The 288,358-nt window shown below is 40.2% G+C and overlaps 4 protein-coding genes and 2 pseudogenes across 7 annotated transcripts; 2 read left to right on the forward strand and 4 right to left on the reverse strand.

Moving 5' to 3' along the window:
- Positions 1–11,051: 11,051 nt before the first annotated feature.
- NIPAL1 (NIPA like domain containing 1) lies at positions 11,052–31,464 on the forward strand (the record flags this gene model as incomplete). The annotated part of the gene is made up of 6 exons (XM_079699844.1): positions 11,052–11,097; positions 19,683–19,949; positions 24,665–24,721; positions 28,494–28,584; positions 30,151–30,311; positions 30,845–31,464. The coding sequence occupies 6 exons, from the start codon at positions 11,052–11,054 to the stop codon at positions 31,462–31,464; spliced, it is 1,242 nt and encodes a 413-aa protein (XP_079555970.1).
- An 18,533-nt stretch (positions 31,465–49,997) lies between these two features.
- Positions 49,998–114,040, reverse strand: TXK (TXK tyrosine kinase; the record flags this gene model as incomplete). The annotated part of the gene is made up of 15 exons (XM_079718135.1): positions 49,998–50,066; positions 52,951–53,108; positions 54,808–54,926; positions 57,197–57,261; positions 59,926–60,142; positions 70,489–70,660; positions 73,383–73,457; positions 78,034–78,161; positions 79,096–79,175; positions 88,387–88,441; positions 93,109–93,174; positions 96,894–97,099; positions 97,806–97,908; positions 99,313–99,361; positions 113,953–114,040. 15 exons carry the CDS (start codon positions 114,038–114,040, stop codon positions 49,998–50,000), a joined length of 1,650 nt encoding a protein of 549 aa, XP_079574261.1.
- A 3,493-nt stretch (positions 114,041–117,533) lies between these two features.
- On the reverse strand, positions 117,534–223,523 carry TEC (tec protein tyrosine kinase; the record flags this gene model as incomplete). 2 transcript variants are annotated; one of them, XM_079703392.1, is made up of 17 exons in its annotated part: positions 117,534–117,617; positions 119,035–119,192; positions 119,276–119,394; positions 122,024–122,088; positions 133,062–133,278; positions 133,401–133,572; positions 134,327–134,401; positions 137,677–137,810; positions 138,974–139,053; positions 143,226–143,280; positions 148,092–148,157; positions 152,068–152,243; positions 153,425–153,471; positions 155,298–155,426; positions 156,088–156,169; positions 159,305–159,409; positions 223,371–223,523. In XM_079703392.1, 17 exons carry the CDS (start codon positions 223,506–223,508, stop codon positions 117,534–117,536), a joined length of 1,902 nt encoding a protein of 633 aa, XP_079559518.1. The 2 variants fall into 2 exon arrangements, with proteins under 2 accessions (XP_079559518.1, XP_079559519.1); XM_079703393.1 differs by lacking the exon at positions 148,092–148,157 and having other exon boundaries at positions 223,371–223,508.
- Positions 213,283–213,969, reverse strand: LOC307060282 (E3 ubiquitin-protein ligase RNF114-like; the record flags this gene model as incomplete). The annotated part of the gene is made up of 1 exon (XM_079714747.1): positions 213,283–213,969. One exon carries the CDS (start codon positions 213,967–213,969, stop codon positions 213,283–213,285), a length of 687 nt encoding a protein of 228 aa, XP_079570873.1.
- Positions 216,164–220,601, forward strand: LOC307068598 (small ribosomal subunit protein eS8-like; annotated as a pseudogene). Its single transcript has 3 exons — positions 216,164–216,167; positions 219,189–219,655; positions 220,464–220,601. The product of its transcript is annotated as a small ribosomal subunit protein eS8-like (transcript).
- A 37,038-nt stretch (positions 223,524–260,561) lies between the features above and the next one.
- On the reverse strand, positions 260,562–261,155 carry LOC307062594 (large ribosomal subunit protein uL6-like; annotated as a pseudogene). The gene has a single exon. The product of its transcript is annotated as a large ribosomal subunit protein uL6-like (transcript).
- Positions 261,156–288,358: the final 27,203 nt, after the last annotated feature.

Genomic DNA, 288,358 nt, shown 5'->3' on the forward strand with positions numbered 1-288,358 from the left:
CACTTGCTCTGAGTAATATTGCTGGACCTTAAACCCATCTCTGTGAAATTACTTGTAAATATTTCAAAAAGCACAAAATGGTGATAAATGTTAAAATCACAGGTGTAAAGGAAAATAAGTGATGAATAGACAGACAAAGAGAAATTCTCAAGGCAGGAAGGAATTTTTCTCAATGCTAAATAAATGATTTAAATCCCTAAACTGTGATACAGTATCTATTTCATTTTATAGAGGAGGAAGTGAAGGGTGGGAGATGAAGTCATTTACTGAAGGTCACAATGGCTAGTATAGCGTCAGTTAGCTGTGATCCACACCCAGATAGAGTTGCCAGATTTAGCAAATAAAAATACAATATAAGTGCGTCCCAAATATTGCACAAGACAAGCTTATACTAAAAAATTACTTGACGTTCGTTTGAAATTCAAATCTAACTGGGTGTTCTGGTTTTTTATCAGGCAACCCTAAACCAAGGCCTATCTAACCCCAGAGCACCACACTGCCTTAGTGATCTGGAAGCTAAGAACATGAAAAATCAGGTCAAGTCACCCATTTTAGCAACATGTCTCTAACAGCAACAGCAAAGAGCACTATACATGAGAAACACCGTTGTTTCTCACCAACTGATTCAATTTCTCATCTATAAGTTGGTCACACCTGTAAACCCTTTAGCACATTACTTGCACATAAATGCTCAAAACTGATAGTTTTTATTATTACCTTTCATATTATGTCCTTCACATGTAAGAACTTTTCTCCTTGAAATATTTTAAACGCTCCTTAATCACCTAATTGGCATCTATCATTCATGAAAGTACTCACACCCTCTGCGGACCTCCTTAATATACTTAGATATTACTTCCTGGAAGTAAGGGTTTTCAGAATATTATACTTGTTGTCTAAAGTGAAAGACCCTTTTCTTTTTTTTTATTTTTATTTTTTCTGCGGTACGCGGGCCTCTCACTGTTGTGGCCTCTCCCGTTGCGGAGCACAGGCTCCGGACGCGCAGGCTCAGCGGCCAAGGCTCAGAGGCCCAGCCGCTCCATGGCATGTGGGATCTTCCCGGACCGGGGCACGAACACATGTCCCCTACATCGGCAGGCGGACTCTCAACCACTGCGTCACCAGGGAAGCCCAACTCTTTTGTTCTTAAACTCATTGTTCACTTTACCTCTGCCTCTCTTACACCAACTATGGCCACCTACCTTTCGGTGGCGTGGTTTCTGTGACACCATGCTAGGTTTATATGAGGAGGTTTTGGAGTCACAGGCCAGGTTTGAACCTCAGCCCCATCGTTCACTAGCTCTGGGACTTGGAGCATAGTAGTGAACCTCCTGGGCCTCACTTTCAGTCGCCATGGAATGGACATGATAATATCTTGCAGATCTGTTCTGAGGATTAAAATGAGATATAGTAATATGAAGAATTTATTACACTTCCTAAAGCATGGTAAACACTTGATAAGTGACTATTACCATAATTTTTAAAAGACAAATAGCAGTTAAGCTTTATTTTACAATAATTAGTTTACTGTCATAAATTTGCATGTTTTCTTTTAAAAGTTGAAAATACAATTTTTTGGAAATTCCCTGGTGGTCCAGTGGTGAAGACTCTGTGCTTTCACTGACGAGGGCCCAAGTGCGATCCCTAGTTGGGGAACTAAGATCCCACAAGCCACGTGGTGCAGCCAAAAAAAAAAAGAAAGAAAGAAAGAAAATACATTTTATGGTTAGGAAGTATACTAGCGTTATTTAGAGCAATCTTTTTCTACATACACGAAAGATGTAACTAAAACAAATATACCTAAAGATAAAACAAGATGACAAGATTAGGAACTTGCTCCCACATACAGCCATGGGATATTCATTTCATCATGGATTGCTTGTTATTTGAAACTCTCTTAAATGATTCAATGAATTAAATAAAAGAGTTGAAGCAATAATTCTAATAACCTTTCTTCCTCCTGCCAACTTAACTCCTGATGACCTCATAAAACTTCATAGAACTGGCCATTATAAAATAGTTCTTCCCCCAATGAATCACACACAACACAAACACTCAGGAAATTCTTCACCTCTTTGGAATGACTCATTTGTTTTATCTCGAATGCACCTTCTCTTACTAGCTCTCACACTTCCTTCATGCACTTTTCCCATTCCAAAACTGTAATTAAGGATGAACTGAATATTTTTGATTGTCGGGATGACACTTATTAGTTGTGTAGTCTTGGAAAAATGATTTAACCTTCCTTAGCCTCAATTTCCTTATCTGTAAAATGGAAATATAAAACCTCCCTCAGTAGGTTTTTGTGAGGCAAAATGGAGCAAAATTACAGCATATGATACAAGAGGACACAATAACGTGCTCTCTCATCCTTTCACTTTCCTCTAAACTGGAGCTTTTCAGCATATTGCTTAGGCCTTACCTGTATTCAACATGTTGCAACGGAACTTTTGATAGCCAGGTACATGTGGCTATTAAATAACTAACAGGTAAAGATACAGAGCCATTATTTATACCTTGTTTCTAAATAATTTATTATATAATTCTAGCAGAGTGACCAAGTGAGATAATTCATTTCTGTTTTTTTTTTTTTTTAACGTAAGTCTGTGTTTTCTGTGTAGAGTACTTAACAATGTGAAATAATAATCCTTCAGAAAGGCATAGAACTCAGTCAACATATAATTCCCAAGCACCACACTGTGCTGGGTGCTGTTCTAAGGTCTGTGAGCACATGCAAGCCCTTTCCTTAAAAATTATACACAGGAGGGAGACAGGCAAAGGAAGAGAAGCTTACAACACAGCGTGATTAAGAGTTGAGGAAGCACATACAAGGAGCCCTAAGATTTGGGGAGGAAAGGAGCTGGGTGAGAAAACTTTCGGGGGAAAATTATCTCTTTGCTGAAATTGAAGGTAAGTAGAAATGTTGTTTTATATATACAATACACATACTAGGATATTTTTCTGATTTACCCAAGTTTAAGAGGGTAAGAGTATGTTTAATTTTGTTTTGTTTTCCCCTTCCAAGTATGATTAGCTTGACCCAGTCTATCTATCAATGGATTTCTTTTCCTGGGACCTGCAGTAACCTTGACTGATAGAAAGAACATAGCCACACTGGATTATCTGGTTAGTAGGCTACTTTTAGTCTGGTTCCCGGCCTTGCTTTGTCAGCTCCCTCTAAATCTTTATAATCCTATTTAACCTGCCTCTAACTATAGATGGCTCATTTGCATGATATTGATTCTTTTGTATTTTCATTTCAAAAATTGTGTGATTCAAGGATTCTGGCTCTTGGTCCTAAATTATTAAATATTTGATAGTCCGTCTTCCAGCACACCAAGACCTGCAGTCAGAGTGGTCAATGATGTCTCCTCAGCACTTATAACCATAATAATTAAATCTCATGTAAGTCATTGTTTAATGTCTGTCTCCCCTATAAGAACTGTAAACTCCATGAGGGCAGGGACTGTGTCTGTGTTGTTCATGACTGTATCTCCAGTGTCTAGCTCAATGCCATGCATAGTCATTCATTCAACAGATATTCACTGCCAGGCTCCTATCTAAGCACTGAGAAGTCAATCGTAGATGTAACTAAGTTCCTGCCCTCGTGAAGTATACATTCTACTGGGGTAGGAAAGACAATAAACAAAGCAGTAAACACAGAAGAAGCCAGACGGTGAGTAGCAATATGATAAAGCAAGGCAGGGTGATAGAGAATGGTGTGGGGATGGGGCAGGACTGTTTTAGATGGGGTATTCAGGGAAGATCTCATCTAGCAGAGACCTCAAGGTAGGCACAGAGCTGGTCATGCCCAGTCCTGGGGGGAAGATCCTGCCTGGTAAGAAAACATGTGCCAAGCCCAAAGACAGGACTGTGCTTCCAGTATTTAAAGAACATCAAGGAGGCCAGGTGGCTAAGTTAGAGGAAGCAAGGGTAGGAGGGGTAGGAGTTAAGGTCTTAGAGGACAGATCACGTGGAGAACAGTTAGGAGGCTATCAGAGCAATTCAGAGAGAGATGGCAGGGGTGCAGACCAGGATGGCAGAAGTGGAGGTGATTAGAAGGGGATATATTTTTAAGATAGAGGCAATAAGATTTGCCGATTGATTGGATGTGGGCTGTGAGTGAAGTCAAGGTTGACTTTAGATGTTTTTAGACCTAAGCAACTAAAGAAGAGGTTGCAATTTAATGAGATAGGAAGGACACCAAGAAGAACATGATGGGGATAGAGGGACATGGGGGGTTCTGTTTGGAAAATAAGGCATTAGTGCATGTCAGTGCCTCAGTAACACTGAAATGGATGGATGAAAAACTTATGTATTTTCTTGTACCTGTACTTACTTTATTAATCGGGATTCCAGCAAGAGGAAGTGGAGGCTGTATAGTTCTGAAAGCAGCAATATTGATAAAGAGATAAACAGTAGAACTGCCTTCCACTGCCCTTTGAATGCAAAGGTTCTCAAACAAATTCCATTGGCAGAATTTGGGGGTCCAGGACCCCATGATACTGTAACATGATTTGGTATATACAGGAAAATGTGTTCTTTTCTGAGATGATCCATGATTTCCATCAATTTGCCTCCCCCAAATAGCTAATATGTATCAATATACTAATTTAATATACATTTATTAAGTACCTGTTAACTTTTCTTTATTTAGTAAACTCAGAGTCCAAAATATGTAAAATGTGCAAGATTGAGAAAACGCTATTGTTCTTATTCAGTTAAGAAAAAAATAATGTGTAGTGTTACATGCCAGGCAGGGGGGTCGGGAGTGTCCATAAGATCACTCACTATGAGAGGCAGTCTAGCTTAACAGTCAGGAATATCAGCTTAGGATGTTAGACACACTTTGGTTCAAATTCCAGCTCTTCCACTTGCTAGCTGTGTTACCTATATGGCAAGTTATAAAACTCCTCTATTTCTTATCATGTGATATCACTTACGTGTGGGATTTGAAAACGTGATACAAATGAATTTATTTACAAAACAGAAATAGAAAATAAACTTCTGGTTACTAGAGGGGAAGCGGGGGAGGGATTAACTAGGAATTTAGGATTAACAGACACACACTACTATGTACAAAAGAGCTAAACAACAAGAACCTACTGTATAACACAAGGAATTATATTCAATATATTATAATAACCTATAATGGAAAAGCATCTGAAAAAGAAGATATATACACATATATATATAAAACAATCGCTTTGCTGTACGCCTGAAACATTGTAAATCAATTATACTTCAATTTTCAAAAATGAAAAAAAAAAGAACAAAAAACTCTATTTCTTAGTTAAAAGATCTATCTAAAAACAAGGTCCTACTCTATAGTGCAGGGAACTATATTCAATATCCTGTGATAAACCATAATGGAAGAGAATATTAAAAACAAGAATGTCTATATGCGTATAACTGAGTCACTTTGCTATATAGCAGAGATTGGAGCAACATTGTAAATCAAGTATACTTCAATAAAAAATAAACAAAAGCTTTGAAACACACAAATATATACATATATATATACATATATACATATATATATATATGTATATATATATATATATATATAGAGAGAGAGAGAGAGAGAGAGAGAGAGAGAGAGAGTAAACTGTCTTCCACAAATGAGGTGCTCAATGTATGGCTAGATTTCTGCTAATGAGCAAACTAACTCTTTAATTATAATTTAGCTTCTCAGGTAAATTTGTTTACAGCGAGAAAACACACTAATTACAGATTATAAGCATCCAATCTGTAAAACCAGACCCACTGAATGAATAAATAAAATAGAATTTTAGAACCTACATAGCCACAGTCCTACCCCTAAGAATTGCACATACCAAGTTATCATCTTGCTATTGTAACTGAAATTACAAGACTCTTCATAAATTATTATGCAATTTAAAATAAATATGTATTATTATGTCTGAATTTAACTGACCTTAAAAACTGACTGAATTTTGATTAATTCTCTTATATGTCTAGAAGAAGCTGAGTAATGGAATCTTAGCACCTGACGTTAACAGCTGCTTGGAATATTGAAAAGTTAATAGACTTTGGAGTTAAGCTAATGTAGACTTGCACCCTGGCTCTGCCAATTAGCAACAGTACTGAGGTCTTGGGCCTCTGTTTTTTTTCATGGGTATAATGGTAGGGATCCTTTTTATCAGTTTATGGAAATAGAGATAATCTACATAAAACTCTTCCCGGAGGTCTAGCACAAATCAGGACCTCAACTATGATAACTATTAAGATATTATTTACTGAGAGATAGTTCCTGGAGTTCATTATTAATTAATTAATAATTCACTGTTAGAGTATCAAATTTCTAGTTAAGCAACATAATTAAATACAGACGGGCTCAGAAGGATTCAGAGTAGGGTAGGAATCTATCACAGAGAGGGGGTTGTGCTCTATTGACAGTAGTGCCAAGTTAGATAACACTTCTTAAGTCATCATAGATTTTTTTATTAATTTCTATGTGGAGAAACTTTGTACTGTTTGTTTGTCAATACAACTCACAAAATGATGCTTAGGTTCAGAAATAAATCATGAGTTTTAAATATCATGTTCAAACATTGCATTAGGCTCCCACAAATCACCTGAACTGTGGACTTAGCTTTTGCTCATGAAAAAGTAGCTTGACTCCAAAATGAGCAAAATATATGAAACAACTGTCTTCAAAATATTGGGCAACAGGCAGCACAGGAGTGTGATACTTGAGAGAGGGTGAAAAAATGAGTTGAACCCTGCTCAGAGGCAATGTATGAACTGTGGCGTAAGAAACCAAGCAGAGCCCTACAGTCTTGCTCAGTTGAGGAGTCAGAAACATGATCTTGGAGACCAAAGTAGCTAGAATTTGCAGAGCAGAGTACTAGAGAGGAGGAAGCTGTGTAGAGAAAGAGCTCCAAAAGTCTGCGGAGGGGTCTTTTCAAGTCTTTGGTGGAATACTGCACATGCCTAGGCTGGAACCCCACAGCCTGGGCAGTGAAAAACTACCAGGGAACTAAATGTTAAATAATTCCCAGAGTTCACACAGACCATGGATATAGTCAAGTTTCTACCTGTCAGCATGGAGAGATCTCACTGAACACCCAAGCATTAATAGAGTACACAGGAAAGCCACACTTTAGTAGTAGCGCTAAACTAGATCTAGTGTAAAGGATATTTTCACCTACCATAACAAATCTTCAAACAAACTTGTAAAGGATCCAGCTAATCTCCAAGTAACTCATCTCCCTTTCTCTCTTTTAGGGAGGCAATAAAAATCCAAAAACTTCACAATGTAACTTCATAATGTTTGGCACTCAGTCAGAAATTACTAGACACAGAAAGAAACAGAAAAATGTGATTTATAAGCAGGAGAAAAGTCATTCAGTAGTTGCAGATCTAGAAATGACAGAGACGATGGAATTAGCAAACAAGGACCTTAAAATATGTATCATAAATATGCTCAGGAATTTAAAATAAAATGTACATAATGAATAAACAAATATGAAAGACATGAAAAATAACAAAGGGAACTTTCAGAAGTTAAAATTAGACTATCTGAAATGAAAAATTCATCAGATGTCTATTCAGTGGAATAAAGAATACAGAAGATAGGCTCAGTAAACTTGAAGACATAGCAATAAAAGCTGACCAAACTGAAGCAAGAGATAAAACATCAGAGACTATATTAAATGGCTCAACATAACTGGTGCCCTAGAAGGAAGGTGGTAAAAACAAACATTTGAAGAACTAATGGCCAACAGTTTTCCAAATTTGATGAAAAGTATAAACCTACATATTCAAGAATCTCAAAGAACCCACACAGAATAAATACAAAGAAAATCACACCAAGTCAAATAAAAGCCCAATTACTGAAAATAAGTGGTAAAAAAAATATTTTTAACAGCCAGAGGGGAAAAATAGGTACATTACATACAGTGGGGACAAAAAAAAACAAATGAATAGTCACAGCCTTCTAATAGAAACAATGTAAGATAGAATACAATGGAACAATATCTTTGAAGTGCTGTAAGAAAAGAAATACTATCAACTTATACTTCTGTACTAAGGAAAAAGAGCTTTCAAAAACAAAGACAAAATAAAGACTTTTTTTTCCCAGACAAACAAAAATGGAGAGAAACTACTGCAAGCAAATCTATACTATAAGAAATGTTAAAGGAACTTTTTGAGTCTTTAATCCAACCACATCAATAATTACAAAATATGTAATCAGACCATAAAGGCTAATTAAGAGCAAAGATTGTCAGGTTGGTTAGAAAACTAAAATGTAACTATATTTCATTTAAAAGAAATAAGTTTTAAATACAAAGATAAGTTAAAAGTAAAGGGGCAGAAAAAGGTATAACATAAATTCTAATAATAAAACAGTTGGTTTTAGCTAAATTAATATCAAAGTAAATTCAAATCAAAAAGTATTACTAAAAAATAAACAGGGACATTTAATAATGATAAAAATGTAAATTCATTAAGAAGACACAATAATCCTACTTGTATATGCACCTAATGACAAAGCTCCAAAAATTCATGAAGCAAAAACTGACAGCACTAAATTTATAGTCAAAATCAAATTACAGGTGATCTTAATACTTCTTTCTCAGCAACTGATGGAACAAATTTAAAAATGGTAATAAACTGGATTTTGAGCTACCAGTTTAACCTAATTGACATTTATAAAACATTATACCCAACAACTACAGAATACACATTCTTTTCAATTTCACTTGGAACATTCACCAAGATAGATAATATGCTGGGCCATGAACCAAATCACAATAAATTTCAAAGGACTGTTATTATACAGAATATATTCTGTGTGAAAACCAGAATTAAATTATAAATCAATAACAGAAGGATATCTGGAAAATCACCAAATATTTGGAAATCAAGTAACACATTCCTAAATAACCCATGCACTGAAGAAAAAAATCACAAGGAAAATTTTAAAATATTTTTAACTAAATGATAATAACAACACATCAAAATTTGAACACCCAAAGTCATCTAGGAATAGGCAGTGAAAGAAAATACATTATAAAGTTTTCAAGGCAACATTTAAAATGGGAGGACAATGATCTTAAATAGGCTTAAATACTTTTTCTGAGTGTTTTTATTTGCAGAACTAAAAAAGAACTACACAAAAGTTCCTCCTACCTAAGACAGACCTTAATAAGAAACTAGAATTCGATTTTTATTAAAAAAAAAAACCTCAAAGGTACATTTTTAGTTTTTTTTTAAATATCCAATTAGCAAATGGGTTAAGAGCACAGACTCTGAAGCCTTAGTTAACATCCCAGCTCCACAACTTACTAGCAATGTGTCCATAGGCAAGTTACTGAATCCCTATGTGCCTCCCTTTCCTCATCTGTAAAGTGGGGATTAACGATAATATCTATCAGTACGATAATTTTAAAAGCAAATATTTATAAAGTGTTTAGAATAATGTTTGCCCATATAAATGTTATATATGTGCCAGTTAAATAAATAAGTAATAAATAAATACTTTGGATCACTGTCTACAATCATCACCAATCTTTTTTTTTTTTGCGGTACGCGGGCCTCTCACTGCTGTGGCCTCTCCTGTTGCGGAGCACAGGCTCCGGACGCGCAGGCTCAGCGGCCATGGCTCATGGGCCCAGCCGCCCCGCGGCATGCGGGACCCTCCCGGACCGGGGCACAAACCCGCGTCCCCTGCATCGGCAGGCGGACTCTCAACTACTGCGCCACCAGGGAAGCCCCATCATCAATCTTTGATGAAGGTAAAATTTTCAAGTCTGATGTCTAAACCAAAGGTTTAAACAGAAATCTAAGCTTTAAGGTTTGTTATCCCAATTGGGCATAAATCTCCCTCCCTTCCAACTTTCACCTATTCCCCTTCCCATGCTATTCCTTCTCCACCAAGCCAATCACCTGTGAAAGTGTGTGCCTTGTATTGTTTTGTTCACTGATCTTAACTCTTCACTCAGCCTAAGAACAAGAAAAGCAAGATTGAGGCCTCTGCTATGAAACTCCTAGGTAACAAAGTTCATAGCACTGCTCATGATTATCTAGAGCAAAGGCAAGATAAGCAGACAAGAGTATTTCCTTCAGTGCTGAAGCCCAGAGCAGAGAGGCACCCCATTCCTGTGGTGAGGGTTTTAGCAGGAATTATACCGTGTTGCATAATAACCGGCTACCAAGTCTTCCACTGAATAGTTGGTTAAATTATTTAATCTCACGCTTTTCCTTTGATCTTTCATCTGTAAACTAGGGGTTAATAGACTATGTTGTGAGATATAATGAGTTAATACATATAAAGTGCCTACATATGCACGGTAAAGCAAGAATATCATAAACATTAGCTATTATTTGGTAGGAATTAGTCGTTTCAGTTTCAGCATTGCCTTTCCTTTAGGGTTTATTGCAACAACTATATGACTTAGGAAAGGGGTGTATGGAAGGCGGGAGTTTGGAACCGAGGGACCGCAGGAGAAGCTGATACTAGCACAAAACGGCAAAGTCTATTGTCAAGCCCTGAGAATGGGCTTGGTAATCAGAGCAGAATCCCAGTGGCTACAACTTCCCTACAAAGCCGCAAACACACAAAGCAGGGCGCTCAGAATCCAAAGGCAGGAGACCGACCCGGAGAAGCCAGAAGGCGGCCTCAGCACAGACTTTTACGCCGCTAAATTCCCAAGGAGTTGGCTCGGTGGCCTCCACGCTCCGAGAGACGCCTTTACCCTGTAAAGTGTGTCTGTGCTTCTGTACCACTTGGCTCCCGCAGTGGTCCCGCGTGGCGGTCGGCGCTCCCACCAGCCACACCACTACCCCTGGACCGCAGCTGCAGCCAGCGCGGCGAGAAAGAGCACCGAAGCCTCGGACCTCGGAGGTGGGGCTTGCGCGGAGGCCCCACCCCGCCGTCCCCATTGGCTGAGGCTGCCCGGGGCCGGAGTCAGCGCGCACCAGTCCGAGACCCCGCAGCTCCGCCCCAACGCTGATCCATGCGGAGGACAAGCACAGGTGGGTGAGGAGCGACCTTCTGTGCCCGGGAAGCCTCGTCGGGGGCCATGGGGGGACAGGTGAGGCTGCCACCCGGAGAGCCCTGCCGAGAAGGTGAGTGAGTGTCTGCCCAGAGCCGGAGGATCTGGCGTTCAGGTGGCGATGAGAACGGCGGGCGGTCCCGGGTACTTGTGGAGACCAGAAAGGGATACGCCGACTCTTCACGCGCTCATTCATGCATTTATTCATTCAGTCATTCCGCCAGTCAGCCGGTTAACAAGTATTTATCGGTGCCTACAATATGCCAGACTCTGTGGGGATGCCTGAGTCGAACAAGACATACGTGGCTCCCACCCTAGTCCGGAAGACAGATCCATGTAAATTACGGAGAGCTGAGTGTCGTGACTGGGTAATCAGGGTGCTGTAGGAAGACTCTCAAGTCTCATCTGAAAAAGACGCTTCTACTGACTCGGACTCACTTCCAGAGTCCGTGGTCGACGTCACCCAGTGGGCAGAGGGCATGCCCGCGGACCGGACGGGAGTCCAGTCTTGCGTCCAGCGCTGGCTTGGCGAGGGTCAAACACGGTGCAGGGTCAGGAGCCCTGGACCACCCCCCGGGGGAGGGCTCTGGACAAACCTGGGCTGCCCACCTCTCTCCTCTTCCTTTTTGATGAAAACGCCTCCAACCCCAGTAGCCTCGCGTCTGACTCGCTGTGAAGTCACTTCTTGGCTGCTTAAGGCGAGAGCAGGACAGAGGAAGAGACCGGGAACTGGGTGCACTCATTTGTAGGTTTCTCACTGCTTTCTAGTCTGCGGTTTAAGCCGCCACCTGCGTCCTGTAAACTCTTAGGGCGCCACCCCTTGCCCTGTGCCAGGTGTTTACAACACTCGCAGGCTTTCTACAGTCTCAATACCAAAGGCGCGCGTGAGTCCGGGTAAAAGTAGGGGCACGGCTGAGGCGGCGGAGAGTGGGCGCGGGTGGGCAGTGTGTATCATATGAAATGACAGCTTTCAATTTTTACAGAGTCCAGAGAAAAGCAGATTTCTATTTTACCCGGTAAGGATGTAAAGAGGGAGCGGGCAGAGAGAGGCGTGGCAAGAACTATCTTTCCAAAATTGGCAACTTCCCCGGTTTTCTCTTCTCTTGGCTCTCCCAGCTTATTCCTTGATGCAGAGAGTTGTTGTTGTTTTAAGGTGGGAAAAGGCAGTGAACCAGTCAAAACTGTGCCACCAAGAGAAAGAAGGGACACAAAGAAAGAGAAAAATGCCTGAACAATTCACAAACTATTCAGAAGTTGAGGTTTTGGAAGCGGTTACTAAGGCAGCTGGATCTAGAATTATTTCCTAGACAGTCAGTCATTCTTTGTCTAAAGAATTCCTAGGGCTTCCCTGGTGGCGCAGTGGTTGAGAGTCCGCCTGCCGATGCAGGGGACACGGGTTCGTGCCCTGGTCTGGGAAGATCCCACATGCCGCGGAGCGGCTGGGCCCGTGAGCCATGGCCGCTGAGCCTGCGCGTCCGGAGCCTGTGCTCCGCAATGGGAGAGGCCACAGCAGTGAGAGGCCCGCGTACCGCAAAAAAAAAAAAAAGAATTCCTAAACTAGTAAGTCAGACTGTTACTAACACGTCCACCCTTGTTTACCCAAGGATCTGTAAGTAAGGAGGATGTGTGAATTACATCCGCTTGTTTGAATTTAGGGATGATTTTCCTGCTTTGCTCATGCATTAAGTTCCAACAAGAAATATTCAAGCTCCATGCTTAATACCTGGGGTTAATTAACTGTGGTAATTAATTAGGTGGGATGCTATTGGGAAAGACTTGAGGGAAATCAGAATCCTTCTTATCAGTAGTGGGAAGAGATTAGGCTTTGGCACCAGACACTCTTATCAGCTATGACAGCCTCCTTAAGTCTTTCTTCAGCTGTAAATTGGGAATAATTCCTACAGTTTAGAGTTTGAGGAATAGATGCAGATGGGATTACACATGAAGCACACACTTCAGAGCCCGACATGGAGTAAAGGCTCCATTTTTCATCTGTTCATTTATTCAAATGACAAGAGTCCCATGTGCCAGACATTGGCCTAAGTTCTAGAATAGAGGGATTTGCAAGACAATCTGGTCCTAGACAGTCTGGGTCTAGAGGCCCAGATAATTGGTTTTCATAATTAGCAATCCAACCAAGCACAAAATTATTTGAGCCTTTGTTTTTTTCTGTAGGTGTCCATCCCCATTCTCTGGCCTCTTGGATGCAGTGGTATACATTAATGATTCTGAGATTTTACTCTTTAAAAAAAAAATCCATATTATAAACATTTCTCAAAATTCCACCAAATGAACATTAACTTTTATCAGCAGGACAAGCTGCATTTTCTATGTAAAATATAGCTTCTTTTATGTTACACTAAAAAAGATTTTCTCCAGATTTTTACAAGAAGATTTAAAGCAGAAGTTGTTTTTTCAGCCTTCTGTAGATTTCCTAAGTGCTGAAATTCAAGTGCTTTAAGGTATTAAAAATTCTTCACTAAAGGTTGTTCAGAAAGCAATATGTTATTACTTGCAGCAGTTTATGTAGGAAATCTGATGGTCAACAGTCCTCATAGAGTATTTGACCTCCAAACACACTGATAGTGGGACAATCTTGTTTAGAGATACAAATTTTTAACTTTTAGAAAAATCAACAGTATCTGCTCAAATTTATTTGGGTTACTTGAAATAATGTGCTTCCTGCCCAGCCCTATCAGAGTTCATATGTAGATATATCTGCTTGATTTCCAAATTTACTCAAACTTATTTCTCATTCTTATCTGCTCCAAATTTGCTCTAAATTATTTCTCATTCCTATTCTACTCCCCTTATTCCTGTTTTTCTGTTCGTTTTCTCACTAAAATTGTCAGTTTCCATGAGAACAGAGACCTGCTTACCTGTCTTGTTGATCACTGTCTCACCAGTTCTTAGAACAAGACCCTGACACACAGGAAGTGCTCAATAAGAATTTGTTAAGTGTTGCATGAATGTATACCTAACATGGTGCCTTGCATGGTAGGTGTTCAACAACTGATTTGTTGGATGAATAAATAAAATCGATATATGGATATACGATGTTGTTACAAAGCCATAATTAAGCTGTAAGAGGAAGTCTGTTTGGTTGGCAGTATTAAATTGTATGATGGAAAGTGAGAAATTCCTTTAGATTGGAAAGGCAGAGAAGGCCTTTCTAAGGAAGTGAGAGCTCAGTGAAGAGAAGGAGTTAGGCATGCCAGCCACTACTAGCACTACCTAACAAGTAAAGGCTACTTAAAAGCTTTAAGGTGAGAAGGAATTTAGCCTATGAAAGGAAGAGGGGAAAAAATTAGGGAATGAGGTTACAGAGAACGCTGGAGGCCAGGATTCTGTAGGCCCTTGTAGACTGTGGTGGGGATTTGGGATTTTTTCTGAATGAAAAGGGAAGCCATTACAGAATTTTGCAAGGAGAAATGACAAGATTGGACCTACTTATCTAAAAGCTCATTTCACCTGAGCTTGTCCCCTGCTACTCTGACCTCATCTCATACCATCTCCCTTCTCTCACCAGCCAGCCTGGCTGGTGCAGTTCCTCCCACCCCCTCAAGCAAATTCCCAAGTCTGTGTTTGCATTTACCCTTAGCAGAGAGGTTTTTCCATTCAATGCTGTTTAAAAAAAAAAAAAAAAAAAAAAAAACTCCTTTATGCTGCTTTTACTGCTTTCCATGGCACTCAACATATTCTGTAGTTATTAGTTCACTTGTTTATTTCCCCCCATTAGAATGAATGTAATAGAGCAGGAATTTGATTTTACTCACTGTTGTAACCCCAGCTTCTAGAAAATGCCTGACAGATAATAGATACTCAATAAATATATATTGAATCAAAGAATGAAAAGATGACCAGTGTTTTTTCAGAGAATGAGAAAGAGAGAAAGAGTAATGCAATGTAATGTCAGAGGTGAGCAAGCTTTAGAGCATGTAAAGCTTTTTTAAAGTCTGGGATTAGGAATTTAGACTGTTATAACTGCCATGAAAAATCATGGGAAATTAAGCAGGGGAGTGATGTAACTGATTCACACTGGCTGATATTTGGAGAACAAATTGTAGGAGACATGAGAGATGTCATTCACTCTTTCCTTTGCTAATATAAATAGGCAGGTGTATCAGTCACCTATTGCTGTATAACACACAACACAAAACCCAAAGGCTGAAAGCAACAATCATATATTCTTGCTTATGTGTCTGTAGGCCAACTGATGGTTGACTAATCTAGACCGGGTACACCTGGGTGTCTCTGCATCAGGCTACATACCCACCTGGGTTTGGCTCCTTTATGTGGGATGAGCTTAGGTCTGCTCCATATGTTTTCATTCTGGGATCAAGCTGAAGGGGCAGCAGCTGCTCAGGGAAGCTCTATTCCTGAAAAGTACAGAGGTGCAAGAGAGTAAAGCCAACCATAATACAAGGTGGTAGACCCAACCACGTTAAGTACATTTGAACCCTCTCCTTATATCACCTCTGCTGATGTCCCATTGGCCACCAATTCACTCCCAGTTGACATCAAGGGAAGATACTCTGCCCTCGTCGGGAGGGTTAAGGAAGTGACTAATTGCTGAATAATAATCCAAACTAACCCAGTAGAATGGATGGTGAGACAATGATTTTCTCAAATTGGAAATAATCTTGCAATGATTAAAAATGTAGTTTTATGCAGTCACTGATTTCTCAGAAACCAAGATACCCTATTCCATGTAATAATTGGACAATATATATTATTATTCTCTATAGTCAAACAGGACTTGAAAAAAATTAAAGCATTTCATCTTTGTATAAACAATAATAAATTTTAACTGACTTTATTTGTACTTTATGTTTTTACTTTTCTGAAATAGAAAGAATAGTAGCCTGGGAATTGCATTACCTGGCCTTGTTTGGGCAGTTACATGACTTTGGCAAGTCACTTAATATCTTGGCATCAGTTTCTTTAAAATGTCTTCCAGCTACAAGTGCCTATGAATTTAGAGCTGGTCCATCAGCAGTATTTATGAGCTACCAGGATTATAAGTAAATTACTCTGGGAACCAAGATAGCTTATGATGAAACCACAAAATTAAGGAAGGGGTCTTTAGAATCATCAAGTCCAACTCCTTCATTTTAGAGATGAAGAAACTGAAACCAAGAGTGATGACTCAACTTGCCCAAGATTATAGATAATTTGCAATGGAGCTAAAGGTGGGAAAAGGCATATAATCCTATAGAAAATTTAACTTTGTTTTAAAATTTTTAAGTTGTGTGTGTCTGTAAGGAAACATTCACACCTGTACATAGAAGATACATATTAAGTTGAATCATATGAAACTGCTATTTATGTAGGGTCAAAAATTGTCAAATATCATCAATTTCATTTGGTTTAACATAATTGAGAAAATTAGCATCACTGTTTGTAAAAGCAAAAACACTGCAAATTATCCAATGTCCACCAACTATAAAATAGAAAAATTAATGGTGAGATAGTCAGGCAGTAGAATTCTATAGAACTGTGGGGAAAAAACCAAACCTTACAGCCAGAACATCAAGATTGATAAATCTCAAAAACAAGCAAGTCACCAAAAAATACATACTATATGATTACATTTTTAGAAGGTGCAAAAAGAGGCAAACGAAACACTTTATTATTTAAAGATATAATTTTATAGGGGAAATCATTTTTTTAAAGAAAAGGAATATTAGACAGAAAATCAAGATAGTTGAAACCACACGGCTTGTGGAATCTTAGTTCCACCATCAGTGAAAGCGCTGAGCCCTAACCACGGGACCACAAGGGAATTCCCAAGTTGTTTTTTTAAATTGGGTGGTTGATACATTGGTGTGTATTGAATTATTTTTTTCTTTATAACTGACATATATTTCCTAAATCTTAATTATTCAATATTTAGAACAATATATAATAACATCAAAGAAGTTACAACATCATGCTGTTTGCTGACAGGAGTGTAAATTGGTACAGACACTTGAGAGGGCTATTGACAGTGTCTATTAAAATGAAAAATAAAGGGGAATTCCCTGGTGGTCTAGTGATTAGGACTCCGGGCTTTCAGTGACGAGGGCTCGGGTTCAATCCCTGGTCAGGGAACTAAGATCCCACAAGCCCGGGCAATGTGGCCAAAAAAAAAATAATAATCATAAAATGAAAAATGAGTAATGTAATAAATTTTCTGTGTTGAATAAGGTTTGGATTAAACTCTGGAGAATTACTTTGCTTACTAGAATCATAAGAAGCCACCTCTGATTTTGAGATATCTCTAATTCCTCTGAAACCTTCCAAAGTCCCTGCCCACACATTCTACTTCACCCATCTCTCCCCTCCTGCCCAGCACCACTCCACACCCACCAACCCGCCAGTCACTCCCTCCTTCAGTCATACCTGCTGTGGGCTCCCTCCTTAATATGCTCCCCAAACATAAAACAATTTAAGGTCTAAGGTCAGTAACTAGACAAGATTTTTATTACTTTTTCCTGCCATAAAACTTGCAGCATTGGGACTTCCCTGGGGGTTCAGTGGTTAAGAATCCACCTGCCAATGCAGGGGACACAGGTTCGATCCCTGGTCCAGGAAGATCCCACATGCCGTGGAGCAACTAAGCCCATGTACCACAACTACTGAGCCTGAGCTCTAGAGCCCACGAGCCACAACTTCTGAGCCTGAGCACCACAACTACTGAAGTCTGTGCGCCTAGAGCCCGTGCTCCACAACAAATGAAGCCACCGCAATGAGAAGCCCGCGCACCACAATTAAGAGTAGCCCCCGCTCGCCGCAACTAGAGAAAGCCTGTGTGCAGCTACAAAGACCCAACGCAGCCAAAAAAAATAATTAAAAAAATTTTTAAGTTAAAAAAAATTTTAAGTTTAAAAAATTTTTAAACTTTTTAAAAGTTAAAAAAAAAAAACCTTGCAACATTAATGTCCGCTTACAATGAGAACTTACAAAAGGCACTCCCTTATCACCTTCTGCCTCCACACCCCCTAAAATGCTGGAAACATTTTGCTGTGTCAACAGCTCAGAAAGAATATTGTTTGATTGGAATGAGGTCCACCCACACTGTTTCCAGAGATAAAGTTTTGGAATGGTTATGTTAACTACATAGTAAGTGACACTAATGCAGCCATGGAATTTACTGGACAGTCAAGTCAGATGTCTTCCCAAGAATTCATGTAATCGAAATTCTTACTACCAAAAATTACTTTGCACTCTTAGAGGTTGGATGAGATGAACAGTGCCTGGGACAGATTGCTAGATGCTAGCTTATGTGACAATTTGCAGCAATTCTTACTAAAACAACCAGCCTGAACAACTCCTCAGTTACCATAGAATATCCCTGAAGTAATATAATTCTCTTTGGAATATTTAGAAGTTTTGTCCCAGAATTTATGTTGTATCACAGGATCAAAGTTGGTTCATTTTCAAATTACAGAGATAAATGAAATAATAATCACGAAAAGATTGAATTCAATTATTTTACCTTTTGCTAGACCTGAACTTTACGGTTGTTTCTCAACTGTGTATGTGGTAAAATTCACATAACTTCATAATGCTTTGCCCAGGAGGCATAGATCCTGTTTTTAAAGTTTTGTTTCTAAGACATCATTTAGTTGTTCATGTGCCCTCTTAAGATTTTTGAGATGTAAAACTGATTTTCTTTTTTCACTTAATTCTAAAATTGTAGTTGATTAATTTTTCTTTGCCCATTTTTGTTTAAGGTAAGTCATGTTAGGGAAACATGCCTTTTAAATGGAAAAAAAAAGTTGAGAAGATGTTCAGAAAACCTAGTCACGGTGTCACCTTGTTTGCAGCTTTTTGAGTGGAGAATAGATTATTAAAAGTTCTTAGTGTAAAATGTTTTCATTCTGTGTTTTAGTATTTAGCCTCAAAAAAAAAAAAAAAAAGAAAGGCACTTATAATAATGGGTCTGGTTCAGTGGATTTACATGCTTATTTGAATCCTATTCAGGAAAAAAAAACCCTCCTCATATTTAATTCATTTGTCTATTAGATTCTGTTTTTTTTTAAGGAGGAAGTGAGTTAGTAGACCTACAAAATTATTCTTTTTAGGAAAGTGGTCCAGAAAACTAAACCCGCTTTTAAACATGTTTTCTGAAATGCACAATTCGTTCCTCACCAAGTGGGATAGCTCAGTTTCCTGTAACATGGTGATTTCTAGACCCACAGGGTTGCTCTGCCCTTTCCCATCTTCAGTCGCCACATATGCTGCTGCTTTCCCGGAGACACACTGATGGCGTGAAGGAGAGAAGTGGATGTTGTAGGGCTGTGATGAACCGCTGAGCCCAAGCTGGGTCTGAACAGCTCCATGCTGCTCCAGCAGGCTGCTGCTGGCTGGAGCAGAGAACCGAGTACTGCTAGATCTTCCATTTTATGAGAGGAATACAGACTTTCATGTGAAGTCTCGCATGTTTGCATGATAACAACTCAACAACTTTGCAGACATTTTGAAGAACCTGTGTGAGCCCAGCTGAACCTGTCTGTGAGCCCGTGGACCATGTGCTGGAGACCGCCCATCGGGCAGTAAAAAAAAACAGTGTGTCAGTACCGCCCACTCAAGTTTCTCTTTCTTGGAGAAAGAAAGCAAAGATTAGTGTGTCTCCCTTTCGTCGGTTGACATTTCCCTCTTTCCCTTTTCCAGGCTACGTGCTGTCTCTGATCTGTCCGAATGCCTCCCAGGCTTGGTGTGAGATCACACGTGTGTCAGAGCTGCTGGCTTCTCCTGTCCTCTACAGGGACCTGAATTCCAGCATAACCAACTGGAGCATTTCTGCAAATGCAGAGAACAAATACAGTCTTTATGTAGGCCTGGTACTGGCAATAAGTTCCAGTGTTTTTATTGGCTCCAGTTTCATCTTGAAAAAAAAGGGCCTCTTACAACTGGCCAACAAGGGTGTTACTAGAGCTGGTAAGAAATGGACGCAACTAACGAATTCAAGTTTCTAACTGCAGAAATCATCCTACTGTAAGACCACGGTGCTACAGGAATAACATTTCACTGTCTCTGTCTTGGCCCCTATTCCTGTTCTTAGCAACTGTTCTCAGCAGTTTCCAGGATTGAGCCAGTTGTGTCTCCTTTAGGGTGAGACTAAAATGCAAGAGGTTTGGGGTGTGGGATGAGATCTTCTTTCATAGCCTTAGTCTGAGATTCCAGGATTTAGTCAGATCAGGCGACTCCCCTGATTAAAACACATCAGTGGCTTTTCTTTGCACTCAGAGTAAAATCCAAACATCCTCGCACAGTCTCTTACCTCACCTGCTGCCTAAAATGGCCTGTGCTACCTCTCCAGCTTCATCTTCAGCCTCCTTCACTATCGTGTGCTTTTCTCTGGCTTCTGGAATGTACCGAGTTCTCTCCCACCTTGAGGTCTTTTCTTTTGTCTGCAGCTCTCTTCTGCCTGTCATTTGGCTGACTCATCCTTCAGACTTCAGCTAAACTATCACCCCTGCAGAAAGGCCTTCCTCGACCATCCTCTCTGGGGAGGTTTCACTCACCTCTACCCCTGCTATTCTCTATCACTGCACCAAGGGTTTCCTTCATTGTACTTGGAATAATATGTCATTGTACATTAATTGTTTATTTGTTGTCAACAGGCTTGTTTATTGATAGTAGATTCACAAGAGCAGTAATGTACCCTAGCATAACGGTTGGCACCCAATAAGTATTGTCAAATCAGTAAACGGATTACAGTAGAGTTAGGTTACTATTTGTAGTGACATTTCAGAAGCTGTGTAGCTCCGCTTGGCTATCCTTCATTAACCATGAATTTTCTATTCATTCTTATCAAGAATAATGTCCTAAAAGAGTTAAATATCTTTCTAAGGTTCATAGGGGAAAATAAACGGCTATGAATTGTGCAAACAAGTTTATAAAAGAGTACTATTGAGGGGACATTGATTAAAACAGTTTGGCATTAACAAAGATAGACAAAATAATAAAAGATAATTGAAAACTTATATAAGTACATACAGCAATTTAATATACAATTTTTAAAAGTGGCATTTCAATCCACTGGAGAAAGGATTAATTATTCAATCAAAAGTACTGAGACAACTGGCAAAAACTAGAGGAGAAAAATGTGAGAGCTTTACTTTATACCATTTGGTAGAATAGATTCCTCATAGTTTAGAGTTAAATTTAAAATGAAATAATTTTTTTAAAACAACCTAAAAGAAAGTCTTCCTAAGCGTAAAGATAAAGGAAGACACAATTCTATATAAAGGAAAAGACTATCTGGATTGACCCTCCCCCCAAAAAAAATCCTACATGGAAACACCTTTAACTGAAACTAAAAAGGAAATGACATGTGGGGAAAATTTTCAAACTATATGACAAAGGGTAGTTAAGTCACAATATACAAAGAGTGACTATAGTTGATAAGAAAAAGATAGGTACCTAACAGAAAAAAGGCAAAACACATAAACAAGGAACTCACAGAATAAGAATTGTAAGTGGCCAATAAGCATACCTAAGTAAATGTTACTTCACTAGTACCCAAAGATATACCAACTATATAACATTGAACTCCTGGGTTTTACCTACTATTTTAACAATATTTGGTTTTTCTTTAAAAAATAATGCCCTATGTTGGTAAGGGAATTTGGGAAATAAATAGCCCTCTCAAACATTGGTGGAAGCAATATAAATGGGTACAAACTTTCCTGAGAGCAATTTGGGAAAGCTTAAAAATGTTAGTATCTTAAAATCTAATAATTCTACCTCTAGGAATTTGTTTTAAGAAGTGAACGAAGCTACAGTACTATAATCAAAACAGTGTTGTATTGGCACAAAAACAGACATATAGATCAGTGGAACAGAACAGAGAGTCCAGAAGTAAACCCACACACCTACGGTCAATTAATCTACAACAGAGGAAGCAAGAATATACAATGGAGAAAGGACAGTTTCCTCAACAAGTGGCATTGGGAAAGCTGGACAGCTACACATAAATCAATGAAATTAGAATATTTCCTCACACCATATACAAAAATAAACTCAAAATGGTTGAAAGAGCTAAATATAAGATGTGACACCATAAAACTCCTAGAAGAGAACATAGACAAAACATGCTTGGACATAAATTGTGGCAATATTTTTAGATCAGTCTCCCAAAGCAAAAGAAATAAAAGCAAAAATAAACAAACAGGACCTAATCAAACTGAAAGCTTTTGCACAGCAAAGGAAACCACCAAAAAACTAAAAATACAACCTATGTAATGGGAGAAAATATTTGCAAACGATGTAACCAATGAGGGGTTAATATCCAAAATATACAAATAGCTAGTACAACTCAATATCAAAAAACCCAATCAAAAAATGGACAGAAGATCTAAATAGACATTTCTTAAAAGAAGACATACAGATGGCCAATATGCACATGAAAAGATGCTCAGCATTGCTAATTATCAGAGAAATGCAAAGCAAAACTACAATGAGGTATCATCTCACACTGGTCAGAATGGCTATCATCAAAAAAAGTCTACAAATAATAAATGCTGGAGAGGGTGTGGAGAAAAGGGAAACCTCCTCCACTGCTGGTGGGAATGTAAATTGGTACAGCCACTGTGGAAAACAGTATAGAGTTTCCTTAAATAAAAACAGAGCTACTATATGATCCAGCAATCCCACTCCTGGGCATATTTTCAAAAAAGATGAAAACTCTAATTTGAAAAGATACATGCACCCCAATGTTCAAAGCAGTGCTATTGACAATAGCCAAGACACGAAAACAACCCAAGTGCCCATCAACAGATGATTGGCTTAAAAAGATGGGGTATATAAATACAATGGAATATTACTCAGCCATAAAAATAAATGAAATCTGGGCTTCCCTGGTGGCGCAGTGGTTGAGAGTCTGCCTGCCGATGCAGGGGACACGGGTTCGTGCCCCGGTCTGGGAAGATCCCACATGCCGCAGAGCGGCTGGGCCCGTGAGCCACGGCCTCTGAGCCTGCGCGTCCGGAGCCTGTGCTCTACAACGGGAGAGGCCACAACAGTGAGAGGCCCGCATACCACAAAAATAAATAAATAAATAAATAAATGAAATCTTACCATTTACAGCAACATGGATGAACCTAGAGAATATTACACTAAGTGAAGTAAGTCAGACAAAGACAAATATATGAAATCACTTAGATGTGGAATCTACAAAATAATACAAATGAATATATATACAAAAGAGAAACAGACTCACAGACATAGAACAAACACATATATATACATACATATATATATTTATATATATATATGGTCTCATACAGGTTAAATTAATCATAATAATATATAATAGACCAGATTTTAGACTATTCAATCATTAAGGGCTGAGAAAGTATTTGTGATATTAAGTTTTTTAAAAACAGCATATGAAGTCATATTTTAATTTTCCAATTTGGTTATTTGCAAATTTTGTAAGGAGAAAATCATAAATTAACATGGTTAACTGCTTTGCAACATAATCCTCACAGCTAATATATCCTTTTTAGTTTAACTATAACAAAATCAGATAGGTCAAGTTCACAACATTAAGTATATTAAAATTGGTGAGAAAATTGCAATTTCTAAAACAATCATAACAATGACTTAAGCTCACAAATTACAGAGTGGGAAGATAACTCTCTAAATATCTTAGGAAAGGTTTTTGTCCTTTTCAGTAGACTAGACAAATTCAATTTCATGTGCCAAGGTAGAGAATAAGTAGAATCCAGCTGGCTAATGCTGGCTATTCTCTCATTGACTACCCAAAATCTCAAAAGCTCTTATGTCAACCATCTTCATCCCTTTAAGGTCTGCCTTAGGTACCAAGCTAATTTATGATTTATGGTTTTCTGTCTTTAATTTTTTAACTGTGGCTGAAACAAGGTATTTAGGGCTTATAATACTCTACGTCCACATCTGAATGGCATAAATACAGTGTGGACAAAGAATATAACCTGCCATATCAGTAAACAAAGGGTGTTGCCAGCATCAAGCCATTAGCCACTGCAGCCACCAGCAGACAGTGCACCCTGAGGGCATTCAGGATGGAGAAAACAGGATACTGGCCCTAGATAGTTAAGGTGCATATCAAAGGAATGATTTCAATGAGCCCAGACTCTTGCATCTTCCCATACAGAGAAAAGTGCTAAATTCATTTTCTTTAATTAATGGTAATCTTTCGATGTTCCAACTACCTGTTTTGTTTGTTTGTTGTTTTTGCAAAAACTCCTATATATCCTGGCTCCTCCCTTACTTATTCAGGGCAGTCACTCAGAGCTGTCTGAGAGGCTGCCTCCTGGGCTTAAGTCCTCAGCAAGTCCACCGAATAAAGCATAATTCTCAACTTTCAGGTTGTGCATTTCTTTTCAGTAGACAGTAGTAAACCTGATGACTAAATAAAATTTTCCTGCAAATGAAAAAACTGACTTTGTGTAGAAATCAAAGGCAATATAAAGAAAGCTTTAGAAGATTTCTAAATGGAAGATTTACTGGAAATGACCAAGTAAATAAGCTAAAGATGAGATATAATGACTAGGCCTTAAGCCTTGTGTTTTCCAACCATACTCCGGTACGTTTTGTAGAAGTTAATTCCTCAAACCCTCTTCCTCCACTTTAGAACTTAATTTCTGTTTGTATCATTTTCCTAGGACAAGGTGGATATTCTTACCTTAAGGAATGGCTCTGGTGGGCAGGATTACTCTCAAGTAAGTCCTTAATGCCGAGAATAGTGTTTGCTTGTAAAATGATAAAGTATGTGCAATTGTTCAAATTGATTAATTTATCTAAGTGGTAAGGATGTCACTTAAGTCTAGAAATTTTTGTGTGGGCATAATGTCTTACATATAAAATAAATCACATGTATTTAGAGTTAAGTTTTACTCTTTCTTCCTCCCACCTCCACATTCTCAATACTGTTTTGGAATGCAAGTAAAAAAGTTATTGTCTGAAATCTTATATTTTATCACAAACTTCTCCTTCTCTTGTATTTTATTCCCCATAACAATTGAGGAAAATGCTTCCCTCCCACATTTTCCCAGATCCTAATTCAATATGCGACTGTTCTCGCTGCATAGAGTAGGTACACTTTCCTGGCCAGGACCAAAATATGGATAAATAAAAATCCCATTGGACTGCTTAGCTCTGAACAAATGGAGAGAAGATGAAGGTTGCCAGCACTCTCCTTCCGCCTAGACTTGGCCTGAGGATTAAATGAGACCCTTTATGAGGTGAAAACACTTTCTAAACGCTAATATGATGTCCAGTAAGAAGACAGTGTGTCACCCTCAGGCACTTTTGCAGATTTATATCTCCCTCCTAACTCCTCTGAACTTTCTCAAATCCCAAGCCTAAAACTTCCAGGGAAAGGACCTCATAAATTGTAGTTTCACACTACTTCCAGCCATCTCTGCAGCCAAAAGCCTTAAAACTTCCATTGATTTTCTTGTACTAAGTAAGACATTTCAGTATTTTTGAGATCTTGTTACAAGAAAGAATTGGATAACTTTTCTTTAATAAATGGTGGTATCTAAAAGTCTTGTTACCTGAAAACTGGGTTCATCTCTTGATGGGTGTCAAAAGACACAACCAAGTCAGAGATTGGGAGAAGGAAGGATTTATTACTTGCAGCAAGTAAGGGGAACACTGGGGATCTTTCCCAAAGCAGTGTCTTCCCAAACAGCAAAATTAGGAAAGTTTTAAGCTAAAAGTACATGCATATTCATGAAGGGGCTTGAGCAGAGGAGAATTCAGCATAGAATTGGGGCAGAGGTTGACAAAATCCAAGCATTAACTGATGGAAGTCACAAGGGTCAGAAAAGGTCAACATCGGGACCTCCCTGGTGGTGCAGTGGTTAAGAATCCGCCGGCCAATGCAGGGGACATGGGTTCGAGCCCTGGTCCAGGAAGAACCCACATGCCACGGAGTAACTAAGCTCATGCGCCACAACTACTGAACCTGCACTCTAGAGCCTGCAAGCCACAACTACTGAAGCCCGCGTGCCCTAGAGCCCACACACCGCCAACTACTGAGCCCACACGCTGCATCTACTGAAGCCTGTGTGCTCTAGGGCCCGCGTGCCACAACTACTGAGCCCACGTGCTGCAACTACTGAAGCCTGCGCACCAAGAGCCCATGCTCCGCAACAAGAGAAGCCACCAAGAAGCCCGTGCACTGCAACGAAGAGTAGCACCCGCTCACCGCAATTAGAGAAAGCCCACACACGGCAACGACGACCCCACACAGCCAAAAATAAATTTTAAAAAATTCAATAATAATTATAATACCTTAAAAAAACAACTTCTAAAAAATAAGTGTTATATATGCTGGGGAAGCACCATGGTTCAATTAAGAAAAAAAGAAAAGGTCAACATCATCATCCCTTGGGTTCAAGTTGATCTGGTGGTTGAGGGGACTTAAATTCTGCAAAATAGCTCAAGGAAGTACTTCAGGCTAATCTTTACCATTGAAACAGAACTGGGAGTCTTTACAACTGATTTATCATCTTTGCTGTTGTTACTTCTCTTGCCTGATAACAGTTTGTTCTTTTGTTCCCTTAAGATCATTAATTACTGAGACCTGTTCGAGGGCAAGCATTGTGGCCAGGCTTAGATCAAAAAAAGGCTTAGTCCTAAAATGGCTTCTCTTATGTCAAAAAGCTATATCTGGTTCTTTTCTCCGGGGATCCCATACCCTATCTGCTTAGAGGATGGTGAATAAAAATAATTTAAATTTGCATAGCTTTTTCAGCTTTTAAGGTGTTTTCACATCTGTTTTCTTACTTCATTTGAGTAAATGTTGTCAGAGACTGTGCGGGGAAGATTCCAAATAAATATTTGGATGATTCTTTCTCCTTTTCTCTCTCTCTCTGTCTGTCGTATCTCTCCACCCTCTACCCACAAAATAGAATGAAAGTAGAAGGAGAATACTATATGGCTATGTTTGTAATTTTAGTCTCACCATGCACAAAGTTTCTGCCAGTATTAAAGAGTGAAAAGCACAAGTCTTCAACATCAGAGATTTTATCTAGTGACAAACATACAGTACTTTAATTATGAAATCAGTATTTTCCTGGAAAGCTGTCTATAATGATAAAAATATAAATAATGAAGTATTCAAGAAAACATGTCGATGAAAAAAAATAATCAGTCGATCTAAGAAAAAAATGGAAAATTTTATTCACACCGAACTGAGGATTATAACCCGGGAACAGCCTCTCAGAAACAGAACTGCTCTGCCTGTTAGAGATCAAAGCACAGTTATAAGTTCTTGAGACAGGGGGCATTAAATGCCATCTAATGGACAGTTTACACAATCCAGAGCTGCACTTACAAAGAGAGTAGTGGGCCCTTATGAGATTAAGAAGGAAGGTTATCTCCTAAGGAGGTCTGGTTAATGCAGACGCACAACACACACTAAAGGGGAGGGAGGAGGCCCAAATGGGCCAAAAAAAAAATTATTAATAAATTTTTCTCATCTTGCCATAAAATATGAATTTTATTTCATTACTTACTATTTGGAGAAAACTACCACTGTTGCTCTTAAGAGAGCAGTCTCCTACCATTCTGTACATTTCTATTTGTTTTATGATATTTTAAAGCTGATTATTCCTGTAGATTTGGCTGGGGCTGGGGTCGGGCTTGGGGGGTGGAGTGGATAGCAGCCAGAGGGAAAAAGAAAATGGGTGCTGGTGTCTTTTATCTGTTCCAGGATCTCTCTCTACAATGTGTCTGCTTGGCACAGTTTACAGCGTGAAATACTGCATTCTGTGGGCAAGCATTCAGTTGTGACCCATGAGAATAATTTGGCCCCAATTCAAGGGCCCAACTCTTAGAAAGATTTTCCCTCACTCTAGAAGTTAATTGCATCACACTATCTTATGGAAGCCTGGAGTTCCTCAGATAAGGATTCCAGGAGCATGTTGTTAGGACTTTCAAAGAGCTGCTTGGATATCCTTGAGCTACTGAGATACTGTTACTTACTTGTAGATCATCTGCAATCCAGAGGTGCCTGACTACACAGGCCCGTGGTAGGCATCTCTGCCTATCCCCTGCCTAGACTGTACATCTCTAGAAAGCATTCTAATTTTACAAACTGCTTTATTGTTAATTTGCATAGCAGTAGGTATTCTTGAGCAAACAATCATTCTTACTTATTTACTCCAAAGCTACCTCTTGTAGATTTCATCAGAGTGACCAAATATGTTTCTGGTTCTAAAGTAACTAAAAGGTTTATTGAAGGTCATTTAAAATAGATATTCCTCTGTCGCCACTTTTTGCATTAATTGAGTTTGTATCACCAGGTAATTGCAGTTTATCCTTTTAATACCAAACCTTCCCTAAAAGAAGTTAAATTATTCCTTTTCATTAGATATATGAGTGTCTTTGGGGTAAAAGACTACTGCTTTGCATGTGTCAGTTGTTTTTCTCATAGGATAAATAAGCCTATCTTTTGTATTAATACTGCTGCTTGCTTTCCAGTGGGAGCAGGCGAGGCTGCGAATTTTGCAGCTTATGCTTTTGCACCTGCCACCTTGGTCACCCCACTGGGCGCTCTGAGTGTTCTCATAAGGTACGTGAACAGTAAGGAACTTGGCTTCTGAGGGATTTTAATACCATGATAAACTTAACCCACAAGAAACAGATTACTAAGCATACCTCAAAACATAATTTTGAAAGTCACAAAAATAATGTGAGAAGACTATACAATAAATAGAAGGAGAAATAGGAAATAGATGGTCTTCCCGCAAAACACAAAGTAAATGTGTGTTTTATTTGTGACGATTCAGTGGAGCCAAGCAGATTTTTTTCCCCTCTCACCTGAACAAATTGCCGCAGCCCTTTTAATGCTTTCTTTTGTCATAGTGGCTAATGAGTGTAGTTGTCAGAGGACTTTAAAAAGCATAGTGTTCGGGTTAAATTTCAACTTTCACTAAAACTCTTGCATTGTCTGCTGGATACTTCTGTTTGGATATATCTTAGTTTCTTTTAGTACTGGAAACAGGAATCATTTTCCTGTCAATGAAAAGTGGGTCTAATATTTCTGAGTTGGTCTTTATTATGATTCCAAATGAATGTGTTCCATGAGCCCATGAACTCTTTTATTTTGTAACTAAGCAACTGTTTTGTTTGTTGTCTTTTTCTTTTCCTTTTATCTCCATTCATTACCAACCTCTAGAAGAAAGCTTATGACTAAGCCTACCCACTTCTTTTCACCTTCTTTGTAGGATTGTTGTGAGAAGTAAGTGAGTCCATACAGAAAGCACTAGAACACTGGCTACTAGTGAATGGTAGATATCGGTAGTAGCACTTTTTGCTGAGGCTGCAGTCCTCATCAGTGGCCACATGAGGGTGACTCTGAGAAAGCACCTGGTAATTGACCATAGTCTTGGGTGCAAATGGATACTGATAATGCCCTGGTGGGAGTGCCAGGGCATCAGGAGAAGGGGCCACAGTGGACCTACTGGTTGAGCAGCAGGATGGCGTAATCTGTGTCCATGGTGGTGCCAACCTAGAACTTCCTGAGGCCATGGCAACAAGGTAGTGGGAGCAGTGAATAGGTGAAAGTATCAGAGCAATAGCAGCCGGTAAGGAAATATTTTAATATTTTGACAACCCATATGGTTGTACTTGTGTGTACCAGGTAAATATTGGCCCTGAGCAGAGTAATCCTTCTTTAGGTATATATCTTTCTTTGAAGCTTTCATGAGCACACGTTTTAAATGTGTCATGCCAGTAAGATGTAAAAGTTCTTCCATTTTGTTTGGCTTTACAGGAGAAAATGGGGAAATTCAAAATGAATTGAGTGGGACCTCTTAGAAGGTCATGGGAAGATTACAGGTGTATAGAATGCCTATTATAACTTTTTAACTATAAAAGCAATTAAGCAGACTTGATTAATTACTTGTATTTTTCTAGATACAAATTTAGTAATATGTAACAAACTTCACACACAGAAAGGAAGGGAGGGAGGGAGGGAGGGAAGGAAGCCAGCCAACCAGGGTTTTCAGTGTCACATAGCATATTCCAATCAGTTGATTGGGATACAGACTGGTGCGCACCACAGTGCGACATCTGAGCTGCCATGGAATCCAAAGGTAACTGAACAAGAGTGATTTTTTTTTTCTTCTTCCAACAGTGCACTGTTGTCTTCCTATTTTTTAAATGAGCACTTGAACATTCATGGGAAAATAGGCTGCATATTAAGTATATTGGGGTCAACTGTGATGGTTATCCATGCCCCACAAGAAGAGGAAGTAGCTTCTCTGCATGAAATGGAAATGAAATTGAGAGACCCAGGTCTGTGATTCAACCAAAAGAAACACTTACTCAAATTCTGCTCCACTTTCTCTTCTCATCAAATGAATTGGTAATAATATTGTAATAGGCTTCCTAGAAGCCTAGTTGTGGGTTGAGGTACAGTACAGTTTGACCGAGTAATACAAGTCTTCTGAAAAGGTGACACAACTTATTTTTGTGTCCATGCTTCCCCTCCACAAAATGAAAGGAAGAGATGGGGATAGAAAAGGGAAAAGACTTATACTCCAACCCAAACTTTCACATCTTTCTCCCTCTGAAAATAAAAAGTCAATCAGACAATACCTGCTGTACCTCATAGTGTTGTCTGTGAGGTTCAAATGATATGTCTGTGAAAGTCCATTGTGAAATATTGAGAGCCATGCAGTAAATGTTGTTGTTGTTCCTGTTTTTTTATTTAGTCTCACGTCTCTTTCTAAAACACCTAGGCTCCTAAACTCATGACTAACAAGATTTCACAAAGATTTGATCCTATTAACATTTTCTGAAGTCTAATTCTTTTCTTCTCCTAACAGGATTTATCTCCTTTGCTGTGATCATAACTGTGATCTCCTTGGTGCTGATTTTGATTGTAGCTCCCAAGAAAGGACAGACCAATATATTGGTCTACATTTCAATCTGTTCGTTGATTGGAGCATTTTCAGTTTCTTCTGTCAAGGGCCTGGGAATTGCCATTAAGGAACTACTGGAATGGAAGCCTATTTATAAGCATCCCCTGGTCTTTGTTTTGCTGGCTGTACTCGTGCTTTCAGTGACAACACAGATTAACTATCTCAACAAGGCACTGGACACCTTTAATACATCTCTTGTGACTCCCATTTATTATGTGTTCTTCACTTCCATGGTAGTAACTTGCTCCGCCATCTTATTCCAAGAATGGTATGGCATGAATGCTGGAGATATCATTGGGACTTTGAGTGGGTTCTTCACCATTATCAGTGGCATCTTCCTTCTACATGCTTTTAAAAACACTGACATTACCTGGAGTGATCTGACATCCACTACTCAGAAAGAAGTCCTCTCTCTGAATGGCAATGAAGACAAATACGTCTTACTAGAGAATGTAGAATGTTCAGCCCCAGGATTTGATGATGACATTACCTTGTTTAGCAGGACTGATGATCAAAGTCCCTAGAAACCCTGAACTTTAACCACTGAGACACTTGGAGAGGAGAAGGAATACCTGATTCTTGGAACAACTATTAGGAAAGCTGGCATTTTTAAAGTTCTAACTAATAATTTAGACATGAGGCCAAATAAAAATGCCTTTATTTTTGGCCATCAAATTTGAAAATCAAAGTTTTGATCCTCCTCCAGAAGGCTTCTGCTGTTTTTCATTTCTGCAAACTTGAAATATTCCCTAAGCATGAAAGAAGTCAAAGAGTTAGATAACTCTCAGAATAATCTTTCTTCTGGTCACAATATGTTTGGTTCTGCCAGGTGGCTCTTCATTTCTTTGGCTACTATTCTTAGTGTCTCAGTAATTCATAGGTAAACACAACTGTGTGCTGATAAGCAGAATATCAGTCACCATTCTCTAATGAGTCATAGTTTCAAATTATTAAAACTGAGAAGCGAGATCACTGATGCCTCCCACCTTCTACAACTTCCTTCTTTCTAAACTAGGTAGCTAAAGGGTAGAGTGTTAAAGAAAAAAATAGACATGTTGGAAATCTGCTGCTTGGTGGGCTAGAATGTGTAAGACACACATGCCAATGAAGGGCTTATAAATTGTAACTTATTGAGGAGTTTGAGAATAGGAAGGCGAGTTAACGTCTTAGAAAACTCAGGGAATATTACAGGAAAATACCTTTTCATATTAAAGCCTACATAAAATTTTCCTATCTCACTCCAGGTGCATGGCAGGAGTAAGATTTTTGGTGGTCTCTACCATTTATGGATAGATTAATCCATTAATCTTTTCTCATTGATTTAATGAGAAAAGAAATTAGCTATCTTATTTCTAGACTAACTTATTTCTCTCAAAAAAAAATCCTAACCAAAAAATTATGACATTAAAAACAAACAAAAACTCTTCAGGTTGACTGGATTATTCTCGTCTAATGTCAAATGTTATTAGTTTTGTTTGCTTGTTTGTAATCTACCTCAAGTCTATTCTGGGTAATAATAGTAGATTATTTTCTTCAGAATTCAATTAAAGTGACTTTAGCATTTCCCCAGTTCGGTTGAACTGTGATTGATTTTCACGGTGATGACCTGAGATGTTGCATTGATTTTCACGGTGATGACTTGAGATGTTGCAAAGCCCTAAAGTGCTGGCATAGTCTCTTCGGCATAGTTTAGTGTTGAGTGCAATTCAGTGCATTCTTTTTTTTTTTTTTTTTTTTTTGCGGTATGCGGGCCTCTCACTGTTGTGGCCTCTCCCATTGCGGAGCACAGGCTCCGGACGTGCAGGCGCAGCAGCCATGGCTCACAGGCCCAGCCGCTCCGCGGCATGTGGGATCTTCCCGGACCAGGGCACGAACCCATGTCCCCTGCTTTGGCAGGCAGACTCTCAACCACTGCGCCATCAGTGCATTCTAAACTTTTGAAAATTGATAATCCGTGGAAGATTCATGGGTTGATACCTCAGGTCAAATATATGTTTACTGTCTTGATTGCTGTTTCACCTTAATTGTATATCAGATATATAAGCTATGAACACAAGTTTGTAGAAAAAGTATTCTCTCAAAAAGTAGTGTCTGAAAGTTGTAGAAATTCTTTTAAGTTTCTCTTTTTCTGTTGAAAACTCTGTTGATTTCTCCTTCTTGGTGAGGAAATTAATAGCATCCAACCTGAGGTTGGCGTAGTCCTCCACTCGACTGTATCTTAGCGTGAGATATTTCTTCAACGTCACCTGTGACAAAGCTTTGTCCTTGGTATATTGTGCCCAGGTTAAAGGTTCTTGTAACACAAGAACCCATGTGTACCCTGGGTTGGAAAATGAACTGGTGTTGACACATACTCCCAGGAGAAAGTCTGAGAAAGATCTAATGAGCTGAAATATGTTGAGAAACAATGAAACATTTGAAAAACTCTAAAAATCTCTGGTGGGCATATGCATTGAAAAACTAAAATGTTGCAAATCTGAAACCCAGAGTACTTTTTCCCAAATAGGAAGATGTTGTCTTAGGAGGAATAAAATGCTGGATCCCTGTATTGAGACTAACTGTGTTAGTCTTAACTGGTAGTCTCATATGTATATATTTTAATATGTATACTTTATCTCACATAGATACCTTAAGATTTATTATGTGAATATCTGTACATGTCATTAAGGATCACAAAGCTGTCCTCACACAGCCAAATGGAAAGCTTTTCCTAATTCTATAAACATAATAGTTTCATTTTATTTTCCAACTTACAATTTTATTCTTAGGTCAGTGGTTAATGACTTTATTTTTAGTTCAGATTTCAGAATGTTCATAAAACCCTCAATTTGGCAACATGCAATTAAATTAACATTTTTGTTTTAAGAGTACGAAATCAAATACATATATGTGGAAAGCACCCGCATCATGCCTGATACTGAGGCATTTAATACAATTTAGTTCTCTTTGAATCAACATTTTAATTCTCATAGTCTCAGTACTATATAGGTAAGGACAATTAGTTGCCAGTTTTCATATATTCTTTTTCTTTTTTCAGTTTGTGTTACCTTAGCTCATTTTTAATAATCCAAGTGAAAATGAATTCCATTAGTATACTATCTCAACAACAATACAAAATGATTCTGACAAAAATATTTTATTTTTCCTAATAAAACCAAACTAAATGCAATCTTCACATTCCAACAAAACTTTGTGGACAAGTACTTTATATGAATATATATGAAATATTTTCAAATGTTTCAAAAAACTATGATCATGAAATTTTCTATTTTTCAAATGTTTAGAAATACTGTTCATTTTAGAAAGTTTACAACTTTTAAATTAATGTTTCTGTATGTTTTTCATTTGCAATCAAATAATGTGGTTTAATTATGCTTGCTGGAGTTCAGTTTTGAGTTTCTTGAAGTTAAGTTTATGTAAAGGCAAAAATACCCCTTGAAATTAAAAAGAAAATTCTGAGGTTTAAAAAAAATCTGCACTTTGTTTAATGCTTTGTCATTTTCCTTGAAATTAAAATCTGTGTATTAGAAAAAGGCTCTCCACAAAGCCATCTCCTGAACAAAAGGTAGGAGACACTATTTTATCTTTTGATAATTTTATTGAACAGTCAGTGTAATGAAATCTCCCCTCAGTTCAGAAATTTAAAAGAAAAAGGAGGAGGAGGAGAAAAAAGCATTATAACAATATTTGGTAGCATTGCATTACATCAAAATTTATATTTGCATGGGGTTCCCTGGTGGCGCAGTGGTTGAGAGTCCGCCTGCCGATGCAGGGGACGCGGGTTCATGCCCCGGTCCGGGAGGATCCCACATGCTGCGGAGCGGCTGGGCCCGTGAGCCACGGCCGCTGAGCCTGCGCGTCCGGAGCCTGTGCTCCGCAACGGGAGAGGCCACAACAGTGAGAGGCCCGCGAACCACCAAAAAAAAAAAAAAAAAAAAAAAAAAAAATTTATATTTGCAAACACTCAGCAAATTTCCTTCTAGCCCCATTAGAACTTCAGTATTGAGCACATCACCATGACTTTATCAATTTTCCCTGTTCTGATTTGAATTCATGTTTGAGAATAACTCCCTCAGTTGTTTCTATGGAAATGAATTGTCTAGGGTACAGAAGGCCTTTTTCTTATCTGCTTCTGTTTTATAGATGAACAGAAATAATTTGCAATTCCCTAAATTGCATAGTTACTTAGGATCAGAATGAGGACCAAAATCCAAGTCCCTCAAACCTCCCAGACTACCCACTCCATGGAATGTAGGCACGTCTAAGGAGGCCTTGGTGGAGCACATCTCAGCAGAGTTAGAATGAACTACAGCTTCCCCCAGCAAGCTGTGTTAGTGTATACCAAACATTTCAGTACACTAGCTGTGGTGTATAGGAAGCCTCCAAGAGGTAAGCTTAGGTTACAAAGAGTCTTAACTTTTATCTATAACAATGAACAATATATGTTTCCCAATGAAAGCTTTGCTTGCAAAAAACAAAGTTTTTTGAGAGAGCCGACTACCTGAGATACCTTTTCCTACTTCGGTCACAAATCACAAAAAAACCTTTCTTCCTGAGGGAAAACTGAATCTCCATTAATGCCATTAGTATGGGAGAAAGCCTTTGAGTTAGAAGCCACTTTCATTTTTATATGTAGAACTTCCCCTGTGGCTGGGGACAGAGGGAGCAGAATCTCTGCAGGCCAAGCCCTACCAGCCTCAAGCTTGTCCAGCCCTCAGGAGACAAGGCCTCACACCAGTTTTCTGCACTGGGACCCTCATAAGACCACATGGCCCTCACTCGCACCCAGCCACATGTAGGCCCCAGCAACTACTTGACTGGGGGGAAGCACATGGAGGGGGTTGGTAGTGGAGATAAGAGCCATGTTCTGAGCACCATGTTCCCAGAATCCCTTCCCACCCCCTGCCTTCTGTGAACCAGCCAGTAACTCCTGACTGCCAGCATGCAACTCAATCTGGCCCCAAAGCTTGTGGCACTATTTACAATAGCCAAGACATGGAAGCAACCTAAATATCCATCAGCAGATGAATGGATAAAGGAGATGTGGTACATATATACAATGGAATATTACTCAGCCATAAAAAAAAGAATGGAATAACGCCATTTGCAGCAACATGGATGGACCCAGAGATTATCATACTGTCAGAGAAAGATAGACATCATATGATATCACTTATACAAGAAATCTAAAAAAAAAAATAATAATACAAATGAACTTATTTACAAAAAAGAACTAGACTCAGACATAGAAACTTATAATTACCAAAGGGGATAGCGGCAGTGGGGGGGGAGAGAGAGAAATTAGGAGTTTGGGATTAACATACATACACAACTATATATAAAATAGATAACTAACAAGGACCTACTGTACAGCACAGGGAACTATACTCAATATCTTATAATAACCTATAATGGAAAAGAATCTAAAAAAGGAATAGATTTTATATATATATATGTATATATATATAAAATCACTGAATCACTTTACTATACACCTGAAACTAACACAACATTGTAAATCAACTATATTTCAATAAAAAAATTTTTTTAAACTAGGTACAATAAAAGCATTAAAAAAAAAAAAACTTGTGAACTGCATTGTGAATGACTTCTATAGGGACTCACCAACCACAGAAACCAAATACAGGGCCCTGATTGTTTAGCATCTATGGATAAAGTCTCTAGATCTTGCCTGGAATGGATCTGGGTAAAGGTATATGGCCCCTCCTTGAGTTAATTGTGCCTAACAAACTTTCAGAAAATAAACTCAAGAAGATCCCATAGCCTAAGTACAATAAAACAAGATTGTTTCACAGACCAGGAATGGACAAACTAGCTCTCCGGCTCAGAAGGTCTCCTTGTCTCTCAATTAGCTTTTGCCTTTGTTTTCACTATGAACATTTCATCATATTACTAGAAGAGATTTAGATAAAGTATATTTGAATAAAAGAGATCGCTCTTCTTAACCCATGGAACGGTAGGGCTGAGTTATAATAGGCAAGCCTTGCAAGAAACAGAAAATAAATTCTTATGGATAGAATGGGGTTTTATTTACCCTTGTTACCTTATTTGCACTTAATTCCTTCTGAGTAATCTTGCATGCACAGAAAAAAGGGCAAGGCTTTGAAAGTAGGGATCATAGGAGCACAGGGTGTAAACTTAAGGAAGGCAGTGATTCAGCCTTTTCAGCAAGTACTGAGACAGACAGACAGTCAGCAAAGGGAGGCTGCTGGATTGAGTCCACATGGGCAAAAAGGAGGATCAACATCAGCGGCATCACAATGTGGTTTCACTGTGAGAACCAAACTGGTTTAGAATCAGGCAGACCTAAGGAATTCAGTGCAATTCAGGTTACACGCAGCAGTTCCACTTCTTATGGGGAAGTCCCTGCTGATGGGAGATTAGCCCGCAGCCAGAGGAAAAATAAAAAGCGTGGAGGAACTGGTCAAACAAGATCAAGCGTTATATTACTTGTTTTGCTGCACAGTGTGGAGTAGCTGGGGCTGGATGAAGCAGGTCCCCACGACATGAGCACGTGATGTACCTTTACAACATCAGGATAATTTACAGTCCAACAGATTGAAAATTATACACTTCTACCAAACACATTTGTGTGTCCAGTGTCTCTGAAAGTCCATGACTTCAGGATCGTCAATGAGACATAAAGGCTGAGATCTAAAACATGCAGCTGAACAGAAACACGTCCAATTTGGTTCCCAAGAAAACGAGGCTTACTTTCAGAGTCAGAAGTCAATTCACCTGACTTTCATTTCCCCCAATCAACCAGCAGATTTCACAAAATAACAAACCCCCTTCCTAAAATATTTGAACTTTTGGCTCTTTCCTGAGGTTTCACGGAATTCTGCATGTAGTGTATGCCGCTACCCACCTCCCCACCTCGCGCCCCCACGAGATATACAGAGTAGAATCCTCTACCAGGTTCTTGGCTCCTTTAATATCTTCTCCAGAGACCTGGTAGGAGTGCTATCAAGTGGGGAGAAGCTGCAGACTTCCTGCCTCTGGATTTCTGGCTCCTTGTAAAAAGCCATTGTATTCCCTCTGCTCTCCTTGGCTTTGACTCCCTGCCCATGCTGGTGTCTTAAGGCAGGCTGGCTAAAGCATCCAATGCTTTCCTGTTGAACAGCTGTTAGTCACCAGGCATCGATGAGACATCTTTCTCCCTTAGTTCAACCTTTTAAAAAACTTCACAAGAAGCCTTGACCCAGAGTAAACACATCTATGCATACATAAAGTATTTTATCTCATGCAATGATGTTTGGCCCTAACTGCACATTACTTCCACCTGAGAAGGCTTTTGTACATTCCAATGCCTGTGCCACACCCTGGACCAATTACAGAGATCATTTGAGGGTGGGGTACAGCAACGTATTTGTTAGAAGCGCTCCAGATGATTTTTCATATGCAGCCAGGGTTGAGAACAACAGATCTAATCTAAGACCCCACCTACACAAGTCACATCCCAATTGCAAAGTTGTTTTTTTTAAAGTGCTGAAATATAATATATGCACATTCTGTGGTTGTGGTTATTTTCAATTTCTTAGACAGGTTTCAACAATCTTTGAAGTGAGGTACATAATCTGTACCTGCGTAGAAGCGTATAGTAGCTTCCAACAGAAGAGCTCTAGATAACTGCCAACAGAAGAGTCAGTAGAGATGTATCATTTAGGAACAGGTTTGGCTTCAGGTAATTCAACGTCTGACTAATATGCTGCCGTAAAGAAATAGGGATTCATTTGTCTCATAAACAAGAAGTCTGGAAGTAGGCAGTTCAGGGTTGGCGCAATGGTTCCACAACGACAGGAGAGACTCATGCCCTTTGTATCTTTCTGCTCTATAGATAAGGCTCCCAGATTTAACAACAACAAACACCACCCAGCTGAATTTGAATTTCAGACACACGACACATCAATTCAGCATAAGTATGTCCATACAATCTTTGGAACACACTTACTGTAACAAAGAGTCTGACTCCATTTTTGATGTTTGACTAATGAATGACAGTTTTCAAGCCCCATCGATGTCTCCTTCTCTTCTGCCCACGCCTGAGTGAGCTGGTAAGAACGGCTGCTCCCTCCTTCGGTACCAGCTAGAAGGTCAAACAACGCAAGCTCAGCCCCTTCCCCTCAGCTCCAGCCCTCCTCACCACAAAACCCCAAGGCGGCTGCCCCTCCCTGCACTCTCAAGTCATTTTTGGGTCTGCTGGGGAACCTGTCTCCTGATGTCCCCAGAAACCCTCATTATGTGAGTCGGAAATCTTTCCTACTCTCTTGGTATGTGTATGACGTCAACAGTCGCAACATTGGAATCAAATTTGGGATAGGGGTTCATCCATTTCTGGTGGTGACCACAACAGGAGAAAAGGCTACAACACTTTCACTAAAAAATTGTTTGTTGGGACTTCCCTGGCAGTCCAGTGGTTAGGACCCGGTGCTTTCACTGCTGAGGGCACAGGTACGATCCCTGGTTGGGCTGCATGGCGGCCAAAAAAAAAAGATTGTTGATTATCTGAAATTCAAATATAACTGGGCTGCCTATATTTTATCTGGCAACTCCATCAATGGGCCTTCATCTTCATGCTTATTTCCTCAGAGTCACAGATAGACATTATACCTTCAGGTCTCAAAGCCATGTTCCAAGCAGGAAGAAGCAACAGTTTTCCTTTTGGTGAGACTTGTTTTTTCCTTCAGGAAGGGAAGCTCTCATCAGGTGCTTCTGGCTGCATCTCATTACGTGGAACTTTCTCATGTGGGTATGCTTGCCACAAGAGAGCCTAGAAAATTGAGTATTTCAACCTTTCATAACAGGAAGAATAAAGGGTTATACCTGACTTTTGGAAGATAAACCCCCAACTCCTACAAGGACGTATGGAACAGGTATACTGTCTTTGAAATACCTTCACTTACCCAATACCTTCTCCTGACCAATTCAGGAGAGGCCAACCTATACCAGCCACCAACATGGTCTGCAAATGCCAGCAGGGCAAGCAGCAACCAGGCTGATAAGAAATGTTGCTGAGACGAGAGGTGCCAGGGGACACTGCTCCAATCCAAGCAGCCCTCCCATTCACGTCACCACCTCGAGGTCACCTTGCCAGGGCGGATAGTCACCATCTGCATCGGAGGGGCTGGACAGATTATTGGCATCAGCATCCATTCTGATTGGTCTGTACCTGTACCAAATCAGTTGGTAAATATTTTGAATATCACCCCCGGATAAAGCCACCCCTCTCTCTTCTATGCCCAGATGCTACCTTGGCAGAAACAGAGGGAAAGGCAAAATCTGAGAGACAACCCACTTCACCCACAGAGAATATTTTTGTTTTTGCCCTGGACTAAAGTTACAAGATTGAGCTAACTTGAGTTTTCCCAGCAAGTAGGGGCACCCGAGGAATATAGGAAAATTATAGACAAAATAAAGTATCTGCAGGTTGCTTATACATCTGGCAGTAGTGTGAGGAAATTTCCATCCTTGCTGCAGACATAAGGATTATCCACTTCCTCTATTAAATATTGATGTGTCTATATGGATTTATATTTCTCTGTAGATTTATTCAGGTATCTTTTTTTTCTTTTAATCTGATATCAATCCCTAACATAATGTATTTTTCTCTACATAAATAGGGAAGGGGAGATATAGAAAATTTACATGTAAGTCAAATTGTTCTGGAAAAAGTAAAATTTCTACCAAAAAGAAGAATGGATGACCACCTGAGGTTATACACTACAACCAGAAGGAAAAATGATCCACCATTGTGTGGAAAAGCAATGGACTGGCCCAGAATCCCAAGAGGAGAGCTGCTTACAAGACTGGTCCCCCACCTCTGGAAGACGAAGCCTCTGGGTGATTCCGTTGCTTTTATTTCATTGGGTTATTCCATGAGTATTTATTTAGCTTAACTCTGTGTCAGGCCCTATTTGAGGACCTGGGGATACAGCAGTGAACAAAACAGACAAAAATACCTGAACTCACACATGTTACAGTTTCAAGGGTAGGGAGACAGAAAATAGACAGAATAAATAAGAATAAATGTATTATTTTTTTATATAGTGTTAAGAGCTATAGAGAAAATTATACAGAAAAGGGAGACAGGGAAAGTCCATGGTGGGGTTATCATTTTAAATAGGGTGATTCAAGAAAGCCTCACAGAGAGGGTGACATCTGAGCAAGAACCTTGAGGAAATGAGGAAGCAAGCCATGTAGATATCCAGGAGAAGCACTCCTGGTAAAGGGAATGGCAGGTGCAAAGGCCCTGAGATGAGGAGGTGCCTGGGATGTGCGGGGGGCGGCATGGCGAACAGGCGAGTAGCAGGAGATGTGGTCAGTGAGTGCATGGGCACAAGTGACAAGAGGAAACAGTACACTGCTTCAATCCAAGCCGATCCTGCACCTGCACTTTCAGCTTTCCCAGACAGCTTATCATACAGGAAGTCACCAAACCTGCCACTACTGTCACTAAAGGAAGGCACCTCATAGGACTTTCAGCTTTTTCTTAAGATCCTCATATATTGCTAAGGCTCTCTCTTTAATTGTGAGAAAGTTTACCCCAGATCACTTCAAAATATTAAAGTGCTGGAGAAAACTGAACCTGGCCCAACTGGTACTTAATACTGACAAACCCCCAATTTACCAATTATGTTTGAGCTAATCTGCATTAAGGAAATAGGGATCATAGCCGAACAGCACCAAGTTATTACTAGTGAAGATGGTGGACCGCATGTTAAATGGCCAGAAAGCAAGAGAGTAATTGGGAAGAGAAGAATGGTGGACATTTGTTGATTATCATTCCCGAGTCTATTACTCACTGCCCCCCCTGCCCTCCCCAGAGCTCTCAGTTTCTATCTCCAAGTGGTTGCAGGTAAATGGATTCCATCTCTGGCTCTTTGGGGAACATGTGACCAAGACTAAGCCAATCAAAGCATTCCATGCCCAAGCTGAAGAGAGGTGTTCAGGGAGGCTTGTAGATCTGATCCAGTCAGAGAGAATATAAGAATATCAGGACTCTGGTGGAGATGCTGGGACAAAGGTGTTTCCTCCCTGTGGATAATATGGTGTGTCAAGGTGAAGTATGTAAAAAATTAATAAACAGAAATCTCAATGAAATAGAGCTGGGAGACCAGAAGAGGGAGCTCTTACGCCCTGACATGACAGCAGAGCCCCACAGGAAGAAGAAAGACTCTTCTTTCCTGGCAAGGACTCAGCCAATGAAAAGCCATAGACTCTGTTTACTAGAGCCCTCCCAACTTCGTTTTCCCCTCTATGAAAACGTTCTCCTTCCCTTGCTATGCGGGAACTTGTACGTGGCTCATCATGCTTGCAGAACCTGAATTGCAATTCTCTGCTGATCCCAAATAAACCCATCTGTGCTGGAGAAATATCTGGCAGTCTATTTATTTCAGGTCAACAGGTATGTGACTATAGCAGCCGCTTTTCATCTGGGGGTGGAGAGGGGAAGAAAGGGAGGCAGCCTGAGGACCAAGAAATGGAGCTGGAACTATGATATCAGGGTGCATTTCTGCACCCCTGGACTTCACAGTCACATGGTCCAATAATACGCTATTCGACCTTGGCACTATTGACATTGTGGGCTGGACAGTTCTTTGCTGTGAGGGATGTACTGTGCATTGCAGGATGTTTAGCAGCATCACTGGTCTCTGCCCACTAGATGCCAATAGCATCCCCTACAGCAGTGACAGTCAAAAATGCTAGTCTGAATTGGGTTTGGGGGGGGGGAGTGGTTCCTTCTTGTTTTGGAAGTGAAATGGAGCCTACAGAGAGATTTGATTCATCTACTTTTTCTCTCTCCAACTGGCCAGATGTGGGAGCTCTGGGGGAGAAGAGAGGCTGAAATGCTCATCTGGAGTAGGACTCCACGCAGGTTCGAGGAGCCGGTTGGTATCCAGCCCCTCTCTGCTGCCAAACATGGGAGCAGTTGAGACGCTGCTCATCACACCTTGGTCCCCCAACAGGGGCAAAAGGCAGGTGAAAGGAGGACACCCAAAGCAGAACTGAGGAGCAGCCCTGACAACGTATGGAAAGTGGGCAGGGAGATGGCTCTGAGGACAGATGTGCACACTGGCGAAACAGCCTACAGGACTGGCCCAAATGAAATCCTCATGGGGCTTCCTTTAAGGCAATGATAAGCATATGATGGGTGTGGCCTAGCACATACAGACCTTTCCAAATTCAGAAACTCTGTTCAAAACAGGAGTTCTGGGCTTCCCTGGTGGCGCAGTGGTTGAGAGTCCGCCTGCCGATGCAGGGGACACGGGTTCATGCCCCGGTCCGGGAGGATCCCACATGCCGCGGAGCGGCTGGGCCCGTGAGCCATGGCCGCTGAGCCTGCGTGTGTGGAGCCTGTGCTCCGCAATGGGAGAGGCCACAGCAGTGAGAGGCCCGCGTACAGCAAAAAAAAAAAAAAAAAAAAAAACAGGAGTTCTTCACATATATATGGAATCTAAGAAAACAAAACAAAACAAAAAAGTCATGAAGTACCTAGGGGTAAGACGGGAAAAAAGACACAGACCTACTAGAGAATGGACTTGAGGATATGGGGAGGAGGAAGGGTAAGCTGTGACAAAGTGAGAGAGTGGCATGGACATATAGACACTACCAAACGTAAAATAGATAGCTAGTGGGAAGCAGCCACATAGTACAGGGATATCAGCTCGGTGCTTTGTGACCACCTAGAGGGGTGGGATAGGGAGGGTGGGAGGGAGGGAGACGCAAGAGGGAAGAGATATGGGAACATATGTATATGTATAACTGATTCACTTTGTTATAAAGCAGAAACTAACACACCATTGTAAAACAATTATACTCCAATAAAGATGTTAAAAAAGAACAAAAAAAAAAACAGGGGTTCTTAATTTTTTTAATGGTACGAATCACTTTGGAAGTCCAGTGAAACCTTTATACCCCTTCTTGGCATAATGTTTTTAAATGAATAAAATAAAAATACACACAACTAATAAGGTAACCAATTATACTGAAAGAAAGTTATCAAAATATTTTAAAAACATGTGTGCCTTAGTAACATGTCTTGTTTACTGAGTTAAGTGACAAGATCTAGTGGCAGTCCTAAAAGCTGAGACTTTGAAGTAGTGATGAATGCAAATTCTTTCTCAAGAAAGCTGAAACAACTCCCACATGATATGAAAATAACAGTTCTTTGCATTAAGACAAAGTCACAGACATTGCTAATATAAGGTACTGGGGTTTTGGGAGGGCAGGGGGTTGGTTGTTTTGGGGTTTTGTTTTGTTTTGTTTGCCTACATTTAGAATGACAGGAAATGCTAAATTTTAGTTAAAGGCTAGTAAAAACAAAGATGTGATTTTTTTTTTTCCTTTCAAGTTCATGGATCTCTTTTAATCTCAGGTCAAGATCCTTTTGTAACTAGATCAGTGGTTCCTGAGCAAGGGTGACTTTACCCCCCAGGGAACATTTGGCAATGTTCTAGAGACATTTTTGGTTGTCACCACTAGGGGGAGTGGGGTGTGTTATTGGCATCTAGTTACTAGAGGCCAGGGATGCTGCTAAATATCCTACAATGCACAGCACATCCTTCCACAGCAAAGAATTATCCAGCCCGAAATGTCAATAAGCACGGAGACTGAGAAGCCCTGAACTAGAGGAAGATTTTCTAAAGGGAGTTGGGAAGTCGGCCCCTGGCCCAAACCACATACCCAGTCCTTAGGAAGCCCCAAAAGAATATAACCCTCCACCCGCACTCTAAGTGCTGCTGTGTTTGGAAGATGCTTCCAGGGGAACACAATTTGGGGCAGATACAAGGAAAGAGCAGAGGACAATACAGGCAAGGGAATAGGGTGAGTTATTAAAAGAACAGCAACCAACTGGTAAAAAGGCATTTGGGCTTTGTTTGGCACTATTTACAAAAAATGAACATAAACATATGTTTTGGCTCTGAATTCCACCCCTAGGCATATACTTAACAGAAATACATACATATTTTCACCAAAAGACATGTAGAACAATGTTCATAGCAGCATTCATCTTAATAGTCAAAAATTGGAAACAACCCAAATATCCATCAAGAGTAAAACAGATAAATAATTTGTGATATAAATAAACAGTAGAAGACTATATGCAAATGAGAATAAATGAATACAACCATATGCAACACGGACGGATCAAACAAACGTACTAAGTAAAAGAAGCCAGGTGCATAGAGTACATACCATAGGATTCCATTTATAGAAAGTTCAAAAATACCTCATACTAATTCATGGTGTTAGAAATCAGGATACTGATTATGATTAGTTTAATGACTTAAGTAGAAATGAGAATGGATTCTGAAATTATAGAATGTAACCATTTCTTGATATGAGTGCTAGTTACACAGACATATTCACTTTGTGAAAATTAAGCCATATACATATGGTTTGTGTACTTTTGTTTATGTGTATGTGAGCAAAGGGTTAACAGCAGGCCTGTGCTCTTTTTCTCCCAGACCTAGACCTTCCTGGGAGGATTTTAGGTTTGTCTTCTCCCAGCATCCGTCCCCTAGATATATCCCCAAGTTAAGACAGATTTGGAATGTTGGGTACCAAGGCCAGACATGTATTTTACACACTGTGAAATCTCTGATCTGTGAGACAGCACATGGGCTGGGAGACCCATCAACTGTAGGCCTACATGACAGGTGATAAACCCAGGGAGAAGCTTCTTTGTATGAAGATGAACCCCACACCCCATGGCCTCATCACCAGCAACTATATACAAGTCTCTAGGCAAGAGAGGAGGGGCCCAAGCATCTATGCACAAGGAGAATTGTTGGCTTCCACCGAGACTGAAGGGCTGTACATGCTCTTTCCTGTCCTGAATCCTTCTAAAAAGCTAAGCAAACTAAGTGCTGGATCAAGTTCTACTGTGTCTTATGAGTTTGATTGCCAGTCAAACCTGTTACCAATGCAATAGTGGGACAGTGTATTGTACTTCAATAAAAAGTTTACTAAAGAAAAAAATTCCTTTGGCTATTCTTGCCAACCTATTATTCACACTGATCACATCTTCTTGGCCTCCAAATTCCTTCCATTTTTCTGAGCTTCTCCTCTCTCCTCTGACCTCCTGTCTTCTCCTTTAAGGTCTCTCACCCACAACCAACCCTTAAACTTCCTGTTCATTTCTAATGCAGAGCTAATTAAGTATTGCACTATCTCACCCCAAACTAGTTAAGCTACCCACAGAGGGCGCATATCAATAACTAATATTGAGATTAATTGCAAAACATAGTTCTTTTCCAGGAGAAGTCATGTGACTACTTCTTAAAGAATATTTTTCTTTCGCTAGACAGAAAATGCTGAATCTCTGTCCATAGACATTCCAAATTCACACATTATCTGGAGTCTCAGTTACCTATGTGACAATCCAGTTGTTCCTTTCCTAATTTGGTGTCTCAAACTTTCCTGACTTGTTAAAATGAATAGAATTTGCTTGCCAACACCAATATATGCTCTTAGAAGTGCTGGCTGCTGCCATATGATCCCCAGGCATAAGTCTACTCTGTATTGTCTCCCTGCATTGCATCTGTAGGGATGACAGATGCTCTATGTTTTCAGTGTTTGGGTTTGGATTGTTTTTTTTTTGGAGGGGGGAGTGGGGACTTCTAAGCTTAGCAAAACCTGAGAAAGACATCTTCCTGTATATACTGATACTTCTTTATTTCCTATGTCATAATATTAACCTCACCTCCCTTGGCTTTTGCTGTTAAATAGTCTTATGTCTTCTGGAGCTAGGCTTTCACATATCTCACTTGAACTAAGGTATCAGTAGTAGGAGCCCTCTGTCTCACCTCCCCATAGTAGGAATCATTAGGAGAAGGGAGATGATAGTTTCAGAAACAGCACAGTATCTCAAAGATTTCTGAAACCACCACTTGCATGATCAAGACTGATAATTCTTGTGTCTGATGCTCACTATTTCAATGCACATTGATTGAGTACCACTGATAGTCAAAGATGTCATTCCTGACAAGCAGCTCATGCAGCTCAATAACAAAAAAACAAACAACCGAATCCAAAAATGGGCAGAAGACCTAAATAGACATTTCTCCAAAGAAGATATACAGACTGCCAACAAACACATGAAAGAATGCTCAACATCATTAATCATTAGAGAAATGCAAATCAAAATTACAATGAGATATCATCTCACACCACTCAGAATGGCCATCATCAAAAAATCTAGAAACAATGAATGCTGGAGAGGGTGTGGAGAAAAGGAACACTCTTGCACTGCTGGTGGGAATGTGAATTGGTACAGCCACTATGGAGAACAGTATGGAGGCTCCTTAAAAAACTAAAAATAGAACTACCATATGACCGAGCAATCCCACTACTGGGCATAGACCCTGAGAAAACCATAATTCAAAAAGAGTCATGTACCAAAATGTTCATTGCAGCTCTATTTACAATAGCCAGGAGATGGAAACAACCTAAATGTCCATCATTGGATGAATGGATAAAGAAGATGTGGAACATATATACAATGGAATATTACTGAGCCATAAGAAGAAACGAAATTGAGCTATTTGTAATGAGGTGGATGGACCTAGAGTCTGTCATACAGAGTGAAATAAGTCAGAAAGAGAAAGACAAATACTGTATGCTAACACATATATATGGAATTTAAGAAAAAAAATGTCATGAAGAACATAGGGGTAAGATGGGAATAAAGACACAGACCTACTAGAGAATGGACTTGAGGATATGGGGAGGAGGAAGGGTAAGCTGTGACAAAGTGAAAGAGCGGCATGGACATATAGACACTACCAAACGTAAAATAGATAGCTAGTGGGAAGCAGCCGCATAGCACAGAGAGATCAGCTTGGTCCTTTGTGACCACCTAGGGGGGTGGGATAGGGAGGGTGGGAGGGAGGGAGATGCAAGAGGGAAGAGATACGGGAACATATGTATATGTATAACTGATTCACTTTGTTATAAAGCAGAAACTAACACACCATTGTAAAGCAATTATACTCTAATAAAGATGTAAAAAAAAAAAGATGTCATTCCTGGAGTGGGGAAATATGATTTAAAAGTCACAACTACTGACAGCCAGCATCTTAGAATCTCATGAGAATCATAAAACACGTTCCCCCAGAACCATGATGCAGGGTGGGACAATCCACAAATAATAGGCTCCCATTGTTAAACCTAATGGTAATGACTCCACCTTTCTTTTTTTGTTGTTGTTGTTGTTTTTTTTTTTTTGCGGTACACGGGCCTCTCACTGCTGTGGCCTCTCCCGTTGCGGAGCACAGGCTCCGGATGCGCAGGCTCAGCGGCCATGGCTCACGGGCCCAGCCGCTCCGCGGCATATGGGATCCTCCCGGACTGGGGCACGAACCCGTATCCCCTGCATCGGCAGGCAGACTCTCAACCACTGCGCCACCAGGGAGGCCCGACTCTACCTTTCTGCAGCACCCTTTTCCCTATGTACTTCCAAAGCACTCAGGATGACAAAGATCAGTTTCCAATCATTCCTACAAATGGTACATGAAAAATTAAGATTCAATTGTGATTCCTGGTTCTTTCATCTTGAATCCAATACCCTGGACTTCAGAAATAATGGAACTTGGTGTAATATTTGAATACCTTGTTTTTGCCTCCTCTTGTTCTTTTATTTTTTTTAATTTTATTTATTTTTAATTTTTGACTGCGTTGGGTGTTTGTTGCTGCGCACGGGCTTTCTCTAGTTGCAGTGAGCAGCGGCTACTCTTCGTTGTGGTGCACGGGCTTCTCATTTTGGTAGCTTCTCTTGTTGCGGAGCACGGGCTCTAGGTGTGTGGGCTTCAGTAGTTGTGGCTTGTAGGCTCTAGAGCGCAGGCTCAGTAGTTGTGGCACACAGGCTTAGTTGCTCTGCGGCATGTGGGATCTTCCTGGACCAGGGCTCGAACCCGTGTCCCCTGCATTGGCAGGTGGATTCTTTTTTTTTTTTTTTTGCGGTATGCGGGCCTCTCACTGCTGTGGCCTCTCCCACCGCGGAGCACAGGCTCCAGATGCGCAGGCCCAGCGGCCATGGCCCACGGGCCCAGCCGATCCACGGCATGTGGGATCTTCCTGGACCGGGGCACGAACCCGTGTCCCCTGCATCGGCAGGCGGACTCTCAACCACTGTGCCAACAGGGAAGCCCTTGGCAGGTGGATTCTTAACCACTGTGCCACCAGGGAAGCCCTCCTGTTGTTCTTGTGGAAAAAGAAAGTCCTCTTCTAGAAAAGGTACTGGAGGTACTTCCTATGACAAAATGAGGCTTCTTCAATCGTCCAAGTTCACAAGTACAAAGTGTGAAATCTCAGAATTGAGATTCAGGTTCTGAATTGTCCTGGACAATGTATCTCACTAGAAATAGAATCATCACCAGGACCTGTTCAAAGAAGAACTTTCTCCTATTACAGTATTCAATACTGGAACACAGGAAACTGTCTCCAAAATAATCAGATCTGTGCAAAAATAATTTGTTAAATAACATAGGGAAGATTATGAAAGACAGTTCCAGAATGCCCACATTCATGTGGTTTGTAAAGGTGCGTTTTTCATAAAAATCTGTACAGTTCAAAAGCATGAGATTCTGCAGGGGTGGCTCCTTTATTCCAGGAGCGGGCAGAATTTATTTTCATCTTCCATGCATGGGCCACCACAATAAAGAATGTTCCTCCTCTTCAGTCTTTTCCTCAGTAAAGAATCAGGTTTTCAGGTATGCTCAGAGGCTCTCTGGGCTCTTCTTGTGAAGAGCAGCCACCATAACGACCACTATGGAGCATTTTTCCCTTCTTCACATATGGGACATGAAGAATATTAGAGAAAAATCAGAGTTTAGAAGTCACTCTCAAACACACATAGAAAAATTATTGTCAGAATATTCTTAAGCTTTAAAAAGTTGGAAAAGCCTGTGATCTTTGAACTGTTTCCAGGAGTCAGTGACTCTAAAGGAAGATATTCACCATCAGTGACTCCACCCAGGGTTTCCTTTTGTGACAATCTTGCACCATGATCCTCTGGGTTGGCGTTCTCTTCAGGTCACCAGGTTTCTGCAATCTCTGTGAGAACCTGCAGCAGCTCAGCAAACGTCGGGCGGCCTTTAGGTTTCTGGAAAAGGGAAGTAGAGGTGGTCAGCTCAGCTTAAGACTCACTCAGACACCAGCTCTAGAACTTGCTGGCAGGACCTGGATCCAGGCTGGTTCACCACAAATGGAAGAGAAAGATATCTTGGCTGATACGCAGGACATGAATGGCAGTTGAGCGAGGCACAAGTGTGAAAATATAAGGGTAGAAGTAAAATAGCTACAGCTGCAAACACTAGCCACATGTGGCTATTTAAATTTAAATTACTTAAAAGAGGATACATTTTAATATTCAGTTCTCAGTCACACTAGCCACTTCTCAATTCTTCAATAGCCAGGTGTGGCTACCATATTGGATAGTACAGACATAGCACATTTCCATCATCACAGAAAGTTCCATTGGACAGTACTGCCCTAGAGGTCTATTTGGATGACTTGATACACAGGGTAAAGGAAGAGCTGGGAGAGAGGGGCCTCTAGAGCCCCAAGCCCTCAAGCTCAGCCCCAATTATTCACTACACGTGACCCCCTGTAGAAAGATGGATTTTAGTCAAAAAGCAAAAGGCACGTTTTCATGACAGACTTCGCAGGACTTGGAGCAAAGACTGTGCTGTCTTAAGGCTCAGTCAACAAAATCTCCAGCCGTGAAAGCAAGGATTGGAGCCTTTTTCCTACTTCACAGTGGGATGCGGTTTGACTTTGGCTCCAAGAGGAAGCTCCATGGCATCTTTGAAATCCATGGAAAATAGAACTACTCATGGTAGCCACATTCTCACAGAGGTCCCTGGCAGCAGGGTTAGTGGGGAGACACCACCTTTTGTGGCTTGTAAACAGAAGGCATCAATAAAAGGAGAGAGCAAGAAACAACCTAAATGTCCATCGACAGACGAATGGATAAAGAAGATGTGGTATATATATACAATGGAATACTACTCAGCCATAACAAAGAATGAAATAATGTCATTTGCAGCAACATGGATGGAACTAGAGATTAGCATACTAAGTGAAGTAAGTCAGAAAAAGAAAGACAAATATACGATATCACTTATATGTGGAATCTAAAATATGACACAAATGAGCTTATTTATGAAACAGGAACAGACTCACAGGCATAGAGAACAGACTTGTGGTTGCCAAGGGGGAAGCAGGTGGCAGAGGATGGAGTGGGAGTTTGGCAGATGCAAACTATTATATATAGAATGGATAAACAACAAGGTCCTACTGTATAGCACAGGGAATTATATTCAATATCCTGTGATAAGCCATAATGGAAAAGAACATGAAAAAGAATGTATATATATGTATAACGGAATCACTTTGCTGTACAGCAGAAATTAACACAACATTGTAAATCAACTATACTTCAATAAAATACATTTTTAAAAAATAAAATTTAAAAATTAAAGGACGGAGCAGAAGGATATGTGAGCACACATGAGAGTCCTCCTTGAGATTTCAAGAATAAATAGTGGAGCTTTTTGCTGGTGCTGAGGTTGTGCAGGTAGTAAAGCCTATGAAACAAGTGTTATCACTGCTAACATAATCACATTTGAATCTAGAGGTGCATAAGCTCCTCGTTTACTTCATCCTCTTGTCAGCAACTTATTTACTCCTTTCTCTGTCTCCTCTCCACAGATATGTAAAATCTCAAAAAGTATTATATTGTATGTGCATGTACAAGTATATTGCTTAATATACAATATATATTCCTAAGCTATTTACATTGTTATTGCAAAGATGCTCTTTTTTTTTTTTTTGTGATACGCGGGCCTCTCACCATTGTGGCCTCTCCCATTGCGGAGCAGCAGGCTCCAGATGCGCAGGCTCAGCGGCCATGGCTCACGGGCCCAGCTGCTCCGCGGCATGTGGGATCTTCCCAGACCGGGGCACGAACCCGTGTCCCCCACATCGGCAGGCAGACTCTCAACAACTGCGCCACCAGGGAAGCCCCAAAGATGCTCTTAAGACATCTGTTTGCTACTAACAGCTCACTTAATATTTTTTATGTCTTTCAAGATTCCTTGCAGAACAGTTAATCATATGCAAAGTATTTTCATACACTGGGGATCTTTATAAAATTAATACTTCTCTGGAATGGAAACAACCATGTCGCTCTTGAAATATTGAATTTTTTTAGTGTTTGTGAATTGGGAGTCAAGTGATTTCTTTTTCAGCCAGGAGGAAATCCTCATCCAGCTATAGTTTTTTTCTGGGCTGAAACAGTCAGCTGGAAAGACAGAACTGTCAGAATCACAGAGGAGTCTGATGAAGGGGAGTGGTGTGTTGAGTCAGCGCCCAGAAAAGACAGAGGTGGAATATAAACCCTCGGGCTTTATTTTCAAGCTTGGCATTTCAAGTAAAAGAGAAACTGGCCTCCCAGGAGATAATTTTCCGAGTAGAAGTTCCTGGCACACTTTCTGCCTTCATTCCTATTCTCGTTTAATCTCTCTATCAGGAGTCTTGAGTGCCATAGGAGAGATGAAACCCATTACTTTTAGCCTTGGAAAGCATGACAAATTAGAGTGCAGTAAATAAAAACACCATCCTTCTCTTTCAATGTGGAAATTGAACAAGCCTGATTCTACCCTTAGTTTCCACCCAGCAGTTCTTAAAAGGAGTAAAACGTCTCATCACTGAGGCTTTAGTAACAACGAGAGTTTCTGCAGGAACCAACTTCAGCAAGATAAGACTTGGAAAATGCACTGAATTCCTCAGATGAAAGGCCATTGTTAAAAACAAAATGGATTCATGATTTTGTAGTGGAAGTACTTCTGGCTCTCAGGGGTCATTACCGAGAAATAGACACCTTTTCCTGCCATGAGGAAGTCCTGGAGTAATGTGGGTGATAAACAGATCTACTCTCAGATGCTGGAACTGCCAACCTTTGCAGGAAAGTAAGGGACACTCACCTCATGCCAGCAGCTGTACATGACTTCATATATGGAAATCGGTGCCAGGTGAGGTCGGTACAGCCTGAAGCCTTTAGAAATCGCTTCCACAACTTGCAAATTTGACTTATTTTCAAAAGGCATTTTTCCTTCTGTAAAAACTTCCCACATCAAAACTCCTGCAAATAAAATGCATGAAAATAAGAGGTTAGAGAAATGGTTACTTGGAACTGAAACAGCTGTTTCAAGTTACAACCCATTATTTTCCTCCTGCAGTCATTGAGTTACAATCATCCAGAATGACAGCAGTTCTATCTAGGAAGTAGACCCTGTGCATCTTACTTTTTGAAGAGGCCTATGAACTGAATATATTCCAAGTGAAAACAATGCCTTTCCTTTTCCATTGGTCATGACTGCCTCCTTATTGGAAGAAAAATGCTGGCAGCATCTTCATTTCAAAGTACTGCTCATGTCTCCACACCCTGAAATCAATGAAACTTTGCCATTCCATAGAAAATGACAGAATTGTGTGATCCCCTGCTGCCTGCTAAAGCCAAGAGTTTACCATCCAGTAGATGGCATGCGTTCCCATCTTCCCACTGAAAACTGCTGGGTAGAGTCCCAGAAAATCTGGCAGGGGCTCTGTTTATAAGTAGGTGTCCAAAAATCATTGATTGATTGATGAAACTCCTTCAAGGCTCCCAATTTGAGTTCATTTAATTATTCACTTATTCTACAAATATGTATTAGGTATTGATCAGAGGCCAGGCCTATGCTAGAGTCAGAGGATTCTTAAGACTGAAACCAGTCTATGTGCTCAAGAAGCTCACTGTACACTGAGGAAGAAAGACAAGTGGTCAAGTAAAACTCAAGGAGTTCTAAATGTTGTACAACCACCTGATGAGATCCTTGTGTTGCTATCCACTGGTCTCACAACTTAACTGCTCTCCAGTAGAGCTTATAATGTCACCTGCCAAGACTACCACATATCATTGGAGAGCTAATGAGATCAATACAAGCTTAACCTTATTGTGGGCAATAATATTCACACCCTTTGAGGGTGCAGATGTCTCTCCAAAGCCAAGAAGCCACCCAGAAAGGTACAGGTGAAAGAGAATAGATAGATTATTATACATTTGTTGCCATTTTTTGAAAGTCAACTCAAAGAACAAACTCCATGGGACAGAGGTCCACAGTATCTCTTTTTCAATGAAGAACATTACCCAATATAAACAGCAATTGATAGATCCCAAGGAAGCCTATGTCTAATTTCACAAAATAGGAAGGTGATAAAGTAAATGAGATGGCATCGCTCAAAGTCAGACAATGAAGTTTATTAATTACACTCAAGATTTAATGATGCCGTAAGATCAGTTTTTCTTGCAAGTCTCTGTGGTGTGGGAAAGTTGGCTGAGTTTGTTTTCTAGATCAGTAGACTCTTTTATGGTTTTACAGCAAGTGCTCAGTGGGAAAGGAAAAGATCCAAAAGGCAAACTTAATGTAAGAAGGTGTATGACACCAGTTGCCAAAGACAGCCTGATGTGTTTAGAACACCTAAGACAGAAACACAGTTATAAGAAGACCTTTAGCTAGATCATATTAAGAAATCAAAGTTAAAAGAGCAATCTCTATTTTATGAGAACCTACTATAGCACAGGGAACTCTACTCAGTGCTCTCTGGTGACCTAAATGAGAAGGAAATCCAAAAAAGAGGGGATATATGTATACATATAGCTGATTCACTTTGCTGTACAGTATAAACTAACACAATATGGTAAAGCAAATATACTCCAATAAAAAATAAATATTTTTTTTAAAAAAGAGCAATCTCTATTTTATTAAATCAAGCTCCAACAAATGAACATCGAATTCACTCACCAAATGACCAGACATCAGATTTGCTGCTATACTTATTGAAATGGAAAACTTCAGGAGGGGACCACTTGACTGGGAACTTGGCTCCAGAAGAACTGATATATTCATCATCCAAAACATACCTAGGGCCATCAGATTTCAGAGCACATTGTGTTAATTACCTCTAAGTTCAGTTTACTTCAAATCCTTTTAGTTAACTCTGACTTCTAAAATACAAAGTATTTTCCACAGAAAGGTTCAGTATACCTTCTCTTCTTGCTATCAAAATGAGAAAGTAGCCCTTATAGAGTTTCCTCCTTAAACCAAGCCTCAATTGCATTTATTGTATTTGGATCTCAGAAAATCATAGCAATTCTTCAGTCTAAAACATGCCCCACTGATTAGCTATGATAAATTCTTAATTCTGCAAAGAAGCATGCTGAATGCGCTAACAACCAAGGTTATTTTTTTAAAAAGATAAATATATGTGAAAGAATAAATTTGAAGTTTGATGCCTTATTTTCTTTCTATATACATATAATTTTTGCAGGACAGAGAAGGGGGAAAGTAAAAGTATTTGAACGTAATACATTTGGTGTGTAAAATCTCTAATGCCTTTATTCAAATGGAAATAAATCAGGAACAACTATCATCTCCTTTAAAAAAAATAACAACAACAACAAAATTAAACCCTCTCTCTTTTTTGAAAATCATACACAGTAACATCCAAGTGTGGGAATCTGGAGAAAAGAGAGGAGAGCTAACATGTGCTATGTAGCTCCTTGAGTATGCAATATAGTATTTTTGAAATACTATATATATATATAGAGTATACTATATATACTATATATATTAAATATAAAATTAATATATTTATTAATGCTTCCCCACACACCCACTTGTTTCCCACATACCTTACCTCACCGCACCTTTAAGTCCTTTATTGAGCCAGAGGCCATTCTACTAGAGGAAAGAATGAATAACAGAAAACAAAAGGAAAAGAGCCATTTTTTAATAGCTTTTGAGTTTCAAAAGTCTAGACTTTCCAGAGAAGGAGAAGGACTGAGTTATGAACAAAATACCTGGGAGAATGGCTCATGAATACGAATGATATCTCACTACCACCACCATCCAATCTGCTACAAAAATATCCCTTGTGCTGGGGGTGTGGGAGAGATTCAAAAGGAAAGGGAAGGAGTATTAGACACTAGGGGGTGGCTGAGGTAGGGTCCTATACCCTGCACCCCATGAGGGCTGCCCTAGTCACATTGCAGCGAAAGAAGACCTCACTGCCCTACAGTCGGTTGGTGGGCTTCAAGAGCAAAACAGAACCTGTGTCCTCTTTCTCGGGTCAAGCCCTGGGAAACACAGAAAGATTCCAGAGGACAAATGGCTATGGGTGTGCCAAGGCAGATGGGGCCTTAGCCACATGGAGAGCTCTAGTCATGGCGAATGTCAGACATGAAGGAATCTTACAGGCAGAAATTCAAGATGAGTCAGCGGCCACCTGTGTGGATGGCCAGCCAAAGACAAAAGAGGAGGATGGTGGCTGTAAGGAAGCCAGTGTCAATGTGTGAAGGAATCTTACTGACAGAAATTCAAGATGAGTCAGCGACCACCTGTGTGGATGGCCAGCCAAAGACAAAAGAGGAGGATGGTGGCTGTAAGGAAGCCAGTGTCAATGTGTGAAGGAATCTTACAGACAGAAATTCAAGATGAGTCAGCGGCCACCTGTCTGGATGGCCAGCCAAAGACAAAAGAGGAGGATGGTGGCTGTAAGGAAGCCAGTGTCAATGGATAACAACAGGAACCAGACAGGCCATCTCCAGTATGTGGCCCCATGAGACACACAGAATTTGGATTGTGACCCTGAAGAGTGTCAGGGAGAAACCCTGAAATCACTGGGATGAAATTTCTAGCAACCTGAGGGAAAGGAGATGCAAAATGTAAACTGCACTGAGTTGCTGAAAATAAGGTCAGATGATTCACACTCTTGTGCTGTAGGCTTAGAGTCAGCTACTACACTTGATAAGAGAAATGCATGATGATGACAGAAAAATCAGAGCTGAGAAAATAAATTTATTCTTTCTCTATTTCAGAAATATACATACATAAGGAAAGCTTTTTTTCTTAACCTTATATATATGACAAGTAGACTGAGAAATTCTTTTGAATTTTAAGATATGATATAGTTTTATTAATAACCACCTGAAAGAAGATCAGAAGAATAGCCCACAGCCTCTGTTTCCCTCACAGCTAACACTGGTGCATGTCCTAAAGTTCAAAGTGGGTCAGCAGGCCATACAACCACATCAGAGAAAAAAAAACAAAGCCAAAAACATCTTCGATTTGTCTGTAGACTAATGTAAGATTCCCTCCTGTGAGTAAAGAAACAAAAAAGAATATCATGTACCTTGTCATTCCAAAGTCCGATATTTTTACTATACTTGTAGAACTGACCAAACAATTCCTCGCGGCCTATAGGGAGAAGAAAAGAACCCACGTGTGAATACAAAGTTTCTCTTTCCAGAGTTTCTACTCTCCTTTTCCTTAGTTTCTTTGGGCCCCAGCACTACCTCTCTGTGTGAACAGCCATGTTATTTCATGGTGATACCTATCGATGCTACATATGATTTAATGTATCTGCCCTCGTGTGATGGATTTTAATGACTTTTCGAAGAAATGACAAAAAATGAAAAGAAATTTTAACACTTTTCCTTTTTAAAATGTGTAATCTTTCTCAAGAAGTATCCTTGATAAGTGCATCTTGGTATAAAAAATAGTGTGTATTTAAAATTTTATCTTCATAAATAAAAAGAGGAAAGTCCAATATGCATGAAAAATAACAGATCGTCACTATATTTCTTTGGGATAGTCATTATATATAATTGCTAATAAAAACAAAGAAATTGTATTTTAAAACTTACATTTCATTGAACATAACTCTTTACAATATTTTCGTATTTATTAAATTACCACAGTGAACTAAATATAGCACTATATAACTCAGAAACAATCTATTTGATGCCAAAACAATCCATTTTCAGTCAGCTTAGTCATGAAAATCATTGACTTGGTTATTTAGCCTCATGTAGGCCAGTGGTTTGATAGAATTTTTCTCTTTTGAGCTAATTTGTGGTTCAGTTAGTTCAAAAACAAAAGCAAAAACTTGAAATGGAGAGCCAGAAGGAGCCAGTTTGGAAGATGTTGACAAGTGCCAGCAAATGATCTCAAAGCTAAACCACAAGGCAAACCCTCGACAGAGAAAAGACTCATAGTTGGCTAATATATTTTAAGTGGCATGTAGGTGGAGAAAACAGAACTCAAAGGAAAGCAATCAAGGATGGAACCAAGACTAGGAGGGTCTGCAGAAGCCACCTGGAGCAAATAGAATGACCAGAACTGTCACCTGACTGAATTTTGAATTCTAATCCTTATCAGGAAGGACAAACTGCAGAGACCAGGAAAGTGAGTTAGGTGGAATTGATACCAGATCCATACATTCAAAAATGTGCTCAATGGCTACTATGGGCTGGACCCTGGGGAATGTGCCATGAGGCACGCAAAATAATGGTCGAGCATTGCTGAGCTTTTCTATGTGCCAGACACTGTTTTAAGTGCTTACGCATATTAATTCATGTAATCCTCCCAACGAGTCCATATGTGGGAGGTGTTATAATTAACACCACTTTACTAGTTAACTAGCTTACTCAAGGTCACATGGCTAGTAAGAAACAAAAGCAAGGTTTCAACTAGCTCTTGAGCAGGGTTCTCAATCTTGACTGCACAGTGGACTCACCAGGGAAATTTTCCAAAAATGCTGATGACTAGATTCTACCCGCAGAGATTCTGATTTCATTGGTCAGGGGTGTGGGCTGGGTACTGTGATGTTTTTAAACCTCCCAGGTGATTCTAATACACAGCTAAGTTTGAGAGCCATTGCTTGGTAACTTGTATTCTCATAATGCTGAACTGCAGCTCAGAAGTCTACGCCTTGATGTCAAGGAGTTTAGAGTCTAATATTTGTGTAAACAACTATTATAGGAAGTAGTAAATAATAAATGCTCTGACAGTTCTAAGTCATGTGTAGGGCAAGCAATGGTGTGCTAGGGCCAATGAAATTATGCCTCCTTTCTCTCCCCAAAATATTCCAGCCTGAATGATAAATAATATGGTCACTCTGGTGATGGCTGATGGAAGTTCAGGACTACCTCTAGATGACAGTATCAGGGACTTCTCAGAAATTCTCAAATTCTCATTGGATTTAATTTGGAAACTGAGAAATGAGACATGGAAGGACACAGAAGGAATAGTATGAATATCATGAATAAATATGGAGCAGATAGAAAATGTTTTTCAAGGGGAGGTAGCAAGGCAGGGAAGCAGAGCTATTTGCTTTTGGGGCAAGTCAAGCTTCAATCTTCTTTGTTTGTTCGGAGAGCTGTTCTAAGCATTAGGCAACAGAATGGTTTAGCATTTTGACTCCTTCCCAATAAGGCCAGTAGTGTTGCTGTGATACTGCAAGAACCTAACCACCTCCACCTGAGGCAGTTTCACCCCTGAGTGAGACCCACTGGGGTTCTTCAGCATTGTACCCAGCACCTGGCAGAGTGCGTGGCATATATAGGCACTCAATACATATTTGATTATTTGTTGAAAGAAAGATAGAAGGAAGAGAAGGAAGAAGAGAGGGGGAAGAGGAAAGAAAAGTAAATTAGTTTTAGTTAGTTGATTAGTGTGGTGATTAATTACTTCAAGGCTTATTTAGAGTAACACCTTACTTGGCTCCAGCATCAATGAGCAATTAAAAATAAAGCTACAGGGCTTCCCTGGTGGCGCAGTGGTGGAGAGTCCACCTGCCGATGCAGGGGACACGGGTTCATGCCCCGGTCCGGGAAGATCCCACATGCTGTGGAGCGGCTGGGCCCGTGAGCCATGGCTGCTGGGCCTGCGCGTCCGGAGCCTGTGCTCCGCGGTGGGAGAGGCCACAGCAGTGAGAGGCCCGTGTACCAAAAAAAAAAAAAAAAAAAAAAAATTAAGTCAAAGAATGCATTATTCAAAATATTGAAAGTCCTAACTTATCATGTCCTTCTGAGTACAAGTATAATATATACATAATCAGCAAATTTGCACCGTACTTACTAAATCCCTGTGGATAAAGCAGTTTCTCTCCAGATACTCCATTCCTTCACAGATATCTTGACATGCACTCAGTAGCATCTCCTTCCTAAGCTTTCCTTTCCTCTCTCTGAGATAGTTAAGCAGGCAGCCATTTTCCATAAACTCCGTCACAATATAAAGGGGCTTCTGCTGTATACACACTCCATAAAGCTGAACGAGCCTTGAATGAGATAACTTCCTGTTGAAAAAAACACAGACCAGAATCGTTTTTGCATTCTGAAGTGTTTGAAATCAACTGGTGATATTTACCAGCTCCATATAATGTTCATCATCAAGCTATGATTAAAATTAACCCAACCACAGAGAAAGTAGAACAGTTTCCTTTCTACTTTGTGTGCTGAGAAAGTGGGGTTGAGAGTTTATGCAGTACTTCCTAAGTCACTGTACATACAGAATAGTACATGCCCCATGTTCTGCTTTTCTCTTTCCCATTTTGTAAGCCTTCTGCTTCCTCAGTACTGCTGCTCCTTGCCCAGTTCCTGTTCCCTGAGTTTCAACCTCCCCAACTGCAGCTGCTTAGACAAAAAATTCTGGACAGACAGGAGGGAGGAAAGAGTGATTGATGCGCATTAAAAAGAATATTAAATTCTAAAGAATAATGGCATTTAAAGGAAATTTTTAGATTAAGTTGAAGACTGAAAAACATTTACCAACGTGAAACCCTTCTCTGTATTTAGTAATCACATACACAGACACACACACACACACACACAAGTCCTCAAATACTGCCTGTTAAAGTACACACACTAAAATAATCTTTTTTTTTTTAATTTATTTTTGGCTGTGTTGGGTCTTCGTTGCTGCATGCAGGCTTTCTCTAGTTGTGGCGAGCAGGGGCTACTCTCCGTTGTGGTGCATGGGCTTCTCATTGCAGTGGCTTCTCTTGTTGCAGAGCACGGGCTCTAGGCGCCCTAGCTTCTGTAGTTGTGGCTTGTGGGCTCTAGAGCGCAGGCTCAGTAGTTGTGGCGCATGGGCTTAGATGCTCTGCGGCATGTGGGATTTTCCCGGCCAGGGCTCAAACCCGTGTCCCCTGCATTGGCAGGCAGATTCTTAACCGCTGTGCCACCAGGGAAGCCCCCTGAAATAATCTTTTTAGTCATTTATACTTCAAAAGTTTATTGTTTCTTCTCAACTATAGTATTCAGTTTTTAGAGAAATTAGAATTACTTATATATTTTACTATTATAAATGTAATTAGTTCACATATTTTCCTATATGCACTGCTACTAATAAGCTACATCCAGAGACACAAATCTGTAGTTGATCAACTAAAATAAAGGATCCTTTAAAAGCAATGCAGTGTTATAATAATTTAAAGAAAATGTCATGCTCCTAAACAAAAGAGCTGAATTCAAGTTGCTTTATCTCCTATTGATGCATGACCAGGAGCAACTTATTTAAAATTTCTAAGCCTCAGTTTTTTCACATGTAAAATAAGGATAATAAAACCTGTCCATCTTTCTTCCAGTGAATATTAAATGAGATAACGTATGTGAATGTATTATAAAAAGTATAAACCATGGTAAAAATATAAAGATAAAATTTTTAATTTTAGTAGAAATTTATGGGCTGAAAAAAAGACTGGTTTTCTTTCATTTTTCTAAATAATCTTTTAGCAGGTACTCTGGAAACACCATGAGTACAGGCTCCCAATTTACGCTATATTCCAAAATATGGTAATTAAGAACACAGTAGAGATTTGAAGTTACTCTGCTACTGCACTGGAAAAACTACACAGGATGACAACAATTTTGGTTAACAATTATGGCCCCTACTATAAGATCTGGCATATAGTAGTTGCCCAATAAATATTTGTTGATTATTATGTTAGCTAAGACTATGGACTTTGTACCCAGACAGTTCACAGTTTTGATTACAATTAGACACTACCAATGTTTTGTTGAGTAACTGTGGGCAAATTACATAAGTTTTCAAAATTTCCTTTTTATCATGTATAAAATTGGGGTCTTTTATTTTCTTTTTCTAAAATTTATTTATTTTTTTATACAGCAGGTTCTTATTAGTCATCCATTTTATACATATTAGTGTATATATGTCAATCCCAGTCTCCCAATTCATCATACACCCCCGCCCCCACCCACCACTTTCCCCCCTTGGTGTCCATACATTTGTTCTCTACATCTGTGTCTCTACTTCTGCCCTGCAAACTGGTCATCTGTACCATTTTTCTAGGTTCCACATACATGTGTTAATATACAATGTTTGTTTTTCTCTTGCTTACTTACTTCACTCTCTTTGACAGTCTCTAGATTCATCCACATCTCTACAAATGACCCAATTTCATTCCTTTCTATGGCTGAGTAATATTCCATTGTATATATGTACCACATCTTCTTTACCATTCATCAGTCAAAGGGCATTTAGGTTGCTTCCATGACCTGGCTATTGTAAATAGTGCTGCAATGAACATTGGGGTGCATGTGTCTTTTTGAATTATGGTTTTCTCGGGGTATATGCCCAGTAGTGGGATCGCTCGGTCATATGGTAATTCTATTTTTAGTTTTTAGCAACCTCCATACTGTTCTCCATAGTGCCTGTATCAATTCACATTCCCACCAACAGTGCAAGAGTGTTCCCTTTTCTCCACAACCTCTCTAGCATTTGTTGTTTGTAGATTTTCTGATGATGCCTGTGAGGTGATACCTCAATGTAGTTTTGATTTGCATTTCTCTAATAATTAGTAATGTTGAGCAGTATTTCATGTGCTTCTTGGCCATCTGTATGTCTTCTTTGGAGAAATGTCTATTTAGTTCTTCTGCCCATTTTTGGATTGGATTGTTTGTTTTTTTAATATTGAGCTTCAAGAGCTCTTTATATATTTTAGAGATTAATCCTTTGTCTGTTGATTCATTTGCAAATATTTTCTCCCATTTTAAGGGTTGTCTTTTCATCTTGCTTGTAGTTTCCTTTGTTGTGCAAAAGCTTTGACGTTTCATTAGGTCGCATTTGTTTATTTTTGTTTTTATTTCCATTACTCTAGGAGGTGGATCAAAAAAGATCTTGCTGTGCTTTATGTCAAAGAGTGTTCTTCCTATGTTTTCCTCGAAGAGTTTTATAGTGTCCGGTCCTAAAATTAGGTCTCTATCCATTTTGAGTTTATTTTTGTGTATGGTGTTAGGGAGTGTTCTAATTTCATTCTTTTACATGGAGCTGTCCAGTTTTCCGAGCATCACTTATTGAAAGGACTGTCTTTTCTCCATTGTATATCCTTGCCTCCTTTGTCATAGATTAGTTGACCCTAGGTGCGTGGGTCTATCTGTGGGCTTTCTATCCTGTTCCATTGATCTATGTTTCTGTTTTTGTGCCAGTACCATATTGTCTTGATTACTGTAGCTTTGTAGTATAATCTGAAGCCAGGGAGTCTGACTCCTCCAGCTCCGTTTTTTTCCCTCAAGACTGCTTTGGCTATTCGGGGTCTTTTGTGTCTCTGTACAAATTTTAAGATTTTTTGTTCTAGTTCTGTAAAAAATGCCATTGGTAATTTGATAGGGATTGCATTGACTCTGTAGATTGCTATGGGTAGTATAGTCATTTTCACAATATTGATTCTTCCAATCCAAGAACATGGTATACCTCTCCATCTGTTGGTAACAACTTTAATTTCTTTCACCAGTGTCTTATAGTTTTCTGCATACAGATCTTTTGTATCCCTAGGTAGGTTTATTCCTAGGTATTTTCTTCTTTTTATTGCAGTGGTAAATGGGAGTGTTTCCTTAATTTCTCTTTCAGATTTTTCATCATTAGTGTATAGGAATGCCAGAGATTTCTGTGCATTAATTTTGCATCCTGCAACTTTACCAAATTCATTGATTAGCTCTAATAGTTTTCTGGCAGCATCTTTAGGATTCTCTGTGTATAGTATCATGTCATATGCAAACAGTGACAGTTTTACTTCTTCTTTTCCAATTTGTATTCCTTTTATTTCTTTTTCTTCTCTGATTGCCATGGCTAGGACTTCCAAAACTATGTTGAATAATAGTGGCAAGAGTGGACATCCTTGTCTTGTTCCTGATCTTAGAGGAAATGCTTTCAGCTTTTCACAATTAAGAATGATGTTTGCTGTGGGTTTGTCATATATGGCCTTTATTATGTTGAGGTAGGTTCCCTCTATGCCCACTTTCTGGAGACTTTTTATCATAAATCAGTGTTGAATTTTGTCAAAAGCTTTTTCTGCATCTATTGAGATGATCATATGGTTTTCTTCTTCAATTTGTTAATATGGTGTATCACACTGATTGATTTGCGTATACTGAAGAATCCTTGCATCCCTGGGATAAATCCCACTTGATCATGGTTTATGATCCTTTTAATGTGTTGCTGGATTCTGTTTGCTAGTATCTTGTTGAGGATTTTTGCATCTATATTCATCAGTGATATTGGTCTGTAATTTTCTTTTTTTGTAGTATCTTTGTCTGGTTTTGGTATCAGGGTGATGGTGGCCTCTTAGATTGAGTTTTGGAGTATTCCTTCCTGTGCAATTTTTTGGAAGAGTTTAGAAGGATGGGTGTTAGCTCTTCTCTAAATGTTTGATAGAATTCACCTGTGAAGCCATCTGGTCCTGGACTTCTGTTTCTTGGAAGATTTTCAATCACAGTTTCAATTTCATTACTTGTGATTGGTCTGTTCATATTTTCTATTTCTTCCTGCTTCAGTCTTGGAAGGTTAAACCTTTCTAAGAATTTGTCTGTTTCTTCCAGGTTGTCCATTTTATTGGCATAGAGTTGCTTGTAGTAGTCTCTTAGGATGCTTTATATTTCTGCAGTGTCTGTTGTACCTTATCTTTTTTCATTTCTAATTTTATTGATTTGAGTCCTCTCCCTCTTTTTCTTGATGAGTCTGGCTAATGGTTTATCAATTTGTTTATCTTCTCAAAGAACCAGCTTTTAGCTTTATTGATCTTTGCTGTTGTTTTCTTTGTTTCTATTTTATTTATTTCTGCTCTGATCCTTATGATTTCTTTCCTTCTACTAACTTTGGGTTTTCTTTGTTCTTCTTCCTCTAGTTCCTTTAGGTGTAAGGTTAGATTGTTTGAGATTTTTCTTCTTTCTTGAGATAGGCTTGTATTGCTATAAACTTCCCTCTTAGAAATGCTTTTGCTGTATCCCATACATTTTGGATCGTCGTGTTGTCGTTGTCATTTGTCTCTGGGTATTTTTATTTTTTATTTTATTTTATTTTTGCGGTATGCGGACTTCTCACTGTTGTGGCCTCTCCCCTTGCGGAGCACAGGTTCCGGACGCACAGGCTCAGCGGCCATGGCTCACGGGCCCAGCCGCTCCACGGCATGTGGGATCTTCCTGGACCGGGGCACGAACCCGTGTCCCCTGCGTCGGCAGGTGGACTCTCAACCACTGCGCCACAAGGGAAGCCCTGTCTCTAGGTATTTTTTATTCCCTCTTTGATTTCTTCAGTGTTTTCTTGGTTATTTAGTAAAGAATTGTTTAGCCTCCATGTGTTTTGTGTTTTTTACATTTTTTTCCCCATAATTGATTTCTAATCTCACAGCATTGTGGTCACAAGAGATGCTTGATATGATTTCAATTTTCTTAAATTTACTGAGGCTTGATTTGTGACCCAAGATGTGATCTATCCTGGAGAATGTTCCGTGTGCACTTGAGAAGAAACTGTAATCTGCTGTTTTTGGATGGAATGTCATATAAATATCAATTAAGTCTATCTGGTCTATAGTGTCATCTAAAGCTTGTGTTTCCTTATTAATTTTCTGTTTGGATGATGTGTCCATTGGTGAAAGTGAGGTGTCAAAGTCCCCCACTATTATTGTGTTACTGTTGATTTTCTCTTTTATAGCTGTTAGCAGTTGCCTTATGTATTGAGGTGCTCCTATGTTGGGTGCATATATATTTATAATTGTTATATCTTCTTCTTGGATTGATCCCTTGATCATTATGTAGTGTCCTTCCTTGTCTCTTGTAACATTCTTTATTTTAAAGTCTATTTTATCTAATACAAGGATTGCCACTCCAGCTTTCTTTTGATTTCCATTTGCATGGAATATCTTTTTCCACCCTCTCACTTTCAGTCTGTATGTGTCCCTAGGTCTGAAGTGGGTCTCTTGTAGACAGCATATAGATGGGTCTTGTTTTTGTATCCATTCAGCGAGCCTGTGTCTTTTGGTTGGAGCATTTAATCCATTCACGTTTAAGGTAATTATCAGTATGTATGTTCCTATAACAATTTTCTTAATTGTTTTGGGTTTGTTTCTGTAGGTCCTTTTCTTCTCTTGTGTTTCCCACTTAGAGAAGTTCCTTTAGCATTTGTTTTAGAGCTGGTTTGGTGGTGCTGAATTCTCTTAGCTTTTGTTTGTCTGTAAAGCTTTTGATTTCTCTGTCGAATCTGAATGAGATCCTTGCCAGGTAGAGTAATCTTGGTTGTAGGTTCTTCTCTTTCATCACTTTAAGTATATCATGCCACTCCCTCTGGCTTGTAGAGTTTCTGCTGAGAAATCAGCTGTTAGCCTTATGGGAGTTCCCTTGTATGTTGTCATTTTTCCCTCATTGCTTTCAATAATTTTTCTTGCTTTCTTAATTTTTGCCAATTTGATTACTATGTGTCTCAGCATGTTTCTCCTTGGGTTTATCCTGCCTGGGACTCTCTGCACTTCCTGGACTTGGGTGGCTATTTCCTTTCCCATGTTAGGAAAGTTATCGACTATAATCTCTTCAAATATTTTCTCGGGTCCTTTCTCTCTCTCTTCTCCTTCTGGGACCCCTATAATGCAAATGTTGTTGCATTTAATGTTGTCCCAGGGGTCTCTTAGGCTGTCTTCATTTCTTTTCATTCTTTTTTCTTTATTCTGTTCTGTGGCAGTGAATTCCACCATTCTGTCTTCTGGGTCACTTATCCGTTCTTCTGCCTCAGTTATTCTGCTATTGATTCCTTTTAGTGTATTTTTCATTTCAGTTATTGTATTGTTCATCTCTGTTTGTTTGTTAATTCTTCTAGGTGTTAGTTCTTTAATTCTTCTAGGTCTTTGTTAAACATTTCTTGCATCTTCTCGATCTCTGCCTCCATTCTTTTTCCGAGGTCCTGGATCATCTTCACTATCATTATTCTGAATCCTTTTTCTAGAAGGTTTCCTATCTCCACTTCATTTAGTTGTTTTTCTGAGGTTTTATCTTGTTCCTTCATATGGTGCATAGCCCTCTGCCTTTTCATCTTGTCTATCTTTCTGTAAATGTGGTTTTTGTTCCACAGGCTGCAGGATTGTAGTTCTTCTTGCTTCTGCTGTCTGCCCTCTGGTGGATGAGGCTATCTAAGAGGCTTGTGCAAGTTTCCTGATGGGAGGGACTGGTGGTGGGTAGAGCTGGGTGTTGCTCTGATGGGCAGCGCTCAGTAAAACTTTAATCTGCTTGTCTGCTGATGGGTGGGGCTGGGCTCCCTCCCTGTTGGTTGTCTGGCCTGAGGCGACCCAACATTGCAGCCTACCCAGCTCTTTTGTGGGGCTAATGGCAGACTCTGGGAAGGCTCACGCCAAGGAGTACTTCCCAGAACTTCTGCTGCCAGTGTCCTTGTCCTCATGGTGAGACACAGCCATCCCCCACCTCTGCAGGAGACCCTCCAACACTAGCAGGTAGGTCTGGTTCAGTCTCCTATGGGGTCACTGCTCCTTCCCCTGGGTTCCGATGCACACACTACTTTGTGTGTGCCCTCCAAGAGTGGAGTCTCTGTTTCCCCCAGTCCTGTCAAAGTCCTGCAATCAAATTCCTTCAAAATCTGATTCTCTAGGAATTCCTCCTCCCGTTGCCAGACCCCCAGGTTGGAAGCCTGACTTGGGGCTCAGAACCTTCTCTCCAGTGGGTGAACTTCTGTGGTATAAGTGTTCTCCAGTTTGTGAGTCACCCACCCAGCAGTTATGGGATTTGATTTTATTGTGATTGTGCCCTCCTACTGTCTTATTGTGGTTTCTCCTTTGTCTTTGGATGTGTGGTATCTTTTTTGGTGAGTTCCAGTGTCTTCCTGTAGACGACTGTTCAGCAGTCAGCAGTGATTCTGAGGCTCTCACAAGAGGGAGTGAGCACATGTCCTTCTACTCTGCCATCTGGAACCAATCTCTAAAATTGGGGTCTTAATAGAACCTACCTCATAGAAATGTGGTGAGGATTCATTAACTCATTCAATAATCCACAAATATTTGTTGAACACCAACTACGTGCTAGCCATTATTTTAAGCACTCACCCGGTTGTAGAAGAGAGATAAATAAGGTCCCATTATCATGGAGTTTACGTTCTACTGGGGGAGAAACAAAACAAATACATGTGAAGCTTGGGAGTAGTGACAAATGCTTTGATGGAACTAATACAAGGTGATACAACAGAAAGCATTTGAGGGTGGGACTGCCAATTAAACAGGGTAGACAGGGGAGGTCTCCTGGTAGAGATGACACTTAAGCTGTATGCTTACAAAAAGGCAGGTAATATGCCAAGCTGTATATTCCTGGCAGATAGAGTCCAATGTATGTCAGCTATTTAACTTTTTAAAGATGAATGTATTTGCAAAAGGACATTAGAATGGGACTTTTCCTGCCTCGCTATCAAAAAATCAGGAAAAGGGCTTCCCTGGTGGCACAGTGGTTGAGAGTCCGCTTGCCGATGCAGGGGACACGGGTTCGTGCCCCGGTCCGGGAAGATCCCACATGCCACGGAGTGGCTGGGCCCATGAGCCATGGCCACTGAGCCTGCGCATCCGGAGCCTGTGCTCCACAACGGGAGAGGCCACAACAGTGAGAGGCCCGTGTACCGTAAAAAAAAAAAAAAAAAAAAAAAAAAAAAGTCAGGAAAAAAAATCAACTGTGTTCAAACCCAAGAACACATTATGTCCATCTGAAGTGACTTAAAAATAAGCCTGTAGCCTCATTCCTGCCTCCATAAACTGCCAGGAACTATTTCTCTTCTCCACACTCCATGCATCTTCCATTGTCCTCAAAATATCTTCCTCAGAGATCCTGGGCCCAGGCTTGAGCCTTTCTAGACTTCTCACATTGTGATAGATATTAGACATCTCATTTTAGCAGGTTCTTTTGGGGAGCAGTCATTTCTCAGACACTCAAGTAACCAGAGAGCAACAACCCAAACATTCAAATAAAAAGAACTGTAGTTTATCAAAAGGGATCCTAACAATGTATTATATTTGAAGTAAAAGTGATACCTTTTCCCCAAAAGTTTAAATTGCCTTTATGGGATGCATATATTTATTTATTTATTTATTTTAATTTTTGGCCACGGCATGCGGCATGCGGGATCTTAGTTCCCCGACCAGCGATCAAACCCATGCTCCCTGTATTGGGAGTGTGGAATCTTAACCACTGGACTGCCAGGGAAATCCCTAGATGCATATATTTAAACATCTCAGAGGGGGATTTAAATTCTTTCTTTTTGATAGGGATTCTAGTACGACTTCAACTTTCCCTGAATCATATGTCTCCCTTTCATTCTTTTCTTATTGTACCTATTTAATCCAACACACAGGAATATAATTTTTGTCTGTCCATTAGATGTAGGAAAAACATGGTCTGATGCAGGTAGTATCAGGGAGCAAAGGCCAGTAGGGTAACCAAGGGACACAAAAACATCTTTGAGAAACCGATACCACTGGAAAGTTGTGTTTATCATTAACTTCTCTCAGAATTCATTTTATTCTAAGTGGATGGAAAGAACATTATGATAGTACTTGGAGTATGGGTTGAGAGGCCCAAGAGACACATTGCTCTGCCTTCAAACAATGGATCAAGTTAATCACCACTGGTTTTGGGGGATTTGCTTTTGTTTTTGTCAACTGGGGTCTGCAAATTTGGAACAGAACTAAATCGCTTTGGATAATAAAACAGAATCTAGGTAATGACACCTGCGGTCTTCCTTCTTTACCACATTGCTCTTCCTCTAAGTAAATGTTCAACAAGTACTTAAAGAATATTGATTTGAATTGTGCCAGATTATTGGCCTATCCTGGTCCAGCCCAGGTTACTGACATAAACCACAGCCACAGGTTCGACTGAGGCAAAAGGCTGAATCTGGGAAATCCCAGAAGCTAAGAGCAGCGTCCAATCATCTGCAAAGAGCCACTTCTGTTAGACTTCATGATTCTTGAATTCTCTGAAAGCAAATAGTATATCCCTATATTACTATTTAGACAAAATCAAGATTTTTGCTTCTGGGAAAAGGAAAAAAATATAGTCATTAAGCACCTATTATTGAGCTGAAAAGAACACACCTACTTGTCACTTTCATAGATTATCTCATTCAATTCACACGCTGATCCAGTGAGTGAGGTATTGTTATCCCCATTTTACAGGTGAGGAAATTGAGGCTTAGAAAAGTGAAATAACTCACCCAGGTCACACACAGATCAAATAATTTGCCCAGGTCCCACAACTAGCTTGGGCAGAGTTGTGACACAAATCCAGATGTGACTGACTCCAAAATCTGTGTTCTTTCCATGACACCAGGATGTTGTACAATACTTATCTGGGTATTGTATGTACTTACATCATCACTTTAGCCTCTTCAATGAAATCCTCTTCAGACATGGAGCCTTCATTGATGGCCTTGATAGCTACCTGGACATGTGCTCGCCATTGGCCTAAATAGACCACCCCAAACTGGCCGCTTCCAATCTCCTTTACAAAAGCCAACTCAGATGGATCTATCTCCCACTTTTCTGGAAAAGTAAAATATCCACGTTACAAATAAGGAAAAACATGTTAAATTTTTAGAGCTAGGAAAGATTTAGGAATTTTCTCAACCTATTCTCTTCTTTTTCAGAGAGGTTTAAAAAATTTATAAATGAGTGGAAAGGACCTGTAACTATTTTTAATACTCTTATTGTGACTTAAAAGTATAATTCCAGAATTCAAGTATAAAAATACAAACCTCACTTACGTGGAGAGGAATTATGGATATCAAAACATGCTTTCTCTTTCCAGAGAGACCCAGGATGAAACAGTTCTGTGCCTTTTTAAACTAAACCTGCCGAAACCAGACCTGGAGCCTAAATATGTATGTCCCCAGTCTGTTTTTAGCCTGGTGAGTAAACTTGTGAGATTAGATAAAATTTGGGGTCCCCCATCTCAGTTTCTTTTATTGTTCCTTTGCCCACTCCCACCCCTAAAGGGCTTTCCTGCCCTTTCTCCTTTGCGAAAAGTCTAATCAATTCATCTGATAAATATTTTCAATATTAAGATTCTAACCCATATCTAAGTGTATGTTTGAAATGATGCTTGCATTACTGAATATTTCTCACTCTACAGAAGTAAATCAAGAAAAAAAGAACTGTTTTTAAAATAACCCTTTGGAAAACTCTGAGAATTAAATCTTAACTTTTTTTTTTTTTTTTTTTTTTTTGTGGTACGTGGGCCTCTCACTGTTGCGGCCTCTCCCGTTGCGGAGCACAGGCTCCGGACGCGCAGGCCCAGCGGCCATGGCCCACGGGCCCAGCCGCTCCGCGGCACGCGGGATCCTCCCAGACCGGGGCACGGACCCACGTTCTCTGCATTGGCAGGCGGACTCTCAACCACTGCGCCACCAGGGAAGCCCTAAATCTTAACTTTTTAGTAACCACTTTTATATAGCAACACCACCATCTGCTGGAACTTTAAAATAATGCATTTAAAAGAATTGTAATGGTCAGTGACCCCTTGTACCAGGCTTTGCAAGGTACTCCCCTTCCCAAAAGTAGGTGTGTTTTTAAAATAACATGGGAGAATATATTCATGACCTTGGGACTGACATAGATTTATTCAACAGAATATAACTATAAAGGAGAATACTGATAGATTAAATTTCATAAAAATCCTATTTATCAAATACACCCCATTAAGAAAATGAAAAGGTAAGCCACAAACAGGGAGAACATATTTCTTAAAACATATAACCAACAAAGAATTCCTATTCAAAATAAGAATAAATCGATTAGGAAAAGGCAGATAATCCTATTCTTTAAGGGTTAAAAAAAAACTTGAATAGTGTATTCTCTCACAAAAGAGAATATCCAAATGGTCACTGAACCTATGAGAAGTTGATCAACACAATTAGTCATCAGGGAAATGCATACTTAAACCAAAATGAGATACCACTACACATGCACCAGATTGGCTAAAATGAAAACAAAAACCAAACCAAACCAAACCAAAACCACAAGAATACCAAATATTGGCAAGGGCAAAGATGTGGAACAGCTGAAACATCCATACACTCTTGATTAAAGTATAATCTGGTATAAACTCTTTAGAAAACTGACTAAATCTGAGTATGTTCATACTCTACGACCCAGCAATTCTACTTTTAAGTATATATCCATCATGGTCAGGGCATATGTGTGTGTTAAACGTTATCAAAAGGCATACAAGAATGTTCATACTAATATTATTTAGAAGAGCCAAAAATTGGTTACAACCCAAAAGGCTATCTGAAGAAGGATGGGCAAATCCATTGCGGTATAGTCATGCAACGTAGCAGTTTACCACAATGCAGGTGGACCAACCACACCCAGCATGGTGGGTGAATTCACATGTGGAAGGATGGAAGAAAGAAGCCAGACATGGATGCCCGGTGTCCAATTTCATTTATATAAGGTAGTCAAAACCAGACAAAATTACTCAGGCTCTAGACTTATGAACTGTGCACTCTTCTGGATATTGAAAAATTGAAAAGTTTATTTTTTAATTAAAAACGACCATGTTTAACTTAGATAAATGGCTAATGATAGAATTTTTTAAACATATAGCATTTATGGGGCAGAGGAAAAATCTAGGCACCCATAACACCCTGAAATCACTTTTCCATCCCAATTCACAGTGACCCTGAGTCCTGCTTATCTGTTACACAATAATTGTGTTATCTTTTTTTTTCAGTATATTCTGACTCCCCCTAATGAGATAAATTTAAGGAAATAAAGTATCACCAAATTAGAAAGCAGGATTCTTTGGCTCTTATTCATTCTCATGGATTTGCAACTATCACATTCACTAGAAAATAGTTCAAATCAAACTTGGTCCAAGTTCTATTCGAAAAAGGTGACAAGGACACTTTTAGCAACTCATTTTAGCAGGTTCTCTTGGGGAGAAGTCATTTCCCAGCCACCCACATAACCAGAGAGCAACAACCCAAACGTTCAAATAAAAAGAACTGGAATTTATCAAAAGGGTTCCAAATAATGTATAAAGAAATTTGAAGTAAAAGTGAAACATTTTCCCCCAAAGTTTAAATGCCCTTAGGAGCTGCATATATTTAAACATCTCAGAAGGGAGATTTAAACTTTGAGGAGAAATGTAGCTAGACAGACTCTACGTCAAAAGAGCTGAGAATTTAAAGAACATAGAGGGAACTTGAGGTAGGTTCTTCACTGGATTTGATTTTTACTTGAGCACATGTGCATACTTTACCATAGCTAAAACCAGCTGTGGCCGGCAAACAACTGCCCATCAGCCCAACTGGGTGGCGGAGACGGGACATGAGCCCTGGGGAGAAAAAAAGTCAGCATTTCAATCCTAGTTACTAGTACAAAAGAAAAAGCCAAATATACTAGAATATAGTGCTATTCCTTAAATAGGTCAGGCAAAAAAGCATTCTACAGTTAGTCTGTTTGTTTATTTTTCCCATTAGAAAAACACTTTTCACAAAATAATATATGCTCATTGAACAGAAACTAAAGAATCCAAGAAAATACAAAGATGAAATAAAGGTCCCTTACAAAATCTTGGTATCCAGAGATACACTGTTATCACTTTGGTGAACATCTTCGCAAAAATTTCCTCATGCGTGTTTGAAACATCTGATATGTTTCACAGAAATGTAAATGTTTTGCGCCAAGATTTTTACACTCAAAGTGTAATTGACATGTGTCAATGACTATAAATAGATCTTAAAATTATTTCCAAGATTTCACTATTGTAAAATATGCTGTATATTTTTGAACATATATCTGTATGCACCTCTCAAATTATTGCCTCAGGCATAAATTCCTTAAAATGTGACTTCCTGATCAAAGAGTGTCTAGAAAGTTTGTACTAATTCATTCAACCACCAACAGTGTCTAAGTGTACCCATTTCCCCATCCTCCTCTTGAGAGTAGTTTATTATTATTTTTTTATAGCATGGTAGAGTAATGAGACTTCTTTTGATTGGGTCCACATGTAGTATTCCATATAGTCAATTTCAGTTTTTGTTCAACAAACATTTATTATTTATTTCTTCAACTAACATTTCTTGAAAGACTGCTTTGTGCCAAGCATTTTCTAGATGGTGGGAGACAGCAGTGAGTAAGACAGCGATGGTCCCTACTCTCATGAAGCTTACATTCCAGTGGGAAGAGAGAAAATAAACAAGTACATGCACACACAAGAAAAAGCAGATGATGAGTAGATGAAGCAGATGAAGTAGAGTAGATGAAATAGAGCTTCTTTAGAATGAGTGCCCACAGAAGGCCTTTCTGACAAGATGACAGCTATGCTGACATTGATGGATGAGTAGCCATCTTACAAGGATCAGGAGGAACAGCATTCCAGGCAGATGGAACAGCATGTGCAAAGGCTGGAAGACAGGAACAAACTTGTCCAACATAAGAACAGAAAGCAGCATTATTAAGTGCCCATTGTGTGCAAGACACTTCTCTAAGTAGATCCCAAAGATTCCAGAGGGCCAAAGATGAGGAAAATGAGGACTCTGCACACAGGGGCTCCATCTCAGTGAGGGAAGACAGGCAGAGAGAGGCAATTTCAATGTAAAAGGAGTAAGTTCTGTGATGAAGATACGCAAGGTGCTCTGGGACACAGAGGAAGAGCACCTCGCACACTGTTGGATTCAAAGAAGTCTTCTGTCAGGAGATGATACCTGAGATGGATCTGACAAAAGAAGTCCACATTGTAGGCAGAGGTAGCGGCATGAGATGATATTGATACTTAGAGGTATGATGCAGGAAGAGCTATTTGAGCGCAGAGTGAGAGGTAGAAGGGGCAAGAAATTATACATGAGAGGTAGGTTATATTCTGGTTGTGGTCAAGGCCTTGTATGCTTTGCAAAGGAGCATTACATCTTCCTGCAGGTGGGAGGGAGCCATTGAAAGATCCTAAGTAAGGGACTGGTGTAGTCAGATTTACATTTTGGATTTACATTACATCTGGCATCAGTATAGAGGATGGATGAGGGGAAGTCAACCTTGAAGGCAACAAGACCAGTGAAGAGGCCACTGTAATTATCTAAGTGAACAATGATTAGGGCAGTACTAGTAGACAGGGAGAGGCAGGGACCTACATGAGACACATATAGGGTATGAAATTAATTGCACTTGATAATTAGTCAGAAGTGCAAGGAGAATGGATGTATCTATTCTGACTTCCATGTTTCCAGCCCCTGTAGTTGGCAAGATGATGATATGATTATCTGATGATGATACACCAGGAAGAGTAAATTTGGAAGGAAAGTAGTAGTATAAGATGAAGAACTCCATTTCCTCATTGAAGTTCAGGGCATGTGGGATTGCAGGTATCTGTGTCTACCAGGCAGGAGAATCATGCAACTGAAGTATAGTTGATGTACAATATTATGTAAGTTACAGGTGTACAGTGTAGTGTTTCACAATTTTTAAAGATTGTACTCCATTCATAGTTATTATAAAATATTGGCTATATTCTCTGTGTTGTACAATATATCCTTGTAACTTATTTTATACATAATAGTTTGTACCCCTTAGACTTCAATTTTTTTAATGAAGTAGATGGTTAGGCAATTTACTCATGGGCAGTGGATAATACTAGAAAGGGGGTCTTGAGGAGAATGGTAAAAGTTTGAACAGAAAACAGGAAAGGATGCTTACCAGTGACTCTGAAGACCTAGTTGGGGTTAGAGCCCTCATGAAGTTGGGACTCTATAACACATGATCAAAATAAAGAACATAATAGGAATTTCCTTAAGACTCTAACACCTTCCTCTAACTTCAAAGTTTTTGTTTGCCAAATATTTTTATTCTGTGAATTACTACCAGTGGTTTAGTGATGGTTTGTCTCTCTGATAGAAAAAAAAAAAGTCTGTCACTCTCTTTGCATTTTGTCCTTACTTCTGGTAAAGAGATGGATTGTCATGAGCTAAACTGATCAGAGGTCAAAAAGTAGACGGGATAGTCATGGGTTTCAATTCACAGCCTCATCTAAACTGGATCCTCCAATGATCTAAGCTGCCTCTTTCTGGAGGAGATGACAGTCATTAAACACAGGCTCTGGAGCCAGTAGGTTCTACGGCTCCAATGGTTTCAAAGATTTCTGTGAATTCAAATCTCAGTGCAAATACTTATTAACGGTGTGCCTTGAGCACAACTCATGCCTCAGTTTCCTCTTCTGTATGATAGAGACATCAACAGCATCTACCTCACTGGATTTCTCTGAAGATTAAATAAATAAATATACATAAAATAGGGTCTGGTCCAAAGTAAGTCTTCAGTAAATATCAACTATTTCTGAGTCCCATGCCTTTCCTCTTATCATCCTTCTTTCTCTTTGTCTTATCTCTTTTCTACTTTCTTTTCTCCCTAATACACAGCCACCATAGTTAGAAGTTCTCAACCCATTTTTTCTTTTTTTTTATTGTTTGATCTAGCTTTAATTTTAAAAGTTATCTGTGTGGTATTTTTTTACATTATAAGAATAATTTATATACATTATAATTTTTTAAAACCCTAGCACAATCCACAAAGCAGAAAATAAGTTTCCCTTACCCCCAGTCTCATTCCCCAGAGGTAAACATTAATAGTTTGTAGTCTGTTATAATCTTATTAGTTTAAAAATTATTACCTAAACTGTAACAGGATTTTTCTATGTATACACGTATGTGTGAATGTGTATATTTACTTTTTAAAAGTAAGACTATAAATATACTGTTTTGCACCTTTTTTTTTTTTTTTTACTAAGCAACTTATCACTAACATCTTTTCAGGTCAGCACATCCTGATCTGCCTCGGTATTTTTTTTTAACGTCACCACCACCACTCTGTTTCTTAAATTTTTTCTTTGAAGAAAGGGGAAAGAAGAGTGTGAAGAAGAAAACTCCTGATTCTAAGGGTTTCTATCTCTAGCCACAAATATGTCCTCACTGGCCCCACTCAGACATGTTGCCACTTCCTCTCTAACCAAACACCCAGTGACCATCAGGAATATCCAGGTGGACTCATTCCATAAGTGAATAAAAACTTCCTTGGATTTATTCCTGATATTTAGAACCAGTGTAATGGAAAAGTGGCCGCTTTCCAAAAGGGATTTGTTTGGGCATCACAACTTTTCATGAGAAAAATCTTAAAAAAGTACTGCATGTAAAGAAGTCAAAAGAATATGAAAGTTACAGTGGGTTCCAAATTCTATAACACTGAGGTAAGGAGATTCCCCCAGTGGGCTCAGAGTAGTCCAGTACAGGTTGGATGAGGGCTGAAGACCAGAGCTGTGATTGTAATCGTGGTGGAACTTTCTGGAATTCTATATCTTTCCATAGATGATAAGTTTGCAAAAATAGCCATTATTGCAAATTACAGCTGGGAAAGGGGGTTAAATATGCCTCTGGTATATTCAAGTCAAATTGTAACTGTGTAAGGCTGTGTCCTGTGTAAAACATTTTCTGTTTTCCATACAAGAAAGAACAGAGAATGAGATATTTAAGGGTAATTTTCTATTGCAACTTTCTAAAGTTAAGAGCAAATTTATAGGGGCAAAGAGAAAGAAGAATGAGTCTTTAGGACATTTGAAATTTTATTACATTTAGCTCCATGTAAATTTCAAGAACAAATGCATAATGACTAAATGGCCTTTTGCTTCTTTGTCATCTATAATTTTTCTAACCTGACAGAAATGTAAAAAAATCAACCTACCTCTTGCCACCTGACTAGAAAAACAAAAACGCATCAATGAGGAGGAGAATTGCACAGAAGACAGGTTGTATTTCGACTCTTAAACATTTCTACAGGGATATTTGCTCCTGTTAAGTGTCTGACCAAAGATGCATTGCCTCTCTGGGGCCTGGCTCCCCAACTCTCCCAGCTTGAAGTTTCTGACTTACCAGCTGCATTGTGCTGGTGATACCAGATCAACTCGGGGATTGATTGAAAGAGGTGTCTTTCAGCCACATACCACTGTCCTGAGTCATTCCTTTTAATCTGATAATGTTTGATGGTAGCCTCCATACTTCTACAATCAGTAAAATGTGAGTTCATAAACAAGCAAAAGACCACTTTGGAACCAAGTCAATCATTAAGCAACAGGACGCCACCTCTAAAACTCATATCCTAGTAACACTACACACTGAAGAGTAGATAGGATTAAATTAAACAGGTGCGTCCCCATCCCAGGAAAATTCCTCAGCTATGGTATTGGGGTCTTAGATTCAAACATAACTTCAGCGAAAGTTGTCTAGGTGACAAGTCTAGTGTCCAAAAACGTACAGCTCGTAATGGACACTTATGAGCATTTATTGAATCAAGTATCAGTTCAATGAATGAATAAATGCACTGTGAGATATGTGAGACAAAGAAGGGAGGAAAACCGTATCGGGTGTACTGATGAGCAGGTTTGCTATGGGCCGCTGGGGCTTAATCCCTCTAGGAAGCGATGAGAGTCTGTGGAACATACCTCAGAGTCTTCCCACTAAAGTGCAAAGGAGCTGAAGGGCTTATCCTCCACTCCTCATGGATGGAGGGTCACTCCTAGGAAGCCAACCCTCAGGTACTTCCAGTCCACCCCTGGGGACCACAAGAACCCACAGCCAGAGAACATCCTCAGGCAGAAAGAAACAAGAAGCTTTCTGAGTACAAGAGAGCTCTCTGCAGGGTAACCCTGGGGTGAACCAAGGTGAGGAGAGAATCTCACCAGCAGTGTCTGCTACAACTAATCAAATCTCCTTATTTGATGCTTGAGAAAAGGAGATGAGAGAGTTTATGTAACTTATCCAATGTCACACACAGAGCTTGTTAGGGGATAAAATTTGAACCAATTAGTTGTCCCAAGTTCCAGGCCAGCAATTTTCTATGTTAGGCTCTCACATTCTCTATGTGATGGTGTCTCCATAACAATGACTGTCCCAGGGATTACTATTTCTAGAGAGACCAAAATCACAACTGCTTACCTCCCAGCTCTTATAAACACAGAAATGGTGTAGGATCCCAAATGTCTTGAATCTCTGACAATAAATGCACCTTCTTTAGACTGCAAAACAATTCATTTATTGCACAAGTTTATTCCTTATTAGGAAGAAAGACAAACATCTCAATAAAGAAAACCAAAGCTATATTGACTTACTATAAAAGGATGATACTGTTTTTACAAGTACACACAATCTTATCTCTTAAACCCTTTATAGACTTAAATGTCATAACTATAAAATAAAATATAATTGGGACAAGAATTTGCAATGCATGAGTATTTTCAAACTTTGCTCCTGATTTTTCTAAGAATTCTGCATTTGACAGCCTTGTGCCCCACCATTTAGTTATTTTTGTTCTACTGATCAAGATAATAGATAAAAATAGCTGATGAATAAGAAGAACTCCGAGACAGACTGATAGGATTGTTCTTTAGAGGAAAAGAAACAACATGGTAAGTGGGGGTGAAGGAGGCAGAGAGGAATACATCTGGGAAGATGAGGAATGGGAAGAGAGACCAGAGTTCATGATATGGATGGAAAGAGAATAGACTTGGTAGAGTCTGGAGAGAAGAGTGAGGACAGCCATTCTGCTTGCCCTAGGGATACAGGAGAGGCAGAAAGAGAAATGGCAGGAGGGAAGAATATTATAAGTTTGATGGTACATTATCAATTGGATCCCCACTGACATTCTTTGGGAAACTCCACTAAAGCTGAAAATTGCTTTCAAATAAGCTTAAAGTTTGGACTGTTTGGTTTAGTTTGATACCGTAAAAAAGTTTTCCCCTTATTAAGTGTGCTTAAACTCATGAAGAGGAAAATATCTCAGAATCTTGGCAGACCTGTGAAAGTTTACGCTTATCAAGGGCTGGTGGGTTGCTTGAGAACTGCACAATCCAAACAGCATGATATGACTCCTCAAGATGAACATAATACATCTTCTCCTTCTCTTTCCAGATGCTTACCAAGAAACAACCCTCATTTTCTGGTCAAATTTTTTAACCAATAGAAAAGAATAGAGAGTCCAGAAATAAACCCACACTTATATGGTCAAATAATCTTCGACAAAAAAAGACAAGAATATACAATGGGAAAAAGACAGCCTTTTCAATAAATTGCAATGGGAAAACTGGACAGCTACATGCAAAAGAATCAAGCTGGGCTACTTTCTCACACCATATACCAGAATAAACTCAAAATGGATTAAAGACTTAAATGTAAGACCTGAAACCATAAAAGTCCTGGAAGAAAACACAGGCAGTATGCTCTTTGACATCGGTCTTAACAACATTTTTTTGGATTTGTCTCCTCAGGCAAGGGGAACAAAAGCAAAAATAAACAAATAGGGCTACATTAAACTAAAAAGCTTCTGCACAGTGAAGGAAATTATCAACAAAATGAAAAGGCAGCCTACTGAATGGGAGTAGATGTTTACAAAAGATATATCTGAAGAGGGGTTAGTGTCTAAAATACACAAAGAACTCATACAACTCAACATCAAAAAACAAACAATTCTATTTAAAAATGGGCAGAGGACCTGAATAGACATTTTTCCAAAGAAGATATACAACAGACCCATGAAAAGATGCTCAACATCACTAATCATTAGAGAAATGCAAATCAAAACCACAATGAGATATCACCTCACACCTGTCAGAATGGCTGTCATCAAAAATACAACAAATATCAAGTGTTGGCAAGGATGTGGAGAAAAGAGAACACTTGTGTACTATTGATGGAATTATAAATTGGTGCAACCACTATGGAAAATAGTATGTAGATTCCTCAAAAAATTTAAAATAGAACTACCATATGATTCAGCAATTCTACTTCTGGATATTTACCTAAAGAAAAAGAAAGCACTGTGAAAAGATATATGCACACCAATGTTCATAGCAGCACTATTTGCAATAGCCAAGATATGGAAGCAACCTAAGTGTCCATCAACAGATGAATGGATAAAGAAGATGTGGTACATATATATACAATGGAATATTACTTAGCCATAAAAAAAGAATGAAATCTTGCGATTTGTGACATGGGTGGACCTAGAGGGTGTTATGCTAAGTGAAATAAGCCAGACAGAGAAGGACAAATAGCATATGATATCACCTATATGTGAAATCTAAAAAACAAAGCAAACAAGCCAACAAAAGAAAAACAGACTCATAGATACAGAGAACGAATGGGTGGTTGCCAGATGGGAGGGGGTTGGGAGGGGGCATGAAATAGGTGAAGGGGACTGCATTACAAGCCTCCAGTTATAAAATAAATAAGCCACAGGGATGTAATATATAACATAAGAAATAGTCAATAATATTGTAATAACTTTGTAAAGGACAGATGGTGACTTAACAGTGATCATTTCATAATGTATGCAAACATCAAATCACTATGCAGTACACCTGAAACTAATACAATATTGTACGTCAACCATATTTCAATTAAGAAAGGAAATTCAAATAAAAATGAAAAAATCTAGAAATTAATAAGGAAACACTACATATCAGGACCTCTGTTATATAGGTCAGGCAATACTCAGAAATAAATTCACAGTCTCATTATTTATATCAATAAATGAAAGGAATACAAAATAAACACATCCAACTCAAGAAGTTAGGTTAAGAATTATAAAATAAACCCAAGTAAAGTAGAAGAAAAGATCTAGAGACTGTCATACAGAATGAAGTAAGTCAGAAAGAGAAAAACAAATATCGTATATTAACGCATGTATGTGGAACCTAGAAAAATGGTACAGATGAACCGGTTTGCAAGGCAGAAGTTGAGACACAGATGTAGAGAACAAACGTATGGACACCAAGGGGGGAAAACCGCAGTGGGGTGGGAGTGGTGGTGTGCTGAATTGGGCAACTGGGATTGACATGTAGACACTGCTGTGTATAAAATTGATGACTGATAAGAACCTGCAGTACAAAAAAAAAAAACACAAACAACTAATATTAAACTTTCTTTGGGTTACTTGTATGGAAATATGTTAATATAAATGTTTCAGACATTACATGAAATTTCTAAAAATCTTATATGTTCTGGTATAACAATATAAGTCATAATTCTAGTTATTACTTTAAAATGTATATCTCAGAGATAACTAAATTTCCTTAACAATTGCATTATTAGAAAAAAAATAAACATAAAAGCAGAAAATAATAAATTATAAAAACAAAAATATAATACAGTAAGTAATTAAATTCAAAGTCTGGTTGTCTAGGGAAAATCAATAAAATAGATAAACTGCTACTTAACCTAATAAATAAATAATGGGGGTAATCTATTAAAAAATAAGTCACAAGCATCCAGAAAAAAATTAAAGAATCTTCTTGACTCTATAAAGTACATTTGAAAACTTGAATAAAATGGGTAATTAGCTACCAAAACATAAAATTTATCAAAATTGATTCCAGAAAAGCTAGAAATCTTACTGAACCAATTGAATTGAAACATGGATAAGGTTTTAAAAGAGCTACAACATTAAAAAGCACCATAGTTACACATTGTGATGTTACTAAATCTTAAAGAAATGATAGATCAATTAAATAATTCCAGAGTATATGAAAGAAGAAAAACTTCTAAATCATACAAAGTGGTTTAACATCCATACCAACAACACGGCAAAGACTGTGTACAAAAGGGAAAACAACTAACCAGTCTTCACTTATATCAATGCAAAAATCCTAACTAGGGGCTTCCCTGGTGGCGCAGCGGTTGAGAGTCCGCCTGCCGATGCAGGGGACACGGGTTCGTGCCCCGGTCTGGGAAGATGCCACATGCCACGGAGTGGCTGGGCCCGTGAGCCATGGCCACTGAGCCTGCGCGTCAGGAGCCTGTGCTCTGCAACGGGAGAGGCCACAACAAGTAAGAGGCCTGTGTACCACAAAAAAAAAAAAAATCCTAACTAAATGTTAACAAACTGAATCCAGTAGCACAATAAAAGAATAATACACCATGACCAAGAGGGATTACATACAAGAATGCACAAGTAATTTAACATTAGGGATTTTATTAATATGATTCATCATTTAATAGCTCTGAGGAGAAAAATCTCATGAACAACTCCATAGATGTTGAAGAAGCATTTGACAATTTCAACTTATATTATCAGGATTTTCTTATTTTTTATAAAATGGGAATATATGTGTACTTCTTTAACACAATAGCTCTATTTACTTTAGTCCCAAGTCCAGCATCATGTTTTATGTAGAAATCATTCTAACTAAAACCAGGAAAAAAGAAATACCCACTGTCAGCCCTGGTATTTAATTCTGTTCTGAGATACTAGCCAGTGCAATTAAATGAGGCAGAAATTAGCAGCACTGATTTAAAATTGTAAAAGAGGGTTGAAATAATCACTGTTTGTTGTTGATAAGATTACATACCTGAAACCCAAGAGAATTACCTGAAAAAATACTACAAAAATTTTTTGAATTCATCTAAGTCATCAGTTACAAACTAATTCACAGAAATCAAGAGGTTTCAAAAGTAAAATTAACAAGATAAGCCCATTTATAATAGTAACAAAAAGATAAAATACCTTAAAATAAACTTAAAAATCCATGTGCAAGGGCTAAATGAAGAAAACCTTAAAATGCTCCTGAAAAATACAAAAGTATTTGCTTTTTCTTATTAGGTCTTAAATCCATCTAAGATCTGTTTTTGCTTGATGTAGGGATCTAATTTTAATTTTTTCTATATGAGTAATTAATATATGGGTCCTGGAACAAATTGGGCCCTAAACCCCACTGATCTGTAATGCATGAACAGTTTTCTCTAAATTAATCTGTAAATTTAATGCAACCAACAGGAAAGTTTTTTAAATGAGGCAAAGTAATCCTGAAGTTCATATGGACAAAATATGTATCTCCAGAATGTTTCTAAAAAAGAAGAAAGGAGGCTAGCCACACCAGAGAAAGCTTCAGTGTTTAAAACATTATAATGGCAGAACATGAACAGACAGGCTGATCAATGAAACCATGTAGTAAGTCCAGACATAGTTTTTTGTGTTTATGATGAAAGTGGCATCTCAAATCGATGCAGACAAGAAGGACACTTGGTAAAGAAAAAAATTAACTTGGATCCAAACCTCATGATAACAGGAAAAATTACAAATGGATCAAACATGTATATATAAAAAATAAAGCCACTAAAGTAGTCAAGAAACATGGGAATTTTTTTTTTATAACCTTTGAGTGGACAAGGCAATTCTAACCTGACACAAACCCTGAAGTCTTATAAAAATGTGTCTTAAAAATTCAAATACTATTCACGGCAAAAAAAAAAAAAAGACAAAGCAAAAATTGGAGAAAGTATTGCCACGTATCACAAAGAGTTAATTTCCTCAATATAGCTACCTAAGTACTACAAATTGTGAGGGAAGCATCAAAAAAACCCACAGAAAATTTTGCAAAGGATATGGACAACTACAGAAAAGGAATACAAATGTATAGACTTTAATATAGAAAAAACTGCTTAACATTCCTAGAATAAGAGAAAAGCAAATTAAATCCACACTGAGATGAGATGTAAGAAAGCAAAGTTCCAAATGTTTCATTAAAACGCTTGCTGAAGAGGTTGTGGGAAAATAAGCACTCTCTTACATGTCTAAATGTAAGACAGATATATAAATTGATACAACTCTTATAGAGGGCATTGTGATATCTAACAAAATTGGAAATGTGCATTCTCTTTGACCCAGAATTTCCACCTTTGGTGATTTATTCTACAAATATTCTCACATAAATGGAAAGAAGACAAATGTGTTGGTTACCTATGGCAGGACTGTTTTAATAGTAAAGAAGTATATACTACTTAAATTTCTATGATGAAGGATAGGTTAAATAAAGTGTGACAGGGACTTCCCTGATGGCGCAGTGGTTAAGAATCCACCTGCCAATGCCCTGGTCTGGGAAGATCCCACATGCCGCGGAGTAACTAAGCCCGAGTGTCACTACTGCTGAGCGTAGGTTCTAGAGTCTGAAAGCCACAACTGTTGAAGCCCACACACCTAGAGCCCGTGCTCTCCAACAAGAGAAGCCACTGCAATGAGAAGCCCGCACACCGCAACGAAGACCCAATGCAGCCAAAAATTAATTAATTAATTAATTAATTAAAAAAAATAAATTGTGACACATTCATGCTAAGAAATACTATGCAGGTGTAAAATGAATGAGAACACTTTACGTACTGATGTGGAAAGATTCCTAAAATATACTATTAAGTGAAAAAAAGTAATGTACAGAAAAGTATAAAAATTATGTTACCGTTTGCGTAAAAATAACACAAGAAAATATTGATATATTGTACTTGCTTGTATATGTAGTAAATATCTGTGAAAGGACACAAAACAAGGTAATAATAGTAGTTTGTCTATGGGGAGGGAAATTGATGGGTTGGAGACAAGGATGAAAGAAAATTCAAAGTCCTTCCTTTTGATTTTTGAAGTATAAAAATTTATTGAAATATGAAATTAATAAAATTATAAGATACTTCTATAAATAATTTATGCAATAAATTTGAAAATAAATATAAAATAGGAAATTCCTTAGGTAAATATAAATTAAATCCCCCCCAAAACGCAAACAGGAACGGAAATTAAATTGTAATCAAATATCTATCTGTTTGAAAATGCAGTTTGCTAGACTATTTTACAAAAGATATATCTAACCTTCAAGAAACAAATAACTTCTATCTAATATAACAATTCCAGAGATTGGAAAAAGAGATAAAAACCCCACATCCCAACTCATTTTATGATGCTAGTATAACTTTTATACTAAAACCAGACAAAGAGAACAGAAAATTAGAAGCCAGGCTAACTTTGAACTTAATAGGACAAATGCTAAATAAAATATTAGGAAACCCAAACCAGCAATATATATTTTAAATGCCTCATAACTAAATAGGATTTAAACCAGGCATATTTTTAAAAATAAAAATTAGAAAATATGTAAATTACAAAAATATTTTAAGATACAGAGGAAAAATATGTGTATATTTAAAATATCACACACACTCTTCAGACAGATTAAAGATCTAAATGTGAAAAGCACATCTTTAAAACATTTAAAGAAAAATACAAAATTCCTTTATTACTTTGGGAGAGAGAGGACTCTCTTACAGTAAATAAAACAAAAAGCAGAGATCATAAAGGAAAATATTGAGAAATTTGACATTAACATTTAAAAAATTCTGTATATTAAAACAGACTAAAGTTTTATAAAAAGCCAGAAACCAAAAAAAATATAGTTGTAACACATAACTGCCAGAAGATTGGTATTCAGAATATATTTTTAAAATACATATTGATCAGTGTAAGAAATGCAAACACACTACAGAAAAATGAACAAAGGATATTAACAGGCATGTAACAGCAGAGACAGCACAACTGGCCAAAAGACACATGAAAAGTTACTCAGTCGAACTGTTTACCAAGGAAATGCACATTTTTACAAATATATAAAATTTCTCATTCAATGAATTAGAAAAAAAGAAGTGTAAAACTACCAGCTGTTGGCAAGAATGTAGGGAACCAGTTTTTCTCATTCCCTGTAAGAGTATAAATTAGTACAAGTACTTTGAATCATGATTTGAATACACACTATCTAGTAATGTTAAATCTGCACATACCCTCTGACCAGATGGTTTTATTTTGGGGTGTAACTGAAAGAACCCCTTGCCCTTGTGTACAAAATGACATAGACAAGGAAGTTCTTTGCAGTACTGTTTGTAATATTAAAAAATAAGAAATGATTTGGATGTTTATCTATAGTGAAATGGATACATTTTTATATACTCATATCATGAAATATTATACAGCAGTTAAAGGAATGTGATCCATGTGTACCCATATGAATTAAATTGAAAATATAATGTTTAATTTAAAAATCAACACACGTATGATCCCCTTAATGTCAAATGTTAAAACACATAAAATAACACTATAGGTTGTCTATGCACACACATATGATAAAAATTAAACACATGGACAAAATGGGAACACACCCTTCTACTGTGGTTGCCTCTGCCGAGTGAGTGAGGACCAGAAAGAAGAGGGAGGGGGTGGGCTTTAATTGTATCTGTAATGTCTTATTTTGTTAAAGAATGTTATGACCAGATGTTACTATTGATATTTACAATATCTGGGTTGTGGGTATGGGAAGGTTTGCTACAAAATTCCCCATTCTAGCCTTTGTAGGGAGGTCAGACACTTGCCCTGTTCTGGTTTCCTCTCAGATGTAGAACCTCACGTAGAACCTGCCCAGCCCAGAGATTCAGGCCATATTACCTGTGACCAGCTTGCTTACTGTGGACCTACTTTTCGACTTTCCTTCTCCACTTCTGCCTGCCTGTCATCACATCTTCTTTGCCCATTCTGCACCCACTAATGTATAATGTCACCATACCAGGCAGATATTGCACTTGCTGCCATGCTCCATTTCCTTGCAGCCAGTGAGGCCAGGCCAGACCTCCAGCCTCTGCCCCACCACCACCTGAGGCTGGTCTGTGTCCCTCGTGCTCAGCCTATCCCCCAGCTACTAACTGGACCACCCCTGTGTCCTGAGCCATTACTGGCACTGCGTTTTGAGATACAGAACGGATTCTTTCTCACTCATATTTCTAGATTTCCTCAACATCCGACATCAGGTCATAATGACACATATACTTCTCACTTACTTTCTAGTTCTGACTGTACATTTACCCACAGTTGATATTTACCGTCAGCTGGAAATTTAAACTATACACAGTTTTGTTTTGTTTTGACCTAGATGAGCAGTTTTGATCTGAGTTTGATATTTTGGCTACTCCACTCTTCCTTTTGTTCCCAAAGAACGAAAGTGCAGCCCTGTGTATTTTTCTATATCTGTGTTTTTCAAGAGCCTAAGCTAAGCTCAGAAGGGCAGACTATATATTGGATTGTCACTCATGCAAAGGTATACAGGCAATTCAAACAGAGACCCTTCTGGCAGAATGCACTTCAGAGTGAATGAAGGAGTTTTAGTATGTTAGAGTTGAAATCATTTCAGGAGAAAGACATTTCTGAAATTATGGTGAAAATCAATGAAAAACATGATTTGATACAAAGATATCTAGTTTACGACTTAGAAAATGTGTAGTAGAGATGAAGTTGTAACAATATTTTAGAACTAAAAAAACAAAACCAGCAAGTAATACAACTTTTTAGTTGGGTAAAGTCTTTATAATGTGACTCTCTCAGAAATTTTGAAAATATTCACAAATTTATTCACAAATAAATTGAATTACCTCTTGTCTCAAAAGACGTTCTGCCTGATTTCTGGTGATATTTCTATGGTACCACCTGTAAAATTAATAAAAATAATTTTTAAATGTTATGTTCCATTTCTTTCCAGGAAAAAAACAAACAAACAAACCTAAGCTGCTCCATTTCCTTCATTTTTAAAAACCTTCTCCAGAACTGATTTTAGAAAACGGAGTGATTTTTAATTCAGATAAACAATAACGTACTGTAATGTGTCAGTTAGTTTAATACAGTTTTACTGATTGCAAGCCAAGATCTCACTTATTCTATCACATCTCAATTCAACTTTCTGACACACACTTAGTATATACTTTTGAATGATTTAATCTCCTGAAAATTTCCATAAAAGGTATGTGGTTAGGAAGTCATCTTCAATAAACACCTTACGGAGCTTTGGTTAAACAAACTAAAAACTAGCCATTTCTTTCCCCTCAGGAACATCTTGTTTACATGCTTATATATGTGTTATGTTATCTTTCTGAACTTAAAACTCACACCAACTTATCTGACTCTCCTAAGTTTGTTACCCTGTGGTAAAGTCAGTGGTTTGATAGCGTAAACAGAACCAATATACAAATCACCCTGCCCCAATCCCTCACGGGCCTCATGGTGGTCCTCCTTCTCCCCTCGCTTACTAAGCTTGGGCCACACACTGGGAATCTTTCCTGGCTCAAACTCACCAAGCCCTTTTCCGCCTCCGACCTTGCTGTTATCTCTGCATGAACCCATCATTAAATGACTTTAAAATACCAGAGCTACACACAGTAATCATAATTAAGTAACACTGTAATTTAAACATATGGTGTGGTGTAACAACACAATCAGTAGGCAAATGTGGTACAGGAAAGAGAGAGGAAACGGTAGAACAAAGGAAAGAGACAGAAAAATGGAAAAGCTTTCATTTCGAAACAAGATTTTAAAAAGGAGTTAATCTAATTTTACCAGAAATAATATTTTTGTGGACAGTGGAAGGAAGAGTGCATATATAACCATGCATTAAGTCAAGTGGGGGGAGCCCAAAGGTGGCTGATTGAAACTCATACCTGCCTTGGAGGATGGAACCTATCTCATCATGTGGACTTCCCCTAACCTTCAATAGTAGAAAGTCGCCACTAAATTAGAATGGTCAGGTTCTTTAAATACTAATGCCCTCGAATTGAAAACAGTCTTTTAAAAAGATGAACCACAGAGAATAGGGGATGATTACAGATGATTCTAATCAAAGTAATATGACTATATGACTACTTACTGCTAGTGGAAACAAGAGTAACTGTGATGTTAAACTGTGCATATCATTCAGTACTTTTTAATGACTATTCATATTGTGGAAGGGAATTTCAAGATGAGTCTGAGACCTCTTGCTGTAGAAAGAAGAAATTCTTTCAGAATAAATGAGGCAGAGTTAAAGACACAGGGAACCAATTTAATGGGGCCCCCCACTGGCTAAGTTCTGAAATGTGGATGCTAAAAGGAGAATGATGATTATAGCTCACTGAAATAACTGAAGCTGTAAAAAGCCAAGACTGCATAATGATACTCGAAAGGGGAGAGATTAACATAAATTGATTTTTTTCTAAATAATGTTTTTTACCTGCTATTGTGTTGGTGTTAATTTTGTTGCTTTGTACTTATTTATTATAGTGATAAATAAAATAAATATATTAATTTTGACTAAATATAAATTAAAAATCCATCCATGTGGAAGTCATGCTTAGAATGACTTCAAAGCAGTAACAAAAGAGCCAGATAGACGTATATGATGAATTTAAGACCCTTTAAAATAATGCAGAATTCCATCTACATTATTATAATGATATATGTAAGGCAGGAAAGGATAGGATGAATGCAATTTAGAGGAGGTGGGAGCATGGTATTTCAGAATTTCATCTCTTTAAATCAGTTGGTAAAAGTTAGAAGAGTTTTTGTTCTCTTTTGCTTTTTTCAAATAGGTAAGGCTGTAACTCCTTTACTGAGACAACACTGATTATAAAACTAATATTGAGGGACTTCCCTGGTGGTGCAGTGGTTAAGAATCCACCTGCCAATGCAGGGGACACGGGTTCGAGCCCTGGTCTGGGAAGATTCCACATGCTGTGGAGCAACTAAGTCCCTGTGCCACAACTACTGAGCCTGTGCTCTACAGCCTGTGAGCCACAACTGCTGAAGCCCGTGCACCTAGAGCCCATGGTCCGCAACAAGAGAAACCAACGCAATGAGAAGCCTGTGCACCGCAACGAAGAGCAGCGCCCGCTTGCTGCAACTAGAGAAAGCCCGCGCACAGCAACAAAGACCCAACGCAGCCAAAAATAAATAAATAAATAGTAAATAAATTTTTTAAAAATTAAAAAAAAAACTAACATTGAATGATTTCAATAGAAGCCCCAATACACAGGCTTGTGGTGGGCCTTCTACTGACATATTAAAAAAAATCCTGGCTCAAACTCACCAGGATTGGACTCAGTACGTCCAACTGTGGTTGAGTACAACCATCTTATATATATGTAAGCCTCCCATGTGCCATTGATTTCTGATCAATAAGTAACAGTATTGTGGTCTTGAGTTTCAGCCCTAGAAACCCTATTAGGTCTGAGAATGTTAATCTGCTTCTCTGAGTGACTTTCTAACCCTGAGAAAGTTAAGCACTCAGTGTAGAGACAATTAGATAAATCAGACTCATATTTCCATAGCTCAGGATAATCAATGTTTGCTATTTAAAATATCTATAATTTTAAGAGAATCTGGCATATCCGGTTTTTGTCTTTGATTTAAAATTTATAATTAATCTTAAACTTGTTATTTGAAGTTTGAGGGAATTTAACCAATTTTTAAAATGACATCATATGGATAAGAGAACTCGATTTACCACATATATCTGTTTAACTTATTACACTTCCAGGATCATGTAAGGACTTACAAAGGGCTATTACAGTTGCAAATTTGCCCTGTCAGGCATGTGAAGTACAATACTTAAAAAGAAAACTGAATTTATTCAGTTTATCAATGCAAGTTAGATGTTTCCAGAAATTTAATTAACTGAGCTTATAAATAGGATGGATTGTTTAAAGACATTTCGTATGTTGAGTATGAATTAAGGTGACTGTTCTTAATTTTTTAGATTTATGAGTAGTATATCAAGACTTACAAGTTAAATCTGAAGGCTTACTGAAAACCAGGGTTTTATGCTGTAATGTTGATAATTTGGATATTAATTTCAAACCAAAGTAGTCATAAATATTTCTCTGAATAAAGGCTCCCCCGAAATGTCAGAAGCCCATGTGGACACAGCATTCCTTCCCCCCTCAGCCCCTAACTCCCTCCTGTCCCCTTTAGGCCTCAAGTCACTTCCTCAGAAAGGTCTTCCCCACCCAACATGCTCATTTAAATTATATCCCCTTCCCTCTCCCTGTGTCCCATACTGTTCCTTCATAATACCACAATTTAAAATGATATATTTATTTGTGAATTCGGGGTTGTTTAATGTCTATTTTCCCATGAAGCCGTAAGTTGCATGAAGGCAGGGACTGCTTCTGTGTATTCTGTATTGTGTTTCCAAGGCCTGGAACAGCTAACATCTGGTACATCCTAAGTGCATGATAAAAAAGACTGACCAAATAAATTGACTGGAGGACTGAAGTATCTATGAATGTAGTACACCTGTAATACTAGGCAAGGTGGACCAAACTGTAAATGCCTTTCCTGTTCATTTCACAGTTCAAGATGGGTCTGAGCCCTGGTCCAGGAAGATCCCACATGCTACGGAGCAACTGGGCCCCTGCGCCACAGCTAGTAAGCCTGCTCTCTAGAGCCCGCGAGCCACAACTACTGAAGCCTGCGCGCCTAGAGCCCGTGCTCCACAACAAGAGAAGCCACCACAGTGAGAAGCCCGTGCACTGCAACGAAGAGTAGCCCACGCTTGCCGCTACTAGAGAAAGCCCGCGCGCAGCAACGAAGACCCAATGTAGCCAAAAATAAATAAAAATAAATAAATTTAATATCTCAACCTTAGTTTCTGATCTGCAGAATGAGGGGCAGAATGATCTGCAGAATGACTGCTAAGATTTCCGTCTTCTAAATCTATAAGGGTAGCAAGAATGTATTTCTAAGCAGAACTCTAGTAACATACCAAAGTTCTTCCAAACTACAACATTAGCCTACTTCTCAACTTCTTTGATTTCTAAAACATTTCAAAACATGAGCCAAATACAGTAATGTGTCTATATATTAAGTCTAATTTCATTTATGCACAATTAATGCCATTTTAAATTTTTTTAAATGTTTTGGCCACACTGCACGGCATGAGGGATCTTAGTACCCTGACCAGGAATCAAACCCATGACCCTTGCAGTGTAGGTGCAGAGTCTTAACCACTGGACCACCAGGGAAGTCCCCATTTTTTAAATAATAACTTTTCCATTTAGGACATGCATTAAAATAAGTACAAGATGAGTGTTTGGTTTCACATTGTCACTGTCAAAATTTTTTTTAATTGGCTGTACAAAACAAAAGTGATTTTAAGAAAAAGAAGTTTCTGAATTAACCATTATAAGGATCAAAGATCTCTTAGTCTAAAGCTGCCAACCATGTTACCTTCTTTTCCTTACTTTGGTCTTACAGACCAAAAACGCTATGTATATATACTTATAAGCTGCCCAAATGTACATAATTTTCATAGATTAACCGTAGGACATATTTTGGAGGACACTTACTCATATATTTCTAAGTTGGTTGGTTTGTTTTCAGTCACATAGTTGCTTGGAATTAAGCCTTCATTCCTACAAAGACAAAGCAAAAATCAAAATGCATGGCACATTTGTGGCATTATTGTGGCAAAAATCCTTTTAAAAACCTCAAGGATGCGGGGGAAAATCAAATTCATTTGACTAATTAAATTGTTGAAAGAAGAAAGAAAAGTTTTTTCATTTCAACCAAAATCTCTGCATGATAAATACTAAGTTTCTGACTTATAATGTGAATAGTTTAAGATGTTTTCTCACAAAAATCTTTGCAAGGAGGAAAAGGTGTACTTACGTGATCACTGGGACATCACAGTGACTAGATTAAAAGCATACCAATTACAAAGATATTGACTTCTTTTTTTTTTTTTATCCTGCATTTTTTTTTATTTTGCTTTATAACAAATTTAATCAGTTATACATATACATATGTTCCCATATCCCCTCCCTTTTGCGTCTCCCTCCCACCCTCCCTATCCCACCCCTCCAGGCGGTCACAAAGCACCGAGCTGATCTCCCTGTGCTATGCGGCTGCTTCCCACTATCTATCTACCTTACGTTTGGTAGTGTATATATGTCCATGCCGCTCTTTCACTTTGTCACAGCTTACCCTTCCCCCTCCCCATATCCTCAAGTCCATCCTCAAGTAGGTCTGTGTCTTTATTCCCGTCTTACCCCTATGTTCTTCATGACATTTTTTTCCTTAAATTCCATATATATGTGTCAGCATACAGTATTTGTCTTTCTCTTTCTGACTTACTTCACTCTGTATGACAGACTCTAGGTCCATCCACCTCATTACAAATAGCTCAATTTCATTTCTTTTTATGGCTGAGTAATATTCCATTGTATATATGTGCCACATCTTCTTTACCCATTCATCCGATGATGGACACTTAGGTTGTTTCCATCTCTGGGCTATTGTAAATAGGGCTGCTATGAACATTTTGGTACATGTCTCTTTTTGAATTATGGTTTTCTCAGGGTATATGCCCAGTAGTGGGATTGCTGGGTCATATGGTAGTTCTATTTTTAGTTTTTTAAGGAACCTCCATACCGTTCTCCATAGTGGCTGTACCAATTCACATTCCCACCAGCAGTGCAAGAGTGTTCCCTTTTTTCCACACCCTCTCCAGCATTTATTGTTTCTAGATTTTTTGATGATGGCCATTCTGACTGGTGTGAGATGATATCTCATTGTAGTTTTGATTTGCATTTCTCTAATGAGTAAAGATGTTGAGCATCCTTTCATGTGTTTGTTGGCAGTCTGTATATCTTCTGTGGAGAAATGTCTATTTAGGTCTTCTGCCCATTTTTGGATTGGGTTGTTTGTTTTTTTGTTATTGAGCTGCATGAGCTGCTTATAAATTTTGGAGATTAATCCTTTGTCAGTTGCTTCATTTGCAAATATTTTCTCCCATTCTGAGGGTTGTCTTTTGGTCTTGTTTATGGTTTCCTTTGCTGTGCAAAAGCTTTTAAGTTTCATTAGGTCCCATGTGTTTATTTTGACTTAATTCTTTTTAATTGCCACAGAGTATTCCACAGAATAGATATTCTAGTTTAGCCACGCCCCTATTATAGCAAAGCTGGAAAGAAATACTGGAATATGCCTTCTTGTGTACAAGTAAAAGTATTTCTCTAAGACAGATACCAAGCAGGGAAACTGCTGGGTCACAGAGTATGTACATCTTTCAGTAGATACAGTAAATTGCTGTTGAAGGGAAATGTACCAATTTATACACTCATCAGCAGGGGAGGGGTTTCTCTTTTCCTATACCTTCGTCAATGAAATCTGAAATTTAAAATTATGAAAAGATCTCCAAGACATGTTATTGAGGAATACAAGCAAGTTGCAGAGCAATGCATAAGGTATGGTCAGATTTAGGTAAATTATATCTGCAAACAATACCATATGTTTCAATGAATGCACTGAGAATGATCTGGACAAGTACTCACTAAATGAATAATGGTGCTTCCTTTTGGGAAAGAGACTGGGTTTGGAGGTGTGGCAAAGCAGAGTTTGGGTACTATTTATCATGTTTAAACACTAAAAAAAAAACTATATTCAGTTATTAACTTTGAAGTTAAAAATTGTTGTTGTTTCTCTTTAAGTCTGAGTCATGCCAATAGGCCACCTGAAGCAGTAGCTAATTACACAGCCCTGAACCTACTAACTTAGTGTGATCACTGGGACATCATACCTCTTTTCCCACTGAAAAGTCTCCATCACATGTTGAGACTCAATCAAGAACTGGTTAACACAGCCAAATCATCAGGAAAATATAAATAAAGAGGTAAGTATGTACTTCTGATGCTTAGACACTTTTAATCTCCAAATCTTGACAAGGATCAGAAATCAATGCCAGCATTCTTTCCCAGAAAGCTCACATACTCCTCAGAATTCTTCTCTACCCAGGACTCCAGTCTGGCATTAGAAATCTATTGCAACTGACACAAAGAAGTCTTATTGCATCCCAGGGTCTTTTTTCTTTCCAATTTAATTCAGAAACTATTGCAATGTTTACTTCCAAAACTAGTCATTGTAGAAATATGAAAATGAATAAGATACTGTTTCTGTTTCTATCTCAGAACTTAACAGGAAAAAAATTCAAATTGCCAAAGAAAGCACAAATTAGAATAAGAACTTGTATGGTAGGAACTATCATTCCCATTTTACAAATAAAGAAACAAAAATTCATTAAAAGTAGAACTACCATATGATCCAGCAATTCTGCTTCTAGGTATTTATCTGAAGAAAATGAAAACACTAAAAGATATACGCACCCCCATGTTCATTGCAGCACTATTTACAATAGCCAAGATGTGGAAACAACCTAAGTATCCACTGATGCATCGATGAGTGGATAAAGAAAATGTGGTATATATCTCTACAATGGAATGTTCAGCCATAAAAAGAAGAAAATCTTGTCATTTACAACAACATAGATGGACCTGGAGAGCACTATGCTAAGTGAAGTAAGTCAGACAAAGACAAATACTGTATGGTCTCACTTACATGTGAAATCTTTTAAAAAATGAAAAATTGAAGAAACAAACAAACAAGCTCATAGATAGAAAGAACAGATTGGCAGTTGCCAGAAGCAGGGGTGGGTGGGGGTGAACTGGGTGAAGTGGATCAGAAGGTATAAAACTCCCGCTACAGAATAAATATGTCTTGGGGATATAATGTATAGAATGGTGACTGTAGTTAATAGTACCGTATTGCATGTTTGAAAGTTGCTAAGAGAATAAATAAAAGTTCATAAAAGTTCCCATCACAAGAAAAAAAAGTTGTAACTATGTATGGTGATGAATGTTAACTAGACTTGTAGTGAGTATTTCACAATATATATAAATATTGAATCATTATGTTGTATACTTAAAACTAATATAATGTTATATGTCAATTATAACTGAGGAGAAAGAGAGAAAGGAAGGAAAGGAGAGAAGGAGGGAGGGAGGGAGGGAGGGAGGGAAACAGAGAAGGTAAGTGACTTGCCCAAGGACACACAACAGTACGCGGCAGCATCAGGATATAAAGCCACATGTACCTAGTTTGGAGAGTCTGCCTGAAATCACGGTGCTATAATGCTCTTTCATACAGATGGGGAGGTGTGGGAACAGCTTCTGTTTCATTTACAAGGCAGAGTTATAAACCTGGATTAAATGAGCCACTAAACGGAGTCTATGTCATGCTTCAGAAGTCTTCAGAGAATGAAAGATGAGAGATTTGGTAAAGACTAAGCCATCAGTCTTACCCCAAGCGGTCTCTTGCCTTCCACCAGTGAGGATTACACTTCTCCAAGATCAGGTATTCCTCTGCTCTCTTTAAGGCTAAATCACAGGGCTCTCTGGGCAGGAAATCATACAGTGCCTTGACTTGGATCTTCTCTTCAGCAAACTCAGAGGGTGGGAGGGGAGGCAGCGGCTTGTGTTTTGATGGCTGCACTCGGCCCCTGTTGGACTGTAAAAACTAAAGAGTGAGTCGTTGTGCTATTGTTTTAGTGATCTGTACTAAAAAAGAATCGAGATAGAGCATATTTGCCTGCCCCCTCACTTCTCCCAGCCAGCTGCACCAAAGCAGAAGCCCAGGTGGGATAAAGGCAGGAAATGACTAACTATAGAACAACTTCCAGATCCAGCAACACACTCATCATTTCGTAAATTCTCAAGACCACCAATTCTCTTGCCAGCATTGTACTGAATTTTTTTCATGTCACAATTCTTAAATTTTATTTCCTCCTTAATAGTTTCACTTCGAGGATTTTTCTCTCTTGGAAAAAGAAAAACAGCTCTTCCCTTTCGTGTGCTGTAAGCTTGTGTTTGGGTTTAACACACTTCCCAAGAAAACTGATTCTCCGCCACTGAACTGAAAATTAATCCTGGCCTCAAAATGGCAGTAGCCAGAATACATTTTTTCCCAATTTCAAGTTCTGCCAAAACATAGCAGAGTAGTCTATTTTAACTGTTTTTGTTTGTTGGTTGGTTGGTTGGTTTTTGTCTTTCACTTTCTTCTAGGATGTCGATTCACTAAATGTTTACTGAGAACTCATTATGTGCCAACCACGATACTAGGTTCTGGGCATGGCAGCAAACGGTACCTCATGAGGCACAGACCCTAAAAATGCCACCGTCCTCAACCCCTTCACCCCCACCAAAACGATACTCACTTGCTTCTTACTTGGCAATTCACTGAACCATGGTCTGCGATGCTGCGTGTATTTTTCTGAAAGTTCTTCATCTTTGCTAAGGCTTATTTGTGTCCTCACTTGTCTGACATTGAAAAATAATCATGTTACAAATGATTACTTGTACTCAAGTTATCTATGAATCTACTAGATTATCACAAACTAGTAGAAAAATCTCCTTCCTATTGTTTTTTTTTTTAGAAGACTTCCAAACTCCATTTCCTTGAACAAGGTACTACCTCTCAGAACTTCATTTTTTTAAATCTGGGAACTAGAGATGCTAAGGGCATATAGAGTTGTTATGAAATAAAATTGAGAAAACATATCATGTGCCCAATACAGTGTCTGGTGCATATTAAGGGCGTACAATTATAATCATGATAATGAAGATCTTACTCTGTGTCAGGCACAGTGTTTATCATTTTACATGCATCACCTCATTCGATGGTATCTATTGTTATAAGTAGATATGGTGTAGCGATAAGAACATGAGTTTAGATCCCAGATCTACCATTTTCATAGTGTGGCCTTGGGTAAGCAATGTAACCTCTCTAAGCCTCAATTTCCTCATCTGTATAATGGGGATTGTAAAAAAAAAAAAAAGGGTGGTTTTGAGAGTTACTTGAGCTAAAATATGCAAACTTCTTAGCACAGTCTGACATATAGAACACTCCCATTAAATGTTGGCTCTTAGGGGCTTCCCTGGTGGTGCAGTGGTTGAGAGTCTGCCTGCTAATGCAGGGGACACGGGTTCGAGCCCTGGTCTGGGAGGATCCCACATGCCACGGAGCGGCTGAGCCCATGAGCCACAACTGCTGAGTCTGCGCGTCTGGAGCCTGTGCTCCTCAACAGGAGAGGTTGCGATAGTGAGAGGCCCACGCACCGCGATGAAGAGTGGCCCCCGCTTGCCACAACTGGAGAAAGCCCTAGCACAGAAACGAAGACCCAACACAGCAAAAATAAATAAATAACTTAATAAACTCCTACCCCCAACATCTTCAAAAAAAAAAAAAAAAAGAGTAATACTTAAAAAAAAGAAAATGTTGGCTCTTATTATTATCATGATGCGCTGGATTTTATCCTTATACAACGTTTGCTGGGCACCAAAGTGTAAAACACACTGATAGTTTGGGGGAGATACTCAAATAAGCAAGACAGGATTCTTACCCGTAAAAGGTAAAAACTTCAGAGTGAAACACAGACATATAAATAGCATACATGAAATAAGTATTAAATAAAGAACCAAGCCGTGTGCTCTGGGAACACAATGGAAGGAGCAATTAAATCCAAGAGGATCAAGGAAGCATCACAGACCTGACATTTGACCTATAGCTAGCTTTAAATGAATGGCCATTCAACAGGAAGAAAATGGGAGTAGGGTTTCCCAGGCAGAGGCAACAGCAGATACAAAGAGATGTGGAGACTCGACAGACAATAAAGAAAAGGAATGAATTAATTTCCAAGAAGTTGCCCTTGGAAGAAGACTTACCGCTTCTGCACGGAACAGCAACAGCAGAAAATCGACTGGATGGTATTATCTGAAAAGCAGATCATTCTCAACTGTTAGAAAGCCGTGAGTTCGTGATATTGGATAGAGGAGGCTGCTGGTGCTAGTCCAAAGGAGGAAATCCCTGAAGGTACGGGTGACAGAAAGTATTGCAAAGGATATGCAAAGTCTTGACCGTGCCCTTCTTCACTAGTAGAAGATGAAAAACTGTCACTAACACAAAAAGAAGTTACTGGCACCCCGGCCACTGTGGTTTCCCTTCTCAGGCTCTTGTTCCTGGGTCTGGTTTCATGCATTTCCTCAGTCTGTGAATGATAAATGACCACTGTATTCCTCTTTACCTTGATCAGGGCTAATGTCAGTTGACAAGTATACAAAAGAATATGATTCCAGAAACAATGTTCTCCTAGGAAATCTGTTAGCAGGGATTTTGAATTAGGTCCATAGCATTTCTTCAAAAATATTTTAATATATATTTTATATATTTACATAAAGTAATATAAATATATTTAATATATTATATAATTTAACATATTTATTTTATTTTATATATTATGTATCAAAATACATTTATACCTTTTTGGCTCTCAAATTTTCTATGGATTAGGTCCAAACATAAACTGAATATTTAAAGAAAGCACTAGCTATCTAGTAAATCTGGGTCATGCTTACACTTCTACTGTCGAGTTTAATCTTTATTTAAGTTAGACCATTTGCCTTTTTCAAACCATAAGTTTTGAATTTATCAAAAGCTGTTTATGTTCATAGAATCTGCATTTCACAGCGGCACTTTCTCATATTGACCCCTGAAAATGAAGCATTGTTAAGGAAGCAGAGTACATTAGACATGAGCATTAGCTTTGAGGTTAGAAAGATCTAAGGATGAATTCTAGCTGGGGGGTAGGGGGGAGGGCGCTGACTATATCTGGGATAAGTCCCTTTACTTCTCTATCTCTTTGTTTTCCTATCTGTGAAAACAAGATAATCATACCTACCCCCTTTGAGAAGCCTTAAGGGGCAGAGGTTAATCTCCAACTTTGTGGGTTTGGGCAAGTTACTTAACTGTTCTGTGCTTAAGTTTCCTCATCTGTAAAATGGGAATAATAGGATACTAGGCACGTAAGGCTACTATGAGGATTAACCAAATGAATTCATATAAAGCACGCAGAACAATACCAGGTATATATCAATAGTAAGAGGGTAATCAAGAAGACCTATTATCATTATAGGGTTGTTGAGAAGATTAAATTAGATATTTTCTCTAAAGTCCTGGAACATGGAAGAGGGGTACAAGCAGAAGACACCTGGTACAATCTACCCCTCAGCATCCACTCTATGCCTCCAGAACAAGGGATGAAATAGAGCTACCATATTATCACCAGGTGATGTCAATTGGATCATATTCCCACCTGAAACCTAGTACATTAACCACCGTTTGGATTCTTAAGTCAGGTAAAGAAGGAAACGAGGAGAAAAGAAGAGTAACATAGGACATAGCTGCTGCTACAATTCCCACCTCTTCAGCTGTCCTGAGTCTTAAGCTGATCACAGATACCTTCTGTCACCATTCATTCCTTGTGCCCCCTTGCCTCTGCCGACAGTTTGGCCGAAGGAGGTACTTTATCTAATGGAATTGCCCAAATGTTCATTCCTGTGGGATTTGGGTCCTTAGTTGGTATTGTCTTAATGGGGTTGTTACAGTTTTCTACTGACCAGGACTATTATTTTAATTTTAAGAAATGAAGCTAGTGAATTCCCTGAGTTTCAAAGTCCTCATAGTCCTCATTGTGAAGAATGAACCCAATTCCTGGTAATCAGGATACTCATCCCAGCTACACTGACCCTTTCCTGTGCCTATCAATTCGCTGATACAAGGAATCCCAAAATGGTTAGAGGGCAATCTCAACTTCCAATGTTCCCTAACAAAAGGATTCTTCTCTCGGGCACTAGAATCTCCAAACTCACCAAACCCAAAGTCACAGGGAAAGAGAATAACAATATCCAGTGGGTTATTAGGTGGTGATAGGGGCCACTCCAATCTCTACTCCTTAGTTCCCAGACTCAGACATCCTGGCTATAGGGAAACAACACCATATTTGCTGTTGGCTTAAGGCATTTATTGTATACGATAGGACACCACTCCAACTTTGCAAGATGTTGTCTCCCGGGTGTCATAGCAATTGAGCCTTTAGCAGGCCATTCCTCTGTCCTATTAAGCCAGATGCTTCTGAATTACGGGACACATGGTAAGAGTATTCAGAGAACCATTGTACCAGCACCAATGAAACTAAGAAAAGGCTGACTCCACAAAATGTATCATCTTGTAGACCTTTGGTTACATCTTCTCATTTTGTCCCCATTCCAAGAGTTTCAAACACATTCCTCCTCAGATCTTTCACCAACCTCCCAATCTTGTTCTTTCCACATTCCTGAACTAGCAGGCCAACTTTTTTGCCGTTGCATATGAGTCAATGTAGATCGATGCCTCAGACTAACTGTCCCTAATGAAGTGAATAAACTGATGTACTTGTTGAAGTTCAAGGAGAATGTTATTTCAACACCATCTTTCAGGCTACCTCTGAATAGGGCTGTAGCATGATGGCTGTTCATTTCCTGCTCATGTGGGTTTGGGATGCAGATCTATCTGTAAGTCAGGCCCAATGGGAAATTCCTCTTGAGGTCTTGGGTGTGAGTTGAAGGAGAAGCAGAAAGAACAGGTATTATGTGAATGTCACCTGCTCATGAAGTTTTCTTGAGCCTTCTGGATCTATGGGGGCCCACTTTCACATATACCATCTCCATATTATTATGGATTACTCCTACACATGCCCAATTTTTTGGTTCAGTGAATCAGATAACACTCAGCTCATGACAGGCTCACTCAGTTTGGATTGCATAAGCATTTCATGGCATGGTTGGAGCATTCAGTCTTCACCAGTAGGAAGCCAGGAGCTACTTTTCAAATCAAAAATAGTGGGGACTTCCCTGGCGGTCCAGTGGTTAAGTCTCCACACTTCCACTGCAGGGGGCACAGGTTTGATCCCTGGTTGGGGGACTAAGATCCCGCGTGTCGTGCAGTGCAGCCAAAAAAAAAAAAAAAGATAAAAAATAGTTATCAGCACAGGGTCAAGTCATTACTCCAAATTTCTGAGGGTTTGTGCTGTGATTCTCACAATGGGACTTTCAGAGGCTCCATATAGCCAACATTTTGCCCTTCATCCCAGGCTACCACCAATGATGACTGGAGTAATGGAAAATTGAGTTATTTCTCCCAGCAATAAGGCTATCCCTGGACCTCTAACTATATGACCAAATAAATCCCAGATCCAATTTTGACTCTGTTTCTTAGAGCCACTTATGATACCAATTATGGTATCAATCAGGCCTATAATGTAAAACAAGACATACTTAAATTAGAATACTTTTAGAAGGGTTTATTTACAAAGAGACCAATTACAAAGGTGTAGAAGGGGGTAAAGTAACGATAAAGAACGTGCAGACACCTGGGTCCAGCAATAGCGAAACTGTCACCATCCCCATATCCAAAAGGCCCAGGAAAGTGAGAGAGTGAAGTAGAGCAGAGACCATTTTACAGGAGCAATGATCTGCTGTAGAGGGAGACAGCCGGTTCAAGGTAACCTCACCACAGCTTCCTTCTAGGGCTCCCCATGGGTGTAGTGTAACCAGAAACCAGAGGGCTCAGAAGCATGCTGAACCAAGCCCTACAGATTACTTTTCCAGGATAGAGTGCAAGGTGGAGAAGAATGTATACCAAGAGGCTGGGCTCACTGAGCCACGATGGAGGCTGGCTTCCACATTTAATCCCCACAGGTCATCCTTCCAGGGTAGAATAGGGTGGATAAGAATAAAGATATCCAACATAGTAATCATGGTCCCTTTTCCTTTCACCTTCAAAACCTAGATTCATGCATTAGTTACTTGCCTTTCTCCGGTTTGGATATTGCCGTTATTCAATGTTTGGGCTACAGACACATTGGTGGTCCAGGGGTAAACATCTCATTTCTACTCTGGAGATACGATTCCAGTCCAAGCCCAGGCAAAGATTCACTTTTGCTCCCACTGCTGTGAGATCACTCACCCCTGATTTAATAACTTTCTTCCTTAGCCTGCACCAAAAAACACAAAGTTGATTTCCAGGGACCAAAATAGAGTTCCTCAAATCTTCACTCCATTGTGTATTATTAGGCTTTTGGATCTCAACTGCTTCTGACTGTCAGTTTTCATCTGGTGGCCTCTGCGGCCTCTGCATGAGCAAATTGCCAAAATCACTCCCCCCAAACAGGGTACATTAGCACTTGGGGGCTCTGTCTACTCCTTGGCAGGAGTGGTTCTAATTTGCATTCTTACCGATTTACTCCAGTGTTGCCTTAGAGCCCCGTACAGATATGCATCCATCCAGGCCAAGAAGTGTGAAGTCCAAGGTAGGTTATACAAGTGAGAGAAGCAAGAAGAGTATGGTATGGACTGTAGCAAAATGCTGTGTCAAAGTCCCACGTAGAGGTATTCAAACTCAAAAATTTTTAAATACTCCTACCCTCTTCTACATCACCATTTTCCCCCTCTCTACTGGATCCTTCCCAATAGCATATAAATATACTGCTACTTCACCCCTTAAAAGCAAAACAACAAACTACCCTTGATCTTATTTCTTCCATCAGCTTTGCTCCCCATTTATAGTAATTAGCAGTCTTTATTTGCTGCCTCCAATTCTTTCCCTCCTACTTTCTCTTAACCCATCCCAGTTAAGCTTTTGATCCTACTACTTCCCAAAACTGCTCTTGTTAGGGTCACCAGTGTCCTATGCACTGCTATAAACAATGGTCAATTCTAAGGCCTCATCTTACCTGTGCTCTCAGCAGCATTTGACACTATGTCCTTCTGGTCTTCCTTCTTCTCAGTCTCCTTTACTGCTTTATTCTCCTCCCTGCTAACTTCTTAGACTGGGTCTAATGCTAGGCTGCCCCAAAGCTTTTGATTTCTTCTTTACTCTGCCTTATTCACTCCCTTGATTATCTCATTCCTTCCTGTGTCTTAAAAGCCATCTATCTGCTGATGACACCCAAATGTACACCTCTACCCCAGTTCCAATGAATTCCAGACTTGCATAGCCAAAGGCACTCTCAAATTCTCCACTTGGATGTCTAGTGGAGACACCACCCCAAACTCGTCTATCCACTCTTCTCCATCCTGCAAAGAGCAACTCCATTTTTCCAGTTGCTCAGGCCAATGATCTTGGAGTTGTCTTTGACTCCTCTCTTTCTCTCACACCCCAGTCCAATCCATCAGGAGAGCATGCTGATTCTTCCTTAAAAATGTATCCAAGAGTTTCTGCTTGAGATGACGAAAAAGTTCTGGAGATGAGTAATGGTGATGATTATACAATAATGTGCTTGGACTTCACGCTCCTGGACTCTACACTTACAAATTGTTAAAATGGTAAATTTTATGTTAATTACATTTCACCGCAATTTAAAACACACACACACACACACACACACACACACAGAATGTTACTGCTTTTCCCCACCCTTCTGTTACTACCAAGGTCTAAGTCTCCATTACCTGGATTATACCAATAGCCTCCTAACTTCTTTCTGCTTCTACACCTAATCCCATCCCCCCCACCCTTTATGGCTTATTTTTCAGCGGCCACAGTAATTAATTTAAAACCTAGGTCAGATCATGCTACTCCTTGTCTCACAAACCCACAATGGCTCTCCATTTCACTGTGCGTTACAGCCAATTTTCTCACAGTCGTCCTTAAACCGTCCACGACCTGGCCTCCTGGTGCCTCTCACCTTCTCTCCAATGTGCTTGTGCTCATTTCACCCCAACCACACTGCCCCCCAGTGCTTCTGGACCAGGACTGCTCTCACCCAAGGCTCTTCGCTTTTGTTCTGCCTGGACCATTCTTCCCCCAGCTGTCAGCCTTCCCTACTCTCTCCACTCCTTCACTCCTTTAATTAAATTAATAAAATAAAATAGACTCTCAATTACATATGGCAACAAGATTGTATCTTTCCTTATTTCCGAGGCCTTCCATAATCTGGCCAGCCTCACCCTGATGCTTAGTGTTCACCAGCTCCTATTACAACAGCTTCTATTCTTCTGTTCACTGTTCTCACAGACACCTTGCACATTTCTGTTTCCGGCTTAAAAAAGGCTTCCATTGCAATCCACTCCCACCTAATCTTCCTTTGGCTCCCAAAGCACTGTTATCTGTCTTGCTCTGTGGCTCATAATTAGGTACCATCTTCAATGGTTATTTACTTTTCTTTGTGTAGCCTTTGTCTCTCACAGGGCTTCTCAATCTCACCACTATTGACACCTTAGAGTGATGAGTGCTTTGCTGTGGGAGCTGTCCTGTGTATTATAGTATGTTGAGCAGCATCCCTGGCCCCTATGCAGTAGGTGTCAGTACCAACAGCGCCTTACTCTTCTGATACCCACCTCCCACACCCAGGTGTGAAGACCAAAATGTTTCCAGGAATTGTCAGATGTCCCCTGTGGGCAAAAATCACCCCTTGTTAAGAACCACTGAGCTAGATTGTGAACTCTTCAATTTCACGGTCTGAGTCTCATGGTTTTTTGTCTTGTCCATAGCATCCAGCATCAGAGCCTGGTACAGAGCAATAACTCAATAGACAGCTGTTAAATAACACCTCCCCAATATCTACACCATCACGTTACATTTAGGCTCTATTTGTCAGTAACTCGTTCTACCACATGGAATCTCACAGCTCGACGCTGGCCGCAGAGAAAGCTAGGTTGACCACGTCCTTTTGACTAAGTGAAACAGTAAAGTTGAAGAAGACAGCTTCCGGAGCTTGTAGTAGGTCATAAGTCTAACCTTTTGTTCCAGATATAGTAAAAAAGAAGAAGGTAGAGAGGGAGGAGGAGGAAGGAGGTGGGAAGGAGAAAAAGCAGCGGCAGCTTATCCAAAATCAAGCATCAATCCACGAGATGCTAAATGACATGGTTTAAACCTGGTGTTCAAATGTTCTTTTTTCTGTATAAGGACAGCATATGGGGTTGAGCAGTCACTAGGGTCAGGGTAACCTGAAGTCAAATCACGACTCCATTTTCTTGTAGCGACAATATGATTTGGGGCAATTACTCAGGAGCCTCGTCTGGAAAATGTTAGAAATAAAACCTACCTTCTAGGAAAGGCAGTTCCCCACTGCTACCAACAAAGCATTTACCATAAGGAGGGACTACAGGAAGATCTTACTATCCTATACTAACTCACTCCCTACACACTGAAATAGGTCCTGTAATTATCCCCATTTCACAGATGAAGAAATTGAGTAACAGACAGGTTCAGTCATTTGTCCAAAGCTACATACCTAAAAAGCAGCTGAGATTGAATTTAAGCCCACAGAGCTTGGCTGAGTCCATGAGCATAATAATGAGACAGTCCTTGTGGATGAGAAGATTGCATAAGACAGCAGAGATGAAATATCTAGAGCAGAGCAGTTGCTCATTTAATGTCCAACCTTTTCCCTCACTCAGTTCCCTAGAACTCATTCAGCAAGTATGTATTGTGTATTCAAAGAGCAGATTTAAGGTAAACAGATAGAAGCACACTATGGTTCTCCCTCTGAAGACAAAATGGGAAGAAGGCCAAGTAAGCCAAAGCTGACCTTCAACCCCACAACTCCTGTGTTCTGAGCCCATTCTCTACCCCTGTTCACCCCACTCAGGACTCTAAGGGGCCCTCTCTCCACTATCAACACAGCTCTCCGGAGACGCTCTGAAGCTTAGTCTTGGCAAGGTGAAAATGATATGATAGTAAACTGATATAACAGTAAACATGTACGGCGGTGCTTCTTTTAAAGGCATTTTCGTATTTGTAAGCATGACACCTGTATTTGTCAGAGTGATCAGAGAGAGAGAAAGAGAAACTGATTTAAGGAATTAGCTCACACAATTGTGAGGGCTGGTGAGTCCAAAATCTGACGGGGTGGGCTGGCGACTCAGGGAAGAGCTGCAGTTTGAGTCCAAAGGCAGTCTGCTGGCCGAATTTTTTCTTGCTTAGTGGAGGTCAGTCTTTGGTTTATTAAGGCCTTCAACTGATTAGATGAGGCCCACCCACATTATGTCTGATAATCTGCTTTACTAAAGATCCACTGATTTAAATGTTAATCTTACACAAAAAATATCTTCACTGAAACATCCAGAGTAACATTTAACCCACTACCTAGGCATCATGGTCCAGCCAAGTTGACCCATAAAATTAACCATTATTATACCTTAAATTATAGAACTTTCAAAGAGAAATTGCTGGTATTTGTCAGCAGGAATGATATCTGGGGACTAGGAAAAGGCTCCCCCCCTTCACTGAATTTACCATACATGACTACACACCAACAGAGTGGACTATAAACCCAACAGCAATCTCTCGGTTATCTTTACTCTCTTCTGCAGCCTGGAATTTAGGAGGAAGTTTTTTCAGAAGTATTTATTTGTCCTCATTCAGTAGCAAAGACAGCTGCCTTCAAACAAAGGTACTACTCTGCCACAGCTTTAATTATGACACGGTTTTGTTCTATCTCCCCTGAAGACCAAGAATAGCTGTGAGCAGCGAGGACAACCTCTGCCTTGTTTATGGTTCAGTTCTGCCCAGCACAGTTGCTCGCAACTAGTCGCTGCCCAATAAATAATTGATGAGTAAAAAACAAGTTGTGAAAGCCAAACAGCTTCCTGGTGTTCCTTGCTTGGCGTGACTCTTCAGGACACTAGGCCTCTTTATTTACAGACTGAAGTAATGATTCATGCCAAAGCAGATAGCAATGATTATTAGATTTGTGGTCATTTTCTATTTACAGCATCACAGGTCTTCCAGGTGAGTGGGTAAATGGAGAGTCACTGCCACACGCCTGCTGTGGTTACAGAAGCCATTCTTTGAATTGTTTTTCTCAGTAACCTGCAGAGAGAAAGCCCTTTTTCACCTTTATAAAATCCCCAATGAAGGCAGAAACTCGTGCATATCTGGTCTTTGCCAGAGACAATCTAAAATGCCCCAGCGATGGGCAATGACTATTTGCCTTCTAGAAGGTTATATTCAGGGTTGAGGATTATCGCAGGAAGGAGCCAGAGCTTCCCTTCCCAGGCTTACATCTGCGCTATTCTTTTCATCTGCTTCTTATTCCCCAGCAAATATCTTTAATTATCTATCTTGTACCAGCAAATCAGGAAAAGGGCATCACATCCCGGCGTAATCTCCGTGACCTTTAGGAACTGGCACGTCCCTCATGGGTAAGGGAGTCGAACCTCTTATTTTATTTAGTGTTCGCGTCCTCTCCTGGGAAGGCTTGCTTCCCCCTTCTCCCACCCGTGCAGGTCTCCTAACAGCCTTCTGCTTGTGTGCGTGGCTGCAGCAGGGCTCGCCTTGGGGACGGGTTTCCACCAGGGGGCGCTGGAAGGGAGCGAGTGGGAGAAGCACCACTTCGCCGAACAGCTCCCCGCCGCTCTCAGTCCCGCAGATGAACGGTAGCTGAAGGGCTGCTGGGTCACCGCCGTCTGGGAAGCGAAGCTGGTGGCGTTCCCTCCGTTTCTAATGTTTTCAGTTTTATATCTGTGTAACCTCACGTTCATCCCCTGGCGTTTACGATGGCAGAGTTTCGTTATGAATCAGTGCTTCAGGCGAAATTCAGTCCTCCTGAGTTTGCTCAGAATGACTGGCAGAAGGCTGGTGATTTTTATTTGAAAACATGAATAACTGGCTCGTTTCAAGAACTGCCTTGAGCCAAAGACTAGGCTAGTGGCCCAACGCACACAATCCAGGTTGCGGTTTTAGGACGAGGAATTCCAGGGCAGCTGCGCTCACAGCTGAAGGGCTCGGGGAACGTAAAAGTGTGGAAAACCCGTGGCTTTGGAAAAATGGCTCTGGGCAATTGGAACTGATCCTCTAAGTTCACTACAAGAAGCGCCTTATTTTTTTCCCAGAAATTTACAGAAAGGTCAAACCTCCTCAAGACTGTAATAAATTCCCACCACTAGATCTATTTAAGGGACTTCTGAAGACCAGATACATGTTAATGGACAACCCATATCATCTGGGAGGTGTCACAAATAGCTAGCTTTTCTTTTAACCTAAATTTCTGCCTCTAAGCAGGCACCAGAAAAGACTTTCTGAAAAGACACCAAACCAAGAATCCACACCAATGAGGGAAAGAAAGAAAAGAAAATAGAAAGAGAGGGAGAGGGAGAGAGAGAGAAGGGCAGGGGACAAGAGAGAGAGAGAGAGAAGTACACTGAGTTTTTCACGGAAACATTTATTCAATTTAAGAAGTTATCCTTAATACAAACTTATGGTTACCAAAGGAGAAAGGTGGGAGGGGGATAAATTAGGAGCTTGGGATTAACATATACACACTACTATATATAAAATAGATCATCAACAAGGATCTACTGTATAGCACAGGGAACTCTACTCAATATTCTGTAATAACCTACAGGGGAAAAGAATCTGAAAAAGAGTTGATATATGTATATGTATAACTGAATCACTTTGCTGTATACCTGAAACTAACACAACATTATAAATCAACTATACTCCAATATAAAATAAAATCTAAATTAAAAAATTTTTTAAAGATATTCTTGATTCTGAATTTATGCTCTTTATATATTTGAAGCATTAAATTATCCTTGCTTTGTGTGCCTCCTTTGATATTAAAAGGGCACTCTTTTCAACAGAATTACTGAAAGAACACTGTGTTTCCTTTTGATATTAAAATGTCCATTCTTCTAAGAAATGATAGTCACCAGAGATGTTAGTGTTTTTGAATGTATTGACAAAATAAGTTAGCAACCCATTATTAGATCCCAAACTGGTTTCTGGACATTATACTGTCTGTGAAACCTTCAAGTAAGGGGAATAACTCCATTAGGGATTTGTTGGCTCCTAACAGAAAACAGGCAGCTAGCTCATGGGACAGTAACTGATAATCTGGGTGGAGGAGAAGAACGGTGCTGGCCTGGCTGAGCCTGAGGGGTGCTGTGTGTGGAGAAGGGGTGCAGAGACCCCGGAGCTGAGGAGCTGCATGGGGCGCAGGGCACCAGGGGAGATAGGGTCCCAGGGGCAAAGATGCTGAAGGGAAAGGCAGAGTCTCCCTGAAGACTGATCGCTCCTCTGTTCACAGCTTCAGCCAGCAAAGCACCGGAAGCCCTTGTTTGTTCCACACAGGAATTTTATTCTTTCCCAGTCCTGAGCTGGCGTGAGGCGGACTTTGCAGGCATCTTGCCCACATCTCCTCCATCCCCAGGTCTCAGAGCAGTGTTTCCTAGGAGACTGTGGCCCGTGAGCTCCAAGCTCATGAGCAGCTCACAGACAACAAAACCAAGACACCTAGCCAGCTTGGGATGTAGGTGCTTGGCCACCAGACCTGCTGGCAGCCAGCACTGGGCAGAACCCTGCCCCCCGAGGGCAGGAAGGGGACAGATGCCAGCCAGTGGGCTTCACTACACAGAAGGGGCATCTGCCGGTCACACACAAGAAGGTGTGGAACCTCACAGACGCAGTTCCAGATGGTGACTGCTGTTAGCATTATTGCTACAGGTTTCAGGCAGTTGCAGGGGGATAGAGGTGAAGTGGTTTAGAAACAAAAGGAAAGACACATATACTAGTGTCCATATTAACAGTGAACCTATTTTTGAGAAAGGGGACCAACTCCAGCCTGAGGCAAAGTGGCAGTAAAAGTGGCCAAGTCTTTTTTTGGTCCATGGCTCTCCTAGCTTTTGCTACTGAATTAGTTATCTATTGTTGGAAACAAACTAGCTCCAAACCTAGAGGCAGAAACTGTTTACTATCTCACAGTTTCTGTGGGTCTGGAGTCCAGGCACTGCTTAACTGGGCGCCTCTGAATCAAATTGAGAAGTTCATGAAGCTCATGAAATTGTAGTAAAGGGGAGTTGGGATTTGCTGGAGAATCTACTTTCAAGTTCAGTCACATGGCTGTCGCTGGCCTTGGTGGCATGGTTCCTGGTGATGCGGATTCTCCACAGGCTGCCTGAGAATGCTCACAGCATGGCAGCAGGTTATCCAAGAGACAGGGAGCCCAAGAGCACTAAGAAGCCACAGTCTGCCGTAACCTAACCTCCCAGTAACACTCCACCCCCGTTACCATACTCCATTTATCCCCAAGGAGAGGGATCGTGCAAGGGTGTGAACAGCTGGAGGGGGACATCACTGGGGCCACCTTAGAGATGCCTGTGCAGCCACCCTCATTATCTCTGTATTAATTGTAAAAGAAATAACAGAAGATACTAACTTAAAGGGGTTGGCGTGGGACTCAAACACAACGAGGAATAAGAGAGGGCTTTGAAAGCAGAGACCCAAGAAAGGCAGAGTGACCAAAAGGTCCTTACCTCACCCCCCAGATCAAATTATGAGTCCAGAAAACTGCATTTTAACAGTATCCTAAAGCACACTTCAGGCACACCAACACTTAAGAACCACCCAATTATTATTTTTCCTTCTACTTTATAAATTGGGAAGAAAAGACAGAGAAATTAGGTGATGATGAGATGGAGGGAAGGGAGGTGGTCAGCTTTTCGAACCCCCAGCACATCTCCCTGGTCCCCGTCCCCTAAATGATTCTCCTGGGCTGGGTCTGTCCTCAGAGCAGGGGTTAGTCAGCAGAAACGACCAATTGTGTTTCACAAACTGACCCTCATAGGAGCAGTGCCCTGGTACCACTCCCAGGCTCTGCCCACCAGTCAGTAAGATCAATATCACACCTTCCACAAGGATCTCCTCCTGCCCTACAGCAGCCTATGAGGCCAGACTTCTATGACAGCCCTTAAAACAACCAATGTATTTCCCAAATGACTCTGGCCCAAAAAACACCTATAAACATTTTTTTGATTAGTAGTAACACACCCTGGGGCACCTCTTAGCTTTCTCTGGTCAATAGTAAACACTCATTGTTTTACCCAGAAGAAAATGGAGCCATGGCTTCCCTGGTGGCACAGTGGTTAAGAATCCCCCTGCCAATGCAGGGGACACAGGTTCGAGCCCTGGTCCAGGAAGATCCCACATGCCGTGGAGCAACTAAACCCGTGCACCACAACTACTGAGCCTGTGCTCTACAGCCTGTGAGCCACAACTACTGAAGCCTGCACGCCTAGAGACCGTGCTCCGCAACAAGAGAAGCCAATGCAATGAGAAGCCCGCGCACCGCAATGAAGAGTAGCCCCCACTCACTGCAACTAGAGAAAGCCCGTGTGTAGCAACAAAAACCCAATGCAGCCAAAAATAAAAAATAAATTAAATAAATTAATTAATTTAAAAATGGAGCCACATCTAAGTGCAACCTGTGGAAGAAATAAAGAGGTGAGTCTTACCGTTGAATCAAGTTATCAGAAGCTGGAAAGGACAGTGATAGTTCATCAAACCCATGCCCTTCCAGGCCAGACAGAATGATCCTCAAAATATCCCCACTAATAGGTGGTCTCTTATTCAATCCTTTGGGCAATGTAATCCTTGTCTCAACCCTCACTGTTTATTTTATATATAACTGAATCCTTCCTGCTAGCATTTACAGCCTTTTCTCTAGTTCTGACCTCAGGAGAAATGAAGAACAGATGCCTACATGGCTTTTAATGAAAAGGTTCTTATTAAGTCACTGCTCACCTTTGTCCTGCCGTTGGGGGAAGTGGGGATATGGGTTACTGCTTCTTAGCTCTCTCTGCTTTGCTCTGCTTGGCCTGTTTTTGATAATGGGCACCCCGTCTTGATCTATGTGTGGACCCAGACTGTAAGTTATAATTCAGGTAGGTACAAGTGGAGTAGCCTGGTTTATTTTTTATGAATCCTACCAACAAGTGTTGGGTCCTATGAGGTGATTTGGTTTAAACACATGACATTTAAAAATTGCAAAAAAATTTTCCTAATGCCACTTAAAAATCAGAAGTGCAAAAACTGTTGTCAGTGGCCTTGACTGCTTTATTCTAATGTGACTGAGCTTTGTTGAAGCTTGTTTCCATAGTCATTCAGAATTAAAATCAGTATTTTTCTTCCAGATTTTTAATTATTTGCATGATAAGGCTCTCTGAGTCTTCGAGGTAAATCAACAAGCATTTCCAAAACTTGTACATGGGACTGGATAGTCTTCCAAAGCAACTCCAAAATTAAGTTCATGAAGAGCCTGTCATTTTAATCTATTATTTCTCTATAGTATCTTGTTGGGAGGTAGGTAAAAAGAGAGTGCCCATTGTACAGATGGGGACCTGATCTAAAGAAGTTACCAAAGGTGACCCACTAATGTTGCAGCAAATCCTGAAGTGGAACTTGGTTTCCTAGACTTTTGCTCTCAGTTCTTTATACTAAATATTCTAAATACAAATACTTCTCAAACTGATTGCATTTCTACACACACAGGTAGATTTAAGGACACTATTTTGTTTTCTTTTGTGATCTTAATACTGAACATTTTCTAAAATTACATCCTCACCATGGGTATTTAAATAACAAACAAAACCCTGTCACAACATCTGGGGAAATTATCTTCCACACTTCACAATTTCTGGCGTTCAAGACTAAGTACCATGCCCAGAACAAGCCCTGAAGATAAAGGACAAAGCCATCTTACTTACAGGTGGAAAGAATCATGGCTGCACTTGTGCGGGGAGCAAACAAAACAGCCTTCAGGTCTTCAGCGATGCTCCTGTCACAAAAACACATCTTTTAACTGAAATCATAGCTCACCCAAGATGTTTCTCACAGACAAAGTTAACCCCACCTATTTTCCTGTTCTAAAAACCTCAGAGAAGTGTGTGAATGACAACCCGATGGCCTATATAAGAGAAAGCTTGATAATCTACATCCAGATCTTTGAGGGTAGCTGCTATTAGTTCTTCATTCCCGAGTGCGTGGGTGACTCCAGCAAACACCATTTTCAAGAAGTCACAAGATTTGGGTAAAAGGGACCTAAAAAAGAGCATGAATTCAAATTGCTCTGTCTGGACAGAGAAAGAATTGGAGGCACAGATAGGATAAGGGACACTGTTAGTGGTAGAAACAGAATCAGATTGTAAGTTTTGAAGTACCACATCTAGAACATTCTGTCCTACTCAGTACTAACACTTTAGGCGCCATACAAGGAAAGTTTATTTTGCGGGGCAGGAGGGAAAACTAATCCATCCCCAGGTGACTGGGGTGTGGCCGAGAACTACAAACACAACAACATCAACAATAAAAATGCACTTAGGAGTTTCACTTCATCCCACTGAAAAATAACCCCAAAGTAACTAAAACCAAAGGGAACCACTGCACTGAAGACACAGCAGATTCACGTTGCCCTTCCTATTCCCTGCTTTCTAGATGAAGATCTCTTTACACATTCTGGGTGGATTCTTCTATTTTTACTTCTCCTTTAGCCGTAGCTATGGTTTTATATAAAAACTTTTTTTTAAGTTCTAGTGAAATATTTAAAGATTTTTGAAGAAAATATTCCCAAATGTTGCCAAATCTTGTTTTCCCATCAAAAATATATGTAACTATTAGGGCAGGGGCTATACTTTCTCCTCTCTCTTCAAAGCCACCTAGCACTTTAAACACAGTTCCTCAAGGTCAAAAGGGAAGTATGGGATGGGGCTGGGAGGGGAAGGTATGACAATGACAGTAGGGCACGGTGCGCATACAGCCAACCCCTTGAATGAGCTACAATTCAGTTAACAGGTGTGTATATTTTTGTGATGGGGGTACAGTTAAACAGGAAGATGAGAAGGAAGGTGGCAAACAGACTGTGACAAGACTTAGGATAAATATTTTATTTTTTTTCCATTATAAGGGGGACAGGGAGGATAGAAGACAGCCTTCAGGGGATGAACGGACCAGAATGGAAAGATGATTCTCCACGGTCATATGAAGGTGCTACTCAGAGTAGCCAGCCACAGCCTGTGTTCCTTAAAAGGTCTTGATTTTCCATACACGCAGCCATGTATAATAATTTTTTTAACCATTAAAGCACTTAGTGAGTTAAATGGTTCTAGTACCACTGCTCTAATATTCAAGCCAGTGCAATCAACAAAAGAGGGTAGATGGGTCATTCACCTTGACTTTGCCTGCTCTTGCCTCTAGATCCTTAGTGGAAACATAGGGAAATAAGAAGTCACACGCAGAGGACATGCTATCCGGGTCCCAACAACTTGGCATGTGACAAAAGAAGCTACTCCTTTGTTAATGAGACTTGAAGATGGTAGAGGAAGTGGGCCTTGAGTATGTAGCTTAAAAAAAATCAAATGTAGAGGCCTCAGCTCATTCTTGGAAGCAAGAGCCATAATAAATCCTCTGGGATCCTGAGTCCTGCTGTACACAGGTTCCTTTGCGCCCCACGAGAATGGATAAGACTTCTTAGTGCTTCAAACACAAACCACAGAGATGCCTTTTGCATGTCCCAAGGTCTACAGGGAGTCCTCAAGGAAACAGGCAGCCAGGGAATAGTATTTGTGCTATTCTGAGGCCATGGGCACAACTTCTGGCCCGTTACTTGCTTGGGAAGCCAGGGGGGTAAACTCCTGAACCCAGCATTGCCCACCTATGAGCTGTTTCCTTGGCAACACTGTGGTTTAACCTCATCCGCTGTTCCTGAAGAATGTTCTGTGGGATGCTGTTGACTGAGACAACTCGTCACTGGGCATTAAGTAGCTTCTTCACATAAGAACTACTTACGTGAACGCTACGTAAAGAGGGTTCACACAATGCTCCACAGCATGGGGGGAGACCACGGCCCCCCAGAGCAGACGAACTCCTGAAGAAAGGCCCTGTGTCTTGCTGGGCTTTCTTTGCCCACAAAACCAACACAGTGTGGGGCAATACACGGCCTTGCTTTCATGATGGAGACTGTTGTTCTTTTCCCTGAGCTCATGAGTAAATGAGGCTCTAACTCAGAAGGTGTCCTGGTCAGAAATTATAAGGGTCAGAAACCCACTCAAATAAACTCAATTGCAGGGTCTACTATGAAGCTATAACAGACAATCTCTCTGATGCAGGAACCCAAGTCCAGCCTGGCCTCCTGAAAGCCATCTGGGAGACAGCTCAGACGCCATGCTCTCCATTTTTCCTGGCTGCTTCCTGAATTCTGCCAGAACCTGGCTTGCTCCTGGGTCTTGCGTGCAGTTGAAACAGCCTTTATGGTGAACATCATCTGTTCCTTCTGCTCCAGAGCACACTTTCACATTTATGTCCAGGGACAGATTCTTAAGACACAGAAACTGATTGATTGCCCCTAGGCTCAATTTTCCATCCAACTCCAATTAGCTGTGGATACCGTGGGCAGGTCCACTTAGCCCAAACACAGCCCCTGCTGCGGGCTTAAGCTGGACAGGCACCTCAAACATGGCTACCCAAGTGAGGAGGGGGCATTAGTGATAGAAGGGTCCAGACATTTTTCTCTTCAGTAGGGAATATTTGATCCTCAGGGGGAAAGGAATTGACAGCTGTAAGGTAAAATCCCTAGTCCTAAGAGGGTTGGCTCATATATTACAGAATTAAACATTTCAATTAAAAGACAACTCATAAAATCAACTATACTCCAATAAAAATCAAATTACAAAAAAGACGACTCATGTTTCTTATAAATATATAACTTTATATATTATATATATTTACAATATGTACAGCATACAAATACGTTTTAATGTAATTCTGATGGCAGTCTTGAAAACAGATGTTTCAAAACAAAAGATGGGTACTTATCCAAGGTGGGTTCCGGATCCATCCAGAACCCATATTCTAGACAATGCCCCAGCCCAGATTTCTGTAGAAGTCACAGGGAAGAGAGGGGTGGCTGGAATGTGGCTCGGATACCCTTCCTCCTCCCAATTACCCTGGCCTTCCACCGGCACCGGCTAACATGACCCCACATGCACCCCTAAAATGGGCAGACCCTGGGGCCAGGGCCCAGTGCCTGGCACATAGTGGGCACTCCAGTACTTGTGGAATGAATAAAAGTGGGTGCTTTTAACCATCATGTCTAAGGCAGCATTTCCATAATCCAGAAGAGTCGGTCACAGAGCTACGGCTGGTCTAGAAGCAAATGTTTTAGGTGTTTCCCCTTTGTAAGTAAAACAATCTACACGTCCAAGTGCTAAATAAATTAAAAGTTTGCCACAAAGTGCCATTTCTTCCTCGTGCTTTGGAATCTGGAAGCCATCACATCATCCGGTCACAGCACTTATCTTCCAAAAGTTTCTGTACATTCGACTAGTTCATCTATCGTGTGCAGCAAATCTTCAAAGGAAGGCCTTCCCTCTGGTTTCTACAATTCAAAATCAAGTAGAAGCTGTGGGTTCCAGAATCCATCCCCAAAATGATTTTTCACTGCTCCAACTCAGATAGCAATGCATACCAGAGTAAGGGACTCCTTGATTCAGGGCTGGAACACACATGCATCTCCAAACAGGTCTAATCGATCCTGCGTGTGCTGCTTCTACACTAATCTTTCTGCCACATGGCTTTGGCATCCCATTCAAGAACCTAACAGAGGGGGCTTCCCTGGTGGTGCAGTGGTTGAGAGTTCGCCTGCCGATGCAGGAGACGCGGGTTCGTGCCCCGGTCCGGGAAGATCCCACATGCCGTGGAGCGGCTGGGCCCGTGAGCCATGGCCACTGAGCCTGTGCGTCCCGAGCCTGTGCTCCGCAATGGTAGAGGCCACAACAGTGAGAGGCCCGCGTACCGCAAAAAAAAAAAAAAAAAAAAAAAAAAGAACCTAACAGAGATCCTAACTGCCTACAAAATCAAGTCCTGCTAACTCACAGGGCCCTCTATAACCTGCCCCTCCCCCAGGCCCTTGCTACCCAGTTTTATTGCCCACAAAATCCCTCACATGGGCCCTATGCTCAATCAGAACAATCTCTACCCTTGTATACACACACCAAGTTCATTACCACCACCCTACCTTTGCTCACATTGTCCACACGCCCCCTAGCACCACTTCTTGGCCAAAAGGCCTCTGTCCATCCCAATCAATGCTCTTGGGAGGCATGATAGCAAGTGACCAGGGCATGGGCTTTGGAGTCAGACAGGACTCTGCTTCTCTGTAGTTAAGTGGCCTTAGGCAAGCAACAACGTGATATCCTCATCCACAGAGTGATCATAGTAAAAGTATGCACACTTTGAAGGGTTATTTCGAGAACTAAATTGAAAGCACTTAGCACAGTGCCTAGCACATCGTACCTGTGAGCTAATGTTACTGTTATCTTTCAAAAGTCATTTTGGTGTCTAATCTCTTCTATGAGGTAACATTTTAACATGGGGCGAAGGAAAACTTCTGAAGACTGAGAGTAAATGACCTGAGGAAGTTGAGGCTTGGAGAAAAAAAACTCTGGTAAAAGAGTAATACTTCGACAACACTAGAGATCCACTGAAAGAACAGCTACTTCTCTGGGCTTATCCCCAGAGCCCCCAGCTCAGGTGACTGTGGCGGGAGCCCCACTTGGGAAAGGAGCGGCAGCCTGAATTTACTATCTTAATTATTAGTGTTTCCCACTTCTTCACATCTTCTTCCCATTATTCAGACTGAGTTGAGAAGGCTGGTTTCCTACTTAAGAGTTTGAAATCATATGAAACATGCACTCATTCACTAGGCTATAAAGACCACACAGTTTGAATCTACCAAGCCCAGATCCCTGAATGCTTTAGAGATTGAAGAAAAAAGCACCCGAAAAATGTTATACCTCCTGCCAACATCTCAGCATCACCTCGTACACATATCTGGACGCCAACTTCGGCTGATGGAGTCGGTGGCCGCGAGTAACCATGGTTACCACTTCATAGTTGGTGTTTTTCTCAAAGGGCATTCTGCCTTCAGTGAATATTTCCCACATTAAGACACCTGGAAGAGGAGAAGGATTGCCAAATGATGCACTCAGTTCCTCTTCAGGGCAGAGTTGAGGGGAAATGGAGCATGACTCTTACCAAATGACCAGATATCTGATTTGCTGCTAAAGCGGCTATAATTAAACACCTCAGGTGGACACCACTTCACGGGAAATTTAGCACCGGAAGAACTCGTGTACTGATCATCCAGAACATACCTAGAGTAAGACACTGAGTTACGGTCTGTATTTTGTACATGTTCTTTAATTTTTTTCCCCCTTAAAATCAAAAGCACAGTTGACTGAAGTCCAACAGGCATCCGGTTGAAGCTGGTTGTTTGCCTCTGCAGCCACGCCTCTGCAATTGCCCTCTTCCTCTAAGTGCTTGAGATGCATGCACTGTAACATTCTATCTGCGCTTTCACTTTTCTGTTTTTCTTTTTTATAAGGCATTGGAGGCAGCATACAAGAAAAGAGTTTGCAAACTTTCTTTTTAAGAAGCAGTTCTGTTCTTTAAACAAAAATTTTACCCAAAGGCCCCACATGTAAAACATCTAAGCAGAGCTGCTCTAAAGGAAGTGGTGCAAAGCACTTGGAGCACATGTGCTTTTGCCCCCATGATTCCACAGAGCACAACTTAAAACTATAGCAAATAAAAAGAGCAAACTGCAAAATGATGTACGCACGTGGTGATGTATATATGTATGTACCATGATGTTCATCCTCTATACACACACCCTCAGAACAATACTATGTAATTTCTCTATGGGAGCATACTTATGTCCTTCTGGAAGGACCCACACAAACTGGTAACACTGGTTACCCCTGGGGAGGATCTTCATTGGGGTGCTAAATATGGGCTCTTCAGCCCTTTCTGTAATGTGTTCAGTATGTCTTTACAAGAGGAAGGTGTTTATGTATTATAGGAACATACCAGGTTAATTTCTGCAAGCTCCATGGGAAAATATTCAAATGATTGCACAAACTTCCTTCGCTGTATAGACAAAGATGGTGACAGTGCCACCATGGGCGTTTGTCAGTCAGGGGAGTCTGAACTGAGTGTAGAATGAGTGTTTCAAAGGAGCTGATGCAAAAGCACAGGTTTTTTGAAAGCCAAACGTATGAAAATCAAACCTGAAATTGGAGGCCTGTTAGATACAGAATATCTTCACAGAAAACAAAGAGCACTGGGTCCTTACTGCCCTGAGAGCCAGCAGTTCTGGTCCCATTTCGGACAGTAATGGCTTTCTAACCTCCCTCAGCCTGAGTTTCCTCAGGAGGGAGGCCTGGCCTGCCTTTATAACCGCCCTCATGCTGGCCACAGGCTGACCACCCTGACCCCCTTTGGATTCTTGAGCAGGCCAAGCTCATCCCAAATTTCAAGCTTTTGGACTCGGTGTTCTGCCACCTGGAATATTTTATCCTCAGACTTTCACCTAATTGACTACTTCCTGCCTTTTGGGTCTCTTTTCAGATATCCTGGTCTCAAAGAGGCCTTCGAGAGGCACCAGATTTGAAGTCGCTACCGTCACCCCTGCCCTGCGCCATCACTCAGTACCCACCCGCCCCACCAGCCCCAAGTTATCGCTATCACAGGGGTCGGCAAACTTTTTCTGTAAAAGGCCAGACAATGAGTGTTTTAGATTTTGCAGGCCTTTGTAGAGTGAAAGCAGCCAGACAACACATCTGTGAATGAGTCTGTGTCCTATTAACACTTTATTTATGGACACTGGCTTTTGACTTTCAGATAATTTTCACATGTCATAATATTTTTAAAGTTTTTTCCCCCCCAACCATTAAACAATGTGAACACCATGGTTGGCTCACGGGCCATACAAACATAAGTGTTGGGTCAGATGTGGTCCAGAAGCCGAGGTTTGCGGACCCCTGCTCTGTCACCTCACTCTGTACTCTCCCCTCTTAGTGGTTCTCAGGTCTTATGTTTCTCTCTCCTCCTGAATTTAAGCTGCACGTGGGCAGGGACTCACATGGATAATGTCATCCTCTGCTAGGGTTCAATCTCTAGTGTTGTGCCTGGCACAGAGCAGGCACCTAATTTTGTATGGACGCGTGTACAGATAAATGAATGGATGAAGGAAGGAGGGAAAGAAAGGACAAATGAAATACTTTTTAAAGGACTTTTCTAACACCCTATTAAGATTACAAAAATTAAGAGAATAAAAACATTATAGATTTGCGTATTCTAAAAACTTACCCCAAACACATTTCTATCAAGACAAAAGATTCTAGAAATTTAATCCACACCAGGGAGAAAAGAAAGTAGTGTATTTAACGGGCTATACTACCACCTAGTGGAGAGAATGACTAACAATAATTAACACAATGTATACTGTGTTATTTTAATATATTTATTTTATCTCAGGACATCTAATAGGGTTTCCTTTTTGCTTTATCAATGCAGATTATTTCCATGCTTATAGATTCTATAAGCTAATGTGAATATCAACTAAAGCCACATAATGAAGTATTAAGTAATCATAATTTCTCAACAGTTTACCTGAGAAAAAGCTAACAGTAAAATGACAAATTCAGCAAAGAAATCTTTCAAAATATAGATAATCTATTTTCTAACCTTATACAAAAAACACTAAGAAGCAGAAAAATCAATCTGTACAAAAATGATGGGGACTTTAAAAAAATGATGGGTACTTCTAATGTTTTGTTAAAGGAACAAAAGATATTTCAAAATAGCTCTTAAACAGGCGTCAGAGGAAGAAGCTGACACAAACTGCAAAGAAAAAGTCAAGTACTTTCAAGGGAAAGGCCACAGTCTTACATTAATTTAATCCAAAATTTATAGAAAATGTTCACATATACTCAGCCTTACCTAGCCATTCCAAAATCAGAAACTTTCACAATTCCTCCCTCATTTACTAGACAATTTCTGGCAGCCTGGAAAACAACATTATAATGGTATATTAGTTGCAAAGTTCCACAATAAAAGTAGAAAAATTTAAGTTCTGTTTATATTAAATTTAGTGTAACCCAATCAACATTTGCAGAGGTGGTGTCTCTTATAAATTTTTTTTTTACTCCTATGGAAACATCTTCAACATTTATATGAAAGAATGGATAGAAAGAAAGGTCAAAAGTCTCATGTGAAAAAAGGCATTATTACATAATCTTTGCCAACTGTCATATCTATACGAGGACTAAGAGGAGGGTCAATCAGCTTTTTGCCCACCCATTTCTATTCTTATTTAACTATCTGATTTTCTTATTGATAGTGACAACGTCTCTTAAAGTCCTTAATTCAGGTTCTTACTAGGCAAGCTTTATAACACACAAGCATCAGAGTGATGGGTGAACAATCTTTTACCCAGTGGCTTTGCTCAATGATTGGTCTTCTCTAACCCAAAGAGTCAAAAGAACAGCCATATGTAACACAGTTTGCTTTGTCATTTATGACAAACACAATTCTAGATTACTTATACTTCCTTCCCCATTCTTTAAGGTTACAAGGTTCAAGAAAATAGTTTGGAAAAAGACATAGTATTTCTCAGAAGGAAGACATGATGACAATCTTTTTACATGCTATAACCCATAGACTAAGAATGTATTTTTCTTCCTTATGCTTCAGAATTTTATTCTCTGGATGAGGTAAATTCCATTTACATGAGGTTATTGCCTGTTGAATGCGTTTTAAGAGTCTCTTTTAAAGTACGAGTTAATACCCATTCCCTGGATTATCTCTGTCTTCCTATAAAGATACCTTATCATGCCTTTACTTGATAGTCACCAGGATTCTTCACCCAGGAGACAGAAGCATCAAAATCTTCCCTTAAGGGATGACAAAAACCTACCCTAATGATGTCAGTATCATAGGCACAAACATATCAAAATTGCCTTCACCAAGGTGTGGTATGTGTAGAGAGGTGTAAGTTGTCATACTCACGTAGACAACAGATTTCCATCAGTTTTAAAAGTCAAAAAAGAGGAAGGTGCTAAATTCACAAGTTTCAATATGACAAAGAGATGTTCTTTATCATCACTGAGCATAATAATAATAACTAATGTTACACATATCACATCATCTTCTATTTTGCAAAGTCCTTTGCCCCAATCATAAAATGTGATCTTTAAAAGTTTTGTGAAAGAAAAGCCCAGGACAGGATGACTTCACTGGTGAATTCTACCAAATATTTAAAGAAGAATTAACACCAATCCTAAGTTCTCAAACTCTTCCAAAAAATTTTAAAAGGTTCACTTCCAATCTCATTTTATAAGGTCAATGTTACCTTAACTCCAAAGCAAGATAAGGACACAACAAGAAAATAAAAATACAGGCCAATATGCATGATGAACACAGATGAAAAAATCCTCAACAAAATATTAGCAAACAGAATTCAACAGCACATTAAAAGGATCATACGCCATGATCCAGTGGTATTTATCCCTGGGATACAAGGATGATTTGACATATGCAAATCAAAAACATGATACACCACACTAACAGAAGGAAGGATAAAAATCACATGATCGTCTCAACAGATACAGAAAAAGCATCTGACAAAATTCAAAATCCTTTCATTTCATGATTAAAAACTCTCAACAAGTTAGGTATAGAAGGAATGTACCTCAACATAATACAAGTCATATATTACAAGCCCACAGCTAACAACATACTCAATGGTGAAAAGCTAAAAGTTTTTCCTCCAAGATCAGGAACAAGACAAGGATGCCGACTCTTGTCACTTCTATTGAACATAGTACTGAAAGTCCTAGCCAGAGCAACTAGGTGAGAAAAAGAAATAAAAGGCATCCAAATTGGAATAGAAAAGTAAGATTGTCTCTGTTTGCAGATGACATGATCTTATATATAGAAAACTCTAAAGACTCCACTAAAAAACTGTTAGAAGTAATAAAAGAACTCAGTAAAGTTGAAGGATACAAAATAAACATAGAAAAATCACTTTTGTTTCTATACGCTAACAATGAACTGAGAGAAATTAAGAAAGCAAGTGAATTGCAATAGCATCAAAAACATTAACATACGTAGGAATAAATTTCACCAAGGAGGTGAAAGACCTGTACACTGAAAACTATAAGACACCGATGAAAGAAACTAAAGAAGACACAAATAAACAGCAAGATATCCTGTGTTCACAGAGTGGAAGAATTAATATTGTTAAAATGTCCATACTACCCAAAACGATCTACACATTTAATGTAACCCTAACAAAATTCCACTGCATTTTTCAGAGAAATATAAAAAACAATCTAAATTTCATATGAAACTAAAAAGACCTTGAATAGCCAAAACAATCTTGAAAATGAATAAAGCTGGAGGCATCACATTTCCTGATTTTGAAGTAGATTTCAGAAATATAGTAATCAAAACTGTATGGTAGGGCTTCCCTGGTGGCGCAGTGGTTGAGAGTCTGCCTGCCGATGCAGGGGACACGGGTTCGTGCCCCAGTCCGGGAAGATCCCACATGCCGTGGAGCAGCTGGGCCTGTAAGCCATGGCCGCTGAGCCTGCACGTCTGGAGGCTGTGCTCCGCAACGGGAGAGGCCACAACAGTGAGAGGCCCACATACCACAGGAAAAAAAAAAAGCGTATGGTACTGGCACAGAAACGGAGACATAGACCAATGGAACAGAACAGAGAATCGAGAAATAAACCCATGTATATATGGTCAACTAATCTTTAACATGGGCACCAAGAACACACAATGGGGAAAGGATAATCTCTTCCATAAATGGTGCCAGCAAATTCAAATATCCATATGTAAAATAATGAAATTGGACCCTAATCTTACACAATACAAAAAATTAACTTGAAATTGATTAAAGACATAAATGTAAAACCTGAAACTATACAACTCCTAGAAGAAAACATAGGGGAAGAGCACTTTGACATGGTGTTGGCAATGATTTTTTGGATCTGACACCAAAGCACAGGCAACAAAAGCAAAAATAAATAACTAGGGCTACACCAAAGTAAAAAGTTTTTTCACAGCAAAAGAAACAATCAACAAAATGAAAAAGCAAACTACAGAATGGGAAAAAAAATATTTGTAAAACATATATCTGATAAAGGGTTAATATCTAAAATATATAAGGAACTCATCAACTCAATAGCAAAGAAGCAAATATTCGATTGAAAAATGAGCAGAGGACTGAATACACACTTTATCAAAAAAGACACACAGGGAATTCCCTGGCGGTCCAGTGGTTAGGACTCACACTTCCACTGCAGGGGGCATGGGTTCAATCCTGGTTGGGGAACTAAGATCCCACATGCCGTGTGGTAGGGCAAAAAAAAAAAAAAAAAGACACACAAATGGCCAATAGGTACGTGAAAAGGGGCTTGACACCACTAATCATCAGGGAAATGCAAATCAAAACCACAATGAGATATCACCTTACACCTGTCAGAATGACTACCAACAAAAACACGAGATGACAACAGCTGGCAAAAAAGAAAAGGCAGAGAGCAGAAGCAAGAAGAACTACAATCCTGCAGCCTGTTGAACAAAAACCACATTCACAGAAAGACAGACTAGATGAAAAGGCAGAGGGCTATGTACCAGATGAAGGGACAAGATAAAACCTCAGAAAAACAAATGAACTGGAGATAGGCAACCTTCCAGAAAAACAATTCACAATAATGATAGTGAAGATGATCCAGGACCTCAGAAAAACAATGGAGGCAAAGATCGAGAAGATGCAAAAAATGTTTAACAAAGACCTAGAAGAATTAAAGAACAAACACCTAGAAGAATTAAAGAACAAACAAACACAGATGAACAATACAATAACTGAAATGAAAGCTACACTAGAACGGATCAATAGCAGAATAACTGAGGCAGAAGAATGGATAAGTGACCTGGAAGACAGAATGGTGGAATTCACTGCCGCAGAACAGAATAAAGAAAAAAGAATGAAAAGAAATGAAGACAGCCTAAGAGACCTCTGGGACAACCTTAAATGCAACAACATTTGCATTATAGGGGTTGCAGAAGGAGAAGAGAGAGAGAAATGACCAGAGAAAATATTTGAAGATATTATAGTCGAAAACTTCCCTAAAATGGGAAAGGAAATAGGAACCCAAGTCCAGGAAGCACAGAGTCCCATACAGGATAAACCCAAGGAGAAACATGCCGAGACACATAGCAATCAAATTGGCAAAATTAAAGACAAAGAAAAATTATTCAAAGCAGCAAGGGAAAAATGACAAATAATATACAAGGGAACTTGCATAAGGTTAACAGCTGATTTCTCAACAGAAACTCTACAAGCCAGAAGGGAGTGGCATGATATACTTAAGGTGATGAAAGAGAAGAACCTACAACCAAGATTACACTACCCGGCAAGGATCTCATTCAGATTTGATGGAGAAATCAAAAGCTTTACAGACAAGCAAAAGCTAAGAGAATTCAGCACTACCAAACCAGCTCTACAACAAATGCTAAAGGAACTTCTCTAAGTGGGAAACACAAGAGAAGAAAAGGACTTACAAAAACAAACCCAAAACAATTGAGAAAATGGTCATAGGAATATACATATCGATAATCACCTTAAACGTGAATGGATTAAATGCTCCAACCAAAAGACACAGGCTCGCTGAATGGATACAAAAACAAGACCCATATATATGCTGTCTACAAGAGACCCACTTCAGACCTAGTGACACATACAGACTGAAAGTGAGGGGATGGAAAAAGATATTCCATGCAAATGGAATCAAAAGAAAGCTGGAGTAGCAATTCTCATATCAGATATAATAGACTTTAAAATAAAGAATGTTACAAGAGACAAGGAAGGACACTACATAATAATCAAGGGATCAATCCAAGAAGATATAACAATTATAAATATATATGCACCCAATGCAGAAGTATCTCAATACATAAGGCAACTGCTAACAGCTATAAAAGAGGAAATTAACAGTAACACAATAATAGTGGGGGACTTTAACACCTTTAACACCTCACTTACACCAATGCACAGATCACCCAGAATGAAAATAAATATGCAAACAGAAGCTTTAAATGACACAATAGACCAGATAGATTTAATTGATATTTATATGATATTCCATCCAAAAACAGCAGATTACACTTTCCTCTCAAGTGCGCACAGAACATTCTCCAGGATAGATCACATCTTAGGTCACAAATCAAGCCTCAGTAAATTTAAGAAAATTGAAATCATATCAAGCATCTTTTCTGACCACAATGCTATAAGATTAGAAATGAATTACAGGGAAAAAAAACGTAAAAAGCACAAACACATGGAGGCTAAACAATACATTACTAAATAACCAAGAGATCACTGAAGAAATCAAAGAGGAAATCAAAAAATACCTAGAGACAAATGACAATGAACACACGACAATCCAAAACCTATGGGATGCAGCAAAAGCAGTTCTAAGAGGGAAGTTTATAGCTATACAAGCCTACTTCAAGAAACAAGAAAAATCTCAAATGAACAATCTAACCTTACACCTAAAGGAACTAGAGAAAGAAGAACAAACAAAACCCAAAGTTAGCAGAAGGAAAGAAATCATAAAGATCAGATCAGAAATTAATGAAATAGAAACAAAGAAAACAATAGCAAAGATCAATAAAACTAAGAGCTGGTTCTTTGAGAAGATAAATGAAATTGATAAACCATTAGCCAGACTCATCAAGAAAAAGAGGGAGAGGACTCAAATCAATAAAATTAGAAATGAAAAAGGAGAAGTTACAACAGACACCCCAGAAATACGAAGCATCCTAAGAGACTACTACAAGCAACTCTATGCCAATAAAATGGACAACCTGGAAGAAATGGACAAATTCTTAGAAAGGTATAACCTCCCAAGACTGAAGCAGGAAGAAATAGAAAATATGAACAGACCAATCACAAGTAATGAAATGGAAACTGTGATTAAAAATCTTCCAACAAACAAAAGTCCAGGACCAGATGGCTTCACAGGTGAATTCTATCAAACATTTAGAGAAGAGCTAACACCCATCCTTCTCAAACTCTTCCAAACAATTGCAGAGGAAGGAACACTCCCAAAACTCATTCTATGAGGCCACCATCACCCTGATACCAAAACCAGACAAAGATATTACAAAAAAAGAAAATTACAGACCAATATCACTAATGAATATAGATGCAAAAATCCTCAACAAAATACTAGCAAACAGAATCCAGCTACACATTAAAAGGATCATAAACCATGATCAAGTGGGATTTATCCCAGGGATGCAAGGATTCTTCAATATACGCAAATCAATCAATGTGATACACCATATTAACAAACTGAAGAATAAAAACCATATGATCATCTAAATAGATGCAGAAAAAGCTTTTGACAAAATTCAACACCCACTTATGATAAAAACTCTCCAGAAAGTGGGCATAGAGGGAACCTACCTCAACATGATAAAGCCATATATGACAAACCCACAGCAAACATCATTCTCAATAGTGAAAAACTGAAAGCATTTCCTCTAAGATCAGGAACAAGACAAGGATGTCCACTCTCACCTCTAGTATTCAACATAGTTTTGGAAGTCCTAGCCACGGCAATCAGAGAAGAAAAAGAAATAAAAGGAATACAAATTGGAAAAGAAGAAGTAAAACTGTCACTGTTTGCAGATGACATGATACTATACACAGAGAATCCTAAAAATGCTGCCAGAAAACTACTAGAGCTAATCAATGAATTTGGTAAAGTTGCAGGATACAAAATTAATGCACAGAAATCTCTGGCATTCCTATACACTAATGATGAAAAACCTGAAAGAGAAATTAAGGAAACACTCCCATTTACCATTGTAACAAAAAGAATAAAGTACCTAGGAATAAACCTACCTAGGGAGACAAAAGACCTGTATGCAGAAGAGTGTAAGACACTGATGAAAGAAATTAAAGATGATACCAACAGTTGGAGAGATATACCATGTTCTTGGATTGGAAGAATCAATATTGTGAAAATGACTATACTACCCAAAGCAATCTACAGATTCAGTGCAATCCCTATCAAATTACCAATGGCATTTTTCATGGAACCAGAACAAAAAATCTTAAAATTTGTATGGAGACACAAAAGACCCCGAATAGCCAAAGCAGTCTTGAGGGAAAAAAACGGAGCTGGAGGAATCAGACTCCCTGGCTTCAGACTATACTACAAAGCTACAGTAATCAAGACAATATAGTACTGGCACAAAAACAGAAACATAGATCAATGGAACAGGATAGAAAGCCCAGAGATAAACCCACACACCTATGGTCAAGTAATCTATGACAAAGGAGGCAAGGATATACAATGGAGTAAAGACAGTCTCTTCAATAAGTGGTGTGGGGAAAACTGGACAGCTACATGTAAAAGAATGAAATTAGAACACTCCCTAACACCATACACAAAAATAAACTCAAAATGGATTCGAGACCTAAATGTAAGACTGGACACTATAAAACTCTTCAAGGAAAACATAGGAAGAACACTCCTTGACATAAATCACAGCAAGATCTTTTTTGATCCACCTCCTAGAGTAATGGAAATAAAACCAAAAATAAACAAATGGAACCTAATGAAACTTAAAAGGCTTTGCACAGCAAAGGAAGCCATAAACAAGACGAAAAGACAATCCTCAGAATGGGAGAAAATATTTGCAAATGAATCGACGGACAAAGGATTAATCTCCAAAATATATAAACAGCTCATGCAGCTCAATACTAGAGAAACAAACAACCCAATCCAAAAATGGACAGAAGACCTAAATAGACATTTATCCAAAGAAGACATACAGATGGCCAAGAAGCACATGAAAAGCTGCTCAACATCACTAATTATTAGAGAAATGCAAATCAAAACTACAGTGAGGTATCACCTCACACTAGTTAGAATGGGCATCATCAGAAAATCTACAAACAACAAATGCTGGAGAGAGTGTGGAGAAAAGGGATCCCTCTTGCACTGTTGGTGGGAATGTGAATTGATACAGTCACTATGGAGAACAGTATGCAGGTTCCTTAAAAAACTAAAAATAGAATTACCATATGATCCAGCAATCTCACTACTGGGTATATACCCAGAGAAAACCATAATTCAAAAAGACACATGCACCCCAATATTCATTGCAACACTATTTACAATAGCCAGGTCATGGAAGCAACCTAAATGCCCGTCGACAGACGAATGGATAAAGAAGTTGTGGTACATATATACAATGGAATATTACTCAGCCATGAAAAGGAATGAAATTGAGTCATTTGTTGAGACGTGGATGGATCCAGAGACTGTCATACAGAGTGAAGTAAGTCAGAAAGAGAAAAACAAATATCAAATATTAATGCATGTATGTGGAACCTAGAAAAATGGTACAGATGAACCAGTTTGCAGGGCAGAAATTGAGACAAAGATGTAGAGAACAAACGTATGGACACCAAGGGGGGAAAGCCGCAGTGGGGTGGGGGTGGGGGTGTGCTGAATTGGGCGATTGGGATTGACATGTATACACTGATGTGTATAAAACTGATGACGAATAAGAACCTGCTGTACAAAAAAATAAAATTCAGAAATTAAAAAAAATAAACAATACTAAACTTTCTTTGGGTTATTTGTATGGAAATGTGTTAATATAAATGTTTCAGACATTACATGAAATTCCTAAAAATCTTATATGTTCTGGTATAATGTTATAAGTCATAATTCTAGTTATTACTTTAAAATGTGTATCTCAGAAATAACAAAATAAAAAAAGAAAAGGTGGAGAAAGAGGAACCCTTGTATACTGTTGGTGGGAATGCAAATTGGTATAGCCACTATGGAAAGCAGTACGGAGGTTCCTCAAGAAATTAAAAACAGAACTACCATATGTATGATCCAGCAGTCCCACTTCCTAGTATATAGCTGAAGGAAACAAAATCAGTACCTTAAAGAAACATCTAAAAATCTAGAAACAATAAATGCTGGAGAGGGTGTGGAGAAAAGGGAACACTCTTGCACTGCTGGTGGGAATGTGAATTGGTACAGCCACTATGGAGAATGGTATGGAGGTTCCTTAAAAAACTACAAATAGAACTACCATATGACCCAGCAATCCCACTACTGGGCATATACCCTGAGAAAACCATAATTCAAAAAGAGACATGTACCAAAATGTTCATAGCAGCCCTATTTACAATAGCCCCGAGATGGAAACAACCTAGGTGTCCATCATTGGATGAATGGGTAAAGAAGATGTGGCACATATATACAATGGAATATTACTCAGCCATAAAAAGAAATGAAATTGAGCTTTTTGTAATGAGGTGGATGGACCTAGAGTCTGTCATACAGAGTGAAGTAAGTCAGAAAGAGAAAGACAAATACTGTATGCTGACACATATATATGGAATTTAAGAAAAAAAAATGTCATGAAGAACATAGGGGTAAGACAGGAATAAAGACACAGACCTACTAGAGAATGGACTTGAGGATATGGGGAGGGAGAAGGGTAAGCTGTGACAAAGTGAAAGAGCGGCATGGACATATATACACTACCAAACGTAAGGTAGATAGCTAGTGGGAAGCAGCCGCATAGCACAGGGAGATCAGCTTGGTGCTTTGTGACCGCCTGGAGGGGTGGGATAGGGAGGGTGGGAGGGAGATGCAAAAGGGAGGGGATATGGGAACATATGTATATGTATAACTGATTAAATTTGTTATAAAGCAAAAAATAAAAATAAATAAAAAAATAATAATAATAAAAAAAAGAAACATCTGCACTCCCATATTCATAGCAGCATTATTTACAATAGCCAAGACATGGAAACAACCCAAGCGTCTATCAATGGGTGAATGAATAAAGACAATGTGGTGTGTATATATATACATAGACAGAATGGAACATTATTTAACCATAAAAAAAGAAGGAAATCTCATCAGTTGCAACAACATGGATGAACCTGGAGGACACTATGTTAAGTGAAACAGGCCAGACAGAGAAAGACAAATACTAAATGCTATCACTTATATATGGGATCTAAGGGGGAAAAAAATGGAACTCACAGAAAGGAAGACTATACTGGTGATTGTCAGGGGTTGGGGGGTTAGGGGAAATGGAGATGTTGGTCAAAGGGTACAAACTTTCAGTTACAAGATAAGTTTTGAGGATCTAAGATATAGCATGATGACTATAGTTAATAATAGAGTATTGTATACTTTAACAGGGACTAATGGTTCTACCAACATACTGAAAACAGACACACATTTGGGAAGAACAGGCAGAGAAGAAAAAGAGAAAGAAAAAGAGTGGAGAAGAGAGGGAGACAGTAAGAGAGAGGAAAAATTAAGAAGCGTCTCCAGCACAATAATTTAGAACCAGTAATAGATTACTTTTTCTGGTATTTTCTGGAGTTAACATCGACTCCATCTCTTTCCAGTGAAGAAAATTAATGAAAGGATCTCTGTTATAATTTCAGCTTCTAGTGTGTGAGATGGAAAACAGCTTAGGACTTAGTCAAAGGATGAGTCAACCCTTAACTTCCCATTTATCACCATATGCATGTCATTTCACTTCTCTGATGCTAATTTTCTTATCTATAAAACAATGGTGGTCAAAAAATCTGTTATGATTAGCTACCTCATGGGATTCTTATGAAGACCAAATGTAATGCATGGTAACTAACCTGGAAATATTACCTATGTAATTATGTATGATTTAATAAGCAGGTACCTATGTAATTATATACTACATGTATTAGATTTAATAAAGATCTTTCTGTTAAAACTATGGGGGAAGTTAAATTTACCACATTTAAAAGTAATGGTGATATACTGTTGAGAACAAAACTTGGGTATGAACACGTCATTGCTCATTTGTTGACCCAGATTACAAAGGAATTTGGCTGGTGATGGGAAGGCAGGTGGTTTGCGATTACCAGGTCTCTGTGGATGAAGCTGTTTCTCTCCAGGTACTCCATCCCTTCACACACATCTTGACACATGCTCAGCAGCACATCTCTACTAAAATGGCCTTGTCTCTGTCGGAGGAAATTCAGAAGGCATCCCCTTTCCATGAACTCGGTAACGATGTAAATGGGTTTCTGCTGGGTGCATACACCATAAAGCTGTACTAACTTCGGGTGTGTCAGTTTCCTGAGAGGGAAGTCATGCATACACAGAGTTACTGCAGGGAAAGAAACCACCAGGGATGTTAGCTGGCAAGGGGCCACTTTTTAATACAAAAAGGGGAACCAGAAAAAATTGTAGAAACTTACATCATTACTTTAGCTTCTTCTATAAAATCTTCCTCACACATGGCACCTTCCCTAATAGCTTTGATGGCTACTTTGTACTGAGCTCGCCACTTGCCAAGCCTTACTACTCCAAAGAGTCCACTCCCCAACTCCCTCATAAAGGTCAGCTCTGAAGGGTTAATCTCCCATTTTTCTGTGAGACAGAGGGGGAAAGTGATAAAATTTAATCAGGAGAATACAGTAGGAATCAGTGAGAAACAAAGAAACTATAACCAAGGTCAATCTAAAACTTACAAGGTAATACAATTACCAACACAGAGCCGACTTGCAACCTGCCCATAAGCGACAGAAGGTGGCTTTCCTCCCTCTGGGGAGGATGGACCCCTTCTCAGCTGTCACGATAAAAGCAAAGTGAACTGAAGAAGGCAAGAAGATGCTGCATAATAGGCTAATAATAATGGAGCTTGAAAGTTAAAGGTACTTTTTTCTTTTTTAAACAAATACTTCCTCCTTTACCATTCCTCCCCCTGAAGTTTTTTTTTTCTTTTTCAATTCCATCAAGTTGGAAAGAGTTTAACCTGTTTAAAAGGCTTTCACCAGTAGCACAAAGACAATCAAGTTGCATGTCTTCTCTATTACCTCCATCTTTACTTTCCTGTGAGTAGCCAACCAAGCCCAGTGAGAAGCAAGAAAGGCTTTGATTTATTTTAGAAGTAACATGGTAATGCTTATTTTTCACTGACGGACAGTTTTCTACCAAATAATGAATAATGAAGAAAACAGAAAACCTAGGGTTACTACAGCTATAAGTGTAATCATCTAACATCTCACACGGTAAACTTATATAAAACCAGTTCCGCTATGTGGAATTCTACACATCTAAACTGGTCTTGTGAAAACGGGTTCTCTTCAAGACGAATTTGCCATGCAACTACAAAAGGAGTTACCGTAGCTGAATCCTGCAGTGGTTGGTGCATTCTTCCCCTTTGTGCTAACTGGGTACCGCAGCCTTGTGACAAGTCCTAGAAATCAAAAAGAGTATTACAGTTGAATTCACTCAATCATTCTGCATGGTAAAGCGCTAAACTAGAAACTCACAAAATTCATTCATTTATTCACTTAGTGCTCATCTTCTTTGTGTATATATAGCCCTCTGCTATATGCTAGCAAAAAATAAAGGAAGGCGGGAAGGAAGAGGATCCTACTGTTGTCAAAACCAAGTCTGTGTGCCTGATGCACAGTGAGGCCAAACAAACCAAAATGTCAGAGTCCGGAGCAGAAAAAGGTTGATTGCAGGGCCAAGCAAGGAGAACGGGGGGCTTGTACTCAAAAGACCCCAACTCCCCAGTGTCCTTGCCTTCGACAAGGGTTTTTAAAGACATTGTTAGGGGAGAGGGTAGTAAGACAAGTGATCAGCTTGTGGACCTTCTTCTGATTGGCCGACGGTAGGTAACAGGGTGATGTTTCAGGAATCTCAATCATCAACCTTCTGGTTCCAACCAGCCTGGGGTCTACCTGCTTGTGGTCAGCATGTAGTCACCATCCTCCACCTGGATGGGGGTCTTAGTTTCTGCAGAGCGACTCAAAGATATGCATCAGATTGTTATCTACATCCCTTCAGGAGGAACTAGGAGTCCTGTGACTCTAATCATTAACTGCCTGAGCCTGCTCTTTGGAGCTTGTGGAAGGCTTAGGAGACTAAAGCCTTTTTTTTTTTTTTTTTTCAAACAAGAAACGGGAAACACAGAGGAGCTTTTGTACCCAGGAAGGCCCCCACAGGGTCCTGCTTGGTTTCACTACTCTCTGAGCCGATAATTTCATATTTTTAAAATATACGTTTTTATTCATTCAACATTTTTTTAAAAAATACAGTGTTTATCAGGCACTATGCTAGCATGGTGTCTTGCAAACACTTTAAAGGATGTTAAAAGGTTTCCAACAATTATTATCAATTATTATTTCATGTTCTTTTCCAGTATGAGATTTGAATTATGAAATGGAATTACAGTAGTCTACTAAAATTAAAGTGATTCACCTGACATAACTCAGCATTTGTAATCTTAGCATAAAAATTGGGCTCTACAATATTAATGACTGGGAATAACACAACTACTGGGAATCAGTGAGGTACCTTAAATCCTTTAACTTAAGTTGCTTACAGTACTAAATAAGAAATCCCAGGTATTTCTCCTATAAACACCTGTAGCACTATGTATTTCTTCTAATACAGCATATCTCATTGTAATTTAATATTGTTATGTACTTCTCTGTCTCCCCTACCAGATGGTAAGATCTGGGAGAGACAAGATCAATAGCCATCTAGTTCACCATAGTATCCCTACAGTCGGGCATAGTTCCTGGCATGCAGTAGGCACTTAATACATGTTTCTGAAATGAGTGAATTGAGATAATGGTGAAGCATAAAAATTCACACAAGAACAAAAAGAAAGAAATAGGGGAATGTGAATGCCGAAAAAGACTAGAATAAAAGATAAGAAAAAGTTCTTCAGGGGGTAAATTGATATGAAATCAGTTCCTCAAATGTTAAACACAGAGTTATTATATGATCCAGCAAATCCATTCCTACGTTAGTACCCAAAAGAAATGAAACATGTTTCATGCAGAAACTTGTACACAAATGTTCACAGCAGCATTACTCATAATGGCCAAAATGTGGAAACAGCCCAAATGTCCATCAACTGATGAATGATATAAAATGGATAAACAAAATCCACACAATGGATTATTATTCATCAATAAAAAGGAGTGGAGTACTTATATAGGCTACGACATGGAGGAATGTCAAAAATATTATGCTCAAAGAAGCCAGTCAGAACAGACTGCATATGGTATGATTCCATTTACATGAAATGTCCAGAATAAGTAAATCTGTAGAGATAGAAAGTAGATTAGTGGGTGCCTAGGGCAGGACTGGTGGAAGGGGTTAAGGGGTGACTGCTAATGAGTTCAAGATTTCTTCATGGGGGATGCTGAAAATGACCTCAGATTATGGTGACAGTTGGCACAACCCTGTAAATATACTAATTTACAGACCACTGAGTTGTACACATCATGTGGGTGAACTTTATGGTGTGTAAATTATATCTCAATAACTGTTCCTATCACTATCTGAGAGACGTGAAGAGAGTCACAAATAGCAACAGACTTGGCAAAGGCCTTCGATAAAATTTCAAAAGTTAATTTTCCATAAATTGGGCTGGACACTTGGCTAACCCCTGCTCAGTTACATCTTTGAAGTCAAAGGCTAGAAATCTTTCTATCTCATCCTCTGGAGCTTCCAAGGGAACAAATGTGGTTTCTGGTTTCGTTTTTGATGTTTGGTTTATTCCCACTCTGGTGGTTAAGTGTAGCAAAGATTTGGGAAGATGGAAGACGTGTCTGGGACACTCTTCTGCTAGTCTTTGGAAGCCTCTGAAACAGGCCTAAACCTAAGCTGCTCATCTGGCAGCTTCTGTGACAGCTGCGACATAGACATACATTGGATTTTAGTTTGGTACTGTTAAAGAAAAAAAAAATATTCAATGACGCTTTTACAGATAGTCCAGCAGGCTTTATTCAGGACCACTGTGATAGGTATAAGGACCACTGCAATGGGATTTTAAAGTGGGGGAGAGAGATGGGCCCGACTCTGAATACAGCCTGGACAAATGAGAACTCACAGCCAAGGAGAAGGGTGGGGAATCAGTGGATGGAAAATTATTAAAAGAAACATCAACGCAGGGAGGGCTTAGAGTGGTTCTGGCCAAACTAATCGAACAAGATTCTTGCTGAAATAAGCCAGGGTACCCAGACATTACCCGGGGGGACGGTGGAAGGCGATGAACCCGACCAGTTACTGAAGGTGATTAGACATCAAATCTCAAGGGTAAGGGGTTCTGGTTAAAGTGACTTAGCAGGGTTATTGCCAAAACTGAATTTTATAAGAAAGTGTACAAATGGGCCCAGGAGATGGTCCAGGAGCCTGACTAAAGTTCGGTCAAGCAAAGAACCTCTGTCAGTACCAAGGATGTAGACCTTGTATTGTATGTGGCAGATGTGAACGTTTGCCACACACGATAAGGATAACTTGTGTTTTAAGGTCAAGACGGGGCTTCTTTAGAGTTATTATTTCTGATTTCTCTTTGTATATATCATTTCCTTAATATGCAGTAATTTTAAATCAATCACTTTCTACAATTAACTACAACATAAACCTGCTCAAGGAAGAATTCATCACAATGTCTAATCATTTTAATCACTACTTTATATTTGAAATAGGTTTTAACAGCTCACTTACCTGCTGCATTGTGCTTATGATATTCAATAATCTCAGGAATTGAACCAAAAGCATGTTTTTCTGCCAGATAATACTTCTTTGGAGATGTCATTGTTTCCTTTATATGATAATGCCTGAAACCTGATGAACCTTCTCTGTAACAAAAATCAGAATGTGTTAGAACCAAGTTGGAATAATGTAACTTCACCCTTAAGATGTTTTCTATCAGGGTCCCTACATATGGCCCCCTCTATTTTCTACACAAATTTTATTTTTCCCTATGTTCTTCTTAGCTTCACCTTTCAACTTAACAGATGGAAGTTATGAAGTGGTCACTGATAACGGATACTTGGTCCCTTGCATGAGATCATGAAAGAGAACATTTACCAAAACTCCATTTACCAACAATTAAAAGTCTTAAAATAGCTATTAGCTGGATACTGCTTTTTGTCCCTGCTGTTGGTGTTGCAAATGTCCAGAAGACCTCTAAAAGTTAATAAACTAGACGTACAAATCATGTACACATTCTATTTTAGGTTTCTTAGATCTTCCTGAGTCATCTCTTGCTGAAAATCCTTTCCAGAGAACACTTGCCGCTGTGAAGATAAAGCTCAAACTCCTTGACATGGACATGACATGTCTTCCACTTCTACCTCTCAGGTTCCTCTCTCCTCCCTTCCCCCTGTCCCTCCCCTTCTACAATCCAGCTATAATACACTGTTGTCAGCTCACCAAGTGCTCCCTCACTTCCAGGTCCAGGCAATTTCCTGTGTCAGAAACACATTTCCCTCTCTCCAACTTTTGCCTGCCTCACCCGTCAGGTCTCACATTGGATGTCAGTAGACAACGTTAATGCCTAACTCAGATGTGTCGGGGCTATGTGCCACCAACCCCCACCCCGACACACAAACACACACACACACAGGTTGCCCTCCCTGCATAGCAGTCACTCACATATACCATCACTGCCTGTTTGCCTGTCTGAAAGAAGCCCTCACTAAGCTACTGGAGGGCTGGGTCTGTGTCTACCTGGCTCAGTGTGGTATCCTTAGTACCTAGCAAAGTGCAAAGTAATTATCTGTGGAATGTTGCTAAAGTTTCGGTAGTCATTCAGAACAAATATATATATGGAAAATGAGGAAAATTACTAGATATGAATATAAAAATGGTATAGACTTTAGAAATCAAGTTCAGATTTTTTTAATGCTGAATTGTAGCTTATTTTTTGAAAATTAGGAACCCATATAAACTATATAAGAACTTCATATAAAAACTCTGAATTTAAGCAGAGAGAGAGAGAGAGAGAGAGATTACTTACCCTCCAAACTTTGTATAAAGGGAGACTGTGTACATGCCTGGTTGACTGGAATCTCTTACCATAAAACCACCTTCTTTATCCTAAAATCCAAGAAGAAATTTTTTTCAGTCCAATAACAAATACCAATGCCACAGAGAAGATCCAAGAACCCAATCTTATGATTTTATGATTATTATCCTCTGCCGAGAAAATCTGCTTTGGAGAAGCACAACTTACCAACAGGTAAGTCATCCATGTGACCGTCTCCCATCCATGTGACCTTCCACTTCACTTTACTGAACCATGAGATTAGTTAAAGAAAGCTCACTCATAATTCCCCACAATCACAACTCTTCACACACACTAGTACAAGACATCTCAACAAGACAATCTCTCAGGGCCCTTCAAGAACTAACAGACAAAATTTTGCAATTCCTTTATGTCCTGGACATGTGGGGAAACAGTTACTGAAAAATGTATTTCTTAATGACTGGATTTCATTTCACACATTTTTCATATTTGCTATAAGCCTTGAACCCCGACTCAATATCATCTTCTATCCACACAGCATTTTTCCTATAAATACCTCAGTGCTCTTTATAGGAAGATTTTTAAACAAATCCTTAATTCCCCTGGAAATTGATGTTAAATATCACTTTTTATGAAAGGAGAGACAGAGGCACAAGGAACTTAAGCCGAGAAAACCAAAAGGCAGCAACACGCTGAATGACCAAAAGCTAAATCCTCATCAGGTTCTTAGCCTAAGAGCAAGAAACAGAAGCGAGGAACCTCAAATAGCTCTCCACCAATAATGCCACAGTCAATCTCTAGCACTGAAATTGCTTTAAAATGAAAGTGTGTTTAACAGATTAAAATAAAATAAATTTTCTTCTTATTCCTAGGAAAGACAATGGAATGAAATAAAGGCCCACAAATAAATCTGGTAAGAACAATTAGGGACAATGATCATTAACAGTTAATTCATAATAAAACATGTTTATTGAACACTTATTCTGTTTTAATATGTTCTAATATGTGGATCTACTCAGTCCTCAAAACAGTCCTATGAGGTAGGTACTATTGTTATCTCCTTGCCTGTTTACTTTACAGGTAAGGAAATGGGGCACAGAAAAGTTGGACATTTGCCCCAACTCAAACAGCTAGTAAGTAGCAGAGCCAGGATTTGGACCCCAGGCCTTCTAGCTACCCACTTCCCTAGAGCTGCCTCTCATTGTGAGGTCACCAGGGAGGTGTGTAAGAATCCTGTAGAGGGGGAGGGGCAGGGAGAGGTGACGTGTCATCTGAATCAAGCAAAGTCACCTGCTATTGCTCTCGTAACATAAACTACAGAAAGAAGCGTCCAACTAAACCTCCACTGTGGATACTAAGCAGGAGATAAAATGAGAAAGCACAGGTTTAAAAGACTGGGAGCCAAAAGGGAACACTCTTGCACTGCTGGTGGGAATGTGAATTGGTACAGCCACTATGGAGAACAGTATGGAGGTTCCTTAAAAAACTACAAATAGAACTATCATATGACCCAGCAATCCCACTACTGGGCATATACCCTGAGAAAACCATAATTCAAAAAGAGTCATGTACCAAAATGTTCATTGCAGCTCTATTTACAATAGCCAGGACATGGAAGCAACCTAAGTGTCCATCATCGGATGAATGGATAAAGAAGATGTAGCGCATATATACAATGGAATATTATTCAGCCATAAAAAGAAACAAAATTGAGTTATTTGTAGTGAGGTGGATGGACCTAGAGTCTGTCATACAGAGTGAAGTAAGTCAAAAAGAGAAAGACAAATACTGTATGCTAACACATATATATGGAATCTAAAAAAAAAAAATGTCATGAAGAACCTAGGGGTAAGACGGGAATAAAGACACAGACCTACTAGAGAACAGACTTGAGGATATGGGGAGGGGGAAGGGTAAGCTGTGACAAAGTGAGAGAGTGGCATGGACATATACACTACTAAACGTAGAATAGATAGCTGGTGGGAAGCAGCTGCATAGAACAGGGAGATCAGCTCAGTGCTTTGTGACCACCTAGAGGGGTGGGATAGGGAGGGTGGGAGGGAGGGAGACGCAAGAGGGAAGGGATATGGAACCCTCAGAATGGGAGAAAATATTTGCAAATGAAGCAACTGACAAAGGATTAATCTCCAAAATTTATAAGCAGCTCATGCAGCTCAATAACAAAAGAACAAACAACCCAATCCAAAAATGGGCAGAAGACCTAAATAGACATTTCTCCAAAGAAGATATACAGACTGCCAACAAACACATGAAAGAATGCTCAACATCATTAATCATTAGAGAAATGCAAATCAAAACTACAATGAGATATCATCTCACACCACTCAGAATGGCCATCATCAAAAAATCTAGAAACAATGAATGCTGGAGAGGGTGTGGAGAAAAGGGAACACTCTTGCACTGCTGGTGGGAATGTGAATTGGTACAGCCACTATGGAGAACAGTATGGAGGTTCCTTAAAAAACTAAAAATAGAACTACCATATGACCCAGCAATCCCACTACTGGGCATATACCCTGAGAAAACCATAATTCAAAAAGAGTCATGTACCAAAATGTTCGTCGCAGCTCTATTTACAATAGCCCGGAGATGGAAACAACCTAAGTGTCCATCATCGGATGAATGGATAAAGAAGATGTGGCACATATATACAATGCAATATTACTCAGCCATAAAAAGAAACGAGGTTGAGTTATTTGTAGTGAGGTGGATGGACCTAGAGTCTGTCATACAGAGTGAAGTAAGTCATAAAGAGAAAGACAAATGCCGTATGCTGACACATATATATGGAATTTAAGGGAAAGAAATGTCATGAAGAACCTAGGGGTAAGACAGGAATAAGGATGCAGACCTACTAGAGAATGGACTTGAGGATATGGGGAGGGGGAAGGGTAAGCTGTGACAAAGTGAGAGAGTGGCATGGACATATATACACTACCAAGCGTAAGGTAGATAGATAGTGGGAAGCAGCCGCATAGCACAGGGAGATCAGCTCAGTGCTTTGTGACCACCTGGAGGGGTGGGATGGCGAGGGTGGGAGGGAGGAAGACGCAAGAGGGAAGAGATATGGGAACATATGTATAACTGATTCACTTTGTTATAAAGCAGAAACTGACACACCATTGTAAAGCAATTATACTCCAATAAAGATGTAAAAAAAAGAACATATGTATATGTATAACTGATTCACTTTGTTGTAAAGTGGAAACTAACACACCATTGTAGAGCAATTATACTCCAATAAAGATGTAAAAACAAAAGACTGGGAGCAATTACTAAATAGAATAATTAGATCAAAAATGCAGAGAACTGCAGAGGTCATCTTCTAATCCAACCTCTCTGTCTACAGATGCAAAAAACACTAGAAAAGTCAGAGCTAGACTCAGGTTGTCTCCTCATTAAGTCCACTTAGTGTCCTCTATAGTAGATTTCATCCTTCCACTTTATTTCTTTGTAAAGTGTAAGAATTTTAGCACATTTCTAAAGGCAACTAAATACTGTGTTAAAACTTAATTTATAAAAGATAGCACATAACACTGATGTAAACTATTTTAAAACAAAGAACTTCAAGCAAAAAGGAAAAACACATGTAAATACTAATATCAAGGTAGCAAATGATAAATCAGTAAGAAACAGTAAAGAAATGTTGCCCATGTATAGCTATTACCTATTGTTATGAGTTTAATTCTTTCCCCCTCAAAAAACATACTTTGGAGTTCTAACCCTCGGTACTTCAGAATGTGAGCTTCTGTGGAGATTTACAGAGGGGAATCAAGTGAAAATGAGGTCATGGTGGGGGGGGGCTAATCCTATATGACTGGAGTCCTTATAAAAGGGAAATTTGGACACAGAGCCAGGCATGCATAGAGGGAAGAACCATGGGGAGAAAAGGAGAGGGGCTTGGGACAGGTCCCTCCCTCACAGACCCCAGAAGGAGCCACGCCCACTGACATCTGGACTGCAGGCTTCTAACCTCTAGGTCCATGAAACAACAAACTTGTGCTGTTTAAGCCACTCAGTCTGTGGTACTTTGTTACAGCAGCCCCAGGAAACTAATAGAGCAGTCTTCACTTTTAAATGATTTCAAAAAATGAAAACTTGTACTTACGCCATAGTATTTTTTGGGCTTTAGAAACAGAGGTAGGTGGAATTACTAATCAGGGATTCGCTACAATTGATTTTGTGCTGAAACCAAACCCACAAGACAAGTACAAACACTTACTTCACTTCTAAGGAGTTGCTCTGCTTTGTTTCTATTCATATTTCTGCAATACCATCTGAACAGAAAAAGATATGTTTAAGGCCTCAGGTTTTTAAAATTGTTCTTTTTTCTTTTTAGGATTAGCAAGGTATTGATAATATTACTCATCAATAACAAACAAGAAATAAGAACAAGACCTCATTCATAATCTCAATAATATAGACAACCACTAGTAACATTTGGATACACATACATGCAGACTTTTTCTACCCATATTTTTATGAAGACACATATGTATGCCAACATTCTTATTTTCTGTATTAAAGTGAGGTCAAGCTACACTTGCTGTATCAGAACCTGAATTTTTCATATAACGGTATACGATACACACCTTTGCAAAGCAATGTAGTCCTGTGCATCACGGTCTGGATGCGTCATCATTTATTTAAGCTAGTCTTCATTATTTAACATAAAAATCATTTCCAATTTTTAACTATTATAATAATAGCAAGAATGAATTTTACCCCACTGACTCAAATACGCAGGAAATGTCACCAGGTTATTGTCTTGGATTCCAATTAAATCTAATCCCAAGCCCCCATCCCACCAACAGGCAGTAGATTTCATCTCAAATCATCATGAAGCCTCCCCCGCAAATTTCACGAAGATCCCAAGTATTGAAAGAAACAGAGCAAAACAGAAGAGCAGGCCTCCTGGGTCTTCCAGACTTACTGGTTCCAGCACAGCCCCGACCCCTGGCAGTCCTCCAAAGGTCTACTGTAGGAATCCCACCAGGGCCAAGCAGTGGCACCTGCCCTCCCACCACTCTGTGCCAAGCCCCTGCATATCGGTGCCCCTGCTTAACCTTTGAGAAATCTTTCCTAAGGAAAGATGGACACTGCCATCTCCCACCTCATCCTCAGAGGTACTCCCCTCTCCCTACTTCCCCTAGCCAATGCTCTCCAGGGGATTATGAGCAAGTTGGCCAGAGAAGATGAACTCAGACTGTCAGCTTTAAACTTGGGTTTTTATTTTGTTTTGTGTGGTTTGTTCTAGATGGACTTTAGTGGGCAGAGAACCCTCCATCCAGTCCTATTTCCCAAGGATTCCAATGTTATGAAACCAGCTTGGCCCCTCTAAACCCGTGAAGTTTCCACCACTGTCTCAGCCTTTTATAAAAGAAACAGCACCTGCTTTTGGCCCAGCAAACACCCCGAGACAAGCGAATACAAAGGCCTTCCCTGACTGAGGAAGGGAAAAATACAAAGAAAAAAATACAAGATCATTTTTGGTCTGGATTCTTTCATGTAGTTGGAGTGGGCAAACACAAATTATAACCTCAACACAAGCCAAAAACTGTTATTTTATTTGGAGCCTGAAGTGATTAACCAGGCCTCAGAATTGTGGGTATTAAGATCTCATTGTTGTGGACCCTACTTTAAGGAACTGAGACCAAGTTCAACAAAATTGCAAATTTAAATTCTGATCAATTTCTGAATGCAACTGAGGAATAAAATAAATGAGGAGAACAGAATATATTCTGTCCCTAAAGCTTTCCCACTGATAGGAGAAATATTTGTCAGGATACCAAAAACAATCATAAAAGATACAAAAGGTAGCTGCAGCTCTCATTATGCATTATAAACCAGCAGGACCTGAAAGATTGAAAAAAAAATTCTCTTTATTAATCACAGGAGATCCAAGCCCACATCTTCACAGTGAGAGTAAGCGATGGAGGCTCAGGCTCACGTTCAGATGCAAGAAATCAGTAAAGCTAGACTGCGCCTCTCAAGAGAAATTCGATATAAGATACTCAGAGAAAGGAAAAGGTCCTTTCCTCACTTGGTATATTCAAGCTCCTGGGAAGGGATAAAAGAAATAAGGAAAGAAAAAAAATCCACAGCACAAATCCTATTCTAAGTGGTTTGGTATTTGCAGTTTCCCCAGAGAGGATGTTTTCCTCCCTAGGATATAAACTCAGACCCTGAAGGGTATGTTGAAGGAAGGAAAGGAGGAAGTAGTGATGAACAAATCAAAAGATGAGTCATCGGGATTCCCTGGTGGCGCAGTGGTTGAGAGTCCGCCTGCCAATGCAGGGGACACGGGTTCGTGCCCCGGTCTGGGAAGATCCCACATGCTGCAGAGCGGCTGGGCCCGTGAGCCATGGCCGCTGAGCCTGCGCGTCCAAGAGCCTGTGCTCCGCAACGGGAGAGGCCACAACAGTGAGAGGCCCGCATATCACAAAAAAAAAAAAAAAAAAGATGAGTCATTTCGTGGTGAGTATTTCCTAACGGTTCTTTGTGGCTTCTCTTCCTCTTCCATGATACCCATCACCAGGCAAGGAGGGAAAGACAAGAGTGGCTCTGCTGAATGCATCCTGTCGGGAAGAACGATGCACACGTGGTGAGCCGGAGAGCTGCCTCCCAGACGCCCCCGCGTGCATCGCCCACAAGCCCGGCAGAGAAATGCCTGTTGGAGATTAGTTAGCGTCCCCTGATGAAGGAACTATATACTTCTAGAAAGAATGCCCAGGATTTGTAAGTAACTTGTCATTCCATTCTTAGATATCAAAACCCTAATGGTAATGAGGGTTTCAGATTGGCTGGTCACTTCAAACACTCCAGAGGGACAGGACTTCATAGTGCTGTCTGAATAGACGGGAAAGCAGCTTTGGGGACAACCTTCTGGAAAGGATGGATCCTGGCCAAGCTTCTTGGAGAGGGTGGGTTGGGTAAATTAGAAAAAGGAGGCAACAGGTATAAACTAACAAAAAACTGAAACCAACCAACCAACCAACTAACGAGCTATATAATCTTTGCCGGTTCTCACTTTGGCCCTTGCCTCCTGGATCACCCACGCAAAGTCTTGTCCTAGACTTTTCCTGTTCTAAGGGTCCTTGCATTCCTGTCACCTTCTTCCTTTAGCACGCTTCCATCAAGAACATCTTACTGACCACCACAACGAGTCCAGTTTCTTTCCTGCAGCACTTCCGAGGGTCCTGTCCTCCCCCAACCGGGACCTGGGTGTGGAGGTGGGAACTAGGGTACTGACGGCCCTGGGAGCTGCAGGCTGCCAGTCCTGAGCTGAGCCCAGTAGACAGTCATTGCCCGGACGCTCCTGCCCCCAAACAAACAGCAGAAGGGCTCTTGATTCAGCAGCTGGCAAAAGGCTTTTTAACCCTGGAGACATTTAAGACGTGTTACAGGATGGGCTTTAGCAAAATCCAACACAAATAGTGGAGTGGAAAGACAGCAGGAGTGACTGTCAGCACTGAGAACAGGTTTTTCCTTTCTCATCCAGTCAGGGCTGGCACCACGCCACGTGGAATCCCCAATCCCTGGGCAGCTGGCTGACGAGACTCCCACGGCAAGTTCACTCGGTCGTGCCGAGGTGGAGTCAGGCACACAACAATTGCATGGCAATGAATCATAAACTTCCTAAAACCCTTACTTGTAATCCCATGAGTCATAAGGGGCGTTCTCCCATTTAGATAAGGATTATCTGGTTTCCAAGCACATCCCTCCTGAAATCACCGGTTACTTCTCGGTCAGATCCCTTTAAAATCAGGTCCAAGTTTTTACCTTTTAGCACCTTCCCTAATTCTAAGGATTTACTCTATTTTCCTAAAAGTTATTCAAGAACAAAACCACTATTTTAGTTATGTGCTTTTTATACCCTCACCTACTCCTAAAACAACTTTGAGGGGTCACACCACCGAGTGCTAGGACTTTTGAATCTGTTAATCCTTTTCTAGACTTTTAAGGTACACTCACATTACAGGAAGTAACATGGACAGAGGAAACAGCTTTGTGTTGGTGGTGGTGGTGGTGACAGTGTTGTTTTTAAAGAAGTGAATGAAGCATGAATACACCACCTCAGAATGACCACAAAAGGCTCATATATATTTGGCATATATGAGCCTCTCACTAAAACCTGGCCATGCACTGCTAGTGAGCATATAAACAGCAGCCCATTGTTTCTCTGAAAAGTAATTTGACAGCATGATTAGGAGTCTTAAGAAGTTCATAACTAGCCTTTAGCTCAGTATGTAGATTTTTAGAGATCTAGTTTAAGACAATAAGCAGGAAGAGGTATCACAGTATTTTTACATAGTAAAGATGCCTAAACAACATAATGCCACACAAATAAGGAAATGATTCTATAAATTATTGCACATCCATGTGCCATATGTCTGGTTGTACCCCTTAAGGCCTCACACAGTGCCTGATACACAATAAGGTCTCAGTAAACATTTGAAGAATTCACGACTGAATGAAATATAATGCAATTATTAAAATGTTTTTGAAGTACATTTAATGGCATGAGGAAATACTCACACTCCTAATATACTATTAAGTGAATTAAACAGGATATAAAACAGTATATACAGCATGATTCTAAAGATTGAAAGGAAATATATGAATGTTGACAGAGGTCAACTCTAGTTGATTTCTGAATAATTTCTCTTACTAACATTTTTCATTTTCAAAGAATTTTAAAACAATAATCACATATTGTTATTATAGTTAGAAAAAAGAAACAATCAAATGTTTTTTTTAAAGGCCACTCTGGGAAACTGTATTTTGATTTCTTGAATGAATGAGCAATGAGCTGTATTTCAAAGTCAGCTAAAGCTATGATTCGTTTAAAATCAATTCAATTATATTCACTTCTGTAATTCTATTCACACATAGTACCTTCAGGTAAAGTGTATTATAGAAACTAATTCTCACAACGTCTATTTACCATACTAGACAACTGAGTTAAGTTAGTACATCCTTCTAAAGATGATGAAAGATAACCATTAATCTCCAAAATGTCTTACATAATTAGGAAAATAAAAACATTTTCTAGTTCTCCATATTCACAAAATAACCTTTTACTTACTCATATTGATCTAAGTTGTTTGATTTCTTTCCTGTCACGTAATTACTTGGGATATATCCTTCACTCCTAGAAATAAGAAAAATACTCTAGATAAACTGAAATTATTTTACTGAGAGAGTACTAAAAGAAAAATTACTGCCTTTCCGGAATAAAGTATAAAACTGCCTAAAGCTTATAAGAAAGACTAGCTGACCCCCAATAAGTAAATATAGCTATAGTATTTGATGCTTTACAAAGAACTTCCTCATTTGATCCTTACAAAAATTCTGAGGTAGGCAGGCATTATTGTACCCACTTTTTGGTGGGGAAACTAAGGTTTAGAAAGGTTGAGAGACTTTCTCAAGGTCTCAAAGCTAGCCAGCAACAGGGCCATAAGTTGAATTCTGAACTTGTGACTAGTTTCAGAGCCCTTGCTAATATTCCATGATGCTTCTTTTGAATTCACAATTTCTTGGGATGTTTTAAAGAAACCACTACTTCAGAAAAGTTGAAGTATTGGACAAAAACACCCATCACTCCAATACCTCAACAGTCTGTGTAGTGCATTGTTTCACAGAGGGTAATGCCTGACATCTACATCAGTATCATCAGGTCACTTGTTAAAAAGGCAAATTCCGGGACTTCCCTGGTGATCCAATGGTTAAGGCTCCATGCTTCCAATGCACTGGGTGCGGGTTCGATCCCTGGTCAGGGAACTGAGATCCTGCAAGCCCCGTGCACAACCGAAAAAAAAAAAAGAAGCAAATTCCTGGGTCATACCCCAAGAGATTTGAACTGAGAAGGCCTATGTGGGCCTATGGAATCTTTGATTTTACCCCAGATGACTCCTATCTCCTATGCACATTACAGTTTAAGGAGCAATCATATCAGGTAAAATCTTGGTTAGAGCCAAGAATTTCAGCATAAAAGAGATACATGTATAAAATTTCTAAGTTGAGTAAAAACCTTGTAATCTTAAATTTGAATTTGAACTATTAGTAAGAACTCATAACACACACACACACACACACACACACACACACACACACACATACCAGTGCATATATGTAGCTCTGTTGCACTGAGAAAGGCCTAGAAGCAACAACAATCCAGCAGCAATTAGAATCCAAGCGCCCCAACTGTTGTCTCTAAATATTGCTTCTTACTACAAGGAGCCAGAACTCCTTGGGGAAATGGCAAATTGCAGGTTTGGTCAGGAAAAATACATGATGAACTTGAGCTATTTTATTTTATTCAGAAAGCAGGGAAGCTGAGAAAGACTAAAAGCGTCCCAAATCAAAAATAGCTACCGGGCTTCCCTGATGGCGCAGTGGTTGAGAGTCCGCCTGCCGATGCAGGGGACACGGGTTCGTGCCCCGGTCCGGGAAGATCCCACATGCCACAGAGCGGCTGGGCCCGTGAGCCATGGCCGCTGAGCCTGCGCGTCCGGAGCCTGTACTCCGCAACAGGAGAGGCCACAACAGTGAGAGGTCCAAGTTCCGAAAAAAAAAAAAAAAGCTACCACTGACCCACGATGGGACAATTCAAGCAAAAAGAATAATGACTGCAATAGACTGAAACCAAATATATAAGCATCTATAATAACACAAAACATTATTGGTTACCATTGTTATCAACAGAGGAAGCTTGGTCATCAACTCATTATTCTGAAAAGTTGGTAAAAGATAAGAATCCAAAATGTATCTTGCCTTTCCTGCATGAACTAAATGAACTGGCTCATGAGGCAGTTCTTCTTTAGAGATTTAATAAATGCAGATGGAATGACAGAATTAGAAAAATCACCATTTTGCTATCCCTAATGAAATAATGGATCTAAGCAATAATCATCAATGGATGCCAAAATCATTAGGTGAAACATTGATAAAGAACTTTATGATAGAGGAATAATGTTGACACCTGAACCAATGAGTAATCCTGGCATCATCAGAAGTGGAACAACCAGATATACAGGACACAGATACATATTAAATGACACCATGTGGAAGCAAACAGCTTAATCTAGATTGTGGCTCATTTCATAGAGGAAATAACCTGGTTTTATCAATAAATCAAAAATGAGAAAAAAAAAGGCTAGGGATTGTTACAGAATAAAAGAAAGACATGAGACCTATCAGCCAAAATGCAATGTGTGGACCTTGTTTCAACCTTGATTAAACTGTAAAATACAGATTAGAGCTAATCAAGGGAAACCAGAATTACAGAGTCGGTACTATCCTTAGACCTGGGCCAGAGGGCCCCTGCTCTGACCTCACACTTTCGAGAGGATGCTGAAGTCCATGATCCCTCGGCCCTCCTCTGGACCATCATCTGCATAACTAGGGCCCCAGAATTCTCTGCCCACTACCAAGCCCTAAGTGGGCCTTCCCAATGGGTTTCCTCCGTTGAAAAGCAAATGATGCTGATTGTGTGGACCCACTCCAGCCCAGGTCCAAGGAGTGACCAAGTTGGGGGGTGGCTTTTGCAAACTATGTGGACAGAGTTTGGATGTACGGCTGGGAGATTCACATGGTACATGTGAGATGGAGCCCAGGGCAGAAGGGAAGAGAGAAGGGAGACACCCCAGGGAGCTGGCCCTCTGTGCACTATCACATTCGGGCATGGAACTCCAATCCAAACATTGCCTTCCTGGTCATTTTGAAGGTATGTGTGTCAAGCTGGAGGATAAGTTATATCTTATTTACCAGTTTGTTAGCTTGACTTATAATTTCTAAATATTTAAACATATGATATCTGGGCTTTTATTTGTACTCTTCTTCTAGTCCTGAAAATGTTACAGGAAAGCCTACAGATGATGTTTTTTAACTTATTATTAAGTATGATAATGACACAGCAGTTGTTTAAAAAAATCTTTAGCAGTTAGACTTAGGGGTGAAATGACATGATGATTTGAACTTAGTTTTAAATACTCGAGAAAAAACAGTTGGGAAGATTTTAAAATCAAGACTGGCCAAATGTTGGTAATTTCTGAAGTCAAGTGACAAGAGGCTCCATTATACTATTATGTACTTTTTGGATATCTGAAAATGTCTATAATAAAAATTAAAAATCAATCTTCTACAGTGTTTGGCAAAAAAAAAGCAGTGATGACCTTCTTGTAAACAAAGATTAAAAGGTTTCCAAAAAGGTAATAATGCACAGCAAACCAGCACTCAGGAGATCTACCACTGCTGAGAAGTGAGCAGAAGACACGGACCCTGCCCAACCCAGAGGCTTCCACTGCTTCTCCAGAAGTGACCTGAGGAACAGAGAACTGGAACTGGGGATGGGATAGGAGGTGAGAAAGCAGACTTGGAGGGAGGACATGCTCTAACCAGGACAAAAAAGTCCTCCTCTTCCTATCCACAGGAACTCAGAATATAAACAGGATTATATTTCAGAGGTAAGCACAGGATACAGAGCTTTCTTAATGAAGCCTAAGACACATCCCCTATGTTTATCCACATTTACCCATTATTTACCAATAATAAGATTGAAAGGACTATTCTCTTTAAATCCTAAATTATTTTGTATAAATAATGTTTGTTTTTAAATTTCTTGAATGTATGTATTTTAGACATAGACGCATATGCACATACATATAGACAGAAAGACAGACAGACACACACACACACACACACATACACATTCTCTCTCTCCTAGACCAATCTAAGATTACTTTACCTTGGGGGTGGGGTGCGGGGGGAAGGGACCTAAAATGTAATTTCCCCCAAGATCAAACAATCCAATTAGACATATAATGGATGAGAAAGAGACCGGTGTAATGGATTCTAATTTCTGAAAAGGAGTGGTTGATTCATTTATATTTATTGAGTCACTACTAAGAATACACTATGTTACTGCAAAGTAATAACATATATTTTCATTTATGGCCACTGAACTAGCCTCATTACATAACAGTTACAGGTTATCCTCTTCTCACTCAGTATTTCACTCCCAGCCACCCACTGTGTATCATCCACAGAGAGGGAATACCTACCCATATTTATCTCTTGCTTTCCACCAATGAACATCATTCTTTTCCAATATGATATACTCCTGGCCTCTCTCTAATCTGAGATCATGTGCTTCTGTCGCTTGGAAATCATACATGGCTACAACTATTTCTTCACTATTACCTTCTTCTTCAGGTGGAATTGGTGGGGGAGGCCTTCGCTAAGAAAAGGAGGTAACATATAAAAGTTTAGTCTTCTGTTTGAAACTGGGTGTGCAGTAAAACGCCAAGCAACGCGCATGTCCCCACAGTATAAAGTCTGCCTTAGTTAATCTGGTGAACCCGCACCATGAGTTCAATGATATTGATGCTACTGGACCTCTCACAGGCTTCAGAATTTAGGACAAGAGCAAAACCTGTCCTTAAACATCAAACGGCTTCTGCTCAGTGTCAGGACTAGCTTTCCAGGGAGAGGCAAGGGTAACAAGAGTAGAAACCAGGAGGACTAAAGGCAGACCCACCATTTAATGGCCTTCAGTGGGGAAAAGCAGAACTACTTCTGTCAGGTCTCCTCCCACTCAAAGGAAGCTGCACTGCTTTGTGCCTGCCGTGTACAAGGCACACTCTTAGTACCTAGCTAGCATACTGTTTCTCATTTTTTTTTAACTGAAGTATAGTTGATTTACAATGTGTTAGTTTCTCATGTACGGCCAAGTGGTTCAGTATATATTCTTTTACATATTGTTTTTCATTATGCTGTATCACAGGATATTGAACATAGTTCCCTGTGCTATACAGTAGGACCTTGTTGTTTATCTATTTTATATATAGTAGTTTGTATCTGCTAATCCCAAACTCCTAATTTATCCCCCTCCCCCTCTGGTAACCATAAGTTCGTTTTCTACATCTGTGAGACTGTTTCTGTTTTGTAAATAAGTTCACCTGCATTCTCATTTATTCTTAATACTAATCCCATGAAGTAGAGTATATAACTTCCATTTTACAACTGAGGAAACAATGGCTGAAGTATCCCACCCAAAGTCACTCATATCAGATTCATGCTGGATCAGGCTCCTCCTGAGTCCAAAGTACCTGTGTTTTCTACCACACTCCACTATTCACAGTCACTCCTTTGTCATAATACTGTGGTCTTAAGACTGAAATATTCCTTTAAAGTCCCACGCCTCTTGTATAATTCTCGAAGCCAAAATACAGGCAGAAGGTCAGATGATAATATCTGATACAATTAAATTGATATTATTTGACACCAAAAAAAAAAAAATCAGGTGAGCCATAGTCTATCCATTTCCGATGTGATCCTTGCAGGGAGCAGCATCACAGAAATGAACATAAACATACTTAATAAACTGCAAATGTTTCCAAACGTTAAAGACCAGCTTACCTTCTTTGTTTCTGGTGCTGGTGCTCGAGGTAGTGCTTTTCTTATACCTGAAAGTGACAACGACAAAAATAGGTCAAAATGCCATCTACCAATGATTGATAGTTTTAAGGAAAAGTAAAAATGAACCCATAACAAGAAGTTCACTCAGACTCTCTCACTCTGGTGCATTTTGCTTGTAATACTGTTTTAGAACAGATTTTTTAAAATGCTATTAAAGCCGGTTTGTATTTCTGCCTTCTTGAACAGACTGTAAATGCCACAGGGATTGGGCCATGTCTTGTTCACTGTAAACAAATGGGACTACATCAGAACCAAAAAGCTTCTGCTCAGCAAAGGAAACCGTCAACAAAATGAAAAGGCAACCAACAGAAGGGGAGAAAATATTTGCAACCCACATGTCTGAGAAGGGGTTAACATCCAAAATATACAAGGAATTCATACAACTCAATAGTTAAAACAAATAATAATAATAACTCAATTAAAAGTGGACAAAGGACCTAAACAGACACTTTTTTTAAAGAAGACATACAAATGGCCAATAGGTACATTAAAAGGTGCTCGACATAACTAATCATTAGGGAAATGCAAGTCAAACCACAATAAGATACCACCTTATACATATTAGGATAGCAATTATAAAAACCACACATGATAACAAATGCTGGTAAGGATGTAGAGAAAAGGGGACCCTTGTGCACTGCTGGTGGGAATGTAAATTGATGCAGCCACTATGGAAAATAATATAGAGGTTCCCCCCAAAATTACAAATACAACTACCATATGATCCAGCAATCCCCCTTCTGGGTATATACACAAAAGAAACAAAATCAATACCTTAAAGAGATATCTGCACTCCCATGTTCACGGTAGCATTATTCACGATAGCCAAGGTATAGAAACAACCTAAGCATTCATCAACAGATGACTAGATAATGAAAATGTGGCATGTACAGAGAGAGAATGGAATATTATTCAGCCTTGGAAAAAGAAGGAAATCCTATCATTTGTGACAACATGGATAAAGTTGGAGGGCATTATGCTAAGTGAAATAAGCCAGACAAAGAAGGACAAATGCCACATGGTATCACTTACATGGGAAAGCTTAAAAAAAAAATAAGTCAAACTCATAGAAATAGAGAGTAGAAAAATGGTTGCCAGGGGATGGGGGGTGGAGGAAATAGAGATGATAGTAAAAGGGTACAAGCTTTCAGTTATAAGATGAATAAGGTATGTTAATTACAACTCAATGAAAATATAGAGAGAGCAAGAAAAAAAGATAAATAAGGTCTAAAGATCTAACGTATAACATGGTGACTATAGTTGATAGCACTGTAGTGTATAACTGAAGTTTACCAAGACAGTAGAACTTAAATGTTTTCTCACAGACACACACACACACACACACACACACACACGCACAAAGGTAAACATTCAAGGTGATGGATGAGTTTATTAACTCAATGGGAGGAACCCTTTCCAATGGATAGATAAGTATATCCAGTCACCTCATCGTAAAATTTAAATGTTACAATTTTGTTAATTATACCTCAGTAAAGCTTAAAAAAAAGAGAAGAGAAAAGCTGCTGATGGTGCTACATTAGGCTCACACTTTTAACAGTCATTTTTAGTAGGTTTCATATTGTGATAAAAACTCCCAAAAACAGACCTTCTGATTCCATGAGATGGCCCTACTGCTAACTAAATAAAAGTATTCTTACAAAAATACACCTACCCTATGTTTACACTGTGCTAGAAAGTGTGAAGGCCATATTTAACCAACATCAAAATCAAAATCATGTCACTTTCTCCCAATAATACCAACAGTATGTACATCCTGAGCACAATATAACTACAGAATAAAATTAATACTTACTACTCTCAAACAGATTATATCTTTCACATCCAGGTGCTAGTTTTTCAGTTTGTCTGCAACACTGATAACTTCCGTCTGCCCAAAATTTAGGATGATATTTAATCATAATATTATTGTTGTTCTTTATTTCTGTAATTCATAGACACATTAAATGATGAGTGAAATAAAACAGAGATAACAGAATGTTTCCTGTTGATCATTCTTTCTCAAATACTACGTTTATTATGAGGAAACCCTCATAACATATAATCCAGCATTCAGAAAATCCATAGAGTTCTCTTTCACCCCTTTTTTTGGTGAGGCACCCTTGTTAACAAAAGTGACCTCTGCTACACCGTGATGGATAAACACAAAAGTCAGCCCACCACCATTTTGTTCTGCAGAAAAAGCGATGAGGATTATGCAGGTCAAATCACTGATTAATATACTTTACATACAAGTCAATTCATCCACATCAAATGTTGACTACATAGGCAATTTCTTAGAAAATACCAAATCCTGTTACCATAAGAGCCCAGTGCTTAGTCACCTCCAAATGTATTACACATTAAATGAAAGCATGTTCTTCTTAAAAACTATGTATATGCCACTAGAAGGAACCAGATTATAAAAAAGGAAGTTAACGTCAACATGTGTCACTTACAGTAACAGAGAATGTTCTTGGAGAAACACTTATTGTAGATTAAAAGATTATAAATGCAAGATACACTAGCCGTATCTCTGTCTTAGTGACAACAATGTTATATTCTGAAATTATGTACAGATTAATATCTCATTATATGAGTTTTACCTTCTTTTAACTTCTTCACCCACTGGTCCCTGCTTTGTGCACTAGGTGCAAAAATGTAAAGTGTGTTAGCATCATGCACAACCTGAAATAAGACAAAAGATGGAACAGGTGAGAAAAGCTTAGACACAGCACTCTTGCCTAGCACAGAGCTCTTGGCACCACAGGCATCATGATATAAAGGATTCTGAAATGATTGATCAAAAGTCAATTACTTCCGATCCAAAGAACCTAGATTCCCTTCTTACAAAAACACATCTATTTCTTCATGTCTCCATCCAGTGGGATACACATTTTACAAAGGACTGTGCTTTTACAGAAAAAATATATATACAGAGGCCAGGATGCTTTGCCAATCTTGTTATTTCTTGCAATCTAATAAACTAAAGTTCCTTAAGTAAACTTGGTATAACAGGGACTATTCCAATTGAATATTTTTCTGAATAATATTTGAGATGAATGGACTACTCTTTCAACATCACTCCTATACCTTCCTTTTGCCACTATAAATAACTGCAGTAGGTAGCTTAATTAAGCACTGACCACCCCAACTCTATACTTTGTGCTTTACAGACATCAACTCAACTAATCCTACCATCAAGGTATTAGTATTTCCATTTTACAGAGGAGGAGACTAAGGCCTATCCAAGACACCCCAATTCTAGATAACTCCCAGAGGCACTATTCACATAGAATGCACTGCAAATGGTGCCCCTTAAGTTACCTGCCCATCAGCATTTGGCTGGTCATCCAGAAAGCCAGGATCCTGACTCCAGAGCCCAAACTTTTAACCACAGTACCTCTTTCAGAGGTACCTCCAGGTGAGCAATTAAACAGTCTTATTCTTAATATTCTTAATATTAAGAATAAAATTAAGCATGGGAAACTAACCCAAGAATTTTGTCTTTGGTCTATCACTTTACCCTTGATGGTCAGTCACAAGGCAGAAACACCCCAATTAACTAAAAAAATATCTGGGGACTTCACTGGTGGTCCAGTGGTTAGGACTATGTGCTTCCACACATAGGGTGGGGTGGGGTGGGGGGTGGGGGGCGGGGCACGGGTTGCATCCCTGGTCAGGGAACTAAGGTCCTGTAAGATCCCACAAGCCGCTTGCAGCCAAAAACAAAAAAAACCCGAAAAACAAAACAAAAAAACAAATCTGGCTAGAAACCTCCTTTTACCACGTCACTGGATTGAACACAGATAGCTCTTTCATCAATAATTGGCTGTTCCTGACCATATTCAATAGATAATCCTGTGGAATAAAAGTCATATTTTTATGGCAAGACAAGAGAAATTTTTTTTTTTTTTTTTTTTTGCGGTATGCGGGCCTCTCACTGTTGTAGCCTCTCCCGTTGTGGAGCACAGGCTCCGGACGCGCAGGCTCAGCGGCCATGGCTCACGGGCCCAGCCGCTCCGTGGCATGTGAGATCCTCCCGGCCCGGGGCATGAACCCGCGTCCCCTGCATCGGCAGGTGGACTCTCAACCACTGCACCACCAGGGAAGCCCCAAGACAAGAGATATTTAAACAAAAAATTCTTCTCTGCCCTTTGGCCTCCTCTCTCCCCACATTGTGCACTGTATAACTCTATTATGAATCACCAAACCTCCCCATCAGCAGAGATACCTGCTCAACCCTAAAGAGCAACATTCTCCTAGCAGCAATAAGACAACTCCTTAAAAGATAGCATTCCTGGGGCAATGGGAACACCAAAGAACAAATACTGCTATATTCTGCTCAGTGATTAACTCATCCAACTAGCACTTTGCTGGGACTACATGAGATACAAAAATAAATCAAATACCTTACTACAAGACAGAAAATGAGATGTGATAAAGAAGTAAAGATAAAGCTCTAAGAGGGACATGGGGCTGTAGTTGCCTCATTTGGCCCATGACTTTCATACCTGTGATACTGTGATTCACAATAAGAAATATATATTTGGTCTCTACCCTGGTTCCCGGCAGAGCTCCTAGAAAGCTCTTGGAATTTCCTGTGCTGAGAATGATATGGGTGTTTTTTGTTATACTAATAAGGCGACTACTGGAGAGCCCCTAGGGATGGGGGCTGGTTGCCGGTGAAGCCAACCCCCTGATCAGAGGGTTGGAACTTTCAGTCCCACTACCCCCCACCTCTGAGGAGGGGAGAGGAGCTGGAGATTGAGTTCAATCATCAATGGCCGATGATGTAAACAATCATGCCCATGTAACGAAGCCTCTATGAAAACCCAAAAAGGAGAGGGTTCTGAGAGCCTCAGGGTTGGTAAACATGAGGAGATGTCCACGGACAGATGAATAAATAAAGACAGTTGATACATACACACACACACACACACACACACACACACACACACACACACAGTGGAATATTATTCAGCTTTAAAAAAGAAAATCCAGGGCTTCCCTGGTGGCGCAGTGGTTGAGAGTCCGCCTGCCGATGCAGGGGACATGGGTTTGTGCCCCAGTCCGGGAAGATCCCACATGCCGTGGAGTGGCTAGGCCTGTGAGCCATGGCTGCTGAGCCCGTGAGCCATGGCTGCTGAGCCTGCGCGTCCGGAGCCTGTGCTCCGCAACGGGAGAGGCCACAACAGTGAGAGGCCCACGTACCGCAAAAAAAAAAAAAAAAAAAAGAAAGAAAATCCATTCACTTGCAACAACATGGATAAACCTGGAGGACATTATGCTAAGCGAAATAAACCAGACACAGAAAGAGAAATATTACATGACCTCAGATGTAGAATTTTAAACAAACTCTTAGAAACTGCAAAAAAGTGGTTGCCAGGGGCAGGTGAAGGGGGATAATGGGGAGATGTTGGTCAAAGGGTACAAAGTTTCAGTTATGCAAGATGAATGAGTTCTGGAGATCTGAAGTACAGCAATGGGGACTACAGTTAAGAACACTGCATATTTGAAATTTGCTAAGAAGGTAGCTAAGTATTCTCACCACCAAAAAAAGAAGGGAAGAAAAGAAAATGGCAACTATGTGAAGTGATGGATATGTTAATTGGCTTGATTGTAGCGATCATTTCACAATGTTTACATATATCAAAACATCAAATCGTACACCTTAAATATATACAATTCTTATGTGTCAATTATACTTCAACAAAGCTGAAAGAAATCAATCAACAAAGTAATGACAGGAAACACTAACGTCAAATAGTAAGCATGACTAAAAGCCCAGAATTTCACTGTCGCAAAAAAATGCCAGCTCACCTGAAATGGATATTTATTTTGACAGGGAATGACACCATCATCATTCTTCACTATTTCCACACATCTGATTTTTGACACATCAATAAATCCCTTTCTGTGCTTTTTCTGTTAAAAGAAAAAAAAAAGGAGAACCATTCCAATCATAAGTTAAGGAAAAAATTTATTAATAATAATATTTGTTTTAAAAAATCACTGATTCAAAATATTACAATTTCCTTAATAATTATCTAAATCATGTCTCCCTATATTGTTAAAATTATTCAAAATACTAACACTATGAGGATTGTAATCAAAATAATTAAGTCCTTTAATTTCCAAAGATGAAATTGCTGTCCTTGCCCTCCTCCAAAAGCTCTAGATCTGTTTAGAAAGAGAGTCCCTTTGATTGTGCCTTCCTCTCAGACACACACTGTAACTTCTTCAACTTCTTGATGACAGCCACACCCTCTCCCCCGAAAAAGAAAGCATCAGAGACCAAACCAAACACTCAATCACAAACGCAAACTCCACCAGTTACATCTTCCACTCCAGCACACAGAACTCAGGAGGATGTGAGATGGACATAGGGCGCTCACACAAAGCCTCCATTCAGAGTCTATATTTGAATTTTCTTTTTTCTCCCTTCCCTATTGCCCTTCCTCCCTGCTCAATGCAAATCCCCCTACAGCAAGTAACTAATGACATACCAAGACCCCCTCCTCCGAATCATTCACACTCTTGAGCACAGTAATCTCACATCTGAGAACTTATCCCAGGGGAAAATCCGGAAGATACAAAGTAGTATGTGCAAAGATAACTTGATATATCATATCTGTTAAAAATTATTACAAATACAATGAAGAAATAAAAAATGTTTACTGAATTATATTAACCAATACATCCCACACAAAAAGCTGTATAAAGACTAAGGTTATTTTAGGAGGGGGTGTAGATAGTCATATGACAAAGAACAGAAGAAAAGTAGAGAAATGAAATGAAGAACACTGGATTATTTTGGGTGACCCAGCCCTCCCCTGGCCCTAGTCATTCAAAATTCCTTCATCTAATACTTTGAAACTCCCCTCTGGCCACAATCTTTGGGGTCCCTATCCTGCTCCCAGTAACCAGCTCTGCATCCTCACCGTCACCATGTGACTTTCAGACCTGCCAACCCTCCCAGGCCATCAGCTCCCATGTGACGTCTGGCTGTCATTTCACCAGTGCATCCTCCCACCCTCCCTCTCTCCCCGTCTCTCTCCCTGTCTCCCACCCCCCAGCACACGAAGCCCCGTACCCCCGGCATCTCCGTCAGCCCCCAGTTCTACCCACACCTTTTTCGACTCATGCATGCCTGGCTGCAGAAGGTCACGAAACAATCCTAACTGTCCTCTTTGTGCTTAGCCAGGCCTTCACTGCTGTCCTCAGGTCTTCTGTGTATCTCTAGTGGAGAGAACCTGGTGGCCTCCATGGAGCCCACCAGTCTCATCAGAGCTACAAACCCTTCCCATTCCCCTACTTCATGGAGAAGAGAACAGCTGTCCCAGGAGCACAGCCCCAACTTCTTCCTTCTGCAGGTCTAAAGCACCCTAAGATTTACCCTTTTTTCTTCTCTTTCATCCTGCCTCTATGAGAAGGTTAAAAGGACACAACAGCTAAGGACACTGTAGTGGCACTTAACAGATGTCATTTCCTTTCATGCTCACAAAATTCTCATTTTACAGATGATGAAACTGCAGCTCAGACAGGTTAAACACATTACCCAAGGATGCCAACTGAAAGCTGGGATCCTAAAGCTCCCCAGACCTTGGATGCCCGAGCTGCAAACAGGTGACAAAATTAATGGAGCCAAGTCCCTGAGGGGGCAACTTGGATTCTGAGCATGGCCTGAGCTTCAGCCACAATAGGGAGAGGAACATTCTCCCCACCCACACTCTTCTAAGGATTTTACTTCTCCTGCCTATAGACACCTTCAGGCCTCTGCCATTCATACCAAGAACCTTCTTCTGGCCCTGCTACTGCCCTAACTCTGTTCTTCCCTTGCTGAAAGAGAGATTATTACACCACCAGTCTTCATTTCCTTCCCACCCACTCCTCCTTAACCACTTGCAATCCGCCTCCCCTTTCGTCACAGCTGCTAAAGCTGTTCTCAAAAACACCACCAATGACCAAACCCAACAGCCTTCGCTCAGCTGTCTTCTGCTCAAGCTGTTAGGAGGCATTTGGGGGTGCTCCACCCTCTTCTCTTGCAGTGGCCTTGACTTTGGGTCACCCAGGCTTTCCTTCTGTCCCTTCCACTCAGTTTCCCACAGGACAACACCTGTTCTGTGCCAGCAACTGTGTCAAGGAATATATCAAGTCCCTATAGGAAAAGCTCATTTCCTGAGCATACAGTCCAAATACTGCTCCATTTAATCCTCAGATCCTCTGTGAGATAAGTGTTATTAGACACATCTTACAGAAGGAAGAAACAAAAATTAAGTCACTTGCCCAAGTTTACCTGTGGGAGAGACATACACAGGAACTTTATCATCCAACGTAGTAAGTACTGAATATAAAAATGATGCTAAGAGAACACAGAGGAACCAAGACTTACACGATAATTTCAGAAAAGAAATTCATGGCTTCCCTGGTGGTGCAGTGGTTGAGAGTCCGCCTGCCGATGCAGGGGACATGGGTTCATGCCCCAGTCCAGGAAGATCCCACATGCAGCGGAGCGGCTGGGCCCATGAGCCATGGCTGCTGAGCCTGCACGTCCAGAGCCTGTGCTCCGCAACGGGAGAGGCCACAACAGTAAGAGGCCCACGTACCGCATAAAAAAAAAAAAATTCCTGTAATATCATAGGGAGGGAATGAACAGCACAGCACATGGGATGAAAAACATATTCCTGAATGACCTAGGTTGCCTCATCTATAAAATAGGAATAATAATAGTATCCACTTCATAGATACCATTAGATAGTTATGAGAGTTAAATGAGTTAGTATTTTCAAAGTGCTTAGAAGAGTGACCTGTAGTATCATATCTATGAGTGTTTGCCACATAAATAAGTAGAAAAAAAAGGTCAGTGTGGCTGAAAGACAGGGTACATGAGGCAGGATGGAAAGGTGAGCAGGGGCCAGCTTGTAAAGAACTTGCTGCACAGTGCCAAAGGGTCTGGCCAGACAGGGCCACCTACCCTGCTCCTGGGCCTATGCCAGTTCGTGTGCAAAAGAAACTGCCAGAGTGCCATCCTCCTATTAATAAGTCACACGTGTTCACCATAGATACCTTAGAAAATACTAACAGCACAAAGAAAATCAAATGACCCTTAATTCCCCAACTCTGGAGAAAATCCCTGTTGACATCATGGAGTTTTTCCAGACACTGCTCTGGGGTCATTTATCACCTACCTGCTCTCTTTCTTGAGCAGCAGACTGTGGTTGGCTTCTGAGATGCCTGTCTCCACTCACCACTTGCCCCTGTGACTAAAAGCAGCTGTCAGATGCCAGTCAATCCACACAGGAAAATTTGAGATGACTGGTATACTGGGCTGGTTTATGCCCCCTAAATACATGTTCCATGATATATAATATATTGTATTATGCTAATATTTTGGCTTATTAATCCAAATACTTTGCTATGAAGTTTGCAGATAAAGGTTCACACTTAAGTTGGCCATTCATTATTTTACCTATCCTGCCAGCAAACACTGATCAGACACCAAGCACAGCACTGTGTGCTGCAGCTTCAACGTTATGGAAGGGGGTTGAGGGTTCCCTCAAGAGGAATTCACAATCATATGGTAGGTGGAAGGGGAAGAGGGGAGTGATTCATAATCAAATAAAGACAAAGTCATACGCTCATGGTACGCTATGGAGTGAGACAGTGATTGGGCCAGGAAGAGCTGGGGAAGTTTTTGGGAGGAACTGATATTTTGGTTTTTAAAGGATAAGTAGGAGTTTTTCTTTAGAGAAAGTGGAGAAGAGAATTCAGGCAGCAAAAACAACAAAGCACTGATTTAGGGAACAGAAAGAAATTCATTGTGGCTGAAGTTCAGGAGAAGTGTAGGAAAGGACACCAAAATGGTTATTTGAGACCAAATTAGGAAGAGGTAAGTAATGGCCATTTCACCCATTTGTAAACCAGCTTAAATGGGGAAACTAGACAAAGAGATGAAATATGACTTGCTTAAAACCACACATCAACTGAACGGTAGAACTGGGATTTAGGTGAAAGAGATCCTGCCCCTGGGCACGTCTTACAAGATACACAGTTTTCCTTTAATTTCCAGAATTAAAATACTTTTTAAAATATCAATAACAATCCTAAATTAAACTAAATTTTTATAATTGTATACAAATATCCAGGGTTGGCCCCAGGTGTATCTACAGAACACCCAGCCTCAGGTCCTCCTTTCTACACCCCTCTCCCAAGGCATCCTGAGACCCATTACACGCAGTAAGAGTTTCCCTCCAGTATTGCAAGGATCCATCCCTTTCCCTTATATCACAACTTTTGTTCCTAATGTGGCTATTCCCAGCTGCCTGACACAGAAGAAATCTACTGGATGAATCACCTGTGCATTGCAAAGGGACCTCAGGTCAGGGTCATGAGCTTTGGAGGCAGGCAGATCCTGAGTCCAGCCACGCTCTGCCTTCTCTCAGTTCCTCTGTCTTCAGGAATAGGATAATAGTCCTCACTTCACTAACCTATAAGCAGGAATAAAGATAAGGTATGTAGGTGCTCAGTACAGTGTCTGCCACAGGGTAGTCACTCCCTAAATGGCAGCATTTACTATTAATTAGTCTTCACAACAACCCTGGGAAATTGTTAGGAAACTGAGCATCTGAGAGGTAACAAGACTGGCTAAGAGGCTGAGCCAGAACTGAACCCAGATCTCTCAAAATCACAAAAGCTTTTACCTGACTCCCGATCTCTCAAGCCTGAATATTTCTGGACTCTTATTTTAGAAAAAGAAAATTATTTTATGTCAAAACCTAACAATTACAGAGCATTCACTCTGAGCCAGGCACTATGTGCACCTCTCACATGGTAACTCAATGAATCTTCACATAATTATGGGAACTCTTGTCACCCCATTTTACAGATGGAGAAATCAAGACTTAAAGGGTATAATTAACTGGCCGAAAGTCATACAACAAACCAGGACCTGAACTCTTAGTTCCAACCCTGAATTCTTAAGTGCCACGTACACTTTAGTAACTTGATACCACTTAACTAAGTACAAACATAAACTCAGTGGAAATTTCTCATGCTTATAACTCTTAACAACTATAAGACTGTTAAGAGTTCACAAGTTAAATGCAAACAAACTGGACAATAAATAAGATTTAAACTAACAGCTTACTTGAATGTGACGGCTAGGGTGTTTGCTGGAATTGAATCCCTCTCCCCAAACCAGTTCGTCTGGCGTCCTCAGGCTTGCAATACTGTGTGCCATGTGACGGCCTCTTCCTCCCCTCTCTTACAACTATCGAAGTACACACATCTGTTTGCACACACGCTGTCAGCCTATCATTAGGCCTCCATTTGGTCCCACTAAATTGTTTAGTGTTCAGTCAGCCTCTGTTCTTTCTCCATAGGACACAACAATTAAAACAGACCATGAATACAAACCCAAAGATGGCTGCTGACATGGCATGTTTAGTGACAAGGGACCATCCAGAGAATACAGACAAAAGATATGTTATATACAATAAAATATAAAATAGAATTCCTAGATCTTGCAGTCCTCAGCAGACGGACAGCACCAAAGCTTGCTACTACTATTCACTGTATTCCATCATGGTCATTTCTTCCCTCAGCCACATTGATTAAAGATTGATTCTGGCTTCCTTTCTTCTACCACCAGCAAGGCACAGAGGTACCAAAGAACCATGATAGAGACTTAAAAGAGTTCTAGTTAACCCTTGAAAAAAGAAAGAAAATGATGTATTCTACCAAAAATCTCCAATGAGCCAAAGGTCTATTTTATACATGAAGGTTCTTTTCCCTTTCTACTCAGAACAGAGTTAAAAGAAAGAGTTAAAAGAATGGGCCTCAAGTGCAGCAGGACACATTAATCATGAGAAAGGAAGAAAACCTCAAGATGGATATGACTTTTTTGTGTGTGTGGATACTGGGAATAATTTTTTTTTTTTTTTTTTTTGTGGTACGTGGGCCTCTCACTATTGTGGCCTCTCCCGTTGCAGAGCACAGGCTCCGGACGTGCAGGCTCAGCGGCCATGGCTCACGGGCCCAGCCGCTCCGCGGCATGTGGGATCTTCCCAGCCCGGGGCATGAACCCGCGTCCCCTGCATCGGCAGGCGGACTTTCAACCACTGCGCCACCAGGGAAGCCCTGGGAATAATTTTGATGTAGATCTTTCTGGTATCAGGAGAAGTAGAATAAATAAAATAAAGTCATTTCCAACTTGGTGATTCTATGATGAAACATCCCCTCTTTGCTAAGTACGAAATTCTAGTGAAAAAGAGAAGAAAGCAAAACCAAAAACGTGGCATCCTAATATTGTTTTCCTCCCTTTTAATCAGCTCATAATAATAACTGACATAGTGGCTTTACATTTTACAAAGTGATTTTACACTAAACACATAAAAAGAGTACTTTAAAAGATTTTACAAACACATAAAAAGAGTACTTTAACATTAAGAAGCCAGTAGTTACATACATAAGCATGGCTTAATTATGAAGATTATGGTTTCTAACATAACATCCAGAATAAAAACAGGATAAATTATAAGGAATCTGAAGGCAAAACTTTCATTTTCAAAATCACATAATAATCTTCATATAAGATTGTGCTGATATAGATAATTATAAGGTTTCTGGAGATAGTTTTTCACTGTATTCAAAGTTAAAGTTTTTATTCCCCCCTGAGTGATCACTTACTCTTATGATTTTTCTATACTTCTGGCAACCCTCATGCCAACTCCCTTCTGCGACCCAGGGAACTTTTAAAAACTAATACCAGGTATGTTTTCTTATAGTTGAAAGCAAAACTTACTAACGTAAGTACTTTCAAATAAGTCTAAAACTGATTTACCTAGCTTCTTTTTTTTTTTTAAACAGAGTCACAGATTTATTTATTTTTGGCCACATTGGGTCTTCGCTGCTGCGTGCAGGCTTTCTCTAGTTGCGGCGAGTGGGGGCTACTCTTCGTTGTGGTGTGCGGGCTTCTCATTGTAGTGGCTTTTATTGTTGCGGAGCACAGGCTCTAGGCTCGTGGGCTTCAGTAGTTGCGGCACATGGGCTCAGCAGTTGTCGCTCGCAGGCTCTAGAGCACAGGCTCAGTAGTTGTGGCACATGGGCTTAGTTGCTCTGCGGCATGTGGGATCTTCCCGGACCAGGGCTCGAACCCGTGTCCCCTGCATTGGCAGGTGGATTCCTAACCACTGCGCCACCAGGGAAGTCCCAAAAGTGACTTTAAATACAAAGCCAGAAGGTATTAGGAAAGAAACTTGTCAAGTCAATTAACTTTTAGAAATATTTATGTGAATAATATGTACAACAATTGACTATATTGCTAGACTCTAAGCTCTCTTTACTTACCTACATGGACTTTTTTTTAACTTACTGAACATGCCGAAATATTCTGAGTATTGTTTAATATTTTAACACAGCAGAGTCAACGTGTCATAATGGTTGAGAGCACACCTTCATTGTCAGGCAGACCTGCATTTAAATGCCAGCTCTGTGGCCCAATGCAAATTAATTAACCTCATTTAGTCTCTATTTCCTCATTTGTAAAATGGGGTTATTAAAATAACTTATCTCCTAGATTATTGTGAGGATTAATTGTGATACGTTCATAAAGCACTCGACACAATATCTGGCCCGTCGCAATCACTAATATGTTATTAGTATAATTTTTTTGCCTTTAGATAAAAGATTTCTAAAATTTTTCAGCACTTAAACCCTTTTTTCCCACAAATAGATCAGAGGATTTAATGGAGATATTTTAAATACTTTACTGGCTTTTACATTGTGTCTTTAGGTAACATAGCAATATTTCTCCACTCTCTCCTCAGAGGAATTCAACAAATACTCCAAGAACTCAAAAAATCTAGGAGTAGACAATTAAGCTATAATGCATAAAATATTGCAGAGCAAACTAGGGAACTAGGATCACAGCAGAAGCATTCTTTCTCTTGAAATAAAACAATATTTTAAGAAGCTATTTTTTAAGAGTCATGTAACACAATGTTCCTTGCAGCTCTATTTACAATAGCCAGGACATGGAAGCAACCTAAGTGTCCATCAACAGATGCATCGATAAAGAAGATGTGGCAAATATATACAATGGAATATTACTCAGCCATAAGAAGAAACGAAATTGAGTTATTTGTAGTGAGATGGATGGACCTAGAGTCTGTAATACAGAGTGAAGTAAGTCAGAAAGAGAAAAACAAATACCATATGCTAACATATATATATATGGAATCTAGAAAAAAATGTTTATGAAGAACCTAGGGGCAGGACAGGAATAAAGATGCAGATGTAGAGAATGGACTTGACGACACAGGGAGGGGGAAGGGTAAGCTGGGACAAAGTGAGAGAGTGCCATGGACTTATATGTACTAACAAATGTAAAATAGCTAGTGGGAAGCAGCCGCATAGCACAGGGAGATCAGCTCAGGGCTCCATGACCACCTAGAGGGGTGGTATAGGGAGGGTGGGAGGGAGACGCAAGAGGGAAGAGATATGGGGATATATGTATATGTATAGCTGATTCACTTTGTTATACAGCAGAAACTAACACACCATTGTAAAGCAATTATACTCCAATAAAGATGTTAAAAAAAGAGAGAGAGAGAGAAAGAAACTATTTTTTAAAGTAATTAGGTCCTATCTATTGATTACCACAGAAATGCAGGAAAAGTCCAGCAACTACTTAGGACAATATTTTCTGAGCATCTAATATATGCCAGAAAATGTGCTAAGCACAAGAGACGCGGAGATTAAAAAATATGGCCACTGTATTTACCCGAGGGAAATGAAGGCATCTGACCACACAAAGACTTGTACAAGAATATTCACAGAAGCTTTATTTGTATTAATTGAAAACTGGAAATAACCCAAATGTCCATCAACAGGTGACTGGACAAACAATGAAATACTTCACAGTAATAAAAAGAAATGCAATATTGATACAAAAGATGAATGTATTTCAAAATGATATACTAGGTGGAAGAAGTTAGCTTTTTAAAAAGAGTACATGCTATATGAGTTTATTCTAAAATTCTTATATATGCAAACTAATCTATAGTGTCAAAAATCAGATCAATGATTACCTAGGGATAGTGGGAATGAAAGAGGAGGTATGAATTACAAAAAGCATGGGGAAATTTTGGGGGGTAATGGATATGTTCATTATTTTATTGTAGTGATAGTTTCACAAGTGTATACATATATCAAAACTCCTTAAATACTAAAAATAGCATTTTCTTTGCTGCTTGTGTTACAAACTACACAATGAATTTAGTGAGTTTCAAATGTTATATTAGTCATATTGATGCTTATATACATGTTTAGGCACAGGTAGCTACACCGTGAAAATGATAGTAGTTCAGTAATATAAAATAATAAAATAATAAAAGTCACATAAGTATCATAGGCAGATTTGTATCTGGTTTTTTTTCCCCCAGAAAATATTTACTATAAATTATTTTCTACTTTGGGATAAAAAATATTTTGTAATTATATTCAAATTATATATATGTGTGTGTGTGTGTATATATATATATGTATGTATATATATATATATATATATATATATATATATATATATATATATACCCCAAATTTCTAGTGCTAGGCACAATACTCATTGTTCCAGCAGGAGGAATAATTCAATACTCTAAACTGCTGAAAATCTTATAGTCTCCTTACGTGACCTGTCTCTGGTTCAATTCCTATTACAGTATAAACAGTAGAAATTTGATGGATATTTTTCTTATTTCAGTAAGAAATAGGAATGGTTAAGGGAAAAGTTACTTTTTCTTATGTCCTATAAAAGGACAAAAATTCTACAATTTTGATAAAATTTGTTAAATACCTGGGAATAAACTTTATAAGAAATGAGTAGAACATATATGAAGAAAAATAGAAAACCTCACTGAGAGATATAAAGGAGAATTCTAGGTAGAAAATCTAAACAACCACAAAAAAAAAACTCCTCAAATAATACAATTTAAATACATGCAGTTGACTGTACATTGATTATAACCTCAATAGAGCTGAAAAAAATATGGCCGCTGCCATCAGGGACCTTGACATCTGGGAACATCTGGAAACTAAGAAATTCTTTGCTAATAATTTAGTGTTATAAATCATAGACTTAAAAAAGGAAAACCACGACAAAAGAAAAAAATAGGTATAAAAATTAAGCAACATAACTTCATAATGGGCCAGAAGTAGGCAATCAATCAGCTCTCAATTAAATAAAGGCTCTGCCTTAGTATTTATTCTGATTTAGAAACAACTTATCCATTCACCTGATTCATCTAGTACTAAATGAATTTCTGGTTAAGAAATAAAATTAATTTAATACCTTCCCCCAAAGCTGGTGCCCGGTCCTACACTCCTCTTTCTTCCTTTCTCATCATCTGCTTCTTCGAGGCAGGCATGGTAAAGGTCACCAACTGAAAGGTCAATGAAGACACACCCACTTCCTCCTCAGCACCTGGCACGTGGCAGGTGGGCAACAACTTTTTGCATAAGTGCATGAATGAATGAGGACATGAATGAACAGGAGGCGATTCAGCTAAGTGCACAGGAGGCCTTCTTTAGGTCTGATTTCGCAATATCCAGTCACAGCCACCACTTTTCTGTGACTATGCTGTTTCAGAGAATAATTTCGGCTAGCTTTCTTTCCGCCCCTGCTCTCTCAGACATATGCCATCCCAAGTGGGCATAGGCATGCCACAAATCACCAGGACCTAAGAGGCCCTTCCTCTGCCCCTCTGTTCAATCAAAGCATGCTGCTGCATGTGTGAATACCAATTAATAGAGTAACTGTCACGTTACAATCCTCAGAGACACAACTCTATCAAGGGACCCCTCCTCAACCACAGAGATGGTAATCCCTGGATATGTCTCTGCAAATCTCTGCCTTTTTTGTTTGTCTGTTTCTTTAAGTAGGAAAAGAGAAGAAACGGAGAAAAAGGAGAGAAGGAAGGTCCTTTAACCTAGGTTTCAGTTCTCAAGTTTCAATGGTTAACGGTGACTAGTAGAACTTTGCTTCTGTACTAGGGATTCTGTGTGCCTGTGTGTGTGTGTGTGCGCACGCGCGTGCATTCTGAGGCTCTCCAGTAGACACTTCGTGTGTTCAGGGTTTTTTTTAAATGACATTTTGTATCTTTATGAAAGTGGAAATAACTAGAATCACACGAACATGATCTCTTATCAAGAGGAACTTGGGAGAGAGAAGCTTTGTTTCTGGTGGGTGAGAATTACAGACAGCAAACAGGGCAAAATAGAAAATTCCATTTCCGGGATGGGTGGTAGGTGGCAGAGGCAATTAGTAATGCCAACACACGAGGCAAACTCTGTGGCTTTTGCATGCAGTATGAACCCACAGCTGCAGTACGAGTAGAGGTACAATTCTCATCCCCACTCTCAGTATCCCCATCATAACCAAAGGGATTGATGAATCCAGAGAAATCACAGCCCCAGGAGTGCGAAACCCCTGTGGCAATTGCCCCACAGCCTCACACTAGGAGGCTGACCCGTGATATACACGCAGGACTGGGATTCTGGGCAGGGAAAAAGCTGGGAGGCTCATAGCCTCTTGGGAAATTGACCTCCACTGTCCACACCGGACCAGTTCCTCCACTAAGAAAAACCTTTCTGTCTGCTTATCTGATGTGAGCGGACCACAAAGGTGTTTCCAGACAAGTATGAACTGTAGATGTGATTTCTTTAACACTGAGCTGAGCTCTTCTAGGGTCCTGCAAGACCAGAGCATTAGCTTGGTCTTTAAATAAGCTTCCACTGGACCATATACAATATTTCTCTAGTTTTCTCCAGTGTTAAACGGATCATCCTGCAGTTTGTTTTCTAAATACCTTTAAAATATTCAACGGCCTATAACAGTAGCTTCCTTAGACTGCTTGCTGCCCCTGAGAAAGCGACATCCCTCCTTTTTTTCCTATAAAGATAATCGGTCGTCCTAGGAAAAGTTCCTTCCTTTTGCTTCTACTGGGGCTTAGGGGCTGGGGGTGATGGGGAGGAGAGTGAGCAGGTGGGCGTGGGGAGAAGGAATCACCAGGAGAACAGCAGCAACAAACAGAAGTGTGTATCTTAGATTGAGGTCTCTCATAAGGAAAGATGAACTGCCCATCAATTCTCTCTACAGTAAGATATCCAAAGAGAAATATACAAAATTGCCTAGTTCCATGGGTTTCTGGAGGCCTAACGGGTGCCAATCACTGCTTTTACTATGGTTTCTATAGGGATATTCACTTTGTGTTACAATTAATTTACGGAAAACTTTGGTAAAACGACCTCTTAATTGCAAACATTCTACAGATAAAATTATTTTTAAAACAATTTCTTCCACTAACTGCGTATGCTTTATGACAACAAGGAAGTTCTGTTGACATGTTTTGAGGTGTAATGATAGTATAAAGGTTCTACTTAAGATGGAGTCTGTCTTTTGGAGATGGATAGTGAAGCATCTGTAGAAGAAATGGTATGATTTCTATATGATAATGAGAGTGGGAAGGATTTGCTACAAGATAATGGAAGTGGGGGGAGGGAGTATGACTGGGGGTTATTTGGCTGAGTGCTGGATACATGGGGGTCACTGCACTATTCTGTCTACTCTCGAGTATGTTTGAAAAGTCTAAAAAATACTTCTTCCCATCACATTTTTTAAAATCCTGATCAAACCAGTAGTTGGATCTACTTACAAAATTTTTTTGTGAGAATATAGAAAGGGTCCATTATAAACGGGTGGAAAGTACAGATGGGCAAATTGCTTAACTATGACTACTAAAGCTTTAGCTATCCTTGTGGTACTGTGTTACACTGGATTCAGAAAAAGAATCAACACAATCCCTGATGTTCACACAGTGCTCTTAGAGGTCATGTTTATACAGCTCCTTGCACCCATCAATCTCTAAGTGCTCCAAATTTAATTACAGATCTACTGATCCTGCTCAAGTAATGAGTTATTTAGCATCTGCATTTTACAGTTAGGTAAATGGGGCACTGAGGTTAAACCAATTGATCAAGGGCAAATGAAGAAGATACAGAACTCGAGGCTGCACTGCTCTACTCTTCATTGACTATCACAGCTGGGGGCCATAATTAAACTATCCATCCCTCTTAGTTTGCCATTGCTAATACAATTAACCCTCAAATAATCTAGTAAAAATTAATCCATGTTGCAGAATATATGGCCATTCCAAGAGATGCTTCCCAATGCCAAATACAAGATCCTCACAGCCGGACCCTGGGAAGATGGCGGAAGAGTAAGACGCGGAGACCAACTTCCTCCCCACAGATACATCAGAAATTCATCTACACGTGGAACAACTCCTACACAACACCTACTGAACGCTGACAGAAGACCTCAGACCCCCCAAAAGGCAAGAAACTTCCCACATACATGGGTAGGGCAAAAGAAAAAAGAATAAACAGAGACAAAAGGATAGGGACGGGACCTGCACCAGTGGGAGGGAGCCGTGAAGGAGGAAAGGTTTCCACACACTACAAGCCCCTTCGCGGGCGGAGACTGCAGGTGGCGGAGGGGCAAAGCTTCGGAGTAGCGGAGGAGAGCACAGCAACAGGGGTGTGGAGGGCAAAGCAGAGAGATTCCGGCACAGAGGATCGGTGCACTCAGGCACACACCAGCCCGAGAGGCTTGTCTGCCCGGCCGCCGGGGCGGGCGGGGCTGGGAGCTGAGGCTCGGGTATCGGCTTTCAGTCGGGGGGAGCGCAGGGAGAGGACTGGGGCTGGCGGCAGGAAGAGAGCCTGAAGGGGTTAGTGCACCACGGCTAGCCCGGAGGGAGTCCGGGAAAGGGGTCTGGAGCTGCCGAAGAGGCAAGAGGCTTTTTCTTCCCTTTTGTTTCCTGGTGCGCGAGGAGAGGGCATTAAGAGGGCTGCTTTGGGAAGCGCCGGAGACGGGCGCGAGCCGCGGCTAAAGGCGCGGACCCCGGAAACGGGCGTGGGACGCTGGGGCTGCTGCTGCTGCCGCCGCAGTGGGGACTGTGTGCGAGCGCGGGTCACTGTCCGCCCCGCCTTCCGGGGGGCCTGTGCACCCCGCCACTGTCGGGGTCCCAGGAAAGCGCACGGAGCGCTTCGGTCTGGTGCAACGTCACGCCGGCCTCTGCCGCCGCAGGCCCGCCCCACACTGCGCACCCCTCCCTCCCCTCTGCCTGAGTGAGCCAGAGTCCCCGAATCAGCGGCTCCTTTAAACCCGTCCTGTCTGAGCGAAGAACGGACGCCCTCCGGCGACCTACGCGCAGAGGCGGGGCCAGGTCCAAGGCTGAGACCCGGGAGCTGTGAGAGCAGAGAAGAGACAGGAAAATCTCTCTGTGCAGCCTCGGAGGCAGCGGATTAAAGCTCCACGGTCCACTTGATGTGCCCTGCGTCTGTGGAGTGCATGAATGGACAGCGAATCATCCCAAATTGAGGAAGTGGACTTTGAGGACAAGATTTAAGACTTTCCCCCCTTTTCCTCTTTTTACAACGAATTATCCCAAATTGAGGAGGTGGACCTGGAGAGGAAGATTTTTGATTTTTCCCCCTGCTCTCTTTTTGTGAATGTGTATGTGTATTCTTCTGTGTAAGATTCTCTCTGTATAGCTTTGCTTCCACCATATGTCCCAGGGTTCTATCGGTCCGTTTTTCTTTTTTTCAATAATTACTTTTTAATTTTAATAACGCTACTATATTTCATACTTTATTCTATTTTACTTTAACTGCTCTTTCTTTTTTTCCTACCTTCCCTTCCCCCTCCCTCCGCCCCTCCTTTCCTTCTTTCTCTCTTTCTTTCCTTCCTCCCTCCCTCCCTTCTTCCTTTCACTCTTTCTTTTTCTTTCCTTCCTCCATCCCTCCCTCCCTCCTGTCTTTCTTTCCTTCCTCCCTCCCTCCCTCCCTTCTTCCTTTCACTTTCTTCTTCTTTCCTCCCTCCCTCCCTCCCTCCTGTCTTTCTTTCTTTCTTTCCATCCTTCCTCCCTCCCTCCTTTCTCTCTTCCTTCCTACCTTCCTTTCTTTCCTTCTTCCTTTCTTTCTCTCTCTCTTTCTTTCTTCTACTAATTCTTTCTTTCTACTTTTTCTCCCTTTTATTCTGAGCCAGGTAGATGAAAGGCTCTTGGTGCTGCAGCCAGGAGTCAGTGCTGTGCCTCTGAAGTGGGAGAGCCAACTTCAGGACACGGGTCCACAAGAGACCTCCCAGCTCCACATAATATCAAGAGGCGAAAATCTCCCAGAGATCTCCATCTCAACACCAGCACCCAGCTTCACTCAACGACAAGCAAACTACAGTGCTGGTCACCCTATGCCAAGCAACTAGCAAGGCAGGAACACAACCCCACCCATTAACAGAGAGGCTGCCTAAAAACATAATAAGGCCACAGGCACCCCAAAACACACCACCAGACGTGGACCTGTCCACCAGAAAGACAAGATCGAGCCTCAACCACCAGAACACAGGCACTAGTCCCCCCCCACCAGGAAGCCTACACAACCTACTGAAACAACCTTAGCCACTGGGGACAGACACCAAAAACAACGGGAACTACGAATCTGCAGCCTGCAAAAAGGAGACCCCAAACACAGTAACATAAGCAAAATGAGAAGACAGAAAAACACACAGCAGGTGAAGGAGCAAGATAAAAACCTACCAGACCTAACAAATGAAGAGGTAATAGGCAGTCTACCTGAAAAAGAATTCAGAATAATGATAGTAAAGCTGATCCAAGATTCTATTTCCAAGATCCAAAATCTTGGAAATAGAATAGACAAAATGCAAGAAACAGTTAACAAGGACCTAGAAGAACTAAAGATGAATCAAGCATCGATTAAAAACACAATAAATGAAATGAAAAATACTCTAGATGGGATCAATAGCAGAATAACTGAGGCAGAAGAACGGATAAGTGAGGTGGAAGATAAAATAGTGGAAATAACTGATTCAGAGCAAAATAAAGAAAAAAGAATGAAAAGGACAGAGGACAGTCTCAGAGACCTCTGGGACAACATTAAACGCACCAACATTCGAATTATAGGGGTTCCAGAAGAAGAAGAGAAAAAGAAAGGGACTGAGAAAATATTTGAAGAGATTATAGTTGAAAACTTCCCTAATATGGGAAAGGAAATAGTTAATCAAGTCCAGGAGGCACAGAGAGTCCCATACAGAATAAATCCAAGGAGAAATACGCCAAGACACCTATTAATCAAACTGTCAAAAATTAAACACAAAGAAATCATATTAAAAGCAGCAAGGGAAAAACAACAAATAACACACAAGGGAATCCCCATCAGGTTAACAGCTGATCTCTCAGCAGAAACTCTACAAGCCAGAAAGGAGTGGCAGGACATAATTAAAGTGATGAAGGAGAGAAACCTGCAACCAAGATTACTCTACCCAGCAAGGATCTCATTCAGATTTGATGGAGAAATTAAAACCTTTACAGACAAGCAAAAGCTCAGAGAGTTCAGCACCACCAAACCAGCTTTACAACAAATGCTAAAGGAACTTCTCTAGGCAAGAAACACAACAGAAGGACTATACCTACAATAACGAACCCAAAGCCATTAAGGAAATGGGAATAGGAACATACATATCAATAATTACCTTAAATGTAAATGGACTAAATGCTCCGACCAAAAGACACAGATTGGCTGAATGGATACAAAAACAAGACCCATATATATGCTGTCTACAAGAGACCCACTTCAGACCTAGAGACACATACAGATTGAAAGTAAGGGGATGGAAAAAGATATTCCATGCAAATGGAAATCAAAAGAAAGCTGGAGTAGCAATTCTTATATCAGACAAAATAGACTTTAAAATAAAGACTATTAGAAGAGACAAAGGACACTACATAATGATCAAGGGATCGATCCAAGAAGAAGATATAACAATTGTAAATATTTATGCACCCAACATAGGAGCACCTCAATACATAAGGCAAATACTAACAGCCATAAAAGGGGAAATCGACAGTAACACACTCATAATAGGGGACTTTAACACCCCACTTTCACCAATGGACAGATCATCCAAAATGAAAATAAATAAGGAAACACAAGCTTTAAATGATACATTAAACAAGATGGGCTTAATTGATATTTATAGGACATTCCATCCAAAAACAACAGAATACACATTTTTCTCAAGTGCTCATGGAACATTCTCCAGGATAGATCATATCTTGGGTCACAAATCAAGCCTTGGTAAATTTAAGAAAATTGAAATTGTATCAAGTATCTTTTCTGACCACAATGCTATAAGACTAGACATCAATTACAGGAAAAGATCTGTAAAAAATACAAACACATGAAGGCTAAACAATACACTACTCAATAACGAAGTGATCACTGAAGAAATCAAAGAGGAAATTAAAAAATACCTAGAAACAAATGACAATGGAGACACGACGACCCAAAACCTATGGTATGCAGCAAAAGCAGTTCTAAGGGGGAAGTTTATAGCAATACAATCCCACCTTAAGAAACAGGAAACATCTCGAGCAAACAACCTGACCCTGCACCTAAAGCAATTAGAGAAAAGAACAAAAAACCCCCAAAGTTAGCAGAAGGAAAGAAATCATAAAGATCAGATCAGAAATAAATGAAAAAGAAATGAAGGAAACGATAGCAAAGATCAATAAAACTAAAAGCTGGTTCTTTGAGAAGAAAAACAAAATAGACAAACCATTAGCCACACTCATCAAGAAAAAACGGAGAAGACTCAAATCAATAGAATTAGAAATGAAAAAGGAGAAGTAACAACTGACACTGCAGAAATACAAAAGATCATGAGAGATTACTACAAGCAATTCTATGCCAATAAAATGGACAACCTGGAAGAAATGGACAAATTCTTAGAAATGCACAACCTGCCAAGACTGAATCAGGAAGAAATAGAAAATATGAATAGACCAATCACAAGCACTGAAATTGAAACTGTGATTTAAAATCTTCCAACAAACAAAAGCCCAGGACATGGCTTCACAGGCGAATTCTATCAAACATTTAGAGAAGAACTAACACCCATCCTTCTCAAACTCTTCCAAACAATTTCAGAGGAAGGAACACTCCCAAACTCATTCTATGAGGCCACCATCACCTTGATACCTAAACCAGGCAAGGATGTCACAAAGAAAGAAAACTACAGGCCAGTATCACTGATAAACATAGATGCAAAAATCCTCCACAAAATACTAGCAAACAGAATCCAACAGCACATTAAAAGGATCATACACCATGATCAAGTGGGGTTTATTCCAGGAATGCAAGGATTCTTCAATATATGCAAATCAATCAATGTGATACACCATATTAACAAGTTGAAGGAGAAAAACCATATGATCATCACAATAGATGCAGAGAAAGCTTTCGACAAAATTCAACACCCATTTATGATAAAAACCCTCCAGAAAGTAGGCATAGAGGGAACTTTCCTCAACATAATAAAGGCCATATATGACAAACCCACAGCCAACATTGTCCTCAATGGTGAAAAACTGAAACCATTTCCACTAAGATCAGGAACAAGACAAGGCTGCCCACTCTCACCACTCTTATTCAACTTAGTTTTGGAAGTTCTAGCCATAGCAATCAGAGAAGAAAAGGAAATAAAAGGAATCCAAATTGGAAAAGAAGAAGTAAAGCTGTCACTGTTTGCAGATGACATGATACTATACATAGAGAATCCTAAAGATGCTACCAGAAAACTACTAGAGCTAATCAATGAATTTGGTAAAGTAGCAGGATACAAAATTAATGCACAGAAATCTCTGGCATTCCTGTACACTAATGATGAAAAATCTGAAAATGAAATCAAGAAAACACTCCCATTTACCATTGCAACAAAAAGACTAAAATATCTAGGAATAAACCTACCTAAGGAGACAAAAGACCTGTATGCAGAAAATTATAAGACACTGATGAAAGAAATTAAAGATGATACAAATAGATGGAGAGATATACCATGCTCCTGGATTGGAAGAATCAATATTGTGAAAATGACTCTACTACCCAAAGCAATCTACAGATTCAATGCAATCCCTATCAAACTACCACTGGCATTTTTCACAGAACTAGAACAAAAAATTTCAAAATTTGTTTGGTAAAACAAAAGACCCCGAATAGCCAAAGCAATCTTGAGAACGAAAAACGGAGCTGGAGGAATCAGGCTCCCTGACTTCAGACTATACTACAAAGCTACAGTAATCAAGACAGTGTGGTACTGGCACAAAAACAGAAAGATAGATCAATGGAACAGGACAGAAAGCCCAGAGATAAACCCACGCACATATGGTCAACTTATCTTTGATAAAGGAGGCAGGAATGTATAGTGGAGAAAGGACAGCCTCTTCAATAAGTGGTGCTGGGAAAACTGGACAGGGACATGTAAAAGTATGAGATTAGATCATTCCCTAACACCATACACAAAAATAAGCTCAAAATGGATTAAAGACCTAAATGTAAGGCCAGAAACTATCAAACTCTTAGAGGAAAACATAGGCAGAACACTCTATGACATAAATCACAGCAAGATCCTTTTGGACCCACCTCCTAGAGAAATGGAACTAAAAACAAAGATAAACAAATGGGACCTAATGAAACTTCAAAGCTTTTGCACAGCAAAGGAAACCATAAACAAGACCAAAAGAGAGCCCTCAGAATGGGAGAAAATATTTGCAAATGAAGCAACTGACAAAGGATTAATCTACAAAATTTATAAACAGTTCATGCAGCTCAATAGCAAAAAAACAAACAACCCAATCCAAAAATGGGCAGAAGACTTAAATAGGCATTTCTCCAAAGAAGATATACAGACTGCCAACAAACACATGAAAGAATGCTCAACATCATTAATCATTAGAGAAATGCAAATCAAAACTACAATGAGATATCATCTCACACCAGTCAGAATGGCCATCATCAAGAAATCTAGAAACAATAAATGCTGGAGAGGGTGTGGAGAAAAGGGAACACTCTTGCACTGCTGGTGGGAATGTGAATTGGTACAGCCACTATGGAGAACAGTATGGAGGTTCCTTAAAAAACTAAAAATAGAACTACCATATGACCCAGCAATCCCACTACTGGGCATATACCCTGAGAAAACCATAATTCAAAAAGAGACATGTACCAAAATGTTCATTGCAGCTCTATTCACAATAGCCCGGAGCTGGAAACAACCTAAGTGTCCATCATCGGATGAATGGATAAAGAAGATGTGGCACATATATACAATGGAATATTACTCAGCCATAAAAAGAAACGAAACTGAGCTATTTGTAATGAGGTGGATAGACCTAGAGTCTGTCATACAGAGTGAAGTAAGTCAGAAAGAGAAAGACAAATACCGTATGCTAACACATATATATGGAATTTAAAAAAAAATGTCATGAAGAACCTAGGGGTAAAACGGGAATAAAGACACAGACCTACTTGAGAATGGACTTGAGGATATGGGGAGGGGGAAGGGTAAGCTGTGACAAAACGAAAGAGAGGCATGGACATATATACACTACCAAATGTAAGGTAGATAGATAGTGGGAAGCAGCCGCAGAGCACAGGGAGATCAGCTCGGTGCTTTGTGACCGCCTGGAGGGGTGGGATGGGGAGGGTGGGATGGGGAGGGTGGGAGGGAGGGAGATGCATGAGGGAAGGGATGGGGGAACAGATGTATATGTATGACTGATTCACTTTGTTATAAAGCAGAAACTAATAAAAAAAATAAAATTAAAAAAAAAAAAAAAGATCCTCACAGCCTAGCAGCCAGGCTATACTCACTGTGAGCCCACCAGCACCTGTGATGGGGCATTACCTGTTTGATTTTCTCTGAGGGACCACATCACACCACCTAGATGGCAACCAGCCTCGCAAGGCTTTCAAGGAACTTGTAGGAGTTACTGTAGCAACTCCAGTGAGTATATCTGAAACCTCCATATTACCAAGCACAGGCTTTTAAGTGGATTCAGAAAGAAAGTTGGCTTTTCTCATGAATTCACTAAGGTAATATTAGGTCAAACCAGAAGAAACTGCTATTTTTGTTGTCACAAATGGTCAAATACTATTAATTTCAGATGGTTCCATTTAATAGATTTGTACCCTTAGAACATTTTGGTCCTACTCACATACCTCACACTCTGAAATAAAAGCAACCTGTACTTTTTCTAACTTCTGCATATCATAAATGCAGTTATCATTTGTGAAACTCCTGTTGGGTACCTGATGTCCATAATAGATGGGTAGGGGAACAGCGCCCACCTGGTGCGCTCACCACCAGCACCCAGCACAGCCAGAACTCAATCAATATTTGGTGTGGACAACCCAGGAAAATGTTGGAATTATAATTAAATTTAACTTAACCAAATTAAAGCATCAGACAGTTAATCTAGAGTAAGCTCAATTATTTTAAATCACACACTATTTCAATTGCCAAATTGATAGTTATTTCATTGTTGCATGTTTCATGGATATCACAATTGTGCACTCTGTAATTTGTAAACTTTTCATTCCTAGATATGAAAGGAAGTAGGTCACAATGAATAGTTTATGTCCCCAAATCAAAGTCTTACATTCCATACACAGGATATTAAACAATGTCTGGAATTAACCCCCATATCCCCAGACCTTTCTATTATCTCCCCTACACCTCCTTACCCCTCCAGCTCTCACAGTCAACATTTATGTAGTATCTGCTCCTGTTCCCAGAAATTTCCAACTGATTGGGAAGAGATGATTATTCATAAGGCAGTGTGAAAAGTTCTTTCCCGAACAAAATGCAGTGGGACACAAAGGAAGAAGAGGTTAATTCTTCCAGGAGAAGAGTCAGAGAAGGCTGCACGGAGAAGGTGTCTCTCTGAGCTGACTGAGCCTTGAATCATGAACAAGAGTTTTCCAAGCAAAGAAAGGAGAAAAAGTATCACCAACAACTAGAACATCATAAGAAAAGGTGTGTGGTTACAAAAGAGCACAGCAGATCCAGGGATGTCAGTGTACCTGTATGTTCAGATGTACTGAGGAGTACAAGTGGAAGAGGCAGGGAAGGAGGCTGAGAGGGTGAGAAGGGACCAGATTATGAAGGGCTCTGTATAGGGCTAAGGGGTTGCACTTAATCTTCAAGGCAATGAGGAACCATGGCCTTGAATGATTACATTTTGGCATGCAAGGACCCAGGTGGTTAAAAACAGAAAACTAAGCCTGGCTCTGTTACTTGGTGTGCTATTCTTCTTTGGAGGAAGAAACCTGGGTAGCTTTTGAAAAACAAAAACAAAAGGACAAACCATTTTTACTTTGTTTTACATATCTTATACCTCTTCAGACTAAGAACCAGCAGGACTCTAACAAGAGCTTACTGCTTAAGAGCAAAGACTGGAGCCAGAATGCCTGAGTTTGAATCTCAGCTCTGCCACTTACTTGCTGTGTCTCGTTAGACAAGTTACTTAACCTCTCTGTGCTTTAGTTCCTTTCGCTATACCATGGGATGAATAATAGCGCCACAACTTCGTAAGTTTGTTGTAAGAATTAAAGAGTCAATTCATGTTAAGCTCTCAAAACAAAGCTGACAAATGGTAACTGCCTGATAAACTTAGCTATTAACATTATTTTTTAAAAAATTAGTCCTTAAGGAAAATAGAGGAAAAGTCACTAGTTCTGTTAAAGGAAAGACCCTCACAACTACCTTCTAGACTCTAGGGAAGATTTTCTGAGAATTGATGTCAAATTTGATTGTATCTTAGAAAATAAAATGGCATGAATGAGATTCTTCCCTGGGACATGACAAATATCAGTTCCCTAAAATTACAGGAGGATATACTAGAAATGACCAGTATCCACCAACATCCACTCTTTTTCATCCAGAAAAAGAGATTAACCTTTACTTCATAGGTCTGATACTTCTGTTTTTAAAAAGGACGGTTGATGCTTCATGTGACTGTGCTATTTTTGCCTTTTGAAGCTATTTTAGCTGTCTTACAGTATGAAACCAATAATGAATCAGCAAGTGACTATAAACGCACTTCCTTTTTACATTAGAAACAGTTGATCTCTGGTAACGCACAGCCTTTACACACAACAGCAGAGAACACCTTTGGCCAAAAGTTTCTCTTCCTTCAAAGTATAATAGTAGCATTACAAAGGAATACTTCTACCAGTTTCTTAGGCTTTCTTGAGGGCTAATTCTTTTTCTGTTGAATATAAAGACTAATATAAATATGAATCAGACAGTCTCAGCTAGATTCCTGGCTCTGCCACGTTCTGGCTCTACAACCTTGGGTAAGGTATTCAACCTCCCTGTCCTTCAGTTTCCTCATTTGTAAAATGGGAAAGATAACTGCATCTACCTTATAAAGTTCAGAGGATTAAAGTTAATACTTGCAAAGCACGTAAGACCATGACATATGGTAAGCACTACGGAAGTATTTGGTAAATTGAAAAAAAAAAAAAGCTTACAAAAAATTCCCAAAGCCCTCTGCTCTTAAGCCCAGAAGGCAATCTTGATTTTCACTGTGCAAAAGGATGTGCATTCAGCAGACCATCAGAGTACTGACCAAATTTTAAAAACCACTGCACTTATATTGCTGTCTTCCTCAATCATTCTGTAATCTAAATACTTGGGTTTATGCTTCCATGGACCTTTTGGCTCTTGAGATTTTATTTAGGTTACCTTGAAGACAGTGTAGAACATAGAGATTAATCCTAGTAAACATGAATACTAAATTGAAGAACGCTTAACGACCAGACAGCTGTTTGGCAAATAGTTTGTTGACCCAGCAGACTTAATTCTGCTCCTGTTGGAAAAAGAATCTGTCTTGATTCTTCTGACTTTATACTGGTTGTAAAAGAAACAGAATAATAGAATAACATGTTTTTCTTGTTTAACTGGTAGTTGAATATAGAACTTAGGTATAATGGCTTTTCTCTTTTTGGAATGTTTTGTATTTGAACCTTAATAAAACTTAACATGCAAAAAAAAACAAAAAGAGGACGTGCATTCAGGAACCAGGAAACGATAAAAAGGATAATGCTTTCCATTGCCTCTGTTTTTAAAGTAGGTATATCTTCCTTCTTAAATTTTTTTTTTGGCCCAAACAGACAGAAGAGTTTGAAATATTCTGTCTGCATACAAATGGCCTTGCAGGGTAGGTATTTTCTCCATTTACAGATAAAGAAACTGAGACTCAGAGAGTTTTATCAACTGACCAATGTCACAGCTGGTAAATGACAGATCCAGGATTCAGAGCAAATCTGTCTGGCTTTAAAGCCTGCTGCACATCCCCTTGGGAAGCTAACTCCTTCTGGGATAAAGAGAATTAAATGGATTAGATCTGATGATTTCAAATTCACTTCTCTAGTCCCAACTTCTCACTTGGGCCTGATTCAGTATCTCTGACTACGTAGCAAGACACTTCTCTTTATGTCTTTCATTTATATCTCTTTAACATGATACAGAATAAATTCGCCATACCCATCCTTGAACCTGAATCCCATTCAATCATTCAACAACCATTTATTATCTACCACAGGTCAAGTACTGGGCTAAGCAATGCTTTCACCTGCCTTGTGATTAGTTAAGAGTCAGAGACTGAAAAAACAATTGTACTAATAATTTATTGAACAGAGATTGGTGATAAAAAGTAAAAAGCATAAGATGATATTATACATGGAAAACGAATCTAACCTGGAAGATCAGAGAGGCTGCACTGAGCAAGTGATATTCAAGCTGAAACCTGAAGAAGCTAGCCAGTCAAGGGAGGAGATGCATGGATTCTGGAAAGAGGACATAGCTAAGGTACATGCTCTAATGTGGAAAGGAGCCTTTAAGGAACACAAAGACTGGTGAGCTGGAAGGTTACAAGTGAGGAAGAGAAGGAATTGCAGATGAATGTAGGCAGATGGGCAGGCTACTGGACCAAAGGCCTGCTGAGGACTTCTGAGGTTTAAATTAGGGATAATGAGAAGTTTCTGAAGGGTTTTAAGCAGGAGAAGAACATGATTATATTTGTGCTTTTAAAAGATCACTGTGGCCATTATGGACCACAGACTGGAGAGGACAAGAGTAGAAAAAGGAGCCTATTAGGATGTGACAGAGATCCCTAGTTGTCTAGCCACAATAACCACTTCTCAGCAGTAACGGAACCCTAACTTTTAGTTGTGTATATTAATATTCAGAATAAAAGACTATTTCTTGGCTCCCTTTGCAGCAAAGTATGGCCATGTGGCCAAGTTCTAGTCAATGAAATACAGGCAGAAGTCTGTATGGAACGTAAGGGAAGGCTGTTAAGGGAAATCGACTCAGGTGGGAGAAGTACCTTCTTGCTTTTCTTTCTTCCTTCTTCCAACCTGCAATTCACAAAAGATGGCTGCAGCACCAGCAAAAATCTTGGGCCAAAATAAAAAATATAAGCTAGGATGATAGAAGGGAAAGACAGGCTCCAAGATCCCTGGGTTGGATCTACCATACCAGTTTAAGACAGCCTGCCTCCAGTCTTTGTCTTTTTTCCACCTTGACAGAGAAAAAAAAAATTCTATTTTATTTAAGCTATTGTACTATATTATTTAGGGGGTGTGTGTGATATATAGCTTAACTCCATCCTAACTGATACAGAGGCTACTATATTCATCCAAGAAGAGGCAGGGGTGGTTTGGATCATGGTGGTGGTAGAGATGGGAAAAAGTGGCAGGACTGAGATTATATTTAGAAGACAGAATCAACAAAATCTGTTGAGAGTCCAGACATGAGAGAGGGTGAAGGAGAGGGGTAAGGTCAGACTGGCTTCCAGGTATCCGGCACAAGCAGCTGGGTAGACCACGGTACAATTACTGAGGTAGAGATGGTAGGGACATCCTGAGTTTCTTCTCAGACATTCTGAATTTGAGATGCCTATGGAAACTCTGAGGCCTCAGAATAGACACCAGGCTGGGAAACATAGTGGAGACGTCATTCGCACATAGATGCCAACTCAAAACCACTGGAATGGATGATGTCTCCTAAGGCAAGTGCAGAGTGAGAAAAGCGGCCTGAGAACAGAACCTTGAGGAACACTGACTCTTGAAGGAGACAAGAACCAGTAGCCAGAAAGGAAGCAGGAAAACCGTGGAGTTCACCCCAGGAGATAAACGCCATTACTCATTATATGAACCAGAAGGGTGAGGGGCCATCAAAGAGGCAGGGAGATCACTGCCATATGGCATCGTAATAACATGGAAGCAGGGTCTAACAGACAAAGACGGGCCAGGCGGAGGATAAGGAGAGAGGAGCAAGGAACAGGAGAAGCAGAATGTTCTGAGAGTCTGGTGCAGTGGGAGCCAGCTCCGAGACTGGAGAGAGACTTTGGAGGGGCTACATTCTGGGCAGATGGGAGAGGCGGAATCATCCCCTTCCCCCGACACCCCAAGAATCAAGAGCCCAGTAGGTGTTCCTCCTCTCACAGCCAGAGTCATAGGTGGACCCCAGGCTGCCTGGCTCCAGCCCACCATGGCTTGTTTGAAGGGAGGCAGGCTTCATCCACCACACTGGAACTCCTTTCAAACAATTATCCTAAATTTTCTGCTGTCAGTTAAATAAAGTTTTAAAGGAGTGTGGGGTAGAAGGTCAGGAATTTAATTGACTCAGAGCAACAAGAGCAGTCAAAAAGAAGGATTTCTGGGGCTTCCCTGGTGGCGCAGTGGTTGAGAGTCCGCCTGCCGATGCAGGGGACGCGGGTTCGTGCTCCGGTCCGGGAGGATCCCACATGCCGCGGAGCGGCTGGTCCCGTGAGCCATGGCCACCGAGCCTGCGCGTCCGGAGCCTGTGCTCCTCAACGGGGGAGGCCACAACGGTGAGAGGTCCTCGTACCGCAAAAAGAAAAAAGAAAAAAGAAGGATTTCTCTATACCGAGGGTTAACACTAAGAGCAAGGTTACTAACTTTTCTTCAAGGCTCACTATATGGCAGATTGTGTATTAAACTAATTTAGTGCATGTTGTAGAGGCGTTCTCTCAACTGATCCCCACAACAACCCTGTGAGGCAGTAATTATTATTGTCCCCATTTCACAGATGAGGAAACTGTGGCACAGAGCCTTTAAGTTCACTTGTCCAGCTTCATATGAGCTACTGAGTCACAGAGCCTGGGACTGGAACACTGGCCATCTAACATCAGAATCAGTGCTTCTTGTTTTAGTTAGAAAGCTTGCTTTTCTTAACTCCAAAAAAGAATATTTCCAGCCATAACATTAATTAGTGGAAAAATAATGATGTAAAGCCATAGGCAGGATAATAACTACTTCACCTGAGAGCTGAGGGAAATGGCCAAAGAAAGGTAAGTTGTTTTCTTTCTTTGACTGGTCTGTCTGGTGACTCAGAATGAAAGGAACCGGGTTTTAGTCAGCCTGGTCTGCTCTCTTCCAGTACTGTTCTTCTAGAGCAAAGCCCCCGCCACCCCCCGCCCCGTGAATGTGCTTATAACAACTGGACACAGTGCAGACAATTCAGTCAGTCTGTGCCCATAAGAACAAAAGAAGGTGTGACCCCAACATGTAACCATGACACAGAGGAAGTCAGGTGGAGGAAACTGTTCCACTTTTAGTCAAAGTTCACAGAAGTAAAAGTGAGTCTGAGGCAAGATGTCTGGGGCACTGGAACAAAAGAACCAATATTTCCACTGGAGATACAAATAGCAGACCTCAGTACTTCAAATGAAGGCCTTCACAATAGTCACTGAGAAGTCAGAGTTGGGGTTGTGAAGCTACACAGAGATGTCTGGGCTAAGCAGTTATAATTAATCATGATTTGGAGGTTCTGGCTGAACCCAGAGAGCCCTTCCAGCACAGAGGCCTTACAGACGGCACACACACACACACACGCACACACGGGCTGAGTATCATTGAGGATTTGCACAACTCAGTGCACCATTATTAGAAACCCAGCTCATATCAACTTTGATGCAGGCGCTGGGAAGGGAAGGGGGATGTACTGATAAGCAGACATGGTCTCTGCCCTTTCTCAACTTTCTTTCCTTTTTTTTTTTTTGCGGTACGTGGGCCTCTCACTGCTGTGGCCTCTCCCGTTGCGGAGCACAAGCTCCGGACGCGCAGGCTCGGCGACCATGGCTCACGGGCCCAGCTGCTCCACGGCATGTGGGATCATCCCGGACCAGGGCACGTACCCGTGTCCCCTGCATCGGCAGGCGGACTCTCAACTACTGCGCCACCAGGGAAGCCCTCTTTCCTATTTTTGCATTTGGTTAGCATACAGAAAAGAGTTAACACAGCAGGCTCGAGACTGCTACTCTTAGAAAGGCCTACTTGCCGGTTCTGCAGTTGGCCTGGGCTGGCATCTAGGAACTCTGACTTTGGGAAGGTCCCATCATTCCCAGCACTGATAAGAATTGCTCACTGGGCCTAAACTGTTTGTACAGACAATTTGATTTATGCTGAACACCTGCTCTTCCTTCTGGAGTCCGGAATTTTGGTTCATGCTAGGCAAAGGGTGCCTATTTAATCAACCAGTCCCCTAATGAGTCTCTAATGAGCTTCCTGGTAGGCAATATTTCACATGTGTTGTCAACTCACTGCTGGAGGTTTAAGCACATTCAAAGTGACTCCGCTGAGAAAGGACTCTTGAAAGCTCATGCCTGGTTTCCTCAGGATTTCACCTCATGTGCCTTTTCCCCTTGCTGATTTTACTTTGTATCCTTTTGCTGTAATAAATGAGTCATGAGTACAGTAATATGCTGAGTCCAATGAGTCCCCCCCAGCAATTAGTCAAACCTAGGGGGTTGGGGCTTCCCTGGTGGCACAGTGGTTGAGAGTCCGCCTGCCGATGCAGGGGACTCGGGTTCGTGCCCCGGTCTGGGAAGATCCCACATGCCGCGGAGCGGCTGGGCCCATGAGCCATGGCCGCTGAGCCTGCGCGTCCAGAGCCTGTGCTCTGCAATGGGAGAGGCCACAACAGTGAGAGGCCCGTGTACCACAAAAAACAAAAACAAAAACAAAAACCTGGGGGGGTGGCCTTAGAGATCCCTCCATCTCTCCAAAACAGTTGGTAACTGAAATGAACTTTGAAGTAAGAAAGACCTGACTTAAACCCCAATGATGACACTTATTAGCTGTGAATCACTGAGGTAGTTAATAAAGTTCCCTAAGCCTTGGATTTCTCTGAAAGTAAGATAGTAAAACCTGCCTCAGAAGGCTGTTGTGAAGATTAAGTATGTGGTAGACATTCAATGAACATTATATGCTTTTCTCTTTAGACTAACATGTGAATGGCACCCCTACGGATGTGCAGGGCCCAGCCTGTACACACCAGGCAGCCCCAATGAGTTTCACTTCATCCACTCCTCCCTCCACTAATGTGCTGGAGTCAGCTTGTGCCAGCTCATGAGAGCCTACTGTGCACACCATTTCTGTGCTCCACTTTCAGTGTCATGTTGGTGGCTGGAAATCTGCCACAGTAGGAGTGCGTAAACCATGGAAAGTAGCAAACACTAAAAATATGGGCTTCCCCCTTGACCCCCAGTTGCGAAACATTTACTATCACACCACTGTCCCCTTCATTAAAAAATCAAGTAAAAATGAAGTTCCTGCCAGACAAGCTTTATTGCCTAACCAAAGGAGGCAAGCATATATGCATTTTAAAAAGCAATAGGCTGGGCTTCCCTGGTGGTGCAGTGGTTGAGAGTCTGCCTGCCGATGCAGGGCACACGGGTTCGTGCCCCGGTCCGGGGAGATCCCACATGCCGCGGAGCGGCTGGGCCCGTGAGCCATGGCCGCTGCGCCTGCGCGTCCATAGCCTGTGCTCCGCAACGGGAGAGCCCACAACAGTGAGAGGCCCGCGTACCACAAAAAAAAAAAAAAAAAAAAAAAAGCAATAGGTTACATGAAAAGATGCTCAACATTATTAGCCATAAGGGAAATGCAAATCAAAACCACAATAAGATGCCACTTCACACCAACTAGGAGGACTTCAATCAACAAGAGAGATTTTAACAAGTGTCTTAAGGAGGATGTGGAGAAACTGGAACCCTCAATCACTCCTGGTAGGAATGTAAAATGTCACAGCCCCTTTGGAAAACAGTCTAGCAGTCCCTCAAAACGTTAAACATAGTTACCCAATGACCCAGCAAGAAAAATGAAAACATATGTCTACACAAAAACTTGTACTTGGATATTCACAGCAGCTCCATTCAAAATAGCCAGAAGGTGGAAACTACCCAAAAAGCCATCAACAGAGAACTGAATAAACAAAATGTGGTATACCCTTATAATGTAACATTATAGTAGTTCTAAAAAGGAACGAGGCCTGGGTATATATCTGAAAAAAAAACAACTCAAACACTAATTCGAAAAGATACATGCACATAGCAGCAGTATTTACAATAGCCAAGACATGGAAACAACCTAAGTATCCATCAACAGATGAATGGATAAAGAAGATGTGGTCTATATATAAAATGGAATACTATTCAGACATAAAAAGAATGAAATTTTGCCATTTGCAGCTACATGGTTAGATTTGTATGGCATTATGCTAAGTGAAATTAAGTCAGACAGAGAAAAATAAAGACAGTATGGTATCACTTATATGTGGAAACTAAAAAATACAACAAACTAGTGGATATAACATAAAAGAATCAGACTCACAGATACAGAGAACAAACTAGTGGTTACCAGTGACAAGACGGGGAGGGGTAGTATGGGGTGGGGAAGTGGGAGGTACAAACTACTGGATGTAAGATAGGCTTAAGGATGTACAACACAGGGAATATAGCCAATATTTTGCAATAACTGTAAATGGAAAGTAACCTTTAAAAATTGTATTAAAATAAAAAAATTTTAAAGGAATGAGGTAGTGATACACACTACAACATGAATGAACCTTGAAAACATTATGCTAAATGAAGGCGATATACAAAAAAAAGGTAACATAGTGTATGATTCTGTTTATATGGAATATCCAGAACAGGCAAATCCATGGAGACAGGAAGCAAATTAGTGGTTGCCAGGGGCTGGGAGGAGGGGGGAATGGGGACTGACTGCTTAATGAGCACAAGGGTTGTTCCTTTGTTCATTTGTTTGTTTGTTTCAAAGACCCATTGCTTTCCTTTCTTGGCTTTCCTTGTATCAGTCTTTAGGATTCTATTGTTTGTTTGTTTGTTTTAAAGATCCATTGCTCTCCTTTCTTGGCTTTCCTTGTATCAGTCTTTAGGGTTCTATAATGTTTAGTCTACACTGGAAGTCCTTCCCGCTGAACATTTTAATGACCCATCTTGATAGTTTCCAGCTAGTTTCCAGTTTTTTTGTCTTGAGGAATGACCAAAACTATATGCAGCTTTTCAGATGTTAATTACGTAATTTTGTGCCATCTGGATTTATATGACCTAATATATTATATCTTATGACTTTTCAGATGACTTATAATGACAATCAATTCAGAATCATAATAATAATGATAGCTAATTTTTTTAAAGATGCAAATTGTTTTCAATACCAGTTTTTAAGTAGATGTTCACAACTGTATGAAATAGGTAAGGCAGATGCTACTCCCCCCACCCCAGCCTCACCTTTTTACGCATAAGATCGTTGAAGTTCAGAGTAATTATGTGACTCCCTGTTTCTACAGACCAAATAAACACTAGACCTTGGGTTTACTGACTCCCCATTCTTATATTTGACAGTCTTAGAGACTATCAAAAGTTAGAGGTAGAAGTGCAGGATGTTATCTGTAGTTAATTTAAATTCATAGACTAGAAACTATTAGCAAAGAATGTAATTAAACTTCCTTGTAAATAAAAACAAAACAAAAAATATTTCTAGTGGTATGTCAGTGTCCTCATAGAGGAAATGAACGCTACAAGTTGACATACTAAGTCAACTTCATTTAGGCTTCTTTTGTATAATGTTTATGAATCTTAGTACCAAAAAAATTTAATTGCAGTTTAGGAACCAATGGGTTATCTCAGAATGTATGGAAAGCAGCTCACTTGTACTTTCAAAAAATGCCTTAATGGATTTACTTTTTTATGTAAAATAAGGGAAACTATGTATCCTAAGTTTTATTGTAATTCCTTTTTTTTGCCCCTATCAGTTTATGTTATTATTTTTTAAATATTTAAATACCTCTGCACCCATTTCTCCCACCCTCCACCCCTACCTCCAGCAACCACCAATCTGTTCCCCATATCTATAAACTTGTTTTATTTACTTTTATTTTTTGATTCCACATATTTAAAAAATCACTCTATATGTCTTTCTCTGGCTTTCACTTAGCAATGCCTTTGAGGTCTATCTATGTTGTTGCAAATGGCAAGATTTCTTTTTTATGGCTGAGTAATATTCCAGTGTGTGTGTGTGTGTGTGTGTGTGTGTGTGTGTGTGTGTGTGTGTGTGTCTGTCTGTCTGTCTGTCTGTCTCTGTGTGTATCACAATTTCTTTATCCATTCAGTCATTTATGGACATTTAGGTTGCTTCTATATCTTGGCTACTGTAAATAATGCTGCAATGAACCTTGAGGGGTGGTCATCTTTTCGAGTTAGTGTTTTCACTTTCTTCAGATAAATATCCGTAAGTGGAATTGTTGGATCATTTGGTAACTCTATTTTTAATTTTTTGAGGAACCTCCATATAGTTTTCTATACTTGCTGCACCAATTTACATTCCCACTAACAGTGCACAAGGGTTCCCTTTTCTCCACACCCTCACCAATACTTATTATTTCTTGTCTTTTTTAAGAGCCTTTCAGACAGGTGTGAGATATCTCATCGCAGTTTTGATTTGCATGTCTCTGATGATTAGTGATGCTGAATGCCTTTTCATGTACCAGTTGGCCATCTGTATGTCTTCTTTGGAAAAATGTCTATTCAGACCTTCTGCCCATTTTTTAACCGGATTTTTCTTTTTTTTGCTATTGAGTTATATGAGTTCTTTATATATTTTGGATATTAACTCCTTATTGGATATATGATTTGCAAATATTTTCTCCCATTTAGTATGTTGCCTTTTCATTATGTTGATGATTTCCTTTGCTATACAGAAGCTTTTTGGGTTTTTTTCTAAGTAACAGGTACTTTTTAATATATATATATATTTATTTATTTGGCTGCACTGGGTTTTAGTTGTGGCACATGGGATCTTTCATTGCAGCATGTGGGCTCTTCATTGCAGTGCATGGGTTCTTCATTGTGGTGCAAGGGCTCCTCTAGTTGCGGCATGCTGGCTCAGTAGTTGCAGCACTCGGGCTCTCTAGCTGTGGTGCACAGGCTCCAGAGCATGCAGGTTCTAGAGCGTGTGGGCTCAGTAGCTGTGACACGCGGGTTTAGTTGCCCCACAGCATGTGGGACCTTAGTTCCCTGACCGGGGATGGAACCCACGTCTCCTGCACTGGAAGGTGGACTCTTAACCATTGGACCACCAGGGAAGTCCTGCTATACAGAAGCCTTTTGGTTTGATGAAGACCCATTTGTTTATTTTTGCTTCTGTTGCCTTTTCTTTTGGTGTCAGATTTAAAAAATCATCACCAAGACCTATGTCAATGAGCTTACAGCCTAAGGATTTTTGCCTCTGTAGTTACCAGGGACATTGGCCTGTAATTTTCTTTTCTTGTGACATCCTTGTCTGGTTTTGATATTGGGGTAATGCTGGCCTTGTAAAATTAGTTTGGAAGAATTCCTTCCTCTTTTATTTTTTGGAAGAGTTTGAGAAGGTTTAGCATTAATTCTTCTATTAATGTTTGGTAGAATTTTCCAGTGAAGCCATCTGGTCCTCGATTTTTGTTTGTTGGGAGGTATGTGATTAGTGATTCAATCTCTTTCTTAATAATCTGCTCAGGTTTTCTATTTCTTCATAATTCAGTCTTGGTAGGGTATATGTTTCTAGGAATTTATCCATTTTTTCTAGGCTGTCCAATTTGTTGGTCTGTAATTGTTTGTAGTAGTCTCTATGTTTCTATGTATTTCTGTGGTATCAGTTGTAAGATCTCTCTCTTCTTTCCTTGATGAGTCTAACTAAGGTTTTGTCAATTTTGATTACATATATTTTTTTATATACTTTTTTTTTAAATTTTTGGCTGCATTGGGTCTTCGTTGCTGTGTGGGGCTTTCTCTGGTTGCGGCAAGTGGGGGCTACTCTTAGTTGCGGTGCGCGGGCTTCTCACTGCAGTGGCTTCTCTTATTGTGGAGCATGGGCTCTAGGCACGCGGGCCTCAGTAGTTGTGGCATGTGGGCTTGGTTGCTCTGCAGCATGTGGGATCTTCCCAGGCCAGGGCTCGAACCCATGTCCCCTGCATTGGCAGGCGGATTTCAAAGATCTGGCTTTAATTGCATCAATCTTTCCTATTATCTTTTTAGTCTCTATTTCATTTATTTTTGCTCAAATCTTTATTTCCTTCCTTCTACTAACTTTGGGCTTTATTTGTTCTTCTTTTTCTAGTTCCTAGAGGTATAAAATAAGGTTATTTATTTCAGGCTTTCTTTGCTTATTGAGGTAGGCATTTATTGCTGAACTTCCTTCTTAGAACTGCTTTTGCTTTTGCTTTTGTATTCCATAAATTTTGGTATATTACATTTCCATTTTCATTTGTCTCAATATATTTTTCAATTTCTCTTTTGATTTCTTTTTTGACCCACTGGTTGCTCAGTAGCATGTTGTTTAATCTCCACATATTTGTGAATTTTCCAGCTTTCTTTGTGTAACTGTTTTCTAGGTTCACACTATTGTGATCAGAAAAGATGCTTGATATGATTTCATTCGTCTTCAATTTATTAAGACTTGTTTTGTGGCCTAACAGAGGATCTATCCCAGAAAAAGGCTTCCTCCAGAAAATAGCTTAAATACTCATCTGGAGCCCCAATTTTTGCAACTGCAACCCAGGGGACACCTTCAGTTCACCTGGCTCTGATGGCCAGCAGGTCTTACACTTGTAGTCCCATAGAACTGTATATATTTGCATAGTTTTAAAACCTGTTACCTGTGAGTCTGGCTTCCAATTAGCCTGAATCTAAGTGCTGAATATCCTCCCCTTTGGGACACTGACAGGTCTCAGCATATCCTCAAATACTGGCACTACTGAAAATATAATAGGCTGCTTGGACAAGCACAAAGGTTTGAGAAACAACCAAGAGCTGGGGCAAAGTTGAATGACAAGGTTCATCTCCTACACGAGGCCACTCTTTCAAGACTGGAAGAGGTAGTTGTTTTAGCTACTACACAGAAATCCATACAGAGAGTCAAGCAAAATGAAGAAACATAGGAATATGTTGCAAATGAACGAATAAGATAAAATCTCAGAAAAAGTAACCTTAATGAAATGGAGATAAGTAATTTACTTGATAAAGAGTTCAAAGTAACAGTGATAAAGATGTTCACCAAATTGATGAGAAGAATGGATGAATACAGTGTGAACTTCAACAAAGAGATGGAAAATATATGAAAGTACCAAATAGATATCATAGAGCTAAAGAATACAATAACTGAACTGAAAATTACACTAAAGGGATTCAACAGCAAATTAGATGAAGCAGAAGAAAGAATTAGTCAACTCAAAGGCAAAATAGTGAAACTCACCTAGAGCAGCAAAACAAAAAAAAAACAAAGGAAAAAATGTGATGATAACTTAAGGATGAATGGAACAACAGCAGACAGTCTAACATTCACATTATATGGCTCCCAGAAGGAAAAGAGAGAAAAAAAGGGGCAGAAATCATATTTGAAGAAATACTGGCTAAAAACTTCCCTAACCTGGGGAAGGAAACAGACATCCAGATCCAGAAAGTTCAGAGTTCCAAATAAGATGAATTCAGAGACCTACACCAAGGCACACTATAATTAAAATGTTAAAAGTTAAAGACAAGGAAAGAATCTCAAAAGCAACAAGAGGAAAGCAACTTGTTATGTACAAGAGAACCCTCATAAGACTATCAGCAGATTTTTCAGTAGAAACTTTGCAGCCCCCAAGGGAGTGACACAATATAGCCAAAGTGCTTAAAGAAAAATACTTCCAACCAAGAATACTTCACCCAACAGAGTTATTCAGAATTGAAGGAGAGATAAAGAGTTTTCCAGACAAACAAAAGCTAAAGGAGTCACCACCACTAAATCAGATGTATAAGAATTCTACAGGGATTTCTTTAAGCTGAAAGAAAGGGCACTAATGAGCAACAAGAAAATATTCGAAAGAATAAATCTCATGGGAGAGGTAAATATATAGTAAAGGTAGTGGATTAATCACTTATAAAGTTAGTATGAAGGTTAAAAGACAAAAGTAGTAAAAATAACTATGACTGCAATTACTAGTTAAGGGGTACACAAGATAAAAAGATGTAAAATGTAATATCAACAAACAAAAAGTCTGGGGGTAGAGAGTAAAAACCTTCAGCTTTAGAAAACAATTAAACTTAAGTTGTTATTAACTTAAAATACAGTGTTATAGATATAAGTTGTTATATGTAAGCCTCATGGTAACCACAAACCAAAAACCTATAATAAATACACAGAAGATAATGAGAAAGGAATCTAGGCATACCACTAAAGAAAGTCATAAAATCATAAAGGAAGAGAGCAAGAGAAGAAAGGAACACAGAGGAACTTAAAAAAACAACCAGAAAACAATTAACAAAATGACAATAAGTACATACCTATCAATAATTACTTTAAATGTAAATGGACTAAATTCACCAATCAAAAGACATACAGTGGTTGAATGGATTTTTTAAAAAGACCCATCTATTGGGTTGGCCAAAAAGTTCTTTTGGGTTTTTCTGTAAGATGTTACAGAAAAACCCAAAAGAACTTTTTGGCCAACCCAATATATGCTGCCTACAGGAGACTCACTTTAGATGTAAGGATACAGACAGACTGAAAGTGAACAGATTGAAAAAGGTATTCCATGCAAATGGAAACCAAAGGAAAACTTGGGAAGCTTTACTTGTATCATACAAAATAGACTTTAAAATAAAGATTGGTATAAGAGATGAAGAATCATAAACAGTTATGCACCCAACATAGGAGGACCTAAAAATATAAAGCAAATATTAACCAACTTAAAAGGAGAACAAGGCAATAACAGTAGGGGACTTTAACACCCCACTTACATCAATGGATAGATCATCAAGACAGAAAATCAATAAGGAACAATCTGCCTTAAATGATACTTTATACAAGATGTACTTAACAGATATATACAAAACATTCCATCCAAAAAGCAACAGAATACGCATTCTCCTCCAGAGCACACGGAACATTCTCAGTTTCTGTTTAGAGTAATAAAAAAAGTTCTGGAATTAAACAGTGTGGTTTTTGCACATTATTAATATATGTAATGCCACTTAATTGTACACTTTAAAATGGTTACAATGGTAACTTTTATTTTATGTGTATTTACCACAGTAAGAAAAAAGATATCATTAAGAGAGTTAAGGCAAGCCACAGAGTACAAACAAGTATTTGCAAATCATATACAGATAATGGGCTTGATTCAGAATATATATTTTATATCTTTTAGAAATAAATTTTAAAAGGAAGAAAACCTAATTTTTAAAAAAGGAGGGGGCTTCCCTGGTGGCGCAGTGGTTAAGAATCCACCTGCCAATGCAGGGGACACGGGTTCAAGCCCTGATCTGGGAAGATCCCACATGCCGCGGACCAACTAAGCCTGTGTGCCACGACCACTGAGCCTGCGCTCTATAAAGTCCATGAGCCACAACTACTGAGCCCATGTGCTACAACTATTGAAGCTCACGCGCCTAGAGCCCGTGCTCCAAAACAAGAGAAGCCATCGCAATGAGAAGACCATGCACCACAACAAAGAGGAGCCCCGCTCGCTGCAACTAGAGAAAGCCTGTGCACAGCAACGAAGACTCAATGCAGCCAAAAATAAAATTTAATTTAATTTAATTTAAAAAAACAATGGAGGAAAAATATCTAAATGGGTCCTCAACAGAGAGTAAATGCCAATAGACAATGAAAATAGGTAGACGTGCTCATCCTCTTCAGTAATCAGGAAAATGCATGTTGAAAAAAACACTGTAACACCACTACACACACACAAGAACCTGGCTGCCCAGAGACAGAGGTGAAGCTCAGGACTGAGCAGAAGGTGGGGGAGGTGGAGTGGGGGGGAGGTCTCCTATTCCGCACAGCCAACAACCACTGCCAATACGTGTTGAATGTTTATAATTATTTGAAGACTTTAGAATCATATTTAGCCGTGAAAGGGATTCTATTGATCACATAATCCAATTTCCTCATTTTAGGGTAGAAACTGGAAAACTGACCTCCTCAAGATCACACTGGGGGAGACCTTCAAGGTGGCAGAGGAGTAAGACGTGGAGATCACCTTCACCCCCACAAATACATCAGAAATACATCTACATGTGGAACAACTCCTACAGAACACCTACTGAACGCTGGCAGAAGACCTCAGACTTGCCAAAAGTCTAGAAACTCCCCACGTACCTGGGTAGGGCAAAAGAAAAAAGAAAAAACAGAGACTAAAGAATAGGGACGGGACCTGCACCTCTGGGAGGGAGCTGTGAAGGAGGAAAAGTTTCTACACACTAGGAAGCCCCTTCACTGGTGGAGACTGCGGGTGGCGGAGGGGGGAAGCTTCGGAGCCATGGAGGAGAGCGCAGCAACAGAGATGCGAAGAGCAAAGCGGAGAGATTCCCTCACAGAGGATCGGTGCTGAACAGCACTCACCAGCCCGAGAGGCTTGTCCGCTCACCCACCGGGGCTGGTGCGGGCTGGGAGCTGAGGCTCGGGCTTTGGAGGTCAGATCCCAGGGAGAGGACTGGGGTTGGCTGCATGAACACAGCCTGAAGGGGGCTAGTGCACCACACCCAGCCGGGAGGGAGTCCGGGAAAATGTCTGGACCTGCCTAAGAGGCAAGAGACCACTGTTTCAGGGTGCGGGAGCAGAGGCGATTCAGAGCACCGGCTAAACAAGCTCCAGAGATGGGCGCAAGCTGCGGCGATCAGCGCAGACACCAGAGACGGGCATGAAACGCAAAGGCTCCTGCTGCAGCCACCAAGAAGCCTGTGTGCAAGCACAGGTCACTATCCACACCTCCCTTCCCAGGAGCCTGTGAAGCCCGCCATGGCCAGGGTCCCATGATCCAGGGACAACTTCTCTGGGAGAACACATGGCTCGCATCAGGCTAGTGCAACGTCACACCGGCCTCTGCCACCGCAGGCTTGCCCCACATCCGTACCGCTCCCTCCTTCCGGCCTGAGTGAGCCAGAGCCCCCATAATCAGCTGTTCCTTTAACCCTGTCCTGTCTGAGGAGGGAAAAGATGCCCTCAGGTGACCTACACGCAGAGACGGGGCCACATCCAAAGCTGAACCCCAGGAGCTGTGTGAACAAAGAAAGGGAAGTCTCTCCCAGCAGCCTCAGGAGCAATGGATTAAATCTCCACAATCAACTTGATGTACCCTGCATCTCTGGAATGCATGAATAGACAACGAATCATCCCAAAATTGAGGCAGTGGACTTTGGGAGCAACGATACATGTATTTTTTTCCCTTTTCTCTTTTTGTGAGTGTGTATGTATATGCTTCTTTGTGTGATTTTGTCTTTATAGTTTCCCTTTTACAGTTTGTCTTAGGGTTCTCTCTGTCCGTTTTTTTTTTTAGTATCCTTTTTAGTGCTTGTTATCATTGGTGGATTTTTTTTTTTTGGTTTGGTTGCACTCTTCTTTCTTTCTTCTTTTATTACTTTTTAAAATTTTTAATAATTATTTTTTATTTTAATAACTTTATTTTATTTTTTCTTTCTTTTTTTCCTCCCTTTTCTTCTGAGCCATGTGGCTGACAGAGTCCTGGTGCTCTGACAGGGTGTCAGGACTGTGCCTCTGAGGTGGGAGAGCTGAGTTTAGGGCATTGGTCCACCAGAGACCTCCCAGCTCCACATAATATCAAATGGCGAAAGCTCTCCCAGAGATCTCCATCTCAGCGCTAAGACCCAGCTCCACTCAATGACGAGCAAGATACGGTGCTGGACACCCTTTGCCAAACAACTAGAAAGACAGGAGCACAAACCCACCCGTTAGCAAAGAGGCTGCCTAAAATCATAATAAGGTCACAGACACCCCAAAACCTACCACTGGACATGGTCCTGCCCACCAGAAAGACAAGATCCAGCCTCATCCACCAGAACACAGGCACTAGTCCTCACCACCAGGAAGCCTACACAACCCACTGAACTAACCTTACCCACTGGGGACTTACCCCCAAAACAATGGGAACTACGAACCTGTGGCCTGCAAAAAGGAGACACCAAACACAGTAAGTTAAGTGAAATGGGAAGACAGAGAAATACACAGCAGATGAAAGAGCAAGGTAAAAACTCACCAAACCAAACAAATGAAGAGGAATTGGCAGTCTACCTGAAAAAGAATTCAGAGTAATGATAGTAAAGATGATCCAAAATCTTGGAAATAGGATGGAGAAAATACAAGAAACACTTAACAAGGACCTAGAAGAACTAAAGAGCAAACAAACAATGATGTACAACACAATAAATAAAATTAAAAATTCTCTAGAAGGAATCAATAGTGGAATAACTGAGGCAGAAGAACGGATAAATGACCTAGAAGATAAAATAGTGGAAATAACTACTACAGTGCAAAATAAAGAAAAAAGAATGAAAAGAATTGAGGACATTCTCAGAGACCTCTGGGACAACATTAAACGCACCAACATTCGAATTATAGGAGTCCCAGAGGAAGAAGAGAGAAAGAAAGGGATTGAGAAAATATGTGAAGAGATTATAGTTGAAAACTTCCCTAATATGGGAAAGGAAATAGTTAATCAAGTCCAGGAAGCACAGAGAGTCCCATACAGGATAAATCCATGGAGAGACATGTCAAGACACATATTAATCAAGCTATCAAAAATTAAATACAAAGAAAAAATATTAAAAGCAGCAAGGGAAAATACAACAATTCCCTTGTATGTTATACAAGGGAATCCCCATAAGGTTAACAGCTGATCCTTCAGCAGAAACTCTGCAAGCCAGAAGGGAGTGGCCAGACATATTTAAGGTGATGAAAGGGAAAAACCTACAACCAAGATTACTCTACCCAGCAAGGATCTCATTCAGATTTGACAGAGAAATTAAAACTTTTACAGACAAGCAAAAGCGAAGAGAATTCAGCACCACCAAACCAGCTTTACAACAAATGCTAAAGGAACTTCTCTAGGCAAGAAACACAACAGAAGGAAAATACTTACAATAACGAACCCAAAACAATTAAGGAAATGGGAATAGGAACATACATATCAATAATTACCTTAAATATAAATGGACTAAATGCTCCAACCAAAAGACATAGACTGGCTGAATGGGCACAAAAACAAAACCCATATATATACTGTCTACAGGACACCCATTTAAGACCTAGGGACACATACAGAGTGAGAGTGAGGGGATGGAAAAAGATATTCCATGCAAATGGAAATGAAAAGAAAGCTAGAGTAGCAATTCTCATATCAGACAAAATAGACTTTAAAATAAAGACTATTACAAGAGACAAAGAAGGACACTACATAATGACCAAGGGATTAATCCAAGAAGAAGATATAACAATTGTAAATATTTATGCACCCAACATAGGAGCACTTCAATACATAAGGCAAAAGCTAACAGCCATAAAAGGGGAAATCAACAGTAACACAATCATAGTAGGGGACTTTAACACCCACTTTCACCAATGGACAGATCATCCAAAATGAAAATAAATAAGGAAACACAACCTTTAAATGATACATTAAACAAGATGGACTTAACTGATATTTATAGGACATTCCATCCAAAAACAACACAATACACTTCCTTCTCAAGTGCTCATGAAACATTCTCCAGCATAGATCATATATCGGGTCACAAATCAACCCTTGGTAAATTTAAGAAAATTGAAATCGTATCAAGTATCTTTTCTGACCACAACGCTATGAGACTAGATATCAATTACAGGAAAAAATCTGTAAGAAATACAAATACACGGAGGCTAAACAATACACTACTTAATAAACAAGAGATCCCTGAAGAAATCAAAGAGGAAATCAAAAAATACCTAGAAACAAATGACAATGAAAATACGACAATCCAAAACCTATGGGATGCAGCAAAAGCAGTTCTAAGAGAGAAGTTTATAGCAATACAATCCTACCTCAAGAAACAAGAAACATCTTGAATAAACAACCTAACACAAGCTAAAGCAATTAGAGAAAGAAGAACAAAAGACCCCCAAAGTTAGCAGAAGGAAAGAAATCATAAAGATCAGATCAGAAATAAATGAAAAAGAAATGAAGAAAACAATAGCAAAGATCAATAAAACTAAAAGCTGGTTGTTTCAGAAGATAAACAAAATTGATAAAACATTAGCCAGACTCAGCAAGAAAAAAAGGGAGAAGACTCAAATCAATAGAATTAGAAACGTAAAAGGAGAAGTAACAACCAACACTGTAAAAATACAAAGGATCATGAGATTACTACAAGCAACTATATGCCAAAAAATGGACAACCTGGAAGAAATGGACTAACTCTTAGAAAAGCACAATCTTCCGAGACTGAACAAGGAAGAAATAGAAAATATAAACAGACCAATCACAAGCACTGAAATTGAGATTGTGACTAAAAATCTTCCAACAAACAAAAGCGAGGACCAGATGGCTTCATACGTGAATTCTATCAAACACTTAGAGAAGAGCTAACACCCACCCTTCTCAAACTCTTCCAAAATATAGCAGAGGGAGGGACACTCCCAGACTCATTGTACGAAACCACCATCACCCTGATACCAAAACCAGACAAAGATGTCACAAAGAAAGAAAACTACAGGCCAATATCACTGATGAACATAGATGCAAAAACCCTCAACAAAAACTAGCAAACAGAATCCAACAGCACATTAAAAGGATCATACACCATGATCAAGTGGAGTTTATCCCAGGAATGCAAGGATTCTTCAATACATGCAAATCTGTCAGTGTGATACACCATATAAACAAATTGAAGGATAAAAACCATATGATCATCTCAATAGATGTAGAAAAGCTTTTGACAAAATTCAACACCCAATTATGATAAAAAACCCTCCAGAAAGTAGGCATAGAGGGAACTTACCTAAACATAGCAAAGGCCATATATGACAAACCCAAAGCTAATGTCGTTCTCAATGGTGAAAAACTGAAACTATTTCCACTAAGATCAGGAACAAGACAAGGTTGCCCATTCTCACCACTGTTATTCAACATAGTTTTGGAAGTTTTAGCCACAGCAATCCGAGAAGAAGAAGAAATAAAAGGAAACCAAATCAGAAAAGAAGAAGTTAAAGCTGTCACTGTTGGCAGATGACATGATACTATACATAGAGAATCCTAAAGACTCTACCAGAAAACTACTAGAGCTAATCAATGAATCTGGTAAAGTAGCAGGATACAAAATTATGCACAGAAATCTCTTGCATTCCTATTACATTGCTATACACTAATGATGAAAAATCTGAAAGAGAAATTAAGGAAACACTCCCATGTACCACTGCAACAAAGACAATAAAATACCTAGGAATAAACCTACCTAAGGAGACAAAAGACCTGTATGCAGAAAACTATAAGACACTGATGAAAAAAATTAAAGATGATACCAACAGATGGAGAGATATACCATGTTCTTGGATTGGAAGAATCAACATTGTGAAAATGACTATACTACTCAAAGCAATCTACAGATTCAATGCAATCCCTATCAAACTACCAATGGCATTTTTCACAGAACTAGAACAAAAAATTTCAATTTGTATGGAAACACAAAAGACCCCGAATAGCCAAAGCAATCCTGAGAAGGAAAAATGGAGCTGGAGGAATCAGGCTCCTGGACTTCAGGCTATACTACAAAGCTACAGTAATCAAGACAGTATGGTACTGGCACAAAAACAGAAATATAGATCAATGGAACAGGATAGAAAGCCCAGAGATAAACTCACACACATATGGTCACCTTATTTTTCATAAAGGAGGCAAGAATATACAATGGAGAAAAGACAGCCTCTTCAATAAGTGGTGCTGGGAAAACTGGACAGCTACATGTAAAAGAATGAAATTAGAACACTCCCTAACACCATACACAAAAATAAACTCAAAATGTTTTAAAGATCTAAATGGAAGCCCAGACACTATAAAATTCTTAGAGGGAAACACAGGCAGAACATTCTATGACATAAATCACAGCAAGATCCTTTTTGACCCACCTCCTAGAGAAATGGAAATAAAAACAAAAATAAACAAATGGGACCTAATGAAACTTAAAAGCTTTTGCACAGCAAAGGAAACCATAAACAAGACCAAAAGACAACCCTCAGAATGGGAGAAAATATTTGCAAATGAAGCAACTAACAAAGGATTAATCTCCAAAATTTACAAGCAGCTCATGTAGCTCAATATCAAAAAAACAAGAAACCCAATCCAAAAATGGGCAGAAGACCTAACTAGACATTTCTCCAAAGAAGATATACAGATTTCCAACAAACATGAAAGGATGCTCAACATCACTAATCATTAGAGAAATGCAAATCAAAACCACAATGAGGTATCACCTCACACCGGTCAGATAGCCATCATCAAAAAATCTACAAACAATAAATGCTGGAGAGGGTGTGGAGAAAAGGGAACCCTCCTGCACTGTTGGTGGGAAAGTAAATTGATATAGCCACTATGGACAACAGTATGGAGGTTCCTTAAAAAACTAAAAACAGAACTACCATATGAGACAGCAATACCAGTACCGGGCATATACCCTGAGGAAACCATAATTCAAAAAGAGTCATGTACCACAATGTTCATCGCAGCACTATTTACAGTAGCCTGGACATGGAAGCGACCTAAGTGTTCATCGACAGATGAATGGATAAAGAAGATGTGGCACATATATACAATGGAATATTACTCGGCCATAAAAAGAAACGAAATTGAGTTATTTGTAGTGAGATGGATGGACCTAGTGACTGTCATACAAAGTGAAGTAAATCAGAAAGAGAAAAGCAAATACCTTATGCTAACACATATATATGGAATCTAAAAAAAAAATGTTTAAGAAGAACCTAGGGGCAGGACAGGAATAAAAATGCAGACGTAGAGAATGGACTTGAGGACACAGGGAGGGGGAAGGGTAAGCTGGGACGAAGTGAGAGAGTGGCATGGACATATATACACTACTAAATGTAAAATAGATAGCTAGTGGGAAGCAGCCACATAGCATAGGGAGATCAGCTCAGTACTTTGTGACCACCTAGAGGGGTGGGATAGAGACGGTGGGAGGGAGATGCAAGAGGGAGGAGATATGGGGATATATGTATATGTATAGCTGATTCACTTTGTTATACAGCAGAAACTAACACACCATTGTAAAGCAATTATACTCCAATAAAGATGTTTAAAAAAAAAAAGATCACACTGGCTAGCAGAACCAGAACTAAACCTCACACCTTCTAACTTCCAATTCATGTTCTACTGTGCCCAAGTATCTTAACGTGCATGAATGTAAGAGCCAAACTTTGTCACTCCCCACTCCTAACCCTCCAAAATCTTCGTATCACATTTTTTAAAAATTGTTTTAATAAAAATTAAAAAAAAAATCCGAAGTCTTTTCCATGGTCCGAAATGATCCATGGAGGATCTTGCCCAGGTCTCCAGCCACATCCTCCCTATGCCCCATCCCACTCCACTTCAGCCCCTCAGCCTCTTTGCTGCTTCTGCCTCCCTTGGGGTCTTACATTCCTGGATTCCTCTGCTGGAATGCCCTCCCCCAGGCCTCCACATGGCCTTTCGAGTATTCCCATTTAGAATTTAAAATGCTTTTATTTTTCTTCATATTTTTAAAATTATTTTCTTCTCATAATTTGGGTTAAAGTTAATAGAAAACAACCCTTTTATAGCAAAGTTGGTAATAGAAAATTGTAATACTTAGAAAATACATAATACTTAGAAACAGCATAGTATACTGGTTGGTTACAAAATAGATTTATAAAAATCTAGAGCTTGATTATATATCAACTATATCTAATTACAACATATAATGAAAATTCACCTGTTCACAAGAGTAACTACAACCATAATATACTCAGGAATACATTTAACAAGAAAAGTATGGGAGTTTTAAAAACAACACTGAGGACTTCCCTGGTGGCGCAGTGGTTAGGATTCCGCCTGCCAATGCAGGGAACACAGGTTTGATCCCTGGTCTGGGAAGATCCCACGTGGCAGAGCAATTAAGCCCATGCGCCACAACTACTGAAGCCCACATGCTTCAACTAGTGAAGCCCGCGCACCTAGAGCCCCTGCTCTGCAACAAGAAAAGCTACCGCAAATGAGAAGCCTGTGCACCACAATGAAGAGTAGCCCCCGCTCGCAGCAATGGGAGAAAGCTCGAGTGAAACAGTGAAGACCCAGCACAGCCAAAAAATAAAATAAAATAAAATAATTAATTAAATTAATAAATAAAAAATAACAACAATGCTGAAACTTTTATTAAAGGAAAATAAATTTGACAGATTAAAGTAGATACACTACTTTGTTCTAGAAAAAAAGCTTTTAAGAACATAAACTATAAATATGCTTATATTTTAGATGTTTTACAGTGAAGATGCCTGGGGGTATTTTACTGGCAGAATTTGTAGATATTATCAGATACTAGAACAAATAGAGTCTCACATGCTCTGCAGAGACAGATCCAGGTTTTGAGTGGCCTGAGGCTTACACACTTTGGGGAGAAGACTCTTTTTTTCAGTGCAAAATTATGAATGTGAACGTGCTAGGGCCCTTCCAGGGGCCTTAGAAAGGGCTACGGAATGGAAAGGCTCTAAAGCTTACCAGTAGATCCACCTCTGATGTTACGAAATGTAAAACTGAACAGCACACATTTATCACAATCAGCACCCTGTCATATGCCCACAGACAAACATCCAGAGAGAAACATCCAGAGCAGACCCAATGAGAGTTCCACCAACACAGGCTCAGAGGTGCCAAGAATGAGAACTAGCCCTACCCCAAGGTATGCATTTCCACCAGTAACCAGAACTCCACAATGTAACTGGACCACAAGCAGCAAAGATCAATTTAAAGAACGAATCACCTGTGATAAGTGACTTACTAGGAGAATGAAATGGTTATGCTTATTGCAAAAAATGTCTATATCTGGGAAAAGCCAGATGCAAGAGCAGAAACTCTGAAACACGTTATACAAAAAAGACAAAAATGGATGACAATGGAAGCTACTTATAATAATAACCATTGATACTTACAATGGCACTTACTGTATGCCAGGAACTGTCCTAACTACTTCATATATAGGGAACCATTTACTCCGGACAAAAACCTGTGAGGGAAGTACTATTATTTGCCCCAGTTTAAAGATGAGGAAAATAAGGCACAAAGAGATTAAGTAATTTGACCAAGGTCACACAGCTAATAAGTAATAAATTTAGGATTTGAACCCAGACGATCTGGCTCCAAAGTCCACAGTCTACTCTCTAACTCACAGGAATTCAATTAACTCAGAGATGGACCTCAGACCACAACAGAAGTTCCCTATAATGAAGAAGGAATAGAAAACTGCTGGTAAGCTCATTCTAGAACCTCAAGAAACACATTATCTCATCCAATGGAAATTGGTCTTGTTTCCTACACATATTTTAGTCATAACACCTATCCTTAGAAAGTGATTAAGTGTGACGTCTGAAAATAAAAGAATGACCCTGTTTAAAAACAAGTTCTGGGGCTTCCCTGATGGCACAGTGGTTAAGAATCCACCTGCCAATGCAGGGGACACAGGTTCGAGCCCTGGTCCAGGAAGATCCCACATGCCGTGGAGCAACTAAGGCCATGCGCCACAAATACTGAGCCTGCTCTCTAGAGCCCGCGAGACACAACTACTGAGCCCCTGTGCCACAACTACTGAAGCATACGCGCCTAGACCCCGTGCTCCACAACAAGGGAAGCCACCTCAATGAGAAGCCCGCACACCTCAATAAAGAGTAGCTCCCACTAGCCACAACTACAGAAAGCCTGCGCGGAGCAATAGAGACCCAATGCAGCCAATAAATAAATTAATTAATTAATTAAAAAATATATATTAAAAAAGTAAGTTCTGAATTACACATTTTATCTTCAGCATCAAGCTACTCATGTTTTTCCAAGAAAATTCAAGTCTCTACCCTTTTTTTGATATTGTACTGTAATGAATCCTAGTTAGAGCTGAGTTAACCTAAAAATCAGCTTACTTTACTATTTTAGTAAGTGTTTAACTTACTTATACTATTTTAAAAAGTGTTGAACTAATTACTGCAGTAGATTTTAGGGATTCTCTTCAACTGTGACATTGTTCTCTACTTGTTGGGATAGACTATGAATGTGAATAAATTCATCTTTAATTAAGTTACCTGTGAGTTTTCTCTGCAAAGAATCATTTAAAGTATTTATGAAATGAACTATTTAACCAAACCCATTTTAAAGTTTTTAAGAGTTACAACTTCAGTTTAACCCTTTCAATTTCTTTCATCTAAGCATTCACAGTAATATGTTCTTTCCGCGGGTCTCTTTTCTGTACAACTCTAATTTACTGAAATGCATAGAATTCCCACCACCTCACAGGGGTGCAGTGAGGAAAAAACAAACACAAATCAACAAGTGCTAAAAGAACACCCTTTCTAAGGTCTTATATATAAAGCTAAAGAATGGAAGGAGGAAGGAAATGTATATATAGAGGTGGTCAGTGAACACACTGTTTAAGGCAGTCCCCCTTCCTTAAACTAGCACAGTGTGGTTTAACAGCACGCTAGCCAGAAAGATAAGACATCTTGGTTCAGCTAGTCAAATGGGATGTCACTTCAGAGAAGGCACCTGACTTGATTGTTTGTTCCCCAGTGTCTTCACCCATGAAGTAAATGGTGGGCAAATGTGTTGGTTATCTACAGATACACTTTATGGAGATGCTATGGAGAACAGAGCATTGCAAGTATGTGTGCAAAACCCCTGTACTTTTGCGAACTCTATGCTATGTAAAGTCTAAGAACAGAGGGAAACCCAAGGGCCAGGAAAGTTAAGACTCCCAGGTAATCCAGAAAAGCATGGGTGAGTGCAAACAACAGTGGCACACAAGGATAACTCCAGGTCTCAAGAGGTCCCCTTCAAAACAGACTGGATGCAGTATAGGAAAGTTTGCCATTTTGAATCCAGAAAGGCATAAGTATAACTTAATCAGACTGTAAGTTTAACAAAACCAGAATCATTCATCTTTTAATTCCTCCATCCCTACCATACTGTACATACTCACTAAATCTTTTCTGTACAAATGATGAATGAATGAAAACAAATGAGCTGAGTCCCATATAACAAATAAGTGCATAGACTCTCTTTTGCCAGGAAATATATATAGATGAAATAAATGTTAATATTTTACATATATATATTCCCCTAAAAGGAGAAAAATTCACATGCTACAATCTCATGAGCAGGGAATTGCACCTATCCATGTTACTTTTTGCAGTGGCAAATAAAATTAAGGAACAGCTATACCTGTGTGATTACTTGGAATAAAGACAGAACTTTTCCAAAAGTCTTCACATACAACTAAGATGATGGGGTGGGGGTGGGGACTCCTTTCTTGCAGTCTATTAAAAATCACTAGAGATTTCATTTAAGTCTCTTACTTACTCATTTAATTTTATTTAACAACTATATTGCACATATTTTGTGCAATTTTTCAATTCAGGTGTTTACCAATGTGGTATCATGCAAATATTATAGGCAGTTCTCTAAGATTAAAAATAAAAAAGGTAAATGAAGAGCTTTGGTAAGAAGACTATAACAATGTTTTTAATTATCTGAAATAGCAATCATCAAGCCATCACGAGATAATATTTATCTCAGAAGTACAGTATATTCACAAAACCCAAAGGCTAATAACGTCAGGAGTTCTCTTAAGAGAGTCATGGAATTACTGAATAACCCAGGTGTTTCTAAGTGCCCTTCTATAGGTGATTCTCTAAGTGTACCTGACCAGCATCAACCAGTGGCTAAACCATGTTCTAAATGGATTTAGAAACAACTCACAATGTAGTTTCACTTTCTCAAATAGCCATGTGATTTCTTCTAACAGTTCATACTCTGGCTGTTTACAATAATGTCCACATTTTAGTTTGGGGGAGAGATTAATACTAATAAATACTAAATAAAAACACAGTTTTGATTCTGAATTTAAATAAGCCATCTTCTCAACAACTAAAATAGAACAAAACTGCATGGGAAATAACTATTACAATGTCTCTAAAGATCTTTTTGCTTACTTGAAATACTAACTGATCATCACTATTGTAATTATTACCAACAAAAACTTTTTTGAGCAGGCAATGGATACAAGATATTGTGTGATATGTTGAAATTAGGAGGCAACAACCTCTGCCTTCAAGGAGATGATTATGTAGTTGGTGATTTTAAAGAGGCAATAACAATAATAATACATATAATTTTAACAGTAGTTCTGAAGGGGCTGGCATTTACAACTGCGGGGTGGGAAGGTGAACAAGGTCTCTCACTTAAGAGTAAGTCAGACAGAGAAAAGCAAACATCATATGATATCACCTCTATATGGAATCTAAAAAAATGATACAAATGAACTTATTTACAAAACAGAAACAGCTTGGGATTAACAGATACACACTACTTTACATAAAATAGATAAACAACAAGGTCCCACTGTATAGCACAGGGAAGTATATTCAATATCTTATAATAACCTATAATGAAAACGAATTTGAAAAAGGATACATATATACACACAAACACACACTACCGAATCACTCTGCTATACACCAGAAACTAACACAACATTGTAAATCTATACTTCAATTTTTAAAAAAAATAAAATTTTTTCAAATTTAAAGAAAAAAAGAGGACTTGAGATGGGAATTGGATGAACAGAAGGACAACTGTTAAGCACAGCAAGAGCAAAGCTTCAAAGGCAAAAAAGTGACAAGTATTTTCAAGCAAAGGGGTCTGAATAGTCACTAGATGGAGTCCATTCTGTGAACAACTATATTATTTAAGCTGTGTAAGTGCCCTCACCTACCTGGGCAACCCAAACTCATCTTTTCCAAAACAAAGGCAGTGCAATCAGAGAGGCTGATCTGAGTTTTGGTCCAGGCTTAGCAACCAGCTTACTGGGTGACCTGGAGCAAATCATTTCCTTATCTTCAGTTTCCACAAGTGGAAGACTTGAAGGTTATTCTTTAAAGTTCCTTCCAGCTCTAAAATTGTATGACTTCTTCATTAGTAACAAATAATCATCCCCATGAATGGGTAATTATCAGCATATAAATCTATGCAGGTCTAGAACAGAACAGTTTCACAGACACACCAAGCCCTCTTCCACCCCAGGGCCTTTGCACATGATGTTCCCACTGTATGAATGGGCTCCTTCTGCCCAACACTGCTCATACTCCAACCCATAGCCAAATGGAGACCTTCCCCAATCCCTCCCCAACCCCACCCCTCACCAAAAATCTATATAGTCTGCACTTTTACCACCAATGCTTCCTCTACTCGTATAATTTGGTCTCTTTTTTAACTGTTCCTCAGGGTAAGTGCTATCATACCTATCCTCATCAACAAACACTTAATAGAAACTACTAATTACAGAACTAGCTTCAAAGATTTCTAAGAATCCCCAGCCCAGCAGTTCACGATGCAGAGAAAAACAAAACTCAGCTTACGAAAATCATGATGTCAGATACAGTTCTTTTTTTTTAAATTCAACAAGTGATATGCACTTCTGATTAAGACAAGTTTCTTTCAAGATAGGCAGGTGGGAAAAGGGGTTAGGGAGGAAACACTGTTTATTTCAACTATACTGCCATTTCTCAAACATTCTACAAATTGTTCTTTTCATAATTGCCTTCAGTGCCTACAGCACAGCTTTTTGAATATATTCAGTCCTAAAATAGCTATATAAAACTCTGATGGAAATTTGACTTTTTGATAACACTAAAAATTGCCGAGAGCTAAGTCTTTTTTTTTTTTTGGATAAATTATGAAATTTATTTATATTTCACCTTTTAAGAGCCAGAACATAACAAATGTCACTTTCTGGAAAGTCGTCTTATTAGAAATACATGAAGTGCACTTAATACAAGGAACTCAGTTTCTTGGTATCACCAGTGAGACCACCATCATCAGGTCCCACAAATGAACGTTTTGTCAAATTTCCCTCTAAACTTAGACTGAGATGAACTTCTTCCAGAAATTACAGTGAAGAAGCTGACCATAACATCGGGGCCCTCCCAAGCAACAGCACATTAGAAAATGTTACTTTGCCCCCAAAGGGCCCGTCTTTGCTGGGCCCTGGGCACGTGCAGCTCTCGCTGGCAGGTAGTGCGAGGCCCACAGCGCAGTGCACAGGCCCAGAGCCCCTTGTCATCTGAAACCTCAGCCACTGACCAGAAACAATGTCCATATTCAGACACGAGACCTAACGAGGAAAAATGAACCTGAACCCAGATGCCTTTTGGTGGATCAGAAGCTCTGCTCCTACAGACCAGACAGCCCTTAGCCTCGTATTTATTAATATTCGTGAAACAGTCGAACCTCAGGCTTCCGGGGGTATTAGCAAAGCGAGTTTCCAGCGGACAGCTTCCCTTACCAACTGCTCCCAGGAAGTGTGCTGTGCCTTCTGAGCAGCGTGTCTTGTCAGAGACAGCGGCGGCGATACCAGATCTCCCCAACCCCTCCGCTTTAGAAGGCAGGTCTTCACACGCTGACTTACGTGTTGAAGCCAGTTTTATAAGGAAACCATTCGTGATAGAAAAGCAACACGCAGTTTAATCTAAATTACTAAATAAAAGAACTAGCATCCACTGGAGCCCCCAAACTTCTTATTCATCTGAGGACTCCTTTTTGTGCTTCAAGGACAGGAACATAAGCAGGCTCCCCAACAGAGAAGCAAACATAACCAAGTCACCGGAAAATACTTCATTAGTTTGAAAATCAGAACCAAAAAGCTATGGCCCTCCCACCTCACTTAGCTGACCCTCCTCCCCACTTATGGATAAATGGAGTTTAACTTTCCTAAGCCAGAAACACTTACTTTCACTAAAAATATGCAGTTACACCTTGATCCTAAAAAGGCACCATGCAGGCATTTAAGATTGAACCAGTTAATCCTAAGGGTGTGCAGGAATGGTAGGAAAATATCACTAAGCAAAACTTCCAGCACCAGACCATGTTAAGTCCAGAACATTCACGCCAACAGGACGTGTGAAATGTTTCCCATGAGGTAACTCCAGCTTCTGGCAGGTGCTGCCAAGGACCAACTAACAGGAACTTGCACAGCACAGAAGGAGCTCCATCACTGATCAGATGCATTATTGCCAGAGCTCACACACCCCGGGGACAAGGAGAGGAGACGCTTGTCTCATCTGTGCTATTCATGACCCAGAAAAGGTCCTGGCTGGCTCAGAGGACCTGAGAGGTCAACATCGAACACGAGGCTCAAATGTGAAACAAGGACAGGTGGAGAAGCTGGGTTCCCTTCCAAAAAAGGAGGCAGAAGCTGCAGGACGTGGCTGAGGAGCAAGACCAGACATGTGACAAGCAGGGTAAACAGTAGGGGAAGAGCCCAAAGGAAGGAGGGCTCTGATCTGGGGACCTGTTCCCCGTCGGAAGTGACCCTGTCTTAATACCACGGCTCACTTCCAGGTCTATTGTACATTTAGGTGGAGGAGTCACACGTTTCCCGCTGAACACGTAATGGAAGCTCTGGAACACGAGCCCCAGCAGAGCCTGCTCACTGGTCGATGATGGAGCGCTGCAGCACCTGGTTCATCATGTCCTCCTCATCCACGTTGTAATCCACGAAAGTGTCGTAAGAAAACTGGTGCCGGCGCTGGATGTGCTCTATGAAGTTGGCGCTGCGGTAGTTAGGGTCTCCCCAGGGCATCGAGGCACATATCGGACAAACCACAGATTTAGTGTCCGTGCTATGGAACAACTTGCAGTGTTCTACAAGTCCTTCTTGATCAAAATTCTTCTCGGGACAGTAAGGACAAGGAAAAGTGTAATGGTTTGGGACATTTCTTGGCTGAAGGGACACATCCTTGGTGGTGGCCTTCACACCTTCCATGATGTAATTCTGGTATTTGGAACAGGTAGCCACATGCGCACGGATCTTGGATAGGAAGAAATTTTTATGGCAGCCATGGCAAGAAGTCTCTGTGCTCTCAATCTGCCGCTCGAGCGCCACGGCTCGGAGGCCAGGTGCCAGAGTGCTGCGACACACCCCACAGACAGGCTTCTTCGGCTTCAGACATTCCTGCAGGCATGCAGAGCAAAAGACGTGTCCACAGGGCACCTGCACCGGCTTCTCGTACACCTCTAGGCACACGGGACACGTGAAACGGCTCAGGGGGTCGGCCTCCGCCGCAGGCCCTGCCAGCTGCGAACCACCATCACGCTCCTGCAGTTGCGCCGCCATCTTGCCGCCGCTGAGCCGAGAGCTAAGTCTTATGAATAAAATAAACTAGGTAATACCATTTAGGAACAGAAATGCTGATTTTTCTTATGGCCTTTGTCTCTCTCATCATGATACAAATAATAACTGAATAAACCACAACTATCACAGCCAGATCCAAGAGTATTTTTTGAGATCTAGAATCCTTTTATTATTTCTACTTTTAAGTAGCATGAGGACCAAACCTTTGATTAAACTCCCTCTTCATTTACTAGAAATTACTCATACTGTACTGTTCTCCAAAAAATGCTTTACATGACTAACAATTATTTAACACAGAAGAAGAAAAAGTTAAAATTGAGGTGGGGGAGAGAGAAAGGGAAACAGGAATAAGTGATTTCTATTCATCCCAGTGGACCAGGCTAAAATAACCTATTTCACAGGAAGGTGATCTTCAGCCCCTAATGATGACCATGAGAATGAGAGTAGGAGAACAACTCTAATAATTTTTAAATCCAATTTCATGTTTGCAGACTCTGATATACAATCACTGAGAATTCATGATGTAGTTGGCATTTTACAACAAACGACAAAGGACAGTATTTCCTCCATACATTTCTCTTCCTTGCACCATGGACATTTACAAACTTTATGTCTTGACCTACTAAATGCAATGTGTGATCAGGGATTAGATCCTGGATTTGGGCAAGGAGGGGAGGTTGAGAAACAGCTAAGAAGACATCAGTGGAATGATGAATGAAATTTGACTATGGACTCTGGACCACATAATATTACTGTATCAGTGTTACATGTCTTGATTTTGATCATTGTACTGTGGTTCTAAAAGAGAATGTCCTTATTTTTAGACAATACACAATGAATTATTTAACAGCAAAAGGGGACTGTCTACAGCTTACTTTCCAATGGTTCAGAAAACATGCATATGAAGAGAAAGAGACCAAGGAAGAGACCAAGAGAATGACAGAGCAAATGGGGCAACCATAGGTAATTTGTGAATCTGAGTAAAGGTTACTTGAGAGCTCCTTGTACTATTCTTGCAGCTTTTCTGTGAGTTTGAAACTATAGCAAAATTAAAAGTTACAAAAATATTTTAGGAGTGTGGATGGAACAAATGGTATTCTCCCCCTTTTCTATCTTGAATAGGTTTCTGCTTCCTAGAGGAAAAAACAGCGAACATTATTAAATGAAAATGGATAATTTGACAAATTAAGAAGGTAAATCAGACCCTAGGACTTCAGACCTGCATCTTGGCTCTTTTAAGTGATGAGGAAGGTCAGATCCAGGACAGTAGAATAAGAAAACAGATATGAATCAAAAGTGGGGAAAGAGAAACCAGAGAGGAAACTGAGACACAAGACAGGAAGTTGATACGACCTTATTTCAGAAACAAGGAAACTCAACTGCCAAAGAGAAAATGAGTTTTCATGGGATAACAGAGTTGAGAATTTAGTTGAGAACTAGAGCCCTAGTACACTAACCACTGTTAGAAATATCTGATCATTTCAGAACCTTAATAAGCTCTTATGCCTATATCACTAGAGTCTCCAGGTTCCAGGGGTAGTAAAGAAAACAACTCTATATGACCCAGAAGGCCTTACAGAAATACGAGAGGTTGCCCAGGATATTCAAGAGACTCGTGCCATCATCTTATAACTACCTCCACTATCCCGACCGTTAACCTGGGTAAAAGGTTAAATTTTCAAACAACTCATCACATAGAATGTTTGATTTCAGTACAACTGGAATAAAATGATAAGGGAGGCATTACAGGAAGAGCACTGAACTTAGAGTCAGAATACCAAGGCTCAAATCCTGACCCTTCTACTTATTAAAAGCATGACAACCTTTCTGGTTGTTCATGATGTTTGCATAGGATAAATCTGCCCTGCCTGCTTCTAAGGGTTGAGGTCTCCCCATGTCTCCTTTGGACCCATCCAGCCATCCAACGTGTACTGAGCACTCAACTCTGCACTAAACTCTCAGAAATACGAAGATAGAAAAGCTATGAACCCTGCCCTCAAAGAGCTTGAAGTCCAATGGGGGACACAGATATGTAGACAGAGTCAAGCAACCAAGATGTCACAATAAAAATATGGACAGGGCACAAAGGGCTGAAGGGGGCTGGGGATTCTACCACTGGTGGGAGGGATACAGGAAAGGCTTCAGAGAAGGTGGGGATTGAGCTGAGTCAGAAAAGATGAGTAAGTGATTACTAGGGCAATCAACACATTTCTGATGGATAAAATAGATATGGATAGATAGACAGAGCCTGGTAGGCAGGTAGAGGAATATATCACTTCAAGTTGATTGAACAATAGTAACAAAGGCACAATGTGAAAGAGTAACTGCAGGTAGAAGACAGCTGGGGATGGAGGAAGGAGAGAGGAAGACAAGGAAAAAGGGCATTAAGTACCTTGTATTCCAAGCTAAGGAGTTTTAACTTGATCCTAGAGCAGATGCAAAGCTGCAAGTTTTTAAAATCCCTCTTATGGTTTTATAGTTGAAAGATGAAGATCCTCTTATGGTTTTATAGTTGAAAGATGAAGATCCAAAAGTAAAATCAACTAGGGCAGTAATCCACCAAGAGAATGGAGTTGGGAGCTGCAATAAGGTGGTAATGAAGAGAAGGAGAATTCACAGGACTTGGAAATAGATTGGATGTGTGTTGGGTTGAAACAGTGATGGCAAAGGAGTTAAGGGTGTAAAGAGACAATATATTTATATGAAAGCAATTTCTAAACTATAAAAACAATTGAAGGGCTTCCCTGGTGGCGCAGTGGTTGAGAGTCCACCTGCCGATGCAGGGGACACGGGTTTGTGCCCCGGTCTGGGAAGATCCCACATGCCGCAGGAGCGGCTAGGCCCGTGAGCCATGCTCGCTGAGCCTGCGCGTCCGGAGCCCGTGCTCCGCAACGGGAGAGACCACAACAGTGAGAGGCCCTTGTACCGCAAAAAAAAAAAAAAAAAAACCAGTTGAAGAACATTGTTTTCTAAAGTCCAATTAGATAGTGGCAGAATCAGACAAAAACCCTCGTTTTGTCAGACGTTAATTTTCTTCTACCACAAAGAAATTTTTTTTTTAAAAATCATAACTGAAAGTAATAAAAATATCCTCAAAAGTTTTAAAATAAAACTTCATCTGTATTATAGAGATTTAATAGATTTTTTTCCCTAATTTTCCGCAGAGTATCAAGGTTGTTTCAAAGACAGGCTCTGAAGAAATAGCCCTGCAATTCATTAGTATTTGACCTTGTTTTAAGTTTTTAAACTTTCTGAGCCTCATATCACTCATTTTTGAAATGAGGGTACTAATAAGACTTCATACAGTATTGTTTTGAGGAATAAAGAAAATAATGCATGTACTTTTTTTTTTTTTTTTTGCGGTACGCGGGCCTCTCACTGTTGTGGCCTCTCCCGTTGCTGAGCACAGGCTCCGGATGCGCAGGTCCAGCGGCCATGGCTCATGGGCCCAGCCGCTCCGCGGCATGTGGGATCTTCCCAGACCAGGGCACGAACCCGTGTCCCCTGCATCGGCAGGCGGACTCTCAACCACTGCGCCACCAGGGAGGCCCGCATGTACTTATTTAGCACAGTGCCTGGCCTGTATTTGGTACTCAATAATTTGTATCATAATTACTACTAATGTGCAGGAAAGAGTTAACATGACAGGCCTATGATGCTCCCTACAAGGTTGGTCCTTGGCTGGCATCTGGGAACTTGCACTTTGGGAGGGGAGGGCTCTCTCATTCCCAGCACTAATAGGAATGGCTCACTGGGCCTAACCTGTTTGAACAAACAACCTGGTTTATGCTGAACACCTGCTTTCCTTCTGGAGTCTGGAATTTTGGTACATGCTTAGACAGAGGGTGCCTATGTGACCAGCCTCCAATGAAAACCTTGGCTACTGAGTCTCTAATGAGATTCCCAGTTAGAAAACATTTCACAATTGTCACAATTCGGTAATGGAGGAATTATATACCCCCTTTGTGGCTCTGCTGAGAAAGGACTCTTGCGAGCTTGTGCCTGGTTTCCTCCAGACCTGTCCCAGGCACCTTTTCCCTTGCTAATTTTGCTTTTTCTTCTTTCACTTAAATAAATCATAGCAGTGAGTTAAACTCAGTGCTCAGTCCCCTGAGTTCTCCTAGTGAATTACTGAACCTGGGGGTAGCCTTGGGGATCCCTGACACAACTAGTCTCCCTATTCCTCAACCTTATAAACTATTGTCAATTTTCATAACAGAGGAGGGTTACAGACAAGAAACCAACAAAACTGGTAATACCAAAGTCCAATTATAAAAATTTCCTGATTTCTTAGCTAACAATAGTTGCAGATTTACACGCTACTCGAAATTTCTGTATTCAAATATCTAAACATATAAAAATCTCTCCATTCCTTGTTTTCTCACCATTATTTAACAGGCCTTTTTTCTAATTAAACTCCAGCCCTGTTCTTCCCTGGATTCCATCTCAAAACCATGTGGAGGCTCCAGCAGAACGTCAGGTGGTCTAACCCCTGTGTCATTTAGTTCCCTGACCAGAAAGCAAGAGCACAGTTTCCTTTGTTCTGTGTTATTATAAGAAGAGCAAACAATACAAATTGTCAGTAAGATCTTTTATTGGTTCACTAGAAGATGCAGAAACATAAGCTAGTTGAGAAAGAGCAAGGAGGACAAACCAAAGAATGGCCCACAGCAGAAACTGAGACACAAGTTTTACAACATGAGACTTGGAAGAAACAGCTTGACTGAATTTCTCATCATCTAGAACAGAATTTCTTAGCATACTTTGAAAAGTACAATAAACTGCACTTAATAGGAAAATTTTCAGTAAAAGCTTATTGCCATCCTATTGAAGGAGCTGGGGTTCAGAGAACCAGGAAGAGATTGATGTCTGACTCTGTGATTAACTGAGAGTTTTAATAAAGGATGATTGTCACTGAATTGCTACAGAGAAACTAGGAATCATAGCTACTAGATCAATCAGTAGCCTACTCAGTATTTCTTTTAAAAACAGAACTATGAACAACTAAAATAAATATATCTGAGGCTACCGCAGAATGGCCCCCATGGTTTTTCTAATCCACTTAGAGTCTTACAAGTCTTACACTTTTAACAAAATATTTTCTTTTAATACCTGTTGATTCTGGGCACAGGGCACTGGGCTGGTAGGGCCCAGCCCAGGGCTCCCTGGCTGAGGCTCCTGCCCCCTGCTTCCACACATAGGCATCTCTCGGGACAATTGGCACAAGAGCCACAAGACCGGGGACAAGAGAAAGCCCTACCACAGGAAGTGGAGGTATGAGCTGGAACGCCCCGCTGCCAACACCAAGATTGGACCCCGCCGCATACACACAGTCCATGTGCAAGGAGGGGCAACAAGAAGTACCGGGCTTTGAGGCTGGACATGGGGAACTTCTCCTGGGGCTCGGAGTGTTGTACACGCAAGACAAGGATCATTGATGTTGTCTACAATGCATCCAACAACAAACTGGTCCGTACCAAGACCCTGGTGAAGAACTGCATCATGCTCATTGACAGCACACCATACCGGTAGTGGTACAAGTCCCACTATGCACTGCCCCTGGACTGCAAGAAGAGGCCAAGCTGATTCCTGAGGAGGAAGAGATTTTAAACAAAAAACGATCAAAGAATATTCAGAAGAAATATGATAAAAGGGGGCTTCCCTGGTGGTGCAGTGGTTAAGAATCCACCTGCCAATGCAGGGGACACGGGTTTGAGCCCTGGTCCGGGAAGATCCCACATGCCACAGAGCAACTAAGCCCACGCACCACAACTACTAAGCCTGCGCTCTAGAGCCCGCAAGCGACAACTACTGAGCCCATGTGCCACCACTACTGAAGCCTGCGCGCCCTAGAGCCCATGCTCCACAAGAGAAGACACTGCAATGAGAAGCCCGTGCACCACAACGAAGAGTAGCCCCCGCTCGCCACAACTAGAGAAAGCCCGCGCACAGCAACAAAGACCCAAAGCAGCCAAAAATTAATTAATTAATTAATTTTTAAAAAACTTTCAACATAAAATACACTGCTATAAAGAAATTTTTTAAAAAACAGAAAGAAATATGACGAAAGGAAAAAGAATGTCAGGACTTCCCTGGTGGTACAGTGGTTAAGAATCCGCCTGCCAGTGGAGGGGGCACTGGTTCGAGCCCTGGTCCAGGAAGATCCCACATGCCGCAGAGCAACTAAGCCTGTGTGCCGCAACTACTGAGCCTGCACTCTAGAGCCCAAAAGCCACAACTACTGAGCCCCCATGCCACAACTACTGGAGCCCGCATGCCTACAGCCCGTGCTCCGCAACAAGAGAAGCCACCGCAATGAGAAGCCCGTGCACTGCAAAGAAGAGTAGCCCCTGCTCGCTGCAACTAGAGAAAGCCCTCAGGCAGCAACGAAGACCCAACGCAGGCAAAAATAAATGAATGAATGAATGAGTGAAGAAAAAAAGAAAAAGAATGCCAAAATCAGAAGTTTTCTATAGGAGCAGTTCCAGCAGGACAAGCTTCTTGCATGCATCACTTCAAGAGCAGGCCAGTGTGGCTGAGCAGATCACTATGTGCTAGAGGGAAAGGAGTTGGAGTTCTATCTGAGGAAAAGCAAGGCCCAGAAAGGCAAATAAATCCTCTTCCCTCTTATCTTAGCTCATATAATAAAGGTGTTTATTGTTCTAAAAAAAGTGGGTTACCCATATTACAGCCCTTTTCAGATCACAGCTTCTAGGGCGAGGGAGATGAAAACAAGCACATTTATCCAAGGAAAACAGAGAAATGGGCAGATTAACCCAAACAGGGAAGAAATATAACAGTGAAGTGCTACTGGGCTTACCTAGGAGCTAGGCTGAGAGCTGTCAAGAAGGAATTTAGCCTAGTACTATCAGAACTTTTATTGCCTCAAGAATTCAGATTCTTATCTTAAAATTCCTAACTTTTTAATATAGTTAACTATTTCTTTTTAGCTGTGGGAGGCAAACAAATCTGCAACCATATTTCCAACTGAAGGTCATAAGTTTGCCAATGAACATCAGTCCCCGAGAAAAGAATCCAGGAGGGATTAAAATGCCCAGCTCATGGGAGGAGGGGGTTTCAGGCAGGACTAGCTAACGGGACCAGGCTCCCTGGGCCAGTCAGCAGTAGCCAGAAAGGAGATGGATTCTTCTTTTTTTTTCTTTTTTTTTTTTAATTGAAGTATAGTTGATTTACAATATTGTATAAGTTTCAGGTGTACAGCACAGTGATTCAGGTTTCTTGCAGATTATATTCCATTATAAGTTATTACAAGATATCGGGTATAATTCCCTGTGCTATACAGTAAATCAATGCTAAGTGTCAGAGGCTGGGCTGTTACATGTTGTGACAACCTCTTCATTCTGTCCTTTCTGGTTCTCATGGTGGCGGAGGCTGCTGCCAGGAAAGACAGCGGGTCAGGTTCTCAAATAAGAGGGTTTCCACTGTTCTCTTTATTCTGCTTAAGCTAAAGCAATTAGGGCACTTTTAACTTTGTATCACCTTTGTATTATCATTTACTATTTTCAAAGTGACTTAACAATTGCAATGTATTTCAATTGTATGGGTCCATGTTTCTAAGCAGGTAATGTAGGTTTCTGAGAGTTTTTTTGGTTAGTAAAGGACCACACTTTCCCAAGTTTACTGTTACATTCCTATTCTTTTTTTATGATAGTATTCAAATTATGACAAATCATTATTATACAGCAAAAAATTATTAATGTTTCCCCTTAAAATTTATTTTAGATTTTAAAATAATTCATATTTCTAGTCTTATCTGAAACCCTTTTGGAATCCTGAATTTTTCAGATTTAATAAATGCTATATTTAATAAATATAGCACATATATGATATACAATCCCAGCAAGAACTGGACAGCCCCACATAATTAAACACATTACTAATTCTGCACACACACACATACACACACACACACACAAATCACACTAAGATAAAGACTAAAAATAGCTTCATCGAAGGTCAGGTTTTGCAACTGAAAGAGTTTTTGAAGTTTGGGTCTTCAGCATTTTGGGGATTTAGGAAGGTGGATAAAGGACTATAGTCCTAAATTACGTGAACCTGCAAAATTCCACAATGACAAGGTCACAGTGACAAGCCACAGCAGAAATGAACAGAGTTGAGGACCACCAGTGAGAAGCAATGCCATTCTGTCTGTATTGGGGGAACCAAAATACAGAGAAATCAGTGGGAGAAATTAGTGGGAGTAAAACAAAACAAAAAAAAAAATAAAAATGAGTAAATCCATTTCTGAGGAAGGTGCTCTAGGAAAATAGCAGAATTAAATAAAATAAAATCAAACATCAAGATCACCAACAGGGCTTCCCTGGTGGCGCAGTGGTTGAGAGTCCACCTGCTCATGCAGGGGACACGGGTTCTTGCCCGGTCCGGGAAGATCCCACATGCCGTGGAGCAGCTGGGCCCGTGAGCCATGGCTGCTGAGCCTGCGTGTCCGGAGCCTGTGCTCCACAACGGGAGAGGCCACAACAGTGAGAGCCCCGCGTACCGCAAAAAAGAAAAAAAAAAAAGATCACCAACAATCTACTGTAACCAACTAGACAATGGCATGTGGTCAAAAAGGGCAACACAGTCTCCCAGCAATTCCCTAGAACCCAAGAAAATTTCTAAAAGGGAGGAATGTGGCTGGGCCTGCAGTACTAGATGAGGCACTCCCAAGATGGCAGGAGAAAAAAAGATGGGTCAGAGGCCACTATATATGCATGCACCTCATCTAGTGGTAGAACCAGAGGCTAAAACAAATGAAAAGCCAGGAGCTGGCTGACAACATGGCCCCCCTCTGCCACCTGCTCATTGACCAGGTTCTTAGAGAGCCACTGCCCTCTGCTCCCATCAGAGGAACTTTGCACTAGCTGCTTATCACAAAAAAAAAATTGAACAGTTCTGTTGTCAGTCAACTTCACCAAATCACTAAGCAGTTTTAAGTAACTTTCACTTAATAATGAAGAAATATTCATATAAAGTGATGAACATAGACAGTTTATATGTGCTAAAGAAGACTTTTATACATAGTATGATAGCTTATGGAAAAGAGCCATGTACACAGCATACTTAATGAATTCCACAAGGATCTAAAACTGACGTAGGAATTTGTTTTCTCTAACACATTAATTCAGTAGGCCGATATAAAATGTATACCCATGTGTACTAAACCCATAATTACCAGACTTGTGAAAAATGTCTATCCATATCCTTAACTTTATCTTTCAAATCCAAATGATAATAAATCATTACCTTAACTTCATTAACCTAAAGCTTACTCCATAAGATTTGGAAAGTATGCGGAATGTCAGCATTATAAAATAGTATCAACATGGAAAGCAACAAAGTAAACTTTGATTGTCTCCTACCTCTGCCCGACCCTCATAGTAGGTTAACATGGACTCTGTTAGCACAAAAAGTCTCTCTTTGTAGTTTAAGGGTGAGGTCTTCTTTTTCTGCTGTGACCTTTTAATAAGAATCTCTTCCAGAATAGTGTTAAAATTCATCTCGGTCTTCTGATCACTGTTTCTCCTGCCATTGAAGATCCCAGGGTTCTGAAGTAAGAAAATAAACAGTTGAAATAAAATGCGACATGTTAATTATCCAAGAATGCTGCCATTCCAAATTTACCAAAACAGATTTTACTCTCTGACCACAGCTAGAGCCGAGGAATGTTACTCCATGCACCTGGACTAAAAATGTCCAGGGTATGAAAGCTCAACCTCCTCTTCTTCCCCAGCCCCATCCTGTTCCTCCATGTCCCTGGATTTCATAAGAAAATCTAATCAAGGTTTGCCATGATGATGATTCACTCCTTTGTCCCTCCCTGCCATCCCTTAGCTTGCTGGCACACTCTTCTGCTATCTGATTGCAGGGAAACAAATACCTCAGCAGAAAAAGTACATTTCATCGCCTGCATGGCTGGTTTAGGCTGATATTTAAATTGCCTCAGGATCTTGGTACACAAAACAGACAAGCACACAGGCACGGTAGACTGTGAACAAAATGCATTACCACAGTGGTGGATAGCATTCAATCTCCAGCTCTAATAAGGATGTAATCTTGATCAAGCATCCTCGTCACCAGAGCCACGAGGATGTTCTCTGATACCTACACTACCATGTTCCACATTTCTCTTCCCTATGGCTCCTGTCTCAGCCACAAGAGGAAGGAAACCCACCCAGTTACAGCTAATCCTACTCAGCTAACCTACCCTACACAGCTGCCCCTCAGGGCAGAGCTCACCTGTATAAGGTTCTCAGCCCTATATTTGGAGCCCCACATCTAGACTATCCATGCCTAGACTAATAAGCCTTCTAAAATCCAACAAAATTTAACTCTCTGAAAACCAAAGATACTCAGAAAAGGCCTGAACATTCTTACCTGAGACAAGTTGAACGGACAACAGCCCTTTCTTCCCTGCCCTCCACCACACCCTGACAAGAAATCATTGTGTATCAAACCACAGAGGCAACAGGAGTCATGTGAAGAGCACAGCCGGGAACTTGATACTGCCAGCGAGGAAGTTTACCATCTTCACGCCCAACCCGACACCTCGGAAACACCCTTGCAACTCCCTATTACCGAACTCTCCTCATCCAATCAGGCCCTCCATTTTCTGGAAAGTTACTTTACAACAGCTTAACCTCTGAATATCATCAGTTTCCTTCATTCATAAAATATGGATGTAAATACCACAAGGTTACTGAGATGTGGGAGAGAACTTATTAAGAACACACCACACAATCATTAATCATTAGAGAAATGCAAATCAAAACTACAATGAGATATCATCTCACACCAGTCAGAATGGTCATCATCAAAAAATCTAGAAACAATAAATGCTGGAGAGGGTGTGGAGAAAAGGGAACCCTCTTGCACTGTTGGTGGGAATGTAAGTTGATACAGCCACTATGGGGAACAGTATGGAGGTTCCTTAAAAAACCACAAATAGGATTACCATATGACCCAGCAATCCCACTACTGGGCATATACCCTGAGAAAACCATAATTCAAAAAGAGTCATGGGGCTTCCCTGGTGGCGCAGTGGTTGAGAGTCCGCCTGCCGATGCAGGGGACACGGGTTCATGCCCCGGTCTGGGAAGATCCCACATGCCGCGGAGCGGCTGGGCCCGTGAGCCATGGCCGCTGAGCCTGTGCGTCCGGAGCCTGTGCTCCGCAACGGGAGAGGCCACAACAGTGAGAGGCCCACATACCGCAAAAAAAAAAAAAGTGTCATGTACCAAAATGTTCATTGCAGCTCTATTTACAATACCCAGGACATGGAAGCAACCTAAGTGTCCGTCGACAGATGAATGGATAAAGAAGATGTGGCACATATATACAATGGAATATTACTCAGCCATAAAAAGAAACGAAATTGAGTTATTTGTAGTGAGGTGGATGGACCTAGAGTCTGTCATACAGAGTGAAGTAAGTCAGAAAGAGAAAAACAAATACCGTACGCTAACACATATATATGGAATCTAAGAAAAAAAAAAAAGGTCATGAAGAACCTAGGGGTAAGACGGGAATAAAGACACAGACCTACTAGAGGATGGACTTGAGGATATGGGGAGAGGGAAGGGTAAGCTGTGACAAAGTGAGAGAGTGGCATGGACATATATATACTACCAAACGTAAAACAGATAGCTAGTGGGAAGCAGCCACATAGCACAGGGAGATCAGCTAGGTGGTTTGTGACCACCTAGAGGGGTGGGATAGGGAGGGTCGGAGGGAGGGAGATGCAAGAGGGAAGATATGGGAGCATATGTATATGTATAACTGACTCACTTTGTTATAAAGCAGAAACTAACATGCCATTGTAAAGCAATTATACTCCAATAAAGATGTTAAAAAAAACTACACAAATGTTTACTATTGTTATTTTTTAATTCCAATGCTCTTTTCCTACCTCAGAGAATTACGATCTGGGCCATGACAGTAGCTTTCCAACTGGTCTTCCATTCACCCCCGGCTCCTGCCACATTTTATTCAAACTACATGCCCCTTATTCCCATTGGATCAACCTTCAAAGATACCACTTTCGTCATGCCATTTCATTCATCAGAAATCCTCAATGCCTCCCCAAAGTCCTCCCCATCACCTGCAGGATAAAGTCAAAACTCCTTAGCCAAAACACTGGACATTGTCCACAATCTGGCTGCAACCTAACATCCAATCTTTACTTCCACTGCTCCCCAAACACTCCACACCCAAGTCAAAATAGTCAGCATTCACTCCCTGGCCTAGAAAATTCCCTCTCTCCACCTATGAAAGCTCTACTAGCTCAAAACTCACCTCCCTAGTGAAGCCTTTCCTGATGATTCCAATTAATTAAAAACCATCCAATTCCTGTACCCATGATCTCTGTATCACCCATTATAGAGCTCATCATTGCCTTCCCTGTTCTAGAGCAACAGATGTACATATTCTAACTCTCACCTAGATTTTATGCTCCTAGAGGAATAGTTCCCAACCTTAAGTGCACATTAGAATCACAGAGAAAGGTTTTTTCCGAATGCAGATGTCCAGAATCCATACCCAGATATTTTGAATTGGTCTGGGGCAGGGTCCAGCACATCATGACTTAATGTGTAGGTAGATTTGAGAGCCACTACTTTAAATGAAGAGAAATTGGGCTCTTACACTAACTCTTTATACCACTCTTGGTGTTTATGGATAACAGATTAGCATCTGGATAACAGACCCAATTGACCCATTATCCTAAGCTGAGAAGTCAGAGAAAAAAGTTCTTGTTCCTTTGATTCTAAGTTGTCCTCCTTATTTTATTTTTATTTTATTTTATTTTATTATTTTTTTTGTGTGGTACACGGGCCTCTCACTGTTGTGGCCTCTCCCGTTGTGGAGCACAGGCTCCGGATGCACAGGCTCAGCGGCCATGGCTCACGGGCCTAGCAACTCCGCGGCATGTGGGATCTTCCCGGACTGGGGCACGAACCCGTGTCCCCTGCATCGGCAGGCGGGCTCTCAACCACTGCGCCACCAAGGAAGCCCCTGTCCTCCTTATTTTAAACTAAAATTTTGGTACTCTATCTTTTTGTTCCTGAGAAACTGTTGATGCATAAATACACTTATTTGGAAATCATCTTTTCATCCTTGTGCAACGTATCTTCAATGCAGAGTAAAGATGACAACTTACAAAAACGGCGTGTAAGGGAAAAGCAAGATACGCCCTGGAAAACAGGCCATGTGCAAATGGCCATACCAGTGGGCAATACCATAGTTACCAAATGGAAGGCAGACTTTTGGAAAGCCCAGAAGGATAAGTGGGGCATGGCTCATCTGCAGTGCTAGAAGCAAAAGGCCTCAACACAGGGACAGGGGAGAACTATTTCATATTGAATGTGTTGAAAAAAAAAAACTTACCTGATTTGTATGAGAGGTGAATAGTCATCTAAAGAATCATACCATCTGAACCAAAAGGAATTTTAGCAATCACCTAATGTATCTCACTCATCTTACAAATTAAGAAGCTGAGATTTAGAAAATTTAGTAACTTGCTCAAGGTCACACAAACGAAGACTAGAAAAGAAGTCTCCTGGTTCCAAGTGAGAAGCCCTCTCCAGCATTCCATACCATACAATCAAATGTTCATTGTTGTTTGAATAATCCGTCGGTCAATGGGAAAACCTTACCAAAGAACACTATTAAAGTTCATATAAATGAAGGAAAATCTCTTGTAGATTTCCAGTTAAAGATGGAGGGTTTGGGGGCTTCTCTGGTGGCGCGGTGGTTGAGAGTCCGCCTGCAGATGCAGGGGACACGGGTTCATGCCCCGGTCCGGGAAGATCCCACATGCCACGGAGCAGCTAGGCCCATGAGCCATGGCCGCTGAGCCTGTGCGTCCGGAGCCTGTGCTCCGCAATGGGAGAGGCCACACAGTGAGAGGCCCATGTACCGCAAAAAAAAAAAAAAAAAAAAAAAAAGATGGAGGGTCGAACGTACACATTAGCCTAGGCTCCCTCCTGAAATCCCATTAAATCAGTTCTTTGTTGCTGTTGATATTGCTGTCATCACTAAGGAATTAACTCTCAAGGAAATAGGAAACAGGACAGCAGATAACAACAAAATTCTGGACACAAAGTATTGTTTTGTGAAAACATGTTTATTGAAAACAAATAAACATGTGGTCAGTTCAGCTGGAAAGAAGCCTGGAAATAACCAATTTATGCTGCAAAACCTCCAAGTAGCTCAGGAATCAGCAGAACCTGGTATCTCTAAAAGTGGTAGTAAAGGACTTAAAGCAAAAGAATTGTTTATGGGTTTTTTTGTTTTTTTTTTTTTGCATTATGTGGGCCTCTCACTGTTGTGGTCTCTCCCATTGCGGAGCACAGGTTCCGGACGCGCAGGTTCAGCAGCCATGGCCCATGGGCCCAGCCGCTCCACGGCATGTGGGATCTTCCCGGACCTGGGCACGAACTCATGTCCCCCGCATCGGCAAGCGGACTTCTCAACCACCGCGCCACCAGGGAAGCCCTATGGGTCTGTTTAAGAGACTCCCCAAATCCCCTCTCCCACGCCATATAGCTAGGTGACTAAACCTCCCCAAACCTGGAAGAAAACTGGAGGTTATTTTCTAAAGGCTATAAAACAGAGGGTCTCTATACTGGGAGAAGCTAGAAACAGTTGAGGCTAGGAGTACCATATTGCAAAGGGGGCTCTGCAGCTCTCAGATCACTCAGCTCTCTTCTCGCACCTGACTCCACAATGTTAGATAAGGTCTGTACTGTGAGAAAAGACCTCAAGATGCAGACACAGGAGAGCTCCCCAAAAGAAATGGCTCAGGAAAGCCTGCAGTCGGGAAGTTTCACCCACAAAGCTTCCAGTTGACTTTTTAGAGCCCCACTCATGTATGAGAGAAAGTCAAGGATCACCAGACAACTAAGGAATGACTCTAATATGAATTCAAACATGGGAAAGAACAAACAAAAAGAGCAACTTGGAGGAAATAAAGACTGTTCAGAGAAAAGGCAATGCTTAAAAAAACAAACAAAACAAACAAACAAAGACAATAAAATCAAAGTTAAGACAAGATACTGCAGGCATGAAATAAGGTCAGGATACAGTCAAAATAAAGAACAGAGAGCCAAAAAAGAGAAAAAAAATAAGAGAGAAATGAAAAGCTCAACAGAAGAGTTAGAATATGAAGTTGAGGAAATCTCCCAAAAAATAAAAAAGTCAATAATATTAAAACTGGGAGAGAAAATAAAATTTTCTGCACCCATCCAGAAAATTCAGCATCTGAAAAATAGGAATTCCAGAAGGAGAAAACAATGAGAAACCAATCAAACAAGAAATTTAGGAAAATTTCCCCAAACTGAAGGTTACTTCCAGATTGATATAGAACCAAATCAAGGCAATTCTCATAAAATTTCAAAATCATGGGGGTAAGAAGATTCAGCAAGCTTAAAAATAGGATTCATAGAAAGGATCAAAATTTATAACAGCAACTATCAAGGGCACTATTAGAAGCTAGAAGATAATGGAGAAAAATTTCAAAGGAAATTGATTTCTAACCTAAAACTTTATACTGAGCCAAACCATCAATACAATGACAAGAGAATAAAGACATTTTCCAAATATGCGAGGCTTTAAAATTTTTATCTCCTATTCACCCTTCTCAAATAGCTATTTGAGGACACACTCTATCTAAATAAAGAAGTAAACCACAAAAAACATGGAATCCGGGAAACAAGGGTTTCAAAACAAAAGAGGTAAGGAGATTCCCAGATGATGGTGAGGGAAAATCCTAAGATGACGCTGAGCAACAGACCGACAGCAACCAGGCCAAACTGACCAAGGTAGAAGGTTCTTGGAAGGAATTTTTCCAGAAGATGGACCTGAAAGTGTTGGGAGAAGATTTATAATAAATTAGTTAAAACTTAGCAAACCTAAAAACAATAAATCAATTGCAGGGAAAACAAAAAATTGTGCAGTAAAGGAAAAATAATCACAGTATGCTACAGAGTTCAGCTATAAATAACATCTGGAACATCATAATAAGGTAAATACTAAATAATAATCTTACTACTAGGATAAGTGAGTACAGGCAATGTGCTTGTGTGTGGATCCAGAAGTGTGTTGTGAAAGAGAACTATATCCTCCATAGTACTACTAGGAAGTCAGTACATCATACCTAAAATTGAAAAAGCAAGAAGTATGTTACTTAGAGATTGACAATACTAACATGTTTTTTTAAAAATAAAAGTGGTTGCCTCTGGGAATCAGAAAATTATTGGAAGATGGCAGTGGAAAGGTGTATGTCCTCTGTTCTCCTTCCCTAAAACTCTATGCAAGCAATAAAACATTAAAATCAGAGAGGAAGATAATTCCATAGTCCAGTGAACAAAAAGATGGCCATGAACCCCAAGCTACAAACTATGAAACACATATTTGCCAAATCCTGTGAAAAGTACACCAAAATAGGGCAGGAGGCTGAGTAGATTTCCCATATAGTAAACATCATTGTCCTGAAAGATCAATCCAATGACCTTTTGATAAGATCAATGATAACCAGAGGCATAAGCAACCATAGGAGAATCAGGAAGTATCCCTATAGAGTTACTATTTATACAGAAAAATAATAAAAATGATCATTACCAAACTTTTACTATTTTGTTATGTGTTGGCACTGTTCTAAGCAATAAGCACTTTAGATGTGGCAAAACATTTAATTCAACAAAACTTCTAAAGTAGGTACTACTACCTAGACACATGGTAGGAATAAGAGCCAGATTTTAATATACAGGCACAGTCTAACCACAGAGCCTGCACTATTACCCACTACACATACAGCCTCTCCAGTGGAAGGGAAGGGGGAACTGAAGGAAACGGCATAATGATGTGCCATTTTCAGCCTCCTATTTAGGCAGATTGCTAAAAGCAATTCGACTTAATCTCCAGATTTCAACAGATACTCTATGACTTCCAAGGCATCATTAAGAAAGTAGGCATAGAGGGAACTTTCCTCAACATAATAAAGGCCATATATGACAAACCCACAGCCAACATCGTCCTCAATGGTGAAAAACTGAAACTATTTCCACTAAGATCAGGAACAAGACAAGGTTGCCCACTCTCACCACTCTTATTCAACTTAGCTTTGGAAGTTTTAGCCACAGCAATCAGAGAAGAAAAAAATAAAAGGAATCCAAATTGGAAAAGAAGAAGTAAAGCTGTCACTGTTTGCAGATGACATGATACTATACATAGAGAATCCCAAAGGTGTTACCAGAAAACTACTAGAGCTAATCAATGAATTTGGTAAAGTAGCAGGATACAAAATTAATGCACAGAAATCTCTGGCATTCCTATACACTAATGATGAAAAATCTGAAAGTGAAATTAAGAAAACACTCCCATTTACCATGCAACAAAAAGAATAAAATATCTAGGAATAAACCTACCTAAGGAGACAAAAGACCTGTATGCAGAAAATTATAAGTCACTGATGAAAGAAATTAAAGATGATACAAATAGATGGAGAGATATACCATGTTCTTGGATTGGAAGAATCAACATTGTGAAAATGACTCTACTACCCAAAGCAATCTACAGATTCAATGCAATCCCTATCAAACTACCACTGGCATTTTTCACAGAACTAGAACAAAAAATTTCACAATTTGTATGGAGACACAAAAGACCCCGAATAGCCAAAGCAATCTTGAGAAGGAAAAATGGAGCTGGAGGAATCAGGCTCCCTGACTTCAGACTATACTACAAAGCTACAGTAATCAAGACAGTGTGGTACTGGCACAAAAACAGAAAGATAGATCAATGGAACAGGATAGAAAGCCCAGAGATAAACCAACGCACATATGGTCAACTTATCTTTGATAAAGGAGGCAAGAGTATACAGTGGAGAAAAGACAGCCTCTTCAATAAGTGGTGCTGGGAAAACTGGACAGGGACATGTAAAAGTATGAGATTAGAACACTCTCTAACAGCATACACAAAAATAAGCTCAAAATGGATTAAAGATCTAAATGGAAGGCCAGAAACCATCAAACTCTTAGAGGAAAACATAGGCAGAACACTCTATGACATAAATCACAGCAAGATCCTTTTTGACCCACCTCCTAGAGAAATGGAAATAAAAACAAAAATAAACAAGTGGGACCTAATGAAACTGAAAAGCTTTTGCACAGCAAAGGAAACCATAAACAAGACCAAAAGACAACCCTCAGAATGGGAGAAAATATTTGCAAATGAAGCAACTGACAAAGGATTAATCTCTAAAATTTACAAGCAGATCATGCAGCTCAATAACAAAAAAACAAACAACCCAATCCAAAAATGGGCAGAAGACCTAACTAGACATTTCTAGTCTTTGAACACCAACATTCTTTTTTTTTAATTGAAGTATAGTTGATTTACAATATTGTGTTAGTTTCAGGTACACAGAAAAGTAATTCAGGTATATTTTTTCAGATTATTTTCCACTGTAGGTTATTACCAGAGATTGAATATAGTTTCCTGTGCTACACAGCAAATTCTTGTTGCTTATCTTGAACACCAATATTCTGAAGTAGGTAACAGACACTCTTCAGGTAATGAACACTGTTTCACCAGTGAGAAACCCAAACCACTAAGAAGTTACATTCTCTGCCCAGTGTTGCAAATCAGAGTACCAGACTAATGGATCTCAGTTTCATGGTCTAGCGATTTTAGCCAAAAGATCCAAAAACTCTTTTTCATCATAAAAAATCCTACCTGAAAAAAAAAATATATATATATATATATGTATATATATTTTTAATGGCTACTAAGGCTACCCAGCCTACTCTATACACCCTTTCATAACATTTTTAATCAAGGGAGCAGAGGTGACTGTGAGTTACCAAATGATAGGATGGTAAGCGGTATAATAAATAAGAAACAAACAGCCTAGTTATCAGGGTAGAAAAAGGATGAACTCCTTACAGGAGGGAACAAAGAGTGATTTAAGGTTGTTGAAATTCTCACCTTACTACGTTAAGCCATATGAAATTGCCAATGTTCGGCAATATTTTACCTACAAAATCAGCAATACTATCTAATTCAATCTAATACTTGTTAATGCCCTAAGATTAGTAGACTTTAGTTAAAGCCCTCAATTTTGGAATTTATACATCAGAACACATTGCCTATTACACATCTTGTCATAGGTTTATGACAAAGTTAGTGCCTGTTTGCGATTTTAAGAAATCTAGCATGAATAAACATCAGACTAACATTTACCTGATAAATCAAATGTGTGTCTGCCAACAGTATCTGTAGATTATATTTCAATTCAAAAGTACCTAAAATGGGTAGCTACTATATAGGAACAAATCTTACCATGATCTCTTCTGCAATGTATACTCTCAGCTTAAGCCCCAATTTTATTTTGTAAAACGGGAATTGAGTAGCAGAAACACAAACAAAGAAGAAAAAATGCTAGGCTGACTTCAATCAGAATAAAGGGTACATTCTAGGCTCCCCACTTACCATGAATTGGAGCTATTCCAGCATCAGGCAGCTTTGTAGCTCTAGAAGAAAGTAACACTTTAGGCCTCAGGTCTTCCTTGCCTATGAAACAAAGGCACCCAGGGATAACCTGTATTAAAGTCTTGACTGTGTCTTCTTTCAACCAACTGATACTGTAGCAGGCTACAAAGTTTTGAGTAGCCTTGTCTGGTGACCTATTGAACCTAGGTCTAGATAAGAGAAGACACAAAAGGTCAAAAGGCAAAAGTTACAGAGGCCATATATGGGAAGGAAGATGGCGGAAGAGTAAGAGGCGGAGATCACCTTCCTCCCCACAGATACAACAGCAATTCATCTACACGTGGAACAACTCCTACAGAACACCTACTGAACGCTGACAGAAGACCTCAGACCCCCCAAAAGGCAAGAAACTTCCCACATACATGGGTAGGGCAAAAGAAAAAAGAATAAACAGAGACAAAAGGATAGGGACGGGACCTGCACCAGTGGGAGGGAGCCGTGAAGGAGGAAAGGTTTCCACACACTACAAGCCCCTTCGCGGGCAGAGACTGCAGGTGGCGGAGGGGGAAAGCTTCGGAGTAGCGGAGGAGAGCACAGCAACAGGGGTGTGGAGGGCAAAGCGGAGAGATTCCAGCACAGAGGATCGGTGCCCTCAGGCACACACCAGCCCGAGAGGCTTGTCTGCCCGGCCGCCGGGGCGGGCGGGGCTGGGAGCTGAGGCTCGGCTTTCAGTCGGGGGGAGCGCAGGGAGAGGACTGGGGCTGGCGGCAGGAAGAGAGCCTGAAGGGGTTAGTGCACCACGGCTAGCCCGAAGGGAGTCCGGGGAAAGGGTCTGGAGCTGCCTAAGAGGCAAGAGGCTTTTTCTGCCCTTTTGTTTCCTGGTGCGCGAGGAGAGGGCATTAAGAGGGCTGCTTTGGGAAAAGCAGGAGACGGGCGCGAGCCGCGGCTAAAGGCGCGGACCCAGGAGACGGGCGTGGGACGCTGGAGCTGCTGCTGCTGCCGCCGCAGCGGGGCCTGTGTGCGAGCGCGGGTCACTGTCCACCCCGCCTTCCGGGGGGGCCTGTGCACCCCGCCACTGCCGGGGTCCCGGAACCCAGGGACGGCTTTCCCGGGAAAGCGCACGGAGCGCCTTGGTCTGGTGGAACGTCACGCTGGCCTCTGCCGCCGCAGGCCCGCCCCACACTGCGCGCCCCTCCCTCCCCTCTGCCTGAGTGAGTCAGAGCCCCCGAATCAGCGGCTCCTTTAAACCCGTCCTGTCTGAGCGAAGAACGGACGCCCTCCAGCGACCTACGCGCAGAGGCGGGGCCAGGTCCAAGGCTGAGACCCGGGAGCTGTGAGAGCAGAGAAGAGACAGGGAAATCTCTCTGTGCAGCCTCGGAGGCAGCGGATTAAAGCTCGACGGTCCACTTGATGTGCCCTGCGTCCGTGTAGTGCATGAATGGACAGCGAATCATCCCAAATTGAGGAAGTGGACTTTGAGGACAAGATTTAAGACTTTCCCCCCTTTTCCTCTTTTTACAACGAATTATCCCAAATTAAGGAGGTGGACCTAGAGAGCAAGATTTCACACTTCTCGCCCTTTTCCTCTTTTTACAACGAAGTATCCCAAATTGAGGAGGTGGACTTGGAGAGCAAGATTTTTGATTTTTTCCCCCTGCTCTCTTTTTGTGAATGTGTATGTGTATTCTTCTGTGTAAGATTCTCTCTGTATAGCTTTGCTTCCACCATATGTCCCAGGGTTCTATCGGTCCGTTTTTTTTTCAATAATTACTTTTTAATTTTAATAACGCTACTATATTTCATACTTTATTCTATTTTACTTTACCTGCTCTTTCTTTTTTTCCTATCTTCCCTTCCCCCCTCCCTCCCTCTGCCCCTCCTTTCCTTCTTTCTCTTTCTTTCCTTCCTCCTTCCCTCCCTCCCTTCTTCCTTTCACTCTTTTTCTTTCCTTCCTCCCTCCCTCCCTCCCTGTCTTTCTTTCCTTCTTTCTTTCTTTCCTTCCTCCCTCCCTCCCTTCTTCCATTCACTCTTCCTTTTTCTTTCATTCCTCCCTCCCTCCCGCCTTTCTTTCTTTCTTTCCATCCTTCCTCCCTCCCTCCCTCCTTTCTTTCTTTCTTCCTTCCTTCCTTTCTTTCCTTCTTCCTTTCTTTCTCTCTCCCTCTCTTTCTTCTACTAATTCTTTCTTTCTATTTTTTCTCCCTTTTATTCTGAGCCGGGTAGATTAAAGGCTCTTGGTGCTGCAGCCAGGAGTCAGTGCTGTGCCTCTGAAGTGGGAGAGCCAACTTCAGGACACGGGTCCACAAGAGACCTCCCAGCTCCACATAATATCAAGCAGCGAAAATCTCCCAGAGATCTCCATCTCAACACCAGCACCCAGCTTCAGTCAACGACCAGCAAACTACAGTGCTGGTCACCCTATGCCAAGCAACTAGCAAGGCAGGAACACAACCCCACCCATTAACAGAGAGGCTGCCTAAAAACATAATAAGGCCACAGGCACCCCAAAACACACCACCAGACGTGGACCTGTCCACCAGAAAGACAAGATCGAGCCTCAACCACCAGAACACAGGCACTAGTCCCCCCCCACCAGGAAGCCTACACAACCTACTGAAACAACCTTAGCCACTGGGGACAGACACCAAAAACAATGGGAACTACGAATCTGCAGCCTGCAAAAAGAGACCCCAAACACAGTAACATAAGCAAAATGAGAAGGCAGAAAAACACACAGCAGGTGAAGGAGCAAGATAAAAACCTACCAGACCTAACAAATGAAAAGGTAATAGGCAGTCTACCTGAAAAAGAATTCAGAATAATGACAGTAAAGATGATCCAAGATTCTATTTCCAACATCCAAAATCTTGGAAATAGAATAGACAAAATGCAAGAAACAGTTAACAAGGACCTAGAAGAACTAAAGATGAATCAAGCATCGATTAAAAACACAATAAATGAAATGAAAAATACTCTAGATGGGATCAATAGCAGAATAACTGAGGCAGAAGAACGGATAAGTGAGGTGGAAGATAAAATAGTGGAAATAACTGATGCAGAGCAAAATAAAGAAAAAAGAATGAAAAGAACAGAGGACAGTCTCAGAGACCTCTGGGACAACATTAAACACACCAACATTCGAATTATAGGGGTTCCAGAAGAAGAAGAGAAAAAGAAAGGGACTGAGAAAATATTTGAAGAGATTATAGTTGAAAACTTCCCTAATATGGGAAAGGAAATAGTTAATCAAGTCCAGGAGGCACAGAGAGTACCATACAGAACAAATCCAAGGAGAAATACGCCAAGACACATATTAATCAAACTGTCAAAAATTAAACACAAAGAAATCATATTAAAAGCAGCAAGGGCAAAAAAACAAATAACACACAAGGGAATCCCCATCAGGTTAACAGCTGATCTCTCAGCAGAAACTCTACAAGCCAGAAGGGAGTGGCAGGACATAATTAAAGTGATGAAGGAGAGAAACCTGCAACCAAGATTACTCTACCCAGCAAGGATCTCATTCAGATTTGATGGAGAAATTAAAACCTTTACAGACAAGCAAAAGCTCAGAGAGTTCAGCACCACCAAACCAGCTTTACTACAAATGCTAAAGGAACTTCTCTAGGCAAGAAACACAACAGAAGGAATATACCTACAATAACGAACCCAAAGCAATTAAGGAAATGGGAATAGGAACATACATATCAATAATTACCTTAAATGTAAATGGACTAAATGCTCCCACCAAAAGACACAGATTGGCTGAATGGATACAAAAACAAGACCCATATATATGCTGTCTACAAGAGACCCACTTCAGACCTAGAGACACATACAGATTGAAAGTAAGGGGATGGAAAAAGATATTCCATGCAAATGGAAATCAAAAGAAAGCTGGAGTAGCAATTCTTATATCAGACAAAATAGACTTTAAAATAAAGACTATTAGAAGAGACAAAGAAGGACACTACATAATGATCAAGGGATCGATCCAAGAAGATATAACAATTGTAAATATTTATGCAGCCAACATAGGAGCACCTCAATACATAAGGCAAATACTAACAGCCATAAAAGGGGAAATCGACAGTAACACAATCATAGTAGGGGACTTTAACACCCCACTTTCACCAATGGACAGATCATCCAAAATGAAAATAAATAAGGAAACACAAGCTTTAAATGATACATTAAACAAGATGGACTTAATTCATATTTATAGGACATTCCATCCAAAAACAACAGAATACACATTTTTCTCAAGTGCTCATGGAACATTCTCCAGGATAGATCATATCTTGGGTCACAAATCAAGCCTTAGTAAATTTAAGAAAATTGAAATTGTATCAAGTATCTTTTCCGACCACAATGCTATGAGACTAGACATCAATTACAGGAAAAGATCTGTAAAAAATACAAACACATGGAGGCTAAACAATACACCTCTCAATAACGAAGTGATCACTGAAGAAATCAAAGAGGAAATTAAAAAACACCTAGAAACAAATGACAATGGAGACACGAGGACCCAAAACCTATGGGACACAGCAAATGCGGTTCTAAGGGGGAAGTTTATAGCAATACAATCCCACCTTAAGAAACAGGAAACATCTCGAGCAAACAACCTGACCCTGCACCTAAAGCAATTAGAGAAAGAAGAACAAAAAAACCCCAAAGCTAGCAGAAGGAAAGAAATCATAAAATTCAGATCAGAAATAAATGAAAAAGAAATGAAGGAAACAATAGCAAAGATCAATAAAACTAAAAGCTGGTTCTTTGAGAAGATAAAAAAAATTGATAAACCATTAGCCAGACTCATCAAGAAAAAAAGGGAGAAGACTCAAATCAATAGAATTAGAAATGCAAAAGGAGAAGTAACAACTGACACTGCAGAAATACAAAAGATCATGAGAGATTACTACAAGCAATTCTATGCCAATAAAATGGACAACCTGGAAGAAATGGACAAATTCTTAGAAATGCACAACCTGCCAAGACTGAATCAGGAAGAAATAGAAAACATGAATAGACCAATCACAAGCACTGAAATTGAAACTGTGATTAAAAATCTTCCAACAAACAAAAGCCCAGGACCAGATGGCTTCACAGGCGAATTCTATCAAACATTTAGAGAAGAGCTAACACCCATCCTTCTCAAACTCTTCCAAACAATTTCAGAGGAAGGAACACTCCCAAACTCATTCTACGAGGCCACCATCACCTTGATACCAAAACCAGGCAAGGATGTCACAAAGAAAGAAAACTACAGGCCAATATCACTGATGAACATAGATGCAAAAATCCTCAACAAAATACTAGCAAACAGAATCCAACAGCACATTAAAAGGATCATACACCATGATCAAGTGGGGTTTATTCCAGGAATGCAAGGATTCTTCAATATACGCAAATCAATCAATGTGATACACCATATTAACAAACTGAAGAAGAAAAACCATATGATCATCTCAATAGATGCAGAGAAAGCTTTCGACAAAATTCAACACCCATTTATGATAAAAACCCTCCAGAAAGTAGGCATAGAGGGAACTTTCCTCAACATAATAAAGGCCATATATGACAAACCCACAGCCAACATTGTCCTCAATGGTGAAAAACTGAAACCATTTCCCTTAAGATCAGGAACAAGACAAGGCTGCCCACTCTCCCCACTCTTATTCAACCTAGTTTTGGAAGTTTTAGCCACAGCAATCAGAGAAGAAAAGGAAATAAAAGGAATCCAAATTGGAAAAGAAGAAGTAAAGCTGTCACTGTTTGCAGATGACATGATACTATACATAGAGAATCCTAAAGATGCTACCAGAAAACTACTAGAGCTAATCAATGAATTTGGTAAAGTAGCAGGATACAAAATTAATGCACAGAAATCTCTGGCATTCCGGTACACTAATGATGAAAAATCTGAAAATGAAATCAAGAAAACACTCCCATTTACCATTGCAACAAAAAGACTAAAATATCTAGGAATAAACCTACCTAAGGAGACAAAAGACCTGTATGCAGAAAATTATAAGACACTGATGAAAGAAATTAAAGATGATACAAATAGATGGAGAGATATACCATGCTCCTGGATTCGAAGAATCAATATTGTGAAAATGACTCTACTACCCAAAGCAATCTGCAGATCCAATGCAATCCCTATCAAACTACCAATGGCATTTTTCACAGAACTAGAACAAAAAATTTCAAAATTTGTTTGGAAAAACAAAAGACCCCGAATAGCCAAAGCAATCTTGAGAACGAAAAACGGAGCTGGAGGAATCAGGCTCCCTGACTTCAGACTATACTACAAAGCTACAGTAATCAAGACAGTGTGGTACTGGCACAAAAACAGAAAGATAGATCAATGGAACAGGATAGAAAGCCCAGAGATAAACCCACGCACATATGGTCAACTTATCTTTGATAAAGGAATGTACAGTGGAGAAAGGACAGCCTCTTCAATAAGTGGTGCTGGGAAAACTGGACAGGGACATGTAAAAGTATGAGATTAGATCATTCCCTAACACCATACACAAAAATAAGTTCAAAATGGATTAAAGACCTAAATGTAAGGCCAGAAACTATCAAACTCTTAGAGGAAAACACAGGCAGAACACTCTATGACATAAATCACAGCAAGATCCTTTTGGACCCACCTCCTAGAGAAATGGAAATAAAAACAAAGATAAACAAATGGGACCTAATGAAACTCCAAAGCTTTTGCACAGCAAAGGAAACCATAAACAAGACCAAAGACAACTCTCAGAATGGGAGAAAATATTTGCAAATGAAGCAACTGACAAACGGTTAATCTCCAAAATTTATAAATAGTTCATGCAGCTCAATAGCAAAAAAACAAACAACCCAATCCAAAAATGGGCAGAAGACTTAAATAGGCATTTCTCCAAAGAAGATATACAGACTGCCAACAAACACATGAAAGAATGCTCAACATCATTAATCATTAGAGAAATGCAAATCAAAACTACAATGAGATATCATCTCACACCAGTCAGAATGGCCATCATCAAGAAATCTAGAAACAATAAATGCTGGAGAGGGTGTGGAGAAAAGGGAACACTCTTGCACTGCTGGTGGGAATGTGAATTGGTACAGCCACTATGGAGAACAGTATGGAGGTTCCTTAAAAAAACTACAAATAGAACTACCATGTGACCCAGCAATCCCACTACTAGGCATATACCCTGAGAAAACCATAATTCAAAAAGAGACATGTACCAAAATGTTCATTGCAGCTCTATTCACAATAGCCCGGAGCTGGAAACAACCTAAGTGTCCATCATCGGATGAATGGATAAAGAAGATGTGGCACATATATACAATGGAATATTACTCAGCCATAAAAAGAAATGAAACTGAGCTATTTGTAATGAGGTGGATAGACCTAGAGTCTGTCATACAGAGTGAAGTAAGTCAGAAAGAGAAAGACAAATACCGTATGCTAACACATATATATGGAATTTAAGAAAAAAAAAAATGTCATGAAGAACCTAGGGGTAAAACGGGAATAAAGACACAGACCTACTTGAGAATGGACTTGAGGATATGGGGAGGGGGAAGGGTAAGCTGTGACAAAACGAAAGAGAGGCATGGACATATATACACTACCAAACGTAAGGTAGATAGATAGTGGGAAGCAGCCGCAGAGCACAGGGAGATCAGCTCGGTGCTTTGTGACCGCCTGGAGGGGTGGGATGGGGAGGGTGGGAGGGAGGGAGATGCATGGGGAGGGGATGTGGGAACAGATGTATATGTATGACTGATTCACTTTGTTATAAAGCAGAAACTAATAAAAAAAATTTTTAAATTAAAAAAAAAAAAAGTTACAGAGGCCAGCTGACTTATCTCATCTTTCCTGGTAATGTAGTCCCCATGAAGCCCACTGCCAAATGGTGGGTGATTACAGTGTTGTACTGGGGGACAAGTGAACCTGGAAATAGACTGAGCAGTGCTGCACTAAGGATAGTTGTTTCTTATTGTCCATATAATACAGGTACATGCATTGATTTAACATGTGCTCTTTAAGACAAGTTTGGGTTTCACAATGCAGGTCCCCACTGTGGTCCTTGGCTATGACTGTGGTTGAGGGCCTCCTGGCTGATAAAGAGGAAGAGAAAAGAGAGAGAAAAAGAACAATGGATGGAGAAAAGAAACCACGTGTAATACTGTTACCCGAAAACTGCACTTGCCTCTTGGTGGGTATCGAGCCAAAAGACAGAACCAAACCAAAGAGCAGAAGGAAGAATTTATTTCTTGCAGCAAGTAAAGAGGACAACAGGGATATTTCCCAAAGCAGTGTCTCCCCAAACAGCAAGATTGGGGCTGGAGCAAAGAGAATTCAGCATAGAATTGGGGAAAGGTTGACAGAGTCCAGGCACTAGGTGACTGAAGTCAGAAGGGTCAGCAAAGGTTGAAATCATCATTCCTTAGGTTCCAGTTGATCTGGTGGTTGAGCCCTCAAGAGGGTGAGCATTCTGCAAAACAGCTCAAGAATGTGCTTCAGGCTAATCCTTACCTTTGAAATAGTAAACTGATATATTATGGTTAAGTTATCTCCCTGGCCTGGTAACGGCTGTTTGTTTTTACCTTCTTTTGCTCCCTTAAAATCATTAACTACTGAGACCTATTCTTCTGCAAGGGCAAGCATTGTGGCCGGGCTTAGATCACAAAATGGCTTAGGCCTAAAATGGCCAGGTTCTCTTCCTCCGGGGACCCCCACCCTATATGCTTACAATACCTCAAAGCATCAACAAATATATTTACTCTATAGGTGATTCATAGTTAAGTGATTCTAGAGAGAAGCAAAAGTTGTCATAAAAATTACTCACTGATCAATTAACCACATAGGTCCCAATCAAATATTCCTTCCACATTACTAGGTTTTGCTTCTCTCACTGAATAAGGGAATGCAACAGTCAACAACTTCAAGTACTCAAAAGATGAGGGTTTTCAAAAAGTCAATAATGAGAATAATGTTGGAGAATTGCTCCCATCACACTCAATGCCACTGGCAAATGAGGATCTTGCAGTTAGTTAGCTAGTAAAAATAAAATAAAATAACACAACAAGTGTCAAGAATGACTTACATTTAAATTACTAAAGTACACTGAAGCAGACTGCTTTTTGCCCCCTGCCCTCATCCATTCTTCCCTTCTTCCTGGACGTATGGGCTAGAGATGATACTTCCCAGCCTTCTTGGCAGTGACATGTGGCCATCTAAGGTCAAGCCAAGCGGATGTGTGCAGAAGTGATGCGTGGGCCAACTTCAACTTAAAGACAAGCTACTCTCTCTGGATTTAGGGCATTTTTCACCTTCCCACCAGCCAGAAAGTACACAGGGCAGACTCAACTTTATGCATTCAAGACATCACTGTAGACAAGAGCAAGGGAGGAACAAGATGGAACCTAGTTCTTTTTTTTTTTTTTTTTTAACATCTTTATTGGAGTATAATTGCTTTACATGGTGTGTTAGTCTCTTGGAACCTAGTCCTTGAATGACTTCATGGAGCAGAGCTGCCCTATCAGCCTAGACTTGGTACCCTCCTTTGAGAGGGTACACACTTTTATCTTATTTTAGAAATGACATATGATGGTTTCTTTGTTACAGTGACTTAATCTTTATTCTGCCTTATGGATACACCCTTGCAAAAACTGATAAAGCTTTCTAACGCTTTCAAAAAAAATGGCCCTCTTTAGATCTGTGCTGACTAATTTAAATGTAAAGGCAGTCACAACTTTCTATCATGCATTTTCATCAGAAAAATAATCTCAAGAGAACAACTAATATTTGATTGCGTCTTTGTTCTAAGAGTTAACAATTATAATCTAAATGGTGCCATATATGAGATAAAATAAACATTTTCACTTTATTTTTTATGATAAAGTCTGAATCATAAGGGTTTGTGTTCTTTTGTTTTTTTGGTTTTTTTGGTTTTGTTTTGTTTTGTTTTGTTTTTTACTACTTACTATGAAACGTAAGTGGATTCACTTTGACAACATTCTGGCATTAATTCTCCTCCCATGAAGGAATTTCTGATACACAGCAAATATTTCTCTTTCTGCTTCTTGCTAATTCAGAAGGAAACAACCAGTGAAAACAAGGCATGAATAACAAGTTTCTCAAGTAGGTAAAGTGATTTTCAGCAACTTATACTAGAAAAAAACATAAAAGTAATTTGGAAATCATATATAAAATAACACCAAAATGTGTTCCTTTACTACATTAATCTAAATTGTTTTTAATATGAAACATTCATCTGTGTCAACATATTATTTTCCTATTGTTTTCAAAATAGGAATAAAGAACCCAAGTCATTATTGCATTCGGTTTTTTTACAGAATGAGCAAGCTTCTTTAACAAAAATTTCAAGAACAAAAACAGTGAGACTGAGGAGGAACCAATAGACTTTAAAAGTCTTACGAGACAGTTGAAATGTGTGAGACAACTGTGGCAACTTGAATACTAACTGTATATTGGTGATATTTAAGTTTGTGGTAAAATTTTGATGATAACAAAATAGTGTTAGGTTGTTCTGGAGTTTTTTGGTGCGATGACGGTATTCTGATTGTACTTTTAAGAGTTCTTATCTTTTAGAGATAAATAATGAAAAATTTACAGATAAGATAATGTCTGTGATTTGCTTTATAACCTGGTAAGGGGGATATGGGAGCACAGACAAAATAAAATTATTCATGAGTTGATAACTGTTGAAACTGAGTGAGGCACACAGAAAGAGTTCATTATACTCTATTTTTGTCTGTGTTTGAAATTTTCCATTATAAAAACTTTTGAAATATGTTTAAGGGAATAGCATGGTTTTCCATGTCCCTGTCATCCAATCCTTTGGAACTGGTAAGAAAGAGAATAAAAAAAGATGAAAGGAGGAAGAGAAGGGAGAGAGGGGGAAAAAAAGAACCAAGGCAGCCAAATAAAAGTAGAAAAAGGTAGGTGGGCTCTCCTTCCTCCAGGATATTATTACCACACTACCCAGCTCATCACGGAAGCTCTTCCAATGATCCCAATGATTCCCTGAGTCAGCAGAACTTCATGGTAAGGTAATGTGATACCATTTCTTCCCCAACAAACAGGAATATGTGGTTTCTGGGTTATTTTTATGGTTATTTTATGGTTATGTGGTTATTTTTATTTTCCAAAAATAAAACCACAGTCTATGCAACATTTGTCCTTGTTATAACTCCTCTTCTTCCCTCTATTTCCTTTTCTATCCCCTGTTCAAATCTCATGAAAGCAGAAGTTAGCTTTTCAAGCCTAAAGCACAATAAAAAGAAAATTCTGTACAGGCTAACAAAGTACCAAAGTGGGCAGTCAGGTAAAGTGAGTATAACCAAATTGCAGGCTTTTTATAAAAGAATCATTAGAAAGCTCACCAAAGGTAAGCATCACAACTGAAACTACAGAGCATACTAAAACAAGATGGCAAATTAGACCAGAGAATTACTTACCCTTACTTCTAAGGCTTGTGAGGCTCAGTTAATGAAATATTTCCAAAACTGAAATGCCAGCTGTTACATACCTGATCTCTAAAAGGATAAAAATACACTGATAAAAACACTAAACTTTCTCATACATCACTTGTAACAAATAAAAATTGTAAACTACATTCAAAAAGTATCATGGGGGCTTCCCTGGTGGCACAGTGGTTAAGAATCCGCCTGCCAATGCAGGGGATGCGGGTTCGAGCCCTGGTCTAGGAAGATCCCACATGCTGCAGAGCAACTAAGCCCATGCGCCACAACTACTGAGCCTGAGCTCTAAAGCCTGCGGGCCACAGCTACTGAGCCCGTGCACCACAAGTACTGAAGCCTGCATGCCTAGAGCCCATGCTCCGCAACAAGAGAAAACACCACAATGAGAAGCCCGCGCATCGCAATGAAGAGTAGCCCCCTCTCACCACAACTAGAGAAAGCCCACGCGCAGCAACGAGGACCCAACGTGGCCAAAAATAAACAAAATAAAATAAATAAATTTACTTTTAATAAGTATGAATATAAGCCATGATCTAATTACTGTGGAAGATGTCCAGTGACCTTTTTTATGGGATTATAATTAGCACACAATATTATATTAGTTTCAGGTGTACAACACAGTGATTCAATATTTTTATACATTATGAAATGATTACCACAAAAGTCTAGTTACTGTCAGCAAAGTTATTACAGTATTACTAACTATATTCCTTACGCTGTATGTTATTGCTTTATAGCTGGAAGACTGTACCTCTTAATCTCCTTCACCTATTTTATCCATCCTCCTACCCACCTCCCCTCTGGCAACCACCAGTTTGTTCTCTGTATCTATGAGTCTATTTCTGTTTTGTTTTTGTTTGTCTATTTGTTTTGTTTTTTAGATTCCACACATAACTTAAATCATATAGTATTTGTTTTTCCCTGTCTGATTTATTTCACTTATTTTTCTCTGTCTGACTTATTTCATAATACCCTCCAGGTCCATCCCTGTTGCTGCAAATGGCAAGATTTCATTCTTTTTTGTGGCCAAGTAGTATTCCATTGCACATATATACCACACCCTCTTTATCCATTCATCTATCAATGAACATTTAAGTTGCCTGCATATCTTGGTTATTGTAAATAATGCTGCGATGAACACTGAGGGGTATATATCTTTTCGAGTTAGTGTTTTCATTCTCTTCAGATAAATATCCATAAGTGGAATTGCTGGATCATATGGTAGTTCTATTTTTAATTTTTTGAGGAACCTCCATATAGTTTTCTATACTGCACCAATTTACATTTCCACCAACAGGGCACAAGGGTTCCCTTTCCTCCACATCCTTGACAATATTTGTTGTTTCTTGTCTTTTTGGTAATAGCCAATCTAACAGGTGTGAGGTGATACCTCATTGTATACAATTTGATTTGCATTTCCCTGGTGATTAGTGGTATCAAGCATCTTTTCCTATGTCTGTTTTATGCCTTCTTTGGAAAAATGTTTATTCAGATCCTCCGCCCATATTTTAATCAGGCTATTTGGGGTTTTTTTGGTTTGGGGGGGGTTTTTTTTGGTTTTGGTTTTGGTTTTTTTTTTGCTGTATGCAGGTCTCTCACTGTTGTGGCCTCTCCCGTTGTGGAGCACAGGCTCCAGATGCGCAGGCTCAGTGGCCATGGCTCACGGGCCCAGCTGCTCCACGGCATGTGGGATCTTATTGGACCAGGGCACGAACCCGTGTCCCCTGCATCGGCAGGCAGACTCTCAACCACTGCGCCACCAAGGATGCCCCTGTTTGTTTGTTTTTTGATATCAAGTTGTAGGAGTTCTTTGGATATTAACCCCTTATCAAATATATCATTTGCAAATATCTTCTCCCATTCAGTGGGTTGTCTTTTTGTTTTGTTGGTTGTTTCTTTTGCTGTGCAAAGGCTTAGTTTGATGTAGTCCCATTTGTTTATTTTTGCTTTTGTTGCCCTAGCAACATATCCAAAAAGATATTACTAAGACTGATGTCAAAGAGATTACTGCCTATATGTTCTAGGAGTTTTACAGTTTCAGGTTTTACATTCAAGTCTTTAATCCATTTTGAGTTTATTTTTGAATATGGTATAAGAAAAATAATATACATAAATCTGCTGCATTTCTATACACTAATAGCAAACCATCAGAAAGAGAAATGAAGCAAACAATCCCATTTACAACTGGAATAAATTTAACCAATGAGATGAAAGACCCATACTCTGAAAACTATAAGTCATTGAGGAAAGAAACTGAAGACAACACAAATAAATGGAAAGATATACCATGCTCATGGATTGGAAGAATCAATACCATTTAGATGTCCATACTATCCAAAGCAATCTATAGATTCAATGTAATCCCTATCAAAATACCAATGGCATTTTTCACAGAACTAAAACAAATAATCCTAAAATTTGTATGGAACCACAAATGACCCCAAATAGCCAAAACAATTTTAAGAGAGAAGAACAAAGCTGGAGGCATAACACTCCCTGATTTCAAACTATACTACAAACTTATGGTAATCAAAATTGTATGGCACTGGAATCAGTGGAACAGAAGAGAGAGCCCCCAGATAAACCTATGCTCATACAGTCAATTAAGCTACAACAAAAGAGGCAAGAATATACAATGGGGGAAAAGACAGTCTCTTCAATAAATGGTGTTGGGAAAACTGGACAGCTACACGCCAAAGAATGGAACTGGGCCTTTTTCATATACCCTATCCCTAATGAAGTAAACTGACAATGTACTTCCCTGTTCTTTGCTCTACCCATCATCATCATTATCTGGACCATCTATGATATGTAATGCTGCTCTTTTTTAAAACAGATGCAAATTCACTGACACTCCTCCCCTTCAATCTGAATGGGATTTTGATTCCTTCAACTAATATAGTACAGCAGAAAGGATACTATGTAATCTCTGAGGCTAAGCCAGAAAAGGCCAAGTACCTCCTCCCTTATTCTTTTGGACTTCTCATTCTTGGAACAGTCCTTCTTGGAACCTAGCCACCATACTGAGAGAAGCTCCTGCCAAATGCAGAAGCCACATATAGGTGTTCTAGTGCAGAATTCCTGCTGAGCCCAGCCTTCAAATCATCCCAGCCCAGGAGACAGATATATGACTGAGAAAACTCTCAGATGATTCCAGCCCTTAATTGTCCAAGTTGCTCCCAGGTAGCAAGTTTTCCAAGAGCACAGATATTGTGGAGTAGACATTCCCACTGTGCCCTGTCCAATTCTTAGACTACAGAATCCACAAGTGTGATAAAATGGTTGCTGTTGTGTGCCTGTAAGTTTAAGGTAGTTTGTCACATAACAGTAGATAACTGGGACATATAATTAATATACTACATCATTCTTGACCACCTCATTCTCATTTCATTCATCTCTAATCCCTATCAACTCTCTTCCTTCCCTTAAATGTTTCCTCATTCATTTCTTCACTCATCCATCTTTTCACCATGTTCAGTTCACGAACCAATCTGTTCACAGGAGTAGTTTCAGACATTCATATATAATCATTCATTCTGGCATTTACTGCATAGCCATGATGCATGAGGAACTATCATGAGGCGTTGAGATGGTTACAAAAATGAGCAAGGCATGATCTTTGCTCTAGAGTGGCATAGGGAAAAGTGACTTAGAAACAAAGAGCTACAATACAATCTGTTGAGGGCTATAAAAGTGATATGTACAAAGTGTTCTGGAACACTAATAGCCCCTAAAAATCACTAACATGTAATCACTAAAGAGGTAACAATTACCCCTCTTCGAAGTATGGTGGACCACTTCAATGTGGATATGACATATAAAGAGAATTTTGACAGATGGCTAGAGATACACCAACACATGAATAAAAGTAGATGTTAATATTCTGGTCTGTATAATCACTTCCATGTATAATATATATGAAAATTTTCTTTCTTAAAAGTTGCTTGATTTTAATCTGAATCATAAAAAGGAAATAAAAGTTTTTAAATGGCATGTGTTCACTCTGTCATTCTCAGAATTTTTTTTTATTGGAGTATAGTTGCTTTACAATATTGTGTTATTTTATACTGTACAATAAAGTGAATCAGCTATACGTATACATATATCCCCTCTTTTTTGGATTTCCTTCTTATTTAGGTCACCACAGAGCATGGAGTAGAGTTCCCTGTGCTATATAGTAGGTTCTCATTAGTTACCTATTTTATACATAGTATCAATAGTGTACATATGTCAATCCCAATCTCCCAATTCATCCCACTCCCCTTTCCCCCTTGGTATCCATACGTTTGTTCTCTATGTCCGTGTCTCTATTTCTGCTTTGTAAATAAGATCGTCTATACCAATTTTTTCAGATTCCACATATATGTGTTAATATACGATATTCGTTTTTCTCTTTCTGACTTACTTCACTCTGTATGGCAGTCTCTAGGTCCATGCATGTCTCTAAAATGACCCAATTTCATTCCTTTTATGGCTGAGTAACATTCCACTGTATATATGTACCACATCTTTATCCATTTCTCTGTTAATGGACATTTAGGTTGCTTCCATGTCCTGCCTATTGTAAATAGTGCTGCATGAACATTGGGGTGCATGTGTCTTTTTGAATTATGGTTTTCTCAGGGTATATGCCCAGTGGTGGGATTGCTGGGTCATACAGTAGCTCTATTTTTAGTTTTTTAAGGACTCTCCATACCGTTCTCCTCAGTGGCTGCATCAATTTACATTCCCACCAACAATGCATGAAGGTTCCCTTTTCTCCACACCCTCTCCAGTATTTACTGTTTGTAGATTTTTTCATTATGGCCATTCTGACAGGTGTGAGGTGATACCTCATTATAGTTTTGATTTGCACTTCTCTAATAATTAGTGATGTGGAGCATCTTTGCAATTCAAGCTGTTGACAAATGTGTTTGTTGGCCATCTGTATGTTCAGAAGTTTTATACTGGCTCTCCACTATGAGTTTTAATTTTGCATATTTTGTTAGTGTAGAAAAGAAGTTAAACAGAAAAGCAGTAGCCTTAGTTACGGAAGAATAACTCTTTTAATTAGATATATTCTTCACTTTACATACGAAATGCATTCCAAGTACATGGCTGAAATTAAAATAAATTTTAACTAGAATAATGTGCCAATATGGATTCAATTATAGAATTAAAAATACATTTGCATGGGGAAAAACGTTTATTCGATACACATGGTACAAATCTTTGGAAAGAAACAAGGCCATTCTAGGTGTTAAAGAATTGAGAAATGGTTTCATGAAACTTCCAGAATTTGTCAACAGCTTGAATTCAAATCTAGTATTTTACAGAACTTTCATTTCACTATCATCCTATTACTTTCAACTACCTTCTCCAAAACAAATGTTTCCCACACATAAGCATCCCCTAACCATACAAAGATTTTGACTCTAGACAGTTCTCCTTTGGGGGTGATAGCCAAGCATTAAATCTTTTTCTAATTTATTCATTAATTTATTCATTTTTGGCTGCATTGGGCCTTTGTTGCTGTGCGCGGGCTTTCTCTAGTCGCAGAGAGCGGGGGCTACTCTTCACTGCGGTGCGCAGGCTTCTCATTGCAGTGGCTTCTCTTGTTGCAGAGCACAGGCTCTAGGCGCACGGGCTTCAGTAGTTTTGGCACGCGGACTCAGTAGTTGTGGCTCGCGGGCTCTAGAGCGCAGGCTCAGTAGTTGTGGCGCACGGGCTTAGCTGCCCCGCGGCATGTGGGATCTTCCCAGACCAGGGCTCAAACCCATGTCCCCTGCATTGGCAGGCAGATTCTTAACCACTGCGCCACCAGAGAAGTCCCCCAAGCATTAAATCTTAATATCATGTTTTGCCAACAGATGATTGTATATTTCAGTGTGTCTGAAAATTCCATTTGAAAAATTATATTCTATAAAATAGATGTCCAATTTTTTCCAGTGCTGTGTGAAATTGTAAAAAATCAACTTTATGTAAATAAGAATACTGATATTTAGATAGCCACACAGAATAAATTAGTTAATATCTATGTGTGTGTATACATGTTATACAGACATATAAATATCCATTCTGTTCCACAGCAATTTCTCAAAGGCGTATTTCCAAGTATTTTTCCCCCTCTGAATACTCTGTCTTAACACAAACCAAGCAAAAGAAAGTATAATATTTGGCATGATCTAGCAACTGGTACACTGCCTGAAACACAATACGTATGCAATAAGTATTAGATGGCTTAATGATTTCCCTTTATTTAAGCCTCAGTGGTATTTACTTCAGAAACCAAACCTCAAAGGTAACAGAAGCATCTACTTCAGCCCTCTCACCATATTTAGTTTCTCTTATTGTCACTGGACAGACCTGCAGGAAAAATCTTTTTCAAAAGTACATCCATCTGCATTTCAAATCAGCATGTTCTTTGTCTTTGAACCATAAATCAACAAAAAACTAACAGGATCTTTTTCTCCTCTGAAATGTTCCTGAGGATTAATTCTGCCCTATGCACGAGGTTCTTTTTTCTGACAGGGCTGGCAACTCAGAGTTTACTCAGCCCAGAGTCCTATGCATCTCTGATGTTGAGAACTGACGGTGTTTCCTCCAAGCTCTCCTGTGCTATCTCTTCAGTGTGACAGGTCTTTGTCCGCCACTATTCCAAATCTCTTGTTAACATGTAAAAGTGAGCCTCATGGTATAGAAGAACCTCCTCTGCCCTTAGCTGACAATGCAACGGAAAGCAAAACTCACAAACTCTGAGACCCTATGATGTCATCTCTAAGATTAATGCACTGAAGCTGACAAGCTCTAACGTAGTCTTTAGCCCTAAAATTCTATGTAGCTCAACATTTTAGAAACCCATCTGTTCCCTATATTACTACAGTATTGAACACAGAAAATCCAACCATCTAGAAGGCAGGCCTATACCTTTTGACATGTTAACTCTCAAAATTTTAATATGTTCCCTGACAGAGCTGCAAAAGACATAAACAATGGTTCTTTAAACATTATACTAAAGATTCCTTTCCCTATGTCACCCTCCGTTACCTTATTTCACCAACTGCTTACGTTAGAACTTCTGGCTAAGGAGCATGATTTAGTAGAGGAACCTGAACTTTTTTTTTTTAATTGAAGTATAGTTGATTTACAATGTTGTGTTAGTTTCAGGTGTAGAAGAAAGTGATTCAGTTATACATATACATCCACAGATTCTTTTTCATATTCTTTTCCATTATAGGTTATTACAAGATATTGAATATAGTTCCCTGTACTATACAGTAGGATCTTGTTGCTTATCTATTTTATACATAGTAGTTTGTATCTGCTAAACCCAAACTCCTAATTTATCCCTCCCCCACCCCCTTTCCCCTTTGGTAACATAAATTTGTTTTCTATGTCTGTGCATCTGTTTCTGTGTCATGAATAAGTTCATTTGTATCATATTTTAGATGCCACATATAAGTGATATCATATGGTATCTGTCTTTCTCTTTCTTACTTCACTTAGTATGATAATCTCTAGGTCCATCATGTTGCTGTAAATGACATTATTTCATTCTTTTTTATAGCTGAGTAATATTCCATTGTATATATGTACCACATCTTCTTTATCCATTCCTCTGTCAATGGACATTTAGGTTGCTTCCATGTCTTGGCTATTGTGAATAGTGCTGCTATGAACATTGGGGCACATGTATCTTTTCGAATTACAGTTTTCTCCGGACACATGCCCAGGAGTGGGATTGCTGCATCATGGTAACTCTATTTTTAGTTTTTCAAGAAACCTCCATGCTGTTTTCCATAGTGGTTTCACCAATTTACATTCCTACCAACAGTGTAGGAGGGTTCCCTTTTCTCCACACCCTCTCCAGCACTTATCATTTGTGGACTTTTTAATGATGGCCATTATGAACAGTGTGAGGTAATACCTCATTGTAGTTTTGATCTGCATTTCCCTGATAATTAGTGATATTGAGCATATTTTCATGTGCCTATGGGCCATTTGGATGTCTTCTCTGGAGAAATGTCTAGGTCTTCTGCCCATTTCTTGATTGGGTTGTTTGGTTTTTGTTACTGAATTGTATAAGCTGTTTGTATATGTTGGAAATTAAACCCTTGTTGGTCATATTGTTTGCAAATATTTTCTCCCAGTCCATAGGTTGTCTTTTCATTTTGTTTACAGTTTCTTTTGCTGTGCAAAAGCTTATAAGCTTGATTAGGTCCCATTTGTTTATTTTTGCTTTTATTTCTATTGCCTTGGGAGAACAACCTAAGAAAACATTTCTACGATTTATGTCCAAGAATGTTTTGCCTACAGGAACCTGAACTTTTGAGTCTGACTGACCTGGCTCTAAATCTTAGCTCTGCCATTTATTAGCTGTATAACTTCATGCAAGTTACTTAACTCCTCTGAGACTATTTCCTTCCCTATCAAATGAGGATAATGATACCAACCTTAAAGGAGTATCGTGAGGTGTAAATCAGAAAAATGCATGTAAAGTTTCTTAAAAACAGCAAACAGGAAAGCACAGTCAGTTGGTTTTGCCATACCTTTGTTCTGAACTGATACACATTCAACAACTGTTAACTGAGCATCTGCTAAGTACCAGATATGTTATCAGGTTCTGGGACACAGAATAAAGCATAAGACACATCCAGAAAGGTGTCCACAGCCTAGGAGAAAGGACATATATGACAGAAGCTAATGATGTCATTAACCACGTGATAAGTGCTACACCACAGATGGATACAAGCTCTGGCTCTGCCCAGAGGTAGGAGGTAGAAAGAGAAGATGATGTCTGAGCTGGGTAAAGTCTGAGTTAGTTATCACCCAAGGAAGATAGTGGAGCAAGGGCTCAGCCTCATGAAATGCAAGGTGAGTTTGAAGAAAAACAAACAGTAAAAACAGTTTTTATTCATTTAAATATATTCTATTTCAGTAATCCTTCCTCTCCCCCATTCCCATCCAAATACGCACACATACTCTCAAAGGAGAGAATGCTATTTCCACTATCAAAAAGAAATCGAAATCCAAAATGATTCCTTTCCAGCCTTGTGTTTGTTTGTTCATTCATTTTTCAACCAAATAAGGTTTGTTTAAAATCTACTGTATACCAAGTGCTGTGACAGAGATACAACAGTGCAAGGGAAAACACAGGCACTGCCTTCTTGGAGCTTACACTCCAGTGGGCTTTCTCTCTAATGCCTTAAAGAGCCCTCCCCTGAAACATCCTTCTCAAATGCCACACAGAGGACAGGGGTGTACCCAGGTTATTCATATTCAGGTTATTTGATTACAGAAAATGAGATCTTGGCACTCCAATAATTAGAAATCACTAGGTCCAAACCTCTCTACTGATAATATAAATATCAGAGTCCAAAAAAGCTGAGTTGACAAATACTACCTCTCCCTCTTTGTTCATTAATACTATTATCAGTATCTTAATTTTTAAAAACTAACTACTCACCATAGCAATTTTTTAAGAACTCTAGGCTAAAATTATGGGTTGTTTTTTTTTTTCAATGTCATTCAGAAGGTAAGGTTTCACACACACAAACACACAATCACACAGTCCTTTAACTTTTAAAACTGCACCCCCGGGCTTTCCTGGTGGCACAGCAGTTGAGAAGAATCCGCCTGCTAACACAGGGGATACGGGTTCAAGCCCTGGTCCGGGAAGATCCCACATGCTGCGGAGCAACTAAGCCTGTGCACCACAACTACTGAGCCTGCGCTCTAGAGCCTGCGAGTCACAACTACTGAGCCTATGTGCCTAGAGCCCATGCTCCGCAACAAGAGAAGCCACCGCAATGAGAAGCCCGCACACCGCAACGAAGAGTAGCCCCTGCTGGCTGCAACTAGAGAAAGCCCGCACACAGCAACAAAGACCCAACATAGCCAAAAATAAGTAAATAAATTTATTTTTAAAAAAACAAAAAAAAATTGCACCCCCCACTCAGTATTTCATTTCATTAAATGAGTTCGTACACATAAAGCACTCAGAAGAGTACGTGGCACTTAAGAGTCATGTTAAGTGTTTCCTCCTAGTGTTATCATTTTAACTTATTTTTTGTAGTGTTACTATTAATCACTAAGAAATTAAAATGTGCAAGAGTCCTGTAGCAAGCACCACTTTATAAATAAATTAAAAAAAGCAAAGAGAATGTAACCAATATAACAACAACAATAATAATACCTTTGAGACTAGAAATCTAGTGTCCTTACTCCCAGACTTCTATAGTAAAAGTCTGGCTACATTAGATAGCTGACAAACTACATTAAAATTTTTATTTTTATTGATTTATAATTTATACCTTGTGTACATCCAGTGAGAAATTGAGACACCTTACAATAAAAATACATGAACAATAGCAGCACTATTTATCATAGCTAAGACATGGAAACAACCTAAATGTCCATCAACAGATTAATGGATAAAGAAGATGCGGTACATATATACAATGGAATAGTACTCAGCCATTAGAAAAAGAATGAAATAATGCCATTTGCGGCAACATGGATGGACCTAGAGATTATCATATAAGTGAAGTAAGTCAGAAAAAGAAAGACAAATACCATATATCACTTATATGTGGAATCTAAAGTATGACACAAATGAATTTATCTATGAAACAGAAACAGACTCAGAGACATAGAGAACAGACTTGTGGTTGTCAAGGGGGAGTGGAGTGGGGGAAATGGATTGGGAGTTTGGGATTAGCAGATGCAAACTATTACATATAGAATGGATAAACAACAAAGTTCTACTGTATAGCACAGGGAACTATATCCAATATCCTGTAATAAAACGTAATGGAAAAGAATATGAAAAAGAATATATATATATAACTGAATCACTCTGCTGTACAGCAGAAATTAACACAACATTGTAAATCAACTACACTTCAATAAATTTTAAAAAAATACATGAACAAAATTTAACCAAGGATGTGTGAGACTTATGCACTGAAAACCAAAAAATGTTGTTGAAAGAAATTAAAGAAGACCTAAATAAAGGTAAAGTCATCCATGTTCATGGATTGAAATTCCTAATATTGCTAAAATGACAAACTTTCCAAATGGCTCTACAGATTCAACGCAACTCTATCAAAATTCCAACTGCCTTTTTTTTTCTTTTTTTGTACAAATGGACAAGCTGATCCTAAAACTCATACAGTAATGCTGAATAGCCAAGTTAATCTTGGGGAAAAAAAAAGGTTGGAGGACTCACATTCCCAATTTCAAAACTTACTACAATATTATAGTAATCCAAACAGTGTGGTATATTACATAAAGATAGATACACAGATCAACGACATAGAATTGGGAGTCCAGAAAGAAACCCATATATCTATGGTCAACTGATTTTTGACGAGCATGCCAAGACCATTCCATGAGGAAAGAGTAGTCTTTTCAATAAATGGTGCTGGGACAACTGGATATGAATGAATTTAGACCCCTACTTCACACCACAAACAAAAATGATTTCTAAATGGATCAAAGACTTAATGCAAGAACTCAAATCAAAAAACTCCCAGAAGGAAACGTAGCTGTAAATTTTCATAATTTTAGATTAGATAATAGTTTCTTAAACATGACACCAAGGGCACAAGCAACAAAAGAAAAATAGATAAATTGGACTTCAACTTAAAAACTTCTGTATGTCTAAGGACACTACATGGAAAGACAGCCCCAGAATGGGAGAAAATATTTGCAAATGATATACCCAATAAGAGTCTAGTATCCAGAATATATAAAGAACACTTACAACTGAACAACAACAAAATGTTAACAGGTAATGGACTTAAATAGGCATTTCTCCAAAGATGTACAAAAAGCTAATAAACATATAAAAAGATGCTCAGCATCACTAGTTATTAGAAAAACATAAGTCAAAAGCACAATGAGATCCTACTACACACACACTAGGTTATAATCAAGAAAAAAAAAAGGAAAATAAGGATTGACAAGAATATGGAAAGACTGGAACCCTCAAATACTACTAGTGTAAAGCGGTGCAGTCACTGTGAAAAACATTTCAGCAGTTCCTCAAAAGTTAAACACAGAGTTAAGCTATGACCCAGCATTTCCACTCTTAAGTACATACCCAAGAGAACTGAAAACATATATTCACACAAAAACTTGTATACTAATGCTCATTGTGGTATTAGTCATAAGAGCCAAAAAGTGGAAACGATCCAAATGCTCATACACTGATGAATGGTGATAGATACATATAGATATATAGATATATAGATATATATCCATACAACAGAATGTTATTCCACCATAAAAAAGAATGAAGTACTGATACATAGTACAACATGACTGAACTTTGAAAACATTATACTAAGAAAAAGAAGCCAGGCACAAAAGGCCACATGTTGTATTGATTCCATTTATATGAAACGTCCAGAATAGGCAAATCAATAGAGAAAAAAAGTAGATTACTGTTTGGATGGGATGAAGGAAGAATGGGGGGGGCAGGGGAGAGAGTATAGGGTTCTTTTTTGAGTGATATAAATCTTCTGGAATTAGATAGTGGTGGTGGTTATACAACATTGTAAATATACTGATACTAAAAACCACAGTATTGTGCTCTTTAAAATGGTTCAAATGGTGGTTTTTATGTTACCTGCATTTATTCTCAATAAAAGAAATTTAAGAGAAAATACAGGCATAACATGTAAACAATATACAGATGAGAATTAAAAGTAAAAGGAGAAATTAGAAACCAAAAGGAAGGAATAAAATAGAGTGGAACCAAAGCTTATGTGGAGGTTGGTTCTCACATCAGCATGTACAGCAGAAACTGAATATAATCAAAATTAGCCTTGAACATTCCACAGAAGACATGGCCATACTATCTCTGGATAAGTCCAACATAGCATCAGCAAAAATGTCCACTAGCACTGGAAGTTATATTAGTTAGCTTTTGATGAGAATGACCACCACCAAAAAACCCCACTCCATAACTACTAGCATAACAACCATAAAAATGTATTATTGCTCCTGATTCTGCTGGGTGGGCAATTCGGGCCTGCATGTCTAGGATGGCCTCACTCACATTTCAAGCACTTGCAGGCTATCAGCCAGGACACCTCACTTCCCTTCCATGTGGTCTCTTCAACAGGACAACTTGGATTTATACATGTAGTTCTCAAGGTTCCAAGAGCAGTAAGAGAGACCAAGCTCCAATACACAACACATTTCATGTCTCTGAATGATTTACCTTTGCTATTATCTCATTGGCCAAAGCAAGTCACATGGCCAAGCCCAGATTCAGAATTGGAGGTGATTCTTCAAGGTGGAGTACGTACGGGGAAAGGAATTACGGAGGACTTTTTGCAAACAATCTAACAATCCATCAGAGAGGAAAAACAGATTTTTGGTTATTTGATTTAGTATCAGATAAAGAATCAATAGTTGGTTTGGACTCAAGAGACAGTTTGTGTGAAAAGCTTATCTTTAACCACTAAAATCACACTTGGCACTATGAGATGCTCATGGGAAAACCTTGGCAGACTAAGACAAGGGAGCGGGAGGTTCCTGCATCTCCCAATGCACACACCCTCTGGGGTATATGCTCCCAGAGTAAAATGGTGAATAGAAGCATGGACACTCTTTAAATTGTTGTTTCTCTAAAAATAGAGCTACCATATGATTCAGCAATTCCACTCCTGGGCATATATCTGGAAAAATCGTAATTTGAAAAGACACATGCACCCCAATGCTCACTGCAGCACTATTTACAATAGCCAAGACACAGAAGCAACCTAAATGTCCATCAACAGAGGACTGAATAAAGAAGATGTGGTACAGGGGCTTCCCTGGTGGTGCAGTGATTAAGAATCTGCCTGCCAATGCAGGGGACATGGGTTCGAGCCCTGGCCTGGGAAGATCCCACATGCCGCAGAGCAACTGAGCCCGTGCGCTGCAACTACTGAGCCTGTGCTCTAGAGCCTGTGAGCCACAACTTCTGAGCCCGCGTGTCACAACCTACTGAAGCCCACGCGCCTAGGGCCCGTGCTCTGCAACAAGAGAAGCCACCGCAATGAGAAGACCACGCACCACAAGGAAGAGTAGCCCCCGCTCGCCACAACTAGAGGAAGCCCACACGCAGCAACAAAGACCCAATGCAGCCAAAGATAAATTAATTAATTAAATGAATAAATTTATTTAAAAAAACAGAAGACATATATACAATGGAATAGTACTCAGCCATTAAAAAAAGAAAAATAATGCCATTTGCAGCAACATGGATGGACATAGAGATTATCATACTAAGTGAAGTAAGTCAGAAAAAGAAAGACAAATACCATATGATATCACTTATATGCAGAATCTAAAATATGACACAAATGAACTTATCTATGAAACAGAAACAGACTCACAGACTTTGAAAACAAACTTATGGTTACCAAGGGGAAAGGTGGGGGGGTGGATAAATTAGGAGGTTGGGATTAACATATACACACTACTATATATAAAACATAATCAACAAGGACCTACTGTATAGCACAGGGAACTCTACTCAATATTCTGTAATAACCTATATGGGAAAAGAATATGAAAAGAATGGATATATGTATATGTATAACTGAATCACTCTGCTGTACACCTGAAACTAGCACAACATTGTAAATCAACTATACTCCAAAATAAAACAATAATTAAATTTTTAAAAAGTGGCCCAAGCTTCAAATGTTGTTTCTTTCTCTCTTTTCTTTGTTAACTCATAGAGTTTAATTCCCCTAAGTTGAACGCACAGATGCTACAATGCTACTACACACTGATAATCAGAGCATTAAATTTGGAGCTTCTCAAAATCCAGGGAACAAAGGATAACATAATGCTTCACAGGATAATAATTTTTTATCATAAGATACACACCAGTTGATCAAAAGAAAAACTTTCCCTGTCATTAAATTTTAAGGACAAACTAGTTTATAGGATCATAAAGGACAATGAAAGATATTACATGATACATCTTCAACAGAAATTTGGGCAGAAATTATAAAAACATTCCTCACCTGGCTATTTCTTATATTAACACTTGATAACAGCTTAGTAAATAAAGCCTGATAAAAGCATTTCTCTCTGGGCTGAGCTAGACAGGTTTCCTTGTTAACTCAAGAAACAGGAGTACAGTACAGAATTAGGTAAATAGAAATGATCCTTGGGCTACATCTGTTAAACACTATCTTCTTTTTTTTCCTCCCCAAATCAAAAGAGTTTTTATTGCATCTTTAAAATATCACAAACAAGGGGCTTCCCTGGTGGCGCAGTGGTTGGGAGTCCACCTGCCGATGCAGGGGACACAGGTTCGTGCCCCGGTCCGGGAATATCCCACATGCCGCGGAGCAGCTGGGCCCGTGAGCCATGGCCGCTGAGCCTGCGCGTCTAGAGCCTGTGCTCCACAGCGGGAGGGGCCACAGCAGTGAGAGGCCCGCGTACCGCAGAAGAAAAAAAAAATATATATATATATATATATATATATATATATATATATCACAAACGAGTCCGAAAATCATTTGGCATCTTGCTGTTTCTATAGCCTGACCACTCAGATCTTATTCATCAGCCTGCTGAACTGTTCCTTTTTCAGAAACATAGATACCATCCAAAAATTTTCTGATATTCTTGTTTTTAACTGTTGTAGCTTGCTGAATCAAAGCAGCTGAATTTGACACAAGTTCAATGTCATTTCCTTCAATAATCAACTCATCTTTCTGGGCTTGAGATACTGAACAAGCAACGCCGGGCCTCATCCAAACCCTGCAGATATATTTTTCACCCCAAAAATTTTGGATTTCAACAAGAGAACCATTCTCCTGAATAACAACACTGATGGAGAAGTGAGCAAGCACAGACCTCATCTAGTAACAGAAGCCCAGTGTAACACCCTTGATTGCGTTCTGTACATGACTACATGCCGTGCGAACAGTCGCTAGTTCCATTCTATTTCCCCACCGTTTGTCAACCTGGAGCCTCTTCTTTTTCTTTCCAAGGAGACTGAGTTCTACACTAATGTGATTGAAGTCCCTCCACAGGGTGCCTCTAGGGCCCTTCACAATAACTGTGCATCCCTTCAAAGTAATGACATTTTATGGAATGTCAACAGTCTGATTGCTGAGAATGGTCTTCATTCTCGCAGTAGATGTGGCAAAGAGTATTAAACACTATCTTAAGTTCATTTTCAACAAAAGTTGAATGAAATTCAGTTTAAGACTTACCCTCCAATATGTGACAGAAATGTAAATATTACATTAATGATAAAATAATCAATATATTTGTTGTAAAAATGTTTGAAGGCTAATAGGTACCACCTTTCTGATAGGCCAAGTATTTTCAGATATACCCTCCTGAAAGACCTAATGTAACAAAAAACAGCAACAGTTCCAAAGATCTATAGCTTCACACTAGAAACATTTACATTTTGGGATTCTGACTTCATCTGACTTACGTCTTGCTTCTTGACTTCATGATAGTTCTGCTAACTTTGAATTAACAGTCCTCAGACTGCTATATATAAGAATTACTAAGACCCTAGCAGATGTCCTTTTCAGTATTATTTCCACCAAATCAGAAAGCTGTAAAAGGCAGAGTGGCGACAGATGTGGTTCTCAATTCACAATATGAATTGGATGAGTAGACACCAATAATTTAAACGAGTGAAATAGCAAAGCAGATTCAAAGCAAGTGAACAAAAAATCTTCCAAGGCTGTAAAGACACTCTAAGACAGGGTACTGCATTTCTTCACACCGCCATCCTCACCAACCACACACAAAGCACAGATCCCAGGAAGGCTGATGAAAATAGTTGCTTCAATACCACCAAATGTACACTTGAACTTAATCAAAATACATTTAAAATTACCATTTATTAAATGTAGTTGCTTTACATTATACTTTCAAATTGAAGTAACAGTGGCTTAAAAAGCATAAAAGGCAAAACTTCTACCTCTCAGCTGGAATTCCAGAACACGTGCCTGATCTAGGATCTACTGAATTGATCAAAACATCAAGTCATACTGGTATAGGAACCTGGATGAGGAAGTGGCACATTCATTCACATTCCCTTCTTAGCTCTGCCCAGGACCTGCCAAACTTGCTACCCATATCAAAATCTAAGAAACTGAATTTATCAGCTTTTCTATCATTACAAGAAAAACTGAACACCACCAACAGAGATAGAGTAGTTCCAAAGAGGTCTCTCCTCTACAACAGAAGTTGAATGAGCCCAATACAGAGGCATTCAGTCTGCCCAGTGTCACAACAGAACTCATTTTCTTCCCTACCCTGGAGATGGCTGAAACTGTTCCAGTGGTAAATATACCTCTTCATTCCAAAATGAGAAATAAAACACAGCACCCAAGTACCCCTGAAGAAGGTAACACACTGACTAAGTTTATTCTAAATTCTCAATCCCATCCTCTCTTGCCATTTCAAACATTTCTGGCCTACAGTTCCCCCCTCTTCGGTGCACCTGTTCCTTCTCTACTAGATCATCCCCTTTGGTACAGCAGCATCACTTACGTTCCCAAACATAAACTTTGCCATGACCTCCAGCTACCATATCACTTCTGAGTCCCTTTACAGCAAAAGCTCTTGAAAGACAGGATTAGGGTTGCGGTCCCTGCTTCTCAATTCATGTGCTTTCCTCAAACTGCTCCAGTTGGGCTTCTGTCTCCATCATTCTACTAAGACTGCATTTGTCAAAGTCACCAAGAACAGCCTTGTTGCCAGACCCAATGGTCACTTCCCAGTTCTTGTCTCTCCCAACAGTGTTAAACACAGCTGACCATTCTCTCCTTGAAATGCTTAGATTCTCTTGGTTCTCTGGGACACCAAAGTTTCCTGGATTTTTCTCCAATCCTAGAGTCTGCACCTTCTCACTCTCCTTTGCTGGCTTCTATTTTTCTGCTTTACTTCTAAACACTGGTGTGCACCAGGGCTCTATCCTGGTCTTGCTTCGCTTCTCCATCTATACCTCCTCCTCAGGGGCTGCCTCATCCAGTTGGATGGTTTGAAATACCATCTATAGGTTGATAACCCTGAAATCTACATCTTTAGCCCTGTCCCCAAGAACCTCAGATTTATATATTCAACTGCAAACCTGACATCTTTATTTGACTATCTAACAAGTATCTCAAACATAACATGGCTAAAACAGAGTGCTAGATAGTCCTCTAAAATTTGTTCTTTACCTAGTCTTTGCTATCTGAGTAAATGGCCTCACCATCTGCCCAGCTGCCCAGCCAAAAATCTAAGAGTTGTCTTTGATTCATTCCTCTCTCTCATACCTCATTCTAATCCATCAGCATGGTCTTCAGACTGTACCTCCAAAATATTCTAAACTTGAATATTCAAGTCTCTACTTCGCTTTTCTCCCATTAATGCAGTAGATTGATTGCACTAATGGCCCTGATTTTTCACGCCTCTCTGCATCTTTTCACACCTCTCTGTATCCCTGCTCTTTGGCAATGCCCTCCTATACTAACTGTGGATGTACTCTTGCAACTTGCCTTGACCAATGGGACAGTAGCAAATTTGACACAAGCTAAGGATTAAAAATCTGCTTACTCATTTCTACTTCCTTTTTGCTTCTTTGTGATCACCATGAGACTATGACTGGGCCAGCCTGAGAATAAGCCCAGGCTAGCCTACTAGAGGGATGTAACATAAACACACAGAGGAGAGCAAAGTTGTCCCAGCCATCTCAGCCGAGGCCATCCTAGATGGCTGACAGCCAGCTGGCCCTACCAAACACATCAGGAAAACCAGGCAATATGGCAGAACTACCTACCTAACCGACAGCTGATCATAGACATGGGGAAGCCCAGTCAAGATCAGCTGAGCCTGGCCCAGAACGGCAGAACTACCCAACCATCCCACTGACTCAAGCAAAAATAAATTCTTATTCCTATGTGCCACTAAGTTTATGGGGATGTTTGTTGCATGGCATTACTGTGGCAATAACTGATACAGCCACCATCATCCTTTGTCAGGACTATAGCATCCTCCTACTAGGTCTCACTACTTCCTTCCTTATCTTCTTATAATCCTTTCTCCATTCATCAGTCAACACAAACTTTTAAAAACATAAATCAGCTTATGTCCTCAGTCCTACTTAAACCCCCTAATGGCCTCCCTGCACTTAGACTAAAACTCTCTTAACTTAGTACATCACCTACTTGTCCAACCTCATCTAGTACCACTCTCTCCCTGACCCACTATGCATCAACCACACCAGCCTTCTTCCTGTCCTTCACACACAGCAAACTCACAGCATGGGGAAGCCTTTGCAGATCAAGTTCCCTCTATCTAGAAAATCACTCCACCTGTTCCCTCTTGCTCACTCTCTAACCAATAACTTCTTATAACTCATATTTCAGCCTAAATGTCACTTTCGCAAAAAGGTCTTCCCTTGACCACACAATCTAAAATAGATAAGCAGTCACTCTGGTTAAGTTAAAACAGGGATTTTAATTTTCTGCATGATACTTATCACTATGTGACATTTTTATTGATTGTTTTTAATTGTGTGATCTCCCCACTGATTGTGAGTTCCACACGAGCAGGAACCTAGTCTGTGTATTCACCACTGGATCCTCAGCTCCTAAAATAGTTTCTTCACATAGTAAGTACTCACTAAATACTTGAAGAATGCTACCTGACATGGAAGAAATAAAAGATCCGATCCTTTCTGAGATCAGTGGGGGTTTTTTTTCATATTTATTTTATTTATTTAGTTGCGCCGGGTCTTGGCTGCAGCATGTGTGCTCCTTAGTTGTGGCCGGTGGGCTCCTTAGTTGTGGCCAGTGGGCTGCTTTGTTGCAGCCTGCAGGCTTCTTAGTTGTGGCATGGGAACTCTTAGTTGCGGCATGCATGTGGGATCTAGCTCCCTGACCAGGGATCGAACCCGGGCCCCCTGCACTGGGAGCGTGGAGTCTTAACCACTGTGCCACCAGGGAAGTCCCTGAGATCAGGTTTTTACAAAGAGAAAGAGCCAGGCAAGCTGAAATGGCAAGGGAAAAAAGACACACTGATTCTGAGAGGAAATTTTAGAAGCAAAGAAAAGAATAAACTCCCCTAATATAAAATGAAGTTAAGCGTGTAGACTCTAAAAACAGCCTAGAATGGAAGCCTGGCTCTGTTCCTTCCTAGCTGTGTAAACATGGATACACCACTCACCTCTCTGAGCTTGTCTCCTCATCTATAAAATGGGGTAATAATTACTACTTCACAGAGTTGCTGTAGAAATTAAATATATATAAAGCGCTTAGCACAATACATGGATCACAGTAATTACTCAACACTAGTGATGGCAATGATGGTGGTGGTGGTGGTGATATCTAAATCAGCCCTGCTATGACTGATGAAATTGGCATAATCCATAGTATATCACTCAACCTGTTAGTCTACCTAATTTTTCTTCAGTTTTTAGCCATTCCAAATTGTCCCTTCTCACCAAGAATGGAATGAGCATAGGACCAGGAATCCGAAGAGCTGGGTTCTGGCTCTGGTTCTGCCACTAACTAGCTGGATCACCTTAGGCAAGTCACCAACTTCCCAGACCTGAAAGTTACCTTGTCGTCAGCTCTGTCCATCCCCAAAGCAGAAGGTGCAGTCAACATTCTGAGAAGAAGTGGAGGTATTGGCGTAATGCAGAGACAGGGATGCAGAGAGACAGGCTGGCAGCTAATCTGCTCTGCTCCATTGCAGACCACAAACAAGAATATCTAAACACCTCACCTCAAAGCATCCCAAGCTGTTCCAGAACCCTTGAAACCTGTTAGATTACACCAGACCATAATCTCACAAGGGCAGGGACAGGGGCTGATTTTATTCTCTACTGCAGGACCAGGGGCCAGCACAGCGGCCAAATTATACTATCACAGTATGTGTTTACTGCATGCTTGCTGAATAAACAAATATATTTGGGAAAATCTGGGTTAAACAATGCCAAACTGGTTCCTTGTGCACACTTCTCAAAACCTTTAATACGTGAATAGGCTCTGTGAATCATATAGAATGCAGTATTTCCCACCCTTATTTGATCATAGAACTCATTCTACTTCCCTTGAACCTCATTAACCTGATTAATATCTCCCAGAGTTGTAGTATTCTATAGAACAGCTTGAGAAACATCTTTAGCTTATTTTGTTTTTTTTTTAGCCATGCCACGTGGCTTGCAGGATCTTGGTTCCCCAACCAGGGACGGAACCTGGGCCCTTGGCAGTGAAAGTGCAGAATCCTAACCACTGGACCACCAGGGAATTCCCAAGCTTACATAATTTAAGTCATTTTTACCATCATGAAATAAACATCTTACTCTTTATACATAAGGTAATTAAAAGGCCAACTACTTTGATTCACATCTAGTATGCAGTTGTTTTCCCCCAGCATCCTACACTTTCAAATCACCTGTCACCAGGCAGGGCCTCAATCTCTCCCATCTCCTAAATAGCAGATGTCCTGCCTCATTTCTCTGCCCTGCTCCCTGCACCCTCATAACCAGTCTGCTCTGCAAATCCTCCCACCTTTTCTTCCACTATCCCTTCTCTCTGAATCCTCAGTCTTATTACGGACTTCCTTCAACTGCTTTAATTACTCCTCTTCTCCTTTTTATAATCAACCCGACAGAGTTTCAGTCTTGTAATTTACAATATCATCCTATGCCTGAAAACTTCAAAGTCTTCTCCCTTTAATAATAAAGGTTGGGGCTTCCCTGGTGGCGCAGTGGTTGAGAGTCCGCCTGCCGATGCAGGGGACACGGGTTCGTGCCCCGGTCCGGGAAGATCCCACATGCCACGGAGCGGCTAGGCCCATGAGCCATGGCAGCTGAGCCTGCATGTCCGGAGCCTGTCCTCCGCAACGGGAGAGGCCACAACAGTGAGAGGCCCACGTACCGCAAAAATAAATAAATAAATAATAATAATAATAATAAAGGCTGGTGGGGACTTCCCTGGTGGCGCGGTGGTTAAGAATCCATCTGCCAATGCAGGGGACACAGGTTTGAGCCCTGGTCCGGGAAGATCCCACATGCCACGGAGCAACTAAGCCTGTGCGCTACAACTACTGAGCCTGCGTTCTAGAGGCTGTGAGCCACAACTACTGAAGCCTGCGTGCCACAACTACTGAGCCCACACGCCTAGAGCCTGTGCTCCGCAACAAGAGAAGCCACCGCAATGAGAAGCCCGCGCACCACAACGAAGAGTAACCCCCGCTAGCTGCAACTAGAGAAAGCCCACGTGCAGCAACAAAGACCCAGCACAGCCAAAAATAAAATAATTAATTTAAAAAAAAATTATAAATAAAAAATAATAAAGGCTGGTCCTTCGCTTGCATTCTCCACACTAGATCCTCCTTAGGGTTATTCTTTAATCTTAAGTACATATAATCATGTCAAATCCCATCTGGGTCCCCTCTTCCCATCCTACCATTTATTTCCAAGAGTTCAAGCAACTAAACGTTTTCACATTCCCATGCCTTTGTTTGAGTTGTTCCCTCTGCCTAGAAGAGCACCTGTTGAAATCCTACTCATTTTCTAAGGTCCTGATCATAGGTAATCTCTTTTATGAAGTCTCCCTTATATCCCACTCTGGCCACAATTAGCTACTCCTTTTAACTACCTCAAGGCTACTGCACAACTTATCACAGACACAGAAAGTTAGTTGTACGTATGAATGCAAAGATGGAAGAGCTGGAAGAGAAGACCATGAACCAGGTGAGTCTATCAAGCAGAATGACCAAGAGGTTGGTGACAAAAGGAGAAACCAGAAGGGTATTTGCATGAATGGCTTGAACGCTAAAGGAGAAAGGGTTTTGGTAAGACCTGGAAGCAGCAAAGGGAAGCCATGAGAAGGCTACAGCAGAGACAGCTGCAGAAACGGGAGTGTTTTCACTCTGTGAGACGGCTGGGGTGTGGGAATGTTGATTCACAATGGAACAATGCCCTCAGAGGGCCACCGGAAAGATTTGGGAAGGAAGCCAGTAGAAGGATGGAAGCTCAGAATCACAGGGCAGTTGAGAGTACATAAGAAGACAGCTGATCAGAAAGGCTGGGAGCCAAGGAAACTGGGGATAAGAGGCAATGCCTTAGCCTAAACTGGCTGAGATCCCAGACAGTGTCAGGGGCCAGATGAGTTAAGAATTCAACAGTCTTTGATCAACATTCAAAAGTACGCTGATGAGTAATTTTTCTAATGTCTGCAAAGAACAGATTTCCCTAGTGTTCCACTCATGGCACAATCCTTATCCCTGTGGGTTGGCTGTGCCATGGGGGTAGCGGGTTGCGGGGAGTATCAGGGAGGGATTCGGTTGGGTGTGGTATCTTCTTTCACTAGGACAGGGCTCATAGACCAGAAAGGGAAGAAGCAAGCTGAACATGTACGGAGTTTACAGGGATCAAAGATCTCCAGGCACGGGGCAGACAACAGTAGGCACCAAGGCCCAAGATATAGTGAGCTCATCCAAAGGGCAGACAGAGAATGGCAATGGGGAATGCAAGACAAAAATATCTTCTGAAAAGTCTGTCTATTAGGCAGGGTTTTCAATTGCAAATAACTAGATTTAGGCACACAAGAGCAGCAAAAGGAATGTATTAGCTCACATAACCAAGAAGTCCCAGAAGCTTCAGACACATCTGAATCCTGGGGTTCAAATGATGCTGTCTGTGCTCTCACCACCACTCAGTGCTACTTCTCACTGCATGCCAGCCTCATTCATTCTGTCCTACTTCATATACCTTCCTCCATGTAGTGGAAAGATAGCCACCAGGAGCTCTAGGCTACATCACTCCAGCAGCCAAAAACTCCCAGAGGAAAAGAATGACTCCTTTCCTAAATTGGAGCAGAAAAGGAGCCTGATTGAGTAAGCCTGGGTCATGTGCTCACTCCTGAACCAATCACTTGGTCAGATGGACAAAGCACTTCTCAGATTGGCGAAAGCTGAGTCACATGACCATCCCTGGCATTGGTGTCAACCCCACCCAAACCACATGGATTTTGGACAGAGATGTTCCCCAGAGGAAGGAAGTCTGGGCAAACAAATAATAAGTCTACTATAGACAGTGTGGTCACTTGTCAGTCAGGCCCCAGATACCAAAAAAGAAGCCCAGTCTTGTTGCTTAAGCACAGAAGGGCTTTGAAGTCAGACAGAACTGGTTTTAAACTTTAGCTTTGACACTTACTAGCTGGGTGACCTCAGGTAAATTACTTAATTTCTCAGCGCCTCAGTTTCCTCCTTATAAAATATTACCTACCTTCTAGAGCTGTTTGGAAAGATTAAATGATATAATGCACATAAACTGCTAAACACAATGCTTGACATAAAGTGATCAATAAATGGTAGCTATTATTAGTAATAATAACAATCATGACAATTATTATTTAGAACAAGGGTGAGCTTGAAGAGTGAGCTGTGACTCGGTGAAAGACAGAGCCAAGTCAGCACTTGGATAAATCAGCCCTGGGTCAAGATTCATTAAGGGCAACTCAGGATACAATACAGGGGCCCTGAATGAACTCTAAGATGATAATTAATATCAATAAATGTGTTGAGCACCTATTATGTGCCAGGCACTGGGGATACAATTATAAATAAGACACATGGCTCCAAGGTAATCTACCATGAAAAATGACTATGGCTTCATGACATTATTTTGTGGGGAGGAGAAGTTGACTGAAGCTGCTTCTTTACTTTCAGCCATAGGCTGTGGGCACTGGAAAACTGCTGAACGTACATAAGAATGATGCCTGCGGCCAACTGCTGGAATGCTAGGAAGGTATAAAAGGACTACAGGGCTTCCCTGGTGGCGCAGTGGTTGAGAGTCCGCCTGCTGATGCAGGGGACACGGGTTCGTGCCCCGGTCCGGAAGGATCTCACATGCCGCGGAGCGGCTGGGCCCGTAGGCCATGGCTGCTGATCCTGCGCGTCCGGAGCCTGTGCTCCGCAACGGGAGAGGCCACAACAGTGAGAGGCCCGCGTACCGCAAAAAAAAAAAAAAAAAAAAAAAAAGGACTACAGTCACAGCCTCCCCCCCTCAAAAAAAATGCCTTTGCATGAACTAGGAAAAAGTGTCTCTTCCTTTAGAAAATTTACTTCCATCTTCCAAAAACCTGTCACAGTAAACAAATCTACTAGATCTTCCATGTGAATGACATATCCCAGAGTTTTGCAGTGTATAACCTGCACAACTGTACATAGTAGGCAGGGAAGATAACATGGGGGCTGAGAGGGGTCAAGGGATAGGGTGGGGATGGAGAATCTGGGAGTCCCCAGGCCTTTGGAGACAGAGAATAACTTTTGCTATGGAGCTGCTCCATTCAATATGGTAGTCACTCACCACAAATAGCTATTAAGCATTTGATATGTGGCTAGTACAACTGAGGACTAATTTTTTTTTATTCTATTTCATTTTAATTAATTTTAATTTAAAATTTAAAACTGAAGTGGTGTAAATATGTTTCCATTAACTTTGTTTGGTAGGACTACATTTTACTTTATCCACTGCACTGCATAAGATATTCTATTGAATTGCATTGTATTGCATTGTATAGTACTATATTGTATTGCGCATATCAAGCTCCTGAGTTGTTTCTGGTATCTCATTAATAATTTTTATATGATTACACAGTGAAATTATAATATTTTTAAAGTATTGGGCTACACAAAAAATACTACTACGATTAATTTCACTTGTTGCGTTTTGCTTTTTTTTAATGTGGCAACTAGAGACGTTTAAATTATATGTCTGGCTCACAGAATATTTCTATTCACCAGTGCTGCTCTAAAGACACCTTAGGATCTACAGTACTAAGAAGCATGGAATGATACCCAGAAGAACTGGTTGCTTTTGGTTTTGTTTGAAGCAGACCTTTATGTTTTCTTCTAGGTTGTCCAACTCTGTTGACCAGGAAGGAAAATAACAGAAGAAGAGGGGAAGAGGGTAGTTCAGTGGATAGCTCAGGAGAGCTATCAGAGTACACTCTGGAGTCGGACTGTATTGTTCTGAACTCTGGCTCCACCATCTAACGAAATTCCCCTGAATCTCCCTGGGCTTCAGGCTCCTCATCTGTAAAATGCTTAAAATAATCTTGCCCACTTTATAGGGTTGTTGGGAAGATTAAATGAGATAATCCAATGTAAAGAGTTTAGCATGGAGCCTAGCACATCTTATGTGCTCAACTAACTACTGGGGGCCACTGCGGCATTATTTGGGAATAAAGAAGGTGCAAATGAATGGTCTCCCTGTACCATGGAGCTCAGGTTGCCATGGTATAAGAGGGCACACCCTGTCCACATGTCTCCTCAGCATTTATCTTTCTAGACCAAAGAGTTGGACAGGAGTCTACTTTACTCAATCCTCTATGCTTTGATTAATATGTTAGCTTTTTTCTAAGTGCATTATGTTTTTAAGGTACATTGATGAAACTATCTTAGATGCTGAAGGATTATGAAAATGGGTAAGGTGGCATTTCTGAATTGTGTGTAACAACAGCTAAGATTTAACTAGCTTTTTTGTTCCAAATCCTACACTGAATCAATATCCTCAGTTAAGAGTTTATAGTAATATCTGAATCTCTTTCTTGAGTAAAAACCAGAACGTCCATCTGCATGTACAGATGGACTCATTTTACCTAAATGCATTCTTTACCTATTCCCTGCCATTTTGCATAAACTTGAGACCAGCAATTTGGCTTTTTAATGTCCCAAAAGGTTCCTGTTGACTGTAAACTTGGAGTTTACACTGTGTACTCCCTCTTCTACATGTTTTAAATAGTAATAAAATAGTTTACTCACGTTTGTAACCTGAGAAATGTCCATCTATGCTTAACCTTTGTTCTGTCTTCCAGTCCCCTCCCTATTCCTGACTTTTAAAAACATTTCTCCCAGCCTCCCACTGACTCAATTTATTTAATAGCCTTTGTGTGGAGTCTTTTCAAAAACACTTGGAAAATCACAGTTTATCCCTAGCTTCCATAATCATTTAAAGTTCTTCAAGAACTCTAGAGAATTTGTCAAACATGATTCCTCCTTACAAAGGAGTAACCTATCCCCCCAAAAGGTTTTATCTGTTTAAAAACTGTAAAATCCACTTTCCCAACACACACACTTGTGCAGAATTTATTTTAGATTCCACTTGTTCCACAAAGTCCAAGAAAAATTCCACAGACATTACATTAAATCTACCATCTGATTCTCAACAAGCCATTATCCTCTGTGAGGCTCACTTTTCTCATCTATAAAATGGGCATAATATAGATGCCCTTTGCTAAATAGAGCAAGCCATCTCATTACTCATGAATGTATATAAAACACTCTAGCAAAACCTCAAAGTCCTTTACAGGCATTAGGCCATGAATCGTTCTGAAGTGGACTGTTAATTAGGTGTCATTATGCTTTGTTTAAGAGATGGAAAACCTAAGGCATGGGAACACAATACCACTTAATAGCTAACTTAAAAATCTAGCCCAGGCTTTAAACATTAGTCAGACAGATGTCAGGGGAAAAACCTGTGAAAAATAGGAATTTCACTCTGCTCTAGTTCTTTATCAAGAACTACTACATTATTGCAAAATTCTCTCCAGTACTGGTTGCCCTGCCCCTCCTACTTCCTCATGCAGTCCAGGAATGGGGAAATGGGTGGGAGAGTTGGAATTCCCTACTGAACATATATAATGCCTTCCCCCGCTTACAGAAAGGGTCATGAACCCTAGACCAGGTACTAAGGGCAAATGTAGTTTCACAGATACCATAACAATTTCTCCACGTTTTGTTACTGATCCCTGGAAACTTTTCCTATCACACATCCAACAAAATAAAATGATGCTATAGACATTTATCAAAAGAACACAGCCTCTGCAAATGAACCTGTCAGGTTACTCGGGCTTTATTATCTGACGTACAACTGGTCAGATACATGGCATGGCCTCAGTAACTCCAAATAAACCTTATGTCTTCACATAAAGGAGATACTGTGGATCCAAAAGGTCAAAAAAGAGGTAATGGAAATTTTATATAAATTTATATAGCCAGTGAGTTTTTTCAAATTATTATTTTGTGTCCTTCTGACGCTGATTAACAGAAACAAGAAATCCTTTAATCCCAGAGTGGTATTTTGAAAAATATTTCCCAAGGAAACAATCTCCAAAAGGGAAAAACATATAGCAACACTACTTACTTAAAAACAAAAACAAACAAACAAAAAAACATATGTCCAACAACTGGGGAGTGGTTCAAAATACCATTGTATATTAACATGACAGACTGTCACCAAGCTATTAAAAATGGCAATTTTTCTTACAAGAAAATGTCTATTTGGGATATTGTTACCAAAGAACATTATGCCTGAGCTAATTATATCCTCATAAAGTGTGTGTGTGTATATATATGTATGTGTGTATGTGTAATATGTGTATATATATATATATTTATATAAAGATTATAGAATTTGGAGTTACATAAACGGTTGCACACAATGCTCCTTAGGTTAATTATCTTCTAGAAGGGTGCTAAAGATTTGTAGAAAGTCAAATGATAATAAAGATGATGGAGAGGGGGTTCACCAAGAGTCTCTCTGGAATAGTTTTGGGGTCATTTTTAATCTCTTTTTTTATAAGCTTCAGTATTGTTTCAATTTTTTAACAATGAATAAATAAATTTCTATAAAATAACTTTTTTTTTTTTTTATGATGGCAGGGAGTGTCCAAAGAGCACACTGAGAGCGGGGGAATCACAGTGGCAGGCAGAGTTCTATCCTTTGTCTGGGGGAGGAAAGGGAGTTGCATCACCAGCTCTGAGCCCCAAAAACCTTCAGCTATGATTCCAGAACCTATGAACAAGAATTCTTTAATGCAGTGCTTCTATAACTGGTTTAAATATGTGACAAGTAAGTTGACAATACTTAAAAAAGAAAAAAAGTAAAAAGCATTCATAAATTTACATATATAACAGCATTCATAACTCAGTTAAATTGTACTTCTGTTTCTCTACATGGTTAAAGGATCAAGCATTTTTAGCACTCAAAGCAGGAAAATAAAAAAGAAAGCCAACTGCTTTCTGTGAAACAAAAATAACCCCAATGGTAAAAACTAACTTTACTGCATGCTTAAATTATATTTGCAGAAAAATAAACTTTGAAATCACTACTTTGTAGGGAAAAAAACCCACGATTTATTTTTGGGGGTAGTCATGTGGAGCTCTCACAAGTTGTGGTTGAAACCTAATACTGGGAGATACATGAGGACATCACAGTTTCGAAGGAAATACCTAACTAACAGAAAGACACTGCTGGAACTCTTTTCAGGATAAAGAGAAGACATGAAAAGTTTTCCCCGTTAAATCAGGCTAGAACTTCAAAAAACTTAAAGGTACAGGGAGTAGGATATTTGATGAGGAGTTCTACTTTATAAGCATTTCATGTAGTATATGACAATTTAAAGTCTTTCATTTTTATACTCTATAGCTAAGCATTTCCAAAGCTCTCAACCTTAAAAAATAAATGGCATGTAGTTACGAAAGGAAAAATATTATCTAATATTGCTGAAATCCAAAGACATCTTCCTCTTTTAGAAACGTAACACTTAGCAGACTAGAAAACTAATCCGTACACACCTCCCTCCCTCTTCCAAACTCACTCTTCTTTGCCATAAAAATCAAGACAATCAGGGCTTCCCTGGTGGCGCAGTGGTTGGGAGTCCGCCTGCCAATGCAGGGGACACGGGTTCATGCCCCGGTCCGGGAGGATCACACATGCCGTGGAACGGCTGGGCCTGTGAGCCATAGCCGCTGGGCCTGTGCGTCCGGAGCCTGTGCTCCACAACGGGAGGGGCCGCAACAGTGAGAGGCCCGCATACCGCAAAAAAAAAAAAAAAAAAAAAAAAAATTAAGACAATCACAAGACTATGCTAAGAAGAAATATATGGGTGAAAAATAACAATAATAATAAGTACAATTAATGTTGTCTTTTCAAGGATGTTTTCAATGAGGATTATTTCTAAATAATATGAAAAACAATACACTTGGGAACACTTAAATTGAATAATACTCTATGGCTTCAGTCTAAACAGCCAAAGAGAAGTGAAAGTCTAATCAAGAATTTAGTGAATTTAGGGCTTCCCTGGTGGCACAGTGGTTAAGAATCCACCTGCCAGTGCAGGGGACATGGGTTCGAGCCCTGGTCCGGGAAGATCCCGCATGCCGTGGAACAGCTAACCCTGGCGCCACAACTACTGAGACTGTGCTCTGGAGCCCGCGAGCCACAACTACTGAGCCCACACACCTAGAGTCCGTGCTCCACAACAAGAGAAGCCACCGCAGTGAGAAGCCCGCGCACCACAACGGAGAGTAGCCCCCACTCACCGCAACTAGAGAAAGCCTGTGTGCAGCAACAAAGACCCAACGCAGCCAAAAATAAATAAATTAATTAAAAATAATAATAATAGGGCTTCTCTGGTGGTGCAGTGGTTGAGGGTCCTCCTGACGATGCAGGGGATGCGAGTTCGTACCCCGGTCTGGGAGGATCCCGCATGCCTAGGAGCGGCTGGGCCCGTGGGCCGTGGCCACTGAACCTGCGCGTCCGGAGCCTGTGCTCCGCAACAGGAGAGGCCACAGCAGTGAGAGGCCCGCGTACTGCAAAAAAAATAATAATTAATAATAATAATAATAAAAAACAAAATTTTAAAAAGAATTAAATGAATTTAGACTACTGGATACAACTTGGATAATTAAGACCAAATATATATATATATATATATATATATATATTTTTTTTTTTTAACCGCCAACTGTCCACAACTATCTGGAAAATTCAGCTGGTACAATGATCTAGTATTTACTAGGCATGTGCTCTTCCCTGGGAGAGTTCACAATTCAGCTGAGAAGACAAAAAGCACTTACGTGAATTACTTAGCACATTAGAGAAAAACTATACTGCTTGGGAAAAGAGGTTGCAATGACTTCAAAGGTTCTGTTTAGAAAAGGGAAGGATGCCTGTGGAAGCACAGAGGGAGGAATGAGCATTGCAGATATTCCCACTGGCCAAACTTTTGTTCATAATGGTACCCAGTAGGTCCAGCTGAATAAGTGTTTTCTAACCATCTATCCTTCTCTGTCCTCCTTCAGAATAACTACTGTATCTGCTCCACTGTAGCAACTGCCAGCACTGGCATTTTCTGGATTACCAATGCATAGCTGCCATCATGAGAGTACAGAGCTTTGCTTTTTCTGGGCAGATAAGATGATGTGGAAACAACACTCTTCCTACTTCAGCGGAAGCTGACTCTTGTCACCATTCCTCTGTGTACAAGCAGAAAGTCATGCTGATGTTGTCAGGCTACTGAGATAGAAAGCTGGAAGGGCACACTGCATTAAGGAAGCCTGAAGAATGACTCAACTGGTTAAACAGGGTTGGAAAGTTGTGATCACCCACGAGGAGCAGGGTAGGTCAGTCATCTCTGCTCAGCCCAGCCAGAAACAGGAACTTGGTGCACACCCCAAGAAAGGCATGAGCTTTGAAATGGGAAGAGAGGATGCTGCTGGGAAGGCAACTGTGTGATAAACGCCTCCAGAAGGAAATAACAATAATTTCCATTGGGGCCACATGGCCACCAATGACACCAGGCCCACCGTTCAGCCTAAAACATTAGACTTACAGAAGCTGAGCTTCACGGAAAAGTAAAACGTTCAGAGGCCAAGGTGACAGAATGAGTCCTCCCGGACAAGGTGAATTTGAGAAGTGGGAACCAGGGCTCTATGGCCAGCAAGCTATATAGCATCAGGCTAGGGCTGGAGAGAGGTTCTGCCTCCCAAGACCACTGTAATGAATTGGTAGTGGATGCTTAGAGTGGTATAGGAAGGAATCGGGGGTCCCAGCTCCACTGGGTAAAGGCAGGGAAAATGGCAGCAAACTGCCATGGCTGAACCACACTAGTCTCTCAGCAGAGGTTGGTTAAGAAAGCTATACTCCAGGCACTAAGGAGTAGTAATGAACAAAATGAAACAAAACTCTCTACTTTCTCTCCCTCCTGAAAGCCCAATAAAATGACAGTAAAGGGATAAACCCACAAGGATGGGGAGAATGAAAGAAGAGACAACAGTAAAAACATTTAGGTGGGGTGAGGGGAAGCCAAGAAACAACCTGATTTATACCATGGAATCTCAAAATGCTAAAATTGGACCCTCTTCAGGGAGTGGGGGGACAGGGGCTGATCTAAAGTAAAATAAAAATGGAAAGCCTCCTTGGAAAGCACCTGGATCTCCCAGGTCCCTCCAGCCACTCTGAGCAGTTGGGTGATGGCCCCTTCTCTACCCCAGCAAAAACACCTGGAGTTTCTTCCCTACCGGCTCCCTGAGAGGAATTACATGAACATATAACTACCCCAGAGAGGGTGAAAAAGAGAAAGTCTCTGGATTGGAGTATGTCAGGCACAGCTCAGGTGTTTTACTGGAAATACCGTGGAGAGGTTATATGAACATGCAGATGCTGAGACATTCAGCCTTCTTCTCTACCTCGTTCCCAGATCACTGGCAGCCAGGCTCTTCCCACCGCCCAGGAAAAAGACTGGAAGAGCTTTTTCTGAGGACCCTCAACAGCCCAAGAGGTACTAACATCAAAATTTCCCCAAATAAAAGACTCAGCCAAATCACCCAACAGTTAAGTTCCCAGCCAAAAAGCTTTTTAATCCCCCACTCAGATGTGAGTAGACAACCGAGGGTATCAGAAATACAAGGAAAGCCTCTAACATGAAATGTAGAGACCTAAACAAATAAACAGACAATAGCAACTTGGGGAAACTGAGTCTATGGGGGACTTTTTTCTTTTCTTTCCAGGTAAGAAAATATCTAGTATCCAGCCCAAAATATCTAGAATCTGAACAATAAGTTTCTGAAAGAGACATCACAAAATAGAGAGGAGGAAATTATCAATGAGATAACTCAAGAAAATTTCCCAAACTGAAAGATGTAGATTTCTGGATTGAAAGAACCCAGCACAATGGATGAAAAGAGATCCATACCACAGCACACATCATGAAAACTCCAAGATTGTGTAGGCCAAGAGAAAATTCTACAAACTTCCACAAAGGACACAGCAGGTTTGTAACCTGTAGACAGGTTACAGGCAAAAATTAAGGAATCAGAACAATTCTGAATTTCTCAACAGCAACACCACAAGCTAGAAGGTGATGGAACAACGCCTTCAAATTTTCCATCCTGGAAGTCTACACTCAGACAAACTATCAATTGTTGTGAAAAACAGATATTTTCAGGCACTTACTGAAAAATGAGGGACTTCCCTGGTGGTCCAGTGGTTAAGAATCCGTCTTCCAATTCAGGGGACACAGGTTTGATCCTTGGTCGGGGAACTAAGGTCCCGCATGCCACGGGGCAACTAAGCCCACAAGACACAGCTAGAGAGCCCACGTGCTGCAAACTACAGAGCCTACATGCTCTGGAGCCCACGCATCACAACTAGAGAAGCCCAAGCTCCACACTAGAGAGAAGCCCGCGTGCTGCAACAAAAAATCCCATGTGCCACAACTAAGACCCGATGCAGCAATAAATAAATAAATAAACAAACAAAAACAAGGATGATTTTTTTAAAAAAAGAAAAATGAATAGACAAAATATGAATAGATAAAATAAATAGGAAGGAAAACAGACATCCTGTGCATCCTTTACCAGAAAATTCCTTCAGAATGGGCTGTACCAAAAAAAAAAAGGAGTCTACAAGAAAGAGAAAGGCATGTACTACAGGTAACAGGAGATCCAATACAGAGAGAAATGATGGGGATCCCCCCAGGATGACAAAGGGAGGTCCTCAGGGTGACATCTGTGCCCCATGTGTAGAGGGCAACCAGTCCAGACTAGAGCAAGCCAGGAGGCTCAGGGACACTTTCTTTGGGGAAAATGAAATTGACAGAATACCTGACTCATCTGAGGTAAGAATTAGAAAACTGGTCAAAAGTTTTGGGTTGAATTAATGATGAGTACATAAAAAACTAAGCCAGTGAACAAACAAAGCAATTACTGACTCTGAGAAAAAGAAAAAGTTGTGCTTGGCTTGGCTATGAATATTGATCTAACCAAAATTACTGTTTAACTATTGCAAGGATGGGAAAATAGGGAAGCTGTGGTTAGGTTGGGGGTTAGAAGAAGAAAGATAGCCAAGTCATCATCTTCCACAGCAGGAAGTCAACAGATAATGCTTCAAACTGCAAAATTACAAGTATCACTTACAAGCAATAAATACCAAAATAACCAACTCGAAGAATCACAAGTGTTTGCTTCTGGAGAGGGAAAAATGCAACTTGGATTAAAGGTTTAAAACTAAAAAAAAAAAAAGAAGAAGAAGAAAAGAACAAAACAAAAATCATATTGACTTCTATGCCCTTTTTTTTTTTTTTTTTTGCTTTTGTTTTGTTTCCCTAATAACAATTTGGGAAAATTCCATCCTTGTTTTCCCTAAACACACAAACAAAAAAATGTCAGGGACTTCCCAGGTGGTCCAGTGGTAAAGAATTCGCCTTCCAATGCCGGGGACTTGAGTTTGATCCCTGGTCAGGGAACTAAGATCTCACATGCCACGGGACAACTAAGCCCACATGCCACAACTACTGAGCTCGTGTGCCACAAACTACAGAGCCCACGTGCTCTGGAACCCACATGTCACAACTACAGAGCCCAAGCGCCCTGGAGCTTGCGCACCACAACTAGAGAGAAGCCCACACGCCGCAAGGAAGATCCCGCATGCCACAACTAAGACCTGATGCAACCAAAAACAAATAAATAATAATATAAAAAGAAAAGAAAATGTCATTTTCTACATCTACACCATGTAGCTGTGATCATCTGAGCTCTGAGCTGTCAAATATAGTGGGAAAGTTAATAGTTATAATCCAATCCAAGGAAGGACAGGTTGAGCTAGGGCAGAGATGCAAAGGCAAGCCCAGGTGGAGGCAAGTTTGGAGGTGAAGCCAACTACTAAGCTTCTCTCCTCTGGGGTTCTTTTTAACAAAGCTATTCTCACGGCATAATCACCTAGGACAGGGTAATTTTAGAACTGGCAGTGACCATGGACCAATTTCACTCCTTTCTAACAGACTCCAATGCCCAATTTATGACCCTAATACAACCAAGGCAGCTAGCCTCCACAGAGGTTGATCTGGGTTCAGCTTCAGTTACTCCACTTTGCCTGTGTAGACTGGATAATAGGAGAGCACAGCAAGGGCTCTGAAGCAAGTGACACTGTCATCAACAGATAGTTAACTGAGCATCTGTGCACCAGGCTGAGGATCAACCGCCCTGTCAACTCTGTGGACCAAGTCTCCCTGCCCTGAACAATAAGATGATTCTCCCTAGGAGGGGAATCCCATGAAGGGGTGGAATGGGGTGAAAACCAAGGAGCTGGAAGAGCTGGGCTGGGGAAGGGAGGCACCAACCAGGTCAACCTGGAGGAACCTGTAGACAGAGGTGTGCCTGGAGGCCCAAGGCCCAGGCTGCCGGCACTCTGCATACACAGAGGAAGGCAGAGAGACCAGCAATTCTTCCCCAAAAGCAAAAAGTGGCCAGACACTACCCACAACCCCAGCAGCCATGCTGTCGAGGGTCAACTTAGGGAGCAAAGGTTGCCATTCTCTGAGCTTCACTTTGACTTGATAAAACACAACCCCTGCCCTTGAGTAACCAGCTGCTGAGAAAACAAGATGACTTTTCTTTTTAATTTTTTATTTATTTTTATTTATTTATTATTTTTGGCTGTGTTGGGTCTTTGTTGCTGCGCGCGGGCTTTCTCTAGTTGCGGCGAGTGGGACTACTCTTTGTTGCGGTGCGCAGGCTTCTGATTGAGGTGGCTTCTCTAGTTGTGGTGTACGGGCTCTAGACACACGGGCTTCAGTAGATGCAGGGCGTGGGCTCAGTAGTTCTGGCTCACGGGTTCTAGAGCGCAGGCTCAGTAGTTGTGGTGCACAGGTTTGGTTGCTCCGCAGCATGTGGGATCCTCCCAGACCAGGGCTCGAACCCGTGTCCCCTGCATTGGCAGGCGGATTCTTAACCACTGCACCACCAGGGAAGTCCCAAGATGACTATCTTGATACAGAATAAGTAGGTAAACAGGTTGACAGTGCTAAAGCCTATATTAATATTCTATATTTTTTCCTATCTGTAAAGGTGTGAAAATTCTAGTTCAAGGACCTACGTGTGGTAGAGCACTGCACTGATCCGCATGTGTTTCCAACACTTGCCCTATACAGTTCTACAAACCAAAACGTACACGACCTCAGGGAAGAATCCAGATCATTAACATAAACACAATGCAGTAAGCGTCTAGAGCTGACAAGAGAATATATGGATCAGATTAATTGGAGTATTGGGAATGTATAAGTTTTTCCTAAACAATGAAAATGTACCTAAACCAAAAAACTATTTTCAAATACATAATGAGATTATACACACTTTTCTTTTCTCCATATAAATCATGACACTCCATACTACATGTGATTCTCGCCAGCTGAACTACCAGCATCACAAACCAACCTGCTAAATCCTAAACTTATTTGGGAAACCCACTGGTTTGTTGGGGCTGTTTTCTCCTCTCCAACTCTTCAGGGGAGACTCATCTAGAAGCAAGTAAATTCTCAGAATTTCCTAAGAGGAAAAAATGGGCCCTCACTGAAAAAACACAGGGTATATGCTCAAAACACTTAACTATTTTGGATAAGCTTCAAACCCACTTGGCCACCAGTCATCCTGTTTTTCCAACTTAACATTGAGATCTACCCTTCGAATCAAATCTTCCAGTTTCCAAAGATTGGCAATAGATGAGATTGTTTCCGAACCTGATACACAGCAACGTGTTATTCTTCCATGAAAACAAAACAAAAAAATCAAAAGGAAAGTTAGGATCCAAGGGAAAGCGCACACCCCCGAGACAAGGCCCTAGTTTTCCCAACACATGTATTCACCGAATCCCTGTTATCAAGATTCAAACACAATTTCCTAGATTAAAAATGTGAGGCTGGTGGGGCGAGACAGTCACACACGTGCAACTGTGGAAAGTCTCTGTAGATGCTGCCAACTTTCAATCAAGACTGCGCCGCCGCCCAAGCAGAGAGGAGGAATCAACCCCGCGGCGCAGCTGGGAAGTGAGCCCAACGCTTAACTTGCTGCGGGGCGGCCCGCGTCCAGGTACCCAAGAGGAAAAGGGACGGGTGCTCCTCGGGAGAGGCCGGCGCCGGAGCCCGGGAGGCGGAGAGGCGGCGGCGGCGGCCGCCGGAAGGCGCGGCTACGCCGGGACGCGCACCTGTCCCTTCGTGGTGCGCAGGGGGACTGGTCCTCACCTGGCGTGGCGCGCCCTCGCTCACGGCGGCGCGGAGGAGAGAAAATCCTTCCTGGTTCCACGAGGGTCCGTCTCTGGGCTTGTGGAAGCCTCCTCTCGCCGCGCGCATCCTCGTCCCCACCCGTCCCCTCCCGGAGTGGCGCAGTCCCGCGGCCGCCTCGCCGGCCCGCGGCGCCCTTACCTGGATGGAGCGCGCCGGCTGCGCCGAGTCCGGGAGACGCTGAAACCGGCCGGCGCCGCCGAGTCCCGAGCCTGGCGTCCCGAGCCAGGCGTCCAGGCCCCGCCCCCTCTCGTCCCGCCCCGCGCGGCCCAGAGATCGCCAGGCCCCCGATGGCTCCGCCCACACACACAGAGGCCGGCGGCTACAGGTTCGCCTGGGTCTGCTGCGGTTCTGAGACTGGAGGCCCGATTGGGTCGGATGGGCCTCCCGGCTCCCCCGACCCAGTTGGAGTTTCGGGGAAGTCGCGGGAACGTCCCTGGTGTTCCTGGACGCCGTGCTGGGCCTCCTCCTTCCCCCCTCGCCCCAGAGAACTGACCCGCGACGTCACGAACACCCCCAGCCCGGGAGAACCCGACCAGTGCCACCTGTGGGTGACCGGGGACTCTTGTCGCAATTAGGGACCGCACCTCCCCTTCCGCTAAATGGTGGCGAACCAGGTGGGTGACGCGGTGCGGTGGAGCGAAGCAACGAGTTTTACCAAAAGAGTAAAGTCTTTTTACTGCCAAACCTGAAGCAGCAGAGCGTATCTGATACACTTACGGGTCACGTGGCCTCCTTAGTCCTGTAGTAACATTTTCTTCATTCACTGTAGGGTAGAAAATTGCCCTTAGGTAACTTACTGTATCCCAGGCACTCTTTCAAGTACATTACCCGTATGAACATTTCTATGAAGTATATGTTATCAGAATCCCCCATTTTTATGGAGGGTGAAAGTGAGGCACAGAGAAGTTAAACAACCTGCCTAGTGTCACCCAACTAATAAATATAAAAGCTAGACTTCAAATCCCCGTAGTCGGCCTCCTGATTTTGAGCTCTAAGCCAGGGGTCCCCAACACTCCCCCACCACCGGCTGCAGACTAGTACCGACCTGTGGCTGTTAGGACCCGGGCTGCACAGCAGAAGGTGAGCGGCGGACCAGCTAGCAAAGCTTCAAATGGCGCTCCCCTTCACCCACCGCCTGAACCATCACTGGCATTGCCGCCTGAACCGTTCCCCCCACCCCTCCACCCCTCCACCTCTCTACACCCACCCTCCACCCCCCCGAAAAACTCTTTCATGAAACCGGTCCCTGGTGCCAAAAAGGTTGGGGACCGCTGCTCTAAACTACTGCGCTCCTGACTTACAAAATTTGAGTGTCCACCATGTCCCATGAACTGTTAAAGGCCCGGGCTCTGCCCTCAAGGAGCGTTTAGTCTAGTTCAGGGAGAAGGACAATCAGTCATCACTACGCAAGTAAAAAATGAAGCCATTACACATGTGAGAAGTGTCCTGACTAAAATCAAGTAGGTGATGGTGTTGCGAGTGATGGGGATGGGGAGGCCACAGATCTAGTTGTCCTGGACGCTTCTCGGAGGAGTTGACAGTGGACCTGGGAACTGAATGGTAGGCCAGGCAGTCAGTCTGAAGATGAAGCAAAGGGAAAGGCACGTGAAATAATCATCATCCTACTTCATGCTTGTTGAAGACCTAAAAACATGCCTTCCTATATTATCTCTCTTTTGATCATACAATAACCCTGAGAAGTCTGACAAGATTCCATTTTACAGGAAAAAAAAATCTAATGATTAATGATTTGCCTAAAGTCATACTACTCCTTAGGAAAAAGGTTGGGAGGGGAGGGGGAGGATGGGAAGAGCACACAGGTTTGAACCAGGGCTTTCTGATTCCAAATCCTCTTTCACCCAGGTGATGATGATGGCCTGTCTCAGGAAGAATCTAGTAAAGATTTTCTTTTGTGATCTTGCCTCCTCCCAGCCCCAGTCTCTTCTGCCTCCTGTTGACTAATTAACATAATTTCCCCCAGGGCAGGTGTTCTTTGAGGGAGCAGAAGTCAGGAACCTTCTGAAAGGATGCAAAACGTGTGTGTAGAGAAAAAGTTATAGTTACATAATTATGGTAATAAAGTTGGCTTTCTCCCAAGAAAAATGCTCACATACATATATATACATAATGGAGAGGACTTAGAATTTTCATCAAATGGTCTGATCCAAAAAGCGTAAAAGTCACTGTCTGAAGATTTTAACTGACACTGTGGTGATTAAAAGAACTAGTTTCCAACTCACTTTGCCTGGGCTAGCTAGGCAACTGCAGAGGCTCATATTTCTGACTTAATGGAAATGAGGCTCTCAAAGTTTATAAAGGTTGATTGAAATGGAAGCAAATCCAGATCCTCATGTAAGCCCTTCATGAAGTTTAAAATTAAAAGAGAAGAGAGGCCTTCCCTGGTGGCACAGTGGTTGAGAGTCCACTTGTCATTGCAGGGGACACGGGTTCATGCCCCGGTCCGGGAGGATCCCACAGGCCGCAGAGCGGCTAGGCCCGTGAGCCATGGCCGCCGGGCCTGCGTGTCCGGAGCCCGTGCTCCACAACGGGAGAGGCCACAGCAGTGAGAGGTCCGCATACCGCAAAAAGAAGAGAATGTCTTTTTTTTTTTTTTTTTGCGGTACGCGGGCCTCTCACTGCTGTGGCCTCTCCCGTTGCGGAGCACGGGCTCCGGACACGCAGGCCCGGCGGCCATGGCTCACGGGCCCAGCCGCTCCGCGGCATGTGGGATCTTGTCCCCTGCATCGGCAGGCGGACTCTCAACCACTGCGCCACCAGGGAAGCCCGAGAATGTCTTTGTCACTCTTAGTTCTCAAGAAAACCAGAGACTGATTTGTAAACAAAACATCTAGATCAACATAACTCTTTATCGGTGATAATTGAGGTCGTTTCCATAACGTTATACTGTTTCCTGAAGAAAGCATTCTTTATATTACCAATCAAACAGTGTAAGTAGGTGGTTAACGCCTGTATATGATCCCCAGAGCATGTAGTAAAGAGTACTTGCATTGGTTTTCAGCAGAGTGTTGTTAGAGACAGTGTCAGAGAGAGAGACTGTAAGAGAGCTTCAGCTACATGGATGAAAAGGCGTAAAACTGAACTCAGGATGTGGTAGGCTAAAAAAAAATTTAATATGTACTGTTTCTTATGAGAAACGGACAATAGCTTTACTAGAAAACAGAATACAAAGTTAGGCTTATGTAACTCGAACTTTTAGGTTGAGCCTCTTCTAAAGAAGGAATGTGATGGTGGACCCAAAAAGATTTCTCCCTCTTCCTCCAAGAAGAAGATTCAAACAATACTATTACTGCCTCTTTATTTTAATAAAATTGAGATACAGAAAAAAGGCATTTATGACTTCTTAAAGACAGGGACTCCCTCCTTACCGAATATCCACATGGTTTCTATAAAATTTGTATGTTTAGGTGAGCAATGTCAGGTTGACATAATTTTAGTTCCTTGAGGAAAGAAAATGCCTTTTTTTTTTTTAACTTGGAAATAGATTCCACATTGTGCCTAAGAAGGCACACAGCATCAACATGGAAAGTTTGTAAATAATGTGGTGTTTTGTATTTGGAGCTTCTCCCACTCTTTTTTGTACATCTCTGGCTCCCTTTTGTAACTTTCTTCCTACCTATAGACAGGCACATCATAGGTGAATAGTAATTATCTGTTGAATGAATGAGTGATGACAACAATGATGTTAATAATGCAGACCTTATCAGTCTTGTATAGAGAGTCTATTGCTACATGAAGATTACTTCGTTGTGGTGGTATGATATGTCTTCCTCTCCTTCCATGATGTACTGAAAGTAGTTGCTTCCTTGGAACTAAATAGAGGAAGGAAAGAGTTTTAAATGTGGGCCACAAAATCAAAAATTATACTCCTGGGAATTGTTGGTAGGTAAATCATTCAAAAGAAAGAAATAGCATCATATACAAAGTATGTGTATAAGATCATGACTCATAACAATAAAATAATTAAATGTCCAATGCTAGAGAAATGTTTAAGCAAAATATATCAATGGTATGGAATGTCAGGCTGTCATTAAAAATAGTATCTATGTTAATAAATAGAAATGTGGAGGAAAACTTATGAACATTAAATGAAAAAAAATAGAACACAGTGCTTTACATATCCTATGATTGCAACTAAATACAAATTATGTGGGAAGAAAATTGATGGGTTGAAAATAAGAATTATGAACAGTTATTCAGGGGGTTCCTATGTGCCAGACTGTTTTAAGTGCATTGGATTAATTCACCTAATTCTCACAACAACTGCATGAGGTACAATAGCTTTAATAGAAAACTGCGTGCAGTACTTCTTCTCATTTTACAGATGAGAGAACTGAGGCAGAGGTCTAAGTAACTTACCCAAAGTCACACAGCCAGGATGTGAATATAAAGTAGTATGGCTCTAGAGTTTGCAGCCTTAGCCATGCAAAACTGCCAGGGAAAATAACGTTTGAATCGTGCATCGTTTTTTTTTAACTTCCTTGTATAATGTTTTAATGTTAATTTAACAGTGAGTAAAAACATTAAATTACAGAGTCAGAAAAAAAGGCACAGAAGTAAAACAAGATTATACTTAGAAGAGACAGATAAAAAGGTAAGATGAAGAAAACACTGAGTGAAACCATCTGGGTTTGGCCAGTTTATATTTTGGATTAGAATCCAAATAGTGTTTCAGATGGGTCCAACATATTAACAAATTTATAGTTTATGAGGATTGAGATAAAACGAGCTATGTCACATAGAATGTTATATTCAGTATTATTAGTATGACTGAAAGTATATTCTGGCCTGGTGCCTTTTACTTACTGTTTCTTCTACCTAGAATGATCTATCCCTACGACTTTTTGAAGCTACCTTCTTCTCAATGGGGGCAGTTATGAAAATGTGACCAGCACTGCAATAGCAGGAAGCTGAGAAAACATTGGTGAACAATCCCAACAAAACTCCCTGTTATGGTGGAACTTACATTCTGGTGGAAAAGTCAGTCATTTAAAAATGGATTGAGTAAAGTATAAAAACATTTTATAATTACTTTTTTATTTTTAATAACACTACTATATTTTATACTTTATTCTATTTTACTTTATCTTTTCTCATTCCTTTTTTCCTACCTTCCCTTCCTCCCTCCCTCCGCCCCTTTTTCTTTCTTTCTTTCTTTCATTCCTCCCTCCCTCCCTCCCTCCTGTCTTTCTTTCTTTCTTTCTTTCCTTCCTCCCTCCCTCCCTCCCTTCCTCCTTTCACTCTTTCTTTATCTTTCCTTCCTCCCTCCCTCCCTCCTTTCTTTCTTTCTTTCTATCCTCCCTCCCTCCCTCCCTCCTTTCTTTCTTTCTTTCTTTCTTCCTTCCTTCCTTCCTTCATTCCTTTCTTTCCTTCTTCCTTTCCTTCTCTCTCTCTCTTTCTTCTACTAATTCTTTCTTTCTACTTTTTCTCCCTTTTATTCTGAGCCGGGTAGATTAAAGGCTCTTGGTGCTGCAGCCAGGAGTCAGTGCTGTGCCTCTGAAGTGGGAGAGCCAACTTCAGGACACGGGTCCACAAGAGACCTCCCAACTCCACATAATATCAAGCGGCGAAAATCTCCCAGAGATCTCCATCTCAACACCAGCACCCAGCTTCAGTCAACGACCAGCAAACTACAGTGCTGGTCACCCTATGCCAAGCAACTAGCAAGGCAGGAACACAACCCCACCCATTAACAGAGAGGCTGCCTAAAAACATAATAAGGCCACAGGCACCCCAAAACACACCACCAGACGTGGACCTGTCCACCAGAAAGACAAGATCGAGCCTCAACCACCAGAACACAGGCACTAGTCCCCCCCACCAGGAAGCCTACACAACCTACTGAAACAACCTTAGCCACTGGGGACAGACACCAAAAACAACGGGAACTACGAATCTGCAGCCTGCAAAAAGGAGACCCCAAACACAGTAACATAAGCAAAATGAGAAGACAGAAAAACACACAG

This window comes from Hyperoodon ampullatus, assembly GCF_949752795.1.
Source record: "Hyperoodon ampullatus genome assembly, chromosome: 1".
Taxonomy (NCBI): domain Eukaryota; kingdom Metazoa; phylum Chordata; class Mammalia; order Artiodactyla; family Ziphiidae; genus Hyperoodon; species Hyperoodon ampullatus.